Genomic DNA, 288,358 nt, shown 5'->3' with positions numbered 1-288,358 from the left:
CAATTTTTCGCTTTGAAACTCGCTATTGTAGAATTTATGAAGAAAAAAAGCAGTGTAGAAAGAAAATGAGAACATCTGGAACTGATTGCAGACCTCGCATTTTAAGTGGACTTGACTGCAGATCGCCCACAGTTAGAAACTGTAGGGAGAGAAGCAACTTGTTTCTGATTTGTTAGGGATGCAGGAAGAGTAAGAGCTTAGTGTTTAACGTCCCGTCGACAACGAGGTAGTTAGAGATGGAATACAAGCTCGAATCAGGGAAGGATGGAGAAGAAAAGCGGCCGTGCCCTTTCGAAGCAAACATCCCGGCATTTGCCTTATGCGATTTAGAGAAATCAGGGAAAACCTAAATCAGGATTGCCCGATGCGGGTTTGAACCGTCGTCCTCCCGAATGCGAGTCTAGTGTGCTAAGCGATGCGCTATCCTGCTCGGTGATGCGGTTGCACTTATACAGAAACTCGTATTGGAGAAGGAACACATTCTGATAACCACAGTTAAAGAAAACGCGATGTTTTAAGAAATCATTGTGGCCTTGAAAGAATTACAAGAGCAGTTTCGTAAACGTTGGAGGACAGTATTAGTCTTACATATGTTTTCGAGATGTTATTGAGACCTCTTGCCATTTCAGCTGAAAGCGCTCCTGTGCATGTGCAAATGTAACTGAATGATCTGCAAAGTAATTCCCTTTTAAAGACAATACTTTTAACATTAAAACTGTCCAGGACGTTTACAATGCCTTCACCCTGATGAGTTCACAAGTCGCCATAGTGAGGTTGCATAAGTGCTTCAACATTTTGGTCAGTATATATGTGTGAAAGACGTTTTTTCGATTATGAAGCTAAATAAGTCACGATTACACGGCAACCTGACTACGAAAATCTGTGAAATTGTGTGTCTCTGCGCGTACGCCAACAATCAGAAACTGAGAAAAAATTATATATCTTCATCGCGCCAAAAATAAGCTAATAATACTGGATTTTTTTTATCTGTGTTGTTGAGAAATGTAGAACATAAAACCAAGCCGTCCGCAGTGCTACTGAGTTGCCATTTAAATGGAGCACATCTGCATGTGTCGCAGATGGCTCCCAGGACTCGCAGTAGACCTGAGTTAGCGTTCGAGTGCCGATCCGCCGCGTTTTATATCCTGAGCGCTGTTGGGACACAGATCCACAATGTGCCACGTCCAGGATAGGATTTGAAGGTGGCTCTGCCACGCACAATGTAAGGAGCGAGTTGGGATTCAGATCCACAATATACCACACCCGAGTTAGCGATCGAGTGTGGATCTGCCGCGCATTATATATCCAGACCGATGTTCAGAGGCGGATCCACAACACATCACATCTGGGATAGGGCTCGCAGGTGGACCTACCACGCGCTACGGCCGAAGTGTTCTATGTTCGAAGTTGGGTCCACCACTGGCAGGACCTGGCCCTGGGAGTATTAGGAAAACCAGCACGTCACTCCACTCTCCATTTTGCCAAATTTATTGAACATGGCAGATCCAAGATTGCTGCAATAGATGTGGTAATTTTGGTGGGAGGATAGATCATTTGGGCTACATCCACTAACCTACCCCCTCCCCCCCCCCCCCCCCCCACACCTCCCCTCCCACAGAAAATGGTGGGAAGTTCAAATTCCAGCAGGACAATGCAGCACAACACGGCTACCTACACTAACGTAAGAAAATGGCCGGAAATTAGGTCACTCGCACTACCTCCACTAACCTAAGTCAACAGACCATCACCTCTTCCTAGGAATTGGCTGGGAAAGGACTCAGCCTGTGCTGGGCTGCTGGATAGGATGGACGTAAGTCTTTATTTTGCATGCAGTGTTTATTTAAACAATTTTAGGTAGTAGCTCCATCCAGTGTCCTCACCATGAGGTCTGGAGTCCAACTGACCTGGTACGCAGTACCGCCACCAGAGGGCGCTGTCGTCCCATCTGTGACATAATCCAAGATGGCGGTCTGCGGAAAAAATGGCGGGAAAAGGACTCAGCCTTTTCTGGACCGCTGGAGAGAGGAAGGACTGTACTTTATTTATTTTGGAACAATTTATTTAGGGACGGATTTCATGCATTTTATTTGTTACACTTATACGAAACACTCACCCCGGCGTGCTTGGGGTCGCAGTAAATAATCTACAGACCTACAAACTACTCGTAAATCACCGAAATGATAAAGTACACTGATGTACAGACACGCAAACAACTCATAAATTGCCGAAATAATGCATAGCACAGCCTGCACGCCTGCTCACAAAATAATGCAACAGATACGAAAACAACTCGTAAATTGTCAAAAGATAATGCATGTGTAACGCTATGCAAACGCTCACAACGCTTAAACAGCCGAAAATAATGCAGTGCACAAACACTCCTTGAACGTAAAATCACTTCAGAACTGTAGTCAACGATGACGTATTAGCGAACTGACCCCACTACAGAACTCCAAGGCACGTGTGCAGTAGGTGCGCTCACGCCAGTCCCATACGTTAGACCCCTCTGGCCCGCACGTGCATGTTTACTGTTCCTGATGTAATCCCGCTCTGCCTGTGGATATTGACGTCACAGATCGAACTATAGAAATCTGTTCCAATGCTTCCTAAAATACCACAGGGTGCATTGTACCTAGCGATCCTAATGGGACAAGCGAGCTGTGTCTAGCAGTGCATGCGTGCTTACCTGCCCAGTGAGGCTGATGCATCGCTGCAAAATGTTCGTGCAGCGACCAGGACCTGTTTACGAAAATAGCCCAGAACAACACCGATTGCATTTTTCCCGATAGTCCTAATGAGTCATCATGTGTTCCCTTCCTGGAAATCGTGACGTCCTGCTGTCAACATAGTCTCAGAAATGTTAAATGTTCTCATCGCTAAAAGCCTTCATCATGTCTGCACACATACATGAAAACACCATTAATCATAAAAGCATTCTTGTTGTTTAGAAAGAGAGCACTGTCTAAGTACAGACGGGGGTAAATCAGAGCAATTACGCAAACAGAATTCGCAGCACTGTCCTACAGAAGAGAAAAATGGCTGGAATTTTTGGTATCCTACAGCTACTGGTCTGGAGATGTCCTAATGCCACAGTGGCTGACGAGTGACGTCATTCCCGCCAGAGATGGATGGTTCAAATGGCTCTGAGCACTATGGGACTTAACTGCTGAGGTCATCAGTCCCCTAGAACTTAGAACTACTTAAACCTAACCAACCTAAGGACATCACACACATCCATGCCCGAGGCAGGATTCGAACCTGCGACCGTAGCGGTCGCGCGGCTCCAGACTGTAGCGCGTAGAACCGCTCGGCCACTCTGGCCGGCAGAGATGGATGGTCTGCTTCAACCTGTCATTGGACACTTGCTTTCTCAGAATTTTCCGTAGATACCTTGGGTCCATCTTGTTCGAATCAGTTTGTAGACGCTCCTGTGCCAAAGCATGAAGGATATCTGATTCTGCCAGTGTGGAAGCACTGTCCGCCTTTTTTTCTTTCTGCAGACGAGACTGTCCGTAGCAAAATTAGTTTGTACAGATCACCATATTGCAGTGACAATTAAACCCTGCAAAGTGGGCTACAGATCGACAAATATGGAAAGACTCTTACTCAGTTACACTTCTCTGCCACTGAGATAGAAGCTTGAATAGTATAGCGTGGAACCGATCTCCAACTCGGCAATATATCACTGTGTACTGTGTCGACATATTAAAGATATAATTCGTATCCTGTGCCATACAAAATCATCCCTTTTGCATCATACATATAGCTACCAACCGCCAGACACTCGCACACATACCGCAAAGAAAGACAGCATAAGCACTTGCACCATAGGTATATTCCATGCTGCACTAACTGTCCGTCCACTGGTATGTTGTTGGTTACCACACAATGATTGACTGGCATCGCTTGTTTGAGTTGGAGAAAGAGTTGTGGGGCGGGGGCAACACCTTCTAGGGATGACTAGCACCGAAATAGTGATCGCGTACATGACTGCAATATGAGGAATCAGTCGAAGCAGAATGCAGAACCACCAGCTATTCTGTCACTGTGACAGATGAGTTTTAATGTAGAGGTCATGAATCACCTTCGGACAGCAGTTTGGAAACTCTCTACATTGCCACCAAACCCTTCCAGTTTCCTTATGTTGTAACTGTCTTTTATTTAAAATCATCCAGTGTGTGTGGTTTGTTATGGTACCAGCAGTCACAACGTGGGTTATATCGTGTGACATCTAGTTTTCTGTGAGAAGCAATGGATCAGAATACGATAATGTCATTTTACAACCTGACATAGGTCTCGAAGTTGTGATGGAAAAGATAAAATGTATAGCGGTGTACAAAGTGTGTTACAGCAGAAAAAAATAAATGTTTCAAACAACAGCACGGGGTCACAGGGAGGGTCTCATTGACTTATAGTATAGTTTGTGGAACATGGTCATCCGCCTACAGTACAGGCGAAGCAACTTTACACTGGTCCATGCAGTGGATCAATAGCTGTATATTTAATAGGATCGTCACATGTGCACGAAGCCAGCGTACAGATGGTATTTGTTTTCGATACATGGGAGGAGAGAGGTGTGGTAAAAATCTTATCGAGTTCTCTGTCAGATGAATTTACTGGAGCTTTTATAGTTCGTAATTTTTCTCTGTTGGATGGCACAGAAAAATGAAGATAGCATGTTGGGCTGATAGACATGAATGGGCCCTGAGGAATGTGGATCTGCTTCGGACAGCAGTACTGGTATGTAGTTTGGGGGCGCACCACAGTGCAGTAGCAAAATCCTCGTCCTTCCCCCAATTTCCGTACTTTTATACTACCTCGTGTTGCAGAAGCAGGCTTCATTTGGCGCTGACCTTACACATCGTATATTGTTGGCGGAGCTACAACAACATGTTCCCATTTCCACCAAATGGTCAAAAGATGGCCCTGTCGCACTAACTCAGGTCACTCTGTTTCCACACGGGTTGCAGAAGGTGGTGGATATAGCTCTCTCCGATTTCTGCTCAGCTCTGCCTTAAATAGGAACGATCACATGCGCAAAGCTGCAGAAATAGTAGCAGTTGTAGGCAGCATAGGACCTATCTAAAATTTTACTGTAGCTAATAGATTCGAAAAAGGTGACTCATTTCGAGATATGAGAGTGCCAGAAATATGATTCACTAATCACCAATCACTAAAGGACTTCTTCATAGGATCCAATGCAGGTATGTGGTTGTATGTGAAGATTCAATTCTTAATCCTAGACAGCATTTCTACCAGAGAGTGTAACACTACGGATCTGAAAAGCCTGTGTACGTTTCTTATTGCTTCAATCAGCACACGATCTATGGTTTGTGATCCTTCTCAATCCACCTTCGCCTATAACCCACTGGATATGTCACAGAACTTCTGACATTGCATTGAGACAGAATATATTACAAATACTGGAGAAATATGTAGCGATGGCATGAGGGAGCTGCAAATACCGGTTTCATACCACGTTCCTTAGTCGAATCACTTTCAAAATTCCGTGATTTTATAATGAGGTTGCATCGTGAGATACATGTAACCGCGCTGTTGGTCTGATAACACCCCAGCGATCTTCACCTATTTTCAGTGTCGTGGTATTAGTCTGGAAAAACCAAGTCATTTGGAGGTAATGCCATAAATCGATTTATAAAGCAGGTATAGCTTTTAACATGGATATTTGTATGCACCTGTAGAATCAAGACCGCTTGTGATAGTAATATGGTCGTTGCGTTCGGGTTTTTCAACAACTGGTGGTTTGTAAGACGATTACACCTCTCTTTCTAAGGCACAATGGTCGCACTCGCCGGAAAATCTTATGAGTCATGTCCTCCCATCGCTGATTTTCTCTCAGTATTATTTCGTATCGCCAGTAATCAGTTATTTGCAGAGTATTATACTTAGTAGTAGGAGATGCGTGATAGGTTCGCCTTGAGCATCAAGCTTGTAAAGTATGTGTTTGTATTCTGACATGCGCAAAGGAAATGACTAAGTCCCGTCGTAAGGAAGGTATAGATTTGACGTGGAATATTGCGACAGGAAAGGGAAAAATATGTCAAGTCATAAGAATGGTACAGATGTGTCTATTTCCTAAGCCACAGCTGTCTTGAGGGTGTATTTCCAATGCTTTGCTAATTATCGAATGTCGTCTAATTGAGACCACGCTCGTAATATTTAATTCTAAGTACAAGGGTAGAGTGTATGTGTAGCCTGTTTTCCTAGGCCTATTCTGTCTATGCGTGCTTTGCGTGCAGCGCCGGGGACCTGCGGCGGGAATGATTCACGTTTCTGGCCAACAGTAGGAGCTGTCCTAATGGAGAGGCCTGCTGGAACGTAGAAATGTAGCTGACTTAACCATGTCGTGCTTTAAACGGCCGAATAGCGAACAAATACTTAGTATGTGTTGGACAGCTTTCGTGATCACGTGAAATTTGAGAAGATTCCATATGGACGTGTGTTTGAGCTGGACCATTATTCCCTCCCATGTCTCCCATGCAAATTGTCTGGTTGACTACTTCTGCATATGTCGCGCCTTTATTTAGTTGACGGAACGTAGATTATGGTGTGTGGATCTAGCAGGTGAAAGACAGATGGAAGACATGTTTGCTGGGTTCTCTAGACATGGAAAACAACTTAGTTGACTTTTTAAATATTAGGAATGATTAGGAATCTGTCACATCACCGATATTGGTACTCGTGAGTGGAAATATCAGTTTCCTCTTCTTCTCTTTTTTTTTTTTTTTTCGAGTTCATACATAAATGTCTTTGCAGACGGGATAAGTTTCTAGTTACTCAGTGGTTTACAGCATGCACCATCTTGCTAAAGTTTCGAGTTTCTAGAGAAATTATTTCCAATCTATATATTCGGAAGTATGTTGCACAAGCGGTACTACTATGCAAGTGATATTGCTATGTGCTTGATATCGAGAAGTATCGCGTAAATGGTATAATATTCTGGCAAAGCATTTGTAAATACACATGTTCTCGTAATCCCAGAGTCTGTAGATTGGTGTAGAAAGCAAGCAAGCAAGCGGGTCGGGACCAGAAACGGTGACGCCTTTGTGCTCAGGGGAGCTGACCCAGAATTTGTGCAAACAGTTCTGAGAGTGACTTTGGTCTGGGTGCCTGGCAGTCGATAGCTATATGCATAATGCCAAACGAACGATGTTGTATGGCACAGTATACGAATTGTATGTTTACTACGTCAACATGGTATGTGCTGATATATTGTCGGGTTGGATATCGGTATCACTGTCTAATATTGAAGTTTCCGATCTCAGTGGCAGAGAAGTATAACTCAGTAAGAGTCTTTCCGTATTTGTCGATCTGTAGGGCACTTTGCAGGTTTTAATTGGCAGAGCAATATGGTGACCTGTACAAAATTGTTTTGCCGCTGAGTCTCATCTCCAGAATGAAAAAAAGAGGCGGACGGTGCTTCCACACTGGTAGCATCACTAATTTGGAGGGTTCATTCAGTAATATCCTATCAGAATGCTCCATTCATTCACAAGACGTCCTTCATGTGGGGCATAGGAGTGTCTACAAAGTGATTCGAACAAGATGGACGCAAGGTATCTACGGAAAGTTCTGAGAAAGCAAGTGTTCAAAGACACGTTGAAGCAGACCATCCATCTCTGGCAGGGATGCCATCACTCATCTGCCACTGTGGCATGAGGACATCTCCAGACCAGCCATTTTTCTCTTCTGTAGGGCAGTGCTTCGAATCCTGTTTGACTAATTGTTCTGATTTCCCCCCATGTGTGCTTATACAGTGCTCTCTTTCTAAACAACAAGAATGCTTTTATGATTAACGGTGTTTTCGAGAGTCTGCACAGACATCCTGAAGGCTTGTAGCAGTGAAAACATTGACAGCAGGACGTCACGATTTCCAGGAAGGGAAAATGTGATTTCTCATTAGGACCATCGGGAAGAATGCAATAGGTGTTATTCTGGGCTATTTTCGTAAACAGGTCCTGGTCACTGCGTGAACATTTCACGGCGTTACATCAGCCTCGCTTGGGAGGATAGCATGCGTGCATGGATAGACGCAGCTAGCTCGTCCCATTAGGATTGCTAGGTACAATGCACCTTATGCTATTCTAGGAAGAATTGGAACTCATTTCTATAGCGTGACCTGTGACGTCAGCATCCACAGGTAGAGAGGTATCGCGCCAGAATGGTAAAAACGCGTGCACGGGCCAGAGGGGTCTTGTGTATGGGACCGGCGTGAGCCCGCCACCTGTCGTGCATGCGTTGAGTTCTGTAGGTGGGCAGTTAGCTGATACGTCGCGGATGACAATAGTTCTAATGTGATCTTACGTGCACTTCGTATTTGTGCACTGCATTATTTTCGGCTGTTTAAGCGTTGTGAGCGTTTGCAATATTTTTTGACAATTTACGAGTTGTTTTCGTGTCTGTTGCATTATTTTGTGAGCAGGTGTGCAGGCTATGCACTGCACTATTTCAACAGTTTACGAGTTGTTTTCATGTCTGTACATCTGTGTACTGCATTATTTCGGTGATTTACGAGTAGTTTGCAGGTCTGTTGGTTGTGCAATATATCATTTCGACAATTTATATTTAGCGAGCGTGTCTGCAGAGCGTTTTACATGCATTATTTTGACAATTTAATAGTTGTTTTAGTGTCTGCACATCAGTGAACTGCATTATTTCGGTGATTTATGAGTACTTTCCAGGTCTGTAGGCTGTGTAATGCATTATTTCGACAGTTTACAATTAGCAAGCGTGCCTGCAAAGCGTTTTACATGCATTGTTTCGGTGATCTACGAGTCGTTTGCAGGTCTGTAGGGTGTGCTATGCATTATTTCGGCAATTTACGAGTTGTTTGTTTGTCTGTACATCAGTGTATTTTATCAGTTCGGTGATTTACAAGTAGTTTGTAGGTCTGTAGACTATTTACTGCCGGCCGAAGTGGCCGTGCGGTTACAGGCGCTACAGTCTGGAACCGCAAGACCGCTACGGTCGCAGGTTCGAATCCTGCCTCGGGCGTGGATGTTTGTGATGTCCTTAGGTTAGTTAGGTTTAACTAGTTCTAAGTTCTAGGGGACTAATGACCTCAGCAGTTGAGTCCCATAGTGCTCAGAGCCATTTGAACCATTTTGACTATTTACTGAGACCCTAACCACGCCAGGATGAATGTTTTGTATCAGTGTAACAAAAACGTGAAATCCATCCCTAAATAAATTGTTCCAAAATAAAGTACAGTACTCTCTCCAGCATCCCAGAACAGGCTGAGTCTTTTCCCGCCATTTTTTCCACAGACTGCCAGACTGTAACAGAGGGGACGACAGCACCTTCTGGTGGGGTACTGCGTACTAGGTCAGTTGGACTCCAGACCTCATGTTGAAGACACTGGATGGAGCTACTGCCTCAAATTGTTTAAAGAAACACTGGATGCAAAATAAAGACTTATTACGTCCATCCTATCCCGCAGTCCAGCACTACCTTAGTCCTTTCCCAGCCAATTCTTAGGAATTGGTGGCGGTCAGTTGACTGAGTTTAGTGGAGGTAGCACAAGTGACCTATTTTTCCGCCGTTTTCTTAGGTTAACGGAGGTAGCTGTGGAATGTTGCATAGTCCACCTGGAATTTGAACTCCCCACCATTTTCTGGGGGTGGGGAAGGGGAAATTGTAAATCTGTGGTAAGGTCTTATTGGACCAAACTACTGAGGTCATCAGTCCCTAAGGTTACACATTACTTAGGCTAACTTAATCTAGCTTACACCAAGGATGTCAAACTCACCCATGCTCAAGGGAGGACTCGAACCTCCAATGGTGGAGCCGTGTGGACTGTGAGAAGACACCTCAGACAGCTCGGCTACCTCACACAGCTGTGGTGATGGGTGTAGGGGGAGGTGGGGGAGGGGAGGGGATTAGGTTAGTGGAGGTAGCCCAATTGACCAATCTTCCAGCAATAATTTGAACTCACCACCATGACGTCATTGCGGCGTTGCCATATCTATCGCCACCAGCTTGGATCCGCCATCTTGAATAAATTTGGCAACAAAGGAGAGTAGGGTGACGCATAGATTGTTCTACTACCCCTGAGAGCCACCTGTGACACACACACATACACAGACATGCAGAAAGCAGAGCAAATGCGCTAGAAATGTGGAATATGTGGGTGAAGGGGACTGGATGCAATCGAGTAGTGTGTTATATCACACCTCCTGATTAGAAAAATAGTACATTTGTGCTAGGTGTTGGCAACTGTGCTACATTTACAAACAATTTTAGAATTCGGATTGAGAGGTGATGCCATGATCGCATGGATAGAAGTGTCATTAAAACATCGATAGAATTGCGAAAAATTACGGAAAATACATATAAATTGATGGAAAATACATTGAAATGTGAGGAAGTTGAGGAAGCACTTGCTTGTCTTCTGTTTGCGCAGAACAATTCTTGTACATGGGACAAGTATGCGACTGCAAGAGGAATCCAAGAACACCTCAACATGGAAATGAAGGGGAGCAGGCAAACAGTGACTTTTTTTCCGTCAAGGCAGTACATCTACTGTGGTAACAGTGATACACGCGAGTTGTCTACTGTATTTGATGCTTTTCAGGAAAACAGAGAACTATCTGCCTCTAAACTTACAGGCATCTGCGTTAAAGATTAACAGAGAGAGAAGATGGAGTGATCAATTGAGATGGAGCTGTAACGAGGTATAAGTTAATGGCTGACTGATGATGCAGTCTAGAGAGGGAGATGCTGCTGGAGGTCGTTTTTTTCCACTGTTCTGTCAGGATGCAACGAAGCCTAACATAGCTTGCGTTCGACTCATATACAACGTGTCCCGTATGTGACTTAGAGCACTGTCTACTCGCGATCGATAACAGCAAACCTCTGGGTCATCAGAGGACTTCCACTTCATGTGTGATGAGACGTAACCCTCCTGTTTTGACACATTCCTCTAAAAAATGAAGATTTATGCGATATACTCCATTCCCCTGTCGCATCTTGGGTATAAAATCGAGACTTCAGTTTCATAACGTGTTTGTGAGACACTGCAATCCCCGTGCATACATCTGCTTGACATGTTAGAGGTGGCATGATGTAAAATTTCACATGTCGGACGCCACTGGTATGCGTTTACCTGTTTCATTGTAAGAGGCATTCTTTGTTACTAACGATCATTTTATATAGAACTGATTCAAGTATAGTATAATTTCTGAACCGTGATCGGATGTGAACAGTGGATGCTGTGCATCTCTGGACAGCTATATTGCGCATGCATCACACAGTGCCACTGTTTTAAGGAAGTAATTTTTTCAATTTACTGTTTGGTACTATAGTTTATCGTAGAGAAATGTGCAAGAAGGATGTATGTCATACACTGCAAATATGTTTCTTACAGTGGGATATTAACAGCTTTGCATTCTAGATGACTGAGAGGTTGCAAACTGAAGCGATCTAACATTATATCTTGTTTTAAGTGCCAAACTGTGTAGCTGTAGGAGTGTGTGTTTATGTTCTCTCTTACCAATACCCTCATGGTACTGATCCCAAACAATAGAACCATACATTAAAATTGAGAGAGTAGTTGATTTACATAAAATGCTTCAAACAGAATCCACCTGGAGCTCCACCATGCATGTTTCTTGTTCTTCTTAATCATCTGCTATTGCAACACTTTCAATTCTGTTACTATACATGGATAAGGGGTGCTAATCTCCCCCACATGGACGCATCTGAAGAAATCTTGTGCACTTGGATGAGCAAGGACTCGGTAAGCTCCACTCATTCACTAGACTTTCAGGCTCTAATTTTATCCTAAGGCTGTGAGAATGCTCTGTGATCCCAATCTCATAGAGATAGATCGTAAATTATGCACTATGCTCGTGGTGCTAGAAATATGTAGCGCACTGTTTGGTATACTTTGATAATATATGTGTTCAAGAAATTGCAGTGAATGGACGTACTGCACAGCAATCTATCTACATTCTCAATGTTACTGGCAAAGTAGAGAAGGAGCGGTTTAGCTATGATTCTGAAATTGGGAAACATGCTGTTTCAACATTGGTTGGTGTTGAAATTACTGGAAAATTGGTAAAAATTTTCGCACTACCAACTGTGACGCTTATTATTACAGTACATCAAAGGTCTCTCTTCCATCCCATCCGTCCACTGGTATGCTGTTGGTCACCATATAATGATTGACTGACATCGTTTGTTTGAGATGGAGAAAGAGTTTTGGTGGAGGAGCAACACCTTCTGGGTATGGCTGACACGGAAACAATGATAGCATACATGACAGCAACATGAGGAATCAGTGGAAATGGGACACAGACCCATCAGCTCTTTCGTCACTGTGACAGATGAGTTTAATGTAGAGGTCAATCACCTTCGGAAAGCAGTTTGGAAACGCTCCACAATCCTGCCAAACTCTTCCAGTTTCCTGATGTTGTAACTGTCGTTTATTTAACATCTTCCAGTGTGTATGGTGTGCTATGGTAGCTGCTGTAACAACATGACTTATACTTTGTGACATCTTGTTTTCTGTGAGAGGCAATGTATCAGAACATGTTAATGTCACTTTAGAACCTGACACAGACCTCGAAGTCGTGGCAGAAAAAACAAAATTTATGGCAGTGTAAAAAGCGTGTTACAGTAGAAAATAAAACATTGTTTCAATGCTCACCCTCCTACAGCACAGGCGATGCAGCTTTTAACTGGTCCATGCAGTGGGTCAATAGCTGTATATTTAATAGTATCATCATTTGTACTCGATGCCCGAACACAGACGATGTTTGTTTTCGATATATGACAGGTGAGAGATGCAGAAAAATCGTATCGAGTTCTCTATTGCATGATGTTAGTGGAGCTTTCATATTTCGTAATTTTTCTCTGTTGGATGGTACAGAATAACGATGATAGCATGTTGGAGTGATAGAGGAGAATGGGACCTGAGGGACGCAATTCTGTTTCGGACTGCAGTATCTGTATGTAGTTCGGGGATGCACCAAAATTCTGTAGCAATATCCTCATCCTTTCCCCAATTCCCGTATTGTCTTTCATACTGCCTCGTGTTGTAGGAGCAGGCTTCGTTTGGCGCTGACCTTACACATCGTACATTGTTGGCGGACGTACGACATGTTCCCATTTCCACCAAATGGTCAAAACACGGCCCTGTTGCACTAACATAGGTCACTCTGTTTCTACACGGGCTGCAGAAGGTGGTGGATATAGCTCTCTCCAACGTCTGCTCAGTTCCGACTTAAATTCGAACAATCACTTGTGCAAAGTTGTAAGAGACATATGAACTACCTAAAACGACGTTGGAATTTTACTGTAGCAGATAGGTTCGAGAAAGGTGACACATTTCGAGATATGAGAGTGCCAAATATATGATTCACTGGTGACAGTAATCATTAAAGGATTTCTCCACAGTATCCAATGCAGGTATGTGGTTGAATGGAAAGACTTGGTTCCAAATCCAGACAGCATTTCTATCGGATAGCGTAACACTAGAGATTTGAAAAGCCGTTGTACACTTCTTACGACACCAATCAGCACACCATCTACGGTTTGTGATCCTTCTCAATCAACCTTCGCCTATAACCCAGTGGATATATCGCAGTACCTCTGACATGGCATCGAGAAAGAATACATTACAAATACAGGATAAATATCTGATGGAGGCGTGAGGGAGTTGCAAATACCGCTTTCATACCACATTCCTTAGCCGAATCACTTGCTAAATTCGGTAATTTTTTAAAAACCATTTCCATTTCAGTCATAGGTAATACCATACCTCGATTTATAATGCCGGCATATCTTTTACTATGGATACTTGTCTGCACCTGTAGAACCAAGATTGCTTGTGACTGTAATATGGTCGCATTTTTTAATATCTGGCGGTTTGTAAGGCAATTATGTCTCTCTTTCTAAGACACAGTGCTATCACTCGCAAGAAAAACGTATGGGACATGTCCAACCATTGCTGATTTTCTCTCAATATTATTTCGTATCGCCAGCAATCATTTATTGGTGAAGTATTATACTTAGTAGTAGGGTGTGTGAGCATCAAGCTTATAAAGTACATGTGTGTGTTCTGATATGCGCAAAGGAAATTACTATGTCCGGTCGTAAGGAAGATATAGATTTGACATGGAATATTGTAATAGCAAAGGGAAAAATATGTCAAGTCATAAGAATGGTACAGACATTTCCAGCCATCAGCAGCAGGGTGTATTTCCGATACTTCACTGATTGTTGGGTGTTGTCCAATTGAGACCGTGATGTAAAATTTAATTGTAAGTGTAGCGATCAAATATGTTTGTGACTGGTTTCCAAAGGACAACTCTCTCTAGGAGTGCGTGGCGCGCCGGCGGTGGCATGTGGCGGGAATGATTCACGTTTCAGGCTGATGTTAGGAGCTGTCTGAATGGAGAGGCCTGTTTGGATGCAGGAATGTAGCTGACTTAACTGTGTCGTGCTCTAGACGGCTGAATAGCGAACTATCACTTAGTATGTGTTGGATAGCTTTCGTGGTCGCGTGGAAATTTGAGAAGAATCAGTATGGACATGTGTTTGCACTAGACCATGTAAATTGTCCAACTGACTGCTGCTTCACGTTTCCCATCTTTATTTGAGAGAACATCGATTGTGGTGTGCACATCTAGCAGGTCAAAGACAGATGGAAGACATATTTGCTGGTTCTCTAGACACGAGAAACACCTTAGTTGACTTAGTAAATTATAGGGATGATTTGGAATCGTTTACGTCACTGACATTGGTATTCGCGAGTGGAAATATAAGTTTCCTCCATTTTCTCGAATTTTCACGTAAAGGTCTTTGCAGATGGGATAAGTTTGTAGTTAGTAGTTCACAGCATGCTCCACCTCGCTAAAGTTTCGGATTTCTAGAGAAATAATTTCCATTATATATCTCCGTAATTATGTTGCTCAAGCGATACTGCTATGCAAGTGACATTGCAGTGTGCTTAATATCGAGAAGTATCGCGTAAATGGTATAATATTCTGGCAAACCATGTGAAAATACACGTGTTCTTCTAATCCCAGCGTCTGGAGATTGGTGTAGAAAACAACCAAGCAAGCAGGTCGGGACCAGAAACGGTGACGCCGTTGTGCAAACGGGCACCGACACAGCGTTTGTACAACAGTTCCGAGAGTGACTTTGGTCCTCTGAGTGCGCTCTGGTCACGCGTCTGGGGTGGTAGATGATGAGAAATATCTAGTGCAGTGAGGAGAATACCTACGGTGCATGTGCTTATGCTGTCTGTCTTCTCAGTATATGTACGAATGTCTGGCTGTTGATAACTATATGCATGATACAAAAGGGGTGATTTTGTATGGCACAGGATACGAATTGTATTTTTACTACATCGACACGGTATGCAGTGATATATTGTCAGGTTGGAGGTCGGTTCCATGCACTAACATTCAAGCTTCTGTCCTCAGTGGCAGAGCAGTGTAATAGAATAAGAGTCTTTCCATATTTGACGATCTGTAGACGACTTTGCAGGATTTAACTGTCAGTGCAATATGGTGATTTGTACAAAATAGTTTTGCCACTGAAAGTCTCATCTGCAGCAAAAAAAAAAAAAAAAAAAAAAAAGAAAAGTGGACAGTGCTCCCACACAGGTAGCATCAGTAATTTGGAGGGTAAATCCAGTAAGACCCAATCATAATGCTCCATTTGTTCACAAGACGTCCTTCATGCTGGGGCATAGGAGTATCTACAAACTGATTCAAACAAGCTGGAGGCAAGGTATCTATGGAAAGTTCTGGTAAAGCAGGTATTCAAAGACATGTTGAAGCAGACCATCCATCTCTGGGAGGGATGTCATCACTCTTCCGCCAGTGTGGCATTAGAACATCTTCATACCAGTAGCTGTAGGACACCGAAAATTCCAGCCATTTTCTTCTTCTGTAGGACAGTGCTGCAAATTTTGTTTGCATAATTGTTCTGATTTTCCTATTTGTGCTTAGACAGTGCTCTCTTTACAAACAACAAGAATGCTTTTATGATTAACGATGTTTTCACAAGCGTGCATAGACATGATGGAGGATTTTAGTGGTGATAACGTTTACCGATTCTGAGACATATGTTGAAAGCAGGACATCACGATTTCCGGGAGGGGAACACGTGATGTCGTGTTAGAACCATCAGGAAGAATGCATTTGGTGCTAATCTCAGTTATTTTCGTAAACAGATCCTATTAGGACAAGAATTTCCATGCAGACAAACTGAGATGTAATGGAAGCTCCTACAAAAGCGATCGTTAACTATTTCTGCGATACTTTACAATTTCCGAGAGGGCGAATTGGCCCTTATTTACATAGCCATGTGACGTCCGTGTAACATTGAGAACCTTTTAGATGGTGAGTTGCTACCAGAAGATTTTGCAGCATTACGTCAGCCATGCTGGGTGGGTAAACACATGTGCATGGCTAGATGCAGCTCGCATGTCCCATTAGGATCGCTAGGAGCAATGCACCTTGTTCTATTCTGGGAAGCATTGGAACAGATTTCTATAGCATGACCTGTGACATCAGTGTCCACAGGTAGAGAGGTATCGCACCAGCAATGATAAACATGCATGCGTGGCCCAGGGGTGACTAGGCTCTTATTTACATAGACATTTGATGTCAGTATAACACTTGAAGAACTCTAATTGTATACCCGAAAACAGACGCAACTTTCACCTGCAGGCTGCCGTCGGCATCGGCCTGAGAGCAATAGCTCGTCTATCTGGTGGTGGCTCGCAGCGCATTGGAACTGTTCACTGAGGATGATCCACTATGCAAACATCTCACTGGACCACAGGTAGAGACGAAATGCGTCTTTGCGCCAGCGACAGTGCCTAGGTGAACACGTATTTCGCCAGGAATTTCTCAGGTATCAAGAATGAAAGGCCTGCCGCTTGTGGAATTTGAAGTGACACCTCTGTGTGGCTTGGCCGCTGACGGCCATTTCGTCACTACGCAGGGGTCGCCGGTGCACCCTGGCTCCTGGGGGCGTGTGCGGCGGCATTCTGTGCGGTCCAGTAGATAAGGGTGGCAGCAGGCAGTGCGTGCTTCGCGATCGAAAGATTTTTAACTGTGTAATTATATGTGATGTGTGTTTCATGATGGTAATCCTTGCACAATCGGAATAAAAAAAGAAATGCGATCGATGTAATTATTTCTCACAAGACCTGCAACTTTGTAAACAGCACAGGACGAAGAGCAAGAGAAATCCAAACCCCACAAACTGATTTTTTTGTGTAAAAAAGCAATATACCCTTGAATTTCCCTTCATGAGGTGCCACCTCTCCACCACAGAGCAGCCAATTTTCAGGTATACCAGAGGATATTGATTGATCACTTTAATTAAGTAGTCATTCAAATTGATAAGAGTGAGAGAGGTTATTCGAATAAGATCTGAAAGTGTACTAGCAGCAGTGAGGGGGAGGCGGCGGGTTGGAGGTTTTCCGAGAGGGTAGGAGCGTGGTAGGGGGTGGGGGAACAATAGGTTAAGTACCTGTCAATCAAAAAGACGGATCCCTTTTAGCAGAACAATAGGTTAAGGACCTGTCAATCAAAGGAGAACAGTAGGTTAATGACCTGTCAATAAAGGGGAACAATAGGGTTGCCCCTGAGTGCATACCTGCCCCTGATATAGGCAACCCCCACTAACAAAATGCGCCAGCTCTCTGTTTGTCCTTCTACTATGATGGTGTGGCAGTGAGGGAAATGTGCCAGCCAGGTTGAGTGCTATGGCACTCCTGCCGGGGTGTGGCCCGTGAACTGCATTCTTGCCTACCACTCACATGTTGCTTGTGTATTGATGTATTGTTACAACTTTTAACCAAATATGTAAACTTGATAAATGCTCTTGAAGTCCGACTGATGGAGGGTATAGAGCAAAATATAATCTTTGGTTTCGACAAGGATGAAGACAGAACTTGGTTGTGAATTCGTTGAAAGAACTACCCAGGCATTCAACTAGAACGAATTCTGAAATAAGAGAAGTGCCTATATCAGAATATCCAAATTGATGTTCAAACCCTCTCCACGAAAGAGCGAGTCCAATGGCTTTACAGTTCCTCTGATTCGCTCTGTCTAAAGCTTTTCATTGTCTTGATTTTGCAAGTGTACAGGACGGCCAATCGTTCTGGGAAAATTCAGGATTTTTACGCCAAAACTTTTATTTAAGACTCTTTTCTTCCACCAGTTCATTCAAACACTTTCCCAGCGCCAGTTTCCACTGTGCCTCCATGCCCAGAAACCGCTAGTGTCACGCCAAAGGTCCTGTTGGTTATTGAAGTTAACATCATTCAACCCTTTCCGATGTCGTGCTGGATGAATTAGTTACACATGTCTGTTGACGACCAGTGGGGAACATGGAAAATGAGGCCCTCGTATGTTTGCTGGTGGGTCTAAGAAGGCAGGGCACAGTTACGTCGCTCTCGTGTGTTCAAGCCTACTTCCACTGGCCCTGTTCACCATGACTGGTCATCAGTCACACAGACATGAACCATCTCCTATCATGCTTCCTATAACTTACTCAACCATGCAGACTGGCAGCTGTCCTCTCCATCCCCAGGGCTAGTCGTATGGAACCCACAATTGAGAACATATTTACACTTTCTGTATTTCACTCTTTTATTTCAAGGCACCTCCCTTCCAACATCCACCCATCCCACTCATCTCTTGTACAACAATTTCACATTACCTAGCATGTGTGTCGATAATTTATTATGTGGATATTAATTTGACTTCTTGCTGTCTTTATCAAAACTGTATTGCTTTTAAATCGAAAATATTCAGAAACTTCACTCACCATCGAAGTGTCTCATCCATGTGGTTGTTTTATTTTTTATTTTTCAGAGCTGCATTAAATGAAGCAAAGGAGTGAAAAGGCAAAAATGAATAGTTCACCAGAACTTCTGAATACTGTAAGACCACTCTACATTGTCTGTAAGGTACTGGGCCTGACACCTTTCCAGATAGATTACATAAACATGACACTGCAAGTAAATAAATGTGATGTATTATATGTTGTTACTGCTTTAGGTTGGCAGGTAACTGGAGCAGCAGTGACGATACTGCTGTATTATTCACGTCATTTTGGAGCCGAAAGACTCGCTCTAGATTTGCATGCAGCGGCTTCAATAGCTTCTACAGGTTCTACCATGCTGACTATGTTGCTAGAGCTGTTGTTTAACGTTCCCAAGTACCAGAGAATTCTACATCTTGCGATCAAAAGCAGAGACGAGCTATCGAAACTGATGGCTGATACAGATCTGCCACTAAGCACTGCTTGGAAAATCATACCTCTCGTCGCACTTGCTAGTCTGATTTCCACCACAGCAGGTGTAGCTGCATACAAGAACCTTCTGTTCCTTTTACCCCTATTGGCATTTTTTCTAACGAACATGTTAATCACACTGGCTAGTTTATACAAATTTTATTTTCTGGTGCTCATGATCATGAATAGGATACGTTCCATAAATAAATACTTATCTACAAAACCCATGAACCATTCTGCTGGAAACATTTTTATTGAGAGTTCCAAGAAAGCTTGGGCAGATAATGATGAACCCTCCAACACAACTGCTCCATTCAACAATTTACAAGCTAAGACTTATTGTCAACGTATTAGGACTATCAGAAGAGCATATGTGTTTCTGAGCGACATTTCCACTGAGATTCTGTCAACTCATCAATTGTTTATAGCATTTCAGCTACCTGTGATACTCCTCCAATCTACAGTCTTGACTTACCTGGTAGTAACGATGTTGAAGAATAAATGGCATCTAACTTTCGCTCAGATCCAACAACTACTTTCTTCTCTTATCTTTGAAGTGATGAAGCTCTTACTTCTGCTAGTGCCGACACATGTTACAGCTTGCAAGGTGAAAGAAACATGTACAACAGTGACTCAACTGTTACTGGATGTGCCCCTTAACACTACAGTTGAGGCCGAATTGCTAGTGATGCTATTACAAATAGAACGCTGCAGGCCCGTATTTAGTCTCTTTGGAGTTGTTTCACTGGATCTTAGACTACTAACAACGTTCCTATCAGCTCTCACAACGTATACTGTTCTGTTACTTTCGTCACAATAATTTTGGCAACTTAAAAACGTTTTTAAACAAAGAAGCATCTTCTGGAGGCTTTCTTGTCTTCATGTATTTGAAAAATGGTTTTACTATTTCTGTCTGAAAGAGGTAATATTATTAGTAACATGCTACTATCTGTATCGAATTTTTAAATTGCTTAAGTGAGGAATAAAGCAGTTAATACTGAAAACATGTAGAAATAACGAAAAGCCTCCATTAACCCAAATGGAAAAAGGTATGAAAATAAAAGTAGAAAATATGGACAATTTCTTGAAACTAAACACAAATTGTCTTATCTAAAATTTACTAACTGTCGAGTTATCTTTACGTCAATCGAGTAGATTTTTAATCTGAAAGACATATGAATTAATGAGAATAAAAACATGTCTAATTTCACTGATTTATTCAAAATTATATGTAAATCTTTTATTGAACTAAAACATGTATCTGTGTACTTAATAGTTCTTAGTTTCTTTCATAATTCTAAAAAGGTGACATAGATACCTTTCAAAAATCAGTGACTCATTTCTTTCTGTCAATTTTTATGTACTGTAAACTACAGCATGTATGAAATCCAAAGGATTTGTCATCTGTATCAGACTTCCTACAGGGTTGGTATTTAATTCTAGGACAGGAAATAATACTTTTTTTATTATCCTACTTTGCCACTTTGCTACAGAAACGAATATTCCTCCATGGGTAATATCTGATATTTCTTATAATTACATTTTCAAACACAAATAAATAAAATAATCTAATTGTGTTTCATATTAGGGAGAAAACTGTAACTCCCAAAAACTTGTAAAAAGTTAATATTGAATTATTTGACACCAAATAGTTTTAAGAATCATCAAGAATGTTATTATTAAATCAAAATTTGAAAATGTGTGTATTTTCTGTATAAAATTGATATTTTCTGTTCATAAACTTCTCAGGGTATGATGGCATTGCACATTTTATTTTTCTAAAAGTAAGAGGGAGATTACATTCATAGAAACCCAAACCTCAAAATTGTAATGACAGAGTAAACATTTCATGTTCTTCTTTAGATGCTGGATGTTTGTTACGTTACAGCTCTGTAAAATTCTTTCTGGCTCATATGCAATTTATTGGTGTCATATACTTGCTTTGCATTTATAAGACTATTATCTCTGTGTTCAAATACATGTTGTCATTTTTCATCACTGTCCCTAGTGCAATTTATTTAATTCATAATGCCGATTTTATTCTTCAGAAATTTTAATAATAATATAGCTAAGTTCTTACCAGTTTGTCAGTTACTAGAAACGAAAACCAAAAGCAAAGTTTTTGTGAGCTATTAAACTACAAGAAATATTATAGAAATATAGCTTATATGGCTACAAATGTATGCAACCAAAGTTAGTAAATGAATAAGGAAAACCGAAATTAAAATTCTCATGTAAAAAATCATTGTATTCTTGAATGAAAATAGAAGAAAATATTTATGAGTCGTTCACCTTAGTCTTGTATACTGATGAACATGTAGATGCATTAACAAAATTAATCTAAATCAACATGCTACAACTTTTATCTACTCCATTTTCATAAAGCATGCTTGCATGATTAATCCTTAAGCTGTGTCCCTACATCCAGTTCTTACTTTCTTATATAGAGAAAATAATAACATTCACTGCAGATATCAGTTGTTAACATTACTAAAATATACCGAACTACATTATTACATGCAGTGTAGCGACTAACACACCAGCCTAGTAGTAAGCAAGGAGACCCAGGTTCAAGTCCTGGCTGTGGCACAAATTTTAGTTAATTTCTTGAGATTCTGTACGAAAATTTAATTATATTAGGGCTATAGAACATGTAATTGTTATAATTTGAAAGCTACTAGAGGAATTTCATCCACACATGCAGACACACACACACACACACACACACACACACACACACACACACACAGGAAAGCATGCATGTGTCCACCCCTGTGTGTGTGTGTGTGTGTGTGTGTGTGTGTGTGTGTGTGTGTGTGTGTGTAAACAGTTAATATTCTTTCACTTTTTTCTTTGTTTGTTGAAATTGTGGTGACTAACAGATATAGGACAAGGCTAAATTCAGTTTTAAAAGTGTCAATTCAATCATATAATCAGCTTTTATGCCAAAAATAATTATCCCAAAACCTCATCATGATTCAGAACTGTACTGTGTGTTGATGGAACCACTCAAGTTATCGATTATATGTGTTTATATCTCAGATAAATATTTTATGAAATAATTTCAGTAAATCCAACAAGCAGTTCCTGAAAAGTGAAAGGTAAGATTTAAAGGCTGAATAACAAATAAACTGTTTCTGTCCTATGATTTTTGTTTATATGTAATTAGTTTTCTTCTTACTGAGCCATCTTCAGGGAACAACTGACTGCTGTCAACAAGAGACACTAGTCCATAGGTAACCAGACATTATAAGCAAAGATATAATCCACTTGCACAGAGTGTTGTGCATCAGGGTTGTTTTTTAACATTGTAGATTACGCTTTATGCAATCGATCATATTAAATGCAATAAATAATTGAACTAGACAATGTTGGAGTAATAGAAGTTATATGGTTAAAATTTGAAGTCATGACATGGGTTGAGAAACTGTCAAACTGAGCACTTTTAATTAATGTTGTGCATCCAACGTGTTTTTTTGACATTGTAAATTTCATTTTACACAACAGACAACATTAAACACTGCAAATAATAAAACACACAATATTACAATATTACAAGTTGTATGGTTATGATGTTAAAGTTTGTGAAGTTTTGACACTGGCTGAATACAGTCTAACTTAGTACTAGTCACTTACATTGTTCAACAAACATTTTTTAGATTGTAAATAACAATTTACATAATGGACAATGTTAAACACAGTAGATGATTAAAATACACAATATTACAATATTACAGGTTACATTGTTATATTGTTGAAGTTCGTGAGGTAAGTAAGGTAAGAAATATGCAATTCTATTGTGTTTGAATTTTGTCTAGTCGCATGTGTCATAGTGACAGTCTGTTGGTATGTGGCTGCTTGATTTCATCATGTGAAGCTTAAAAGTGGGGATGGTCTCAGATATAACTGATCATTTAGAACCAGCTCTGGGTTGAGCTAAGTGTTTGTTTACCTCAAGTGCTTCTAACAGATTAACAACCATTCAACAGCCAAGATCACATAAAATATTTCTTTGTTTAAGACAACCAGTTTCAATGTCATTGTTAAAATACACTCCTGGAAATGGAAAAAAGAACACATTGACACCGGTGTGTCAGACCCACCATACTTGCTCCGGACACTGCGAGAGGGCTGTACAAGCAATGATCACACGCACGGCACAGCGGACACACCAGGAACCGCGGTGTTGGCCGTCGAATGGCGCTAGCTGCGCAGCATTTGTGCACCGCCGCCGTCAGTGTCAGGCAGTTTGCCGTGGCATACGGAGCTCCATCGCAGTCTTTAACACTGGTAGCATGCCGCGACAGCGTGGACGTGAACCGTATGTGCAGTTGACGGACTTTGAGCGAGGGCATATAGTGGGCATGCGGGAGGCCGGGTGGACGTACCGCCGAATTGCTCAACACGTGGGGCGTGAGGTCTCCACAGTACATCGATGTTGTCGCCAGTGGTCAGCGGAAGGTGCACGTGCCCGTCGACCTGGGAGCGGACCGCAGCGACGCACGGATGCACGCAAAGACCGTAGGATCCTACGCAGTGCCGTAGGGGACCGCACCGCCACTTCCCAGCAAATTAGGGACACTGTTGCTCCTGGGGTATCGGCGAGGACCATTCGCAACCGTCTCCATGAAGCTGGGCTACGGTCCCGCACACCGTTAGGCCGTCTTCCGCTCAAGCCCCAACATCGTGCAGCCCGCCTCCAGTGGTGTCGTGACAGGCGTGAATGGAGGGACGAATGGAGACGTGTCGTCTTCAGCGATGAGAGTCGCTTCTGCCTTGGTGCCAATGATGGTCGTATGCGTGTTTGGCGCCGTGCAGGTGAGCGCCACAATCACGACTGCATACGACCGAGGCACACAGGGCCAACACCCGGCATCATGGTGTGGGGAGCGATCTCCTACACTGGCCGTACACCACTGGTGATCGTCGAGGGGACACTGAATAGTGCACGGTACATCCAAACCGTCATCGAACCCATCGTTCTACCATTCCTAGACCGGCAAGGGAACTTGCTGTTCCAACAGGACAATCCACGTCCGCATGTATCCCGTGCCACCCAACGTGCTCTAGAAGGTGTAAGTCAACTACCCTGCCCAGCAAGATCTCCGGATCTGTCCCCCATTGAGCATGTTTGGGACTGGATGAAGCGTCGTCTCACGCGGTCTGCACGTCCAGCACGAACGCTGGTCCAACTGATGCGCCAGGTGGAAATGGCATGGCAAGCCGTTCCACAGGACTACATCCAGCATCTCTACGATCGTCTCCATGGGAGAATAGCAGCCTGCATTGCTGCGAAAGGTGGATATACACTGTACTAGTGCCGACATTGTGCATGCTCTGTTGCCTGTGTCTATGTGCCTGTGGTTCTGTCAGTGTGATCATGTGATGTATCTGACCCCAGGAATGTGTCAATAAAGTTTCCCCTTCCTGGGACAATGAATTCACGGTGTTCTTATTTCAATTTCCAGGAGTGTATTTAAAAACGTAAATCAATTTTAGCGATGACAAGCCTTTAGTGAGGTGCTGATTTTATCCTCTTGACGTCTTGTGCGTGAGGTTCAGCATAAAATGAACACGTTTTACAACAAAAAAGTTTTTTAAAACCTGAAGATGACAGCAAAGACTGTTGAAACCGGTTGTCTTAGGCAAAGTAATGTTTTATGCGATCTTGGCTGTTGAATGGTTTTTAACAATCCAAACAGATCGCCCATCAGCGCTATCAAAGTGAGAAAAATCAAGCTTCTAACAGGCGTAGTTTAGTTTAGTTGGCTATATGTAGCACATCTGTGTGAACTTGGTATCTATGTCCTTCCTCCAGCGCCGCGCAGGGTAGCCGCGTTGTCTGAGGTGCCTTGCCACAATCCGTGCGGTTCCCGCTGTCGGCGGTTCGAGTCCTCCCGCGAGTATGGGTGTGTTTTGTCCTTAGCTTAAGTTACTTTAAGTTAGATTAAGTAGTAGGTAAGTCCAGGGACTGATGATTGGTTCAAAAATGGTTCAAATGGTTATGAGCACTATGGGACTTAACATCTGAGGTCATCAGTCCCCTAGAACTTAGAACTACTTATACCTAACTAACATAAGGACATCACACACATCCATGCCCGAGGCAGATTCGAACCTGAGACCGTAGCGGTCGCGCTGTTCCAGACTGTAGCGCCTAGAACCGCTCGGCCACTACGGCCGGCAGGGACTGATGACCTCAGCAGTTTGATCCCATAGCGAGTCACCACAAATTTCCAAAATTTCCTTCTTTCAGCGCTTGTTTGGCAAAGGTGGAGTCTGACTCATCTAATATTCAGGAGCATTCGTGTTCAGTCAGCCTAGTTGCTATAGCCCTGCCTGTTTGACCATTATACAGTGTTTTTTTTTTTTTTTTACAATCATTGCAAGTGACTTCATAAACACCAGTGTTCTGTATTGGTGCAGCGTGCCACAAAGGCGCAGCAAATACAGTCCACTTTTACCAATCATGTTCTTTAATTTTTAACCGCCTTTCCTTTGCAACGAGTGTGGGTATTCGTTTGGACTGTGGAAAGAGCGAGGGAGCGTAGAATTTACCACGCGTTTTGCGGCTGCCTACATTTTGGTCCTCCGGGCCGGATACAACTATTCGAACATGTTCCAGTACAAAAGCTATATGCTTTGATTTGCACGTACCGCGAATTACGAGTATCCGGTTATCGTGGCTTTATGTGCGATTCTCCGAGATTAGCATACGCTCCGCGTTTCTCTCAAGCGTCAGCAGTGACAGACGTTCGCACTAGAGCTCTCCAAGGTACAAACGCCGCGAGAGTCGTGTTGTGAAGTGCACCTCAAGCCAGCAGACGTCCCAACGCAGCCAAGCAGTTCCCACAACGCGACACCAGTGCATCAGTGAGCGCCGTCCGTCACAGGCTCCACCAGCAGCTGCAGCCCAGTCAGCGCTCTACAGGTACCGTCGTCCTGCTCTGTGAGCAGCCTGGCTCTCTTTCCTTAATCTACTATCCTCTGTGCTAATCTCCTCAAACATGGATCCTGTCGAGAAACGAAATTTAATTAAGAAAAGTGCAGTAATCAACTCACGAGTTACTAGAATCTCCACATTTGTTAATAGCTTTAATGAAGAATCCAATCTCAGCGACAGCGGGGTGAGGCAGGCAGTGCTAAATACAAGCAAAGATGAATACAACGACATCCAAACTCAGAGATTAACGATGTAGAAGAATCTCTCGAGGCAGACAAAGAGTCATTTGAAGACTTGTGCTTGGATTTAGAATCAAAGATAGCGACACTGCTCCAGTCAAATGCTGTGTAACCACCTAAGTCTGCAAGCTCATGCAGAGCACGTGAAATAAAGCTCCCAGCAATTTCATTACCAAAATTCAATGGTAACATAGCAGAATTCATGCATTTTTTCGATACTTGAAGGCACTAGTTTTTAGCAATGAAGCGTTAACTGATGTCCAGCGCCGCGCGGGATTAGCCGAGCGGTCTGCGCCGCTGCAGTCATGGACTGTGCGGTTGGTCCCGGCGGAGGTTCGAGTCCTCCCTCGGGCATGGGTGTGTGTGTTTGTCCTTAGGATAATTTAGGTTAAGTAGTGTGTAAGCTTAGGGACTGACGACCTTAGCAGTAAAGTCCCATAAGATTTCACACACATTTGAACATTTGATGTCCAGCGATATTATTATTTTTTGCCGTGTGTGTCTGGCGAACCGCGTAAGCTGGATGAAACTTACCAGTTACAGAAAGTAACTTTAATATTGTATGGGGTTGTTTCTTCAAAGGTATAACAACCCAAGTTAATTGTTGATCTGCTTGTAAAAGAACCTCTGAACCTCCCTAACCTTAAAGTTGAATCTGCTGAGGACTTACCGATGTAAATTAATCGGCCAGTGAGAAATCTGAACGAGACTGGGGTAATGCAGGTCGGCACTCCATTGCATGACATATTGCTGTCACACATTTTGTTGGATCACATCAGTGTGGCTCTGAGAAAACAGTGGGAATGTAAAACAGCTGACACCACATTTCCTCATCTCAAAGATCTGGTGGCCTTTCTAGAAACCAGCTGTCAGGCGTTAGAGCTCATTCACCCAGATAAAATGCTGCACCAGTCCCAGCAACCGGCCGCGAAACATACTAAGGCAGAAGGGTACAGTCCTCCACGTACAATTCTCGCGACTGCTCCCTACTGTGAGTTCTGCAACTCAACGCATAAGCTAAGTAGGTTTCCTAAGTTCAAAGAGAGCGACACTGTTAGCAGAATAGACATCGTGAACAGACAAAAACTGTTTCAGCTGTCTGAGCTTGAATCAAAGGCAGAAGGAATGCCATGCTGGCAAATGCCGTATTTGTAACAAGCACCACAACATATTTTGCACAAGGAACAAGCAAGTAATAGTAACAGTAGAAACCAAGAAACGGATGAACAACAACAGCAGACATAGTGCACAATGAAAGGAGACTACCAACATGCAGAAGTATTATTATCTACTGCACTTGTGAACATCGCCGACAAAAATGGGGTGGTGTAACAATACAGGGCACTTCTTGAAAGTGCCTCACAAATGAACTTCATGTCTAGAAGCTTAGCAGATCGGATGGGACTACAGCTCAGTCGGAATCCGATACCAATAAGAGGCATCACCGATGTTCAAACGGTAGAATCGTCGCCATTTCCTCGAGAGTTGTTGTGCAGTTGTCTGTACAGTACTGCCGCATATAACAGGTTCAACTGGCTCTAAGCACTATGGGACTTAACATATGAGGTCATCCGTCCTCTAGACTTAGAACTACTTAAACCTAACTAACCTAAGGACATCACACACCTCCATGCCCAAGGCAGGATTCGAACCTGCGCCCGTAGCAGCAGCGCGGTTCCGGACTGAAGCGCCTAGAACCGCTCGACCACAACGACCGGCTGCATATAACAGGGCCACTCCCAACAGCATCCTTTGAAACCTCCACCTGGCAGCTTTCTAAGCACGTAAGCTTAACAGACCCATCATTTAACAAACCTGGTGAGATTGATCTTCCGCTTGGAGCATAGATCTGGTCAACTAAAAAGACATAACCACCCAGCCTTACAGGAAACCTCATTTGGTTGGATTGTATCAGGAAAGATACCTCCTCATTCAGTTAAGTCCAATCCTCGAAGAGTACTGTCATGCCCTGCACGCAGTACCAACCACAACATTCAGGTCGAAAGGTTCTGGCAGTAAGAAGAAATGAAGTCTGTTTCTGTGTACACAAAAGAAGAACGATTATGTGAGGAGCATTTTGCGAAAACCATTCAGAGAAATGCAAATGGTAGATTTGTTGTGAAACTACCAGTGAAAGATAATCATGCAGGACTGGGAGAGTCCGTAAATAATGTTACATGCTGCTTACAACGCTTAGAGAGAAGGCTACAGCGACAGCCACAATTAAGGCACAGTATGTCAGTTTTATGAGAGAATATGAAGATTTGGATCATACGGAACTGGTGACTACAGATAAGGAGAACTTCACACAGCATCGAAGGCAGTCATTTGTATGGTGCAACAGCAAGATTATTACAAGGAAACTAAAAAACTACAACATGGCCGACCGATCCACAAGAAAAGCAAACTGAACTCACTTCGTCCCTTTCTGGACGAGGAACAGTTGTTAAGGGCGGGCGGCACACTAGAACAATCAAAAGTTTCTTACAGTCAGAAGCACCCCATGATTCTTCCTCCTAAGCATCATGTCACTAAATTAATAGTCATGAGCGAACATCGTTTGTTGCATGCAGCACCTCAGCTGCTGGTACCAAGCCTCAGACAAATAATCCACGAGTGCCTTCCTTACTACCACGTGAAGGCAACCACTGCAACACAGCTCATGGGACAACTTCCTTCAGTGCATGTAGAGCAAAGCAGACTTTTCCTTAATTGTGGGGTTGACTATGGAGGGTCACTACATGTAAGGAATGGAGGACAGAGGAGCAAAACTAGAACAAAGGTCTACATTGCCTTGTTCGTTTGAATGGAAACAAAGACAGTACACATCGAGCTTGTCACTGATTTGTTCTCCTAAGCTTTCATTGCTGCTCTACGAAGACTCTTTGCACGACGAGGCGTTTGCACAAACGTGTACAGTGACGATGGGAAGACGTTTGTGAGTGCAAGGAATAAGCTGAGTGAACTGCATAAACTGTTCAGCTGTCAGTTTCACACACTGGCATCTTATCCCGCCTAATACCCCGCATGTTGATGGTCTGTGAGAAGCAGGCATAAAATCCATCAAGAAACATTCGAAAAGAATTGTGGGAAACCAAATGCTGATGTTTGAAGAATTATACACACTTCTAACACAAACTGAATTATGTTTGAATTCCCGACCCATTATCCAACTTCCTGACAACCCAGATGGACAACCTTACTGCAGGCCATTTCCTTATTGGTGAACCCTTAACAACCATCCCAGTGCCAGGCTTGTTTTCATTGACATCATCCAGATGGCGGCTCGTCCTGCATTGCAAGCAGCACAGCTGGAAACAGTGGTCAAAGGACTACCTATCACAACTGCAACAGAGAACTAAATGGTCATCAACAAAGGACAATCTACAGCCAGGTACATTGGTTCTCCTGAAGGATGACAATTCGCCAGCCCTCGTGTGGCGGTCTGGGGTCATTATTGGTATACACCCTGGTCCTGATGATATGATATGAGTTGTTTCAGTGTGCACAGCAACAGGAACTTATAAACGACCACTATCGAAGATCTGTGTTGTTCCACAGAAAACGTAGACTCTAGTGCACATAACTATTAAACTACTAACAAAAGTGTTTCTTTCGCTTACATTGTACACGATTTCTTCAATCACTTTATTTCCTTGGTTGTTTGGGGTAACTTGTGCTGCATGTGATTTTTTGTATTTGTGTAATTTATATAAATTAGGTGGGCAGAATGTTCAGTATCGGTGCAACGTGCGATAAGGGCGCAGCAGCGACCGGACGCTCGCTGCAGGTAAGAATTTTTTCTGTCCGGCCGTCCACACAATGCACGACCGGAACTGGCGGTGACAAGAGAGACGAGCCGTGACAGCCAAGCAGCGCTGTAACTGTGTCTCGCAGTGTGATGTCCAAACACAGTCTACTTTTACCAGTCATGTACTTTCATTTTTAACAGCCTTTCCTTTGCAATGAGTGTAAGCATTCGTTTGGACTGTGGAAAGAGCGAGGCAGCGCAGAATTTACCGCACGTTTAGTGGCTGCCTACAACCACTGTCACTTAATAAATGTACTTTGTCCTTGCTGTTGACTAGGACATAAGCTATGGTACCTCTTACATAAAATGAATCTTTATACTTGCATGAGTTGAGAGTTTTGGCTAATTTGCGAGATAGCTTTCCTAAATATAAGATAGTACACTGGTTGGTTTCAGATATGACTCTTGCTGCAAAGGGTGCATACGCAAAGGGCAACATTTTTCTTCTTTATTTCTTGTGTAGGATATTGTCAGTTATAAGTTAGGGGTATTTTCATTGTTACAGCCAATATATTTAATGGTATCTAGTTCGATTTGAAAATTCTGTTTTGACATTGGTATGAATGTAAGACGATGCACCATGGAAGGGAAGGCAGCATATTTGTGTCTTACTGGATGTTATGACATGAGGGCATTACCAAGTCTGTTGTGAGTTTTCTGTAAATTTTGAAACTATATATGTGTTGAGATCTAAGAAATTAATGTACTTTTCACCAATGTCCACGGAGAATTGTATGCTTTTGTGTTGTGAGTTTCGATATTCTAGAAATGTGTTCAGTTGTCTTTCGGTACCAGTCCACAGACACAGTACATCATCTACATGTCTGTACCAACATTTGATATTGTCACTTAGAGGTTCGTTATGTAGGAAATGTTCTCCAAAATGGTCCTTGGAGATTTCTGCTGAAAGAGGACTGAGATGAGACCCCACTGCCAAGCAATCTAGCTGCTTCTATAGAGTGCGTCCGACAGGAGAATAATTTATTTCTAAACATGACAGGTTGGCCAGTCTTATGTTTTCTACTTGTACAGGATTGACACATGCTCTGTATAGAAGTTCTGTCAAAATATCGAGCCATTATTTAACTGGTATGTTTTTGTAAATGAGCTGCTACAGTCAAAACATATTAGTTTTGCAATATGTGGATTATGGAAGTCTTTAATTTTGTTAATGAGGTCCACTGAATTTACAGTCCCAAACTAAGATTTAAATATTGTCTCGGTTTTGATACAAAATTTGTTTGGTAATTTTGTTGTTTGGTACAGTGTAGGTTGACACAAGAGTTTGTGAAGATCGGCCTTGCCTGTACAATTTAGGTTACCCACACAGTTTAGGAGCTACTGGGTTCATATTTATCAAATACTTAGCTTCATATTCAGGTACTATGCTTTCGCAGGTCTTGGTTTAGGTTCTACTTTCTTCATTAAAGTTGGAAGGCTAATTTCGTACATACCAAATGACTGTTAACTCAAAAATGGATTTCACTAAAAACTAGAAAGGTTCTCAGTCATATTTGATGTAGGTACTTTTCAAAACTTCAACTATTTGGTGAGTTTGTGAATTTACTGCTTTTGTATATATATACACATATATGGTTCAGTTACATTAATGTGACCACAGCTTACGTTCAACATCAGTGTGCAATAAGCATCCACAGGCAGCAGGTGGTACCACTAGTAGTGGAGTGTAAATAGAGAATGCCAGGGGGGCGAGGCACAGCAAACAGCATAGTCATGGTCATGAAGTGCAAACGGAGTGATTTATCTGATGTCTGAAAGGGCATGGTCATTGGCTCTTTGGCCAAGGACAGAAGCATTTCCGAAATTGCTACATTTGTAAACTGTTCACAAACCCTTGTGATTAAACAATATTGTGCATGGTAAAATGGTGCTATTCAAAACTGGCGCCAAGGAAAGTGCGGTACACCACAAGTCATAGATGACAGAGATGGACACTGGCTGTGCAGATGCGTATGGGCGAATAGACATGCAACTATTGAGCAATTGGCCCCCTAGATGAATCAAGGGGCTACCAACAATGTCTCCTCAGCGATCGTTTAGGGAGCATTGCTGCTTATGTGCCTCTGCAGCAGGCGCCTAGTTCATGCACCTGTGCTGACTGCTGTTTCCTGGCAACAAAGGCTGGAATTCGCAGGCCAGTACCACAACTGGACGTCCACTGATTAGCGACATGTGGCCTTTTCAGATGAATCACGTTTTATGCTTCAACGGGCTGAAACCAACTACTCTGCAACAATCTCTGGAAGGCACTGGAACGGAGGAGGGAGCCTTATGGTCGGGGGAATCTTTTTGTGGCGTTCCCTGTGTGATCTCGTCATTCTGGAAGGTACGATGGATCAATACAAGTAAGCATCTATCCTTGGACACCATGTACCCCCTTGCGTTCAGTTTGTTTTTCCTCATCACAATGGCATTTCCCACCAGGATAGTGCAATGTGTCACACAACTCGCAATGTAGGCTATGTGTGTGGTTTAAAAAGCACCAGGATGAGTTAACCATACACCCCTAATCACCAAACTTCCCAGAATTAAGCCCAATCGAGAATTTATGGCATGACCTTCATTGGGCTATTTGCACCATGGATCCTCAACCGAGAAACCTAGTACAGTTGGCCTTGGCACTGGCATGAATGTGGCTCCAAATCTCTGTTGGTAACTTTCAGATCCACATTGACTCTCTTCCTGCACGTCTTGCAGCCATCTGCTCTACAGAAGGTAGTTATTTGGGCTTTTGAAAGGTGGGCACATTACTGCGACTGGGCAGTGTATAATCCTTGTCACATCAGCAACACACAGAAAATGAAAGATCTCACTGTCATTTATTCTTAAGAAAGCTGTCAGATTGTGAATCAAACTTCATTAATTGTCCTGTTGAGCTTTTATGCAAAATGTTGTCGGTCATTTAGCATTTCCTCCAATTATGTGGCTGTAATGTCTGCAAACTACTTTCGTTTACAAGCGCCTAAAACAATATTTGCATAAGAATGGTGGCATTTTTCAAAAAAGAATTTTGCATAGTTCCATTTAACAATACTGGCTCATGTCAATACCATTACACAGACACACAGATATTGTAATGGGAAGTAGGTATTGTAAAATTTATATCTTGCCAACTTTACTGCATGTCGCAAAATAACTAACATAAATATTATTTGGCAGTCATTACCCTTTTACAAAGATGTCTTTGCAGTGCATCTTCAAAATTATAAAAGTGTCCATTCCATTGTTACCCATAATATGAAGCCTTCTAAAAATAGATGGAATTCCTGCAACACCAACATAAGATTTTTTTAGTATAAGAACAATGATATAATTCATTTATCTATTATATATCTATTTAAAAGGTGGTTGTATTGCCCTAACTTGTCATTAAGTCAGAAGAAAATTATAATGTTGCTGAACATATCAGCACTATGTAGATAGTGTATTTTGAACAGTCATCTGGAGAGGAACACATCAGTTCAAAATCTGTAACAGCACTACTTTTAATAAATTAAGGAAACAGTAGTTACTGATTTTTCTTTACTTTCAATAAAAATCTCTGTACTTCTATATATTGTGGAACTTATATTCAGAAGTTTCCCCCTATTTGATTTACAAATGTATTGTCAGTAGTTATTACAAGATCATATGTTAATGCAGAAACATTTATATCAAGTTTAGGTTATGCACATTGAAATAGTGTTTGTAACATAACTGTTTTGTTCAAGGTACAAATTTCTAACATGTTTGCTTTTTATATTTTCCATTGTTTTATTTACCACATCCCTTTCTGTATTTGCTGTTGAAAATGCTATGATTAATGCCATTTAGTATGCTTTATACCTAAATAGCCAAAGATGTTTCCACAACTGCATCCTGAAAAACTGACTTGATGTAGGGTATTTTTGAGTTACATATTCTCACAATACATGAATGGACAGAACAATGACAGAAAGGACCTTAAACTAGAAAGTATGAGAGAAGAAATTGAAAAAAAAGAGATTAAGATGGCATGGGCATGTTAAGAGGATGTGTGGGCAGAGACTCCCCAAAATTATGGAAAAACTAAAGATGGATGGAAAAAGACCTAGAGGGCGCCCAAGAACACCGTGGAAAATGGGAGTGAGAATATCTGTGAAAGGAGAGGTGTGACCTGGCAGCAAGTGGAGGAAGAAAAGTGGGAGAAGAACCGAGACAAATGGAGAGGACTCTTCAGCACCCATACCCAGCAGTAGCTGGAGTGGGATCTGGGTATAGATAGATAGATATTCTGACATTAAAACTCAATAAATTTAGAAGAACATTACACAAAATTTTGACTAAAATAGAATTTATTGATTTGTTAAAAAAAAAGATACCACTAATCATGGATGAATTTCATGTTTCATTGGTATAATGTCATTTATTAATTACATAACTGGCATATACCTATTTATATAACTCATAATTTGTGAAAAACTGAAGGGAAATGTAAGAGTGAGCAGATTTATTAAATTAATTTCAGGCGATAAGTATGTATATAATATCCATAAATCATTATTAAATACCTTACATTCGAAATATGGTAAGAATACAGCTTAAAAATACAGGGTTATTACAAATGATTGAAGCGATTTCACAGCTCTACAATAACTTTATTATTTGAGATATTTTCACAATGCTTTGCACACACATACAAAAACTCAAAAAGTTTTTTTAGGCATTCACAAATGTTCGATATGTTACCCTTTAGTGATTCGGCAGACATCAAGCCAATAATCAAGTTCCTCCCACACTCGGCGCAGCATGTCCCCATCAATGAGTTCGAAAGCATCGTTGATGCGAGCTCGCAGTTCTGGCACGTTTCTTGGTAGAGGAGGTTTAAACACTGAATCTTTCACATACCCCCATAGAAAGAAATCACATGGGGTTAAGTTGGGAGAGCATGGAGGCCATGACATGAATTGCTGATCATGATCTCCACCACGACCGATCCATCGGTTTAAGAAATGCTGAACATCATGATGGAAGTGCGGTGGAGCACCACCCTGTTGAAAGATGAAGTCGGCGCTGTCGGTCTCCAGTTGTGGCATGAGCCAATTTTCCAGCATGTCCAGATACACGTGTCCTGTAACTTTTTCTCGCAGAAGAAAAAGAGACCGTAAACTTTAAACCGTGAGATTGCACAAAACACGTAACTTTTGGTGAATTGCGAATTTGCTGCACGAATGCGTGAGGATTCTCTACCGCCCAGATTCGCACGTTGTGTCTGTTCACTTCACTATTAAGAAAAAATGTTGCTTCATCACTGAAAACAAGTTTCGCACTGAATGCATCCTCTTCCATGAGCTGTTGCAACCGCGCCGAAAATTCAAAGCGTTTGACTTTGTCATCAGGCGTCAGGGCTTGTAGCAATTGTAAACGATAAGGCTTCTGCTTTAGCCTTTTCCGTAAGATTTTCCAAACCGTCGGCTGTAGTACGTTTAGCTCCCTGCTTGCTTTATTCGTCGACTTCCGCGGGCTACGCGTGAAACTTGCCCGCACGCGTTAAACCGTTTCTTCGCTCACTGCTGGCCGACCCGTTGATTTCCCCTTACAGAAGCATCCAGAAGCTTTAAACTGCGCATACCATCGCCGAATGGAGTTAGCAGTTGGTGGATCTTTGTTGAACTTCGTCTTGAAGTGTCGTTGCACTGTTATGACTGACTGATGGGAGTGCATTTCAAGCACGACATACGCTTTCTCGGCTCCTGTCGCCATTTTGTCTCACTGCGCTCTCGAGCGCTCTGGCGGCAGAAACCTGAAGTGTGGCTTCAGCCGAACAAAACTTTATGAGTTTTTCTACGTATCTGTAGTGTGTCGTGACCATATGTCAATGAATGGAGCTACAGTGAATTTATGAAATCGCTTCAATCATTTGTAATAGCCCTGTACATATAAATGTGAGATAACACATCTCTAAATTGAACAGGAGAAGTTAAAGATAGTCTAAATTATTATAATGTGTATCTTTCATCATACATAGATTCATGCACAATAATTTCAGTTACTAGAACATTTTTAAATATTGTATGTACCCTCTGTGGAAGTAACTTAAGCACTGTACTTTATCACATTCATTGTAATGAAATGTCTCGAATTCTGGTCACACAGTTATGTTAGGTGTCTCATTGCACTAGATGAGAATATATTTTTCTTTTTGAGAGTCATCGTGCTTTCTGCCAAAATTTAAGTTGTACTTTGTCTTTTGTTTGCCTCATATACTATAATATCTGTGACAGCTTACAATCCCACTAGTATGTTTGTAATCAATATAATTTTGTACTGATATACCATCATAGCATTTCATACATGTGGTGTCTATATAGATAATGCATTCATTGTAGCTGTCATAAACCTGCTAAGGATATCAAGGGCTACTACACCTACTGTAATGAAAATATGAAGATCTCTTCCGGCACTGAAATCTGTAAATATGGTAGTGAAACAAAAATTCAGCATAAACACTGGGCAGGCAATTAGATCATTAGAGACACAGCACATGTCACTGGTAATGAGTAGGGAAAGAAATCAGCTGTAACCATTTTCTATGGAGTTACCTAAGTACAAAGTGACCCAAAAGTCCCAAGAGTCTGTTCAAATTTGAAAATTCAATACTTCACGAAATAATATAAGTTGTTATTGTCTTCAGTCCAGAGATTGGTTTGATGCAGCTCTCCTTGCTACTCTATCCTGTGCAAGTGTCTTCATCTCCAAGTAACTGCTGCCACCTACATCCTTCTGAATCTGCTTAGTGTATTCATCTCTTGGTCTCCCTCTGCAATTTTTTCCCTCCACCCTGCCTTCCAATACTAAACTGGTGATCCCTTGATGCCTCAGAACATGTCCTACCAGCCGATCCCTTCAGCTAGTCAAGTTGTGCACAAATTCCTATTCTACCCAGTTCTATTCGGTACCTCTTCATTAGATACTTGATCTACCCATCTTATCTTAAACATCCATCTACAGCACTGCATTTCGAAAGAGTCTATTCTCTTCTTGTCCAAACTATTTATAGTCCATATTTCACTTCCATACATGGCTACACTCCATACAAATACTTTCAGAAATGACTTCCTGACACTTAAATCTATACTCGATATTAACAAATTTCTCTTCTTCAGAAACGCTTTCCTTGCCACTGCCAGTCTATATCTTTTATCCTCTCTACTTCGACCATCATCAGTAATTTTGCTCCCCAAATAGCAAAACTTATCTACTACCATAACTGTCTCATTTCCTATTCTAATTCCCTCAGTGTCACCAGATGTAATTCGACTACATTCCATTATCCTCGTTTTGCTTTTGTTGATGTTCATCTTATACCCTCCTTTCAACACACTGTCCATTCCGTTCAGCTGCTCTACCAGGTCCCTTGCTGTCTCTGACAAACTTCAGCAAACTTCAAAGTATTTATTTCTTCTCCACGGATTTTAATTGTTACTCCAAATATTTATTTTGTTTCCTTTGCTGCTTGCTCAGTATACAGATCGATTCTTTTGTTTCTTTTACTCCTTGCTCAATATACAGACTGAATAACATCGGGGATAGGCTACAACCCTGTCTCACTCCTTTCCCAACTGCTGCTTCCCTTTTATGCCCCTCGATACTTAAAACTGTCATCTGGTTTCTGTAAATATTTAAATAGCCTTTTGCTCCTTGTATTTTACCCCTGCTACCGTCATAATTTCAAAGAGAGTATTCCAGTCAACATTTTCAAAAGCTTTCTCTAAGATTACAAATGCTAGAAACGTGGGTTTGCCTTTCCTTAATCTATTTTCTAAGATAACTCATAGGGTCAGTATTGCCTCACGTGTTCCAACACTTCTATGAAATCCAAACTGATCTTCTCCGAGGTCAGCTTCTATCAGTTTTTCCATTCGACTGTAAATAATTCGTGTTTGTAATTTGCAGTTGTGGCTTATTAAACTGGTAGTTCGGTAATTTCAATGCCTGCTTTCTTTGGGACGAGCTGTGGACGAGCGGTTCTAGGTACTTCAGTTCGGAACCACGCTGCTGTTACGGTCGCAGATTCGAATCCTGCCTCGGGCATGGATGTGTGTGATGTCCTTAGGTTAGTTAGGTTTAAGTAGTTCTAAGTCTAGGGGACTGATGACCTCAGATGTTAACTCCCATAGTCCTTAGAGCCAATTGAACCATTTTTGGGATTGGAATTATTATATTCTTCTTGAAGTCTGAGGGTATTTAGCCTGTCTCATACATATTGCGCACCAGATGGTAGACTTTTGTCAGGGCTGATGTTCCCAAGGCTATCAGTAGTTCTAATGGAATTTTGTCTACTCCTGGGTCTTGTTTTGACTTAGATCTTCCAGTGCCCTGTCAAATTCTTCACGCAGTATCCTAACACCCATTTGATTTTCATCTACGTCCTCTTCCATTTCCATAATATTGCCCTCAAGTACATTTACCTTGTACAGATAGACCTTCTATATACTCATTCCACCTTTCTGCTTTCCCTTCTTTACTTACGACTGGTTTTCCATCTGGTATTCATGCAAGTGGTTATCTTTTCTCCAAAGGTCTCTTTGATTTTCCTGTAGGCAGTATTTATCTTACCCCTAGTGGTATAGCTGGCTGGAGTGGCCCGTGCGGTTCTAGGCGCTACAGTCTGAAACCGCCTCTGGTATGGATGCGTGTGATGTTCTTAGGTTAGTTAGGTTTAAATAGTTCTAAGTTCTAGGGCACTGATGACCTCAGAAGCTAAATCCCATAATGCTCAGAGCCATTTGAACCATTTGAACCTAGTGGTATATGGCTCTACATCCTTACATTTGTCCTCTAGCCATCCTTGCTTAGCCTTTTTGTACTGCCTATCGATCTCATTTTTTAGACGTTTGTATTCCTTTTTGGCTGCTTCATTTACTTCATTTTTATATTTTTTCCTCTCGTAAATTAATTTCAATATCCCTTATGTTACTCATGTATTTCTACTAGCCTTTGTTTTTTTTTTTTACCTACTTGATCCTCTGCTGCCTTCACTGTTTCATCTTCTTCTACTGTATTTCTTTCCACCATCCTTGTCAATCGTTCGCTAATGATCTCTCTGAAACTGTCTGCAACCTCTGGTTCTTTCAGTTTATCCAGGTCCCATCTCCTTAAATTCCCACCTTCCTGCAGTTTCTTCAGTTTTAATCTATAGTTCATAACTAATAGATTGTGGTCAGAGTCCACATCTGCCCCTGGCAATGGCTTACAATTTAAAGCCTGGTTCCTAAATCTCTGTCTTACCATTACATAATCTATCTGAAACCTTCCAATGTCTCCAGGCCTCTTCCACGTATACAACCTTCTTTCATGATTCGTAAACCATGTGTTAGCTATGATTAAGTTATGCTCTGTGCAAAATTCTACCAGGTGGCTTCCTCTTTTATTTCTTACCCCCAATTCCTTTTTCACCTACTACTTTTCCTTCTCTTTCTTTTCCTGCTATCGAATTCCAGTCCCACCTGACTATTCAATTTTCGTCTCTCTTCACTATCTGAATAATTTCTCCTATATCATCACACATTTCTTCAATGTCTTCATCATCTGTGAAGCTATAAATTTGCACTATTGTGGTAGGCGTGGGCTTTGTGTCTATCTTGGCTACTACAATGTGTTCTCTATGCTGCTCATAGTAGCTTACCTGTACTATTTTTTTCATTGTTAAACCTACTCTTGCATTACCCCTATTCGATTTCGTATTTATAACCCTGTGTTCACCTGACCAGAAGTCTAATTCCTCCTGCCACCGAACTTAACTAATTCCCACTATATCTAACTTTAACCTATCCATTTCCATTTTTCAATTTTCTAAACTACCTACCCAATTAAGAGATCTGAGATTCCACGCTCCAATCCATAGAACGCCAGCTTTGTTTCTCCTGATAACGACGTCCTTCTGGGTTGTCCCTGCCCAGAGATTATTTTACATCCAGAATATTTTACCCAAGAGGACGCCATCATAAAAAAGCAATAGTTAGCATAGTAACTGATTTTTAGTAAATATGATGTTATTTATAACAAATGCTCAGCATGTCAACCACCATACATCAACAATACCTACAGCCGAGTGACAATGTTTTGAGCAGCACCATACAGCATAACAGTTGGTATGGTGGGAAACTGCCACAGGGTGTTGTCTTTTAGCATCTCTAATGAGGTCAGATGACCTGTGACTTCAGGTAACCCCACAATTAATAATCATGTAGATTGAAGGTCAAGCTTAACAGACATGGCAGCTCAGTAAGCAGTCCTCACCAATGATGCATGCAAGAGATCTTTCACACTGTAGCAGTGTGGGGTGGGACGCCATCCTGCATAAAAGTTGTACCTTCCTGCAGTTGTTTATCAGCCAGGTTAGGGATGATCTGACTGCCTCTCACTACAGCTCATTTTATACTCGATTCTCATGCAGAATTACTGATGTGTGCCTGTCCAGCGCCATTGGTTAGCCCGTTTTTGTACTCGTTTTTGGCTTCAATAAAGCCCCTTGTATTTTCATGCGTATGTATCAATTTTTACCTTTCTACCTACATTATTCCGTAAATTGATGCATTATCAAATGTTAACGGACATCTAGGTCACCCTGTATTTGCCTTACACAATTTATGTAAACCACAATAGAGTTAAATCTTGATGGACAGCGAATCCCAAGCGCCGTCTGACTGAGGATGAGTCTGTTGTCTTAACCACTATGCCATCTCCCTCATTTAGTACCGTACAAAATGTGGACTATCAAAAATAGGAACATATGTCAGCAACTTCATTTATTCTATGCAAATCATTGTGAAGTGCATGCAGAGGCTACTGCCTTTTTACAATGTTTAACGATTTCTGCTCATTCAGTTTGTATATGGATCGTGAAAGAATGATTCATTAAATGTTTCTATGAACACTTTAGTTTGCCTCATTAGATCTTCTTCAGGATCTGAGAGGGCTATCTACAGGGTTGATATATATATAATACTCACTTATTACTGGTTCTTTAAACTTCATAAGTTAGGTGGTGTATATCTTCAAAAGTCTGCCAGTTCAGGCTTTTCAGCATCTCAGAGATGCTCTCCTCTGAGTCAAACAAACCTGTGACCATTTGCGCTGCTCCTCTTTGTATACGTTCAATACCCTGTATCAGTTCTACTTGGTATGGGTCCCACACACTTTAGCATTATCTAAGATGGATGCACAAATGTTTTGCAAAGAGTCTCTTCATAGGTTAATTGCATCTTCTCAATATCCTACCAATGAATCGAAGTCAACTTCCCATTTTACCTATGACTGAGCCAATGTGATCATTCTGTTTCATATCTCTACAAATTGTTAACCTAGGTATTTTTAAAAGTTGACGGAATTCAGTTGTAATTCATTGATATTGTAGTTACACTGTCCTATATTTTTTGCATTACATGAAGTATAAAATTTTACATTTCTGGACTTTTAAAGCAAGTTGTCAATCTTTACCGAATTTTGAAATCTTGCCAAGATATGAGTGAACTATTCTCAGTTTTTTTTTTAGCAGGCAACTAGTCGTTGGGCCCCTCTACCTTTTAAAAGTAGCCAATCAGTATGAGAATACGTAGACTGGCTATTACTCTACAAGGGAGAGATAAAGAACATGTCCCCCTTACTTTCGGGGGTCAGGGATTTTCTCTGCCTCGTGATGGCTGGGTGTTGTGTGCTGTCCTTAGGTTAGTTAGGTTTAAGTAGTTCTAAGTTCTAGGGGACTGATGACCATAGATGTTAAGTCCCATAGTGCTCAGAGCCATTTCAACCATTTTTTCCCCCTTACTTTCCTCCCAACTGAGTAAAGATACCTATAAACAACATTATTGTTCAAGGTGTTTCAACTCATTTACTAGGAGTGACCGTTTAAAAAAGCATCTAACAAACTGATCTAGTCAGTAAATGATACATGTCAAAATACCTACTCAGGAAAACACGTTTTTAAAGTTTAAGAACACCCACCACCAGGAGTGTGCCCCTTTCTAGTACATGCTAACTTTGAGTGTCTTTTCACTCCAAAGGCGCACTATTAAGGGTGACTGCACTGCCTCCCATACAGCCTTCACAGAGCAGCACCTATTATATGCAGCAGCATGCCAAGTAGTGTGCTCATTTGACTCAAATTTCAATCATTTCGATTCATATCAGGGAAAATCTTGTGCGATCGTTGCTCTTTCAGCTCACACAACTTGCAAGGAATGTTGACTGCATTTATCATAGCAACATTCCAATGACCGAACCACAGGAGAAGAAAGCTGTTGACTCATATTTTTAGGCTGCCATTAGACAGAGAACTTCATGCAGAGATCATTGTCATTTAATAAGGAAGTTCCATGGTGTAGCACATAACACATGCTACTTGAAATACAAAGTGCCATGGCAATACTCATTTTCCTCCACAATTTGTGCGGGTATTATGCTCATTTCAACACTCAGCACTTCGTTGGTTATGGCTTGGACATGGATAAGGTTAGTGACTTGCCTGATAGCACTGAGAAATACGTTTCATTCTCTAAGCGAATGACCAAGAATATTATGCTACAGTTCCTGGACTCGCTTCGATTTATGCATGTGCCACTTCGGCACTTCCTGAGACAAAGTATCAGGAGGAAATGCACATCATTAGAGCTACACATCCTAGTGAAGTAAAGTTTCAGCCCATGAGAAAGAATGAAGTCTACCCATATGAACATCTGGATTCCGTGGAGAGACTCAACAAAACGATATTGTTCAACATAGCCGTATTCACTAGAAACCTAACAGGCAATACCACAACAGATGCGGATTATGGCAAGCAGCGGAAATTTGGCATGAATTCAGCATCTCTGATTTAGGGGAGTAAGCAAAGCTTTCTGTTTTCCCTGGCTAAAGCAATATACTTTTATACAGACATACACTTGCTTCTCGATATAGTCCAGAAATTTTAGAGTGTATGCGTGACAACACACATTCTGTATCCTGCCTTCTATTACACTGTGCCAGGGCTTTTGTGGGACACCATGTTGAAAAAGACGCATGTCAGAATGGAGCTATTAACTGATGTTGACAGGTGGCTCTTTTTCAAATGCAGAATATGAAAAAGACTTTGACTATGTGTCTAGAGGCACACCGACACAAAAACTCAAGAATGGATTGTGAGTTCAGTGCATCTGACGATGTGAATTACATCATACACCCATAATTAGCAACTCATACGGACGTGTCAGGCAACAATCTCTGCTAAATGCTGGGATTCGATGGCTGTCTCATAATAAAATCGCCAGATTACATAAATCCATGGACTTGGCGGCAGATACGTCGAGGCAGGATATGTCATGGTGGCAGACCTGTCATTTCCTGATATTTTGGATGGTGCACACGGCGACTTACCCCTATACCTGCAGCGGCTAGTTCTATGCAGTGGTTCCATCTCTCAGCTGATGGAGACACTGGTGCGTAACACTGCCTGATTTTACCTTAGTGCTGAGGTCTTCCTTCACATTAGATCTCAACCGTCGTGGCTCTACAACCGAATAATGTGTTATATGGACCTCAGTTTTTTCACAGCAGCCCTGTGCAGCTTAATTCATCACCCTAGTTGCCACACTTCTGCCCCAGAGCAATCAAACATGTGATTTGCTGTCACAAAGTGCATATTCCACAATCATAGCCTTACTGATGACAGTTTAAAGTTCACCTGCGCCACCTCAGCGAGCATGAACACCTCATTAGTGGTGTTATATTGTCACCCCCATCAATCAACAGATGCGATGCGGTGAAGGCCTCACTCATTCAACGTATGGCCCGAACACCTGGACAGTAACTACAAGAAGTTATCTGTAACAAATGTTTAGGCACAAAAACACCTTCTCAACTCGGGAGACATCTTCGACAGTTACTTGACGCAGCACTCATGGCAGATCACATTTTGTGGACATTATGTATTGTGAAGTTAGCTCAGTTACATTAGCAATGTTCTTGCATGGGCGCGAATCATTGGAGAGAAGATTTATTTTAGCAGACAGACTTCTTGCAGCATTGCAACATTGACAGTACATGAATTCATAGGACAACAATGAGCAAGTACGCCTTAGCCAGGGCGCAGGGCGTACTCGTGGCAGGAAGCAGCAAAACAGTTCCGAGTGCTCGCGTACAAATCCCAAGATGACGTCACTCCCAACCGCTCGGCAACGACTTTCAACAGGCTAAAACAAACAGAAAGCCGGCCGGTAACGACACTTTGCCTGCAGACAAAATGATGGGACCATGCCCCTGTTGGTTGCGCACGCGTTTTGGCGATAAAGCTCGCAACTGCAGGGCATTCTATGACTACCCAAACGGGGAGAACAATCGTCCCAGAAATTCAAGTTGCCTAATGCCTCGCCATGTAAATCAATCTCGTTGTACACTGTCTCCACATGGTAGACTCTACATCTTGGACTGCAATTCTAGTCAATATTTTCTCGTTGGCAAGGGGTGCGAGGTGAGGTTTATTCTAAGTGATTTACCACCAGCAGAAAAAATATTGTCTGCCTTGAAAGTTCGTGCAGCAAAAGATTCACGCATCGCAGTGTACGGAACTACACCTCGAACCTCGGACTTCAGTTTAGAAGACAAGTTCTCTTGGAAATTTTTCATGCCAACAAACCAGTGCTGGGGACTGATTTTCGAAGGTATTTTCATTTCGCTCTCCATTTGTCTCCTGGAACTTTTTACCTTCACAGCAGTGAACGTTCTGCCATTGGATTTGTTAGCACTCCACCAACCGTCACGCAATCAATGAGTACGGACCTCAGCTTGCAAACTGTCAATTCAGTTGACACATACAACCACTGTCGACAGACACTTCAAGACTGCATGTCCTCGGCGCTAGAATTATAATGAACTACCGAGCAATACTTTGACACATATAAGGAAATGTTTCAACTACGAGAAGATAACCTTAAGATATACGTCAAAATTCACATATCAGCAGACGCGCTCAGTGCTGTGTATACATACCTGGAACAGCTCACATAGGATCTCTTCACAAAGAAGTCAGCAGACATGCGATAGGCTGCAGAAGACACTCACACACCACCAGAGCAGCCTGCCACAGCTTCATCAGTACCTGTACAGGTTAGTCAAGTGTACTGCTCTTCTAGTGCCTGTGCACCTGCAGTTTTCCCTGCCCCACCTAATCCTCATGTGCAGTGCCAACACTGTGCTGCCAGTAATCGTTGAATTAACTAAATAAACAGCACACCAGATCTTCCATTCCGACACAAGATGCGTAGACTGGCTCTTGAAAGACTCCGTATGGCTCTCTTGATTTTGGAGGAGTTATTGCAAGCTGAGATTGTTAGACATTCCACTAGTCATGGCACTCATGCATTTGGTCCGTACCCAAGAATGATCGCTCTTATCGACCATGTGGCAACTATCAGGCGCTTAACTCCCATGCAGTACTGGACAGTTATCACGTCTAAAATATTCAGGACTTTGCATATTAATTGGCAGGTGCCTCAGTTTTCAGGGTGTTGGGGTGTAAGAAAGCATATTTACAGATCCCAATGTACCCTAAGGGTGTTCCAAAGACAGCTGTCATCACCCATTTCAGACTGTAAGAATTTGTTTAGATGCCATACAGACAAACCTGGCAAAGATTTATAGACAGTGTTGTTTTTAAATTCCTCTTCTGCTATATTTAATTGAATGACATTTCAGTTTTCTCTGCGCTCCAAGAGTAACACGAAGATCATCTCCAACTATTTTTCCATTAGCGTTGTCATTAACGATGATAAATGTCACTTGGGACAATCTCAAGTTACCTCCCTTGGACCTTTGGTTTCGGCCTGCACCTCAACATGCGAATTTCATTTGTCACCTGCCATGGTCATAGACCTTTTATGACTTAAGCCGATTCTTTGGCATGATAAACTTTTATCGGAGACACCTGCCTACTGCATCCACCACACAAGTACCTCTTACAGATGCGTTTGCAGGCAAGCACATCTCGGGCAAAAAGACTGTTAACTGGACTCCACATATGCAACATGCGTTTGACAAAATTAAAGACTGCCTTTCACAGGCATAACCCACTGTCCAGTTCATGGCCACCACAGACGCAAGTAATTTGCGATTGGCACTGTCCTCTACTCGCATTCGGGAGGACGACGGTTCGATCCCGCGACCGGCCATCCTGATTTAGGTTTCCCGTGACTTCCCTAAATCGCTCCAGGCAAATGCCGGGATGGTTCCTTTGAAAGGGCACGGCCGACTTCCTTCCCTAATCCGATGAGACCGATGACCTCGCAGTTTGGTCTCTTCCCCCAAACAACACACACACACACACACACACACACACACACACACACACACGCACTGTCCTCTAACAGCCAATAGCTGTCGCGCAACAACCACTACGTTTCTTTCCCAAAAATCTGACAGACTCACAACGTGAGTTGTTTGAACTATGACAGAGAACTGTTGGAGGTCTATGAAGCAATACTCTGCTTTAAAGATGACACTGCGAACAGATCTTTGACAATTTATACAGATCATCGCTCCCTTCTGGATTCTATTCGAAATCCCACAAAATACTGTTGTCCTTGACGTTTCAGCAATTTGGACTTCATCGCACAATACACAACAGACGTCTGACATCTGCATGGCGTGGACAAAAAATGGTTCAAATGGCTCTGAGCACTATGGGACTTAACACCTATGGTCATCAGTCCCCTAGAACTTAGAACTACTTAAACCTAACTAACCTAAGGACATCACACAACACCCAGTCATCACGAGGCAGAGAAAATCCCTGACCCCGCCGGGAATCGTACCCGGGAACCCGGGCGTGGGAAACGAGAACGCTACTGCACGACCACGAGCTGCGGACGGCGTGGATAATGTTGCAGCTGATGTCCTTTCGTGGGTAAACACTCTCACCGTAGATATTTATTTCGATATACTTGCAACAGTAGAACTAGAGAATCCGCAGTTGGGAACTCCTGCATGACAACACAATGGGATTGTGCATCAAAAGCTGTTCTTCAAAACAAGTACTGTGTGATGTCTACCAAAACCACTCTCCTCTACTGGTACCACTCACCATGAAAGGGCCCATTTTCGATAAACTGTATGGACTTTCACATACTGGGATCCGTCCATTAACTAAGCTTGTCACTGACTGCTTCATCTAGCCAAGCAGGAAGAAAGGACTATAAATCTCGGATGCAAACATGCACTGCAGACCAGCTTCCCAAAGTAGAACGGCATGCACAGCACGACTCTGCCTTTACTCTATTCCTAAGGGCCGTTTTCAGCACATCCACTTAGGTCTCGTTGGGCTGCTTCCCCACAGACATATTCTTTCAGCGATCAACAGAGTAACACACTAGGTCAAGGCAACACCAATTCTGGGCATCACTGCCGAAATAACTGCAAGAGCATTTAACAGCTAATAGATTTCTCGTTTCTGTTTTCCTACCACAATAACAATAGACCAAGGCAGGCAATTTGAGTCAGCACTTTTTACAGAGATCTGTCACATATGTCGTGTCCACCAGTTTTGAAGAACATCTTACCATCCACAAAGTAATGGTCTCATAGAATGCTGCCCCCTAAAAACTGCATAGGTTCTTCAAGGTGTGTGTACAGGTTATAAAAAAGACCTCCATGCATCTCTTGTGGAACTCCTTTATGGTGAAACGCTCACTCTTTCAGTGAATTTCATGAAATTGTCGCAGTTGCCCACAGAAAAAGAACTGCTGCAGCTTTTCCGCTAAATCAGGTAGCATATTGCACACATAAAGATACCACCACTGCAGGTGCATGGATCCAGAAAATCTTTGTCCATAAAGCTGTGCCGAACTGTGACCACGTAATACTGTGTGATGATACTGTCTGACTGGTATTACACCTGCCCTACTCAGGACCTCGTAAAGTAATTACACAAACGACAATCCTTTTGATATTTTACTGCATCGCAAACCGATCACTGTCACGCTCAACAGATTTAAACCAGTCTCCAGGAGTTTAAGTTCCTGCTATCACCAACGTCTGCACCACTTGTGCGGTTACGATAGTATGACTCACCTACTGAAGAGATATTCTCAGTAACGTACATTTTAAATGTGAGTCGGAGTGAATATATGGTTGTTACCATGTCCTCTAGTGAAGTGTTCAACACAGTGGTAGTGTTTTAAAATCCCAAATTCAGCGGTATGAAGGTACTCCTTTCATCCCATGAGTTGCGGCAATTTTGTCAATATTTTTCAAAGATAACTACACTGTTCGACGCTTAAACGGCTCCTGTGTTACTGTAAGGCCATACGTGTGCGGAATCACCCAAGAACAATTTAAAAAAATACTGTAGTGTGCACTCACTTTCAGGAATCAACATCGAGAAACTTATCTATGCAAGCTCTGTCATCCAGTGTGATATGAATGACCATCTTGGGTGATGTAAGAATAGAGCAGTCATCGGTAAGGATTCTCCAGCTGGAGTAATGGAGACCGTGACTACCAAATGTTCATGTTTTATTATCAGATATGGACACATCACATGTGTACATAACATAAGTCTAGAGATGAATGAGTGAGGGATTGTCACTAGAGCAGAGCTGCAGCACAGTCCAACGAATTTCCTCATTGGAACACTCGATCACCGCTAGGTCGCCACAGAACCACCCAGCCTCGTAGTGCAGAGCACAAGGGGAGGGGGTGGGAGGGGGGTGGGAGGGGGGGCGGCGTTTGGAGGATGTTGTTGCTCAACTTTGCACAGGTGTGGACGACCACTCATGCTGTGGTTGGCTGCATATGAAGAAGCACAGGTGGAGTGTTTCTCGTTGCAAAAAGAAGATGGCGTGGGCGTGGCCATTAGCAGTCAAAGCAGGTGGTACTGCATGAGAAGAGGTGATAGCCAATAAGATACCTGTATGGTGCGAAAATTGGCAGTTGGTCATAAATAATGAAAACCGTGAGATCATCCACATGGGAGCTAAAGGGAATCCATTAAACTTCGATTACACGATAAATCAATCAGATCTAAATGCCGTAAATTCAACCAAATACTTAGAGATTACAATGAAAAACAACTTAAATTGGAAAGAACATGTAGGAAATGTGAGAAAGGCGAAGAAAATACCTGAGACGTATTCTGGGGAAGCCAAAGCCCATTCCTGACACAAAGTTCCCTGTCCCCTTGCCAATCTTGAATGTTCTGAATAAAAATTTACTCAAGTCTTCTTGAGGAGGTGCAATGGGAGGGACATCTGATTGTAAGCTAGTGCCTATTTCCTTGGAGCTTGTTGATTGTACTGAACAGGACTTCAGCGTATTCCCTAATTTGTATTTACACAGTCAGCAGGCGAAGTAATTGATTTACGACGACTGGCTGCCAATTGTTTCGTTTCAATTTCCTGAAAATCTTCCCACTTTTTTCCCCAGTTTAAGTTTACACCAAGGTCGCAGTAAAGATGCTTCTGTTTGATCGTGATAGAAATCAAAAATCATTTTTGGCATATTCTGGTGTGCCACAGTCCCGTACACAGTCTGTATTTCAAGCATTTCTTAGACGTACTTGTAGCTGGAAAATCGTCTAGGATCTAAGATGTGAAACAGCGATTAATTTTTTTTAAGTTTTTTTTGGTGGAGTCTCCCCTTGAAATGAAGAGTAGCTGTTTTTAAAGGAATGAAAAGTAGAATTATAGCCGTCAGACACATCAACATATCAATGCAGGATGCCAAATATAAGTTTGTTGTATGCGATGGTGTCTTGATATGCTTAGCGTTCTAGTAATATACTTCAAAATTTTGGAAATTTGTGGTCAAGTCTTATGGGACCAAACTGCTGAGGTCATCGGTCCCTAAGCCTACGCACTACTTAATCTAGCTTAAACTAACTTACGCTACGGACAACACACACACCCATGCCCGAGGGAGGACTCGAACCTCCGACGGGGGTTCAAAACTTTGGTTGGCTGATTTGAGGGAGGGGACCAAACAGCAGGATCATCGGTCCCATCGGATTAGGGAAGGAAGCCGGTCATGACCTTTCAAAGGAACCATCCTAGCATTTGCCTGAAGAGATTTAGGGAAATCACGGAAAACTTAAATCGGAATTAAAAGAAGGGAAATCAGAGCCCGCACGGAAATACATAGGTGTTCGTCATTTTCCGCGCTAATAGAAATTATTGTGAAGGTGGTTCTGCCAGGGAATTAAGTATGATTTGTAGGATAGACATGTAGATGCAGATGTTGATGAATCAACAGATATGGGTCCATGTGTTGTGTTTGTAGAAGGCGAAAATGGTAATATGGGAAAGTTGTGTCCAGTAGTCATGGACAGAAGGTTGTTTAAAGAAAGTAATAATTTGACACACGAAATTCTAAATATCTCAGCTACTGGCAGAAACAAACGTATAAAACTGAAACCAAACCTGGGCAATCAGTAAATAAGTTATGGTTGCTTGATGTCTGTTGACAGAAAGGTGTGGAGGTTTACATCCCTAATTTTCTTACGAAGGGGTGGAGCATTACTGGAGATGCTGGTATTGAGTTATCTGATGAAGAAATCCTTGAAGAAATAAAGTCTGGGTTCTTAGTCACTGAAATGAGAAGTTTCCCCAAGTGAGTCATAGAAATTAGAAAGGTGAAGTACCTTGGCACACCTAAATGCCTTAACGTTTCAATCTCAACAACTTCCCCGATTGTGTGATATGGATAGCCACGTTGCACCGTATGTCAGTTTTGCAGTATCAAAATTGCCTTAGATATTTCCATTTTACTACACAGTATTGTAGTAAAGCACGTTGTACAAAATGCACAGGCGCACACAGGACTTCACAGTGCTCCCATAGAATAGCTCTCAAATGTTTGCATTGCAACGGAAATCACGCTGCCACCGACCGCTGCTGCCCAATTAACCAGCAGCACATGGAAACCAAGCACAGTGAAGCCTACAGTACTTCTTATGCGTTTGATGCTCCGTCCCAACATTCATCATTTGCGCAAATTATTGCTAATATTCGTCCCTCTCGAGTACTCTCCCCTAGTGACCGGTCTAAAATATGTGAGAAACCAGAAGTTTTGCAAATGACAGAAAACAGACTCTACACAGAGCCTAAGCAGACAGTTATGTAAAATCCAGCTTTCAGGGCTTAGAAAAGTAAGACGATCACTCGCAGTCCTTACAAGTACAGCGATTTTGGCATGGTATACGACATTCAGGGTCCACAGAGCTCAATGCGAAGAAATTTGTATCCTCCCAATCCTCTAGCCACCTCTCAGCCAAACTGAAAATGTGCTATTAGCTGCTTTTGTTATTTAATACTCCAGGTCCTTCTTTCACTAAAAAGTGAAAATACACAGTAACGACACAGGTTTTTACACAGAATGCCGTTGAAGACTTCTGCAAGTCTGACAATGGGCTTTAAAGTTCTCCAGTGGAATGCACGATCGCTATTTCGAACAGAGAACTTAGCACCAGTCTCATATCTGTGGCTGTATTTGTGAAACTGTCCCAGCGAATGTGCTATGCAACCCTTAGACACGACAGAGAGGATGGAAAAGGAGGTGTCGCCATTTTAGTTAGGGATACGATTCAATTTAAAAAAATTGATATCAATCTTCGGACGACGGACTGTCAAGTAGTGGCCCTTGTAATACACTTCTCTAATGGACCATTTGCCGTTGTCGCTACATACAATCTTCCTTAGTGTAAACTACGGAACATTGCTCTGGATCAGATCCTTGGCCAAATTCAAAAGCCATTTCTTCTTCTTGTGTACCTCCACGCATCATTATGTATGGCGTTGTGAAATAGACGGCGTAGGCGGCAGATATTTGCTTACACTTCTCGACACATTTTAGTACTTGTAACCGAGGCCTCTCCTGCCATGCCACATAACACATACAGACGACCGTCAGCCGTTGGTTGACATTGTGCTCTGCTAACTTTCACAGTGTACTGGAGTGAGCAGTCAAAAAATACTCTCTTGTTTCGGATCATTTCCCTCTGGAAATTGCGATAGATTCCCCCATAAATCCAACTAGCATCTGGCATATTAACGAAGCAGACGAGCTACTGCGCACTGCTAAATTCTAGAAGTGTTAACCTACTCCTTTAGCAATTTGTTGAGTTAGAAAGATGCCTATCAACAGCTTTTTTCAATTATCGAAAAAGCTACAACAGCTTCCATTCCAAGGAAAAAAGGAGTCATCGTTTTGAAGCAACGGCCCCCTGTTTGGTGGACACCAGAATGCTCTGTAACTACATGATAGCGAAAACTCGCGTACAGTACGTTTCGGAAACAGCAGACAGTGTAGGACTTCCTTGCATCTCAGAAAATAGTTGAGAGAGTTTGACGACTCTTAAGACATTAAAAAGAACAACTGGAAAACTTTTTGTGAATCTTTAGCTAACATTGTTAGTCTTATTGATATATGGAAAAAATCGAAGTTCTTTAGACACAAGAACTCGACTAATCTTCAGACATTAACTGATACCTGTCTAGAAGACTCTGTGAGTTTAATAGCGCCAGTTTTTGCAGTCGAGCAGCCATTTTGTCCCCCAGAACACAGGGATCTTGGTCATCCTCTCGTGGTACAAGTTTCGTGCGGAGAAATGATGAGGAGTATTAAGAGAGCAGCAAATTTTACACTTGGCAAGGAGGGCATCCACTATCATATGATACAGAATCTGCCTGATATAGTACTCTGAAAACGGTTACAGATATTTAACCAACTTTGGATGAATGATGCACTACTAGAAGACTAGACAAATCAAGTTGTGATATCTATACTGAAACCACATAAAGATGAAGAGCAGGTCACGTCATGTAGACTTATTTCTCTTTCTTCCTGCATCAGCAAAACCTTAGAGCGCATGGTCAAACATTGCATGGAATGGTGGTTGGAGTCAAGTCAGTATGGGTTTCGAAAAGACAAGGGAACAATGATAATTTAAATATTTTAACCTCTGACATCTATGACGCAGCTATGCAGAAAGAGAAAGTCACATGTGTCTTTCTCGAATTTGTTAGTGCATATTGTAATGTACATCTGTGCTGCTACGAAAGTTGTAAACCGCTGGAACTCCGCCACAGCAGGCAATTAGCACTTTCCTCACTGAAAGACGCATCTGGCTTTGCTCCCGGAATAAATTAATTGGACCATGTCTCCTCACAACAGGTTTTCCACAAGGAGCAATCCTTAGTCCCATACTCTCTGCGCTCTATACTGCCGAGTTGGAGAGACTTATTCCTCCTCCAGTAAAAATTTACCAGCATGCGGACGATATTTCTGTGTGTCGATTAACAGTCTGGATTGGGCAGTGTATGATCTGTCACAGGTGACGATGGATGTACTGGATCAAACTTTCTACACTCATTGGTTGCAGATATCTCCGAAAAAATCGGTACTTGCACCTTTTATGAATCGCATTTTACCAGGATGTTTGCGCAGTGTTGACTTTCTGCTCATAAAGTAATAAACAAATCACAGGCTAGATTTCTTGACGTTCTCTTTGATTCTAGAATGAGTTGGAGACTTCGTAGTCAAACTGTTGTCACTACGTGCTAAATACCATTGGACCTCATCAGCTCAGTAACAAGGGAATGGTGGTGGGGGCTCACCCTAACATTCTACTTGCCTTATATCGTGTGGTGATACACTCCTGTACAGTTTACGACTGCATAATTTACCACAATGCTGCTAGAAAGTACCCCGCACTGCTGGGTAAACTACAGTACAAAAGTCTACACTCCTGAACACAGAGCTATGCTTTTCTCCCCCACTAACACTTTTTTCCTGTAAGCAGCATAACGCCATTTCATCTACGCAGGACGCTGCTGTGTGGTCTATATGTGTTATAATGAATGGCAGACACGAGGCATGTTCAGAAAGTCAGTGTACTGTGACCATAACGGGCTGTGGCTTTTTGGTTTCTTAGGTTCTGCAACACTGAGTGGTAAAGAAGGTTCCCCTCACCAGAGAAAGTATCGCAGAAACACGGTAGTACGTAAATCCACATTGTTGTATCAAGTTGTGTGAAAGATATCGGTAAGAAATCCCGCAGAGTGGGAGCCACGTGCTATGACCCGCTTTCTACTCGCAGAAGGAACAACACTTACAGAAAAACGGTTTACAGCGAAAGTGTTATGAACAGAACGAGTATGCTTACGTGTTGTAGGGAGTTGAGAAGAGTCAGAATAAAAGTTCATGACGAATAAAGGTGGAGGATGACTTTCCACTTTGACTGATGAGTTGGCGCCGCAAAAAATTGAGAAAACTGTTTGTGAAGATCGCTGATTGGCACTGGTGAAATTTCTACGATGTTGAACCACTCTCCAGAGCTCTTGCATACGAGACACTCACGAAAACGCCGGGACACCGGAAACTACGCGCAAAATTGGTCCCGAAACAACTGATAAAGCAGCACAAAAGAAATTGGGTCAATAGCGTCCACGAGTTTCTTGAGAGACTTGAATTGGAAGGTGAGCACTTTCCTAACTCTATTGTGGCTGGAGATGAAACGTGGGTGGCTCTGCTACGCTAACTTCCTCGTACTTCCTATCCACTAATCGCGAAGTGTGAAATTCTTTTTCACATAGGAAAATATAGGCATCCAAGAAAAACGCCGTTTCATCTCTATGAACGGCACATACACAGAAAACATCTGCAAACTAAAATTCGCCGCACTGAAGACCTTCCAGTGTTCCATTATGACTATCTTGACCCTTCTCAGTACGTTCCTGTAGCATATGTAGAATGTCACGGCAACAGAAAAAGATAGGGGCAATTTCACCTACCTCATACCTCGAGGAGTGGGCAATCTACACTCAAATTTATGCCGATGGCTCAAAAATGGATGTGAAACATTATACGGGATGTGCTTTTTTCTATCCACAAACTACTGAAGAAAGAAAGTTCCAACTACCAGGCGATGCTTCTATATTTCTCGTTGAAACATTCGCTATTCTGTAGGCAATAAAATTCATATGCTCTCTATAAACCTCCAAAGCACTAGTATTTACTGACGCGCAAAGCGTCCTAAAATCTATTTGCTACCGGAAAAGGAACAAAGGAACTTGTATATGTACCCTAGACATAGTAGATAACTATTATCAAGCAAAAAAGACTGGTCATGTTGTAGAATTGGTTTGGATCAAATCACGTTCTGGCATCCAATGACAAAGCAAACTAACTAACAAAAGATGCGATTAGTAACGGAAGACCTATGAACATCAAACTCCCATACACAGACTACTTTTTGCAAATCAAACGACAAGCGCTTCTTTCGTGGCAAGTGGTATGCACTGATGGTGAACAAACTAAGGGATGAAAGCTATGCCAGTATACAGCCAAACATGGCAAGACAGTTATGGTTTGTGAAGTTCGAACTCTCATGAAAAATAATATCACTTATTGTGCGGCGTCTTAATCATGGATCTTTATCCGCCCACTTACATCGGATCGGAGCATTGTGGGCACCTCATTGTCAACGTGATGGCGCCACAATTTGTGATGTCAATCACATTCTCTTTCAATGCAAGCGTTATGAGACCGGCGGTGTCAACTTTTGCAGGAGCGCTCGAGACTTGGTCCCTGCCAAGTTTATAACTAAAGACGATATAAAAATCTACAAAGAGTGATGATTGTCGATCTTACTACGGAGACTGATTTACCATCTTTCACACAAACACGTTGTTTACTGTCAGTTGTATCCAGTATGCTCATGGACTGAGTATTATTATTGTATTCTGTACACACATTTATGAATGTCTCCTCTCCGCAGTGTATCAGATCACGGTTGTATGTCTGTTACCCTGCTCTGTCATTTTGTTTAAATTATTGTGGCTAGAAGCCAAAATAAATCAATAAAAGCAACCAATTCTCTGGTAGACACAACAGGCAGGTGCATCCCATAGCGAGCGATAAATGGATAACGCTTTGGTCTGTCGAGAAAATCAAAGATCTTAATAGTTGAGTATTGAGCGCACTGGTAGTGACGGAGCACACTTTGGACAATAATGTGTAAACATTGTGTTAACTGACATCATGTAGTGCTGATAAATACCAACATTTTCCGAAAAATACACGCCTAGACGTTTGTGCCGAGAAGAATGATACGCACATCTCAAAATTACCGTTATATTAGAAAAAAGTCTATTGACTAGTACCACGGAAGAACACCAAAATGCGCAGGAAAGTCACTAATTTTGTACTAGAAATTGAAGTGCACGCTGTAAGTTAGTAAAGATCTTACTCTCATATTGTAAGTTGCATAGATACTGCAATTTGCCGTTTTGTGTATCTTGTATGTTACCTCGTGTTTAGTACAAACGTGACAAAATGTATAAGTCAAAGAAAAAAAATAAAAGATTTAATTTTAGAAAGTATGATGTTACCTTCGCGACGGAAGTTCCATTCCTCCAGTTTCCCCGATTCCTAAATGAATTGTGCTTAAGTCAGTTGCCCCCTATTGTAACATCAGCTGGAAGCCACCACGGTTAACGAATACTTTAAGTGGAATGAAGAGTGAATATCTCCGGCATCGTCATCAGTTATTGGTCAATTCTGACCCATTACATACGTAAATAGTGTACTGAACACAGAACAAAACAAAGTTGAGACAGGGTGGTGAAACAAGCCGAAATTTGTAAATTACAGTCAAAAGCAACAAACAGTGCCATTTAAGTTGTTGAAAGTATCCGTAATTCGCTATACATAAGCACTGTTTTATAACAGTATCCGTAATTCGGTACACAAAAGCAATGTTTTACAATTAAAGAATTCTTTTACTGAGCAACGGCATTGCTCCATCAGAAATAACTAATATTTGAACGAATTTTTATGTCGCTTCTGTTATATAAATCATTAGGTAGACTAATGAATAATGTAACTGCTATGCCTGAAATACTTTACTGACACTATGTTGTTCTAGATTGAGACATTACAGCTGTTTCTTACTTTGTGGCTACCGTAGTCATGTTTATTTTGTCATAAGGCCCCAGTTAAGTTTAAGAGATGCCAGTATAAGTGGAGGCTTGGCAGGCTCATTTTCAGCTGGGCGAAATGTCTACAAGTTTCTTTAAGCTGCAGATAGTCGTGATAGCTTTTCTCCGTATCCTAAAGAGATTTTGCTGGGGCTGAGTTTCCACAGATGGGCATGTATTGAAGTAATGAGTGAAAGTATTCATAATATGACTGAATCACTGTTGACCTGTTGTACGTTGGCTTAGGACACAAAGAGCATAACTAGCCTTTGAGAGCCTTGTTTCAAGGGCTTTCACAAGATAGTCCCATTTTAAATTGTTTTGTGGTTCTATTCCTAGAATGTTTAACATCAGGTACAGAGTGTAAGACATGATATTGTATCACATTTTTGTGTTAGTGGGCAAGAGTAGAAATTAATGAAAAGTTTCTGCTAGGGTCGAGGCCCCAGTTATGGCCACATTAAGGGCAATTCGAGATACGTCACATTTTTAGTATAGGAAGAAAGTATACGAATTACTTCAAAAAAATTGTATCTATTGCTTCAAAGTCTACACATTACAACCATGTAAAAACAAATATTCTAAGTTGTATAACAAAAGCAGAAAAAAATATTGAAAAATAAATGGCGCATTTCCCCAGTTTTGGCCATGTTAACCCTACTTATAGCTAGTTGTGTCCCCACTTATGGCCACTTCATATTATAATAAAACTATGGCTAAAATAATTGTCAATCCATGTGCCAGAAAGTAATTTGTGCTTTATACAAGTATATAAGACAACAAACATACATCAAATAGGTAAAAGGTACAGAAACTGAATGAACAGAAAAAAAATCATTAGGCGAAGTATTGTCCCAGTAATTACTTAAATCAACTTCCAGACAAGTTTATTTCTCATGAGTATCAATGGAACCAGGGAACTTTGTTTTTAATGAACGTCCTTCTTGCATCAAGACTGGATCTAGCAGTTTCCCTATAATACCTTCATCCGTTATAATCGAAACATCATTTTCAATGTATTCGAAACAAGTTTTCTGAACATTAGAACTTTTTAGGCACTGAATTTCATATTCAGAGTCGGAAAGCACTTTCAAAATTACAGATACATACTTAAAAATTGCAGGTCTTGTTCTTCTATTTCCTGTTAAACTAAATTATACCAAAATAAAGTCCCCTACTTTCAATTTCTCACTCGAAGGTAGTTTCACATTTTCTGGTATTTCATCTTCATCTCCTTCTACGTAGTCATCTAAACTGCTTCCACTGTCCGTCCATTCTTCTTCCTCAGAAGAACTTGTTGGCCTATCACTTAACTCTTGTCTGTTTCTTGTTTTCCCCTTTTTTACATGAGATAATGCCAAGTGCTGTTCTTTGGACTTTAACTCCTTCATAGCTTTTCTCTTCCTTTTTTCCTGCTCCTTCTCCTGCTTTTCTTTTTCCTTCAGTTCATGATATTCCACCCACTTGTCACTAGTCACAACAGTGGGTGTATGTTCTTTCTTTCTCTTTGTGCCTCATTGTTTGGGTTCTGGCCAAGTGATGACACTTTCAAAAACTGTTGCTAATGATTTTGGTGGTGTCACTTGGATACGCACTGAAGATGGACTATGGTTGGATGTTGGAGTATCTGAATTATGTGAAATACTATTGGGGGTTGTTGATATATCTTCCTGAATTCTGTAAAATGCTGCTGCGTGTTGAAGATATGTCAGTATTATCAACATTTTGAATGGATGAAGGATTAAGTCTGTCTGTGTTTTGTGAAAGATCCTCTGTTTGATTATCTTCGGAGGGAGGCGCTAAGCTATCTGTCAGAATGTCATCAGTGTTACCACTAGCACAATGCATTTCAACCTCATCAGCTATTTTTCTTCAGAACTTGAAAAGTAATAATGCTTCTTGATTTCCTTCCCACTCATGATTCCTTCTCTTGGTTGCTCTGAACTCATCTAGAAGGACAGGATCAATTTGCTTTTCTATATATGAGAAATGTCTCTGAAGTTCCTCATTTGTCCGAACTGTGGTTGAGGCTGGTATACTATGAACAACTATCTTGCTGTAATCTACATTGTTCACATTAAATGGAAACAGACCAGTTGCCCTGAAACCAGCACAAATATTTGCCACCATTTTAGGTTATGTAATAATTTGTGACAGAACAGAAGGTACATCAGATTTTGAAATTTCAGTGCCATTATTTCAAAACGCCATTTTTGAACAATCTTCTTCCACATTTTTTTCATAGGTCCAAAGACAGCTACATCTAATGGTTGCAAGATGTGTGTAGAATTGGGATGGAGAGTAACTAGAATGATCTTATTTTCCCTACAATATCTGCTCAAATGAAGTGTCAAATGAGAGCAGTGTCCATCTAAAAATATTACTACAGGCCGGGGAATTTCAGCTTCTTTCAAGAACGGATCAAATACATTTGTTATATACTCAAAAAAACTTTCACCTGTCATCCACCCATTTTCTGTTTTTCCAGTGCCCCAGTTTTGAGGAGCTGCTTTCATCAATGATGCTGGAATCCTTGCATATTTGAACAGCGTTAAGGGAGGAGCAAATTTTCCAGCAGCATTCACTGCAAACAATGTAGTAACGTTATCTTTGTCAGAGTTACATGACTCATCATAAACATGATGTCCATGAGAACCTACGATTAATTCCCCTTTAGGAGCCAGAAAAAAAAGAAGTTTCATCCATATTAAAAATTCTATTTGGGGCATTTGACACATCAATATAATTTAAAGTGATGGATACTTCGTGAAACCAGTTTCTTATTTTCTCTTCTGTAACAGAACCTCTAGCCCTATTGACATATTCTGCATGTTTTGTGACAGAACCTTGTGTCTCTTAAGAAATCCATTATACCACTTTTTTCCAGGTTGATTATTAGTAAATGTAGCCTTACAACTTTCCATATCTGCACTCTCAATAAGTTTTTGCACAGATGCACAGAGATTTTCTTTAGTAACTAGAAATCCCATGCTAGAACAGTCCAAAACCCAGTCCACCAATTTTTTTTCAATTTGTTCTCCTAAGACAGAATGTGGACCACAGTGCCCTGTAGATTCTTTTGGAGATACACCAGAAATTTTGTTTCTTAATGTTGTCCTTGGAACTTTGTACAACTTGCTTGTAGTAGCAACCTTCATTCCTTCATCAATAGCCTTTAGAGCATCTTTAACTTTGCTGGGAGGGTACTGAAACTTCTTATTCTTTGGTTGACTCATTTTTCCTATAAATAATGCACAAAGATGGAGTTAAAGAATGTTGCATATTTGAATAATGCCTATTGCATATTTTGTATCTTACAAGCAGAGGTAAATTAGTATGATATGCCAAGACATTACTAACAATGAGGTATATATTGACATAAAAATACCAAAAATATTTTAATAAGCCTATTTAAATAAAATTAGCCTAGCTTAGTGTAGGACAGAACACTAATATTCATGTTTTTGTATCAGTTTTTAGAAGTGGCCAAAACAGGATACATATATATCTCCACTTACGGCCACATGCATGGCCATAACATGGAACCAGGGCTAAATATGGATCTGTTAATGGCCACATACTTTTGATAACATGTTTTTAGGCTGAGCGATATAAAACTTAAAAGAAATTAAAATATAATGTCTTATCTTACCTCTGAACAGATTAAGTTTCTTCTGATGTTTTATTTAAACATGTAAAATACAAAAAAACAGTCATGTGTTGCTTAAAGAAAACTTCTGTAAAACCCAGCTTCTGCAACACTGATCATTTAAAAAAATGGTGTTTCCAAATAGAAACAGACAAAAGAATGATTATGTAGACAAATGAATAGAGCCTTTCACAAAGTTTATAATAATCTGTAGTAGAACTGGCTGGTATTCCAGAGAAGCTTAAAAATTAACCTTTGACATCAAGGTGGCCATAAGTGGGCTAGTGGCCAAAACTAGAGCCTTCATCCTATATGATCTTATTTTGTCAAAAACAGCCAGTAATCAGACACTGAAGCATCTGCTGCTGATTCCATAAATATCTTTCAGCAGCTGTAATTAAAATAGGGGCCTAATGGTTTCATCTGCAAATGCTTCTTTTTTTTTTTTTTTTTTTTTTTTTTTTTTTTTTTTTTTTTTTTTTTTTTTTTTGCTTTAATAAAGTCGTTTACATCAGCAGTATAAAGAAGGAAGAATAAAGACCCCCTCTACATAGCCCTCTGGTGCTCCATACTTAATCAGTGATTTACTGAATAAATGTGATGTAATAATGAAACTTTCTTTGCCATCAAGCTTTGATATCACTTTTCTACTTGTGTTCTACATTGTATCTTATCCACTGATTTGTGATCTCTTTGACACCATTTTGGGCAAACTCGCAATAATAATAATAATAATTATTATTATTATTACTACTACTACTAACTGTATCCGGTCATGCATTGCTGTATCTCAATATGGGTAAATGGAAAAGAAAAAGTTTCTAATATGCACGGGAATTGGATATAGCTTCTAATCTCCCTATCACCTGCCCCCCCCCCCTCCCCCGCTCCTCCAATCTCTGTCCATCCCAGTCTCCTCATCTTCCTATTGAGTCATCAACAGGCACACTAAAAAGTAAAAACTTTGCTAGCTTAGCCTATTGAAGGATTTGCCCAAGACCTAGGAAAGCTTTCATTCTGTTTTTGTGTCCACCCTTCTGCTATTTGGTGAGTGATCTTCTGTACTCTTAAATTATTTACATTCTACCAGCACTTTCCTTACGATATATGTTTTAATGAACTGTTTCATCTCCTTGGACAATGTATTATTTATATTTATTTTTATTTTAAATTTCGACCCCTTGTAGAAAATGCAGTAAAATCATTAGATGACTGTCAGCCGAAGAACCCGACACAGAAGCCAATAGGCAGTTTGTCAAAAAGTGGCCACGAAAGGCTTAACAATTTTGTATTAAGCATTTTGTTTGTGTTTTTCATAAATATAAGTCCAAATTGGCTCTCCTTCTGTGATCATGTGCAAAATTGTTGGTGAGAGATGTAATAATTTTTTTCTTTATGTGCACATACGTACATCATATATTAATCCTTGTTACTTCATCTATTGGGTAGAAGGAGTTATCATTCAGAAATTCTTTTAATTTGCTTTTCAATGTTGGTTTTCTATCTGTCAGACTTTTAATACTACTTGGCAAATGACCAAAGATTTTTGTGGCAGAAAAATTCACCCCTTTCTGTGCCAAAGTGAGATTTATTCCAGAATAGTGAAGATCATCCTTTCTTCTAGTGTTGTAGCTATACACTTTGCTGTTATTTTTAAATTGGGATGGGTTATTAATGACAAATTTCATAAGTGAATATATGTATTGCGAAGGTACTGTAAATATCCTGAGTTCCTTAAATAAATGTCTGCAAGATTATCTTGGGTAGGCTCCACCTATTATTCTGATTACACGCTTTTGTGCAATGAATACTGTCTCTCTTAATGATGAATTGCCCCAAAATATGATGCCATAGGAAAGCACCCAGAAATTTTGAGTATTCTGCGTTAGCAACAGACTTCTGTTCATAGCCTATATTTATAAATGGTGTTATGCCATTTACTGCACAGAATTGTATAAACTGTGTTTTCTCAAAATTTAGTGAGAGTCCATTTGCAGAGAAACACTTAATAATTTTCTGAAAGACCTTATTTGCAATTTCCTCAGCTGATTCTTGCTTTTTGGATGTGGTTATTATACTCGTGTCATCAGCAAAAAGAACTAGCTTTGCATCTTCGTGAATATAGAGTGGCAAGTCATTAATATATATTAAGAACACTAAGGGACCCAAGACTGAACCCTGTGGGACACAATTCTTGATACCTCCCCAGTTAGAAGACTCTGCTGGTTTTTGCAGACTATCTATACTGTTAATTTCAACCTTCTGCATTCTTCCAGTTAAGTATGAATTAAATCATTTGTGCACTGTTCCGCTCATACCACAATATTTAAGCTTATCTAGAAAATTTTCATGATCCACACAATCAAAAGCCTTTGAGAGATCACAAAATATCTCAATGGGTGATATTTGGTTATTCAATCCATTTAATATTTGATCAGTGAAAGCATATATAACATTTTCTGTTGAAGAGCGTTTCTGAAAAGCAAATTGACATTTTGTTAGTACTTCATTTTTACCAATATGTGATACTACTCTTGAATACATTACTTTTTCAAGAATTTTGGATAAAGCTGTCAGAAGTGAGATTGGACAGTAGTTGTTAGCATCAGATCTATCCCCTTTTTTTGTGCAATTGTTTAACAATAGCATATTTCAGTCTATCTGGAAAAATGCCCCATTTCAGTAAACTACTACATATGTGGCTGAGAACCGTACTTATTTGTTGGGAACAAGCTTTCAGTACTCTGTTGGAAATGCAGTCGATTCCATATGAGCTTTTACTTTTAAGTGACTTTATTATTTTCCTAATTTCAGTAGGAGAAGTGGGTTGAATTTCAATTTTACAATTTGCATGGGTACTGCCTCTTCCATATACTGCCTTGCATTTTCTAATGAATAGCTGGATTTTATTTTCTCTGCAACACTTAAAAAATGATTATTAAAAAATTTTCTACTTCTGACTTTTTGTTAACAAACTTTTCATTGTGTTTGCTAGAAATAACAGTATTCCTGTGCTCTCAGTTGTCGTGTTTCCCTCGGACTTTTTAATAACTTTTCTTAATACAGTGCAGTAGTTTTTATAATGTTTCAGGATTTCAGCATCAGCACTACTCCTAGCTATAAGACACATTTCCCTTTTCTGTGTACAAGATATTTTCATCCCTTTAGTAAGCCATGGCTTTTTACATGGTTTCTTACAATTATATTTCACTGTTTTCTTAGGGAAACTGTTTTCAAATATACTCACAAAAGTATCACAAAATACGTTAAATTTTAAACTAGCATCATGTTCCCTGTACACCTCATCCAAGCCTAACTGTTTCAAGCTTTCCCTAAAATTTTGAATTGTTAAATCATTAATTGAATGCACTAATTTGGAGGACTGTTTTGCATTACTATATGGAGCTATATCATATACTGTAAGTAGCTGTGCATCATGATCAGACAGACCATTTTTAACAGGAAAAGTTTTTATTTGAATAAATTTATCTTGGTCTGTGAAAACATGATCTAGCAGAAATTACAATTAAATCAATACCATTAGCTGCTGATGGGCGTTGATATTATATATCAATGCCCGTCAGCAGCTAATGGTATTGATTTAATTGTAATTTCATTCTAGAGAGCTGCATGGTCACCAATGGCATCTGTTCTTTTGGATATGTCCGAAAGAACAGATGCCATCTTCGTATTATCTAAAAGTGTGCTGCTTTCCTGTACCACCCAAGTAGAAAAATCAATAACTGATGTCAAATTGAAAGAACCAAGTAATACAAGATCAAGCTTTCTATCGGACTCTTTCAGAAAACCTACGTTGAAATCCTCACAAACAATAATTTGCTTTCCTCTGTCTGACAGATAGCACAACAAGGAATCCAAGCTTTTCAAAAATAGTTGAAAATTTCCCAATGGGGACCTATACAAGGCTACAGTTATAAAAGCGCCATTATTCAGTTGAAGCTCACATGCACATGCTTCTGTATGTTCCTCTACACAAAATTTTTTAGGTTTCAAATTTTTCACATTATGACAGATTTTAACATATATGGCAACTCCTCGCTCTATAATGTCTCTACTTACATTTGCCGAAACCTTATATCCACCTACATATACAATTTCCATACCTGTGTCTATATGATGCACAACAGATTGATACACAGAATCAGTTGGTGCCATAAGTATATCCAGTTTTTTGATTAATTTATGAGTGAAAGTAACAACTCACTGAATACTGGAAGCATTGTCATTGGCAAGCACACAAGAAAGACAAAATATTTGTCTGTTGACAGAGCTGGAGGAGGCCAATGGAGTTGGTGTATTTGTTGCAGTAGACAAGAAACTCAAATCCACCGAGATAGAAATTGAAGCTGGAGCTGCGTGGGGGAATGTTTGGACAAGACTCAGTATCAGAGGTGGATGTAAAATAGTAATAGAATCCTCCTGTTGCCCACCAGACTCGCCTCCACATGTAACAGAGAACTTCATTTTGCTTCTATGTAAGTTCCTCAATCACAAGAATCAGTTGAGACGTAAATCATCCAGCAATAGCTGAGAGCATTACAGTTTTGTTAGTGATCGGCTTGACAATACATCCTGTGAAACATTATGAAGTGTTTCTCAGTAAACTATCTAGAACAGATAGTTTGGAGCACTACTCATAATGGAAATATATTAGATCTAATGCCAACAAATGGACATAACATCTTTGAGGTAGTCCACATCAAAACTGGTACAAGGGACCATGACACAGTTCTGGCAACATGATTACCAGTGTACAGAGGATAACTAAAACAAATAGAAAGCTATGTATGTTCATTGGGATCAAACAATGTAAAATCCATGGTGGAATAACAACAATATTGTGAAAAGGACAGATTTGTACTTGTCATGTAGAGGAGACATCAAGTCACACACAGGCACAACAAAAAGAGTGCTGTACATTTAAGCTTTCAGCCAAAAGTTCCCCTCCTAAAGTAGAAAACACATGTTCCATAGACAGTGGTCATGTGTGTGTGGGTTGTGGTTGCATGATTGTGTGTGTGTTTTCTACTTTTAAGATGTCCTTTTGGCCAAAAGTTCAAATTTATAGCAGTCTTTTGTTATATGTTCAGTAAACTAGATAAAACAGCAGTAGTGATATATGTAACTGAGAAATTAGAAACTTTCAGTACAGGACAGGAGCTTGTAGAGGAACTATGGCCCGGGTTTAGAAGAATAGTTGGCCATGCACTAGAAATATTTATCCAAAAGAACAGTTCATAATGAGAGGGACGCTACAGTCACTGAAAAAAAAAAAAAAAAAACTTCTAAAGAAACAGGGACAACAGCATAATATATGTGTAAAACAAAGCATGAATAGAGAGATGCTAATTAAATGTGTGTGGCTGTCAAGAGAGCAGTGTGAGGAGCCTTTAATTACTACTGTAGGAAAATATTGTCAAATACTTTTTTACAGAACCCACAGAAATTCTGGTCATATGTAAAGGCTTTTAGTGGTACCAAAGTTAGGTAACCAGTCACTCATGAATAAGACAGGAACTGAGATGGAGGGAATCAAAGCAAAACCTGAAATTGGTGGTTCTGCTTTCAAATGTCCCTTTACAAAGGAAAATCCAGGAAAAGTGTGCCAGTTTAGTCCTTGTACAACTGAAATAATAATAATAATAATTTCATTGTCTTTAAGCCATTACAGCAATAGACAAAGTCATACACATAATACAATTCAGTACATGCTATAAAAGAACAGAACTATTATTAACTTTACAGTTTAATATCACAGGTAATGAAATCCTTTATATTGTAGAAATGGCTTACAACTAACCAGTCATAAAGTGTTTGTATTGTTGCACTGGTAAATTTTGTATAGCTTGTGGAAGTTTGTTAAATAATTTGTGGCCCATAAGTTCATAACTGTTAACTGATTTTGACAGTCTGTGGTAGGACATATAGATACACCTGTTCGTCCTAGTGCTGTAGAGCAATGTATATTTGCTCTGCATTTTACTTTAGGTAAGTTCTTTTTTGTGTAGATTAAAATGAATGAATGAATGAAACAAGTATTAGTATCGGTGGTGTTGAGAAGAAAGCACAGATCACACAAATCTACAGGAAGGGTAGTAGAAGCAAACTATCATCCGGTATCCTGACATCAATTTGATGTAGAATCTCAGAACATATTCTTAGCTCAAACATAATTAGGCATCTTGAACAGATTGGTTTTGTCAACAAGCATGGATTCCAAAACCACTGATCCTCCAAAATGCAACTTACCCTTTTCTCACATGATGCACTGCAAGCTTTGAATCAAGGCAGTCAGGTAGATGCAGTATTTCTGGGTTTCCAAAAAGCATGTTACTGAGAACCACATCTACACTTATTGTTGAAAGTATGATCATGTGGGGTATCAAGCAAAATTTTTGACTGGATTGAGGATCTTTTGGTAAGGAGGACGCAGCATGCCATCTTGGATGGGCAGTCATCTTCAGATGCAGAAGTTACTTCGGACATGTCCCAAGGAAGTGTGTTGGGATCCTCACTGTTCATGTTGTATACTAATGACCTTGCAAACAATTCATCATTATCTCAGACATTCTGCAGATGATGCTGTTAATACTGTTTGAAAGAAACTGCACAAATATTCCCTCAGTTCATTATAAGGTTTCAAAGTGATGAAAAGATTGGCAAATTGCTTTAAATGTTCAAAAATGTAAGATTGTGCACATAAAAAAATTTGTGATTATAATATCAATGTGTCACAGCTGGAATCAGCCAACTCTTACAGATATCTGGGTATAACACTTTCTAGAAAAATGAAATAGAATGATCACATAGGCTCAGTTGTGGTTAAAACAGAGGGTAGAGAACAGTTTATTTGTAGAATACTGGGGAAATGCGATCAGTCCACAAAGGAGATTGCGTAGAAATCACTCGTGACCCATTCTAGAATATTGCTGAAGTGTGTGGAATCTGTACCGGATAGAACTAATGGGAGATGTGGTATATATATATATATATATATATATATATATATATATATATATAGAAGGGCAGCATGAATGGTCAGAGGTTTGTCTGATCTGTGGAATTGTGCCCCAGAGATGCTGAAGAAACTGAACTGACAGACTGTTGAAGACAGATATCATCTGTCCTGAGAAAACCTACTCAACAAAGTTTCAATAACTGACTTTAAATGCTGACTAGGAATATGTTACAACCCCCATATATGGATCTTGAGCACAAGATTAGATTAATTACAATATGCACAGAGACATTTAAAGAATCATTCTTCCTGTGCTCCATGCGGGAATGGAATGAGAAGAAACCATAATAACTGGTACAGTGGGGCGTACCCTCTGCTATGCAGTTCACACTGGTTTGCAGTCTACAGATGTAGTTGTAGACTCAGTGTTTCCTTTGTTTGGTGAGCTGTTGCTTTCACTCCTAAATTGTTTACATATCACCTTATAAGAAGCTGCATATTGCTCTTAGTTCTTATTCTTATGGCCCTTTTCTGCTGTTTGGATATTAACTACTTCTCATGTACCTAGTCCTTCTACTACATTTTACAGTGTGTATGGTCAACCGTGTCAAAAGCTGTGGTGATCTAAAAATATGCCTGTATCATAGTCATACTAGCTGAGAGCTTTAATTGCCACTTTTGTGAACTCTGTTATAACCAGTATTGTACTTCTGCTCCCTTGGAAGTCAAACTGTGCTTTGTTAAGAAAGTTGATGTAACTGCTTAATCTGTCATTCATGATTAGTTCTGTTATTTTTTGGAATAACGTGAGTAGCAAAACTGGCCATTAGTTTTCAGTATTTTCCACATTAATGTTTCTTTACTAGGGCTACAACTCTTGTGTACATTAGAGCCATTGGAAAAATATCTGAACCAAAGCTCATGTATTATGATTGTTAACAGAGTTTGTTTGCTGTCCATTCGTGCCTTCAGAAGAGGGGATTGCCGAAATGTCTGATTACACCTTTGTGCTTTGACCCATAATGTCACCAATATGGCAGAAATGACTGTTCTAAGCGTCTCCAATATGGCACTTATGACATCACTGAAATACATATAAATAAGACAATCATTTCCCTCCAAAAATACAATCAAATTAATGGGACAACTGCAGGAAACTGGGGGTTTTAGGGTAGGGATGAGCGAAATATAATAGTAGAAAAAAAAAAAAAAAATCACCATGAATCCGAAACAAACAAAATGATGGGGGGGAAATACAACATTCCACTACACTGACAAAACCTACATGATCTGACACTTCCCTTGACCTATATAAGTCAACCACAGCTGACGATACCAAAACACCAACACCTACAACTAAAATTACAAAAAAATGGAATCGGTCATTTCCCGAGATGTATAAAGATCAATTACAACTATTGATACCAAGAAAACCAACACCTTCAACTACAACAAATCGAAAAATAAAAGCAAAACCAGAACACCTCAAAAATCCAAAATCCCAAGATCGCTACATAAATTAAAACACATTCAATACACCAGAAATACACAAAACATCTCAACTTGAGAAGAATAGACCCAAAAAAACACTTACCATCAACAAATTCCGGCACTGCAAACTAAGTCAGCCACCCAACTTTCTCCACTCCCCCCCCCCCCCCCCCCCCCCCGCCCCCCGACACACACACACACACACACACACACACACACACACACACACACACACACACACACACACATATATCCAACACCGTGGTTCAAATGAACCCAATATAACACATTACACTCAGCACATACATACACACCAATAGAGGGTACCATCAAACACAAGATGACATCTATAAACACAGCCAACTCTGTGCTGTAATGACATCACACATCACAGCACCCTTATGTCACAGGTCAAAGTAGACAGGTGGAATCAGACACTTTCATTGACTCCAGAAGAATTACTGGAATCTCATCTGTGCTTCCTGACTTTTTTTTTTTTTTAATTTTTTTGTCTTCCTGACTTTTTGCTCTGTTGTGGGGTACACCATCATTCTGCTGGCTGTATAATTTATTGTGTGCACTACAGCTGTTTTAGAGATATTTTGCTGCAGCTTCTCTGCAATACCTGAAAAGTATTCATTCACAAAATTTGCTAGTTCTTGTGAATTTTCCATTAATATATCCCTTGCTTTGATTTGCATGTTTACATGTCTCCATTTTTGTTTTCAAATTGTATGACATGTATTACTTTACTTTGATTTTCTGAAAAAAAACTTGGGATGAAGTGTATACTTAAATTTTTTATGTTCCTAAAGAGCATTAATTTTCACAAATAGAAAGATTGTTTCCACAAACATGTTGTCAGTTGCGAATAACAGATGTTTTGTACATGCACAAAACTATTATTAAATGGGGAAAAACCACCATGAGGGAATTACTGTTGTTTAATTAAATTTTACACACAAAAGGAAATGTGTGGTCATCCCAAAGGTTGGTTTGAACACCACAGTGCCACACTAGACACTTTCCTATTAGAGATGATAATCTCTCAGCTTCCACATACTGGCTTAACCAGCCAGTTACAAGGACACCTGCAGATTGATGTGGACTCCTAACCACAATGTAACTAGACATCTTTTATATTTACAAAAGCGTAATGAACATCAGAGCCATCCCAAACACACACATGCACAAGAATATATGTCTGCTAGCTCCACGGGAGATGAGACTGAAAATATATATGATTAGAGAAAATAAATTATTCAGTAAGTTAGGGGAAATGTAACTTTAATTGTGACAGTGAACTAAAATTCAAGTGTAGGAATAAAGACTGGGCTGAAGGAATAATGGAAATTTGCACAGAGCACAATCCAGCGATTACTAATGCTTGGTTTAAGAATGATGGAAGACGGTTGTATATGTTGAAAAGACTTGGAAACTCTAGTAGATTTCAGAGGAGTTATATAATGGTAAGATGAAAATTTGTAAACTAAATTGTAAGCTGCAGTACATTTCCAACAGCAGATAAATACTCTGGCCATAATTTATTAGTAATGAAATGCAAATTAATCACGAAAAAAATTCAGAAAGCTTGGAAATGAAGACAGTTGGACTAGATAAGCTGAAAGAATCAGTGGGTGTTGATAGTTTCAGAGGGAGCATTATGCAACAACATACATCGTCTAAAGAAAAACAAATAGATTAATATGCAATTTTGAGAAATGCAACTGTCAAGACAGGAGAGAGACAACGAGGTAAAAATGCAATGGCCATTAGGAATCTTTAGTAACATACAAGGTATTAAATTTAACTGGTGAATGAACAGCACACAACTGTGTCACTGGATACAGTGGTAAACAGCAGTATAAAGATAGGTAGGATGACATTTCTGCTTAGAAAGAGCAACAAGAAACAGATTTCAGCTGACCAGTGCAGTCAACATGAAAATTTCATCTTCAGGACTGACAATGTTGAGTACCAATGGGCAATGTTCCAAGAGTATTTTACAATGCACTTTAGACAAGTATGTGCTAATCAGAGTTGTGAGGAAAGGGAAAGGCTCATTGTGGTTCAACAGTTGGGTTAGAAAGCTGCTACAAAAGTAAAGAGAGATTCACTGCAAATTTAAACACAGCCAAAGCCTGATAGATCAACAAAACTGAATGATGCCAAAATTATCGTAAGTAAACCCATGCTTGAAGCATTCAGTCAGTTTGAATGTAAAATTATACTTATTTACCTGATAGAAAATCATAAGAAATTTTGATCTTATATAGACACTGTGACCATAACAGCATCAAAACAGAACATTACACAGTGAAGGCTGAAGTACTGAATATTTTTTTCCAGAAGTGTTTCACTGATGAAGACTGCACTGTAGTTTCTCCTTTAAACCACTGCACAAAACCTCAAAATGAAAGATAATGGCCAGCTGATGTGGCGAGCGGTTCTAGGCACTTCAGTCTGGAACCGCACTGCTGCTAAGGTTGCAGGTTCAAATCCTGCCTCGGACATGGATGTGTGTGATGTCCTTAGGTTAGTTAGGTTTAAGTAGTTCTAAGTCCAGGGGACTGATGACCTCAGATGTTAAGTCCCACTGTGCTTAGAGCAATTTGAACCATTTTTGAAAGATAATGAAATAAGCGATCACAGGATAGAAAAGCAACTGAAATCACTCCACAGCATCATAAAAATAATACAATTTTGTTATAATAGAGGGAAACATTCCACGTAGGAAATATATATCTAAAAACAAAGATGATGTGACTTACCAAATGAAAGTGCTGGCAGGTCGACAGACACACAAACAAACACAAACATACACACAAAATTCAAGCTTTCGCAACAAACTGTTGCCTCATCAGGAAAGAGGGAAGGAGAGGGGAAGACGAAAGGAAGTGGGTTTTAAAGGAGAGGGTAAGGAGTCATTCCAATCCCGGGAGCGGAAAGACTTACCTTAGGGGGAAAAAAGGACAGGTATACATTCGCACACACGCACATATCCATCCACACATACAGACACAAGCAGACATATGTCTGCTTGTGTCTGTATGTGTGGATGGATATGTGCGTGTGTGCGAATGTATACCTGTCCTTTTTTCCCCCTAAGGTAAGTCTTTCCGCTCCCGGGATTGGAATGACTCCTTACCCTCTCCTTTAAAACCCACTTCCTTTCGTCTTCCCCTCTACAATTTTGTTATACATACATACATTCTTCCTGAGGGCATGCAGCTTTATTGTATGGTTAAATGATGATGGCGTCCTCTTGAGTAAAATATTCCGGAGGTAAAATAGTCCCCCCATTCGGATCTCCAGGCGGGGACTACTCAGGAGGATGTTGTTATCAGGAGAAAGAAAACTGGCGTTGTATGGATCGGAGCGTGGAATGTCATATCCCTTAATTGGGCAGGTAGGTTAGAAATTTTAAAAAGGGAAATGGATAGGTTAAAGTTAGATATAGTGGGAATTAGTGAAGTTTGGTGGCAGGAGGAACAAGACTTCTGGTCTGGTGACTATAAACACAAAATCAAATAGGGGTAATCAGGAGTAGGTTTATTAATGAATAGGAAAATAGGAATGCGGGTAAGCTACTACAAACAGCATAGGGGACGCATTATTGTGGCCAAGATAGATACGAAGCCCACACCTACCACAGTAGTACAAGTTTATATCCCAACTAGCTAGGCAGATGATGAAGAGATTGATGAAATGTGTGATGCCTACAGGAAAATTAAAGAGACCTTTGGAGAAAGGAGAACCACTTGCATGAATATCAAGAGCTCTAATGGAAACCCAGTTCTAAGCAAAGAAGGGAAAGCAGAAAGGTGGAAGGAGTAGATAGAGGGTCTATACAGGGCGATGTACTTGAGGACAATATTATGGAAGAGGTTGTAGATGAAGATGAAATGGGAGGTATGATACTGCATGAAGAGTTTGACAGAGCACAGAAAGACCTGAGTCGAAACAAGGCCCACGGAGTAGACAACATTCCATTAGAACTACTGACAGCCTTGGGAGAGCCAGTCCTGACAAAACTCTACCATCTGGTGAGCAAGATGTATGAGACAGGCGAAATACCCTCAGACTTCAAGAAGAATATAATAATTCCAATCCCGAAGAAAGCAGGTGTTGACAGATGTGAAAATTACCGAACTATCAGTTTAATAAGTCATAGCTGCAAAATACTAACGCGAATTCTTTACAGACGAATGGAAAAACTAGTAGAAGCCGACCTCGGGGAAGATCAGTTTGGATTCCATACAAATGTTGGAACACGTGAGGCAATACTGACCCTACGACTTATCTTACAAAATAGATTAAGGAAAGGCAAACCTACGTTTCTAGCATATGCAGACTTAAAGAAAGCTTCTGACAGTGTTGACTGGAATACTCTCAAATTCTGAAGGTGGCATGGGTAAAATACAGGGTGCGTAAGACTATTTACAATTTGCACAGAAACCAGATGGCAGTTATAAGAGTCGAGGGACATGAAAGGGAAGCAGTGGTTGGGAACGGAGTGAGACAGGGTTGTAACCTATCCCCGATGTTATTCAGTCTGTATATTGAGCAGGCAGTAAAGGAAACAAAAGAAAAATTCGGAGTAGGAATTAAAATCCATGGAGAAGAAATAAAAACTTTGAGGTTCGTCGATGACATTGTAATTCTGTCAGAGACAGCAAAAGACCTGGAAGAGCAGCTGAACAGAATGGACAGTGTCTTGAAAGGATGATATAAGATGAACATCAACAAAAGCAAAACGAGGATAATGGAATGTAGTCGAATTAAATCTGGTGATGCTGCGGGAATTAGATTAGGAAATGAGAGGCTTAAAGCAGTAAATGAGTTTAACTATTTCCGGAACAAAATAACTGAGGGTGGTTGAAGTAGAGAGGATATAAAATGTAGACTGACAATGCCAAGGAAAGCGTTTCTGAAGAAGAGAAATTTGTTAACATCGAATGTAGATTTAAGTGTCAGGAAGTCGTTACTGAAAGTATTTGTATAGAGTGTAGCCATGTATGGAAGTGAAACGTGGACGATAAATAATTTGGACAAGAAGAGAATAGAAGCTTTCGAAATGTGGTGCTACAGAATAATGCTCAAGATTAGATGGGTAGATCACGTAACTAATGACGAGGTATTGATTAGAATTGGAGAGAAGAGAAATTTGTGGCACAACTTGACTAGGAGAAGGGATGAGTTGGTTGGGCATATTCTGAGGCATCAAGGGATCACCAATTTAGTATTGGAGGGCAGCATGGAGGGTAAAAATCGTAGAGGGAGACCAAGAGATGAATACACTAAACAGATTCAGAAGGATGTAGGTTGCAGTAGGTACTGGGAAATGAAGAAGCTTGCACAGGATAGAGTAGCATGGAGAGCTGCATGAAACTAGTCTCTGGACTGAAGACCACAACAACAACAACAACATACAATAAAATATTACACTTAATTACCCCTTGCTCAAATTATCATTTCATTTTATGAGTTCTTCTGTTGAATAATAGCGTTTCTCCCACATAATCTGCTGTAGCCTCATTTTTAAAATTTCTGGCTCCATATTAAATATGTTTTTGCCCATTAACTTGTTATATATTGTTATTCCCATATACTGTGGAGTCCATGCATATAATTTCGACTGGTCTGTAGGTAACATAAAATTATTTTTATTTCTTGTGTTATATGTATGGTTAAATTGATTCTCCTCAAATAATTTTTGTCTGCCGTGTAGGGAGATTATAATTTCATACACATATATGGAGGGAACAGTTGTAGTTTCTGAAATAATTTGTGACAAGACTCTGTTTGCTGTGCAGTACACATGTATCGGATAATTTTCTTTTGCAGTTTCAGTATTCGAGATACACTGCTTTAACTTCCCCAGAATATTATCCCATATCAAATGACAGATTCAAAATAACTATGATAAGCAATTGTTTGTCTACTCAAGTCAGTGGAATTTGCTAGTATTTGTGTTGCAAATGCATAACTGCTTAGTTTATTTGATAGGAAGTCAATATATGTATTCTAGCTTAAATTCTTGGGTAGATCAAGAAAGTGATTCAGATGTACTTCATCAAATTGGGTAGAAAATACATCTGGGCACAGCTTAACTAAAAGAGGTGATTGGTTGATAGAAGAGACATCAAGGGTTAGGCAACTTCATAGTGGAGAGAATTGTGGGTGGTTAAATATTGTCGATGAAAACCAAAGCATGGCACCTGTAAGCAATTTCCATTGCATGTAGGGTGCAATGGTTACGTGGAGATGAAGAGGCTTGCACAGATAAACTAGCATGGAGAACTGCAGTAAACAAGTCTTTGGCCTTTAGGTAACAGCAACAATCCACTACAGTGTCAGTAAGGCTGTATTGACTACCAAAAATCTAGAAATCACTAAGATTCTTGTAGAAGATTTACTCTGAAGTATGTAGCACCAGGTGTTGTTATCTCTGGAAATTTCATTCAGAAATGGTGTCAGAAATAATTTCACAGTATCACAGTACAGGAGTATCTACAGGATGATGGGACCCTGCTCCCCCAAAGATGAATAGCCTTACATAATGTTTTAATGTGTCTTTGGTAGATATTATGACAATGTACTTGTCAAACAGAGAGACTGGTATAATATACTGGCTGTTGTGACATTTGCATACAACACAGCAAGGTAAGCCACTACAAGTCTCACATCATTTTTCCTGATTTGCGGACAATTGTGGACACCTTCTTCCCATTTCAACCTCACAATGCTCAGGATGATTGTCACAAAGCTCATGATCAGAACTCAAGAAGCAAGACAACTGGTATGCACATCGACCTTGGATGCCTAACATAGGAACTGTGAACATTATAATGCCATACATGGACCTATAATGTACAACCAAGATGACTTAGTGTGGATTTTTACACATACGAAGTATAGTGGGCCATCAGAAAAATTATTAAAATGCTGTTTTGGCCCATACCAAATCCTATATTACTTCTCAGATGTCACCTATGAAACTGAGGAAGAGTACCCTACATTGAATACATAAATATTCAGAAACATCTTCTGTGTCCTTCATATGAAGTCTTATCGCGGTTCTGAGATGCAGACCAAAAATAGTGGGTGGCAATACAAGAACATGGAGACCTGCTTCATGGCAGCAATGCCTTAATGGAAGTAACTTTATTTGAATGTCACAGTGGCTGAGCGTTGATGAGATAACCTGAATGTGAGGATTCATCATCACTGCCATATATAGGTCCAGTGACTAGATTCCACATCCAGGAATTTGTTTTGAACTCTAAAACAGTGTGGAGGAGTATCAGTACTGAGTGTTGTGCTTCACCCATTGTGATGTTCAGATTATAGCCACTGGCTGGCAGTTATGCAAGTTAAAAGTTCTTTTCGTGCCTCCTGCAATTATTTCTTATTTAACACATGTGATTTCTGGGATGTTCTAGGACTGACTTACATGTAAGTATTGGAATTTAATCTCCTTTGAGGCAGGCAATTCAGCTTCATATGTACTACTGTGTGTAATTAATAAACATACTCCATGCATGAAATGTTAGTACTTGTTGATAACCCTGCTCTCATAACTGGTTCTTTAATTTGGATTCTATGTGCTAATAAATATGATAAATAATCCAATACTCCCATGATATACCTATAGAAGTTCTCCACTGAGTGCTTTGAAAAATGCATTTAATATACGGTTTCAGTGTGTGTCTTTCAGAACATTCCTGCAAAAACATTTGTACCTAAGAATGCTGTGTATCAATATGCTACATGTCGATATGGCTGTTATCTGTATTACCAATCACACTTTCACTGAAATCAAATGATGTGCTGATCTGTGACCAACACAGGAATGCTGCACCTGACTTCTCAAAACTCTCTGTATCCACTTGAACGTTGACTGTGAAAGAAACTTGAATGCAGTGTTTTAAATCTACATCAACATCTATACTCTGCAAACTACATTACAGTGTTTATGCCAGTGGGGACTTTGTGTATCACTATCGCTTCCACGTTTTCCATTCACAAATGTTTTGCAAGAAGAAAGGTTGTTGGTAAGCCTCTGCATGATCTCAAATCTCTCTTATTGCACCTACATTTTCCTTTTGTGAGTTGTGTGTTAGAAGAAAGTGGTAAATTGGTTGTCTCTTGTAGGAATGTATGCTCCCGAAACTTTTAACAGTAGAACACCCTGTGACCCAAAACACCCCTCTTGCAGTGTGTGCCACTAGAGTTGGCTGAGAATCTCCATGATGTTTTCACTCTTACTAAATGAATCTATAACAAAACACACTGCTGTTCTTTGGATCTTCTCTGTTACCTCCATCATTTGTATTTGGTTCAGATCCCAGACTGACAAGCAGTATTTTAGTATTGGTCAAATGAGAGTTTTGTAAGCAATCTCCTTTGCAGTTGGACTAAATTTCCTTGGAATTCTTCCAATGAATCTGTCTGGCATCTGCCTTACCTACAGTTAGTTTTTTGTGGTCATTCCACTTTAAATCACTCCGTACTCATACTCCTAACCATTTTATGGATGTGACCGCTTGCACAGATTGTTCTACAGGTGTGTGATTATATAATAATAGGCCTTTCTGCCTATTTATGTGCAATATGTTACATTAGTTTGTGTTGTGTGTCAACCGCCAATACCTCTGCCAAGCATCGATCCTCTGCAGGTCTCCCTGCATTTTGCTAAATTTTCTGGCATTGAAACTTCTCTGTACAAACAGCATCATCTGCAAGAAGTCCGCCCTGGTAGCTGAGTGGTCAGCGTGACAGTCTGTCAATCCTAAGCGCCCGGGTTCGATTCCCGGCTGGGTCGGAAATTTTCTCCGCTCAGGGACTGGGTGTTCTGTTGTCCTAATCATCATCATTTCATCCCCATCGACGTGCAGGTCGCCGAAGTAGCGTCAAATCGAAAGACCTGCACCAGGTGAACGGTCTACCCGACGGGAGGCCCTAGCCACACGACATTTCCATTTATCTGCAAGAAACCTAATGGGACTTCCAACGATATCCACTATGTCATTTATATATACATATTTTGGAAATTAATGGTGCTAAAACACTTCCTATGGGTATGTTCAAAATTACTTTTACATCTGAAAATTTCTTTTCATTGAGAATGACGTGCTGTGTTCTGTGTGCTAGAAACTCTTTAATTCAGTCACACAGCTGTTCTTATGTACTGAATGCTTATACTTTGTTCACTAGGTGGCAGTGTGGAAGTGTACTGGATGCCTTCCAGAAGTCAAGGAACATATCATATACCTGTGCATCTGGATCTCATTGATGAACAGAGTGGGCTGGATTTCACATGATCACTGTTTTCAGAACTCACCTCTCCTACAGAGGAGGTTTTCTGCCTCCAGAAATGTCATAATACACGAGCATAAAACATGTTCCAAATTCTACAACAGACCAACAGCAAAGATTTGGCCTATACTTCGGTGCATCTTGTTTGACAACCCTTCTTTAAAGTGGGAATGACCTGTGCTTTATCCAGTTATTAGCGATGCTTTGCTCGTCCAGCAACATATGGTACATGGCTGACAGAAGAGGGGCGAGTTTTTTCATCTACTCAGTATAGAATCATATTGGAATTCCATCAGGTCCAGTGGCCTTTCCTTTGTGGAGTGATTTCAGTTGCTTTTCTATCCTGTGGTCGCTTATTTCATTATCTTTCAAAAATGGTTCAAATGGCTCTAAGCGCAATGGGACTTAACATCTGAGGTCATCAGTCCCCTGGACTTAGAACTACTTAAACGTAACTAACCTAAGGACATCACACACATCCATGCTCGAGGCAGGATTCGAACCTGCGGCCGTAGCAGCAGTGTGGTTCGAGACTGAAGTGCCTAGAACCGCTCGCCACATCAGCTGGCCATTATCTTTCATTTTGAGGTTCTGTGCAGTGGTTTAAAGGAGGAACTACAGTGCAGTCTTCCTCAGTGGAACACTTCTGGAAATAAATATTCAGTACTTCAGCCTTCACTGTGTAATGTTCTGTTTTGATGCTGTTATGGTCACAGTGTCTATGTTTAACATAAGACCAAAATTTCTTATGATTTTCTATCAGGTAAATAAGTATAATTTTACTTTCAAATTGACTGAATGCTTCAAGCATGGGTCTACTTACGATAATTTTGGCATCATTCAGTGTTTGTTGATCTATCAGGCTTTGGCTGTGTTTAAATTTGCAGTGAATCTCTCTTTACTTTTGTAGCAGCTTTCTAACCCAACTGTTGAACCACAATGAGCCTTTCCCTTTCCTCACAACTCTGATTAGCACATACTTGTCTAAAGTGCATTATAAAATACTCTTGGAACATTGCCCATTGGTACTCAATATTGTCAGTGCTGAAGATGAAATTTTCATATTGACTGCACTGGTCAGCTGAAATCTGTTTCTTGTTGCTCTTTCTAAGCAGAAATGTCTTCCTACCTATCTTTATACTGCTGTTTACAACTGTATCCAGTGACACTGTAAGGGCCTTGTGGTCACCGAACCCCTGTTCTCTGCTAACTTTGTGGTAAAGTTCTGGCCTCTTGGTGGCCAGGAGATGTTCCGCATGCTGGTTCTCTGACCAGCTGCTGAAGGTAACTTTTGAACAAGAAAAAGATACATAGTTCCCTGTCCCTACAATCCACCTTAATCATTTGAGTCACCCAATCTGTACGTGATAAGTTGAAATCTCCACATAATACTAAAACAGGACCAGGAAATTTATGCAAAATATTCTCAAAGTTTCCTCTCAGGTGTTCCACCACTGCTGCTCCTGAGGCAGCTGATATATAAAAGTATCCTATGACACTGTTTGATCCACCTTTAACACTTACATTCACCAAAATTATTTAGCATTCTGAATGCTAAATAATATTAGATATTATCACATTTTTTCACAGCTATAACAACATCTCCACACTGGTCTTCTGCCTATCTGTGCAACATACATTCCAGTCAGAATTTAGAATTTTATTGCTATTAATGTCTGATCTCACCAATAATTTTGTCCCTGATATTAGGTAGAAATTGTCACCATTTGTAAGTGAGACTAGTTTTGGGACCTTTCAATAGCCGTTCCCGTAGTTAACAAGTACTATATCAACATTTACTTTCTCCAATCTACCATGATGAAAGCTACTCTGCTTAATTAATGGGGTTAGTATCCTTCCCTGTCTGAAATTGTAACATACCTTATTGGACCTGTGGAGGGGGACTCGTTCTATCCTAAAAAGCCACACGTTCATGCTACGTATACTGTGCTACCCTATTACCACTTCCTGCTGGTATGCACACCTTACATATTAACTCATTAATGCCTGAATAAATTTCTACGTGAAAGAAAAAAATATATTTTGTTACCAGTAACGAAGTGTTGTATAGTACATCAGGTCAAATCTAACATATGTCCTACCAGTCAAGTATAATTGGGGATTGGGGATAATAAATATTTGCAGTAACAGGTATTTGCAAAATTGAACACTTACAACACTCCAGGTAGTAAAAGAGATTTTTAAACATTCTGATGAACCTCCCCCCCCCCCCCTCCCCTGCCATGAACCTTGGACCTTGCCATTGGTAGGAGGGAGGCTTGCATGCCTCAGTGATACAGATAGCCATACTGTAGGTGCAGTGACAATGGAGGGGTATCTGTTGAGAGACTGGACAAATGGGTGGTTCCTGAAGAGGGGCAGCAGCCTTTTCAGTAGCTGCAGGGGCAGCAGTCTGAATGTTTGACTGATCTGCTCTTGTAACATAAACCATGATAGCCTTGTTGTGCTGATACTGCGAATGACTGAAAGCAAGGAGAAACTACAGCTGTAATTTTTCCTGAGGGCATGCAGCATTACTGTATGGTTAGATGATGATGGCAACCTCTTGAGTAAAATATTTGTGAGGTAAAATAGTCCCCCAGTCAGATCTCCGGGTGGGAACTACTCAGGAGGATGTCATTATCAGGAGAAACGAAACTGGCATTCTATGGATAGGAGCATGGAATGTTAGATCCCTTAATCGTGCAGGTAGGTTAGAAAATTTGGGGGAGGGGATGGGTTAAAGATAGATGTAGTGGGAATTTGTGAAGTTTAGTGGCATGAGGAACAAGACTTCCGGTCGGGTGAACGCAGGCTTATAAATAAAAAATCAAATATGAGTACTGCAGGAATAGGTTTAATAATGACACAGGAATGCAGATAATCTACTACAAACAGCATAGTGAACACATTATTTTAGCCAAGATAGACATGAAGCCCACGCTTACCACTGTAGTACAAGTTTATACACAAATTATCTCTGCATATGATGAAGAGATTGAAGAAATGTATGATGCAGTTAAATAAGTTATTCAGATAGATAAGGGAGACAAAAATTTAATAGTCATGGGGGACTGGAATTCGATAGTAGGAAAAGGAAGAGAAAGAAAAGTAGTAAGTGAATATGGAAGGGGGGAAGGAATGAAAGAGGAAGTTGCCTAGTAGAATTTTGCACAGAGCGTAACTTAATCAGAGCTAACAGTTGGCTTAAGAATCACAAATGAAGTTTGTATATGTGGAAGAGGCCTGGAGACACTGAAAGGTTTCAGACAGATTATATAATGGTAAGACAGAGATTTAGGAACCAGGTTTTAAATTGTAAGTCATTTCCAGGGGCAGATGTTATTGGTTATGAACTGTAGATTAAAACTGAAGAAACTGCAAAAAGGTAAGAATATAAGGAGATGGGATCTGAATAAACTGAAAGAACCAGAGGTTGTAGAGTTTCAGAGAGAGCGTTTGGGAATGACTGACAAGAACAGGGGAAAGAAATGCAGTAGGAGAAGAATGGGTAGCTTTGAGAGATGAAATACTGAAGGCAGAAGAGGATCAAGTAGTAAAAAGACAAGAGCTAGTAGAAATCCTTGGGTAACAGAAGAGATATTGAATTTAACTGATGAAAGGAGAAAATTTAAAGTGTTGGAAATGAAACAGACCAAAAGGAATACAAATGTCTCAGAAATGAGATTGAAAGTAAGTGCAAAATGGCTAAGCAGGGATGGTTAGAGGACATGGAGGCATATATCATGAGGAGTAAGATAGATACTGCCTACAGGAAAATAAAAGAGGCCTTTGGTGAAATGAGAACCACCTGTATGAATATCAAGAGCTCAGATGGAAAACCAGTCCTAAGCAAAGAAGGGAAAGCAGAAAGGTGGAAGGAGTATATAGAGGATCTGTACTTGAGGGCAATGATACGGAAATGGAAGAGGATGTAGATGATGAGGAATGGGAGATATGGTATTGTGTGAAGAATTTGGCAGAACACTGAAGACCTAAGTCGAAACAAGCCCTCAGAAGTAGACAACATTCTGTTAGAACTACTGACAGCTTTGGGAGAGCCAGCCATGACAAAACTCTTCCATCTGGTGAGCAAGATGTTTGATACAGGCAAAATATCCTCAGACGTCAAGAAGAATATAATAATTCCAATCCCAAAGAAAGCAAATGTTGACAGGTGTGAAAATTACCTATCAGTTTAATAAGTCACAATTGCAAAATACTAACACTAATTCCTTACAGACGAATGGAAAAACTGGTAGATGCCGACCTCAGGGAAGATCAGTTTGGATTCTGTAGAAATTTTGGAACACACAAGGCATTACTGACCCTAAAGCTTAGCTTAGAAGCGTGAGGCAATACTGACCCTACGACTTATCTTAGAAAATAGATTAAGGAAACACAAACCTACATTTCTAGCATTTGTAGACTTAGAGAAACCTTTTGACAATGTTGACTGGAATACTCTCTTTCAGATTCTGAATGTGGCAGGGGTAAAATACAGGGAGCAAGAGGCTATTTACAATTTGTACAGAAATCAGATGACAGTGATGAGAGTCGAGGGGCACGAAAGGGATGCAGTGATTGAGAAGTGAGTGAGATAGGGTTGTAGCCTATCCCTGATGTTATTCAATCTGTATATTGTGCAAGCAGTACAGGAAACAAAAGAGAAATTTGGAGTAGGAATTAAAATCCATGGAGAAGAGACAAAAAGCTTTGAGGTTTGCCGACAACATTGTAATTCTGTCTGAGACAGCCAAGTGCCTGGAAGAGCAGTTGAACGGAATGCACAGTGTCTTGAAATTAGGATACAAGATAAAAATCAACAAAAGCAAAATGCGGATAATGAAATGTAATTGAATTAAATTGATAGAGGCTGAAGGAAAATTAAGAAATGAGACACTTAAAGTAGTAGGTGAGTTTGCTATTTGGGAAACAAAATACGAGGGTTGCTCTGAAAGTAATGCATCATATTTTTTTGCTCAGCCAAAAACAATGCTATGAATGCGAAATGTTACATATTATTATTTGAAGTCTTATGAGTGAGCACACCAAGTTTCTGCCACTTCCAACAGATAGCGTAGCTGGAGGACAGTTTCAAAATGGCGTCTGAAGGTGATGTACGTTACAAACAATGCGCCATAATTGAATTTCACACTGCAGAGAAAGTAAGTCTGGGGAATATTCACAAACACTTGCGCAAAGTCTATGGAGCTTCTGCTGTCAACAGAAGTACAGTCAGTTGCTGGGCATGGAGGGTGTGGCCATTAGAAGGCAGTTCGGCAGAGCTCCACAATTTGCAGCGGTCGGGGAGACCATCCAGGCTGTCACACCTGACATGTTGCAGTGAGCTTATTTTGTCATTCATAATGACAGACACGTTATGACTTGGCAGCTGGTGCTGCATCTGTCAACCATCAAAGGAAGTGTGGATGCAACTATCCGCACTCTTGGCTGTTCAAAAGAGTGTGCAAGATGGGTCCCGCACAGTGTCTAATGGTGGATCACAAATCGCACAGAAAAAACATTTGTCTTGACTTGTTGCATTGTTCTGAAGCTGAGGGGGAGGCCTTGTTGTCCCGGATTGTGGTGATGAAACCTGGGTTCACCATTTTGAGCCCGAAACAAAATGACAGTCGATGGAATGGTGCCATTCCCAATCGCCACAGAAGAAAAAATTCATTGGTAAGGTCATGATCACCATGTTCTGGGACTGTTAAGGTGTGATTCCCATTTATGTGATGTCAAGTGGTGCTACCATTGATTCAGAAGCATACGTCAACACATTAGCAAAACTTAAGCTGCACTTCTGGTGACTTAAGTGCCACAGCAACCCAGGAGATGTTTTGCTGTGACATGATAACGCTTGGCCCCACACAAGTCTGAGGACTGCTGAACACATCACAAAACAGGGTTGGACAGTGTTACCCCATCCACCCTACAGTCCTGATCTAACCCCCTTGGACTTCCACTTGTTCAGGCCATTAAAGTATGCCGTCGATGGAAGACATTTTGAAGATGATGAGAAGGTGATTCACACAGTGAAGCACTGGCTCCATGGCTAGCTAAAGTACTGGTACCAACAGGGCATGCACACCCTTGTTTCGCATTGGAGGAAGGCCACAGAATGGGATGGATATTATGTGGCAAAATAGGGTGTGTAGATAAAACGCCATTCTTTTGTATGTGTAATTCTCATTATCTTCAATAAAGAATCGTTGAAGAAAAAAATGCGGTGCACTACTTTCTGGGCAACCATTGTAACTGATGATGGTCAAATTAGAGAGGATATAAAACGTAGACTGGCTATGGCAAGGAAAACGTTTTTATTGAAGTGAAATTTTATTAATATTGAGTATAGATTCAAGTGTCAGTAAGTCCTTTCTGAAGGTATTTTTATGGAGTGGAAGTAAAACATGGACAATAAACAGTTTAGACAAAAAGAGAATATAAGTTTTCGAAATGTGGTGCTACAGAAGAATGCTGATTATTAGACGGGTAGATGATGTAACTAATGAGCAGATACTGAACAGAATTGGGGAGAAGAGGAATTTGTGGCACAACTTGACTAGAAGAAGGGATTGGTTGGTAGGACATGTTCTGAGGCATCAAGGGATCACCAATTTAGTACTGGAGGGAAGTGTGGAGGGTAAAAATCATAGAGAGAGACCAAGAGATGAATACACTAAGCAGAGAGGCATCAATGGATCACCAATTTAGTACTGGAGGGAAGTGTGGAGGGTAACAATCATAGAGGGAGACCAAGAGATGAATACACTAAGCAGATTCAGAAGGATGTATGTTGCAGTAGTTACTTGGAGATGAAGAGGCTTGCACAGGATAAAGTACATGGAGAGTTGCATCAAACCAGTCTCTGGACTGAAGACAACAACAACAAAAATGTAAGATACATGGTGGCAAACATTTTAAATAATTATCTATAATATAATATAGCTTTATTCATGATATTCTCAGAAACAGTTTTTTCTCTTGTTTAGACACAGATAAAAGTTACATGTACTACACAAATACTGTCTGTCCTTAACAATTTGGTCTTTTACATCTTCCTTGTGTCTGTAATCTACTGCACCAGCTCAAGTAGACTTAATCTGGAGCCTATTTTGTTGGATCTCTTTGCTTCTTGCATAGTACTTCTGTCTCTATACTGGCTAAAGGCCTACACCTCTTTCTTTTGTCCTGCCAATTTCCTACTTGTAGAGTGTCTCTACTATTTCGGATTTGAATTCTAGTTGATCATTTGGTGTATTATGGGAATTTTGACTCACATAGTCCCTTTCTGCAGGCAGTACATGAACTTTGAAATGTTGAAATGTCCATTTGCTTTTCTTGAGACACAAAACCTCAGGAATCCATTGATAATAGAATAAAAGCTATAGAATAGTAGCAGTTTATGAGAATTTCTACATTGCAATAAAAATTAAATGTAATCAGTCAAAACAGTGTTGAGGTCTAATGTTCATTTGAATTATTGGAAACTTGCTCACTGAAATATTCCAGTGCTACAAATCAGTGGAAAGATTTGCTTTCATTTCACTTTACTTGAACTCTTGCATGTCTTTACAAAGGTACACAAATGCCTAATGATGCATATTTTACGCAAACAGTATTTTCATGTTCGCTTCCCCATGCAACTATTTATTACATCAAATGCAGTTTACGTTGGATCGCAGATACTACATGTAATTTTCAGAATTGTACTTACATTTATATCTAGCTGCAGTTCTTCTGAGCGGTCATCGTGCCCGTACAAACTCCCAATTTTTACGTAGTCCAATTTTTACACAATCCAATCTAGCCACTGTCATGAATGATGATTTTGGTGATAAAATGATTAGGATAACACAAACACCCTGTCCCCAGACAGAGAAAATCCTCAACCTGGCTAGGAGTCGAACCTGGGAACCCATGATCCAGTGGCAGCAATGCTAGCCACTAGACCACGAGCTGCGGACCAAAACAATGATGATAACTTATTATGTGCACATGTCCTGAACAAAGGTGCGAACAGCAAGTTGCTCTAGAGGTGTTGGTAGTTTTTAGAGAAATCTGCATCTACAATCACTTCCCTCAAATTAGTTAAGATTTCATTTATTAGTATCATTTTGGTATGATGCAAATTCGCTACACACAGCATTAAGTGGTCAAGAGTGTTCCTACAATTCTACACACAAAGTAGAGGATTAGAAATCTGCAGCCAAGATCATCACAGAATCATCAAAACTTATAGTTTAAGCCTTATACTCAGCACCATATTATAAGACTATGATTAGTTCTGGGAATGATGCACCAGCTTTGCTTCCACATAATGAACAAGGCTATCTGTCTTAATCAAAGCAGCCAGCTGCCTCTAGAAACTAAGAATGGGTTCTGAATCCACAGCAGACATCATTTGTGCTGACAGGGGCCATGATTTGCAGCCAGGTGCACCCATTGCACTCAGCTACTGCTGGCAGAGCTTTGTCAATATTTGGATTGGTGTTTGTGTAAGGTGCTCCATCACCTGCCAAACATTGGAGCTCCCAGTGGCAAACAATCCCATCTTCTGCACATGTTGAGACCTCTCAGGAAGATTCATCCCAGATGCAACAGACAAGGTGATCCATGCTCTTTCAGATGTACTTTCACAGTGGGCAATACCTCAAACCTGTTTGTAAGGCATAGTGGGACAGTTAAGCAGCCAATAGTCACTTCCATCTTCCACCCAGAGATTCCACCATTGCTCACTATTCACTGTAAATTAAGTGTTGACCAGTCAGAACATGCTCTGTAATGTCAGGCATCCCAGTTGACATTATAGGCTCAAGGTGTCAAAGCATTTGTTTCAGAGCCTCTGTGTCACCACAGCCCAGAGCATCAGTCTGTAGCCTATTGACCATGGTCAGCATAGTTTCTGGCCGATTCCGCCTGCATCTTACCGAGTAAGGTGGCTCAGTGGTTAGCACACTGGATTTGCATTCGGGAGGATAATGGTTCAAACCCGCGTCCAGCCATCTTGATTAGGTTTACTGTGATTTCCCTTAATCGCTTCAGATAAATGCTGGAATGGTTCCTGTGAAAGGGCACGGCCAACTTCCTTGCCCATCCTTACCTAATCCGATGGGAACAATGGGAAGAATGACCTCACTTTTTGGTCTCCTCCCTTGAACCAACCAACCAGTTCTGCATCTGTACACATTGGGGGCATCCCTATACATCTTTAATCAATTTTCGTAGATACCACAAGTAATATAGCACTAACCCATGGAGTCACTGGGTACAATCTAATTTCTGCTTATGTGCTACTTCTGGTTTTTACTATAGTCCAAAGTCGGCTCACACAATGCAAATGCACTAAAATTTATGCAAGAATTTAGAGTAAGTTAGTATACACTAGTCAACACAGTAATGTTCACAGATATAATTTACTTCTTCACAGAAGCATGTGGAACAAAATTAAACCCAGTGCAATAAGCAGAGACTGCTGCTTTTAGTCTGTTCCATGGGCTGTGTGGTTGTGGCTGACTTTTAGGCATTTAAGAAGGGTCAAGATTTTAATGATGAGTCATATTTATTTCCTGAACTTCAAAGGGAATTTTACAATTTACAGATGAATCCAGGTATTTTAGGGTAGAAAAATGTATTTTTATTGTGCATATGAAGTCATATTTACACCTTTTTAGTAATGGGTCATATTTCAGTCAGCTTTTTCCACATAATAGGTCATATTTTCTCCACTTTTGTCAAAAGTGCATCTGTTTGTATATGCAGACTGAAGTGAGGAATGAAAATTTGTACCAAGGTTGGTATTAAAACCCAGGTCTTCAGCTCGCTAGGCAGGTGCACTAACCACTACACCATCCAGACATATATTTGTCATATCTTTAAAGACACAGGAATAAAAATGTGAAAATGTAGCCCAAATGACAATGTTTCAGGTGATATTTTCACAAATAAACACAACAATTACTACAGAGCCTTGTTTATCAGGACTGTAGTGGAGAAGCAGTGTAATGCACTAATTGGTTTGCTGACATCGTTGTGCAGGATTGACAAAATGCCCTTGAAACCAACAAAAAAGACTTCTGATATAATAAAAATCACACACATGGTCACAATATTTAGTCTGAATACATACTCAATCTGGTTCAACATGCTGGAAGTAAAGTGCTCCAACAGCATGAAGTTGCAATGTTTTGCTTGTGATTTTTAAGAGAAGTACTCCAGCACTGCTGAGGAAATATTTTGTAAATTATGGGAAGTTCAAGTTAGAGCAGAAAAGTTCTTTAATGTGAAGAGAAGTGCTGAAAATGATACCAAAAGATCTTGGTGTCCACTAAGGAAACCACTAATGTGGTTGGGTGTTATACTGCAGATGCTGCTTTGGGTCTTCCAAAAGTTGATAGACCTGGAGAAATGTTCTGTGTAACATGTGAATCTCTTGAGAGAGTAAAAAACTCGTCAAATGTCATTTTGTTTGACAACTGTATGAAGCTACTGTGGCCAGATGTTGTGAACAGAGACAAACTTTTCCTGCTAGTAACATATGATACTTCATACATGGCTAAAGCATCCAAGGATCTTCAGATTCTTTACTCCAGTTTGGTCTCTGTCACTTGTCTTGTACATGTGTTTCACAGGGTTGCAGAAGAGGTGCGTTCAAATTACCCTGATGTGGACAAATTAATTTTGTGTGGCAAGAAACTTTATGAGAATGCACCACTACAGGTGTAGAAATTCAAGAAACAAGCACTTTCACTGCCACACCTGCCTCAGGTTGTCCTTACATGATGGGGTTCTTAGCTTACTGCTGCAGAAATTTACTGCACCAACTACACCAAAATAAAGACCATCTTTTGTGAGCTTGATAGTGATGAATCAAGTGCTATCAAAACTGTGAAAGAGGTCTTTACAGGTAACTTGTTCAAAGACTCTGTGTACAACAACACCAACTTTTCAATGGTATCAAAAACCATCACACTACTAGAAGCTCCAGTTACTCAACTGTGTGAACCCTAGATATTGTGGAACACGTGCAGTTTGAGTTGGTTCGAGCTCATGGACATGTAGCTGACAAAGTGAACAACAGATTGCAAAATGTTCTTTAGCAGAATCCTGAATGTTCTATAATGTGCAAAATTAGTGACAATCTCTCTGGGAATGCCACAACATTCAAAGACAGTGAACCAAAGTTATCATACAGTGACCTCTCAGTCTTCAGATATACTCCTGTGATGTGGATCGGAGCTTTTCCTGGTACAAAACTATCCTCAGTGATTATCATAGATCTTTGAAAATGGAAAATTTGAAAATGCAGTTTGTGGTCCAGTGCAACCCTGCAAAGAGTGAAGATTGACAGGATGTGTTAACTTATCTAGAATACTTTAAACAAGCGGTGTGAAGCAGTAAAAACATGGTTTTATTGTTTGGATAGGTGTTATTGTTTCCACTGTACTGCATTTCTTTTATCGGTCACTTACAGACATTTTAAAAATAAGTGCTAGTTAGTTTCAGACACTGCAAAAAGTAATTACTACACTCACAAAGTGTTACCCAAATGAATTTTGTATTACATGGCACATAAAAAATCAACAAGGATCTTTTTAAATAAGTGTGAACAAAATCATATTTCATTTTTGAAAGTCGTATTTATGTAAGTTTTAGGTCATAAATGCTTGCATATTTCGGTTTTTAAGACTTAAAATCCAGGCTCTACATATGAGTTACAAGCAGCATGGACATGTTTTATCTAATTGCACCCTTACATGGAGGAATGATACAGAAATTCTTACTGGTATTTTGATAAGATTTTGTACTTAAAATTTGAAAAAGAGGAGCCATTTTTTCTCCAAGTGTTTCCTTTTTATTTTAGGCTACTTGCCCAGGTGTGTGGCTGTGCCCTGATGGAGAGGTTACTGCTAAATTGAAGTTGTTTGGTGATTTTGCTGAAACAATGCATGTTGAACCTGTTTTTCCCATGCTGTTTCATGAAAAATTTACATTTCAAAAGGCAAGTATTACAACAGTGCAAAGACACTTCTGACTTGAAACTGCACCTTCATACTGTCTCATAATATTTTTACACTAGTGATTAATTGTAGTTTGATAGTTTGTTACAATGTTTATAGTTCTAACCTGTATAACACTTACACAAATGGATGTGGAATAGCATTATCTTTTTGTATGAAGAAACTATGGATATTTTTTATTAAAAAGCAGTCCATATCACAATATTTTTTAAATAATTAATCCTATATAACCAATTTCTGTCTGTGAGACCATCTTCAGACTGAAGACTGTGCAATATACAGTTTGATTATGTGATGATGATACAAACTTTTGAGGATGATGGAGAAGGTAAATTTATCAGTTTGAGGTAAGGGATCTTGGTCCAACTAAGTTGAAAGTTGTAAGTAAAAATCATTCTTATCTATCTGGCAGTGTGTCTTATATCCTCTTTGCTTTACATGTTTTGGGAGGAAACCGTATCGACCAAAATAACAAAGAGGAAAAAACAGTAAACATGAGCTCTAATGTTTGTACCTTAATAGCTGTGGGCAGTTTTTCTTCTCTTTTACTGAACAAATGCTTGTATCTCTGTTTGTTGTTGTTATCTTGAGTCTGAAGACTGGTGTGATGCAACTCTCCATGCTAGTCTGCACTGTGCAAGCCTCTTCATCTCCGAATAACTACTGCGACCTACATCCTTCTGAATATGCTTACTGTATTCATTTCTTGGTCTCCCTCTATGATTTTTACCCCTTCACCCCCACACACTTCCCTCCAGTACTAAACTGGTGATCCCTTTATGTCTCAGACTGTGTCCTATCAACTGATCCCTTCTAGTAGTCAGGTTGTGACACAAATTTCTTTTCTCCCCAATACTATTCAGTACCCCCTCACTAGTTACATGATGTACCCACCTAATCTTCAGCATTCTTCTGTAGCACCAGAGATTGAGAGCTTCTATGATTTTCGTGTCTGAACTGTTTATGACCCACCTTTCACTTCCATACAGGACTACACTCCAGACGTATACCTTCAGAAAAGGCTTCCTAACATATAAAATCTATATTCTATGTTAACAAAATTTTCCTTGAGAAACACTTTCATTACCATTGCCAGCCTACATTTTATATCCTCTCTACTTCTGCCATAAGCAATTAGTTTAGTGCCAAACCAGCAAAGCTCACCTACTACTTTTAGTGCCTTGTTTCCTAATTCTATCAACATTGCCGGATTTAATTCTACTACATTCCATTACCTTTGTTTTCCTTTTGTTGATGTTCATCTTATATCCTCCTTTTAAGACATTGTCCATTGCATTCACTTTCTCTTCCAAGTCCTTTGCTGTCTCTGACAGAATCAGGTCGTCCCTGGCAAACATCAGATTTTTTATTTCTTCACTGTGGAAGAACTGTGTCTGAACTGACACTCCCATTCCAAATTTGTTCTTGGTTTCCTTTACTGCTTGCTCAATGTGCAGATTGAATAACATTGTGGGTAGGCCACAAACTTGTTTCACTCGTTTCTCAACCACTGCTCCCCTTTCATGTCCTTTTACTTTTATAGCTGCCATCTGGTTTCTGTAAGAGTTGTAAATAGCCTTTCATTTCCTGTATTTTACCCCTGTTACCTTCAGAATTTAAAAGGGAGTATTCCAGTCCTCACTGTCAAAGGCTCTCTCTAAGTCTACAAATGCTATAATCGTAGATTTGTCTTGCCTTAACCGAGCTTCTAAGAGAAGTCGTAGGGTCAGTATTGCCTCGCATGTTCCTACATTTCTCCAGAATCCAAACTAATCTTCCCTGAGGTCATTTTCTATGAGTTTTTACAACCTTCTTGAAAGAATTTGTGTTAGCATTTTGCAAGCATTCATTTTTAAAATGATAGTTTGCTAATATTCACACCTGTCTGCACCTGTTTCCTTTGGAAACAGAATTATAACGTTCTTTTTGAAGTCTGATGGTATTTCACCTGTCTTCTTTGGAAACAGAATTATAACGTTCTTTTTGAAGTCTGATGGTATTTCACCTGTCTCATACACGTTGCTCACTGGATGGATGAGTCTTATCATGGCTGGCTCTCTCAAGGCTATCAGTAGTTCTGACAGAATACCATCTACTCATGGGGCCTTGTGTTTTGACTTAGGTCTCTCAGTGCTGCATCATGTTATTCTTTGAAGATCATATCTCCTATCTCATCTTCAGTTACATCCTCTTCCAGCACTATAATATTCCCCTCAAGTACATCTCCCATGTATAGATTCTCTGCATACTTCTTCCAGCTTTCTCTTCTTTGCTTAGGAGTGGTTTTCCATCTGAGCTTTTGATGTTGATGCAGGTGCTTCTTTTTTCTCTAAAGGCATGTTTAATTTTCCTGTAGGTGATATCTTATCTTTCACCATGTGATATATGCTTCCAAATACTTACATTTGTCTTCTTACAGCTCCTGCTTAGCCATTTTGCACTTCCTGCCAGTCTAATTTTTAGTGTAATTTTTTAGTTCCTAAGATATGCATTTTAGAGTCTTTGTTTATTAATAAAAATTTTCTCGTTTTTGTACTTACTGCCTCCTCCCAGAATAAGGAAGGAAATCAAAGAGCTCACAGTATAAGAGGTCTACTGTCAGGGGTATCAGAGTGATTTTCCCTGATAAATTTCAACTCAGTCAGTTCTGGACCAGGATCCCTTACCTCAAATTGATACAGTTACCCTTCTCCATCATCCATGAAAGCTTGTAAAACATCACGTATTTGCCCCGTACAACATTTCTAATGGGTCAGGTATTACATAACTTATCCACCTTAAAGTTATAATCTAAAGTGACACATTACTCAGGTGGTGTGAGGAGTCAGTGCACAGAGCTGCTGGTACCTCTCACAATCTGTTGACTAGCTACCAAAGGCTAGGAGCTATAAAAGGGAAGATCTGCCCACAATTAATCATGTGGTTCATAATAAAAATGATCAAATTCCACAAATAGCATGTATATAAACAGAAAAAAGTTCCTATGCTGAGGTGACTGAAGTCACGGGGGACCTCTTAATGTTGTGTTAGACCTCCTTTTGTCTGGCATAGTGCAGCAAGTCAATGTGGCATGGAGTCAAAAGTCGTTGGAAGTCCCTCGCAGAAATATTGAGCTGTGCTGCCTCTATAGCCATTCATAATTGCACAAACTGACCTCTCAGTTATGTCCCATAAACATTCAATGCGATTCATGTCAGGCTATCTGGGTGGCCAAATCATTTGCTCAAACTGTCCAGAATATTTTTCAAACCAATTGTGGCCCAGTGACAAGGTGCATTGCCATCCATAAAAATTCCATTGTTGTTTGGGCTCGTGAAGTCCATGAATGGCTTCAAATTGTCTCCAAGTAGCCGACTGTAAGCATTTCATGTCAAAGATCAATTCAGTTGGACCATAGGACACAGTCCACTCCATGTAAACACAGCCCACACCATTATGGAGCCACCATCAGCTTGCACACTGCCCTGTTGACCACTTGGGTCCATGGCTTCATGGTGTGTGCACCACACTCGAATCCTACCATCAGCTCTTACCAACTGAAATCAGGACTCATCTGACCAGGCTTCTTCAGTTGTCTAGGGTCCAACTGATATGATCATGAGTCCAGGAGAAGTGCTGCAGGGAATGTCATGCTGTTGGCAAAGGCACTTGCGTCAGTCTGCTGCCATAGCCCATTAATGCCAAATTTAATTTCACTGTTCTAAGAGATACTTTTATTTCTGCAGTTGCTTGTCTATTAGCATTGACAACTCTATGCAAATGCCGCTGTTCTTGGTTGTTAAGTGAAGGCCATTGTGTTGTCCGTGGTGAGAGGTAATGCCTGAAAGAAATTTGGTATTCTCGGCATGCTCTTGACACAGTGGATCTTGGATTATTGAATTCCCTAATGATTTCCAAAATGGAATGTCCCATGCATGTATCTCCAACTACCATTCCATGTTTGACGTCTGTTAATTCCTTTTGTTGGGCCATAATCGCATTGGACGTCATTTGAATGAATCACCAGTGTACAAGTTACTACCCTTTTATATCATGTGTACATGATACTACTACCATCTATATACATTATCATCACCTTCCTGTATTGCGCATGAAAACGTAATACAGTGTTGCGTACTATCTACTAGTTTTGAAGTGGATTAGTTTTTCTTACATGACTCATTGTAAATGTTATATGAGGTTGATCTTATACACTGCAAGTAGTTACCAAGAAGTAAAAATATTTTTTTTTTATTAAAATACCAACTATGTATCCAGTACTGCCAGGTTTGTATATAAGTCCATCTGCTCCTCTCCCCTCTCCCGCTCTCCTCCTCCCCCCTATATGCATCCATCTGCTCCTTCCACCTCTTGCTGTTCCTCTTCTCCTCCCCCTCCCCACCTTCCTCTCTGCTGTTATCACCCTCACTCCAATAGGAAGTTGCTAGTTCTGCACAGTGTATCATTCCAGATTGTAACTAATATATGTACTAAATGTGGATGAAATAATTTCAGGGATTTAGGATGAGCTTTACACCCACCGCTTTGCCTGTATACACATGTCCAATATATTTCATGTATATCTAACATATTTCACTTGTATACTTAGTGAATTTTACCCTGCAGTTCCATTTTCAAGTAGCTCAGTGTTTATGATACTGTTGTGAACTACATGTCATGTAGTGGTATATGTGGCTACTGGCTGCAAAATGTGTTGTGAACAGAGTTAGTAGTAAAGAAGTAATAAATTATGCATCTCAGTATTTGACGTCATATCTCATGAAGTGTAAATCATACTGTGATATATTTTTGTAGGTACATTGAGCAACATATGTAGATACTGTCTGTGAAATGTGCTGTGAATGGAGTTAGTAGTAAGAAGTAATAAGTTAAAGCATCACACTTCATGCGGCAGTTTTACTGCATGAACAACGAAAATTTGTTAAGTGATAAACTTTTTCCTTTCATCATTTTGTGGGGTTCTCAGCAAGAAAAAGTTTTGTAAAGGTTTGTTGCAAGTCACTAAGTGCTCTCATTCTCAAATACTGGATCAATAAAGTATGGGTATTCATACACCATGTTCTACACTGCTTTCTCACCACTGTCCTCAACCCTTTGATAGTTAGATGGTTCTTACTCTGAAAGCAATTCTTTCCAGACAGTACATGATATTTGTACCAAGTTTTCTTGAAATCGGTCCAGTGGTTTAGGAAGAGATGTGGAACTCACACATATATACTGTAGATATATATTACATACATACATATATATTTTATAATATATGTGGAGAAAGTACAGTCTTTGTTGTTCAGCATGATCTCAAAAATTATCGAAATATGGATACTCATTTTCTGACAGCAGGAATGTGAATCTTCTCTGCAAATATTAACACTTGGGTCATAGTGAATTAGTGATTCTGCTTGTTCCATCCTGATGGTACATTGTTAATATTTGGAGCCATTATTCCTCATTTGCTACTTCTTTTGTGGTTACCAGATGATAAGAAAAATATCATCTTATGTCTGCAACTGAATTTTTATTTATTTATTTATTTTTTTTGTCAAACATGATTCACCTAACCACATGAGACGTATCAATTGTTTTTATGTCTCCTTGTCTTTTTATGTGCTCATTGGCTCTTATGAAAGTATTAGATGAACACAATATTGAGTTTTCAGTCAATTGCATAACACAATTTTGCATTTCACAAGCACATAACCTTGTTTGCTGTACAATACCCTTGACCTCTGAAGGTCAAGTGCTAGGAAATGCAAAGTTTTAATGTGCAGTTACCATTGTATGCAGGTAAATGAAACAGCAAATAACCTGGTGACATATTTTGATAGTATTTTAAAATTTTTCATTGTATCACAGAGTTAGGCAACCACGAAGCCATCATGATCTACTATTCCATTCCAATGTATCGAAGTGATGTACTTCCTTTAAAAATATAATACTATGTGATCAACATGAGAGTTCCATGTTAGACTGTTGTCAAGTATTATACCTAAAAACTTTTCCTTTTGTTTTTCTATTTTTGTAGTCTTTGGTAGACTGAAACACATATTCTGGGTCTTTTCCTCATTTAATAGTAGACCATTTGCATTAAACCATGATGTTGCATTTTCTTTTGCCAGTTTCATACCAGTTACAAGGTTATCAAATAAATGGTTTACAGATAGAAAAGTTGTATCATCTACATACATATACGTCTTTACATATATATTTCCTGATAAGTCATTTATGTGTACAAGGAAGAGAAGTGGTCCCAATTTAGATCCCTGCCGCACTCCGTGTTGAACATCGAGTGTGTTTGACAGCTGGCTTCCTGAACTCGCCACCTGTTTCCTTTTATTGAGGTATGATTTGATGAGTTTTAAACTTTTATCACAATTTCCATAGTACTCAAGTTTAGAGAGCAAAAGTGAGTGGCCAACACAGTCAAAGGCTTTGCTCAGATCACATAAGGTTACCTGTGTGTGAGCATGGTCCTCGAATGCTGTTAAAATGTCTCTGACTAAGAGATCTATGGCATGTATAGCTGACCTTCCTTTTCTGTAACCAAACTGTGATGCACTTAACATATCATTTAGTTCTAGGTACTCGTACATCTGCTGATATATTATGCCTTCAAAGACTTTTCCTAGTACTGGAATTAGTGCGATTGGTCTGTAGTTTGCAGGATCAGATTTTGATACCCTTCTTAAAGACTGGAGTCACCTTGGATAGTTTGAGAGAATCAGGAAAACCCCTTCAATGAGACACAGGTTTATAGAATATGTTAATGGTGCTGCAATGTAATGTATGATTTCTTTCAATAGATTGTTTCACATATTAAAAATATCTTTATTGTATGAATTTTTCATTTTTTTGACTATTTTAAAACTTCATGTTGATGTACCTCTTTAAAGTGGCCCTATTATGGTTTAGGTTTGCACTCTTAAGATAATCTATACATGTTACATTGGGTTTACTGATCAACTTTTTGATATCTTCAGCACAGCTTACAAAACATTTGTTGAATGTATCTGCTGGTATTGGGACTGTTTTGTCAAAGTTTCTGACTTCACCTTTAACAGTATTAATTACTGACCAGGCTGTTTTGCATTGGTTTTTACTATTTTTTATGAGATTTGTATGTATCTTTGTTTCGCCAATTGTAACTCTTTCTTATACAGTTTCTTAGAGGTTTTTTTTGAGATCCTTAATTTCATTAGAATTATATACTTTGCCAAGGTGCTTCAACAGCAGTAGCTTATTTTTTAGATTCTCCAGTTCTTTGGTGTAGGCCTACCACAATTTACCCTTTCTTGTTTTATGATATTTCTTTTGAACAAGGTGTGCTTTTAAAGTACCTATTAAGTAATTGTGAAATGTTTCATAAACTGTTTGAGCACTGGAATCACAGTTTTGAAATAATTTGTCCCAGTTAGTTATGCTCAGCTGGTGTATTAGCTTTCTGAGATTGTGTTTTGTTAATATTAAGATATCAGATTTTGTTAACTTTTGTGCAGCCTTGCTCTCATCCCCTTTTATAAAATGTCTTAAGGCTACTGTTAACATGGAGTCATCTGAGAAAACAAATTCCTTTACCTTGGTGGAGTACATATCATGAGCACAGTTTTTAATATTTCTAAAATTTAAAAACCCTCTCTCGCACTGGCCTGATTTAGCTTCACTGATCAGGATAGTAAAAACATGCGTATATTAAGGGAATTTTCATTGACAAAGCAGGCTTATCACATTCACACAGTTCAGTACTGTTCTATCCTGATTAAATTGAGCTTAACTTAAATTCCGTAAGGCAGTGAAGCAATTTCGAAGTCTCGGTGCGACGAAAATTGTCAGTCGATTTCCTGGAAACATTTGTAATAATTATTAACTTTCGGTGATCACATGGGGAAGACCGGAGATCTGCTGGTAAGACCGTGTTAGCCTATTTATTTGAAGTAACTGGATATCTTGAGCATACAAAACGGCAGGTTCGTCCAGTGTAAATCAGACGTTCCCCACTGATCCCGTGCAACACAGCGTAGTAAGCAGACACTGTCAATAATAAACAGTTAAATAATACGCGAACACACTTACTTTAGTTTAGTTCATGTATTAAATTCCTTCTCATACAGAATCTCATCAAGATGGCGACTAGCTCAACAATACGTACATATACAACCTCCTTTCACGACTAATCGGCAAGAAGTCCCCATTCTTTTCATAAGAGAAAACATAGGTAGCAGAGAAGCTATTCCATGGAGTAAATGGACGCTCCAAGGAATAATTGGGCTTGAAACTACTTTGCATTGATAATCGGTAAGATAAGAAGAGATATTTCGAGATATGTACTGAGTTATATAATTTATAAAATTTCTGAAAATATCGCGGAGAGACCACTGCAAGAGACATTACAAGTTGACAAAAGCATTATCCAAGCACGCTTTTAGTCTTGTTGGTTCTGAATTTACATGATGGAAGTTGTGCTGCCTTAGCATATTCAGTAACTTATTTAACTGGGTTTGTTACATGTTACATCAAAGCTTGAATACAGTCTCCCCCAAATACAGTTACATATTGTTTCCACTTTGTTATGTAGCAGAGTACACTGTCTAAATTATCTAAAAAAGTTTTATCATCTGAGTCAGGGGAATGGTAGATATATACTGTGATAAGTTTCATTATATCACATATGATCCCGGTAATTTCAAAGTGTTTCTCTACACATGCCCAACTAAAATCTAGTGCGCTACACTCTATTTCACTTGAAACATAGATAACAGTATCACCATTATGGTACTGAGATCTGCAAAAACTGTTTCCATGTTTATAACCTTCTGGTGCATAGTATTGTATTTGTTCTGGTTTAAGCCAGTGTTCAGATAGACATAAGAAAGAATACTTATTCTGTGGCAATGACTCCTCCAGAATTTAAACTTTACTTTCAAGACCCTGAATGTTTAAAAATAAGATGTTGCTGTGACTTATCTGTGAGTTAGCAGGCTGGTTTTTCACATTTTTATTTTCTTCTTGGCTTGAAACCATAAAAAAAATTATCACTGAATGACACATGTATTTTTTCTTTGGTTCCTCCTTAACCCTTTCGTGGTTGGTCGGTCATATATGTCCCACTAACGTTGAGTGCCAGTTCGAGTGTCGAGATATATGTTACCCAGCTCTGCACGGTGCTGCCATCTAGGGACAACTGTACTGAACCTGAGAAAAAATCGGGACTGCACTGCAAAGGCAGGAGTGCTAGTTCTGCAAGGTTCACAGAAGAGCTTCTGTAAAGTTTGGAAGGTAGGAGACGAGATACTGGCAGAAGTAACGCTGTGGGGATGGGGTGTGAGTCGTGCGTGGATAGCTCAGTTGGTAGAGCACTTGCCCGTGAAAGGCAAAGGAACCGAGTTTGAGTATCGGTCCGGCACACAGTTTTAATCTGCCAGGAAGTTTCATATCAGCGCACACTCCGCTGCAGAGTGAAAATCTCATTCTGAGAACAAAAGTTGTTTTCACTGCTTGTGGTGTACCACTTTGCGACACACTATGTTTTTCCAAGTTTCATGGAATGTAAAGTTTTGTAAGTATTGGTCATGTATCATGAAAACTGAAATGTAATGAATATTTTTTACACTGACTCTACACAAATAAAAAGATTACATGCGTGTATAATTTGTAGTTATTTTATTCTCCACAAAATCCTGTTTATGGCTAAAAAAAAATAAAATTACAAAATCTGTCAGTCAGCAGAAAAGGTATCTCGCGTTGGTTCATGGGACATATGTGTCCCACTTCCTGTTGTGAAAAAATGGAGAACTTAAAAAATATTTTGGTGGTGAAAATATAATAATGGGACTGAAAAGAAAACGTTATCACCTTAATATTTTAAAAATCTGTAAAAATTGAATTTTATCCATGAAAGGGTTAAGCATTGCTGTTTTGCCTCTCCAGTTGTTGTTGGTTCTGCTACTACTGCTGCTGTTCTTTTTGCTGTTGCTGCTTCTGATGATAATGATGGTCCTGCTTCTGCGTCACTTATTTCTGGTGTTTGTTGTTCCACAAGTGCTGTGCCTTTCTGTGAATTTTTAACTTTTGGGGTGTTCAGTTGCATTAATAAAATTTCACATTTGTCTTGGAGACGTGTAGCTTCATTGACAGCAGATTTCACATTTGAGTCTCCAGGTAACACACACTTCCTGTCCATGAGAGGTATGGCTTTTCTATCATTACACTGCACATTTGAGATTTTATTTACTAGTTCTAAAATTTTTGTTACTATTATGTTTTTTCCAAGTACATTTAGATGAGAACTGTGTGTTGTGTGAAATCTTTTCCCTAAATTTCTGATGTTCACAAATGTTACATTTTCAAACCGCTTGCATATATTTTGCATATCTTTATTTGCAGTTTCAATTTCTTTATTTACACAGGACCATTCTATCAAATCGTAATGGTGTGGCACTGAAAAAACAATAACATTTGTTCCTCTCAGCTCATACAGTTTTCTTTTTAGCGAGATTAAGAGATCTTTTTTTTCGTTCCCACCGACATCATTTGATCCCTCCAGGAAGACGGAAAAGTCCTTTTTGCCCAAAGAGGAAATTTTTTCTTGACTCTTTGACGTAGCAGCACTGAATTTTGCTCCTGGTTTTATTGTACAATTAAAAATCTGACTCCTCGTATGCCGAAATTCAGTGGCTATATTTCATCCTTGGCTGTTGGCATACAGTTCAATTTTACCGGTACTTGCTGTTCTGAGATTACCTGTTTTCTGCCTACCTTTGCAGTAAGCGAAGCCTTGTTTGGCACTATTTATTATGTCTTTTTTTGTTTACACATGTCGATATTGTCTCAGTAGAATAGCTTAATGGTGGAAGATTTTTTGTGAGCACTTTCGCATATGATCTTTTACTCAACTGCTGCTGAAATATTCCATGTTTTACCTCATTCACAGTCCACATGGTACACTCAAACTGTTAACAACACTGTCACAATCCATAGTTGAAAAAGCTTGAAAGTAATCTTCGTTCACTACATTTATGTTTCTTTCACCATTTTCTGTATCTTGTATTATCTGTTTGTGTCTTTTGTACTTCACTTCCATCCAATTCTCCGACATATTTGTACTTGCATGGTACGATTTTGTCATGTTCCGTTCAGTTTTTTCTTCTTTAAGTTCCTTGATATCCACTTCAAGGAACTGATGATACATTGTTAACTAGACACACATTCGGTGAGCTTTGTAATTTCATCCTTACAACTGTCACAATTTTTCTTTTTCACAGCAAAATTCACACTTTGTCTGGGAGACACACATCGAATTTTTACACTAGCCACAATGCCAGGATGACACACACTCATGCAAATACAACATACACACGCATAACCAACAGTGCAGTTGATAAGGCGACCAGAGAAACGCAGGAAAGAAGAGAAAAATGGATGGACATTGAGTATATTAGTGCATTAGACAATAGTAACAAAGGAAGACAGCACTGGGTTAGGATGGAAGAAAAGCCATCTGGCAAAATCAAACAATGTAAAATCCAGGATGGAACATAACATTCCATTCTGGATTTTCCTTTGTTTAATTTCTACATTTTTAATATTTGGATATTGTAAAACACTTGTTGAACAATAAATGTCTTACATCTTCACTATTTGTTCAAAACGTTCAGAAATGTTGTTCATTCAGATAGTAATGTATCATTCTTGGCCACACCTGGAGGAGGAGGGGTGGGAGTGCATTAATGAGGGCTTCATCTGCTTCGTTATTGTGGAAGCCTGAGCTTGTAATTGAGGGAAGAGGTCTTTATCCAGTGTGGAGATGATGGGTCAGCAATTCTGTAATTATTCTAAATTGCCTGTGGTCAGAGCCTACTATGTTGGCTGAAGAACAAATGATTTACCTGTAATGACTGATATTTTCCGGTATCTATTTGAAATAAACTTTTGAAAAATCCAGGTGGGAAGTAGCGCTTACCAAGGAATGCTGTTAGTAGAACTAGGAATGACCAATGAAAATGCTTGTATTCCGCACCAAAGGTTGATTGTCTGAAAGGCGTGGATGTTAAAAACAACTTTTTGGAACTGTTATGGACCTTTCAAACTCAGAAATTAGTAGGCAGCTCTCAGGGTTGTAGGAAATGAATCATGGGGCACAGATGATGTTTCAAGATTGTTGAGTGTTTTAGTTCAGGATTGTGTGATCCTGAGTGGTCAATAAAATTATTCTGATAAAGTTTGAAAGTGCAGTTCAGTGTGTGAGTGACTAATAAAAGACTATAAATTTCATATGTTTCCAAAGAGGCAATGTGGTGATTCAGTGTGCCATTTTCTTTTGGATCATGAACTGTATCATGTTTTGTTTAAGGATGAAATGATCACCAAAAGTTGCTAGAAACCAGGTGGTGGCAGTATGCTTTTTCCAATCAGACAGTTGCACCTGGATTCGTTGTGAAAATAGTTAGAACACTACCCAATTAATAACTTTTAATGTACGTTTTATCCTCCATACTACCTGTTCATTCACCTCCATATTTTTTTATATTTTTTATTTTTTTTACTGTATTTACCTAAAAGGAAAGCAGTAGTCATGGTGTTTCAACAGGGTTGAATAAAATTCACTCCATTTGTTATCAGATCCTTTCGCCTGGTCCACGAATCCCATTTCTCCTGTGCTAAGTTGTATGTGAAGGCATTAATGTTTGAGCTATCCAGAATTCATTTCTGCAGAAAGACTTTTGTTTTTAGCATAACTGAATTTATGTACTTGATGACAAAAGTTGTGATAATAATAAAAATCTAAGCTATTTAACAAACATTATCTATAACATTTTTGCTGACTACAGCAGAATTAATTATAGTGGCACATATATGTTACTCTAGTGTCTCAGCTTACAATATATGAGCTTAATATTGAGTGAGTTTAAAATTTACTATAGTACTTGAATGTGCATTGATATTAAAGTCACCAAATGCAATAGGGTCATTAGGGCCAGTCTGACCAACTGTATCACTAAGCACATTACATCAGCAATTACTTTATACTTTGCTAACTTGAAATCAGTACTGTGGAACACAACACCCAAAATTTCAACTGATCCTTCTTTGGTGCAGTGTTTAAAAAGAGAAATATTTTTAACTGCTATACATTTATTTAGCAACCTGTTACACCACCACCTTTGTGGTACTGTCTGCAATAATTCTTTGCTATCAAATAACCTTCTATATTATAATATATTATTTCAGTGGACTTAAGACCATGTTCATTTATTACTAACACATGTTGCGAATGTTCCTCTATGAATATTTTCAACAAGTTGAGTATGTTTCTAAGATATTGTACATTTAAATGCATCATATTTAAGGGTGGTATTGCTTCTTGTTGAGTTATCACTTTTCATAAATCACATTTCTGTTGTACAGTAACTTATTGTGTTAACTGGGGCTGTAAGGCTATGTTGTGACAATTGGATACTTATTTCACAGCCTGGCTGTTCTCCAAGGGGACAGGACTCAGGCACATCCTTACTGTATCCCTGCACACTAATATGATGGCCCTTTAGTCTTAAAAAGCCACATGGTTGTAGGCTAGGGCAGCTGGACCCATTTCCTAACTGGCTTCATCGCTAAGTTTACTTATTTGCATAACTAGTTTGGCTTTACTGATCTGTTTGTGTGCAGTCCACAGTGTCTGTATTCATCACACTGAATTTTAGTTATGTCTAGTAAATCTCCATAACTGAACTTGTCACTCAGTTTTGTAGCTCAGGATTATTGTGCAGAATTTCTTTATTTACACACAACCCTGTTTTGCACAGATTCGCCTTCATAAGCGTTCGACACACATAGTGCATGCATCTCATTCTCCTCCATCTCTGTGTCCATCTCTTCCTTTTTCCATCTGTCCATCCACCTCATTGTCCCACCCCATCTACCTCCTCCTCCCCAATCTCTCCACCTCTTCCCCCCCCCCCCCCTTGCTTTGTCCAGTTCCTCTATCCCTCTCTCTGCCCATTACTTCCTTAAACCTCCCTCTGTCCATATGTTCCTCCCCCATCTCTGTCCACATCCTCTGCCCCCCCCCCCCTCAGAGTCCTCCTCCTCCTCCTCCTCCTCCTCCTCCTCCTCCTCCTCCTCACTCTCTCTGTCCATCACCTCCTCTGCATCTCCCTTTCCACCTCCCTCTCCTCCTCCCACACTCTCTGTCCTTCCCTTCATTCCCTCCTCTCTCTGCCCATCCCCTGCTTACCCATCCACCTCTATCCATCCCTTCCTCTATCAATCTCAGCCTTTCCCCGGGCATGTCCATCTGCACATATAGTTGGTGCAAAAGTTATCAATAAAGCAAGCTGGTATTACTCACAAAATATGCCTGTCATGCAGCTAAGGGCTTGGAATACTTTTTTTCCATAATGTGTAGGCTGCCATACAAAGCAGGCCAATAAAGTAGGCTATTACTGCTCCAACACAACATGTCTCTTGTGCAGGGCAGCCAATACAATGGTGACTGCCCCTGAAGTGTACGCTGCCCTTCAAAGAAGGTCAATACTATTTCCACACAACATACCTGTTGCACAGGGCATTCTATATGGGAGGGGCTTAAAATCACACATTTGTATTTCCATTAATGTTATAACTAGAGCATTATAAACCTCCTTTGTAGATCCTCTCAGGGCAAGGAGCTTGTATGTCAAAATAGTCACACATCAGTCCAGGGGCCTGGGAGAATCTCTTTACACATACACACAGCTTTATATGTACATAGATAGATAGTCTGGTCTTTTCTCCATAATTTCACCCACGTCCACATTCAACACACATATTGCTTGCGTCTCCTGCTCCTCCCTGTTCATGTCGACCTCTTCCTCCCCCACCTCCTTCTGTCCACTACTTCCTCCCCATCTCCTGGTCCACTTCATCTTTCCACCTCTATCTGCCCATCTCCTACTGCTCCCTCTCTCTGTGAATCTTTTTAACCCCTCTCTCTCTGTTCATCTCCTCCTTCTATGTCTGTCCATCTACTTCTCCTCCCTTCCTCTGTCTCTCTACATTTCCTGCCCCCCCCCCCCCTTCCCGCTCTGCCCACCTCCTCCTCCTCCTCCTCCTCCTCCTCCTCCTCCTCCTCCTCCTCCTCCTCCTCCTCACCCCCTCTCTCTGCCCATCTCCTCGCCCTCAGGGGTTCAACATTCATTTGCTGGGTACAAACTTAATAATCCTGGGCTTGCTGAGCTGGTGACTGGTAAGCACCACCAATCCTTCATCACCATAAGTTCTGGGCGTGCTTCAGCAACCACTGTAAGACATGGCAGTGGAATGTCTTGTGCCACGGGAAACAGGGCTCTTGGCTTGACTGCCCAATCATGAGGATGGAAAGACCTCTACAAGAACCCCTTGATCTCTGGGTGTGCTATGTGCTGATGAAATATGTGGCTGCTGAGGTCCAACAGTCATTAGTGACCAACCTCTGATGTGCTGCACCTCAGCTGTATAATGCTTACCTAGGCAAGCGGGGCTCTCTCTAGATGGACCTTTATTTCCCTAGCTGCTCATGTGACACAGATGGAACCCTCAAAATTCTCTCCTCTTCCTTCCAGTGGTATGGGTGGGCCGCTGGTAGGTACCAACACCCAGTCAAATGAGGGGGCTCATGTAGCCGGTCCTCCTGACTCAAGAATTAATTCCAAAAGTTTTGTCTCTAGTAATGGAACACATGCTTGTAATCGGGACGAGTTCTTAGTAATGAAAAGGAAAGAAGCTCTTTAAAATTAGTCAAGCTATTGTGTAATGGGACACTGTTGGTGGAAACTTGTAGTTCTCAACAATTGAAGAACCTCCAGAAAGCTCAGTGCCTTAGGGAACACGCCATAAAAACTGAGCTACACAACACCTTTAACTTAAGCTAAGGTGTTGTGTCATGCAGAGATCTGATAGATATTCCCAAAGAGGAAATGAAAGTTGAGTGGGTCCCAGAAGCCATTGTGGACATGCAAAATATAAAGAAAAAAAATGGCAATCTGGTCAAGTCAGACTCATTTATGTGACATTGTAGGCTTTCCATTTGTAATAAGTCTTGAAAGTCTATCTCTTAAAAACTGTGATAACAAGTCCAAATGTAAATAAAATAGATCCTTGGAAACAATATCCAGCTGTCTGCAGGTAAAACGAATGTGTTCTCTTATCAGTGCTTGACTGGCACACTCCTTGATTACATTAGCCATCTTGTTATTAATAAAATGAACAAATCTGGCAAAATTAGGAATAATAACTCCAACATGGCATCTCAGCAAGAAGGTGAGTGTACTCAGCACCTTTCCTTTCTTCCTCCGAAGTTTATCCAACTTCATCACAAGTTTCACCAGGTCCTCCCTCTAGAGGTACTCAATGTGACTTCATAGGCTTTCCCAGCATAATAATTCTTGAAAGTCTTGACCTTAAGACTCATTTATACTTACATTTAACAGCACAAAACTTCCAGAGCGCATCAAAGCAGGATTCCTTTGCTTAAGCATGCAGCCTAATGTCCCCAACTCAATGTACTGTTTTAAATAGCAGCACTTTGGGCGCACTAATCAGTTGCGAGGCAGAAGCCAGTTGTGGCAAACATGATAAGGCTGCTCATGAAGAAGCCATTTGTTCATCTCCTACAAAGCACATGAATTGCTCTGGGAATTACCCTGTGTTCCTAGAAGAAAATAAGATACAAGAGCTTAAAACTGTGACAGAGGGCCAAGTGGAGACACCTCTGTGTGAAGTCAGGATAGCTGTTGGGATCCTGTGGAGCATCTTTGATGCTAGTAAAACATCATTAGAGTTCAGTTATTTATTCACAATGTTTCTATGTCATCATTCTTTCCCACCAGCCTTGACTATTCAGCTGTGTGTTGGATTCTAGCTGACACCCGTTGTGCAGCTCAGTGTTTTCATGCCCAAGAGAAAACCTTGGTGCTGTGACAGACTGCCTGCAAGCAGGTGTGACCATTTTGGACTGGCTGCTGGAGTGTACTGGGTTCCACTCCATATTCTACGATGACCCTTTTGTACCTGGTGTCGATAGTTATGTGGTCGGTTGATCTCCTCCCTACCCTTCATAGTGGTCAGCACCCAAAGGTGCCTGAGTGTTGAACAGGAATGTGGACACCAAGAGGCCATGTTGCTGGCTTCCACACCGAAGTCTGATATTAGCAGCACTCTGTGATGTTATGTTGTTGGGAGACAGTCAGTTTCTCCATCAGTAGATGGCTGGCAGTGAGCAGTGTGAAGTTCATCAGGTGAAGGCCATCATCTTGAGTACATCTTCAGACATTGTAGACTGTGCAGGAGCATCTAGAACATAGATTCACCGTAGTATCATAACCATGGAATGAAGGGCTATTGCTGTGAATGCCATTGACATCAATGATCAAATCATGATGAGAGCTGTAGTATTTAAAAGGAGCTAGTGTGAGGTTATGACACAAGGCTTTGTTCGTAATGACTGAATGTATCCTTATTCTGCTGTATTCACTTAACAGGCCATTAACAGCTGTATTGCTGCCTTGACAGCTGAGTGGTCAGTGCGATGGAATGCCAAGCAAAGGGGCCCGGATTAGATTCTCGGCTGGGTTGGAGATTTTCCCCACTCAAGGACTGGGTGTTGTGTTGTCTTCATCATCATCATCATCATCATCATCATATCATCCCCACTGACACACAAGTTGCTGAAGTGGTATCAACTCAAAAGACTTGCAACAGGCAAGGGAGTCCCTAGCCACACAAAATTTCATTTCAACTGCTGTATTGGTCCCTTGATATGTGCTCTTATGAAAGAGATAGTCTCTCTTGCAACATGTCTCAGAAGCTAATGAATATGCTTGTCTCACTTCCTTTGGTTTTCTGTTGCAATCTTCTTTCTGGTGAATGTGCATCCTTACTCGATTGTGGCATCGACCTAGCCCACTTGCAACATCCCGGCTCACTTCCAGCTTCTGCCTCAGTGTGTGGCATGACTTGAATTTGCTTGTGGAAATGTGACCGAGTTTTAGTAAATTTTTCTAATTTCTACCCCTTACTATTCTGTGCTGTAACAAATGCCTCCTCTTAAAAAAAATCACTTGTTGCTAATTACTCTATACATGCCTTGTATTAAAAAAAAAGTTACTGTGTGAATGTTTTATGGGTTGCTTCTCAATCTAAGTTTTGAATCTTAGTTAACTTAATTAATCTACTTTGTCATTCTGTCCTGGTTGCATGCACTATTCGCACTTTCCACTTACATTGCTTATTTCTATTTCATATCCTTTCCACACATATCTGATGGATGGAGACCTCATCAGAATGAGATAATTTATGCTTTACACCAAAATAAATTGTACAGATGAACAATAGAACCAAGATTTGGTTCGTTACTGATACACTGAAAGTAATTGTTTTCTCTCTACATTTCTCATGATATTGTATCACATGTTGCATTCTTTGACTCATTGAAATGTGTCCTTTTTTGGAAATTAGTAATTTGTCTAGGGATTGTAACAGCAAAGTGGAATCTGAGGTATTGTTAGTAAAAGTTAGGTTTTGTTTAGGTAATAGGTGTGGTGGTTCCTCTGACCAATACAAGACTAGTCAGAACATGTTAATCATTGTGATGGTATCTGGAACTTGAAATTGTCTTCCTGCTATTTCACATTTGTTTCCATTAATTTACATTCTGTTGCCCTGCAGTCCTAATTTCATTATCCTAATTGATTTACCATTTTTAAAGCAAGTGATAAGTACTGTTTCGGATTTAAATATGTAGTAAATCCAGTGATCCCCAGTTTCTTGGAATATTGGCTGTAAAGCTAAATTGTTTTCTCACACTGTACTGCTTCCATTTTCCTTAAGAACAACTACATCTACATCTACATTTATACTCCGCAAGCCACCCAACAGTGTGTGGCGGAGGGCACTTTACGTGCCACTGTCATTACCTCCCTTTTCTGTTCCAGTCGCGTATGGTTCGCGGGAAGAATGACTGCCGGAAACCCTCCGTGCGCACTTGAATCTCTCTAATTTTATGTTCATGATCTCCTCGGGAGGTATAAGTAGGGGGAAGCAATATATTTGATACCTCATCCAGAAACACATCCTCTCGAAACCTGGACAGCAAGCTACACCGCGATGCAGAGCGCCTCTCTTGCAGACTCTGCCTCTTGAGTTTGTTAAACATCTCTGTAACACTATCACGGTTACCAAATAACCCTGTGATGAAACGCACCGTTCTTCTTTGGATCTCCTCTATCTCCTCCGTCAACCCGATCTGGTACGGATCCCACACTGATGAGCAATACTCAAGTATAGGTTGAACGAGTGTTTTGTAAGCCACCTCCTTTGTTGATGGACTACATTTTCTAAGGACTCTCCCAATGAATCTCAACCTGGTACCCACCTACCAACAATTAATTTTATATGATCATTTCACTTCCAATCGTTCCACACACATACTCCCAGATATTTTACAGAATTAACTGCTACCAGTGTTTGTTCCGCTATCATATAATCATACAATAAAGGATCCTTCTTTCTATGTATTCGCAATACATTACATTTGTCTATGATAAGGGTCAGTTGCCACTCGCTGCACCAAGTGCCTATCTGCTGCAGATCTTCCTGCATTTCGTTACAATTTTCTAATGCTGCAACTTCTCTGTATACTACAGCATCATCCACGAAAAGCCGCATGGAACTTCCGACACTATCTACTAGGTCATTTATATATATTGTGAAAAGCAATGGTCCCATAACACTCCCCTGTGGCACGCCAGAGGTTACTTTAATGTCTGTAGACGTCTCTCCATTGAGAACAACATGCTGTGTTCTGTTTGCTAAAAACTCTTCAATCCAGCCACACAGCTGGTCTGATATTCCGTAGGCTCTTACTTTGTTTCTCAGGCAACAGTGCGGAACTGTATCGAATGCCTTCCGGAAGTCAAGGAAAATAGCATCTACCTGGGAGCCTATATCTAATATTTTCTGGGTCTCATGAACAAATAAAGCGAGTTGGGTCTCACACAATCGCTGTTTCCGGAATCCATGTTGATTCCTGCAGAGTAGATTCTGGGTTTCCAGAAACGACATGATACGCGAGCAAAAAACATGTTCTAAAATTCTACAACAGATCGACGTCAGGGATATAGGTCCACAGTTTTGCGCATCTGCTCGACGACCCTTCTTGAAGACTGGGACTACCTGTGCTCTTTTCCAATCATTTGGAACCTTCCGTTCCTCTAGAGACTTGCGGTACACGGCTGTTAGAAGGGGGGCAAGTTCTTTCGCGTACTCTGTGTAGAATTGAATTGGTATCCCGTCACTTGAGTGATTCCAGTTGCTTTTCTATTCCTTGGACACTTATTTCAATGTCAGCCATTTTTTTGTTTGTGCAAGGATTTAGAGAAGGAGCTGCAGTGTGGTCGTCCTCTGTGAAACAGCTTAGGAAAAAGGTGTTTAGTATTTCAGCTTTACGCGTGTCAGTGCAGTTATCATCACTATTTCAGCTTTACGCGTGTCATCCTCTGTTTCAATGCCATCATCATCCCGGAGTATCTGGATATGCTGTTTTGAGCCACTTACTGATTTAACATAATAAGACCAGAAGGATTTTCTGTCAAGTCAGTACATAGAATTTTACTTTCGAATTCACTGAATGGAACGCTTCATGCATAGCCCTCCTTATGCTAACTTTGACATCGCTTAGCTTCTGTTTGTCTGAGAGGTTTTGGCTGTGTTTAAACTTGCAGTGAAGCTCTCTTTGCTTTTGCAGTAGTTTCCTAACTTTGTTATTGAACCATGGTGGGTTTTTCCCATCCCTCACAGTTTTACTCGGCACGTACTTGTCTAAAACACATTATACGATTGCCTTGAACTTTTTCCATAAACACTCAACATTGTCAGTGTCGGAACAGAAATTTTCATTTTGATCTGTTAGGTAGTCTGAAATAAGCCGTCTATTTCTCTTGCTAAATAGATAAACCTTCCTCCCTTTTTTTATACTCCTATTTGCTTCCATATTAAGGGATGCTGCAACGGCCTTATGATCACTGATTCCCTGTTCTGCACTTACAGAGAAAAGTTAGGGTCTGTTTGTTATCAGTAGCTCCAAGATGTTATCTCCACGAGTTGGTTCTCTGTTTAATTGCTTGAGGTAATTTTCGGATAGTGCACTCAGTATAATGTCACTCGATGCTCTGTCCCTACCACCCGTCCTAAACATCTGAGTGTCCCAGTCTATATCTGGTAAATTGAAATCTCCACCTAAGACTATAACATGCTGAGAAAATTTATGTGAAATGTATTCCAGATTTTATCTCAGTTGTTCTGGCACTAATGCTGCTGAGTCGGGAGGTCAGTAAAAGGAGCCAATTATTAACCTATCTCGGTTGTTGAGTATAACCTCCACCCATAATAATTCACAGGAACTATCCACTTCTACTTCAGTACAGGATAAACTACTACTAACAGCGACAAACACGCCATCACCGGTTGCATGCAATCTATCCTTTCTAAACACCGTCTGTGTATTTGTAAAAATTTTGGCAGAATTTATCTCTGGCTTCAGCCAGCTTTCCGTACCTATAATGATTTCAGCTTTGGTGCTTTCTATCAGCACTTGAAGTTCCGGTACTTTACCAATGCAGCTTCGACAGTTTACAATTACAATACCAATTGCTGCTTGGTCCCCACATGTCCTGACTTTGCCCTGCACCCTTTGAGCCTGTTGCCATTTCTGTACTTGCCTGAGGCCATCTAACCTAAAAAACTGCCCAGTCCACACCACACAACTCCTGCTACCCGTGTAGCTGCCTGCTGCATGTAGTGGACTCCTGACCTATCCAGCGGAACCCAAAACCCCACCACCCTATGGCACAAGTCGAGGAATCTGCAGCCCACACGGTCGCAGAACCGTCTCAGCCTCTGATTCAGATCCTCCACTCGGCTCTGTGCCAAAGGTCCGCAGTCAGTCCTGTCGACGATGCTGCAGATGGTGAGCTCTGCTTTCATCCCGCTAGCGAGACTGGCAGTCTTCACCAAATCAGATAGCCACCGGAAGCCAGAGAGGATTTCCTCCGATCCATAACGACACACATCATTGGTGCCGACATGAGCAACCACCTGCAGATGGGTGCATCCTGTGCCCTTCATGGCATCCGGAAGGACCCTTTCCACATCTGGAATGACTCCCCCCGGTATGCACATGGAGTGCACATTGGTTTTCTTCCCCTTTCTTGCTGCCATATCGCTAATGGGCCCCATTACGCGCCTGACGTTGGAGCTCCCAACTACCAGTAAGCCCACCCTCTGCGACTGCCCGGATCTTGCAGACTGAGGGGCAACCTCTGGAACAGGACAAGCAGCCATATCCGGCCGAAGATCAGTATCGGCCGGAGACAGAGCCTGAAACCGGTTCGTCAGACACAGTCCCTATCCATGCTAAAAACGTTGTGCAAAGAACGTCTGAACTAATCTAAGAGAGCACAAACAATTCGACACAAAATTTAAATGGTTATTAAAATACAAGATTGCCCAGTAAATGCAGTAATGCTCCTACTTACGCACTGCTGACAAACTGCTTGGCGGCGGAAGGAGACTACACGATTTTACACTATTCAGGTACTAAAGCGCAATGCTACAACTCTCAAATACTATAATACGCCCGAAATTTATGAATTAAACAATGCAAGTACCCAAAAACACGCAAAGAAATTAAGAATTAAACTATGTAACAAATAAGTGAGCTAGGAGTATACAACTTGCTGCTGGCAGCTGCTTATCCAATGGCGGCAGGGAGCTGTATGAACATTTTACATGACTGATTGTTTGTTTGTATTACCATTGATGGACAAATAACATTTTCTGAAATACAATTTGTTGAATCTGCTGCAGACATAATGACATGAGCATGTCCCCATCTAGAAACTAATAATACTTTGTGAGTTTGAATCCATACCCATTTTCCAATTGCGCTGTTTAAATTTTTAGTATCTTCATTGTCCACTGTTCCCAACAGAGTTTTTAATACTTTCCGTCCTGCATCTAACCAACCTCATTTTTATGTATTAGCATTTGTGGTACTATTTCTGTTAATTATTGAAACTGAACTCTCAATTTCTCATGCAAGAGTTAAAATTTCTGAGAGAGAAGGAATTACCATCAACCCTCTCCCTCCTTTATACAAGTGCATAAACACAGAACATGACAAGCAAAGAAAATTAAGACTACCCTCAGTAATTAGCAAATAGCATGTGTGCATTTATATGAAATTATCGTTATTTTCCAGACCCAAATGCATAGGGTATGTTTCTCTGATGTTCCTTTTTCCTTGGTAATTCTTCTTTTTCCACAACAGCTGAAGGAATCTGTGACAATGCATTAATCTCACCTTTAAACAGTTGTACTTCACTTACATGGAGTATAGAAGCCTAGTTGGCAACTGTAATTTTATGTTGACTGGCAAAGTCATTTCAATAATCGATAAGGTCTGTGATATTTTGTAAAAAACTTTTTTATTTTGCCCTTTGGGGTATACAGATTAGCTTGTAATACCCACTGTCCTGTTCTGTATTGTGGCAGTATACTCATCCATTGCCCTGTAAGTTCTTGCTTCTCTAAAGCTTTTGTGTTGGCATGTTTTACTGTTTGCCAGATTTCTCTCAATTCCTTTGTAAAATTTTTCGCTGGTTTGCCCTGTGGACCAGTTTAGGTTGAATTACATTAAATGGTGATGGCAGTTTTTGCCCATATACTACCTCATAAGGTGAGAGGCTATTTTCAGTATGAACTTTTGAATTATATGTGCTAATGACAAGACTTAAATATATGACCCAATGTGGAAGCTGTGAATTTATGTAATGGCTTAACATTTTAATAAAGTTCAATGAAATCGTTCTGTCTGTCCATTCATTTGAGATGGGAACAGGCTAGTACTTAACAATTTTCAGTAAGTGATATAGCTGTTTCATTAGTTCACATACAAAGTTGTATCCTGGTACATAACAATGGTTTCTGACATGCCGAGTTTCAGGAAACAGTTGTTTACCAGGGTCTGTGCTATGATGCTCTCCTGATCTGGAGTGGCTACCATTACTAGATATCATGAAAAGTGATCTAACACAGTAAGGACATATTTATTACCCACTTTTGTTCTGTTAAAAAGTCCTAAAAACATCCAATCCTAGCATAGAAAATGGTTTTTCAGCTTCTAGTAATCTCTGTAATTAAATTTTTTCATGACTTCTATATGCTCTTTGTGCACACTGGATTCAGTTCCTTACATATCGTTGTACATCACTGATGCGTTTTCCACCGTAATCTTTCAGCCACACATCTATAAGGTGTTCTTTTCCCTCCATGGCCAGATAAGATGTGGTCATGTGCTTGATGTAATACTTCCATTCTCAGTGCTGCAGGTACTATAGTGCGAGGTCTGCACTTTGTAGATGTGCATAGCAAGACTTCTTGCAGTTCAAGCTGAGGTTGCATTTAAAGTAATTGACATTCACTGTCAGCTGATTGTGCCTGTATCCAATCTTCCTGGCATCCAGCTACTACTTGTAAAACTGCTATTTTCCGGCTTAGGCTATCAGAATTCATATGTTTGATTCCTTGCTTATGAATAACTTCATAGTCAAACTCATTCAATTTTAATGCCCATCTCGTTAATCAACTTGATGGATCTTTCAACCTTACAAACAAGTGTAAAGATGCATGGCCTGTAATTACTTTGAATTTCCAACTCTACTAATAGCAACAAAGATGAGAGTGTCTGTACACAACTGCTAACATTTCTTTTTCAGTTGTCAAATAATTAGTTTCAGCCATATTCAATTGTCTGGAGGTGTATACCACTGAATGTACTTTCCCATCAACATTCTGACTTAAAATACAACCCAGAACATTGTTAAGGGCACCACACACATGTATGTAGTCCTGTTAAAAGTCTGGAAATATTAACTAAGGATAATATCTCCTTGAATTTCTGGAATGCTTATTGACACTGTGTTGTCCACTGAAAACTAAAAATTTTCTTGGCAATCTAGTTAATGGCTGTGCAATTCCAGCAAAACTCTACATGAACTTACAATAATAATTACATAACCCAATAATCGACTGTAATTATTTAGTAGTTTGTGGTGTCATAAAGTCACATGTGGTGAAATAATGTTGAGGATCTGTCCGCACTCCATCTTGACTGATAATATGCCCAAGATAACTTACTTATGACTGAGCAAAATGGCATTTCTCCACTAAATGTAAGGTGTGCTGCCTACAATCAACTAAATACTTCACACAAACATTTAACAAGATCTTCTGTTGTTTTCAAACAGATGATTATATTGCCAAGATATAGCATACAGATTCTTGGTTTTAATCCATGAAGTACCCAATCTAAAATGTGCTGTAAGGTAGCTGAGGCATTTTCCAGTCCAAACGACAATTTTCGATATTGGTAATGACCTGAAGGTGGTGTGAAAGCTGTTTTCATTCTATCTTTAGGAAATATTTTCAGTTGGTGATAACCACCTCTAATATTTACATGTTCCTAGGTTGTCTAATACATCCATGATGTTCAGTATCCGATATGCATCCATTGTGGTTTGTGGTTTAAGTAACAGCAGTCACAACAAAATCGACCTGAAGGTGGTGTGAAAGCTGTTTTCATTCTATCTTTAGGAAATATTTTCAGTTGGTGATAACCACCTCTAATATTTACATGTTCCTAGGTTGTCTAATACATCCATGATGTTCAGTATCCGATATGCATCCATTGTGGTTTGTGGTTTAAGTAACAGCAGTCACAACAAAATCAATATTTTTGAGTACTGTCAACTTACTTGCTTGGTACAGTAAAAATTTTTGGCATCCATGGGCTATTGTTATGCATGATAATACCTTCATGTAATTGTCGATATATAAAGTTGTTTACTAGTGGCTGTAGGTGTTTCCCTGTTTGGTATTGTTTCCTATAGACTGGCGAATTATCACCTGTTAGTTTGCAGTGTTGTGTGGTAGGAAGTTGCTTGTAGTGAACCATCTGAACTGAATAAATCTGAATATCCGAACAAAGTTTCTATGGCTTCCCATTCACTGTCTTTCAAGTGATGAACCTTGGCACGTAGTACCGACGTGTTGACAGTTTGTTTGATGCTCTGATCTCTGTGTGATCCATTGATATCATCATTCCTGAGTGTCTCTAAACCTGCTGTAATAAATTCTTTGTGGAGATTTATTTCATCCGTCCAAAGTTATCAAAGCTTGCCACAATCATTGTTGCCCATTAAGATGGGTTACACTGCAATGCATCTTTGTGTAAAGCAATGCCTTTCATTAATACTTCATTGCTTTGCAGTGGCTCAGCCACACATAATATCTGCTGTGGCATATTGGCATCTAAAGATACCCGAACCAACTTCCCTATACCAACAAGTACTTTGTCATGTGTAATTATCTTTAATGTACATATACACAGTTCAGTTGGTGACACATTAGCAATACATGCACCATGCAACATTGAAACATTGACAGCTGTTGGGCTCCTTGAAAACAAATTCTCACGAAGTCTAAAGATTAAGTTTTGCATAATGCCTATGTAGAAAGTCAAGTCCGAGAATTGGGCAACACCCTTTTCCAACAGTTGTGAGTGCTAAGTTGTTTGATAGACTTTTGTTTCATTTACTTTTATTTATCTCAGGGACACTTTATCTTCATTGTAAGCACAGGTGAACAGTATAGTGATGTACAGTCTTCAACGAAGGCCTTCTCTCTTTAATGTAGTGGGGAGAGAAGACAGAATTTTGTAGTCTACAAGATTTTTTTTTACTACCGAGTTTACACAAAATGATTCTAAGCTGTACAACACATAAAGCACTATATTTGAAGCTTTATTCTGGAAATGTGTCTGATTTGAATTAAATTCTCTTCACTGCTGGCCCAGCCCAAAATTTTTAAACCTTCAATCAAAGTTTGTTTAAGTTGAGTCAATTAGTGCACAAGGATGGGATCCCGAGGTACTCATTATTGAGTAAATTAGCAACTAACCCTGACAGTTGAAGAATGTTCTGCTTCATCACATAAATTTCATGCATATCACTATTATAACAAAAAACACTTTTGGATAAAGTCACTTAGTTTTTTAGTTTTTTCTGGTTGCAAAATATCTCAACCATCGTCTATTGATACCCCTACAGTTTCTCAATGCCCATAAATATCTGATAAAATCTGAAATCAGTTTCAGTTAATCTGTCACTTTAAGGTATCTCTTGCACTACTTTAAAGAAAATAACTTTGTCTTCAGATTAATGTATTTTTCTCTCATAAAACATACAACAAATATAACATCAGATTGAATTCAAGGTTGTGTCAGAAGAAAGAACAGCAAAAATAGTAAACAAAACAATGTCTTAATTAGTTTATATACTGAGAAAAAAATTATACACTGGTTACAGTTACATATTCCTTACAGCTATAAGTTTTTAGTGATTTTAATATTCTTTAATATTAATGTTAATTTCATGAATATTGATAATAATTTAATTTACTATATGTAATAATTGTTTATATGTATAAATTTCAATTTCTTTTCAGCCAAGAAGTGGCTGTATTTAGCAAAAGTTCCATATGCTCTTGAAAATCTTCAGCTCCAATCCGTAAAACTGGGATGCACTTTCTTACAAACTCTAGGCCAACAAATTACTCACCTACATGTGTGTAATGTTACATGAGTTAAAGATGCTATCAAAACAGGTGTGAAGTGCCTTTTTGTCCTGAATTGAATTTTTTTAATGGTTGTTGATAAGGTGCAGGAAAGGTAAACATTTGAATGCGTAAGATCAGGATAGTAAGTGTGTGAGGGAACAAACTCATGGATAGTTTTGTTTGTGAAATCAGCTGAGAATGTTGTTGCGTAATTGAAACTTGTGATGAAGTTTTGTCGGTCATTTTTCTTACACTGTGATCAAAATGTGTCAAATAGGCAACACATCCAGCTGCAGGGGACGCACCCTTAGGGAGGAGTTCATAGTGCACAACACCCTTTTTGAGCCACCAGATGCAAAATATAATGTTCACATTGCCTTTGTTCAAGTATATGCCTTTTTTTATGGCACAGAAATTATTTTCTTCCTAAGAAGTTTAAATAAAGGCATCATAATCATCATTAGCAGAAGCACTATTGCATAGAAATTCTCACTGAGGAACTAATGAAGTTCAAGCAAACACGTAATAATAGTCTTCCTTTTGATTTCTGTTTCTTTGAATTAGAGCTTGCAGTGCTCTTACTCCCAACTTTTGAACTTTGCCTGTTGAATGCAAATGTATTGTATTGTATTGTATTGTATTGTATTTATTGGTCCAGTAAATCTTACATGTACAGTACAGCACATCAGATATTGGACAGGTCAAAGTATATCTTATAATTAAAACACTTTAGAAACTAGAAAATTATGTTCACAAAATTTTACAGCACTTCATATACTGGGCAAGTCAATGTGTAAGTTATAATTAAACCACATTAGAAACTTGAAGTTTACAACTGAATACATGTATAAGCCAATATTAACGATTAAAGTATTTGCATGATCCTCACTTAAGCTCTAAGGATTTTTGAGGAACTCTTCTACACTATGAACTGACATGTACACTAGAGAATTACATTCACAGAATTTTACTTCATATACTGGGCAAGTCGCTATACAACTTATACTTGAACCCCATTATAAACTTGAGAATTACATCTGAATGTATTTATAGGCCAATATTAATGGTTACAGTATTTGCATAATCATCACTTAGACTCTCGAGGATTTTGGAGGAACTCTTCCACACTATAAAAGCAATGTGTCAACAGATATTCTTTTAATGCTGCTTTAAAATTTTTTACATCTGTCATTAATTTAATTTCTCTTGGCAATTTGTTGTAGATAATTTTTCCATGGTGTAATGTTCCTTTTTGGCACAAACTGGTTTTTGTATGGAGTACATGAAAGTCAGTTTTCTGTCTTGTATTATGATGATGAACATTTTCATTTTTGGGGAGGATACTAGGATTTGTTATTGTATATTTCTTTATAAACATTGCACTTTCAAATAGGAAAATACATGGAAGGGGAAGAATCCCCATCCTTTTAAATAATGGTCTACATGGTTTGTTCCTTTTTATTCCAGCCATGATTCTCACTATTCTTTTTTGCATCCTGAAGAGTTTTAGGCAGGATGGCGAGTTACCCCAAAAAGTGATCCCATATTTTAGGACAGAATGTATATTAGAATAGTAAACTGTCATTAGACAGTCCTTGTGACAGCAGTTTTCTAGCACTCTCATTAAATAACACATGGTACTTAGCTTCTTTAATATGTTGTCAATGTGAGTTTCCCATCTAAGATTATCCTGTAGCCAGACCCCCAGAAATTTTGTATTAGGCACACTTGCAATATCCGTGTCTGACATCTGAATTTTTATATCCTCTTCAATGTTTCTCTTGATATTATGAAAATTTAATGCTACTGTTTTGCTTTTATTTATTATTAGTTTGTTTTGGTTGAACCAGTTTACAACATTTGTTAATGCTTCAGACAGTCTTGTCTGTAGTATCTCTGCAGTCTTCCCGCTGACTAATATGCTTGTGTCATCTGCAAACTGGATAGTGCTATGGTACTGGTTGGCTGATGTTAGGTCATTTATATATATCAAAAATAGGATAGGGCCCAGTACCGAGCCCTGCGGTACTCCATATTTTACTGCTTTATAATCAGAATAGTGTCTTGTTGATTTATTTTCTTTGTGAAAATGTATTTCTACTACTTGCTTGCGGTCAGTAAGATATGATCTAAGCCAGCTGTTAGGCATACCTCTGATACCAATTCTTTCAAGCTTCTGCAGCAATAGAGTGTGGTCTATGATGTCAAAAGCCTTAGACAGATCAAGGCATATGCCAGTTACTTTTTGTCCACTATCAATTTTTTCGAGTACTTCACCCAGAAATTCATATATTGCTGTTTCTGTTGATCGGCCTTTCCGGAAGCCATGTTGGGTTGTGGATAATATTTTGCACTTTTCTAGAAAATCTAGCAACCTCTTATGAAAAATTTTTTCTAGTATTTTAGAAAATGTAGATAGCAAGGCAATAGGTCTATAATTGGCTATGTCTTCTTTCTTACCCTTTTTGAACAGTGGTTTTAGTTTCACTGTCTTTAAGCAGGAAGGAAAGACTCCATTTGTTAATGAACTGTTGAAAATGTGGGCTAATGGTATTGCAATGAGGTCCCCCACATTTTTAATGACATAATCTGGAATCTCATCCACACCTGTTGAAAATTTTGTTTTTAACTCTCTTATTGATAGTATAATTTCCTTAGGGTTGGTTGGAGTAAGAAATAGAGAGTTGCAGTTTCTATTTTGATTGGATGGTGTTGTAGCAGGATTTTTATTTGAAGATTTTATGTCAGATAGTAATTTTTCACTAATATTTGCAAAGTATGTATTAAAAGCATTGGCTACGTCTTCTGGATTTGTAATTTTTTTGCCATCTTGGATTACCTGGAGATTTACATTTTGGGAGGTCTCGTTTCCTACTTGTTCTCTGACTATCTTCCACATGGCTTTCATTTTGTTCCTGGCCATTTTTATATGGTGATCATTTGTTGTTTTTTTAGATTCTTTTATGACTTTGTGAAGCACTCTCTTATAATTCTTGAAATGCACCAGAAATTCTTCTGTAACATTTTGTGTTTTTGAGATTTCATAAAGTCTCCTCTTTTCAGCACATGATATTTTAATGCCTTTCGTCAGCCACGTAACATTTCTTTTTTTAGTTTTTAATGTTTGGTTTTTAACTGGAAAAGAAATATTGAAATAATGGGAGAATATTTCCATGAACATGTCAAACTTTTTACATGTGTCCTCATAGTTGTCTATATCATTCCATGTTTCTTTTTTCAGTAAGTGCCTTAAGTGTTCTAGGTTGTGCTTGCTAAAATTTCTACCTTTTCTTGTCATTTGTTGTTCAGTATTTCCTGCAGTGTCTACTGGGAATTCAATAAACTGTGCATAATGATCACTGAAACCTGTATTCATATTTCCAGATTTGTATAAATATTTATCTGTATTTATTAGTATCTGATCTATAGCACTGCTTGACGATTTGGTGACTCTGGTGGGGGATTTGATAGTTGTATGTATGTTGTAGGTTTTTAATAAGGCCTCAAGGTTTAATCTGTCTTTTGAGTTCTTATTGAAATCTATATTAAGATCACCACATATGATGGTTGTTTTACTAACTATTTTTATACTGTTAAGTGCCTTCTCAAGATTTTCAATGAAAGTAGTTACGTTTCCATCTGGGCTTCTATATATGCAAATAACAATTATATTTAAATTTGTCAGTTCTGTAGCAGAAATTTCGAAGTTTTGCTCTTCCCCTAGCTGGTTAGTGAACTTTAAATTTTCGTGTTTGACGTCCTCTCTAACATATATGCATGTTCCTCCATGCATGGAGGTTTTCCTACAAAAAAAAGATGAAAGGGTAAAGCCCTCTATCCTTGTGTGATGTAACATATTTTCGGATAACCAGTGCTCACTAACACATATAACAGACACTTCTTTTAGCTCATCTTCTAACAATATTTCTATCTCACTAACTTTATTTGATAAGGATTGTACATTTTGGTGCAGGAGCATAAATTTCGACGATGACTTATTTACTAGGTTGTTTTGGCCTACCTTATGTTCGACAGCTGCACATGACATATCATTTTTAACACTTTTACAATTGAAGTTTTCTTTCCAGAGCGATGTTTTAGAAGATGAAATCAACATTTCTCTGGAACCACTTGCCATAAAAAACGTTGTGGTTCTTTCCTGTTTCGTGTTGGGCGAGTTGACTTGTAGTGTGATGGCGTTTCTGCTGTAATTTTTGGAGTTGTAATTTGAGGAACCGCAACCAGGCTAGATGGGGATCCTCTTCTTGCCGCTTCAACACTTCCTGAAGTCATTGGAGTGATATTCTCTTTATTTGAAATTGGTGATTCCGTTGCTGCTGCTGCTGCAATTGGAGGCTGTACTAAGCCTGGCTGATTTCGGTTTAATTGTTCCATGATTGCATCGCACAGTGCTACTTTCCCTTTCGTGTTTCTGTGCAATCCATGGGTAGTGAAATTCTCTCTTTTTTGACTGTCTGCATTAATATATGTCACATTGCTGAAGAGCTTACATATTTTCTCGAACTTTCGGTTGGTTGCTTCGATTTCTGTATTCACACACGATGTTTTGATGAGATCATGTCTCATAGGGATGCTTATTACGAAAACTTTCATGTCCATAACTTTTGCCAATGTTTCCCTTAAAGATCGCAAAGCGAATTTTGCCTCGTTCTTGTAGACATCGTTTGCGCCAGCTAAAATAATGCAAGAGTTACAACTTCCATGGTTACTGTGTGTTTCAATATGCTGAGTAACTTCTCGCAGTGGAGCGCCTGGCTTCACAAATCCTATAACACTTTCATTTATTAATTTTTCGTTCATGATCTTTGCCAGTCCTTTTCCATGACTATCAGAAAATAAATAAATAATGCCAGCATCTTGTTTTTTACGTTGACTGTTTTCGTTTGTTGTTTTCGGTTCCGAAACTTTCGTTTGTATATCTGCTTCACTTTGTCTGTTCGTTTTTTCTGATAGCACACTGACTCTGTTTTTGCACACGATATTAGAATCAGTCAATAACTTTCTTTGAGAATTTGACAGTTTACTTTTCACTACCGGTATGTTTGGAAGTTCGCGATTTCGCGGAAAGTTTGATCTGTTTTCATGCTTTTCCGCTACCATGCTATAGTTATTTGTTTGCACACGTTTTTGTTTACTTTCAGTTCCTTGCAACAGTTTTTCTTCAGATGGCTGTATTCCATGATTTACTACACTCGATTTTTGCACACTGTTTTTTTGTATTAAAGTTACACTGCTTCTTTGAGATTTATCTTCCTGGATAGAGTTTTCTTCGGTCACTGATTCCCATTTTCATGTCACATGATAGTTAAATTGTTGCAGGTCATCATACACATCATATACCAAGACTTCCTGAATGTGAAAAATCATTCATGCCAGAATGAAATATCTTGAAAAAAAATCATTTTCTGGTATCTTTTGCCCAAAAGCACTTTCCTCACACACAGTACAAAAGTTTCCAGCCACCTCACTGTCTTCATCCTTCTATTATACCCAGAGCAAACAATATGTCACAAATTTTTGATCTTATTCCACTTCTAATTGTATTGTACAATTGCTGAACAATGTTCTTAAGTTTTAGTTATGAAAAAGCTGTTATGTAACTGCAAGATAGATACTGGAACTTCAGATAAAAAATGACAGTTGATAAATAAACTCATAGTCCTGGCCATGTTCACTTTGTTGGACAGTGCCTGACATCAGTTGGAGGGTGTCATGTGGCCGATAGCCAATGGTCGCTGTAGGGAAAGGACATTATCAAGCATAAACTGTTCTGTTCCTGATGTAACCATGAGCTGATTTGTTGAATTGTTCCTGGAAATTTTTAATGTTACTGGTGAGTTAGAAAGTGAAGCAAATTATCTCAGAAGTTCCATCATACTGATAACTTTAACAGTCATCTGAAATCAATTTAAAAAAAAAGAGGATGGAGTGGACCCGAACTCTCGACCTTATGTCTACACTGAACAGTGTCTACTACTAGACCATGAACTGTTACAGCACGCTAACAACCAGAAAAAAAGACAACAATCCCCCAAACACTTCTGCGTCTCACAGTGCTGCCAGATTGTGCATACAGCCCTGTCTCACAATCAGTGTGCATAATGTGAAAGTTCTTCAAAATATCCAGGTGTACATCATCTATGAGCTCTGCAGTGTGGAAAATACCAATCAATTGTGTGCTGCAGATGAAAGCTGCTTGAAGCATTCCCAACAATTAGGACTTTCCTTACACTGCACCAACTAAGGGCACTGAGTGAGCTGGTGCAGTGGTTAGCACACTGGACCCACATTTGGGAGGATGTCAGTTCAAATCTGCCTCATTTTCTTCCCTATCTTGAACAAAGGCAATCTGAGCTTGTGCTCCACCTCTAATGATGTTACTGTCGAGAGGACATTAAACCATAATCTTCCTTCCTTCTTTAGACTGTTAGGATGTATTGTTCCCACAGTATATGTATCCATTGTCCATTTAATATATGTACCACATGTCTGTCTTTTTTCCTCACCCCTATCCATCTGTCCATCTCCCCAACCACCATCTCTCTTGTGTGTCCCTTTCCCCATGTGTGTGTCCATCTCTCCTATGTCTGTCCATCTTATCCTCACCCCTCTCTATCTATCTCCTCCTCCCCAGTCTATCTGCCAATTTCCTCCTGCCCCCTCTTTCTCTCTCCTCATCTCTTCCTGCCCCCCCCCCTCACTCTCCATCTCTTCCTGCCTCCATCAACTCCCCCCCTCCCCCCCCCCCCTCTCTCTCTGCTCAGCTATGTCCATTGCACATGTAGCCCCTGAAAGGCATGCCCTTATGACGTGCACAACATGTCTTATGTCGAAAATATATTTTTGCATGTAAATCCGCTCCTGTGGCAGTAAATTTGGGTGAAATCAATCCAGTGTCTTAGGAGGAGATTCCACACACACACACACACACACACACACACACACACACACACACACACACACACACACACCCTATTTTAAACAATGGAAAATCAAGGACAGAATGTCACTTTATGCTTTCACAAGCAGCACTTTACCATCCTGCATCTCTAACCTGCTGTCTGTCACCCACTCCCTCGGCCTCCTCCTTACCCTCACCACCCAGTTGCTTCTCCCATCATGCACTACTGCTCATAGTCTGGCCTCAGCACGCTGAGTTGCTTTTGTGTGTGTGTGTGTGTGTGTGTGTGTGTGTGTGTGTGTGTGTGTGTGTGTGTGTGTGTTTTGGCTGTTTCCAATGAAGGTCTTGTTGGTCAAAAGCTCACTCTCTGATAGTCTTTTTGTTGTGCCTGTCTGGAACTCAGTATCTCCACTATATGGTGAGTAGCAACTATCCTTGTCATTATATTGTTCCATTCCATCCTATATTTTCCATTGTTTGATTTTGTATGACAGCTTTTCTTCCATCTCATAACCCAGTGCTGTTTTCCTTTGTTACTATTTTCTAATGAATTACTATACTCACTGTCCATCCTACTTTCTCTTCTTTGCTATGTTTCTCTTGTCACCTTACGGACTGCTCTGCAAGCTCCACTTATGAACCACACTATATCAACTGTCTCCGCCACACAAAACAATGACTATAAGACCGCACTGATTGTTGTTGGAGCATTTCAGTCCCACACGGCTCCTGCCAATATTATTAATCTTGTACTTTCAAATTGAACCTGCCAACTGCACCTAACCACTGTACCCTCTCTACCCTCATCCCTGTATGTGCCCAAGCAGCAGTTTACCATCCCCCATCCCTACCTTGCTGTCCATTCGCATTCTGCCCCAGGCTCCTCCTTACCCCCACCACCTGGTTGCTTTTCCCATTATGCACTGCTGCTCACAGTCTGGCCTTAGCAGCCAAAGACTGTGGTCATGTGTAAGTGAGTTGTATTTGTGTGTGTGTGGGGAGGGGGGGGGGGGGGTTGTTGGGTGTTGGTGGGTGGGTGTGTGGGTGTGTGGGTGTGCATGCGTGTGTTGTTTATTTCTGACAAAGGCCTCTTTGGCTGAGAGCTCTTTTTCTTGCAGTTTTTTGTTGTGCCTATCTGCAACTCAACATCATCTTAGCTACATCCTGTTTTGTATTTACAAAGATGACCATTGTGGCAAATCATGTCAAGCTTGGCTGTTTGTAATGACGACAATCATATTAAAATGTTTTGGCAATAAGTTTCTGAAACATCGAAGGGCTTTTTTCCTTTTGTTTTTATCTACATTGTTGCTCCCACCTATAACCATAAGACCTTTGTCTTTTTTTCAGTCAATGTGTTTTTAAGCGAACTGACACTCCTGCAGAGGTCATGTTGGAAGAAAATAGGTCAGTAGCAGAACTGTGAACCCAAAGAGTATGCTTGGGAGTAGTGGGTTGTGTGGAGCATAAAGGAAATTTCTCAGCATAATAGAGGTGTAAAAGGTTAGCAAGGCTAGTTCTGAAAACTGTTAAAGACTGAAAATGGTAGAGGTCCACAATTGATTGGTTCTGCTGAAATTTTATAAACTGACACTTGAGTATTCTGTGTTCTGCAGGATTATGGTAGATTTTCCTAGTGTTTGTTTTTTTATAAGATTTCTTTATGTATAATTCAGATGCTGAATTTGTAAGTAACTAATAATTTTTTACATCACTATCTAAAGTGAAGTCCAGGATGGAATACCAACATAATGGTAAAGATAAATGAGTACTCACCACATAGAAGAGGTGATCAGACACAGACTCTCACAACAAAAAGTATGCTGGAAATGTTCAGTTTTCATTCCATATCCTTCATCAGAAGTAGAAAACGCATACACATTCACACAACGTACACATGTATGGCCACTGTCATTTCTGGGCACCAAGAGCCGACTGCAACTGCATCCAATGTGAGCAGCTATCTAATTGGGGAAAGTAGTGGGGACATGAAAGAGGTGTTGGATGGGGAGGAGGATAGATGTTAGGTTAGGGTTTGAGAAAGATGCTAGCGCTGCATGTGGGAGTGTGCAGTGATGTGATGGGCACAGGACAGAGCTGCTAAGTGGCTAAGTGCAAGTCCTATGTATAGGCATTGGCAGGATAGACAGTGTGTGTAGTGCTGGAGTGGGTGTAAGAGAGGGAATATGCAGGTGGAGGGTAGGGACTAGGGAAGGTTGAGCCAGAGGGTTACGCGAACAAAGGATGTGTTACAGAAAGAATTCCCACCTGCACAACTCAGGAAAAACAGATTTTGTGGAAAGAATCCAAATAGCAAAGGATGTGAAGCTGCTGCCATTAAAGTGAAGCACATCATATTGGGTGACATGCTCAGCAGCAGCTGGGTGATCCAGCTATCTCTTGGCCACAGTTTGGTTGTGGCATTCACATGGAGAGAAAGCTTGTTAGTAGTCTTGCCCATATAGAATGCGGCAAAGGGGTTGCAGCTAAGTTAGTAGACCATGTGGCTGCTTTCACATGTGGCCCTGCCTCTAGTGGGGTAGGAGGTGCATGTGACAGGACTGGAGTAGATGGTACTGGAAGGAAGTATGGGACAGGTCTTGCATCTAGGTCTATTGCAGGGATTCGAGCCATGAGGCAAGGGGTTTAGAGCTGGATGGAATGTAAATGAACAAAAATGTTGTGTATTTTTTTCTTACAACATTTATTTCATTGACTAGCCAGAAAAGTAACAAATATTTTGACAAATAAACAAACAAAAGATAATTCATGATTGTAAATTAGTTTGTAGTTACAGGCATTTATTTATTTATTTTTATTTATTTATTCTCACTGGACAAATACAAGCGTTTGTTTTGGATTGTAAACGTAGTTTACTCTTCCTCCCATAGCTGGGTGTGAACAATTGCAAACAATAAAAGTAAAAAAATTATATTACTTGACTACTGGTACATATAAATACTATTTGTACAAATAGGAATTCCTCTGAAGGGAATTCCTTAATAATATAAAAGAAATTATTGGTAAGAAACTTCTTCAGGACCATTTTGAAGGACCTTCCACTTGAACTTTTAAATTTTTTGGAAGTTTGTTACAAAGTTCGATGCACATATAATAGTGGCTGTTGTTTGCACTTCTTGTGTTATGTCTTTCCAGATGATAATAATAGTTTCTTCTAGTATTGTAAATGTGCACATAACTATTTAGACTATTATACTGCTTGTATTTTAAAAAAGTAGGTGAACAGTTTTACAAACGTACATTGTGGCTGTGTTAGTAGATTGTTAATTTTGAAAATCCTTTTGCAAGATTTATTACAACTAAGTGTACACATGATCCTTACTGCAGCGCACCCCTCAACACTTCAGTTCCTTATGTAAGCTATGGATACACTAAAGCATAGTTGATAGTATGCATTTGCTCATAACCAAGAACTTATGCTATTCTCCTCATTGCATTAATTTATTTTCTTAATTTTTGGCATAAGATGCTCCCAAGAGACATGTTGGTCTAACATTATCCCAAGGAAAGCTGTTTTATCATCCAGTTTTATTTCTGTAGCATCATTAGAAACAAAACTCCATTGGGCTTCACCAGGTTGGTGATGCAGTTGACAGTCCATCAGACATTTACTGATGTTTAAGCTTAAGCGATTGTTTTGGAAGTAATTTTTCAGTCCAAGTAAGACACCTGAACAATTTCGGAAAAGTTTAGTACCTTGTTGTTGTATCCTGCAGGTAGATCGTTAATTTGTAATATGAAAAATGAAGGTCTTCTTACCGACCCTTGGAGCACACCACGCTTCACTACAACTGGACTGGAGCCATACTCCATAATAATGTAGCCAACTTTGTGTATGTGTTGTGTGACCCTATATCTGTCTTGTAGGTGTGACTGTAAGAGACTTTTGGCTGTTTCTCTAAAACCATGAATTTCCAGTTTACTGTTTCAAATGAATGCAATAGATTTAGGAACAAACATGCTACCCTTTCTTTTTCATCCAGCTTAAAAAATATTAAATGCTAAAATTCAAGTAAAAGCAATCTCGATCGCATTTTCAGTTTTTTATTATTAACTTTTATTATAAAAGATCTGAAAACTGGATTGAGACTGTTTTTGTTTGATTTTTAGCATTTTATACTGATAGCTGCTTTGTTCTAATCACAGAATGCTTTCTAAAATTTCAAAAATATTGCTTGTACTGGGTCGCATACAGCAGAGACTGTTGAGTAGCTTTTCCTAAGGGTTTCTCATTACACTTTCTCTTTGATAAGAAAATTTACAAATCTTAATGCAACAAACTTCTCTAATACTTTGCTTAGGACTAGAGAAGCTGATGGGTTAGTAGCTTTCAACTTTTTTGGCACTATCGCTTTTCTGCAATGGCCTGATTGCTGTATATTTTAATTCAGATGTGAATATACCTTTATTCAAAGTTTCATTGAAGAGATGAACCAGAAATGGAGTGGGTCAGTGTTTGTGTCTTTTTAAGATAATGGAGGAAAATTTCATCCCATCCAGTAGAGGCTTCATTTTACATTTTACTTCTTATTTCCTCTTTTTCATTTATATCTATTTCATACATATCTACTGGTTTTTGTGCCTGGCAAGGAGTTCTGGAGTTATCAGTACCATAGCCCATATTTATGCTACAAGAATTAATAAAATGAATATTAACAATATTGCTGACCATAAAAGGGTCTAAAACATTCACATTATCACTCATCAGTTGGTTGTTGTTGACACTAGGCTCTGACTTGCTGCTAAGTCTCTCATTTACACAGTTCCATACTGATTTGCGTATGTTATTTGAGTTTGCTTTTTCTGTTTTACGATTTTCTTTGTTTATAGCTTCAGTGGTCGTTTATAGGCTTTTCAGCGTGTTTGGTAGTTATTTCTGACTGAAGTGTCTAGAAACTCTTTATGTATTTTCCAAGTAATAAAAATTTTCTCCTTCAGTTGTTTGACACCTGAAGGCAATCTTACACAGTTTTGAGCTTATTTCTTTTTGAAAGCCATTAGACTTGTAGTCTTGCTACACTGAAATGGGGAAAGAAAGTGTTGGCTCAGACTACAATGTGGACTCTATCTTTTCTAAAGATTTTTAATTTGTACTTCTTAATTCCCATCATCTCACATGTACTTTGTGAATCATGCATATTCAGTATTTCTGTTGTCTGGACAAGATGACCAGAGAGGTGAAGGTTCACAATATCAACTCTGCAGTTGGTGTAAAAGTGAACTGTAGAAGTGGAGGAGTCTTTAGTTAGTCTAGTTAGCTCAAAACCTCTGTCTGACAAATTATATCTACACAAAATATCATTTACTTTTTAATAATCTTTAGTATACTTTGAGAAGTATATATTAAAAACGCCAACTAAAACAATGCCTGTGTTCTTATACTTGTTACATACAGTGTCAGCCATTATTTCCATGTTTTGTAAGAAGTTGTTGACTGTGCTACTAGCAGATCTGTACAGCCCTCTACCAATCAGGGCTACATTCTTTGCTACTAATTTTATTAGTGAAATTTCAAATGACATTTCCACACTAAGGTCTGTAATAAAGTTGTTTTGTGAAATGTATGAGGATTGGAACTGAAATAGTGGCAACTATTTATTCACAACCGATACAAAATGGTTACATGTTTTGACCTGTTACTGTCCTTCAAAGTAGTCACCAGCATTGTGTAGAACCCATTGCCAGTGATGGGAGTGCGTAGTATACCGTTAGCAGAGCCTGTTCTGTTGATGGTGCGAATGGAGTGGTCTACTACCTGTCGAATCTCTGGAACAGTTCTGAAACAAATGCCATGAAGTGGTTCCTACATCTTCAGAATCAAATCAAAGTCACAAGGACTTAAGTCCAGGGAGTATGGTGGATGGTACAGTACTTCCCAATCCAGTCGACTGAACAGAGCAGCCCCAGCTTGCGCTGTATGCGCCCACACATTGTCATGCAAAATGATGGGTGGGTTGCGCATAAAGTGTTGCTGCTTCTTTTGCAAAGCTGGTCGCAGGTGAAGCTCCAAAAACGAACAGTAATACAACTTAAGTCCTTGTGACTTTGATTTGATTCTGAAGATGAAGGCACCACTTCATGGCATTCGCTTCAGAATTGTTCCAGAGATTCGACAGGCAGCAGACCGCTCCATTCACACCATCAACAGAACAGGTTCTGCTAACAGTATACTATGCCTTCCACATCTGTGGCAAGGGATTCTACACAACACTGGTGACTACTCTGAAGGACAGTAACAGGTGCAAACATGTAACTCTTTTGTATTGGTTGCGAATAAATAATTGCCACTATTTAATTTCCAACCCTTGTAGATGGTCTTTACAGTATATGGCAATACCCCCACATTTATGTTGTGATCAACTAAATTTGACAGTTATACTCTGTTCAGTATTTTCAGTCATAGTAATTAAATTATTGGACAAACCATGTTTTGTAAGAAGTATCACATCTGCATTCTCCTCACCTAGTGCTTGCTCTAATTGTATGCACTTGTTGGTTACATACTGGATGTTTTGATGTAGCACTTTGAGACCTGTTTTCTTTTCTTGTTTCTTCCGGATGTTCCCCCCAAAAATCTGCCTTTTCACAGGTTTTCTGTGACATGTTGGATTAAGATGCTGCAGACATTTTTCTGTTTACTGTGTCACTTCCCATCCTCATCAGATATAACAGTTTCCATTGCCTGTAATTTTACAGACACCCATATATATTTTACTTAAATTTGCAGAGCCTAATCTATTCAAATGCAAACCAACTTTCCCTAATTATTTTCCATTTGAAAATTTTTTCAGATCGATGAATATTGCACCAAGTCTGATGCATTGTTTTCTCACGCAACTGTATATTTTGCAGATGTTGCCTACTTTCTATTTGTAATGCCACTTACTTTTAATTCAGATGATGGCTAAATACTTTTTGTTCAATGAATCAAGTTTCTAATTCCATTGGTAAGCTCTCTGTCACTGCTGTTTTGTAAAGAATCTGTCCCAACATGGATGAATACTGCTTTATTATATTCTCTAGTAGGGCTAAAATGTTTTTAATAGGATTACTGAGTTGATTAGTTCCAGTTCCAGTCAATCATTGATTTTGCAATCTGGAACATTTCCTAACAGACAGTTGCCTGTTATCAGATATTTTTTGGGTAATATGTTTTCATCGCACAGCTTTAGCTGTTCAGTATCATCCTTATTTTTCTGTTTACTATGCTTCATTTATGTGCAGTGTACAAGGTGTGGCTATAGAATAACAGTACTGATGCCTTCACAGAATTACTATGCATGCACCAAAGATGAATTACCAATAACTGTGAAGTGTAAAGCCTTCTCCATTGAATGCAGCATCTCTGGTGTCTGTAGACAAATCACTGTGCCTTCATATGTGTAAGAGCTGTTATTTTGTTTTGCCGGAAAAAGATAAGTGTAATAATATAGCAACAAATTGTTGTGGAGTTTGACATGAAACTTGGAAAAACTGCTACTGAAACCTATCTTTACAAAATGAAATGTGTAATGAAGCATTTCCAAGATGGCTGAGAAGATATTGAAGGTGATTCATGCCAAGACACGCTTCAACGACAAAAACAGATGAAAATATTGAAAAAGTAGGTAATATGATTCAGTCAACTTTTGATTTAGTATTTAATCAATTGCTCAAACCATAGGAATTGAAAGAGAATGTGTAAGACAAATTTTACGTAACCAATTTAACATGAGAAAAGTCTGTGTGAAAGTAGTGCTGAAAATTCTCACGATACAAAAAGAAGCCTGTGAAAACATTTGTACATACAGTTTGAATACCATTACTTACAGTTTGAATAGCATTGAAAATGACCCTAATGTTTTGGAAAGAGTTGATGAATCTTGGTTTTTCAGTTACGATGCAGAAACTAAACACCAATCCATGCATTGGAAGGGCCCAACTTCACTGAGAACAAAATAAGCTCAAATGAGCAAATCAAAATTCAAAGCAATGATGAGTGGTTTTTTCCCTATATTCATGGAATTGTATATCTTCGCTGGATTCTTGGAAGTCAAACTATTAATCAGCATTACTACCTTGAGGTTCTTGCTAAAATCTATTAGAAATTAAGAAAAAAATTACACAAATTGTAGAAAAACAGATCATGAGGATTCTGCATCACAACAATGCACTGGCTCATATCACATTGTCTGATAAGGGTTTTCTAACAAAGTACAGCATCCCAGTGTTAGACATCCCACCTTATCTAGCCCCATGTTACTTTTATTTATTCTCCAAGATCAGATCTGCATTAAAAGGAACAAGATTTCAGTCCATTGAAGCATTGAAAGAAAAAGTGGCATACGTCATCAAGGAGCTCACAGAGGAAGGCTTTCAGCACAGTTGCGATAAGTGGAAAAGTCACACGGAGCAATGTAGGGGAGTGCATTGAGGGTGACAATAACTGAGTATTTGTGTTTTAAATGAAAAGTTCTACAGCAATAGTCCAGTTATTTTATAGCCCCACCTAGTAATTTGAAGATGCTGTAATCATATGGATCATGTCAAACAGTTTCAGGAGAAGCGCATCAACCTATGATATATTTAGTTCCAGCAGAAGAATAACCTGTTTTCATCATGGATGTATGTTGCACCTGTAACATGGCTACATGGCTAAGCAGCTATAAAGCTGTTAACATTAGAGTTAATAGGACTCTATTGTTAATAAGAAACTCATTAAAGCATTGCAATGATGATACACTTTTTTATGCAAACTTTCTTTTTGTATGCAAGCTTTCTTTTTGTATGCAAGCTTTGATGTTGAAATAGTTTTGCAAGCTTTACATATTAGAATAGTGAGAAAATTTGTGTATTTAATCCCTGTATTTTGGATGATGAGATACTTTTTCATGTTCAGATACTCTATTGTGTCCATTAATTGAAAACTGAAACTGGTATGTATTGTGTGTGCCATAATCCAAGCTGTTGTGTGCCACTTTGCTTTTGGAAACAGTTTCCACTGGGATGTGATGGCATTAGGTGTCTATATATTTCACATGTCCATTCTGTTGATCATTCGGATCATGTCCCTTGCTATGTCACATATCACATCAAATTCTAGCCACTCAGAACTCTGTTCCATTCTGTTCTGTGAATTACAGTTTCCACCTGAAGTCAGTGGTTTTAATTGGATGGAGTAAAGCTTGGAGTTGGTTATTATTGTCTGGTTTATCACTATGCATGAGGTCAGTCTGGCACCTTCTCATATTATTTTCATAAGTAAATTTTCCCACATGTTTCTACAGCGGTGGTCTGGTAATTGCAGTTCCCATTTATTAGGAATTGTAATTCCTTTGAGAGCTATATCCATTTTACAAACTTTTCTTTCTTTTAGGACACCTGTTGGTATGTAACTTTTACTAAGACAATTACATTGGGTGAAGTTTAACAAATGTGGAATATTGACATCAACTTGTGCTAGCTCTGATGTAGGGCAATATTTGTGGAACAGTACAGCAGTTGCAAGTGCGGTTCCTGTGCATTAGTCCCAGTGTCCCCTCATTTGAGCTGATGGTGGAGGTCTGCAGAGAAATGCAAAAGATTTCACCCCTCCATATAAACCATTATATCACTTGCTATATAGCCCTCCCTAGTTTTTTGGGCACCAGGAGGACCTGAGCTAAGTACTGAACTTTCCTTATGTGGCTTTTTGCTACCACTCTTGTTTTATGTAGCATTGTGCACTAATTGAGAGATTCCATTCTTTGCAGCTTATCTTTCACAATGACTCTTAACACTTGGTCTTGGTCTTTGGCAGTGAACCAGTACTGCTGTGTTTTACACTTATTATTTGCAACTGCAAACAGCGCAGTCTTTTGGGGTTAACAATGGCTCCTGTAGCTTTTTCATACTGATGAAGAATGCTATGTAAGATGTCAACATCTCTTGAACTTTCAATGAAAATGCCCAATTGATCTGCATAAGCTCTGTATGTGAGCCATTTATTTCATATTGAAAAGAGGATGTAAAGCTATTGCATATTATGTCATAGATAAAGGGCAACCTTGTCTGACTGATCTGTCATTGGGAATTTCCTTATTTAGTGTTTTATGTCATCTTGTTGTCTCTGTAGAGCTGTACCATGGGAAGCAAGCAGAGGATGTTGTTTGGTTGCTGGTATCCTCTTTCTATAACACAAACTGCATGCAAATATTAACTGGGTTCTTCAATCATAAGAATAGAAAGTTTACTTAATGCAAGATATTCATTGTGGTACAAGCTCTTCTGTCATAGTCCATGGTAGCCTCACTGCTGGTGAAGTACAAAGTCCGCTATGTAGACTGTCACGGTTGCTATGTGCTGCCTGTCTCTATGTTAGCAGTGGGGCTAACTGCTACTGTGATTCCCACTGGGCTGCGATTGATGCACTGGAATTCTGATGCACTGGAATTCTGATGCACTGGAATTCTTGGTGTGCTGACTTGCCCTCCAGTCTTCAGCGGCAATCTAAATACTGGTGGCTGACACGGCATTGGTGATTGGTGGCATGTTTCCTGTGAGTCTGTTGTTGGCCTGTATCTGTTGTCTCACAGCCTCTTTGCCACATTGTGTACAGGCACCAGCTTTCGCCAGCACATCCCCCCCCCCCCCCCCCAAAATGCTACACCGTTGTTGTGTAGTGAGGCTGCAAACGACAACGGGGAGGAAAGCAGGACACCGAACGTAGAGGTGGGCCGGGAGCCGTCGCTGTGGAGAATGACCTTACCCCACCCTCTGGCTTGCGAGGCACACGTCCAGGCCTGAGGGTGTGTGCTGGGGCAGTGATGGCGACACCAACGGTGATGGCAATGGTGGGTCCAGGCCCACAGGGTTGATGATTGCAGACGGCGGGGCAAGGGTGCATCGCCCATCTTTTCCTGGGGTGCCCTGGTGGTACCAGCAGGTGCCTGCAAAGGCCACGCAGTCCCATGAAGCCATGAATCTGGGGGGGAAAGCAGCAGAATCAAGAGCAAATGATATGCGCGAGCAAATGATATGCGCGAATTTGGTTCTGATGGTGGCGCTGCAAACCATTGGGACCTACATGTATGAGCCAATGTGTTCCTGGATCACACCTCTTACCCAGCACCTATGGTTGCCATAAACCCTGAAAAGAACAAGATCACATGGTACAAATCAAAACTTGTGGACCAACGGCAACACTATGTACACTTTTATGGTTGCTATGTGCCACCTGTGTCTTAAGTTAGCACCGGGCTTAACTGCTACTGCGATTCCCATTGGGCTGCGACTGATGACACTGGAACTTCTTGATGCGACAGACTGTGACAGACTTGCTCTCCGGTCCACAGTGGTGATCTAAATACTGGTAGCTGAGAGGGTGTTGGTGTCACTTTCCTGTGAGTCTGTTGTTGGCCTCCATCTATCATCTCACAACCTCTTTGCTGCATGGTGTGTTGGTGCCAGCAGATAGTGTACCATTAATAATGACTTGTGATACAGCATTGCCCAAAATATTCTGAATCACATTCATGAACTTGATACAAAAGTCTATTTTAATTATGGCTTTGCCAGATGCTTATGACTAACCCTATCAAAAGCATTTTAAAGTACATTGTTAATATAATTGCTTCCTTTGGTCTGTTAATTTTTATATATGAATATCTTGTGTCAACACATATTCCTCTAAATGGCTAATTTTAAGCTTGCAAATGCCTTTCTTTTGGGAGAAATGTGTTTTTGGGAATTTTACCAAGTAGATGTAGCTGCAATGATCTGAGAATATCAGTGGTTTCGTTCCAGTTTTGACTATTTGAGCTAGGATTGAAGATGATACATATACCCTGTCAAGTCATTATGTCCATTAGTATAAAAATAAGTGAACTCGGTTTGGGAGGAGTTCAAAATTTGCCAAGTATCTTCAAGTTGATAAATTTTGGATGCAGTTTCTGATCATCATCACTAATTGCACAGTTAAAATCATAACTGACAACAAGTTTATTATTATTTCAGTGAAGTAACTGGAAAAGTTCTAGGAGCTTTGTTTTCACTACCAGATGAGGCATAAATGTTCACAAAGATTATATCATGAGTGGAACAAGTGATCCAGTGAACACACAGTAAAAATTCTACATTCTTTATTTCAATAATGCTGTGTATTATAATGGTGGTACCAGTTTTAGCCTCTGGGTCGACACTAGTAATTACTGTGAAGTTGACAGTTTGATTCCTTCACTGCATCTCATTTAATATCTCTAAAGACATTGCTAAAGGCAACCGGCTTAGTAACACTGGATATCTGACTTATGTTAAGAGTGCACCATTTATTTGTTAGGTGGCTATGTGGACACATCATCATCCACATCATTTGCCCATTCCATTTGTTTTACATTACCCATATCACTGGAATCGTATGAATGAATCATGTTGACATCAGCTGGTTGTTCAGGTTTTTTTAGCTTATTCCCCTTCAGACTTTGTTTTCACTTTTGAGGATCTTCATTCTTTCATTTGCATGACAGAATTTGACTTGATTCTTTAGCAGGCTGTTTGAGCACGATATCTTTAATCTGACAGGGGTATCATCTTTAATTTCAGAGGGCACAGAGTTTTTGACTGCATGTTTTTGTGAGGCACTTGTGGTGTATGTCAATTGACGTAGTCATCTGGGACATGTCATTTTTTAAGGCAACACTACCTTCTGCCTGTATTACCACTTCATCAGTCTTAGTTTGCCCAATTTTCCCTTTTTCTTTTCTACTTTCAAACGTGATTTTGTTCATTGGCTGTACCTTCTTTGGCTGAGTTTCTGGAATGTTTGCAGCCACAGATTGGCTTTCTATTGAGGGCCTTGTTGTTTTTAGACTTTCTGCTTCTGGTTTCTGAGTTTCTGTTACCATTTCATGTGCATGTTTAGTTGTCTCTTGCACTACAGCAACTGTCATGGTAACTGGCAGCTTTGGGGTGTAAGCTTCTACTCTGTTCGTGACTTATGCACAACTATTGGGGATGTCACTTGTGTCCATTAAATTATCATTTCTTTCCATGGGGAACTGCACCAGTATCCTTCTAGCACAATTAGTACACAGGTAGTTAGTAGAGTGGCTCATGGAACATGTTTGCGGTTGCCCACTGTACATTATAAACCTTAGTTTCTTGCAAGTAATGCATAAGACAGAATGTATCTTCCTAATTCCATCTGAAAATCTTGTACACCACTGTCAATTTCATATTGGAAAATGCCAGACCATTTATCATTTTCAGTTTTGAAAATGTTACCATACTGTTTAAGGTGGTATGATATTCCTTCATTTGGGCATTCAAAACTTACATTGCAAACTTTTATATTCTGGGTTCCGTAACCTGCTTGCACTACAGCAACATTACTAATAGATCTGTCACAGTGCACAGATTGGCCGGCCGAAGTGGCCGTGCGGTTAAAGGCGCTGCAGTCTGGAACCGCAAGACCGCTACGGTCGCAGGTTCGAATCCTGCCTCGGGCATGGATGTTTGTGATGTCCTTAGGTTAGTTAGGTTTAACTAGTTCTAAGTTCTAGGGGACTAATGACCTCAGCAGTTGAGTCCCATAGTGCTCAGAGCCATTTGAACAGTGCACAGATTTCCAAATATTGCCACCTGCACTCTCAAATGTGTCAATATTTTCAGCATCTTTAAACTTGATGAACATAGAATTCTCAATGATTTGATTTGATTTGATTTGATTTCAACAGGGAGACAGAAACAACGACAGACCCAGCCCATTATTACCTGCACCAAAATGTATTTTGTTGTGCTGTTTCACTCCCAGTGATTCTAGTAAGGCCAACCAGTACCCTTTAATAAGAGTAGGAGACCCTTTACTTGTTATTTATGAGACACAATTTCTCCCAGACTTGATCTCCTGAATACGTGGGTCTTTAGATCTCCAGCGCTTCATATTGGAAGATTAGATATGACACAGTTTCATCACCCTCCCCACACAGCCTACACTTAGAGACTTTTGTCTCTTTTTCCATAATATGTAGATGTTTCTTAAACTTTCAGTGCCTGTCATTAGTCCTACCATGAATTTAGTCTGCCTCCTGTGCAAGCCCAGGATTACAGGACTTCTCTTTGATAAAATTGTTTCAATCAATCTACATCTACATCTACATCATACTCCGCAAGCCACCTAATGGTGGGTGGCAGAGCACACTATCTATACCACTATCTGATCCCTCCAACCCTGTTCCACTTGCAAATAGTGCGTGGGAAGAATGATTGGCAGTAAGCCTCTGTATTGCCTCTAATTTCCTCCTGTTGGTCAATTCGCAAGATGTATGTGGAGGAAAGTAATATGTTGTCCAACTTCTCCTGAAAAGTGATGCCGTGAAATTTCAATAGTAAATCTCTCCGTGATGTGCAACGCCTCTCTTGTAATGTCTGCCAGTGCAGTTTGTTTAGCATCTCCGTAATGCTGTCTCGGCAGCTAAACAATCCCGTGACAAAAAGCTCCGCTCTTTGTTAGATCTTCTCTATCTCCTCTATCAGTCCTACGTGAAAGGGATCCCAGATAGAAGAAAAATATTCAAGAATTGGGTGAACAAGCACCTTATAAGCCATGTCTTTCATGGATGAGTTACATTTCCTCGAGATTCTTCCAATGAATCTGAGTCTGGTGTCTGCTTTTCCCACTATCTGTTTTATATGGTCATTCCACTTAAGGTTGCTCTGGATAGTTATGCCTAGATATTTTATGGCAGAGGCTGTCTCCAGCTGTTTGGCATCAATAGTGTAGCTGTACAGTAGTGGATTTCTTTTCCTTTGTATGTGCAATATGTTGGATTTATTTACATTCAGAGTCAGCTGCCAGAGTCTGCACCATTCATCAATCCTCTGCGGGTTGTTCTGCAAATTCTTACTATCTTCTGGTGTTGCTACTTTGATATAGACAACTGCATCATCTGCAAATAGCCTTAAAGAGCATCTGATGCTTTCTGCTAGATCATTTATATATATTGTTAACAGCAACAGTTCTATCACACTTCCTTTTGGTACTCTGAATATTAACTTTACATCTGTTGATTTAGTTCCATTAAGAGCTACATGTTGAGTTCTATCTGCAAGAAGGTCTTGAATCCAATCACAGGTCTGCTCTGATACTCCGTAAGCTCATATTTTTTTCATTAAATGGCATTGTGGGACTGTGTCAAATGCCTTACTGAAATCAAGGAACACTGCATGAACCTGAGTGCCATTAGCCACTGTGCTGTGGATCTCATGGAGCAGCAGATAATTGATTGTTTTCATGTCTTTAGCTTGCACTGTTTTTGTTTTTGGATCATAGTCCAATATTTTGCATTCTGCCTTCTGATACAGGTTCATATTTTTGATTTAACCCTTTCACTGCTCCAGACATAAATATACTCTAATCATTTCAGTGCTCCAGACCTATATATACTATTTGCTATAAAAAATACTTACAGTGGTTCCCTGCTACAGTCGTATAGTTATGTATAACGCTGACAATCGGGCCAGCAAGTCGGAGTTAATTGTTGCGCAAGTATGCAGTTTAATTGTTGGAATGCTAGGAAATACCTGAACGACTATTGAATGCTGAATTCTCTTTCTGCTGAGTTCATTCGTATCGCTATATTACCTAGTTTGTGTGCAGCCATTTCTGCGTTACCGAATAAAATGACGCGACGATACCGTCTGTTTACAGACGATGAGCTGCTGAGTATTCTAAACCAAAGTGACGGCAAGGAAATCATCATGCCCAATCCAGCTGATTATGGGTGGACAGATAATGGCAACGACAAGCTGGCAGATAAATCTGTCACCACAAATATAAAAAATATTTGTGAACCAACAAATGTTGAACCAGTAAATGCAGATCCAGATTTTGATGTTATGTTGATTCTTTCTCCGATTCCGAAGAAGAGCCTGAGCGTATGCCTGAAAAATCTCCTAAGAAACGCAAAACAGTTGATTTTGGATGGAAAGACTCTGATTTGGACCCTATAGTGTATAATTTCGATAACAGTGGTTCCGTTTGCAAAATCGTCAATTTAGATTATTTATGTGCTGTATACAACTGCTTCCAAGTTTTTTTTTAGCCAAGAAATTGTGAGCTACATAGCTGAGTAATGTAATTTGTATTATGAACACCTTTGCAATGATGCCATTGAAAAATCAAGACTGCGACGTTGGAAAAACACAAACAGTGACGAAGTTTACTGTTTCCTTGTTGTAAATTTTCTGATGGCTCAAGTGAGAAAAAATGAAATAAACAGTTATTGGACCAATGATCAGTTACTGTCTACTCCAATGTTTGTGCAAAGCATGCTGAGAGATAGATATCTTCTGTTACTTAGAATGTTACATTTTGCTGATAACAGTAAGGACCCTGGAGATGGCAACATCTTGAAATTACGTCGAATTGTGGATCACTTAAGAAAAGTATTTCCAGGTGCCGTCTATCCTTTTAAAAATTTGTGCATTGACGAAAGTTTAGCTTTCTTCAAAGGTCGTGTCTTCTTCAGGCAGTACATTCCTTCCAAATGCCACAGATTTGGCGTAAAATTTTTTATGTTATGTGACTGTGAAACTGGTTATATTCTTGACTTTATTATTTGTGTGGGTGCAGCAACAGATGTAAAGAAAGAAACTGACTTTGGTGTAAATGTTGGAATACCTGGAAGCATTGTTCTCACTTTACTTGGACGTTACCTTGGTAAAGGTCACACATGATATGTTGACAATTGGTGCACTAGCCCAACTTTATTTTCTTATTTGTATGACAGAGTGACTAATGCCTGTGGAACTGTGAGAACAAACCGAAAAGGCATGCTTGCTTTATCAAAAAAACTTAGAAGAGGCGAGATTGAGTTAATGTCAACAGATAAACTTCTTGCTCGGAAGTGGGAGAACAAGTGGGAAGTGAGAATGCTTTCAACTCTTCATACAAGCGAAATTACAGCGACTGACAAAATTGACAGAACCATGAATGAACCAAAAACAAAACCAGCTTGCATCGTAAACTACACTGAAAATATGGGGGCCATCAACAGGAGCGACATGATGCTAAGTTCAGTAGAATGTGTACGAAAAACTGTAAAATGGTATAAAAAAAGTATTTTTCATTTGGTGGATCTCTCTCTGCTCAGTGTGCATGCATTATATAAAACTCAAACGGGGCGAAATATTTCAGTATCTGATTTTTAACAGAAACTTATCGAGGAGATCCTAGAGATTCACCACCAACAGCAAACAGAGGGACATTGTGGAAGGAGATCGGCTGATGGTGACAATCCCTTACACCTAACCGAGTGCCACTTTATCTCGTTAATCCCAGGAACTTCAAAGAAGAAGGCTGCCCAGAGAAGGTGTATTGTATGTGCAAAGCATGATAAACGAAGTTACACAAGATACGTTTGTGTAAAATGTAATGTGCCTTTATGTTTGAATTTTTCTTTCAAGAGATACCACACTTTGAAGTATTACTATTTAATATGTTTTGTATTTTTTTCTCCTAATAAAGTACCTTTTTTGAACAAAATAAGACTTTCTGAAGAAAGATTTAATAAAAGGAAACGATTTACACTGACAATACTGGATTTTGCGTCTCATTTTTATCTCAATAATAACGGTAGACTGCTACAGTCATATATACACACACTGGGTGAAAATAACGAACACAAGGCGGGAGCCGCTGAGAGTAAATGCACAGTGAAAGGGTTAACATTCATCTGAGTGATGGTTAGGGCAGATTCTGGTCCAGTAAATTGAGTCATCACATCTGTCCTTGCCAGCCTATCAGCTTGTTCATTGCCACTGATTCCTGAATCACCAGGGACCACAGAAAGTTTACCCTGTTGATTTTCCCTTGTCTCACAAGGACTTTATGGCATTCAGCAACAACATTTGTTCTCATTGCAGGGGCTGATAGATATTTAATTACTGCTTGGCTGTCTGAATAAATGTAGATGCTTCAGTCTTTGTAGTGCATATGCAAATCCTCCTCCATGACACCCTGACAGCAGATATTTGCACCTGGAACATCATGACCAGTTCCCCTAGAAAGATTGCTCTCTCAAGTCTAGGCTGTTCTTCATATTCACCAGCTCCAACATTTTGATCTGTTTTTGATTGGTCAGTAAACCAGGCTATGTCTCCTGCATTGTGTTGTGGTTTGTTCTTCTCCCTGCTCCCTACTTCCAGTGGTTACATTGAAAGGTTTTTGTTGAAGCAGCTAGAAGTTATTGTATAGTTGTCCAGCATTCCCTGGTCAATCCTATATGCACTGCATTCCCTGTATTGGTGTGGGATTCTGGATATACTAAGGGTATTCCGTTACTTCCTGTTTTTAACCTGAACGTCCCTGCCAGTGCCTCCATTGTAAGACAAAGATGTAATGAGGATATGTCCAGCATTGCCTCCATCCTAATAGTAGGTATGTTGCTGAATCTGCCTGTTGTGGCTAAACAGTCCAGTGTCTGCACCTTGCCAAGCTCCTTACCAGCCACCTTCTGTTCCCCTTCATTCCACCATACTTTAGCCCCATAAGTTATCATAGGTCTTGTTACAGCAGTGTATGTCCAGGACATACTCTTGGGATTTAGACCCCAGTTTTTCCCACAGGCTCATCTAGTGCTCATAAGAGATCCTTTCACCTCAAAATGTATATTCCTTATGTGCGGTGTCCATGATAGCTTTGCATCCAGAATTAACCCTAGATACTTCATTACCCTCTCTGCAGGTAGAGTTTCATCGAGAAGCTTAAGATTCCAGTACGTGTACTGGATATGCTTCCTTGTACATGCTACTACAACTGTTTTCTTGGGGCTGACCCATAGATACTGTTTCTTGCACTAGTTATGCACAATGTTCAGTGCGTGTTGTGCCATTATTCTAACAGTAGTAGCAAATTTGCAAGTATTAACACGAATAATTTGTAATGTATCCTTGGTGAAAGTAGCTTCTAGTATTTAGTTCTTCAATGAGTCCAGTCACTACTAGTTTCCATACTAGTGGGTACAAAACCCCTCCTTATGGACACATTCTGGTGATGTTGATCACCATCTTTTCATTTATCATGATGGCTTCTACCTTTCTGTCTTCTGTTCAACGTGTTCTTAATCCACCTACATATTGTGGTCTCAATGACATGCCCTTCTGCAGCTCTAACTATGGATTCGCAAGTCATAATACTAAAAGCCCCTTGATATCCAGGAAGATGCCGAGAGCTATTTCCTAAAAGTGCGGTGCTTTTCCACCAGCTCAACAAGTTGATGAAGTGCTGTTTCATATGATTAGCCTGGTTGATATGCATGTTGTTTTACATGTAGAGGAACCTTAGTTAGCCTCCTTTCCTTATCCTGCCCAAGGACCAGAGCAATTGGTCCCATATCCTTAGCCTTGGTATGAGCAATCCGCCCTGGTGTCAGAATGGAAACAACCCTTACTGTATGCCAAGCATTAGGAATTATTCCTGCTGCTATGTTAACCTTAAACAGCCTAAAAAAGGAGTCTAATCAAACTCTCTCCTGCTTGTTGCAGTCGAGCTGGAAAGACACCATCTGCTGGTGACTTGAACAGTTGAAACATTCCCACCACCTTCTAGATTGTTTTGAAATCAACATATTCTCTGGCAGATTTGATATTTTGACCATTTTCCTTTGCTTCTTGCACAGCTGAACAGTCTTCCTACCTTCTTGCTTTACAATTCCAGGTTATTGTTACAACAAGGTACAATCTGTCTTTGCACTTCTTAGTGATAGGGCAGGTTTTTAAATACAAAGTCATAAAGGCGGATGATACTGCATCTGACATTTCCTCAAAATCTACTGGATTTCTTTTTGAAGTTACTTCAGATAAGCATGAATTCATGTCTTTTCTGTTTTCCTAAGTTTCATGTAGGCCCTGGTCTGTTTCACACCCACATCAACCTCAAACTTAATGTAAATGTGATCAGGTAAAGATGGGTCAAGTGGCACATGCTTTTGTTTGACATAGCTATCCATTAGTATGGATTGAAAAGTTATGTCAGGTACTTTTTCCCTTCTTATCTTCCCTGCCCATATTCAGAATCTCCAGATTGCTTCTTAGTAAATTTAATCTGCTGTTGGTGTTGTTGCTACCCCACACCAGGTTGTGGACACTGGCTTCACAGCCAACCAGCAATTAAAATTACCAAATATGCAGCAACCAGTCGCAAAATCATGTTTTACTTATTCACTTTTGCAAATCGATTTGAACTGATTAACAGCCATCACCGGTGCTTTCAACCGATATGTGCCATGAGTAGTAATACTGTCTTAAGCAGAGGTCAAACATAAACTTTATGTTTGACCTGTGCTTAAGACAGTATTACTACTCATGGCACATACTGGTTGAAAGCGATTTGCAAAAGTGAATAAATAAAACATGATTTTGCGACTGGTTGCTGCATATTTGGTAATTTTATGGTTTACGGTCGCTGCACGACTTGGGAACCACATGGAGCCCACCATTTGCAACCAGCAGTTGTTTATTTTGCTGTTAATAGCTGTCTACCATTCTCCTCACTCCCTATGAGGGAGGAGACTGTTATAAGGAAGGTAAGCTGAGGCCAATATAATTTCTCTCATTCTTCCTTCCTCACACTGTTTCATTTCATCACCACTAAGTCCCTGGAACAAAAGTATTCCTTCAACATGAATGAAATTCCATTTTTGATGTAAATGCGTGTTCTGGAGTTACTTATATTTATAGGATAAATTAACTTACCTCCAGTTCCTCTGAGGCCTGAGATGCCACCTTTGTACAGATGGTGTTCCTGGATCAGGGCCACATCCAATTCCCGTCTCCCCAGAAGATGACTCAGTGCAGCAGTTGTCCCTTTACTGGTTGCAGGTTTATTTGCAACACTTGCAGTTTCCCTCATGCTGGTATCTTTGATTACTCTGGCAGTAACCTGTGAGAACCCTACGTATGATCTCAGATTCTGTTTTCAATACAGTCTCAGGTTCTGTTCTCACATTACCTTCACAGATTTTTCACTGACTTAGACCGCAAGTGTTTGGCTGTCCTGTACAACCTTTCAGTTTATTACCCTCCAATCCTTTGTTAAGACCCCTGGTTCTGCAGCCTTAGTTATAATCTTTGCAGAAGAAACTTAAGACGTTTTGGTACCTAGATTGGTACCTTTGTGGTCTTGAAGAGTTTATCTGCTGCCAAGAACAGCAGCTTTGCCTCTCCCATGAAGATATCTTGGGTGCCATCTCCTTAAGCCACTCCACTGTGCCATCCCCTCACAGACAAAGACAAGAGCACCTTTGTCCAGATTGACCCTCCCAGTCTTCTCAAACAGAGCCATCTGAACAAGCTTCACTTGCTACAAGATCACGTTAAGGAGTGGAAATCTCTGTTGGATAAACTCCATCCTGAAAACTGATACCTCAGTACTGTATCCTGAAAACCGACTCTGCAGCACTGTAGGTCTGTTTCCCTCATTTGCTGCAGCTTTTTCTGCATTTGATTATCTTGAGAATTGAGTATTAGACTCCTTCCTTGTTCTCTTGTTTCCTGACTTAGCAGTGGAAGGGCTCTGTTTACCCTTTCACTCTGAGACATTTTTTTTTTGAGGTCTTAGGTTCAGAACCTTTCCCTCCATTTTTGTTTAGGAAGCCATTCCTTACCCTCCTTTTGTTGTTGATCTTTGAGAAGTTTTTTCCTTTGAGCCCCAGACAAAGATTTACTCTTTACCTGGTCCAACTTATCCATGACAATTTCCACTTCTTGGACTGGTCTGTTGTTTGATCCAGTTGCTGAAACTGCTTCCATTGGTTCCAATCCCGATGTTTGGGGTCTTGTCATGTTCCTCAGTTTTTTGTTTTCTCTTGTTCTGTAGTCTCCATTTTGGTCCCATGACAATTGGAGAAATGTTTGATTGATACAACAGAACCCCATACGCTGCAAGGCTAATTACTCAGGGAGGTCTCCCAGTATCCTCTAGGCTCTATTAATGACACATGTTCCCATGTGCCATGCACCCCTCAGCGTGGAATGGATCACACTTTGGATTGGATATCTGGGGAATTGGGGAAGGAATGTGTAATTGGATATTGGAGAGATGGGGTTTTGTAAGTTACTCTTTCTCTTGTTCTTCTTCTGAAGCCTGTCCGGAATGGAAGATGCTGCTAGTATCTGTGCTACAGCAGGTGTAGCCCTCAGCTTCACATGGACAATGCTTCTACAAGACAGTGTCTCACGAAGAGGATTCTGAATGAATATCCTGTAGAATACCTATTGTGTGATACTCTACAACTCTAAGTTCTTCAAATATCTACTCATGAATTTCAAATGGAGAGGGCCTAACAGTATTCATCATACAAAATTGTTAAGGCTTTCGTGGCCACTTGTTGACAAACTGCCTATTGGCTTCTGTCTCGGGTTCTTCCGCCGACGTTCATCTAATGATTTTTCTGACGTTTCGCCAGCACGAGTGACTGGCATTGTCAAAGCTTCACCCTCCATTGCCGGTGGTGAACTGGAGGCGAGCTCGCGGCTGCAGACTATATGCACCTGGTGCGCCAACATCCGAGGGCTTCTCTGCAGTCATTTCCGGTGCGGTTCTCCTCTTGCTACCTGCGACGGTCGTTCACTGCAGTATGGGAAGCCAGGATCCGTTTACCTTAAGGCTTTCCTCTTTCTTGTTGAAACTGTTTGCGTGTTTTTGTATTTCCACAGCTTCTCTGAACAAGCGCGTGTGATAGTGCTTCTCTACAGCCAGAATTTCCGTGTCGGCGAATTTTATTACATGGTCGGTCTCATTCAGTGCGTGCTCTGCCACGGCCGATTTCTCCACCTGCCCCAACCTGCAATGTCGCTTTGATCCTGGTGTTAATTGATCGTCCAGTCATTCCGACATAAACTTTTCTGCATGTGCATGGTATACGGTATATTCCCGACATTGCAAGTGGGTCTCTTTTCTCCTTCGCTGATCTAAGACACTCTTTGATCTTCCTTGTCGGTTTGAAAATTGTCTTTACGCCGTGTTTGTGCAATATACGGCCGATTCTGTCCGTCACTCTGGGAATGTATGGCAGAAAGGCCGTACCCGACATTTCTTTTTCTGGTTCCTTACTTCGGCGAGTGTTTGGCTCTGTTACACTTCTGATGTAATTTGTGGAGTACCCATTGCTCCTCAGAACAGTTTCCAGGTGTTGCATTTCTCGTTTGAGGTGTTGAGGCTCACATATTCGTCCTGCTCTCGTTACGAGCGTACTGATCATGCCTCTTTTCTGGCTCGGGTGGTGGTTTGACAGTTTGTGCAGGTATCGGTCCGTGTGTGTCGGTTTTTGATACACGCTGTGTCCCAGGTTTTCGCCGTCCCTTGTGACCAAGACATCTAGAAATGGCAGTTTCTGGTCCTTTTCTACTTCCGGCCGTGGCAGAGCACGCACTGAATGAGGCCGACCACGTAATAAAATTCGCCGACACGGAAGTTCTGGCTGTAGAGAAGCACTATCACACACGCTTGTTCAGAGAAGCTGTGGAAATACAAAAACACGCAAACTTTTTCTACAAGAAAGAGGAAAGCCTTAAGGTAAACGGATCCTGGCTTCCCGTACTGCAGCAAACGACCGTCGCAGGTAGCAAGAGGAGAACCGCACCGGAAATGACCGCGGAGAAGCCCCTGGACATTGGCGCGCCAGGTGCATATAGTCTGCGGCCGCGAGCTCGCCTCCAGTTCACCACCGGCAATGGAGGGTGAAGCTTTGACAATGCCAGCCACTTGTGCTGGCGAAACGTCAGAAAAATCATTAGATGAACGTCGGCCGAAGAACCCGAGACAGAAGCCAATAGGCAGTTTGTCAGTATTCATCATACTCACAGTTTTTCTCCAAAAGTTGTATACATGATGAAAATGCAAACAGCTGTCTGCAGGCACCTGCGCTGCCACTGGTAACACTGCCCTGCTCACTGGCCAGACTGCTGCACAAGTAGGTGTTGATACAGCAATCAGCTGACCACACAATTCTGCATTGAACTGTATTCAAATGATGACTTTTGAACATGTTTTTTTTTAAAGCTGTCTTGAGCAGCGAGCTCAGCAGCTCCCACACAATGGAAATATCTTAGACCTTGTAGCTACAAATAGTTCAAACCTTATTGACAGTGCCAGTATTAAAAGATCTATGTGCAAAGCATGCAACAACTACCAGCATCATGCCTTGGCAAAAGATCTAGCAGAGAATTCAAGAAAATTCTGGTCATAGTAAAATGTTGTCCCTTGTTGACCAGTCTGTTTTGTATGACAGTTGAAGATAGCAAAACAAAAGCTGAAGTTTTAAATTTCATGTTCAAGAAATCTTTCATACAGGAGAATCATACAAACATGCCATCATTTGACTATCAGACAGACTCCCATTTGGACCACATAGTAGTAAGCATCCCTGGTGTAGAGAAACAGCTGAAAGGTTTGAAAGCAAATAAATCACCAGGTCCAGATGGAATCCCAATTTGGTTTTACAGAAAGTACCCCACGGCATTGGCTCCTTATCTAGCTTGCATTTATCATGAATCTCTTGCCCAGCACCAAGTTCCAAGTGACTGGAAAAAAGTGCAGATGACTCCAATATATAAGAAGAGTAAAAGAATGGACCCACAAAATTACAGACCAATATCCCTAACTTTGGTTTTCTGCAGAATCCTTGAACTTATTCTCAGTTCGATTATATTAAACTTTCTTGAGACTGAGAGGCTTATGTCCACAAATCAGTATGGTTTCAGAAAGCATCACTTGTGCAAAACTCAGTTTGCCCTTTTCTCACATAATATACTGCGAACTGTGGATGAAGGACAACCGGCAGATCCCATATTTCTAGATTTCCAGAAAGTGTCGGACATGGTGCCTCATTGCAGGCTGTTAATGAAGCTACAAGCATATGGAGTAAATTCACAGATATGTGAGTGGCTCGAAGACTTCTTACATAACAGAATCTAGTACGTTGTCCATGATGGCAAGTGTTCATCAGAGACAAGGGTATCCTCAGGAGTGCCCCAGGGAAGGGGATATGAATGCTGTTGTTCCCTATATACATAAATGATTTGGTGCACAGGGTGGGCAGCAATCTGCAGTTGTTTGCTGATGGTGCTGTGGTATATGGCAAGGTGTCAAAGTTGAGTGATTGGAGGAAGACACAGCATGACTTAGACTAAATTTCTAGTTGGTGTGATGAATGGCAGCTATCTCTAAACATGGAAAAATGTAACTTATTGTGGATGTATAGAAAGAACAAATCTTGGATGTTCAGATACAGTATCAATAGTGTCCTGCTTGACACAGTGAAGTCTTTTAAATATCTGTGCATAACACGAAAAGCTATATGAAATGGAACAAACATGTGAGAACTGTGGTAGGGAAGACAAATGGTCGACTTCGGTTTATTGTGAGAATTTTAGGAAAGTGTTGTTCACATGGAAAGGAGACCACGTATAGGATGCTGGTGCAATCTACTCATGAGTACTGCTCAAGCGTTTGGGATCTGCACCACGTCAGATTAAAGGAACACATCCAGAGTGGGCTGCTAGATTTGTCACTGGTAGGTTCAAACAACACGCGACATTCTTTTTGAGGAACAGTATTGAGAAAATTTAGAGAACCAGCATTTGCAGCTAATTAATGCTGCCAACATACATTGCACATAAGGACTACGAAGATAAGATATGAGGAATTAGAGCTCGTATGGAGGCATATATCAGTAATTTTTCACTTTATTTGCAAGTGGAGCAGGGGAGGGAATGACAAATAGTGGTTCATGGTACCCTCCACCACGCACCATATGATGTCTTGTGGAGTACCTCCTGCTTTGAGAGGTTTGTATAGGATAGTGGGGAGGGTATTTCTCACTTCAGGGCATGAAGAAAGGCAGTTGAAACCCTGGCAGATAATGTGATTCAGTTGCTCTCATTATCGGTGGCACTGAGTCAGGAGTGCTCATTTGTGGCAGGCAGTGGTCATGTGGGTGATGGTAGGTGAATGGAGAGACTAGGTAAGGGAGATTTGTTTCTGTACAAGGTTGGGATAGTGATTTTGGTCTGTAAAGGTTTCAACGAGACCCTTGGTATATTTGGAGAGAAACTGCTCATTACTGCAGATGTGATGACCATGGGTGGCTAAGTTGTATTGAAGAAACTTCTTGGTGTGGATTGGGTGGCAGCTGTTGAAGTGGAGGTACTGTTGGTGGTTAGTATGTCTGATGGGGACAGAAGTACTGATAGAGTCATCTGTTTAGTGGAGATCAGCATTGAGGATGGTGGCTTATTCAACTTAGGAGGACCAGTTGAAGTGATTTGGGGGGGGGGGGGGGGGGGAATTGAGTTTCTGGATACATGTGGATAGGATGGCCTTGCCCTCAGTCCAAACTCTGAAGATGTCATCAATGACTCTCAAACAGCTGAGTGATGGAATTCTGCTTTCAAGGTACTACCTACAAACAACTCTATGGTTCAGTAAAAGGCACCTGCAATGCACCATCATATACTGACCTATTCATGGGCCATCTAGAGGAATTGTTCCTAACCACCCAGAGTCCCAAACCTCTCACCTGGTTCAAGTACAGTTATGACATTTTCATGATCTGGACTGAGCATGAGGCACTGTATCCGTGTTCCTCCAAAACACCTTCTCTCCTATTCTCTTTACCCGGTCCTCTTCAGCTCAACAAGCTACTTTCCTTGATGTCAACCTCCACCCCAAGGATGGCTACATCAGTACATACATACGTATCAAACCTACCAACAATCCCCAGTCACATATCATCTCCTACATACCTACTGTCAAGTCACAAAGAAGCACTCCTCTTGTGACTCAGTACCAACAATGACTGGAGCAACTACATCACATACTCCGCCAGAGCTTCGACTACCTCTCATTAAATCCTGAATCCAGAAATATCCCCCTCACTATCCTACCCAGTACTCCCACAGTGGTATTATGCTGCCCCCCTACCTACACAGTGTCCCTGTCCACCCCTATTAGCTGGCCGCTGTGGCCAAGCAGTTCTGGGTACTTCAGTCTGGAACCATGCTGCTACTATGGTCGCAGGTTCGAATCCTGCTTCAGGCATGGATGTGTGTGATGTCCTTAGATAACAATGGCTATGTGTGTGTGAATTTTTCCTGTGTGAATGTGTATTTTTTCTAGCTCTAATAAAGGACAAAAATCAAAAGCTGAACATTTTTGCCATTCTTTTCATTGTGGCTGTGTGTGGCTCGGTGCCTCCTCTATGTGGTGACTGGCAATCTGTCCTTTCCCTATTATTGCTACACCAGTGTCCCATCCTTGTGAATATAATGTTAGCTTATTCTGTGTTGTCAAGTAAAATCTATTATTACTTTAAATACTGAAATATATTAACATAATAAAAACAATTATTCAGATATTTTTTAAATTAGAAACTCCTTCATAGATCACTTGCTTTATTTGGTGTCATGAGGCATGTGGTGTTTTTGTAATTATAGTAATGCTGTAATATCATTTGATTTTGATGTTACATTGCTGATTGCAAACATATTTTCCCTGTTTTCGTAGCAAAATAGTTTTAATTTTTTTCTGTTCTCAGATATTTCCAGATATTTCTTTCTTAACTGATTTGCAAGAAGCTTTGGAAAAAGAAAAATTGTATGTGGATTTGATTCAGTGGTCAATAACGGGATCAGAATCTGTGTTGGCCACATTTGAGACAACATTGATGGATCTGTTGTATCCTAGCTCATGCAGGAGAAAAACTACTGAAGCTGACTTACTAATGGATCCAACGGATGCCTTTCCTGTAAGAGTTGCACATTTGATTTGAAACAAGAGTGAGGCTTTTTTTATGTTTATTACAAGAGAAAATGAAGTAGTGTGAGAAGTACAAAGGGAAGCAGAAAGACATAGAAGCCACTATTAATACAGATATGGAGATAACATGAAATAAAAAACATATACTTTGGTTAAAATAACTGTATGATTGATAGTTCAGAGAATTGAGTGGTAGGAGTGAGTGATCTGCTAATTGTACTTGTCCCTCAGGCACCACATGCTAGCTGTGTTGTCTATTTTACAGCCACGCGCAGAACCTCAGCACACCTCGCTGGCTGTATGTTGACAATGCTTCCACTGCAATATGTCAGTCACAAAGTTCTTCTATTGCAACTGTAGCAAGTAATATTATTTTATTTTTTCTATTAAAATTTTGATGTGTGCCACTTTTTTATATTGTCCTTACTCAAGTCATAAGAAGAGTTTACCTGTAAACTGATCCTTTGAATGTCAAACAACCTGTGAAAATAGAAATTCAGAATGTTATATACCTAAAGACCATTCCACTTTGAAATGTATAATCACAAGAGGCAAGTTGTTGTCCATATGCTAAAAGACATCTTGAAAAAGTATTTCATCACTGTGCCAGTGTAAATGCAATTGAAGAAATCAGCAAGTGGCATCATCCAGTGCTCAAGTAATCAAATCCATAAACAATGGAGATGCACTGATGAGCTGCAAATGCTATGCAATTTAAAATTCAGCCTATGAAGTAAAATGGCTAGTCTTAAAAGACACTTTGCCAAGGTTTATATTAACTGGTCAATACATTTTCATCCACGATACTGTATTTGTATCCCTAAAACTTTTATTGTTGATGTTTCAAATGTAGAATGCACTGCTTCAGCACATTACTGGAGCTACAGTCTGTTAGAGTGATATCATAAATGCTGCTTGCATAATGTGTATTAAAGATACTTATGAATTAGCCTAAAACTTATGGACATTCTTTGAAATCTGCTAGCTTATTTGATAGTTGAAAGAAGAGCTTCATACTTGTTAACTAATTTCAGTTCAGGAGACTTCCATAATGACAAGTTGTTATGTCATATCATTATTCGGACATATTAACGTGTGAGATGTAAAAAATTTTATTCTGACGATTCTGCCATATGTTGTAGATGCATGTGTATGATCTACTGACATTTTTTCCTTCTTTACAGGGAATCTTGTCACCAAAACTTGAAACTTCTACCAAAACCACAATAGAAGAAATCATATTGACAGAGAGTGAATTACTTGATGTCTCTACACCATCAGCTGTGAATGCCTCGGTAAATCAAATTTACCTTTTTAATGGTTAATGCTAAAAAGACAGTTATTAATTAACATGGAGTATCTGAGAAAAAGAGTTGGGCCTAAATGACAAGGATGTATACGACCTGGGACAACCGGGAGATCTGGGAAAACACAGGGAATATTTTTAATCCAGAAAAAAATGGGAATTTTTTAGAATTCCTGGAATTTTTCATTCTTTTAGTTTTCAGTTAAATTTTTATAATTCTGAGTGGTAAGAACCGATACTCTAACAATGGATATTATTGTATCCTACTACTGCAGAATAATACTGCAGCAATAAAACATGAATGAGAGAAAAAAACGAAAATAAATCTTAAACTGCAAAGGAAATGCTAATTTCAGTTCAGAAGACTTTCATAATGACAAGTGGTTATGTCATATCAGTATTCGGGCATATGCAACAACAAAGCACAGTGCTCATACAAGCATCTACCAACAGCAAAATGTGTCAAAGGCTTTAGGAAGACTACGCAATGCTTGATGACAACAAATTGCCTCTGATGAGTGTGACGTCACAACTGTTTACATTAGATTCATCTTAGCAGTTATGAGCAGACTCATGCGCATGTGCAGCTGAGTCGTGTATGAGTACTAATTTCCCCCGTTTCCGGCTACAGAAATGTGGCTGTTGACTATACAAGCAGTCGCAGCAAGCAGTTAGATGCCACCAGGAAAAATTTTACTGGCACACCCAAGCTACCAGATTCAAGCATGTGCAGCAGGCCCAGCTCTAGGAAGTGGGGGGGAGGCAAACTGCGGTATCTGACTCGAGTGGCAATTGGGGGAGGGGGGGGGGGGGGGTGAGCGCCAAATTCATAATTCATAGTCTTGAGGCAAAAAACCTTGTTTAACAAAGCACCTAGCATCCAATGCACGTTAGTCTATCAATTATTCATATGATTTTGAAATGCATCCCTGTTGATTTTTGAACACATTCTAAGTTGATTTCTGATTGAACCATAAATTGATTTTTGAATGTCTGCATAGTGTATGTGATGTCTCTGTCAGGGGAATCCTTGTTGCATGTAGAAATAAACTTTCCTACAGACGAAAGGGGATGGGGCTATAAGAGCTGAGCGGAGTAAAGCTGAAGAGATGAATGCCAATAGCTGTCTGATTATGTGGTTGATTGGGTTTACGAATGATCAGTGTTGTTATAATTACTAGTGAAATTTATAGATCCAGACGACAAAATTAGAAATAAAGGAATAACAGATAAGAAAGATTATGTATATCTTTTCAGTGTATCCAAGAAAATGAAATTTTGACAGAAAATTTTTGCCCAGATCGCTACACTAGTAAGGGTCAGTTGTACAGTCCCTGGCTAGCAGCAGTTCTATTCTGGAAGCAACGTGGAAAACGCGTTGTACAGTCATATAACAACGCCTAACGGGAGAATAATCGCGGGATAACTAAACTGGTGATTCTGGCAGGGTTAGTGAAGTTAACCGGCGAATAAGTTTTGACAATGGCAGGAATAGTTAGAGAATTAGTGATGACAAGATTGTTTGTTAGAATGAGGCTGCAGGAGAAATGGGGAGATCACACAAATTACGGAAGAATATGACGATTCCAAATTTATATGAAAATTTCGCATTACTACTTTTCGATCTCATGCTTGAGAAACTGGAGCATATGAATGAAATGTGAAACTATTTCCTAACTTAAAGCTTTTTACTTGTAGTAGGCCTAATAGGCATTTCACATTGGTACTTCGTGGATTATATTCTGTTGTGTTATAAAAATTACCATTTGTGCCAAAACAGTCGCGTTCATTTGGCGTGTGTTACAATTGCTGCAATATTAGAAAGGTCTGTTTTGTTTTATCTAGCAGACAATGCCCAAATAGACGTAATCAGACCGCAGAACATTTGTATTAACATCTTTTTCATTGTTAGACAACGACATTTCAATTTTTCATGTAACAAAACGTTTGACGAACTTTGATGAGGTAATGATTCTTTCGCATAAAGAAAAACAAGCCATGTAAAACTGTAGCAAGATTAGAGAGAAAAAAATGCTATGAGCTAAGAATTGAAGAACTGTGTATTATCTTGCTTGTCTCTTGTCTTTACTGGCTTTATGTATCCTATATTTAATTTTATGTCACACAAAACAGCAAGTTATTAGCTAATAGGCAATAAAGGGTGCAAGTTTCCTTAAGAGTTCTTGTTCACCCATTTACAAATAATCTCATCCCGTATTAATTGTGGGGTTTATTTTTATTTTTAGAAAAAAGAGGGGCAGGATGCCAAACCAGCCAACTGGGAGCAGTAGATGGAAGAACGTTGTGTGAAGAGGCATGGCATCGCACTTTGGCACACTTAAGACCAAATAACATGTTTTACATTTCCTCGAGCACATATGTTTTATGTTTCAGACCCTTGAGAAAGATGTGTGCTGCAAAATGAACATGTTTTTGAAAATATGATTTTTTTAAATTTTTGACATCCTATCTCAAACGCTCGAGGGAAAGAGGCCGGTGGTGATGGGGCGGTGTTGGGGGGGGGGGGGGGGGGGGGCACTATCTAGTATCGCCCCGGTTTGGAAATATCGAATATCGTAGATGCGGGACTGATGCCCAGAGCAATGTGAGTTATGGTGCGGAAGTGCGTAATCTCCATGTGACCCGTGTTTACCTTTAGTGATTTTGCTGTTTCCTCTTCCTTTACTGCTCTCACGTTATGTGTAAAAAAAAATTAAAATACATTCACATAATTACAGAAGACTAAAATATATAATTAGTTTCAAATTTTATTTCCATCTTTCTGACAGACAAGCTAATAATTGTCTTGCAGAACAATGAAGTTATTTTTGTCAGTTTGCTAAAGAAAATTGGCTTTTATTAATCTTTTCCGCTGAGGTAATCAATTTATTTGAAACGAAGTGTTTAATTCCACACTATTGGTTAGTTTCAACTGTTTGCTGCATTTCAAGTGCACATTTCCATAATCTGGCACATATGGCGTTATGCCGCAATAAAGAACCAAACATGAGATAGTACAGTACTGGTACTCAAAGAAAATTTAGACCCCAAAAACCACACTGAAAAATTTAGTGTCAGGTCGAGGCCTACTTATTGGGAATCTGGGCATACACGTGCACATTTTAGTATGGTTTACGAAATTCCGATGCTCTTTGAGTATCCTCTGATGTCTTGTTTCTTTTATGACATAATGTAAGACCTTTTAATGTTTTACACGTACGAAGATACGGGCTTCCTGCATCATGGTAGCTACGCAAGCGTGGTGGCACCTGTCGTCTGGGCCGGGCGGTGTGGCCCAGCAGTTCTAGGCGCTCCAGTCTGGAACCGTGCGGCCGCTACGGTCGCAGGTTCGAATCCTGCCTTGGGCATGGATGTGTGTGATGTCCTTAGGTTAGTTAGTTTTAAGTAGTTCTAAGTTCTAGGGAACTGATGACCTCAGATGTTTAGTCCCATACTGCTCAGAGCCATTTTTGAACCTGTCGTCTGGCGCTCTCTGGCAACTGCTGAAATGTCGTGGGGAAATATTGCGAATGGTGGTTTGAAAAGCTTTACTTTAAAAGTAAATTTCTTTTTATGCAAGCTGAACTATGTGCTAGAAATCAAATGGTTCAAATGGCTCTGAGCACTATGGGACTTAACTTCCGAGGTCATCAGTCCCTTAGAACTTAGAACTACTTAAACCTATCTAACCTAGGTACATCACACATACCAATGCCCGAGGCAGGATTCGAACCTGCGAACGTAGCGGTCGCACGGTTCCAGACTGTAGCGCATAGAACTGCTCGGCCAGCCCGGGCGGCTCAAGTGGAATCGGCAGCGATTTAGCATAAATAGGTGGTGTGGTATAATCGACACACGCTTTATTGGACCATTTATTTTCCCCAGACGTCTAACTGGCGAGACGTACTTAAAATTCCTTCAAGAAGAAATGTCCTGCTTACTCGAAGATGTTCCACTTGCTACACGATTGTAAATGTATTTTCAACGTGACGGTGCGCCTCCACATTTCACCAACACCGTTACTACACATTTAAATGAGCGTTTTCCCCATAAATGGATTGGTCATGGTGCTACACATCTATGGCTACCCAGATCGCCCGATTTTTGTGTATGGAGATGAACGAAAGACATAGTTTACGAGGACAAAGTCAATACACGTGAGGCATTACTTGCTCGCAGTATGAACATTACTTGCTGGCAGTATGATTGCAATAGATGAAATTAAGAACAAACCTGTGAAACTGAAACGAGCAACAAAATCTAAATGCATTGAACTCGGCGTAGACATTTTTGAACATTTATTGTGAAATTGTTTGTACACTGTACAAGTTCCTTAACGCTGAGCTTTGTTTTTTTTTCTGGTTTAACATGAATTCACGTGTGTTATGGTATTAATAGAAGCAGATTATCTGACATATTCATACAACTCCAATTTACATTATTACCATCATTTTTCCAAAATTAAATTCTCTACAACTTCTGTTGAGAACTTTTTGCAATTGTCTGGAATTTAAATAAGAAATTGTGCCAAGTAGTTAATAAATGAAATATTTTACGAAATTACGTCTTTGCTTCTCTGGACGTTTTGGAAGACTACTGCAGATACAAGTCTGGGACATGTTTTATAGATTCACCATGTTGTGGCTTGGCAAGACAGCCAAGCCACTATGAGGAAGCCGAAAGGCACGCGTTTAAGCTCACGCAGGCTGGCGTGAGGTCTGGAACAGGTAAAGTAATTATACTAGCAAGAAAAGTACGTAGCTGCTGGAATACTTAACTTTAATCCATAACTGGTGAACACCGCTCGTGACGGTACATGTTTTACAGCATCAATAGCAACTGGTAATGGCGCCTTGCTAGGTCGTAGCAAATGACTTAGCTGAAGGCTATGCTAACTATCGTCTCGGCAAATGAGAGCGTAATTTGTCAGTGAACCATCGCTAGCAAAGTTGGCTGCACAATTGGGCGAGTGCCAGGAAGTGTCTCTAGACCTGTCGTGTGGCGGCGCTCGGTCTTAAATCACTGATAGTGGCGACACGCGGGTCCGACGTATACTAACGGACCACGGCCGATTTAGAGGCTACCACCTAGCAAGTGTGGTGTCTGGCAGTGACACCACACACCAGATCAGTAACAACAAAATAAATTGAAATCGTGCCTTACTTTAATCTCATTCAGTTTTGCGATGGCTTCATAATAGCTGAGTTGCTAAATTTCAGGCAAAATCTTTTATTAGCCGTAACTCCGTAACTAAACATTTACGGACCTATGTTTATATGAACTTGTTTTCTTTAGTTTTACTTGTACAATAACATATTAAAATATTTGAATATTCTTGTGAATCACCCTGTATGTGAAAGCTTAGCTTCTCTTGCAGCTTGTTAACATTAGAGACCAATATTATCTGTGGAAGCTTTGATTCTCTTGTAGCAACACTATGTATATTAATTTAAACCATCAACTTTTCCTGTTTGTGTGTTCGCGCTACTTAGCACTGATGTTGCTATTGGCTGAAGTGTTGCCAACATGTGATTATTTTTCTGTCAAACCAACACCCAAAAATCCATCAAAATGAAATGTTCTTGCAAAATTAAAGAAAAAATAAAACTTATTTTAAAACATTACGCACATTACTTTGCTCACGCATCGAGCAAACACTTAAAAATCCGTCAAAATCAGATATCTCCGTATTTTATTGCAAATAAAAGCACGAAATTAAAATTTATTTAAACTATATACTCATACGTTTACGAGATGGACAAGCATTTGAAAATCCCATGAACTCGGCCAAAATGTAAGATATATATTATTGTATAACTACATCACATTTTAATTAAACAGTAACAAGCAAATTTAATTTAAATACGTTCCATTAAATTTCTGGCGTGCAGTCGCAAGCATTCAGCTTCTGCTTCATATATTTTGGCTGTATAACGTCCAGTCGTCTTCGTAATGAGCCAAGACAGATGGCTGCACACCATAAAGCCAAAATATTAGAAGCAAAAGCCGGAATTATGTGCAGCATGCCCAGAATTTAATGGAGCAGTCATTGTACCATGGAAACGTGAAAATGCACAAATTTAATTACTGACCTATGTTGATTAAAATAACAACAGTTCATCCACATTGTCCTCTGCCTCTTCTTCAGTTGATGTGCTGGATTGTCAGTCTCCTTGGTATGTATTGTGCCAATTTTCTTCAAAGCATACTTGGTTAAGACGTAATTATGACAGCACTTGTTCACACACCCATGACCGGCCCAGTGAGAATTGCGTTTACCATACTGGTTTTAACTCTATATCTGGAGGTTTTCACATTGTTGAGCATGCTAACTGCTCTTTCGATCTCAGCATTTGATGAAGGTAGCACCAAAAGCATCACTGCATAATCTGAGAGCTCTGTAGACGGATTTTGGGAAGTAGTGTCTTTATATGATGAGATCTATTGCCAAATTTCTACTGTATTGTTGTCATTTTTCCATTGAACAGCAGTTAATTTTGACCACTGATTATCAATTTTTGTTATTTCTCTGTCAGGTAATTGAAATTTCTGGGCTAGCAGGACTATACTTTCTTTCACCACCCTCAAACACTATTCTGGAGCAATTAGGCACACTTTTTGCAAAACCTTGACATTATTTGGCAGTCGCATCTGGAGTTCCTCTGCTAAGGAAAGCAGACAATTTTCGCATCTACTGTGGAAACGTTTTTTGATTTCTGCATTAATTTTATGTTGTTGCATCATATTTACCAATGAAACTTCTACTTCATGGCCAAGATAAATATTAGGGGATTTGTATTTTCTAACATCTACTGTTAGCAAATCCGCCTTGTAAGACCTATAACGAGAAGCTTTAAACAGTCTGCTCTACTTGATTGGAATGATTTATTGACCTTGTGACATTCTCCTAGAATTGGTTTAAGAAACAGAAGATAAAGCTTATTGATGTCATCAGAGTACACACTGAGTTCAGCTGTGTAGCACTTTGGCTGATGTCTGTATATTTCAAAATGTGTCTGTAGGTCAAGCCACTGACTAAAAATGTGATTAACAGCAACTTCGATCAATAGCCACCTTGCATCTGATTGGTGGATTAATTTAAGGGGTTCAGCTCCATCATTAGTGCTTTAATAAATTCCCTATACATTACTTGTCGAGAAGAAGATTTAGAAAAACGAGAATAAGTTTCACAAATTAAGAACTCAAGATTCCTTGGTAGCATTTGGACAGCAGAGAACACTGCTAATTGAACTGAATGGCAAACACAGGGGATCAATACAAGATTAGGGACCCCACATTTCAGTTTCTGGTAATACCCACCATTACTGAGGCATTATCCATACCAACTCCTCTCATTTGTTTAATGTCTAGACCATAATCTGAAAGTAACGACCTTACTGCAGTAACAATACATCCAGCATTCCCCTGTTCTAGTTCAACAATTCCTAAAAAAAGGTGGAAATATCTCTGCTTTATTATTTTGAAAAATATACAATGCACACAGTCAATAATTTTGTGACAGAAATCTGTGTAGCTTCATCTATAAAAAGACTGAAATATCCATTGCCAGCGTCATTCTGTAGCTCTGATTTAAAGCAAAGGAAGAGAACTTTCCTGATCAAACCACTGCTCTTTGTACGATGTAGCTGTAAAAGAGATGCATGGTCAACACTTTGAAAAAAAATCTTGGTTAGATATGAAAGATTAACGACAAACAATGTCAGAGCAACTTCATCAGCTACACATTCGTACATATGTTTGACAGACTGAAATTGCTGTGTTGAATGTCATGAAGATGAAAAAGGTTCAGCTGCTTTTAAATGTTTCTTACTTTTTCCATGCAGAAGTTAATCTAACAAGTACACATTCAGGTTGCATTGACACCATTTACACCACACACTACTAGGTTCTCCAGGCACCTCTAACAACCAATCCTTTGTTTATCACTTAATCACTCTGTTCTAAAATGTCGTACGTACCACTTGACATTATTTTCAGACATGTTCAGTGAGACGTAAAAACAACAAAAAGAGCACCAGACCCTAGTTGTTACATAATAACTCACTACAACACTGTAGTCTGTAACCTGGTACGCAGCTCCCAAGTTGTGATCGGTACCAGCCAGAAGGAGCCAGGAGAATTTGTGTCCTAGTGATTTGCAGATGTTTGTTGCCAACAGCACAACAAACCATTAGCCGATGTTGACTGAATTGTTGCCTTCTTTGTTGCAGAACTGAGCCATCTGTCTTTTGTTGCGCTATATTCATTGTGATTTTTACATAAATGAGTGGTGTTGCGCTTGCTGGCTCGTCAGGGGGGCTACCTTCTACTCCATTTCAGCAAAGAAAGCCGTTTATCAGGTGCTCATGGAAGTTCAAAACACAGGTTTCTGTTGCTTGAACTAGGTGCTTACAATACATGGAGGTGGAGTTTGTTTCCCCTCCTTCTCCTCCTCCTCATCCTCCCCTAATAACCTGTCACTCCACGCAGCCCCCTCAGGGGGCTCAGCATTTAGTTGCTGGGTACGGGCTTGGTGACCCTGGGGTCCCTGAGCTGTGGACTGGGAAGCACCACCAGTCCTCAATACCGTAAGCTCTGAGCGTGCTTCAACGACCGTAAGGTGCGACAGTGGAACGTTGTACGGAACAGAGCCCGAGGATCTTGGCTTAACTGCGTGGATCATGAGAATGGTATAAACCTCTATATAAAAAAAAAAAAAAACCCTCAATCTCAAGGTGTGGTGCGAGCCAAGGAGACGCGTGGCTGTTAAGGTAGAACAGTTGCTAGTGGGCGACCTCTGGGGAACCTGCTGCCCACCCGGTTGTATTAGGCTTACCCAGACAAGTGGGGTTCTGTTTGGGTGGACAGTCTTTCCCCTTGCTGCTCGTGGGACCACCATGAAACGAAATACGAATAGTGTGCAAGCACGAGTCTCTAAGAAAGGAAAGTTCAATGCTTTACAGTATGACCCCCAATCGTTCCCTTCCCTGTCCACACCAGGGGAGGAACGGTGGTCTAAATTACCTGGTGAGACTTATTCTCCTCGATTTCTGGTTTGCAGCCGAACAGATGGGGACTCATTTCTGACCACAGAGCCTCAGTTTTTTGTGGAAAATTTAGAGGACAAGTTTGGAGAAGTTGAGGGCCTGTCTAAAATGAGGTCTGGAGCAGTCCTCATACAGACAGCATCCCCAGCACAGTCACGGGCATTGCTTGCTTGTGACAAGCTCGGTGATGTTGCAGTCTCGATTACGCCTCATAAGAGCCTCAATATGGTTCAGGGACTTATTTTTCATCGTGACCTGTTGTTGCAGTCTGACAATGAGCTTCGTGCAAATCTGTAACGCCACAGTGTCCACTTTGTACGACGTGTCTTCAGGGCCCCTAAAGATAGTAGGGTTGCCACCGGCGCCTTCACCTTGGCGATGCCCAACCCTACCTGTTGGGATTGTGGACGTGTCTCCCACCCCAACGTCCTGTGTTCGCCGCCCCGTGTTTGTGTCAACTGTGTACAGAAACATTCACCTTGCTTGTCAGACTGCACAGTTTATCAAAAAGATTATGGAGTATAAGACCTAGGACAGGCTCACTTACTCAGAGGCTAAACACAAGTATGACCGACTTCACCCAGTGCGCATTTCATCAAAGTTTTCTGCAGCAGCTTCGATGTCGCCGTCCCTGGCGACGAGCCCCCAAGCTCAGCCGCTTTTTGTGGGCCCTCAAGCCCGGCAGTCTATTCCTGCCCACCAGGTAGTTGGGGGAACACCTTCTTCCATTGCGTCCTTGTTATCAACATCGGGAGTAACAAACCCTCCTTCTTTGGGGACTTCAGTCCCCACCTCTGCGCCGGAGAAGTGCCCGCCTCCTCCGGCTCCCCTCGCGCGGAAGGGCCCTCCCTTTCACAGTTACTGCCCCTCCAGATGTCAGCCAGTGGCTGAAAAAGCAACCACCTGAGGGCCGTCGGGCTTCCAGGTCTTCCTCGGTCCATGAGACTGGGTCAGAAAAGCCCACCCAGCCTGATAAACCAAAGGACAAACGGGACCCTACCAAAAAGAAGAAAAAGCAAAAGGAGGACATAGAGACAGAAAAGGAGTTCACCACTGCACCTGAAGATGATGTGGAGCATCTAGCGTCCCTTCAGGAGCTAGATGTTGTTCGACCCGCAGCTCCTTTGGAAGTTGATCAGGCTACTTCGCAATCGGTGGCGACGAGTGCTTCTAAGGCGTAACCTACCCCCCCCCCCCCCCCCCCCCCCCAGGTTCTTTCATGTCTTCACAGTCGGATACCATTATTCTTCAATGGAATTGCCGTGGTTTTTTTCCACCGCCTTTCTGAGTTCAAACAGCTTTTGTGCCGCTTCGCTGCCACTTCTCTGGCCCTACAGGAAACCTGGTTTCCTGTTCGGCGGGCCCCCTCCCTCTATGGCTACCAGGGTTACTATAAGAATCGCGTAGAATATGACAGGGTGTCTGGTGGTGTCTGTGTTTATGTTCTTGCCACTGTTCCTAGTGCCCCAGTGCCACTTCACACGGCTCTCGAGGCTGTGGCTGTTAGAATCCGGGCAGGAATGGAGCTTACCATCTGTTCCCTCTACCTTCCCCTGATGAGGTTGTCCCTCTTGCTGACCTAGCTGCCTTGTTTGCCCAGCTCCCCCTGCCATTCCTCCTTTTGGGGGACTTTAATGCCCACCACCCGTTATGGGGTGGGGCCCAGATCTCGTGGCAGGGTAGGAACGTTGAGGCTCTCTTGGCACAGCAGAACATTTGCCTCCTTAACATTGGTGCTCCCACATATTTTAGCTTTACTCGTGGCACATACTCGGCCATCTTAGTAGCCCAGTTCTTCTTCCATACCTCAGTTGGAGGGTCCACGACGACCTCTGTGGTAGCGACCACTTTCCTATCCTGGTTTCTCTTCTTCCATCCCAACCCCGTGGCCAGCTGCCACGATGGTCTCTTCGTGGAGCTGATTGGGCAGCCTACACCTCAGCTACTATGGCCATTGCTCCGCTTCCTGGTGACATTGATTTGGCAGTGGACGAGGTCACTATGGCCATTGTTTCTGCTGCCGAGGCAACTGTTCCCTGCTCTTCAAGTACCCTAAGGAGTAAGTCAGTCCCTTGGTGGACACCAGAGATTGCAGAAGCTATCCGTGACCGCCTGCGAGCTCTGTAATGACACTGGCGTCATCCTCCCCTAGAGAATCTGGTTGCCTTTAGTTGGCCACGGGCCTGGGCTCGGCGGTTAATCCGGTGGAGCAAACAGGACTGCCGGGAACCATAGGTTCTCGCACCTCCCCATCTCAGGTGTGGTTGCGAGTTCAGTGCATTTTTGGCTTTCACTCTCATGTGTCTGTCCCTTGCCTTTCTCTTCGGGGTGCAGTTTGTACTGACCCAATCGCCATCGCCGAACATCTGGCAGAGTATTTCGCTCGTATTTCTGCGACAGGCTACGGTGCAGAATTCCACGCCATTAAAGAGCAGGCTGAGCGTACGCAGTTGTCGTTTCGCATGCACCATTGGTAACGATACAATGCCCCGTTTAGTGAATGGGAGTTCCAAAGTGCCCTTACAGCTTGCCCTGATACCTCTCCAGGTCCAGACCGAATCCACAACCAGTTTCTTCGCCATTTCTCGGTGCACTGTCAGGGTCAATTACTCACCCTGTTTAACCGCATCTGGACGGAGGGTGTTTTCCCAACTCGTTGGCAGGATAGCGTTACCATCCCAGTGCTGAAACCTAGTGCAGATCCGCTGGTGGTTGATAGCTATCACCCTATCAGCCTTACCAACATTATGTGCAAACTCCTGGAACGGATGGTGAGTCGGCGGCTCATGTGGATCCTCGAAGCTCAGGGCCTCCTAGCCCAGCAACAGGGGGGCTTCTGTCAGGGCTGCTCAGCGATCGACAATTTAGTCTCACTAGAGTTGGCTATTCGTACAGCTTTTACTCGGCGTGAACATCTAGTTGCTGTTTTCTTTGATCTTTGGAAGGCGTACGATACCACCTGGCACCATCATATCCTTGCTACGCTGCTCAAATGGGGCTTACGGGTTCCACTTCCAATTTTTCTACAGAATTTCCTCTCCAATCGCTCCTTTCAGGTTCGAGTTAACACATATTTTACCTCTGCTCATATTAAGGAGAATGGTCCCACAGGGCTCGGTTCTCAGTGTTCCCCTCTTATTGGTGGCGATTAATGGTCTTGCGGCTGCGGTGGGCTCATCGGTCTATTCCTCTCTATATGCCGATGACTTTTGTCTTTATTACAGTTCCCCAAGCATCAGTGTCACTGAACGGCAGCTGCAGGGAGCTATCTGTAAGGCACATTTTTGGGCGTCCAACCATGGTTTTCAGTTCTCAGCCTCCAAGACCCGAGTGATGCATTTCTGTCGTCATCGCACAGTCCACCTCCATCCAGAGCTCTACCTTGCCAATGAACTCCTTCGTATTGAGGAGACACATTGCTTCCTTGGCATGCTGTTTGTTGCTCAGCTCACTTGGACACCTCATCTTCGCGAGCTTAAACAATGGTGTTGGCAGCACCTCAACATCCTTTGCTGCCTCAGCCATACCATTTGGGGGCTGCATGAACAACCCTCCTACAGCTCTATAAGGCCTTAGTCCAGTCCCGTCTCGACTACGGGAGCGTGGTGTATGACTCAGCAGCACCTTCAGTATTGCAGATCCTCAACCCGATTCTCCATTGTGGCATCAGACTGGCGACAGGTGCCTTCTGCACTAGTCCAGTGACTAGCCTTCTTGTAGAAGCTGGAATCCCTCCCCTACGATTCCGCCAACAACAGCTGCTTGTGTCATACATCACCTGCGTCCATGCCTCGCCCGACTACCCAAACCGAAGACCCCTTTTTCCATCTTCTGCACTCCCCTCCCCACGACAGCGGCCTAGGTCGGGTCTCCCGATCGCAGTCCGTGTTCGTTCCCTTTTCTCGTCACTTGAGTCCTTTCCCCTTCCTCCACCCTTCTGGCCCTCTTCTTCTACCCCTTCTTGGTCCTTCTCTCACTAGCGGCTTTGTTTGGATTTGTCCTGCAACTCCAAGTCCTCCGTTCCACCTGCCAGTCTTCGTCAACAGTTCCTGGCTCTTCTTGCCTCGTTTTGTGATGCAGATGTAGTCTACACTGATGGTTTTGTGGTCGATGGATGCACTGGGTTTGCTTTCATCCATGACGACTACGTTGAGCAGCATTCCCTCCCTTGTGGGAGCAGTGTTTTCACTGCGAAGCTGGTTGCTCTTTATTGTGCATTCGCTCAGCTTTCCTCCTGCCCTGGGAAGTCATTTGTCATATGCAGTGACTCCCTGAGTGGACAGCAAGCACTCAACCAATGTTTATCTCGGGACCCTTTGGTGCGCGGTATTCAAGATGCTGTTTTTGCTCTCGCCGAGTGTGGTCATTCAGTGACGTTTGTGTGGACCCCAGGTCACATCGGCATTCCAGGAAATGAACGTGTCAATCGATTGGCCAAGCAGGCCACCACTTTGTCACCCCTGGAGCTTGGTCTCGTGGAAAGAGACCTCCAGTCAGCCCTACATCGCAAGGTCCGCGATGTCTGGAGCTCTGAATGGTCTGTCTTGAACACGCCAAATAAGCTCCGCATGGTCAAGTCGTCCACGGCCTATGGAACTCATCCTTGAGGGGCACGTGTAGGGACTCAGTTGTTCTCTGCCATCTCCGAATTGGACAGACGCGGTTGATCCACAGCTATCTCCTTCGTCGTGAGAACCCGCCCAAGTGTCACTGTGATGCAGGGCTGACAGTGGTCCATCTTCTGATGGACTGCCCCCTTTTAGCCCCTTTGTGGCAGTCCTTTAATTTACCAGCTGCACTTCCTTTAATTGTAGGTGACGATGCCTCTATAGCTGACTCAGTTTTATGTTTTATCTGTGCAGCTGGGTTTTATCACTCGCTCTAGTGTGGGTGCTCTCGCATGATTTCTCAGGTTACACCCACTCCAGCGACTTTTAATTGTGACGTGGATACCAAAATAGTGTCTTTTATGGTAACAAGTTGTGTTGGTACCTCTATCAACTCTTTCCAGCTGGAGGTTCTTCATTTGTAGTTGAGAGGTTGACCTTTTACCTGATCCATCAACAACTGTAGTCTGTTTTACTCTAGTCAACTATTTGCTCTCATCCTTTTAAGTGTCCCTTTTTTTTGTGTTACTGCGGTGTCCATTTTAGCTCTGTGCCCCTTGGTGTTCCCTCCCTCTGGGTGCAGATGTTACACTTTTACTGTATAGGCCTTTTACAAGTATGTCTGTTTGGAACTGGGGACTGATGACCTCGATGTTTAGCCCCCATCAAACCCCAAAACCAACCAACCAACCAACTCCACGCAGCACAGCTTATCCACGTCCACTATCCCCTCTGCCCACAAACCCCACTCAACAAATGCCATGTTACAATTCGCAGAAGTACCGTACACTAATGTCTCTCTATCCAGAATTTGCAGCATTAACTCATGGAGCAAGGAGGGAAGCATATTTTTTGTTAGTGCGCTGCTGGTGCTAGAGGCACGTATCATGTATTTAAGTCAGTTCGAATCCTGGTGGTAGATGATACTTTCGCTGCCAGTATTTGGCCGACCAGGGGAGGAGAGATGGTAGTTTAAACTTCCCGATCGCCAGTTTTTGCGCCAAATTCCTGGATTAAATTCCAAACCTCTCCACAATCTCTCATGAAGATAGGACATGTGACACTGTTGATGGTGATTCGTCCGTCGGGTGAGTATGTTAAGCTCAGTGGCCCCCTTGATGGTTTTCAAGAAAAAATTAAGCTATGTGCCAGCACCGAGTTGCAACCTCTCCGTCCTCATCCATAAAAACACAAACAAAACACCACACAGTACCAGCACTAATCACAGTCATCCCCTATGTACAAAAACACCCTCAACACTTCGTAACAGGTCGGAGGAGGGCAATGGCAAACCACCTCCACCTGGACCATTCCCAGGATGGCGTTTCAGGATTCCTGCTTCTGCTCCTCATGCTCAGTTCGTGAGTATGGGACTCTTCTTACTACTGTATCTTTGCTTACAACAGAAATTAGAGCGATTTGCCTCTGCATTATGTTTGCTTTGCTGAATGTGCCAGTCATAAGAGATGTCTGATACTGTTAGCTTAAAAGTAGGTTTGTACATTGCTCAACAGGAATGATATCTAAGGAGTTAATTTCAGTTCAGTTTTTGGTTATATATTTAATTTGAATGAACAAATCAGAAATACAGCCTGCCCGTTTTTGCAACACTCTGAGTGAAACTTAGAGTTTAGTGTAATACATCCATGGCACTGTCTTGCAGGTGCACAAAGATTTGCTTTCATTATTGTTTTATAAAAGAATTTATTTGTTTTTAATTAAATGAAACCAAAAAAAAAATTGGTCCAAAGAAGGCCCAGTTTTAATAACACCCGTCAAAAAAAGGGTCAAACATCAAAACTACATTTTACCCGTCACGCAATGTGAAATTCCGTCAAATCTGACAGGAAATCCATCAACTTGGGAATGCTGATTGGGTGACTGCATCATGTGTCCTATGCTCTGAGTATCCGCTGTCATTGGCTGATGAGATCACGTGACATGAGCAATTGAGCTATGGCTGGCTTAGAAAAGTGCATCGCAATCTCGATTTCAATGCTTCACAAAGTAACATGCAGTGTTTGGTGGAATTCAAATTAATACTTTTGTAATACGAAAATGTGCAGTGTACACGTTTCTGCACATCAAAGATCTTTCCCAAATGTGTTTTTTCCCTGAGTTTCATTTTCTAAAGTGCCGGGAAGTTCTATGCCCATGTATAAAATCTTAACCATTCAAAGGATTGATCAGTTTCACAGTTCCAAGGGAATATATACTGTCACTTAACACAAAAAAAAAATGTTTTTTCACCTGGAAGGAAGTGTATTTTTAATTGAGCAATCAGGGAATTTTTTTCTCTCGTATGCATATAAACCCTGATGACACAGCATCTTGTGTTTTAGCATAGTCACAGTCTAGACAGTGGACAGATGAAGAAGCTAGACACTCCAAAATGAGATTTTCACTCTGTAGCGGAATGTGCACTGATATGAAACTTCCTGGCAGATTAACACTGTGTGCCCGACCGAGACTCGAACTCAGGACCTTTGCCTTTCGCGGGCAAGTGCTCTACAACTGAGCTACCGAAGCACGACTCACGCCCGGCCTCACAGCTTCACTTCTGCCAGTATCTCGTCTCCTACCTTCCAAACTTTACAGAAGCTCTCCTGCGAACCTTGCAGAACTAGCACTCCTGAAAGAAAGGATATTGCGGAGACATGGCTTAGCCACAGCCTGGGGGATGTTTCCAGAATGAGATTTTCACTCTGCAGCGGAATGTGCGCTGATAAGAAACTTCCTGGCAGATTAAAACTGTGTGCCGGACCGAGACTCAAACTATGGACCTTTGCCTTTCGTGGGCAAGTTCTAACCAAGCACGACTCACGCCCTGTCCACACAGCTCTACTTCCGCCAGTACCTCGTCTCCTACCTTCCAGTTTTAATCTGCTAGGAAGTTTCATATCAGCGCATACTCCGCTGCAGATTGAAAATCTCTTTCTGGAAACATACCTGAGGCTATGGCTAAGCCATGTCTCCACAATATCCTTTCTTTCAGGAGTGCTAGTCCTGCAAGGTTTGCAGGAGAGCTTCTGTAAAAGTTTTGAAAGGTAGGAGACGAGGTTCTGGTGGAAGGAGCTGTGGGGACGGGGCACGAGTTGTGCCTGGGTAGCTCAGAGGGTAGAGCACTTGCCCGTGAAAGGCAAAGGTCCCAAGTTTGAGTCTCAGTCCAGCACACAGTTTTAATCTGCCAGGAAGTTTCATATAAGCTAGACACTGTCTTACACGTATTGTTTTCCATTGATACTACCATGAAAGAAAGAATGTTAATATATATCAAAAGAAAGATGTTGCTTCCATGTGCTACTTTTGAAGACTTATTTAAGAAATAGTTGTTGATAGTAAAAACATGTACAGGTATCTGAAAAGACACTATTTTTCCAGTTACCTAAAATATTGAGGTATACTTTATCTTAAGGTTATTGGGAAATTTACTGTCCACTTGCTTCTGGTTGTAAGAGATGCCATGATCGCACTGTGTTGAGCTCTTCCTCATATAGAATTTTGTCTTTACCTAGCAACACAGCAAAATATTGCAGAATGTTTTAGTTGCACTCATTTATTCGCTAAATAACACATTTAATATTTCATAACAGAGTGACATACAGGATGCCCAAGACGTCCCTAAACATTTCTGGGAGAGAGGACTTTAATTCTAAGGAAATGTTTACAGTGTGAAAAAATTTGAATGTAATGTGGAAGAAGGCACCATAGCTCAACAAAATCCCTGCTATCCAACATCTCTCCTTGGTGTACCCAAAAACGTGCTCCAACATTGCTAAAATGCGTTCATGGAAATCCCTAATCCTCTCCATGTACACCTCACTTGCTATGTGACCCTGTGCAAAGAAGTCCAGGGCATTAGACAAGTAGCGTGCTGCCCAGATCTGTGGTGAGCTTCGCCCAATCTAGCGTCCACGGAACAATTTGTTGAGATAATTATACGCAATGTGCAGAAAGTGTGGTGGGGTGCTGTCCTCCTGAAACACTACAGAACCAGAATGTTGTTCGAAAACAGTTTGGGCTGTGGGATTCCTCAAACCTGTTCAGATATTATGTTGATGCCATAAAGCTGCTGTTGAGTGAGGCTCAGTTACACATTTACCTTTGAAGTGTCATGGCCCAATTCCATGCTGTGTAGAGTTGTTCAAAAAAACTAATATTTTGCTATTGTGGTGGTTGGAAAGATTCAGATATGGAAGGTGCCAACAAATATTCATCGTTTATTTGCCTCAATTAATTTGTGACACATGGCCAAGTGTGCCGCATAGTCCTCAGGTTCAAGATGATGGAACACCTGGATGAAGTAAGCCTTTTTCTTCAGAACAAAATAAAAGGTATGCCACACAGTTGATTTTATGATAATACATTCCCAGCTGAGGTGATGTGTCAGTGCTTTTGGACTCTGCTCGATAGCTATTCCAATGGGCTCGACAGTTTCTTGCACCACCAATGGCCATCCAGAACACTTCCCGTCAATAACATTTCCATTTCACTGAAATACATTGACCAAACCTCTAATGGTTGTTCGCATTAGGGCTTCTCTACAGTAACGGAACGTTTGACAAACTTCAGCAAAATGCTGTCGACGAACATCCAACTTACAACACTGATTCATTGCTCTCTGGTCAGCATCTTTCAGATTACCTGCAATACAGAGACAAAAGTTAGCATTCTTCCAGAAATATTTAGGGGCTTCTTGGGCACCCTGTATATTTCAATATGTCTGCCAAAACACACAACAAGTAAACATGATTTTACTCATGTGACATTTGAAGCAAAGTATTTTGACTGCTAGCTTCTTCTCAAGCTGCTTTCCTTGTCCACATTTTCCATAAAATTGGTCTGATTATGAACTGGTAAAATAGGATATTTTGATATAGTGTGTTTGTGTAGTTATTTGATCATTGCAGCAAGTTATATAAGATCTACTGACAATTTTTCAGTGATTTATATTTAGTCAGTAAAAATGTGTAAATTAAAGATTTATTACCCGCATCCTACAAATTGTCATGGCACAAAAACAAATAATTTGCCTTTCTTTGCAAAAACTGTTCCTGGCATGATTTCTTGGGTGAAAATAAGTTAAAATCAGTCTTTTTGCAGATGCAAATGAACTGTCTGGTATATAGGGAAATTTAATTTAGTTATTCATATAATGCAGTTGACTTGTTACATGATTTTGCATAGGGATGTGGTTTTCCACAAAACCTTTTCTCTTAAGTAACTGGAAAATGCAATTTTTATGGCCATACTTCAGTTAAAATCATAACAAAAATTTGAAGTGAGATAACTGAGTGTGATTCATATATACAAAATTTTGTTAAATGTTTGGCATGAAATTTATCATCAAATTTAGAGGAACAATATCCAGCAGTGTGCTTCTGGAGTAAGACAATGAGAAAATTATGTACAGTTGGTGCCCACCATCTGAGAGAGCTCATTGTTTGCTGTATGTATAACTTATCAATAAGTCACATGCTGCCACGAATTGCACTACCTGTAACCATCATCACAATGCAGTCTGATTATGAATCTAGTCCTTTTTCCCATAATATGTTTTATTTCATATATTTGTTTCCTTTTTATTGTTTTTAGGAATTTTTTGCAAAGTGCAGTCAGATTGTGAAGAAGTGTTCTCAGTTTTACAACTTGTACACATTTTCTTCATCTCCCCAATTCCTTAAACCAACATAGATTGAAAGACTTCAGGTCAGTGTCATATTCCCCAAATACTTCATTAGTGCTGCTGTAGAATAATAATAGCCAGAGTACTTTTGTATTGTTTATTGTGCCATATTTACAGTATTTTTTATATATAAATTAGTAATGAAGCAGTTCCCAGCTCACCATGTGTACCAATCTGCACTCCTCTTTAAAGAGGCAGTTTCACCTTCAATTACTCAGAATACTTACCTTTTCCATTATTGCTACTTGTCATTTTTAAGTCGGAAGGTGTTCAGTTTTTTTTTTTTTTTTTTTTTTTTTTTTTTTTTTTTTTTTTTTTTTTTTTTTTCGCGGCATAAGACTAATTTCTCTTGCTTATGGAATCTTCTGCTTGCCATGGCCATATCATAATGAATAAAACTTGCTTCATTCACTCTGCACTACTCCCTCAGGATATTACAAGAATAAGTAGCATGCAAATAGTAGCTGATAGTCTATATGTATATAAATTATTTAGGAATAAAAGAGATGACTCACAAAAAGGCAGAATCACTGCATCATCGATAGGTACACAAACAAAAGGTACAGAGCTTGGCTAGCTTTTGAAATGCACTGCCTTTTTCAAGCTTGTTGGAAAAACATGCACAAAAAAGTCACACACACACACACACACACACACACACACACACACACACACACAGCCTTTACAAATGTCTGCTTGTGTCTGTGTATGTGCGGATGGATGTGTGTGTGTGTGTGTGTGTGTGTGTGTGTGTGTGTGTGTGTGTGTGTGTGTGTGCGCGCGAGTGTATACCTGTCCTTTTTTCCCCCAAGGTAAGTCTTTCCGCTCCCGGGATTGGAATGACTCCTTACCCTCTCCCTTAAAACCCACATCCTTTCGTCTTTCCCTCTCCTTCCCTCTTTCCTGATGAAGCAACCGTTTGTTGCGAAAGCTTGAATTTTGTGTGTATGTTTGTGTTTGTTTGTGTGTCTATCGACCTGCCAGCACTTTTGTTTGGTAAGTCTCATCATCTTTGTTTTTAGATATATTTTTCCCACGTGGAATGGTTCCCTCTATTATATTCATATCATTAATTTGAACCCAACAATTACGTTTGTTATTGTCACTGTTGCATTTCGAAATCTTTTCTGTTGTCTTATTTTCTCTTTCTGTTTTTGCCAGTAGTTTCACTTTGTATTCACCTTCTCCCTTTTACCGTAATCTACTATACAATTTTATCCCGCCGATATATACTCAATAATACGTAATAATACGTAACCCACTTCCAAACCAAAAAAAAAAAAAAAAAATTCCCACTTTCAACACTACCGCTGCCATAAAATCCACCGTTTCTAGTTCACAAACAGTTCCTTTCACCTATTAAACAACCATTTCGCCTAGTTCTAATAACTTTTGCTTTATTTCCATTCCCGTTTTTCTGACATCACTGATCATTTTTAGCCGCTTCCCACAGGTTTTAACGTCATTATTTCTTCATCAGACAATTGTTAGCCTCATTTTCATAATCTGCCACCACAAAACCACTCCTTTTAATACATTTACATGTAGTTTTTTCGAAATTTTCCCGAATTTCTCCACCCTTTAATGTGTTTTGACGGCAACACAACCACCTAAACTTTATCCAGATCGTTGTCTACCTACACAAGTTCACCACAGGATCAACATAGCCCAGCTCTAACCAACACTTTTTTGCCTTTTTTCACACCAGATCTCCAGTTGCTTTCTAGTTCACCAAAAAAGGCCTTTACAAATGTCTGCTTGTGTCTGTGTATGTGCGGATGGATGTATGTGTGTGTGTGTGTGTGTGTGTGTGTGTGTGTGTGTGTGCAAGTGTATACCTGTCCTTTTTTCCCCCTAAGGTAAGTCTTTCCGCTCCCGGGATTGGAATGACTCCTTACCCTCTCCCTTAAAACCCAGAGAACAGCCTTGTGTACCAGGATGGCCCCCTCATACGCCAAACTATTTATGGGTCGGGGTTAGAGGAAGTCTTCTTGGTTACCCAGGCCTGCCAACCCAAAGTTTAGTACAGATTTATTGATGACATCTTCATGATCTGGACTCACAGTGAAGAAGAACTCCAGAATTTCCTCTCCAACCTCAACTCCTTTGGTTCCATCAGATTCAACTGGTCCTACTCCAAATCCCATGCCACCTTCATCGACGTTGACCTCCATCTGTCCAATAGCCAGCTTCACACATCCGTCCACATCAAACCCACCAACAAGCAACAGTACCTCCATTATGACAGCTGCCACCCACTCCATATCAAACGGTCCCTTCCCTGCAGCTTAGGTCTTCATGGCAAACGAATCTGCTCCAGTCCTGAATCCCTGAACCATTACACCAATAACCTGAAAACAGCTTTTGCACCCCGCAACTACCCTCCCGACCTGGTACAGAAGCAAATAACCAGAGCCACTTCCTCATCCCCTCAAACCCAGAACCCCCCACAGAAGAACCCCAAAAGTGCCCCACTTGTGACAGGATACTTTTCGGGACTGGATCAGACTCTGAATGTGGCTCTCCAGCAGGAATACGACTGCCTCAAATCCTGCCCTGAAATGAGATCCATCCTTCATGAAATCCTCCCCACTCCACCAAGAGTGTCTTTCCGCAGCCACCTAACCTTCGTAATCTCTTGGTTCATCCCTATGAAATCCCCAAACCACCTTCCCTACCCTCTGGCTCCTAGCCTTGTAACCACCCAAGGTGTAAAACCTGTCCCATGCATCCTCCCACCACCACCTACCCTCCGGCCCTTACCCTTGTAACCGCCCCCAGTCTAAAACCTGTCCCATGCATCCTCCCACCACCACTTACTCCAGTCCTGTAATCCGGAAGGTGTACACGATCAAAGGCAGAGCCACGTGTGAAAGCACCCACATAATTTACCAGCTGACATGCCTACACTGTGAAGCCTTCTATATGGGAATGACCAGCAACAAACGGTCCATTCGCATGAACGGACACAGGCAGACAGTGTTTGTTGGTAATGACGATCACCCTGTGGCTAAACATGCCTTGGTGCACGGCCAGCACATCTTGGCACAGTGTTACACCGTCTGGGTTATCTGGATACTTCCCAATGACACCAGCTTATCGGAACTCCGGAGATGGGAACTTGCCCTTCAATATATTCTCTCTTCCCGTTGCCCACCAGGCCTCAACCTCCACTCATTTCAAGTTGCCACCCCTTGTACATCACTTGTCATTCAACAAAATCTTTGCCTCTGTACTTCCGCCTTGACTGACATCTCTGCCCAACCTCTTTGCCTTTACATATCTCTGCCTGTGTCTGTATATGTGCGGATGGATATATGTGTGTGTGTGTGTGTGTGTGTGTGTGTGTGTGTGTGTGTGTGTGTGTGTGTGTGTGTGTGTGCGCGAGTGTATACCTGTCCTTTCTTCCCCCTAATGTAAGTCTTTCTGCTCCCGGGATTGGAATGACTCCTTACCCCCTCCCTTAAAACCCACATCCTTTTGTCTTTCCCTCTTTCCTGATGAAGCAACCTTGGGTTGCAAAAGCTTGAAATTTGTGTGTGTGTTTGTGTTTTTTTTTTTTTTATTGTGGCTATCTACCAGCGCTTTCTCATTTGCTAAGTCACAGAATCTTTATACACCCCTGGAAATGGAAAAAAGAACACATTGACACCGGTGTGTCAGACCCACCATACTTGCTCCAGACACTGCGAGAGGGCTGTACAAGCAATGATCACACGCACGGCACAGCGGACACACCAGGAACCGCGGTGTTGGCCGTCGAATGGCGCTAGCTGCGCAGCATTTGTGCACCACCGCCGTCAGTGTCAGCCAGTTTGCCATGGCATACGGAGCTCCATCGCAGTCTTTAACACTGGTAGCATGCCGCGACAGCGTGGACGTGAACCGTATGTGCAGTTGACGGACTTTGAGCGAGGGCGTATAGTGGGCATGCGGGAGGCCGGGTGGACGTACCGCCGAATTGCTCAACACGTGGGGCATGAGGTCTCCACAGTACATCGATGTTGTCGCCAGTGGTCGGCGGAAGGTGCACGTGCCCGTCGACCTGGGACCGGACCGCAGCGACGCACGGATGCACGCCAAGACCGTAGGATCCTACGCAGTGCCATAGGGGACCGCACTGCCACTTCCCAGCAAATTAGGGACACTGTTGCTCCTGGGGTATCGGCGAGGACCATTCGCAACCGTCTCCATGAAGCTGGGCTACGGTCCCACACACCGTTAGGCCGTCTTCCGCTCACGCCCCAACATCGTGCAGCCCGCCTCCAGTGGTGTCGCGACAGGCGTGAATGGAGGGATGAATGGAGACGTGTCGTCTTCAGCGATGAGAGTCGCTTCTACCTTGGTGCCAATGATGGTCGTATGCGTGTTTGGCGCCGTGCAGGTGAGCGCCACAATCAGGACTGCATACGACCGAGGCACACAGGGCCAACACCCGGCATCATGGTGTGGGGAGCGATCTCCTACACTGGCCGTACACCACTGGTGATCGTCGAGGGGACACTGAATAGTGCACGGTACATCCAAACCGTCATCGAACCCATCGTTCTACCATTCCTAGACCGGCAAGGGAACTTGCTGTTCCAACAGAACAATGCACGTCCGCATGTATCCCGTGCCACCCAACGTGCTCTAGAAGGTGTAAGTCAACTACCCTGGCCAGCAAGATCTCCGGATCTGTCCCCCATTTAGCATGTTTGGGACTGGATGAAGCGTCGTCTCACGCGGTCTGCACGTCCAGCACGAACACTGGTCCAACTGAGGCGCCAGGTGGAAATGGCATGGCAAGCCGTTCCACAGGACTACATCCAGCATCTCTACGATCGTCTCCATGGGAGAATAGCAGCCTGCATTGCTGCGAAAGGTGGATATACACTGTACTAGTGCCGACATTGTGCATGCTCTGTTGCCTGTGTCTATGTGCCTGTGGTTCTGTCAGTGTGATCATGTGATGTATCTGACCCCAGGAATGTGTCAATAAAGTTTCCCCTTCCTGGGACAATGAATTCACGGTGTTCTTATTTCAATTTCCAGGAGTGTATATATACTTTTGGGGGGTGGGCGGCAGCGAGTTACTTTAGGTTTAGGGCAGGAAAGTTATGGGAGTGATGAATGTACTGTAAGGATAGCTCCCATCTGCCCAGCTCACGAAAGCTAGTGGTGTTGGTGAGAACCCATGTGGTCTAGATTATTATAATGTCACCGATAAGCCTAAACCAGACCAGAGGTTTGGGGTTTTTGGAAGGTAGGAATGTGAAGCAGCCATTTCAGCCTTGCATGTTGTGCTCTGCTAAATTTTGTGCTACTAGGTGGTACATCTTGTTGTTGGCAGTAGTTTGTCAGTGGCCATTCATTTTAGTTGACAGCTGGTTGGTTGTCATACCAATTTTAAATTATGTGCAGTAGTTGCAGCAGGGCTGTTATGTAATATGGCTACTTTCACAGGTGGCCCAGTCTCTGATGGGGTAGGATAAGACTGTGAAGGGGCTGGAGTAGGTGGTGCTTAGTTGGTGGATTGGGCAGGTCTTGCATATGGATCTTTCATAGGGGTACAAGCCCTCTGGCAGGGAACTGGGGGTGGACTAGGATGTTGTGGAGGTTGGATGGGTAGTGGAACACCATTTTGGGAGGTGTTAAAAGTATCTTGGGTAGGATGTCCTTAATTTTGGGGTATGATGATAGATAATCAAAGCCCTGATGAAGTACATGGTTCAGTTGTTCTTGTCCAGGGTGGTATTGAGTGACAAGGGGGACCCTTCTTTGTGGCTGGTTCTTGGGATGACTGTGAGGATCAGGTGTGTGTGAGAATGTGACATGGGAAATCTGTTTGTGAATTAGGTGTGGCAGGAACTACCTGTCTGCAATTGACTTTGTGAGGCCTTCAGCATAATGGGTGAGAAAGTTCTCATCACTGCAGATGCATCTAGCACCATTGGCCAGGCTATGTGGGAGGGATTTTTTGGTGCGGAAGGGGTGGCAGCTGTCAAAGAGCAAGTACTGTGTGTGATTTGTAGGTTTGATGTGGACCATGATGGGGATGGAGCCATCTTAGAGCAGGAGATCAACATATAGGAAGGTGGCATGAAGGGTGGAGGGGGATCATGTGAAGTGGATGGGAGGGAAGGTGTTGAGGTTTTGGAGGAATGAGGATAAGGTGTTCTGGCCTTTAGTCTAGATTATAATGATGTCACCAATAAACGTAACCAGACCAGAGGTTTGTGGTTTTGGGAAGGTAGGAATGTTTTGTCTAGGTGGCCCATGGGGAGATGGCATAGGAGGATGCCATGCAGATGCTCATGGCTGTGCCACAAATTTGTTTGAATACGTTCCCTTCAAAAGGGAAGTAGTTATGGGTTAGGATGTAGTTGGTTAGATGTACAAGAAATGAAGTGGTGGGTTTGCAATCTGCAGGGCATTGGGAGAGGCATTGTTCCACATCTACATCTACATCTACATGGATATTCTGCAAATCACATTGAAGTGCTTGGCAGAGGGTTCATCAAACCACCTTCACAATTCTCTATTATTCCAGTCTCATATAGCGAGCAGAAAGAACGAACACCTATATCATGGCAAGACCATGGGCATGATGGGTGTTGGTGTATAGGGAGGTTGCTTCAACAGCGATGAGTAGGGAACTGAGAGTTAAGGGTGTGGGGATGGTGGAGAGCCAGTGCAGGAAGTGGATGATACCTTTAATGAGGGAAGCTAGGTTTTGGACAATTGTTTGGAGATGTAGATCCTCAATGGCCAAGGTTCTGTCAGTGGGGGTACTGCAACCAGCCACAATGGGGTGTCCAGGACTGTTAGGTTTGTGTTTTTTTGGGGAGCATGTTGAAAGTGGGTGTGCAGGCTTTTGTTGCAGTGAGTAGGGAGATGTATTCAGGCGTGAGGTTCTGGGATACTCCTAAGGATTTCAGCGGGGATTGGATGTTATGTTTGACTTCTGGGACGGGTTCACTTTGGCAGAGCTTGTAGGTGTAGCTGTCGAGCAGACGGCGGAAGCTCTCTGTTAGGTAGTCACTCTGGTTCATCACAACAATGGTGGAACATTTGTCTGATGGGAGGGTGGTCAAGTCAGGACCATTTTAGGTGTGTAGGATGGGGGTTGCATAGTGGTGTCCAAAGTCAGGAGTTGGATGTCAGCAGGCTGGATGACTAAATGTGGAGGTGGTGTTTCAAACGTTCTTCTAGATGTTGTAATGTCAGGATTTCAATTTGTGTAATGAGGTGTAGGTAGTGGGGACTGCATAGTAACAGTATTTTGTGGAGGAAATGGAGATGGTTCAGGGTGCTTGTGCATGGAGACGTGTTTTTGTAGAATCAGGTTTGTGAGGGAAAAGCACTGGAAGAATTTGAAAAGATGAAGGTCATTTCTCCTGCTCCCTACAGTGGAAACACTTCTTTGGCACCAACCAATCCAACGAAATCCAATACCATTCCAACATCGAATCCTGCCTGTCCCAGTTCACACTACCATCCAACTGTGACCCTCCCACACTCCCGCCCAACCATCCCCTTGTCACTTTCCAAGAATTCCTAACTTCTAACCTGTCCTCCCCATCCTTCCCCAGATCTCTCCACTAAAAACAGCAAATCGTTCAACAGAAGAAAGGGCTGCCCTACACAACCAAAAATGGGTCCTGACCTGATCATCCTCCAGGCAGACAAAGGTTCCACCACTGTTGTGATGAGTTGGAGTGACTACCTGGCACAGGGCCTCCGCCAGATGTTCGACATTGCCATCTACAAGTTCTACCAAAGTTACCCCATCCCAGAAGTCCAACATAACATCCAATCCCTGCTGAAATCCTTAAGCTGTTCCCAGAACCTCTCCCCTGAATCCATCTCCCTGCGCACTACAACAGCCCGCACACCCACCCTCTAAATGCTCCACAAAATGTACAAACCTAAAAGTTCTGGATTCCCCACTGTGGTTGGTTGCAGTTCCCCAACCGAAGGAATCTCTGCCCTTGTTGATCAACATCTCCAATCAATTGTCCAAAACCTAGGCTCCCACATAAAAAATACCAACCACTTCCTCCACCAAGTCTCCACAATCCCCACACCCTTACCTTCTGGATCCCTACTCATTACTGTTGATGCAACCTCCCTATATGCCAACATTCCTCATTCCCATGGCCTTGCCCTGATTGAACACTGCCTCTCCCAGTGCCCTGCAGATTGCAAACCCACCTCTTCATCCTTGTACATCTAACCAACTACATCCTAACCCGTAACTACATCACATTTGAAGGGAACGTATACAAACAAATTCATAGCACAACCAAGGGCACCTGAATGGCACTCTCCTATGCTAACCTCTTTATGGGCCGCTTAGAGGAAACATTTCTAGCTTCCTAAAACACCAAACCCCTGGTCTGGTTTAGGTTTATTGATATTATCTTTATAATGTGGATCCAAAACCAAAACACCTTATCCTCATTCCTCCACAACCTCAACACCTTCTCTCCCAACCACTTCACCTGATCCTCCTCGACCCATCATGCCACCATCCTAGATGTCAATCTTCTTCTCTCAAATGTCTCCAGCCACACCTTGGTTTTCATCAAACCCTCCAGTCACCAACAGTACCTGCTCTTTGACACCTGCCACCCCTTCCACACCAAAAAATCCATCCCACACATCCTGGCCACCCATGCTAGATGCATTTTCAGTGATGAGAGCTCTCTTGTCCAGTATGGAGAAGACCTCACAAAGGCCATTGCAGGCAGACAGTACTCTCCAGACCTAATTGAAAAACAGATTTCCCATGTCATACCCTCACATAAACCTGATCCTCACATCTCACATCCATCCCAAGAACCAATCACAAAAAGTGCCCCCCCCCCCCCCCCCCCGTCACCCAATATCACCCTAGACTGAACAACTGAACCATTTCCTTATTTCCTTCATCAGGGCTTTGATTATCTCTGACCCCCAATCCCCTGACACAAAGATCATACTCCTGTGGAAGGCCCAGATGCAAGACCTGCCCAATCCACTATCCAGCACCACCTACTCCAGTCCCGTCACAGTCTTATCCCACCCCATCAAAGACTGGGCCACTTGCGTAATCAGCTATGTTAAGTACCAGCACTGCTGCAACCATTACACAGCATTTAAGACGGGTATGATGACCAATCAGCTGTCAACTGTAATGAATGGCTTCTGCTAAACTGTTGCCAGAAATGAGTTAGACCACGCAATGGCACAAAATGCAAGATTTCAATGACTGCTTCACAACCCATGCCTTCTGGATGCTCCCCAACACCACCAGCTTTTCAGAGCTGGGCAGATTGGTGATATCTCTACAGCACATCCTTCACTCCCATAACCTTCCTGGCCTAAACCTAAGGTACTTCTTTGTCCCCCCACTCCAATAGAGCATGTGTGTGTGTGTGTGTGTGTGTGTGTGTGTGTGTGTGTGTGTGTGTGTGGTGCTAGTATATGAAATCGCTTGCCCAGCCGTTTGCCACCTGCTCCCTCTACCTGCAGCTCTACCTAGTCCACAGACGGCTCCCTACTCTCCCACGAGCTGTTAGATGCTTCCTTCAATCCCCTCCTTGCCTTCTGTCTCTTTCCATCACTACCCCCCGCCCCCCCCCCCACACACACACATCCCACCTCACCCCCCTCCAGTACACTCATCATGGACTAGGTAAGAGTTGGCAGTCGGCTGAGCACAACGTAGTGAGACAGGTGTGTGTGTGTGTGTGTGTGTGTGTGTGTGTGTGTGTGTGTGTGTTTTGAGGATGTTTTTCCCATGAGCTTGAAAAAGGCAGTGCATTCAAAAAGGTAGCCTACTTCTCTACCTTTTATAGGTATACTTATCGGCGATGCAGCACTTCTGCCTTTCTGTGAGTCATCTCCTTTATTCCTAAATAAGTTGTATTCTCAATTCTAGACCAGAACTTTCTGTAGATTACAATATGTTTATATAAATACCAATATCAGCATTAGTTCTTTTCAGTCTTGTACTTAGGGTTGTTTATTTGTTACATTAGAGTATTTATAAAAATTCTTTTTTTTTAACAGAAATATGAACTGGAAAGGTATGTTGTGCCCAGTATCCGAGATGCAATAAAGAGACAACGGAAGGTATGCCATACCAGACTTATTCATGAGAAAAAAGGAGCAAACTGCAGTTACACGCTATCACAATCTCAGCATGAGAAAAGTAGAAGACATAGCCCTTTTTCAATCAGAAATCTTGACACCACTGTAAATACATATGACAGCTTTTTGAACACCCCTTCGAAACGTGGGAGGTTTGTACTTTTAACAAGTATTTTATGTACATCATTATTTTAGTACATTTGCTGAGTCAAATGTAACAGTGTGTGTTTTTTATTCCTCCACCCCCCCCCCCCCCCCCCCCCCAGCGTTATGTAAGCTTCTTTTTACATTGATTTTGAAATGTTCTTCTAGTTGAGAATTTGGTGTGGATGTTGAATCTCTTCCACCTGTGACACAGCTTTAAATTCTTTTCTATAATCATCTCCTCCACCTCTGTGAAGAATTAATTTTTGACTAACTTTCATAACTACAAAAATTGCTTCATCACCTAATTTAAAGAAGATAAACAATTTTTGTAAATTAGATTGTCTGATTACATCTTTAACCATCTGAATTTTGAACAGAAGAAAATATGGTGAAAAATAGAACGTTGGTTGTTGTTTTAATTCTAGTTATTGGTCTTAAAAATTAAAAAATTCGTTATCCAATAAAAATAATTTCTTGGTTACGTGAATCTGTATGTTTTAATGACTTTGTTTGCAGCAAACGATCATGTTATAGTCAATATCATTATAAATGAATAGAATAATTTCAAGGAAGCTATTTATTTTCAAGGCTTGCATTATGGGTTAATTGGAATAACAGGGACATGGATTAAGTCTCGTGTAACAGATAGGAAGCAGAGGGTAACAATTACTGATGGTAATGGAGTTACAGCTTCTTCTAAGTGGGCACAGTCACCACTGGAGTGCCACAAGACTCAGTGCTTTAGTCAAGATTGCATAAGAAGATCCCTGACAACTCGCAGCACTGTTGTCAGCTTTTGTCTATGAAGTGTTAACGGCTGTAGGTGAAAAGAGTAGCAGTCTACAGAGCTGTGACAATACTGGGGCATTGCCATAGAGACATTTACAAAATCGTGTTAATTTATTGGTTGAGACAGGCTCCTGACTTAACCATAGGTTCTTTGCTGTTTCTTCTATTTATAAATGACCTCATACTCTATACAGTGAGCAAGTTCACCCTCTTTCTTCTGATACTTCTCTCCTAGTGGATAGGGTACCAGGGAAAAACCTGGAAACATTTGCTACCTGTGTGTTTAATGATATCCTCAACTTTTTTAGCTGTAATTCACTCTCTCCAACACGTATAACTTCATGTGACATAGAAAGAACAAGAGGACTTAAACATAAGATGTAGTGGATAAGAAACACAGCAAGTTGCCTCTACTGGGGTATTGATAGCAAATTAAGTTGATCCTACCATATCCTGGATCTGGTAAAAACACTTCACTCTGAAGCTTTTACCTTACACACAATTCATCCTCTATACATATAAATGTCATCCAAACTACTTGATTTGGATATTTTTCCATGGACTATTGTTCTTGGCAAAGAAAAAGTCACCCAGAAGATGCAAGTCAAGATCTGACATTACTTGCATGCTACAAAAAACTATAGTATTTTAAGGAAAGTGATTAAAATGTCAGACGTGTGCATGTCCTGACAGAAATAAATACAGCAGATAATAAGATGGAAACTGTGTGGAATATGGTCTGATGGTAGACTAGACAGCCAGTTAGTGTACAAGATTCCATAGCAACATCCTCCACTGAAATTAATGCAGTTATTTGAAAAAAATCAAAGGGTCATGTAGAATTGATGGAACTTCAAACAGAATTCTGAAAAGTTGTTCCAACTTACTAAGTAATGTCTTTAGTGGTATATGCAATACATCACTGGCACAGGGAATTTTTCCAGCTAGGTTAAAATATGCATTGTTAAACCACATCATGAGAATGATCACAAGACAGACTTCATCAATTATTAGACAGACTTCAACAATTATTGTGAAATTTCCTTACTGACATCATTTTCCAAAATGTTAGGAAGAGTAATGTATGCAAGAGTAGTCACATACTTAAGTGGAAACAATTTACTTAGCATATCACAGTTTGGATTCCAGAGCAGTTGCAGGACTGAGAATGCTAGTTATACATTCACTCATCTAATAGTACAAGCATTAAATAATAATACATTTCCAGTTGGTATTTTTTGTGATGTTTCTAAGATGTTTGATTCTATAGATCATGTTACTCTCTCAGAAAAACCCCAAGCTTTAAGGAATTTATGGCTGTATGCACAGCTGGTTTGTATCAGAATGCAAAAGGTTGTGCTGATAATTAAGCCAATGTCAAAAAGATAGAAAATTTTAGTGACTGAGGAAAAGCACAAAGGGAGTCTCACAGGATTCAGTTTTTGGACCACTCCTATTCCTTATATATATATGTGAATGACCATCCACTTAACATTCAACAAGCACAACTGCAACATTTTGCAGATGATACTAGTGTTGTAAAAAAATCCCATTAGAGAGAAAGAAACAGAAAAGTTGGTAAATGATATTTTTGAAAGAATTATTAAGTCATTCCATGAAAGTGGACACTTCCTAAATTTTGAAAAAGAAGTACTACATTCAGTTCTGTACAGAAAATGTAGTTCTGCCAACAGCTGATGTAACTCATGGGCAGAACTCAGCAAATAGGGCAAATGTTCCAAATTTTTTAGTGTACATATTGATGAAAACTTGGACTGGAAGAAGTCAAACAGTGGAAAATGCAGGATGGAATGTACCAATATTGTGAAAAGGAAGTTGCTACTCACCATATATCAGAGATGCTGAGTTGCAGATAGGCACAACAAAAAGACTGTCACAAATAAGCTTTCAGCCAGCAAGGCCTTTGTCAAAAATAGATCACACACACACACACACACACACACACACACACACACACACACACGTGCACGTTCGCAAACAAAACATACACACACACATGACTACTGGCAACTGAAGCCACTTTGCAAGCAGCAGCAACAGTGCATGGTGGGAGTTGAGGCTGGGTGGGGGTAAGGAGGAGGCTGGGGTGGGGAGGTCCTGAGGGACAGTAGGGTACGGGTGGGGTACAGTGAACTGGTCTGGGAAGCACATAGGGACGAGGTGGAGAGAGGATGGACAGCTATGTACAGCCAGGAGGTTAGACAGAGGAGAGGCTGGGGGGAGGGGTAGTGGAAAATGAGGAGTAAAAAGATTGGGTGCGATGGTGGAGAGGGCTGTGTAGTGCAGGAATGGGAACAGGGAAGGGACTAGATGGGTGAGGACAATGACTAACAGTGGTTGAGGCCCACAGGGTTAGGGGAAAATAGAATATATTGCAGGGAAAGTTAACACCTATGCAATTCAGAAAAGCTGCTGTTGGTGGGAATGATCCATAAGGCACAGGCTGTGAAGCAGTCATTGAAATGAGGGTGTCATGTTGGGCAGTAGGCTCAGCAACATGGTGGTCCATTTGTTTCATGGCCACAGTTTGTCGGTGGCAATTCATGTGGACAGACAGCTTGTTGGTTGTCATTCCCACATAGAATGCAGCACAGTGAATGCAGCTTAGCTTGTAGATCACATGACTGGTTTCTCATACGCTTTTGATGGGATAGGTGAAGTTTGTGATTGGACTGGAGTAGGTGGTAGTGGGAGGATGTATGGGACAGATCTTGCATATATATTTATTACAGGGACATGAAGACATAAGCCATGAGGTAAGAGATTGGGAGCAAGGGTTTTGTAGGAATTAATGAGCATATCATGTAGGTTCAGTGGATGACGGAACACCACTGTGGGAGGGGTGCGAAGGATAGTGGGCAGGAATATCTCATTTCGGGGCACGATGAGAGGTAATCAAAATCCTGTCAGAGAATGTAATTCAGTTGCTCCAGTTCTGGGTAGTACTGAGTTACTAGAGGAATGGTCCTCTGTGGTCAGACGGTGAGACTTTGAGAGGTGGTGGGAAACTGGAAAGCTAAGGCATGGGAGATTTGTTTTTGCACAAGGCTGGGAGGATAATTACAGTCTGTGAAGGCTTCAGTGATACCCTCAGTATATTTTGAGAGGGACCACTCATCACTGGAGATGCGATGACCACTGGTAGCTGGGTTGTATGGAAGGGACTTCTTGTTATGGGAAGGGTGGCAGCTGTCAAAGTGGAAGTATTGCTGGTGGTTAGTATGTTTGATACGGACGGAGATACTGATGCATCCATCTTTGAGGTGGAGGTCAACATCTAGGAAAGTGGCTTGTTGGGTTGAGTAGGACGAGGGGAAGCAAATGGGGGAGAAGCTGTTGAGGTTCTAGAGGAATGCAGATAGGGTCACAATGTCATCAATGAATCTGAACCAGGTGAGGGGTTTAGATTTTGGGTGTTTAGGAAGGATTCCTCTAGATGGCCTATGAATAGTAGATTGGCATAGATTGGTGTCATGTGGGCACCCACAGCGGTAACCCAGATTTTTTTTGTAGGTAATGCATTCAAAGGAGAAGTAATTGAGGGTGAGGCTATAGTTGGTCATGGCCACTAGGAAGGAGGTTGTTGGTTTGGAATCTGTTGGGCATTGGGAAAGGTAGTGTTCAGTAGCAGTAAGGCCATGGGCATTAGGGATGTTAGTGTTAAAAGAAGTGGCATCAATTGTGACAAGCAGGACACTTTGTGGTAAAGGGACAGGAACTGTGGAGAGTTGGTAGAGGAAATAGTTGATATCTTTTATCTAGGAGGGTAGGTTTCGGGTAAGAGGTTGAAGGTGTTGGTCTATGAGAACTGAGATTCTCTCAGTGGGGGCACAGTAGCCTGTGACAATGGGGCATCCTGGGTGGTTGGGTTTATGGACTTCAGGAAGTATGTAGAAGGTAGGAGTGCTGGGAGCAGTAGTGGTGAACAGAGATATGGACTCTGGGGAGAGGTTCTGGGATGGGTCTGAGGAATTGAGGAGTGACTGCAGATCCTGCTGAAACCTGGAATGGGGTCATTGTGGCAATGTTTGTAGGTGGATTTATCTGACAACTGACATTGTCCTTCTGCCATGTAATTCTTGCGGTTCGAAACAACAGTAATTGAGCCGTTGTCCACAGGTAGGATTGTATGGTTGGGATAAGTTTTTAGATGGTGGAATGCTGTTATTTCTACAGATGTAAGGTTAGTTTGCAAGTTGAGGGATTTGAGGAATGATACTAAGATAAAGTTTGAGCTTAAGAAATTTGGGGAAGGTAACAGGGGATGATTTGGAGGGCAGTGGGGGTGAATCACAGTTGGATGGCGGAGTGAACTGAGTCAGGCAGGGTTCAACATTGGTGTTTGGTTGAGTCTGATTGCTAGCATTGGTGGCAAAAAAGTGCATCCTCTGTAGGGACCAGGAGAAGAAGAGAAGGTCTATAAGAAATCCTACATGATTGAATTTGGGAGTGAGGCAAAAGGTGATGCCTTTGAAAAGGACTGATATTTTGTGGGGCTAAGGCTTCTGGAGGAAAGTTTCATGACTGTGTTTCGGGTCTGTTTAGGTTCTGTATTCTGTGTGGTGGTGGGAGGGAGGTTTGGAGAGTGGGATAAATGTAGTAGGTCTGTGAGATAGAGTTTGTCAGCTATGAGGGGATGTGGGGGAGGTTGTTCTAGAGGTGCTGGCGAGTGGTACTCCAAGGTGGGAGTAGGAAGTGAGCAGGGTGGAGAGTTTTTTGAGGTGGCATTGTGCATGTTGCTCTAGTTCCTGGTAGCCAAGAATTTCGATGTTTGTCATGGGTTTCAGGAATTTGGGATTGCATAGCAGGAGAATTTTGCAGATGGAAAGAAGGTAACTTTTCTGTATTGACAAGGATGGAAGGACCAAGGATCCATAGTGGTGGAAAAAATCTGAAAAATTACATAAATAATGTAGAATTATGTCCGAAAAGAATTCACAAAAATACACCCAAATACGTGGGAAAAACCACGATAAGGATGAAACATGTGCAAAAAGGGGGGAAGTAGATGAAATCTCAGGTAGTTGACAATAACAAGAGGTGAAAACTCACTAAAATTATCGTGAAGTCACAATGGGATCAAAGAAAAGATATAAATAATAAAAATTGTATATAGATGGTGTAATTGCTGAAATGCCCAAGATTGGAGGCGAACTCTTGATTGACAGACTAAAAGCTATCATTGCAAATATATGGGAAAGTGGAATCATACCAGCAGATTGTAAAACTGCTTTGATTCGCCCTCTACACAAAAAGGGTGACAAGACCGATCCCAACAACTATCGAGGCATTTCACTCCTACCACTCACTTACAAAGCACTCTGACATGCTCTTCTCACCAGATTAGAACAACAGACAGAACATATGATTGGTGAATATCAGGCAGGCTTCCACCCACATCGATCCTGCACAGAACAGATCTGCAACATTGTCAGTCGAACCACACAGTAGTCAGCTTTGTAGATTTCAAGAAAGCATACGACTCGATTCATCGCACCAGTCTGTTCAATACACTTCGTGAATATGGCATAGATAACAAAACTACTTCATTAATTGAGCAGATTTTAACAGACACAACCTCAAAAGTAAAATTCATGGAAGAAGTTTCTGAACCTTTTCATATTAGGACAGGAGTGAGACAGGGTGATGGGTTGTCCCCACTCCTCTTTAACCTGGTACTGGACAAGATTAGCAAGACGTGGGAAAAGAAATACCTGGAATAAATATGGGAACAAAGGACAAACAAATCAATATAAAATGCCTTGCTTTTGCTGATGACCTAGCAATAATTATGTGGACTCCCGAGGAAGCCAAACATGCCATCAAGAAACTTCATGAGGCTGCCATCAAAACCAGACTCCAAATTTCTTATGAGAAAACACAATCCATGGACTCCAGAAGTTCAAATCTGAAACCACTTGCAACAAAATATGGTGACATCAAACAACTACTTCAAGTACTTGGGTGAAATGATCAGCAACACTGGCAATGAAAACGTAGCTCACAAAACACGAGCAGAAAAATTATTTAAAGCTTATACAATCACCTGGAAAACATATAGTAAGAAATCGCTATCCAACCGAGCCAAACTTCACCACTATCATACAGTATCTCTTACAGAAGTGCTCTACGCAACTGAAACATCATAATTAACCATCAACATCAAGGACATTGTGAAAATGGAGAGGCAAATACTCAGGAAAATATCTGAACCGAAAATTCAAGATGGTATCTGGATGCGCAAAAGCTCTGAAGAACTGTACTCTAGGACTGAATGTTTCCTGTCAGTTGCATGGAAAAGACAATTGAAATTCTATGGACATTTAGCAAGAATGGATGCCTCTAGAATGACCAAGAAAATCTTCCTTATCATCAAAGGAATTCGCCAAACTAGGGCACACTGGCTAACAGAAACCCAAAATGACATCACGGAACTCAGTATTGACCCACTAGAAACCACATGGACTGCATACAGACAGAAAATCAACTCTCATAAGTTCACAACCAAAAACCAAACGGAAAAGAATCTGAAATGGACACAAGAAAGAAGACAGGCCCATAGTGAAAGCTTGAGGAAGTTTTGGGAAGAAAAGAACAAGAAAGCTGAGAAGATCAGTGCTAATTAATGGTAAGCTGTATGGCACCGTAAAGTTGCATAAAATAAAATACAAAAATATGGGAGAGTGTCGCAGGGAGAGCGATCAAGTTGAAGGTATAGGGTTAATGATATCAGTGGGTGTAATGTGGGACATAAGATGCTGCAACAGCAGTCAGCTTGGTCTTGTAGCTGTCTGTTGTGTGTGGTCGAGATGGTTGATAAAGTGTGGCTCTCAAGCAGAGCATGCAGTGTAGTTTGTAAATGACAAGAGAAACACAGGAAAGAAGGACAGACATTGAGTATTGTAATGCATAAGAAGCAGTAACAAAGGAAAACAGCACTGGGTTTGGAGCGGAGATAAGCTGTGAGGCAAAAATCAAACAATGAAAAATCCAGGATGGAATGTAACAACATTATGAAAAGGAAAGTTACTACTTGCCACACATGGAAACATAACTCACACACACTTGACTGCAGTCTCTGGCAACTGAAGTCACTCTGTGAGCAGCAACACTAGTGCACGATGGGAACGGCGACTGGGTGGCGGCAAGGAGGAGGCTGGGGAAGGGGGAGGGGGGGGGGGAGGAGGGGGAGTGATAGTAGGGTAGGGGTAGGGGTGGGAGACAGAGCAGGGACGAGGTGGAGAGAGGGTGACAGCTAAGTGCAGTCGGGAGGTTAGACGGAGAAGCCTTAGCCCCACAGAAATATCAGTCCTTTCCAAACGTGTCACATTTTGCACCACTCCCAAATTCAGTCATGTGGGACTTGTTAAACTGTTTAAAGACTTTCTCTCCTCCTCCCAGTCCCTACAGAGGAAACGCTGTTTTGCCAACAACCCTGCAATCAGACCCGGCTAAAGACCAATCAATGTTGAACTCTGCTTGACTCGGTTCGCTCCTCCATCCAAGCATGATCCACCTACACTGCCCCCAAATCACCACCTGTTAAATTTCCAGAATTTCTTGACTCAAACCTTGCCTCAAACCTTGCCTCAGCATCATTTCCGAAATCCCTCAACATACAAACTAACCTTACATCCGCAGAAAGAACCACAGTCCACCATCTAAATACTGATCCCAACCTTACAATCCTACCTGCAGACAAAGACTCAGCCACTGTTGTTTTGTGCCACAAGAATGACCTGGCAGAAGGACTTTGTCAGCTGCCAGATAAATTCACCTACAGACCTTAGGCCCATCCCAGAACCTCTCCCAAGAGTCCATCTCTCTGTTCACCACTACTACTCCCGGCACTCCTACTCTAAAGTCCATAAACTCACCCACCCAGGATGCCCCATTGTGGTGGGCTACTGTGCCCCCACTGAGAGAATCTCAGCTCTCATAGACCAACACCTTCAACCGATTACCTGGAACCTACCCTCCTAGATAAAAGATACCAATCATTTACTCCACCGACTCTCCACAGTTCCTGTCCCTTTACCACAAAGTGTCCTGCTTGTCACTATTGATGCCACTTCTTTTAACACTAACATCCCTAATGCCCATGGCCTTACTGCTACTGAACACTACCTTTCCCAATGCCCAACAGATTCCAAACCAACAACCTCCTTCCTAGTGGCCATGACCAACTATAGCCTCACCCTCAATTACTTCTCCCTTGAATGCATTACCTACAAAAAAATCTGGGTTACCGCTGTGGGTGCCCACATGACACCAATCTATGCCAACCTATTCATAGGCCATCTAGAGGAATCCTTCCTAAACACCCAAACTCTAAACCCCTCATCTGGTTCAGATTCATTGATGACATCGTCATGATCTGGATTGAGGGTGAGGACACCCTATCTGCATTCCTCTAGAACCTCAACAGCTTCTCCCCCATTTGCTTCACCTCGTCCTGCTCAACCCAACAAGCCACTTTCCTAGATGTTGACCTCCACCTCAAAGATGGCTGCATCAGTATCTCCGTCCATATCAAACATACTGACCACCAGCAATACTTCCACTTTGACAGCTGCCACCCTTCCCATAACAAGAAGTCCCTTCCATACAGCCTAACTACCAGTGGTCATCGCATCTCCAGTGATGAGTGGTCCCTCTCAAAATATACTGAGGGTCTCACCGAAGCCGTCACAGACTGTAATTATCCTCCCAGCCTTGTGCAAAAACAAATCTCCCGTGCCTTAGCTTTCCAGTTTCCCACCACCTCCCAAAGTCTCACCATCTGGCCACAGAGGAGCATTACTCTAGTAACCCAATACAACTCAGGACTGGAGCAACTGAATTACATTCTCTGCCAGGGTTTTGATTACCTCTCATTGTGCCCTGAAATGAGAAATTTCCTGCCACCTATCCTTCCCACCCTTACCACAATGGTATTCCGCTGTCCACCGAACCTACACAGTATACTCGTCCATTCCTTCACAATCCCTGCTCCCAACCTCTTACTTCATGGCTCATATCCCTGTAATAGACCTAGATGCAAGAACTGGCCCATACATCATCCCACTACTGCCTACTCCAGTCCAATCACAAACATCACTTATCCTATCAAAGGCAGGGCTACTTGTGAAACCAAGTCATGTGATCTACAAGCTAAGCTGCAACCACTGTGCTGCATTCTACACTATGTGATCAAAAGTATCTGGACACCTGGCTGAAAATTACTTATAAGTTCGTGGTGCCCTCCATCGGTAATGCTGGAATTCAATATGGTGTTGGCCCACCCTTAGCCTTGATGACAGCTTCCACACTTGCAGGCATAAATTCAATCAAGTGCTGGAAGGTTTCTTGGGGAATGGCAGTCCATTCTTCACGGAATGCTGCACTGAGGAGAGGTATCGATGTCAGTTGGTGAGGCCTGGCATGAAGTCAGCATTCCAAAACATCCCAAAGATTTTCTGTAGGATTCAGGTCAGGACTCTGTGCAGGCCAGTCCATTACAGGGATGTTATTGTCGTGTAAGCACTCTGTCACAGGCCGTGTATTATGAACAGGTGCTTGATCATGTTGAAAGATGCAGTCGCCATCCTCAATTTGATATTCAACAGTGGGAAGCAAGAAGGTGCTTAAAACATCAGTGTAGGCCTGTGCTATTATAGTGCCATGCAAAACGACAATAGGTGCAAGCCCCCTCCATGAAAAACATAACCACACCGTAACACCACTGCCTCCGAATTTTACTGTTGCCACTACACACGCTGGTAGATGATGTTCACTGGGTATTCACCATACCCACACCCTGCCATTGGATCGTCACACTGTGTACCATGCTTCGTCACTCCACAAAACTTTTTTCCACTGTTCAATCATCCAATGCTGATGCTCCTTGTATCAAGCGAGGTGTCATTTCGCATTTACCGGCATGATGTGTGGCTTACGAGCAGCTGCTTGACCATGAAATCCAAGTTTTCTCACCTCCCTCCTAACTGTCATAGTACTTGCAGTGAATTCTGATGCAGTTTGGCATTCCTGTGTGATGGTCTGGATAGATGTCTGCCCTTTACACGTTATGACCCTCTTCAACTATCGGTGGTATGTGTCAGTCAACAGATTAGGTCGACCTGTACGCTTTTGTGCTGTACGTGTCCCTTCACATTTCCACTTCACTATCACTAGTGGACCTAGGGATGTTTAGGAATGGGGAAATCTCTCGTACAGACTATGACACAAGTGTCACCCAATCACCTTGACCATGTTCGAAGTCTGTGAGTTCTGCGGAGTGCCCTATTCTGCTCTCTCATGATGTCTAATGACTACAGAGGTCACTAATATGGAGCACCTGGCAGTAGGTGGCAGCACAATGCATCTGATATGAAAAATGTATGTTTTTAGGGTGTCTGGATACTTTTGACCACACAGTGTACGTGGGAATGATAAGCAATACGCTGTTTGTCTACATGAATGGCCACTGACAAATGACAAACTGTAGCCAAGAAACAAGTGGACCACCCTGTTGCTGGGCATGCTTCCCAACACGACATCCTTCATTTCAGTGACTGTGTCACAGCCTGTGTCATATGGATCCTTCTCACCAACACCAGATTTTTCTGAATTGTGCAGGTGGGAACTTTCCCTGCAATGTATCCTACATTCTCGTAACCCTCCTGGCCTAAACCTTCATTAGTCATTGTTGTCACCCATCCAGCCCATTCCCTGTTCCCATTCCAGCACTACACAGTCCTCTTCTCCATTGCACCCAGTGTTTTTACTCCTCTTTTTCCACTCCCCCCCCCCCTCCCCAACCTCCCCCCTGCCCTCCATCTAACCTTCTGACTGCACATAGCTGTCCATCCTCTGTCCACCTTGTCCTTGTGCAGTTCCCAGTACCAGTTGACTGTCCCCCATCCCTACCCTACTATCTCTCCCCTCCCCCCCCCCAACCTCCTCCCCACCCCAACCTCCTCCTTACCCCCACCCACTCAACTCCCATCATGCACTGGTCCCACTGCTTGCAGTGTTGCTTCAGTGCCCAGAGGCTGTAGCCATGTATGTGTGAGTTTATATGTGCGAGAGAGAGAGAGAGAGAGAGAGAGAGAGAGAGAGAGAGAGAGAGAGAGAGAGAGAGAGGAGTGTGTGTGCGTGTGTGCGTGTGCGCGTGTGGCGTGTGGGGTGTGGGTGCGCGCGTGCGCGTCGTCTATTTTTGACGAAAGCCTTCCTGGCTGAAAGCTTATTTGTAACAGTCTTTTCGTTGTGCCTATCTGCAACTCTGCATCTCCATTATACGGTGAGTAGCAACTTTCCTTTTCATAATGTTGAGCCGGAAAAAGCATATTACTGATTTTCTCAAACATTTATTTCCAGCTACTTTTGCTCTTCATATAATTGGTAATCTGGGAAACAAATATATAAACTTCCTCACATATTTGCATATTTCCACTCAGTAATACCATACAGAATAATTTTTTGGGGTACCTCATCACTTAGAGAGAAAGTATTAATTGGACCAAAGCAAACAGTAAGAATAATATGTGGTGTTCATCTAATTGCATTGCCATGGTGCATACATTTGCTAATGAAATTCACAATAAAAATTCCATCACAATTTGACAAGAACAGTGGCATCATGAGAAGACATTATGAAAGGTGGGACATGGCTCTTATTTAGGGTGTGTGATCACTTTGTACAGCAATGTATGCTCTGCAATGTGCTCCCATGCTGGCCATGAGATTGGTAATAAGTTTCTGTGGTAGGGATTCCATTCCTTCACCAGTGTGGCTGGCAACTGCTTTATGGTCATTGGTGCCTGTAGACATGTAGCAAAACTTCTCCCCACCAAACCCTTATGTGCTCAATCGGAATTTAGTCAGAGGAACTGACAGGCCAGTCAATCCACTGAATACCCTCTCATTCCAAGAGCTCCTCCACCTGCACTGTTTGATGTGGTCACACATCATCATTCACAAAAATGAAGTCAGAGCACCATAACACCTGGCCCATCAAAATGATCATTTTCGACGTTGTTCCTAGATGCATTATGTGTTCCCACCTCTTGCCATATGACAGCATTCCCAGAATCACTACTCGGACTGAATCTGCTCTCATCTGAGAACAACATGTGACTGTACTCCTCTTTGGTCCATTCTCTGTGCTCTTGGAACCATCGTAAATGGTCCTGCCAATGTGTGGGTGTCAACAAAACACATCTTACTGGTCATTGGGCAAAGAGACCTCCCCCATGCAGATGCTGTGCTACTGCGGAGCATAACATTGCATGCCTTGCAGTCCTGTTAAATGTGTTTGCAATTGCACCCACTGTTTGATGTGGGTCCCTTCTTGGCTGTTGCACAGTGTAATAGTGATCTTGTGCTATAGTTGACCACGTCCTTTCCTTTGGGCAGTAATGCCTGTGGTTTGGAACACTTTCCACTTTGAGCAATACCAAACTCATATGCTACACTCGTCACACGTTGCCCTTCTTACAGTTTCCTGATCCCATTCCTTCAACTGCCTTGTGTTGCAGAACCAGCCCCTTTTGGCACTATAGTCACAGAGACCTCCTGCCGTGTGACACTCAGCTTTCTGCCCCTCACTGGGATACCTCTGGGAACGTGCTCCCATATTTTCATTCATTTCCACCAAGTAGTTACTATTTTATGGTACTTTATCAGTCTCGTCCTTAAGTTTTGCAGAACAGTGTATAATTCCTCTTAGCAGACTGTAATTACTGAGATTCAACAGTTCTGAACTAATGTCATTAAAAAAAATCACTAATAGTCACTCCTCTGATTTTTGTTGCTTTGAATTAAGCAAGCAGTACTCTACACCTGACCACTGATCCTTACTTATTGATTATAAATGCCACATGAAGGCTACATGGTTGCAGGTCATTACATATGTAAATTATCAAGACTTCCTGAATGCGGTAAATAATTCATGCCAGAATGATCTTTCTTGAAACAAGAGAAGCCTTTTCTGGCAAGATTATCGCCCCACGCTTGACACACGTCTCAAGCTGCCTGCCTTCACCTCTCCGTTAAACCCAAAGCCAACACTGTGCCACGTATGTTAGACCTTCTCCACTGCAACCCTGTCTTATAATGCATAACTGTGTTCATAGGCTCAAAGAATGGAATATCCAACATGTAACTACAAGACAAATACTAGAACTTCAAGCAAGGAGATGAAAATTGATAAATACACTCATAGTAATCTGAGCATGTTGTGTAACTACACAGTGTTACTCAGTTTATTAGAGTTATTTCATAAAAGAAAATGAAATTACAACAAGAAAAATTTTTTGCTTACCAATATGTGAACAGAAATATGCCCAATATGCACTATGCCACATTCACGTGGTTAGATGGTGGTTGGTGTCAAGTGGCCTGCAGCAGGTAGTGGGTGGCCGGTTTCCAGTGGTCTCTGAAGTGCAAGGTAAATGATTCTGATCTTGATGACATCTGTCACCAGAGGTTAGAAAGTGACACTTTTTTTTTATACTAGAAAACCAAAAGACGGTTCAAAAAAATTGAGGAATGACTGGACTCAAACTTATGAGTTTGCATCTACAATGCATGACATTTACTACTATACCATCAGGAGATACAGTACTCTGAACACTTTCGCATCCTACTGTGTTGCCAGATCATGCATGTGGCCAGACATAAAATTCTGAGGCGCAGCCAATTTTTGTGCAGTCAAGTGTACATAATGACAAATAAGGGGTCTTGAATATACATTGTTGAGCTCAAACGTCTAAGTTAAACTATTATTGCTCTTTCCATAAATGCTAATTTCAAAAAATAAAGAAATAGACATATTAATACATTTTTGGGTCATTCCATGTCAACTCACCTAGGCCTCCTTGCTCGAATTTTGATGAAATTTTATTCGAACATTCACCCATGTGTCCAAAGAACATTGGTAAAGTTTAAAGTCCACCAAGACAATACTGGTCGGTATGCAGTCACTTGTTTGACTCCATGCACCAATTTCAACAGAGTGAGCATGAGTTTCTGGTTACTTTGAGCTGTTATATCTCGTGCAATAGTTTGTGGAAAGAAATGAAATTTGGCCAGCTTGTAAAACTTTATCCATTCTCTTGAAAACAAAAATGAAATAATTTTATGAGCTATGTTCACCCATAAAATTTTAGACAAAATAGCCCAAAAAAATGGATGTCCAAAGAATTTCAAAGTTTGGCCTGTTATATCTTTGGGACTAAAGTTATGGTAAATGTGAAACTCGGCATGTGGTAACCATACAACACTTGGTTCTCAAATATAAAGTTTGATTTATGTACCACATTCCAATTCTGTAAAAAATGAAGTGTAAAGTTGAAGACTTTATAAAAACATAAAAAATGTGGTCTTTTCTACATGATTTTGCAAAAAACTGTGTTCTCTAAAACTTTCCAGACTGGTCTCGTTAGAAAGCTGATGGCTGTGACTGCCAAAAAAAAGTGTATTTGATTATCCAATGTGGGGTAAAAATGCTAGATAATTTGAATAACATTTGGGCATGAAAATTGCACAAGAAAAATATAAACTGCAGATCGTTATAGCTCATAGAGTAAACCAATGCTGAACATGAAATTTAACAGGCAATAGCACAAGAATGTGGAATACAAAATTTCACGCATCAATTATTTTCCAATAATCCACCAATTCATCAAAAATGACAATGTTTATGAAAAGGTGATAATAGGGTATATTCACCACTTGTTTCACAAATACCATGTTCTTTGAAAGTCTCAAAATCAGTCGCATTCGAAACAATGTGTTTTAAGACTCCCAGAACAGTGCACTTAGTTTCCAAGATGGGCAACAATGCTACATAAACTGAAGCTTTCTTGCCACATTGGTTATCATGTTTTGGCTCTCCATTGCATGTCACAACAGACAGAATACAATAATTTGAATCCGACCAGTTTGGCCAACTCATGAAGTTTTCTGGCACAACTCACCAGGCAATGATGATATGCCACCTGGCCAATAAGGGGATGATCAAGAGATGACACCGCTCAATTAAGGCAGCACTACTCTGCCACGACACTGAGTGGACCTAGGCTCTTCCCATGGTACTAATCGACCTCAGAAATGCTTTCAATCCAGATATAGGGGCTTCTTTGTTGGAATTGTTGTACAATGACATGTTGAGGATTCCAGGGCAATTTGTGGAAGCCAAAGCCCTATCACAACCAAGGGATGATCAGGCAGAATTCCTACGTCAGTTGCAAGAGCATGTGGTACAAATCTATCCACACCAGCCTCACAGACATGGTACAGCTACCATTTTCGTGTGTCAAGACTTCAAATCCTGTTCACACTCCATGTTACATATGGAAGGCGTCAAACTGCCATTGCGGCCACTGTACTCAGGACCCTACCTTGTAGTCACAAGGGGAGACAAGACGATTGACATTTCAGTTAAACTGAAAGACAAGCACTGTTTCTATACATAGGGTTAAACCAGCTTATGTCTTCCAAGAAGCAAAAACTCCTAAGCTTCCAAGACAATGGCCTTGCTCAGCAAACTGTCTCATTGCTGACCCCTCAGCCACCAGCTCAGATTACAGTATCAGTGGACATGCCAAAATGTACTTTGCAGATTACAGTATCAGTGGACATGCCAAAACACACCTCCATTATCTGGTCACGGCATTCACTTTCCAACTCGTTATTTGGAATAATACTCCGCTTGCACCAAGATGGCTGATGTGGCGACATGATGCAGTTATAGTGTTGTGTCCCATGTGCCAGCTGCATGTGTTTACAAATGCTGTGCTGTGAAACATTTTGTGCCAGACAGCAGAAGCACTGTGTTTTATATACGTGTGTTTTAGTTTTGTTTTTCTTGATTGTGCTTTTTATATTTTTTATGATTAGGCAGTGCATACTTACGAGATAACTGTGATGTTTTTGTTCCCTGTGTGGTATGTGATGTTGAATTGCAAGCTCTGAATGATTGAACAAGCTGTTGTATTTTTGCTGTCTCCTGTAGCTGCAATGAATAAAGTTGCATTAATTGTTTGAGGGAGTTTTTGTATAGTCTAGTCTGGTTCAATCATATCAGGTACACACAGGTGCTGACAGTCGAATGACAGTCTGTACAGCTAGTAGCGACACATACAATTTCATTGAAATTTATAATGGTCATGCAGTAAAATGTCTCAAAATTAGGCATTCTGACATGAAATAACCCTTTTAGTACTCACTGTCTTATGGCATAATTTGTAACTCCTTGGTTACATATTCACATCTACAAAGTAGAAGAAAATTCCAATCATTATTTGTCATTGAAGAAGCCATGGGTTCGTGTTATTGCCCAGTATGTAGCCAGTAAAATATTGGACGTTTTATTCAACAACATAAAATGTCTTACTCTTAGCAAGACAGATTTTCAATTTGAACTGAAATTTCTTCCAAATAACTCAATTGTTATGAACTCTGCTGGTGTCACTGAATCTCTTGTGTCCGCCCACATTCAAATTTTCCTGTTCATTTCTTGCGGTTTGCTCAATACTGTTTCATTCTTTCCAATTGTAATTTTCTCAATTCATCTGAAATATCTTAGCCCTTCTATGTGTCATTTCTTCTGAAAATTTGTGGTAAGAAGAGTATTGATCTTATATTTGTCTTCTGAATCTGTTATCTGGAGTCCAGTTGCTTTAAGATCTTGCTAAATTTCTTGGATCCTTTGTCTTCTTGTCTTCTTTCTAAAATTTGTCATCACAGTGTGTTGTAAAAACATATTTCCTTTCAGTTTAGGATGAAAAATAATAAGATTCTTTTCTTCTTCATTGTGCTTTTGATTAGATCACTCTCTCAATAGGCAGTTTTGTTGGGGAGGATTCTCGTAACTACTTTGACGTGGTAATTATTATTAATGCAAGTTCTGCTGATTCTTTCAGTTTTGAGTAGCTGATTAGCTCTTCATTCATTTTTGATTTGGACCAGGGTTTTGAAAGCGTAAGTGACTTCCAAGAGAGTTATTGTTTTATAGAGTTGTGTCTTAGTGGCCATTCTTTCTTCTTATATGTTGACTGGGTTAGAAAAAAAAGCTTTTTCTCATTTTGTTAGTTCTATTTATCCATGTTTGTTTTTCACTTAAGTTATGATTGATGATTTCTCCAAGATATTTGGACTGTAGAACCATGTTCATTTTTGGATTATTTATGAAGACTGCTTTTACACGGGTTTCATGGGCATGTTTCTAGTTTTGTTGGTGAATATTTTTAATCTAATTTTAAGGCAATTTTTGGAGACTGACAATGTGGGAATGAACAACTTCCATGTCATGAGCTAAGAAAGTTAAATCATCAAGAAATTCCAGGCAGTTCTTATTGTGGGTTTTGCCTCAATTTTGATATTAGGTGGATTTTATTTTTGCCAGATCTACATGATACAATCAAGGGCTACATCAAAAAGCAGTGATGATAATCCACCATCTTGTCTCAGACAGGTTTCTATTATGAAAGCTGTGAAGTTTCTCTGCTGAAATTTACCTTGAAATTAGTGTCAAAGTTAGTTCAGTGAGTTTTATTAATTTGGACTGCAGATCACATGATATGAGGGATTTTTAAAAGTGTGAATGCATGGATACTATGATATACTTTTTGAAATCTATGAACGATATAAAAAGCTATTTATTTCTTTACTGTTAGTCTTACCTCCATTTTTAAATAATGAATGGATCATTCTTGTAATACAGTGTTCTGTAATTTTCTCTGTGATCTACATTTTCACTAGATGTTCATAGAGATTTATTATTGCATGTTTATGTAATAAACAAACTAGGAATTCAAAATTAGTACTCTCTAATAAGAAGACAAAAACTTTTGTTTTAAATTTATGTATGTTTCACTGGCAACGCAAAGAATGTCAAAGACTTATATGTTTATTTTTATTACTTGTAAGTCGACCTATTTAGCAAATGATAAGTGGCCAGTATATGACCATACACACAACCAAATTGTGTACGAGTGCCGTTTATACATATACATCTACATCTACACTCTGCAAACCATCGTGAGGTGCATGGCAGAAGGTATGTCACATTGTACCAGTTGTTAGGGTTTCTTTCTGTTCCCTTCACATATGGAGTGCAGGAAGTATGATTGTTTCAGTGCCTCTGTGCATGCAGTAATTATTCTAATATTATCCTCATGATCCCTGTGTGAGCGATACATAGGGGGGTGGTTGTGTATTCATAGAGTAGTCATTTAAAACCACTTCTTGAAACTTTGTTAATAGACTTTTTCAGGATAGTGTATGTTTATCTTCAAGAGTCTTCCATTTCATTTCCTTCAGTACTTCTGTGACACACTCCCATGGATTAAACAGATGTGACCATTTTTGGGATTAAACAGACGTGACCATTTGTGCTGCCCTTCTCTGTATACATTCAGTATCCCCAGTTAGTCCTATCCAGTACAGGTCTCACACACTTGAGTCACATTCTAGAATTGGTCACACAAGTGATTTGTAAGCAATCTCCTTTGCAGGCTGATTTCATTTCCCCAGAATTCTACCAATAAACTGATGTCTACCGCCTGCTTTACCCATGACTGAACCTATGTGATCATTCGATTTCATATTCCTACAAAGTGTTACGCTTAGATATTTGTATGGGTTGGCCGATTCCAACAGTGACTCACTGATATTGTAGTCATAGGATACTACATTATTTTGTTTTGTGAAGTGCAAAATTTTACATTTCTGAACATTTACAGCAAATTGCCATTCTCTGCCCCACCATGAAATCTTATCAAGATCTAACTGAACATTTATGCAACTTCTCAGGTATTACTCCATTATAGGTAACTGCATCCTCTTCAAAAAGCCTGATTTTACTATTAATATTGTCTGCAAGGTCATTAATATAAAATATGAACATCAAGTATCCCAACACACTTCCATGGGGCACACCTGAAGTTACTTCTACATCTGACGACGACTCTCCATCCAAGATAACATGTTGTGTCCTCCCTACCAAAAAGTACCCTATCTAGTTACAAATTTCACTTGTTACCCAAATGATCATGCTTTTGACAATAAGTTAGATGTGGTACTTAGTCAAATGCTTTTCGGAAATCAAAAAATACAGCATCTGCCTGGTTGCCGTGATCTAAAGCTTTGAGTATGTCATGTGAGAAAAGTGGAGGTGGATTTCACATGATCAATGTTTTTGAAACACATGATGGCTGGCATTGAGGAGGTCATTCTGTTCAACATACCTCATTATGTTTGAGCTCAGAATATGGTCTAACATCCTACAACTAATTGATATCAGGGATACTGGACAGTAGTTTTGTGGATCGCTTGTACTATCCTCCTTGTAGACGGGTGTTACCTGTGCCTTTTTCCAAGAACTGGGTATGGTTTTTTTGTTCAAGGTATCTACAATAGATTATAGTTAGAAGAGGGGTAACTCAGCCACAAATTCAGTATAGAACCTGACAGGGATCCCATCGGGACCTGGAACTTTGTTCAGTTTTAACAATTTCAGCTGTTTGTCAATACCACTGGCACTAATACTTATTTCATTCATCTTTTCAGTGGTATGAGGATTAGACTGGGGCAATTGTCCTCCATCTTCCACTGTAAATGAACATTTGAAAATGGAGTTTTGCATTTCAGCTCTTGCTTTGCTACCTTCAATTTCAGTTCCTGTCTCGTTAATTATGGACTGGACACTACCTTGGTGCTAGTAACAGCCTTTAGATACAACCAGAATTTCTTTGGGTTCTGTGAAAGATCACTTCACAGTATTCTGCTATGGTAATCATTGAAGGCATCACATGTTGCTCCCGACAGCCAAACACATTTCATTCAGCATCTCTCTATCTATAGCCCTACACTTTGTTTTATAGCTGTTATGCAGTAATCTCTGTTTCTTTTACTTTGGTACAAATAAATACTTTTCTCAGAATATTCCTTTATAATTCACACTTTTCAACACATTCAAACCATTGCAGGAAACCTTTTTGTCCATTCTGATGTTGTTACCTCAATAACACAGTTTTGGAAGCATTTAACAGCCTCTTGAAATAATGAAAAGCACTATCCACATTTTTTGCTCAACAAGAGGGAACAAAAAGAAGTCAGGCAATACGTCAGAAGAATGCAGGCAGTCTGTCAAATAATTGATAATTTCATGTGCTGTGTGATAGCTGACACTCCCATGATAAAAAATTATGACATTTTGGAATAAACTACCATTCAGCATTAGCTGTTCTTTGGTTCTCTAAAGTAGTGGTCACAACATGCACAGAAATTGGCATGAACCTTTTTTTAACTTCAGTCAAATTGTGCAGAATCTGTGTGGAACAGATCTTTTTCCATGGCTAGATGTTCGCACAAAATTGAAATTACTGCAGTCTTTAGTGTGCCTAAAGGTATGTTTGTCTCACAGTAAGTCACAGATTGATCATCTACAATTATAATGTGTAGAGAGCATCAATGATTCTTGGAACAACAGTTGACTTTGGTTGACCCTACAAAATTTGTCGCCGACAGTTGCATGACCATGATGAAAGTCTACATACTAATTGTATGCGGTCTTTTCTGAAGGTGGTTGATTGCCAAACCTTAAACAGAGTGATTTGAGGCATTGTTGTTGAGTTAGGCCTTTAAGAAAGACATAAAAAACCAACCAACGAAAACCTTCTCATGAAAGCTCCATTTTTCACAACATTGTTGCTTTAAATACTGACTGCATGCACTTAATTTTTTAAACAATAACAAATGAGAAATTCTTAAACAACAGTAAAGCTGTCTTGTGCTCATTTGTGAAACAACTTAAAAGGTGACCTTCATAGTTACTGTGATGCTGAATAAATTTTGCAGTCCATGAATCCAAATGCTAGAAAATTTTTAGAAGTTAATAATGAAGTATATTTTTAATGCCCCCTTTCTGTCTGCTGGCAATTTGAATATAGAACCATATTCCAAATCCCAGAAAGGAATCATAGCCTAAATAGATAACTTTTTCTTTTTGTTGTTGCATAAATCCCAATTGATTAGTCACTTTTTTATATTAGTGCCACAAATATCATTCAGGAGTAGTACTGGAAATTAAATGTGAGGCTCTGCTATATGGTGGAAGAGCTCTCTATAAGATATGTGGTTGTACGCTTTATAGTGTAATTTTCACTGTTCACTTTAGCTATATTGACATTTTATTTACTTCACTTTTATTATCCCATTTATTTAAGCATACCCATTTTACATTCTTTGTCCCACCTTCCTCTCCTCACATACATATAGGCTGCTTTGCCTTCTTTTTAGGTTTCCTCATCTTTCGTTCTCTGGACATCCATCTTTTCTTTCTTTTTCCAGTTCTACTCCTTTTCCATTCTTATTATTAGTTTTAAACACTTGTGTAAATCTTCTGTGGTTTCTGTAGATGACACCTTGCAACTACTGTAAACAGGGTCCTTATATAATATTGTGATCAAATATTTAAACCCTAATTCAACTTTTCTCACTAATTTGCATTTAAGTAGTCCAAATTTTCAAAATTAGATTGTATGTAATGATTTCAGTTAAACACTAGTTGGAGAAGTTCAGATAACAGCATCAGTTTTAATCTTTTGTTCAATTATGTGCAGGAAAAAAGACTTTTTGAAGGAAACACCATTAGGGCAGTGGACTTCTGTTTCATCCTGGTCTGATGAATCACCAATAAGACACAGCAGTGCAATTAACAAGAGCAGAAAGAATAGGAAAACTGGAACAGGTAACTCTTAATTACATACGATGCGCTGTTTTAATGCAGTGGTATTGCATAAATTGCACAAAGACATCCCTAGTGTAAGATTTAGGAATGTTGTTTATTGCCAGAACACATATTTCACTTACTACATACAGTCCAAAAGCTTGAAAGTATGTTAAAATATGTGGCACTCTGATTTCTCTTTCTTTTAATGCACTTGGAAATCCTCAGTGATTAAAAAAAATGACTACCTTTTATGTAACCAGGTTCATCATCCAGTGGTGGTAAATCCCCATTGCGGAGGAATACTACATTCACAAATCAGAAGAGTGCAAGAATTGAAATAGGTAAGTTCAGCTACCATGGATGAAAAGTTATAATGGATTTGCAGGTAGCCAGATACTGCATAAATACCTTTAGTTTAAAATTTAGGAATTTGTCCTTACCCAAAGATAAGTTCAAAATTCTTGTGAGACTATGATAAAATTTTTATACACTATGTGAGAGTCTCTTAAATATTTAGCAGTTCTGTTTTTCTCTTGTGTCTGTGTTTAATTGATATACCAATACAGCAAATTGATTCATTCATCATGTTTCATGAATCCAATAAGGAGTGAGAACCTTCAGGAATGTGAAACAAGTGAACACATACATTAACAGAAGATAAGAACTATTGTAAACTTATCATCTGCACTGTATTGACATTCAATTATCACTGTGTAGTTTAGTACGATTTGATTTGATGTCAGCTGAATGTAACCTAGAATTTTAACAGCAGGCCAGTTATTTTGAAAGAAGCTCCTACTCTGTCAATTATATTACAGAGCTGAAATTTACACATATTAGTAGCTCCATACTTACATGGGTACAGTGATATTTTTGAAAGTAAATAGTTTTTCAATGTACAATTATGTGTCAGGCAGCTCTTCAATGAGATCTGCTACTTGCCATGCTGCTGATAGGAATTTTCAGTCATTGAATCAAGATAAACAAACAATTTGTAGAAATAGTGGCCAGTGAGTGAGTGCAATGGCATAGTGATTTGTGTTTCGTCCTGTAAAAGGCAGATCCATTCACTTTCACATTCTGATCTGCATGCCTTCCCTGTTGAAAATGAATACTGTTCCTCTATTGGAAAAGCTGTAGCAGAACCAGTAGCATTGGGTGCAACAAATGTTTTCAGTATCACATTAACTGACTCACTGACTGAATGGTAGCTTGTGAGTGAAAAGTTCTGTATATTGGTACTTGTTTAATACAAAAACCCTGACAATCCCATACTACTCTTAAGCTCTAGTTTCAATACTCACAAGCAATCATAGTCAATCATAATAACCAGCTTACTGTAACTAGCCAAACCCATTACCAAAAGGATTAACAAATGGATTGTCTGTGACAGAATACTCGCTCAAATGTTACACAATTTTACCACTACAAAGGTTCAGTTTGTGATCGCATCTTGTATAACATGCCATGTGGATTTTGGTTATTCAAAAGTCATAGTTGATATATTAAAATTGGAATTACATGTATTTATCGTTTTCACACATTCATGTCCACTGTGCAGGACTTCATGGCCAAATTTTAACCATTATTCCATAAAATTTTCAGATCTATTCGGAGCTTCCTACGTCCTTGTCCAAACATGATCATGGCTGAGATCTGAACTGAACTTAGTCTTCAAAAAGCAATTATCTTAGCCCACAAAATATGTGTGAATGTGCTGTCCTCTGATTGGCTGATATACGTCATAACCAATCTAGTATTGGTATTAAACCACACAGTCCTGTGTCTTTTACTTTTGACCAATCACAGCTTAATAATTTTTATGAACAATTTATCAAAACAACAAATTTACAAACTCCACAAATACCAAAATAGCTCCCTCTTAAAATAAAAAAATTTCTCAGTCGCATGAACTAGCTAGTTGCCCTTCACAATTTCCCCTGCGTCTGATTCCCTCTCTCAATATACAGTTCTCACACTAATGTATACTCAGTTAATAGACATAACAATATTCATTTATTTAGTACTTCACATTCACACCATCCTTCACACTAATGATTAAAAAAATTAGCAATATTTAATGGGAGTTGTAGTAATCAATCAATACAGTTTCATTTCCCAAATATATAGTTTAATATACTTGATAATTTCATAGTCTGTAAGATGCTGACACCTCTCGGCCACAGCCAAAACTACTTGCAGCTAACTACTGGCTCTATCATGCGAGACATGAATCATGTATGAAGCTCTCTGCCTGCTACTGTCTCTTACTTAACATAGGCAGGATGCAATATGCTAAACTTCACAAGATTACTTTAATTTTATTTTGAATTGTTAAGTATTATTCTAATATTGCACCACTTCAGTGACACGTAGATGAACGCAAAAGAGTGGAGATGAAATTATTGATATGGTTCATAGTTCAACCTACAGCAGCTGCAAGCATAGAGGTCATGGAGTGCATTTCACATCTAATGGAAATAAATACCTGACACAGAGATGGATGCACCTTTCGTAGTTTGTTTTTGAAGACATAGTTACAGTAACTCTTCATTGCTGGTACTACCTTGTTTTTGGACCTGTACTTTGATTTCGGAGCTCTGTTGGAATGTGTGTTGTTGTGTAAGAATATTCTGCCCTTCATTTGTCTGTACTGATTCAGGATTCTCCCTACGGGTTCGGGGGTTAGAATAGGCCCGAGGTATTCCTGCCTGTCGTAAGAGGCGACTAAAAGGAGTCTCATACGTTTCAGCCTATATGTGATGGTCCCCTCTTGGGTTTGACCTCCATATTTCCAAATTCTTCTGAAGAGCGAGCCAATTGGGGAAGGGCACCTTACATGGTGCATTGTGTCCATCATGCATTGAGACCTTTAGCCAGCTTTCTCGTCATCACATTGCTGTCCCACTAGTTCTCCATCTCCTGGGCGAGGATACATTCCTGGGTGCGATTTCCACTATGCACTGTGCAGTGCTGCTTTTTGCAGAGATGACAACCATGGACTTCCTTACACCTAATATCCAGCACGGTAGCCAGTCTGTTGTGGTGGGGCCACCATGTACCCTGTTGGTTGTAGCCCCCTGACAACACAGGGATCACTCTGCTGATGCCTGCGCCATTAACTCCCCACGTATGCCAAGGAGTAGATGCCTATCTCCCTGGGGCATCAGGACTCTCGGCAATGGCCATCCTGCCAGGTGGCCCTTGCTGAGGCTGGGTGGTGCCCGTGGGGAGGGCCCTTGGTCGGAGTGGGTGGCATCAAGACGGATGACCCGCAATGAAGCGTGGTACATCATCTCTCGCTGGTGGCCAGCTGCCAGCAGTCTCTAAGCATTCTCGGGCTCAATACAAAACACTCAGAAATATGATCCCAAAACGTTCCCTTCCGTGGCCACGCCGTGGGAGGAGCTTAAGGCTCAGGATGGCAGTGCCACTTGTTCACCCCGGTTCCTGGTTTGTACGAGAGCTGATGGGGAGTCTTCATGTCAACAAAGCCTCAGTTCTTTGTAGAACATTTAGAGGACAAGTTTGGGGAGGTGGAGGGCTTCTCCAAAATGCGCTCTGGGTCAGTATTGATAAAAACAGAATCCTCTGCCCAGTCACGAAGGTCACTTGCTTGTGACAAGTTGGGGGATGTTTCCATTACCATCACACCCCATAAGAGTTTAAATATGGCCCAGTGTATTATTTTCCATAGGGACCTTCTTCTGCAGTCTGATGACGAATTGCGCGCCAATTTAGTGCGTCGAGGTGTTCATTTCATCTGGCGTGTTCAACGGGGTCCGAAGGATAATCAGATTGCTACCAGTGCCTTCATCTTGGCCTTCGAGGGTGATACATTACCAGAGAAGGTCAAGGTGATGGTCTACTGCTGTGATGTCAAGCCCTATATCCCTCCCCTGATGTGGTGCTTTAAGTGCTGGAAGTTTGGCCATATGTCTTCCCACTGTACTTCCAGCCTCACACGTCGAGATTGCGGACGGCCCATCACATCCCAATACTCCTTGTGCCCCGCCTCCCGTCTTTGTCAGCTGCAGAGAGCATCATTCACCTTGCTCACCAAACTGCAGGATCTTACAGAAAGAGCAGAAAATCTTGGAATACAAGACCCTAAACCAACTGACCTATACTGATGCTAAGAGGAAATATGAACGACTCCACCATGTGCACATGACTTCCTCATATGCCGCTGCTACAACAACCCTGTTCACCCGATCTGTTCAGTGAATTCCAGTTGGATCGCCGAGCCGTATAACTCCACATGCCCCCTTGCCCATGGGGGGCACTACCCACCCCGTTGCTCCTGCGCCACCTATCTCGGGAGCAACACCCCCACACCCATTGGGGACATCCGTCCCTGCTTCTAAGCCGAAGAAGCATCCAACTTCTTCGACTCCTCTCACTCGCAAGGGGTCCCTTGGGTTCCTCCCTTCCCAGGTTTCCACAAGTGGGAAAGATGACGCCCGATAGTGGCATAAGTGCCCACAAGCAGATGGTCATAGGGCTTCATAATCCTCCTCCGTCCCGGAGACTGAATCGGTGAAGCCCTCCCAGCCAGTGAAATCAAAGGAGCAGCAAGAGATGTCCAAGAAGAAGACTTCTAAGACCAAGGAACTTGCGGTGGCACCCACCCCACCGCAACCTTCGAGCGCTGTGTCTGAGGATGAGGTGGAGATTCTGGCGTCCACTGAGGACCTAGACCTTGCTGGTCCCTCAGACACAATGGATAGCAATTGCACACAGGTACTCAGTCGGTGGCAGCAGGTGACCCAGTGGCATTATCTGCCTCCCCAGTCCCTTCACGCTTTTCTCGGCCATGGACAATGTCATCCTCCAGTGGAACTACAACGGTTTTTTCCACTATCTTGCTGAGCTCTGTTAACTTCTCAGCCTTCACCCTTTCTTCTGCATTGCTCTTCAAGAAACTTGGTTTCTGGCGATGCGAACCCCTGCCTTCCGTGGCTATCGAGGTTATTATAGGAATCAGGCAGCTTATGAGAGGATATCTGGTGGCGTCTGCATCTACGTCCTTCACTCCCTTTACAGTGAGTCTGTCCCTCTAGAAACACCTTTAGAGGCTGTTGCTGTTCGGATGTGGACGCCTCAGGCTGTTACAGTCTGCAGTCTCTATCTTCCACCGGATGGGGATGTCCCGCAGCATGTCCTGGTTGCACTGATAGCCCAATTGCCACCACCTTTTCTGTTACTGGGTGACTTCAATGCCCATAACCCTCTGTGGGGTGGATCAGTGGCAACAGGCTGAGGCGGCATCCTTGAGCAAGTATTGGCACAGCTCGATCTTTCTCTTTTAAATAATGGTGCCTTCACACATTTCAGTGTGGTGCATGGCACATACTCAGCCATCAACCTTTCGATTTGCAGCCCTGTCCTATTACCATCTGTCCAGTGGCACGTGCATGACAATTTGTGTGGTAGCGACCACTTCCCAATCTTTCTGTCACTGCCGCAGCGTCACTCTTCTGGGCGCCCCTCCAGATGGGCTATGAATAAGGCTGACTGGGATTTGTTCACCTCCATTGCCACTATTGAGCCTCTTTCCAATGATGCCATTGATGCGGTGGTTCACTCGGTCACCGCTGGCATCGTTACTGCCGCAGACTCTGCCATTCCCTGTTCTTCTGGGTCACCTCAGCGGAGGACTGTGCCGTGGTGGTCACCCAAGATCGCTGAGGCGATTAGAGATCGCAGGCGGATACTCCAGCGTCACAAGCGGCATCCCTCATTGGAACACCTCATTGCCTTTAAACGGCTCCGTGTGTGAGCCCGCCGCCTCATTCGCCATCGCAAGAAGGAGTTCTGGGAAAGATTTGTCTCCACCATCGCAGGTTTGGGACAAGATTAGACACGTCTATGGCTGTCGGACCCCCGTCAGTGTACGTGCGCTTTCACTGAATGGAGCAGTCTGTACTGACTCCAGCACAATTGCAAACCAATAAGCAGAGCTTTTTGCTCAGAGTTCTGCTTCTGCGAATTACCCACTGGCCTTCCACTCCCTGAAAGAGCGGTTGGAACGTCTGAGCCTTTCGTTTCACATGTGCCACCCTGAATCATACAATGTTCTGTTCAGTGAGTGGGAATTCCAAAGTGCCCTAGCTGCTTGCCCTGATACGGCTCCTGGGCCAGATCACATTCACTGTCAGATGCTCAAACATCTCTCGGTGGACTGCCAGTGACGCCCCCTAGACCTTTACAACCGTATCTGGGTTGAGGGTGAGTTCCTGTCACAATGGCGTGAAAGCATCATAATCCCCGTTTTGAAACCTCGCAAGAACCCACTGGAGGTGGACAGCTACCACCCCATTAGCCTCACCAATGTTCTTTGGAAGTTGCTCGAACGTGTGGTGAGCTGGCGGTTGAGTCTCGGGGCCTTCTGACTCCATCTCAGGGTGGGTTCCGTAAGGGCCGCTCTGCCACCGATAATCTGGTGTGCCTGGAGTCTGCCATCTTGTATGGTTTTTGCCCGCCGTCAGCACCTGGTCGCCATCTTTTTTGACATGCAGAAAGCATACGATACGACATGGCGACATCACATCCTTGCCACGCTGCGTGAGTGGGGCCTCTGTGGCTCACTCCCGATTTTTATACGGAACTTTCTCTCCCTCTGTACTTTCCGTATTGAAGTAGGAGGTTCCTTTAGCTCCTCCCATATCCAAGAGAATGGGGTCCCATAAGGATCTGAATTGAGTGTTCCACTGTTTTTAGTGGCTATAAATGGCCTAGCAGCAGCTGTAGGGCCGTCAGTGTTGCCCTCCTTATACGCTGATGATTTCTGCCTTTATTTCAATTCCTCAACCATTGGTGTTGCTGAATGCTGACTACAGGGAGCCATTCAGAAAGCGCAGTCATGGGCTCTCGACCATGGGTTTCACTTCTCTGCTGACAAGACCTGCGTTTTGCACTTCTTTTGGTGACAGACAGTCCACCCTGATCCTGCCTTTTTTCTTGATGGCCATCTCCTATGGGTAGTCGAAACATACTGCTTTTTAGGACTGGTTTTTGACGCCCGACTAACATGGCTCACCCACATTCATCAGCTTAAGCGAAAGTGCTGGCGGCATCTTAACGCCCTATGCTGCCTGAGCAACACCACTTGGGGGGGCAGATCGCTCTACATTGCTGTGGCTCTACAAAGCCCTAGTTCAGTCGTGACTCGACTATGGGAGTGTAGTGTATGGTTCATCAGTGCTCTCAGCATTGAATCTGCTTGGTCCTGTGTACCACTGTGGGGTCCATCTAGCATCTGGCACTTTTCGAATGAGTCCAGTGGCCAGTCTACTAGTGGAGGCTGGAGTCCCTCCATTGCACATCAGGAGCCGCCAACTGCTCACTCACTTTGCGGCGCACGTCCATAGCTCTCCTCAGCATCCGAATTACTGTCTTTTGTTCCTGAGCACTGTGGTTCATCTCCCGGAATGCAGCCTCAGTCAGGGATGGCAATCGCTGTATGTGTCCATTCCCTACTGTTGGAACTTGAGTCCTCTCCTTTCCAGCGTCTTGTGCAGGTCCATACACACATGCCCCCGTGGTGTATGCCTCGGCCAAAACTACAGCTGGACTTATCACATTTTCGTAAGGACTCTGTTGCTCCTGAGGCACTCTGCAGTCACTTCTTGTCACTCCTTGACGAATCCCATGGTTCTGAAGTCATCTCTACTAATGGCTCACTGGTTGATGGTCACATAGGCTTTGCCTTTGCTCACTTGGCCCATATCGAACAGTGCTCCATGCCGGATGGCTGCAGTGTCTTCACTGCCGAGCTGGTGGCCATCTCTCGTGCCCTTGCGCATATCCGTTCCTGCCCTGGTGAGTCCTACATGGTACACAGTGATTAGTTGAGCAGTTTACAGGCCATTGATCAGTGCTACCCACGCCATCCTCAGGTAGCTTCTACCCAGGAGTCGGTTTATGCCCTCGAACGATATGGTCGATCAGTAGTCTTTGTCTAGACCCCGGGGCGTGTCGGAATCCCGGGAAATGAGCTCGTAGAAAGACTGGCCAGACAGGCCACTCATAAGCCACTTCTGGAGATTGGAATACACAAACATGACCTCCGATCTGTGTTACACCGCAAAGTTCTCGGGATTTGGGATGCTGAATGGCGCAGCTCGGTTATGCTCAATAAACTCCGTGCCATCAAGGAGAGCACAAATGAGTGGAAGTCTTCTCTGCGGGCTTCTCGCAGGGACTATGTGGTCCTCTGCCACCTTCGCATCAACCACACTTGGCTGACGCATGGCTATCTTCTCTGGTGTGAGGCCCCACCATGTTGTCGCTGTGGTTCACGTTTGATAGTGGTCCACCTTTTGGTGGACTGTCCAAATCTAGCTGCTCTGAGACGAAATTTTAATCTCCCTGCCTACCTTCCTTTGATTTTAGGAGACGATGCCACCACAGCTAACTTGGTTTTATATTTTCTACAACATGCTGGTTTTTATTCTTCAGTTTAAGTTTTAGTTCCTGTCCTTTGTCTCCCTGTACTTTCTACCCTATTACTTTCAGGTTAGAGATTTTAATGTATTGCAGAGTGGCTGGCTCATCCTTTTTTATCCTCGTGATCAGCCAGCCCAGGACATCTGCTCTACTGTTTTAAGCTCTTCTGCCCGTTTCTTGTATGTCTGTGCTTTTCTTGTCGTCTGTTGTCTCTAGTGTGTTCAGCTTTGTGTTTTTTTGTTTTTTTGTCCATCTCGAACTCGTGTGGTGTGTCCTGTATGTTTTCCCTTTTATCCCATGGACTTAGTTCGATGGAACAAGAGACAAACTACATGGTCATGACCATGTAGTTTGTCCCTTTAAACATCTAACCAACCAACCAACCAACCGATTCAGGATCACTTTACTTGTAGTCATGATGTTCACTCTCTGCTGTGTTTTGTACTATTATCTTGACACCAGTTTTGGTTTCCAAGCATTGTTTGGTTAGGAGCAGTGATAAGCCTTAGTTTAGAGTCATTCTAAGACACTTAAGTGGTAGTGAGAAACTCAAACCCTTAAATAATGCTGAGAAACTCCCTTACATGTTAACCGTGCACCTTGAACTTGAAATCTACTCTCTTGTGGCAATAGCATTCATGTTGCAACATCAACTACAACAGCAACAACAACAGTCGATTGATAAATAATTGGGCATACTGTAGAAACAGCAGAATACTCTGCTGAAGTTCATGGCAGAGCAGGACAATATTCAAGCCAACAGCATTGACACCACTGTATCATGCCAGTTTTATCTGCACATTAGATTCTGGCAGTTCGAAGAAAACTTGAAATACATATCTCCAAACAATTTCTGCAGTTTTACAAGGCCAGTAACACTTTTGATTCTATAGTTCAATCTGCTTTGATGTTGCCTTCTATTAGTCATATTTATGAGTTAGTTCATAAATTATGACCTCTCATAGAACAAAGTTTGTTGTCTGCTCCTGGCATCCCACTGCACATCATCAGGCCACTGGCATCAACTGACAGCAAAAATCCACTTACACTGATCATAACTGGTCATCAGCAATGTAGAAACGAAGTTTCAAGTGGATAATAGAGCTTCTGTATCTCCAATTAATGCCAAAACATACTGGCATATCAGTTGCCACCGTTGGTGAACTGAACATCTCTTGTAGTAACATACAGTAATCAGCTTATTGCTTTAAAAGTTCAAGTAATAGTCAACATTAGCTTCAGACATGTATATAGACCAACAATATTTTTCAAAATATTTTTTCTTCAGTAGCAACTAACATGTTTGGTGTGGATATCTTTACCAGCTTTTGTTTTCAAATACAAGATTCAGTTAATATAAACTCGAGTAGTATTCTATTGATATATTTTGGCTATTTAAGGAATACTCTGATTTATTTGTATCTTGTCTGGGTTATGCGCAAAACTTTGAGGTGCACATATCATAACCTAATGCTGCTACATGTTTTTTGCTGGCCTGTGCATCTACTTTTTGAATAAAGGAAGTACTTAAAGTGAAAGTTAATAATATTAATTTTAATTGTGGCCAGTTGAGCTTGATGTCCTGCAATGATATTAACTCACTCACTTGAAAATGTCATATTATGTCGAAACCTGGGTCATAATTAAATAAACAACAATACACTCAAATGACAGTGTGTTCATTTAAAAATTATTTTGAATTGTCTTGATCTTAATATAAGGTAAGTGAAGCTAGGTGATAACCAGATTTGACTGTCTTGCAACCATTCTCTGATCTATGGTAACAACCAAAAATATTGTCTTACAGGTAATGTGAAGATTTCATAACAATATTTAAAAACCTGTATTTTTCGTAGAATGAAACAATGGAAAATCCAGGATGTAATGTAACAGTATTATGAAAAGGAAAGCTGTCACTCACCATATAGTGAAGATGCTGAATAGTAGATCGGCACTACAAAAAGAGTGTCACAAATAAAGCTTTCAGCCTGTAAGGCCTTCATCAAAAGTAGACAAGAGAGAGAGAGAGAGAGAGAGAGAGAGAGTGTGTGTGTGTGTGTGTGTGTGTGTGTGTGTGTGTGTCACCTACTTTTGACGAAGACCTTAGACCTTATGGGCCAAAAGCTTTATTTGTGATATTCTTTTTGTTGCGTCTATCTGTGACTCTGTATTTCCACTATATGGTGAGTGGTAATTTTTCTTTTCATGATATTATTTTTTATAGAAGCTTTAAAACACTGAAAATAGTAAAGAATCTACCATGCTTAAAATAAATATGGTACCTGTGGTAAGTACAATGTTGTTCACAACAACATTGTTACGAATCCTCACTTGTCACTATTAATAGCATGACAGCTGGCATATGAAACCAGTAGGAGACATGATAATTTACAGGTTTCAGGTGTTGGAACATCAATCATACTGAAATGAAACACAGTCAAGGAAGTGTGATTTGTGGAAATTATGATCTGTCATGCTCTTGGCCTTGTTGACATGTGCTAATGAAATTTATGGCTGTCACCTGTTTCTACGTTTTGCTGATTTCGACCTACAAGGCAGGGCCAAATAATCATGTTCCAGTAGTAGCTTATGGACTTCACCTCTCCTTGCATTTTTTGGGTGCTGAAAGAGAGTTTGAATTTTATTCTGTACTACTGAAATAACTCAGAAGAATTCCATGTTAAACTATTGTATCAGTTTTCTTAATACAATGACTCATTACCACAAATCAAAATTTTCACCATCTTCAAAATATGTTATTATGACTGACTGATTTTGAAATCATCTTAGTTCAGACAGGATTCAACTGACAGTCATTAGGTTTTTGTAAGTCTTGCTGTTTACATTGTTTTATGACAACTCTTTTCTCTGTGGCTGCAAAAAATCTCCAAGTTGCGACATCAAGGAACAAGCTGCTCCACAGCAGGTGGAGATGGTGACTCACTGTCCTGCCTTGTAGATGTGATGTGCTATGCTCATGTCTTTCACCACAAATGCACTGATCACGTACTGTTCTTCCCACAGTGTGACATCCACAACAACTAATCAAATAAACTTTCTTCAAATCTGGCATGCATTTTTCATCATTGTGAAGGATTTGGAGGTGTGATGCATCCTTTTGTCAAAATTGACATGTCACAAGTCAATATCTACCCAATAGGCGACACCAATGGTGGCAATTAGAAAGCCTAATGACACAATACTGATTTGTGACAATTTTAAATCTAAAGTGGATACTGCATCCAGAAGAGCTATTGTCAAAGTTATCAGGAGTCATTTCTTTTCTAAGATAAATTTAGCTGACTCCTGCAATTACTCTTAGATGTAGAATCAAAGTTTTCTGCGACAGTGAATGTACTTTTTTGGACTATATTGATAAAACAGATTATTTTTAAAAAGCATGTACAAGGGCATGCCTCAAGCTTCAAATTATCTATACAACGTTATAGTCACTGGCATTAGTAACAGATAAGGAGTTAGTGGGCTCACATGTAAATTTTTAATAGGCATAAAGTTAGGAGCTCAGAATGTAAATTGAGTACTGTCTTTTTCCAAATGAGCATTCAATACCACAACCATGTGCTAAGCAAAAATGATGTCAGGCTCATGTCAGCCATGTCAAACAGATTAACAATCTCCGTGCACTCAAGATTTGAAGGAGCTTCAACATGATAAATTGTTAAGTAAAATTAATACAGAATGTTATGAAGACATCATACTCAAGAAATGTACCAATATATGATCATTGGGATAAGTATGACATGAGGTATTGATCTCAGGTGTCAGGCTGCCAAATTAACCGGCTTATATAAATTTTGTAACAACCTTATTTCAATTATCTGGTCATTTAGAATTCAATTTATTATACTGATTCATATTCTGTCATTAATTTCATTCAGGCTTTAGCAAGCATACACAATCTCTGCACTGGTTTGCTTGTTACTAGTCAATACTTGAACATAAAACATAAACAGTTCTCATTTTGTAATTCCAGGATAGTTTTTGTAAGCACTGAAATTAGCATTCCATTTGTATTTGTGTAATAAACTCACAGAGATGTTAAGACCATTTTCCAACTAATAATCACCTTGATATGAGCAACTTTATAAAAAACATTTTTAGTGAACATATTTTATAAATTTCAATACTAAAGGCTAAAAGCCGTGCAAAACTTTGTTGCAGTGTGAGAGGAATGAATTAATGGTCTACAGTGACAGACATTACCTGACTTCCACCAATTTCCTGCACAAAAGATAAAGTACGTTGAACAAAACATTGTGCCTGATCCAGTTTCTTGCTTTCTGGAAAGGATCCTACTACATGTGGAGTATTAATCAACATATCAGCTCCTACATTCATTCAAAACAGCCTTCCTGTACCTTTCGGTATTATATCCTGTGATTTGGGTCCAAGAAACCGTTTATACAGATAATTGACTAACCCAACATCTTGGGTGTTCCTTGTGACTGTGCAGTTCTTTCAGTAAAACCAGGACAGAATGGTATCGCATCCAGCTTTACTATGCAGTGTTTTAGATTGATTTTGGCATGAAGTTTAACCAGGAAGTCTAGCCCAAAACAATGCTTTAGCCGCCTATACTAGAGAGAACTTCCACATACATCCAGAAATCTCTTTTCCCCACTCAGGAAGTCAACAGTACCAAACCACAAAAGTGAACACTATTACCATACACCACTTAGTCTACATCATAGTGGATTCAAATTTATGGCACAAAATATAATTCAGCTCACCAAGGATATCTGTAATCCTGTATCCAACAAAATCTTGCCGAACATTCCTTTTACATAGCTGGTTAGACAACTATCTACCACTAATTTCTCACATGGGTGTCCCTCGGTCAAACTTATTGAGAGCATTGTGCAGTGGTCACACAACCCCTTGTCCAACTTAACATGGGGTGTGAGTGTTACCTTGATTCCACATACCATGCCCTTGCAGATGTCTTTGAATGGCTTGTCCAACCTGTTTGCACCTTTGACAATGTGACTTAATAAAACAGTTGAATGTTGCCTGGTGAGCCATATCTATAACATATGATGTCTATTAAAAACTGCTCGCTTGTCCTTCAGCCCAGTCACTGATTCAATTCCAAACAAAGCTGCCACAGTTGTTTCTGGTTCATCCAATGTTTTTGGGAATACCATGTGCACTTTTCATGACACCTCAGTCACCACATCTAGTAAAAATCCATAAAGTACCAAGTCCTTATTGGCACGATCATCATTCTGTCAAGTGATATGTATTAATATTGACTTTACTGGTACAATCTACAAAACTTTCCTACCAATTCTCCTTGTTTTTTGGACTTCACCGCTAAACAGTTCACAGTAATATCTAGAACTACTCTTTCTCCTGTAATGAACTACTAACCCTTCATGAAAGATCACAAAGGGCTGAGCATCCCAGAACTTCAAATTGTGCATTACATATTTTCTAGTGTTGCCTACTAATTTTAAATTAGCCATACTTATAACACAATAACACCTCACTTCTCCAGTTCCCTAGCTTCATTACTGTACAAAAATTATCAAAAAAGACAAAAACATGTTCCCCTTCTTACCCAAAAATGGGGCCACTATTGAGGCAGTATTAGCATTGAGGATGGTTGGAGACATGCTAGAAGTCAACCACAACCTTCTTTTGTCTCTTAAATGACCTATTTCCTTATGCAAAGCCTTGTTATTCGATACCTCATCCAGACAAATGTAATGTATTGCGAATACATAGAAAGAAGGATCTTTTATTGTATGATTATATGATAGTGGAACAAACACTGGTAGCAGTTACTTCTGTAAAATATCTGGGAGTATGCGTGCGGAATGATTTGAAGTGGAATGATCATATAAAATTAATTGTTGGTAAGGCGGGTACCAGGTTGAGATTCATTGGGAGAGTCCTTAGAAAATGTAGTCCATCAACAAAGGAGGTGGCTTACAAAACACTCGTTCGACCTATACTTGAGTATTGCTCATCAGTGTGGGATCCGTACCAGATTGGGTTGACGGAGGAGATAGAGAAGATCCAAAGAAGAGCAGCGCATTTCGTCACAGGGTTATTTGGTAACCGTGATAGTGTTATGGAGATGTTTAACAAACTCAAGTGGCAGACTCTGCAAGAGAGGCGCTCTGCATCGCGGTGTAGCTTGCTCGCCAGGTTTCGAGAGGGTGCGTTTCTGGATGAGGTATCAAATATATTGCTTCCCCGTACTTATACCTCCCAAGGAGATCACGAATGTAAAATTAGAGAGATTAGAGTGCGCACGGAGGCTTTCAGACAGTCGTTCTTCCCGCGAACCATACGCGACTGGAACAGGAAAGGGAGGTAATGACAGTGGCATGTAAAGTGCCCTCCACCACACACCGTTGGGTGGCTTGCGGAGTATAAATGTAGATGTAGATGTTATCAGCTTTAACTCTAGCTACCATCAAGCAAATACTGAATTGCCTCTTGGGTTTTCAGTTTCTCAACAACAGATATTCCACTTACCTTTACCACCAGAAGTGTACAATAGACCCAAATGGAAAAGAAAATTCAAACAAAGACCACAACCTGGCAGACTAAAACACTTACTTGAAATCTTGTGCTGATTGCCACAGCTGCTGCATCCTCTTCGTTTCAACTCTCCGTTGGTCCACCATTGCAGCCTGCATCGATTGTTCTGACGCTAATGATTGTTAATAAAGAATTTGGCAACAGGTTGGTGGCCTACATCATGTGCACCTCCATCTACCCCCAGCAGAGGGCCAGTCAGTCACACCTTCTTGAAGTAATACTCCAGTACAGTGTACAGATAACACCTGATGATGATGGCAGAAGCAGTCAAATGGTGATTTTACATACAAATCAGACATGACAAGAAATCAATGAAACATCTATCCAAGTTAGAATAATTAATGAATAGATAACAAAAAGTTTGAAGGCACACGTACAGAAAACTGACTGAAGGTGTGTATAAAAAATCTGACAGATGTCACTTCCAAATTTAATGTCTGTATATACACGTTTCCATCAACTGCGGGACTGGTGACCAAGCAGTTTGGTCCCTTCTGCCCCCCCCCCCCTCCCCCTCCCCTCCCCTTCCTTAAACCACCCAAGTAACCATCAACTGCTTTCCCAAGGAAAAAATAAAGTATGACACGAATAAGACACCGAAAGCCCCTGTATTACAAAAGAAATATTATCCAAGGTAAAGAAAGTTGTTTGAAATGGTTAGGACAAATAGAGAAGTAGGAATGATTGCATATTACAAGAAGTACTATGCTATCTTAACTAAAGTGATTGAAAATCAAAAAGCTTGTACATAATGTCTGAAATTAACAATTCAGATGATAAAACTGAATATGTAAGGGCAGTAGATAAAAAAGAAACCAGGAAATCTATTAAGGAATATGATGATGATTTTGTTATTAAGTAAAACAACCAATGTAGTCATTACTTACTTCCTTAAGGTAGCTTAGAAGATCGGTATGGACAGTTCTAATGATAAAGCAATAGAATACATGCAAGAAGCAAAGTCACATATACACAGGCAAATCACAATGACTCCATATTTTGACCAAGTCATTAAGACCATGATTAACTTCCTCAAAATTAAAACCTCCTGCAGTGTTAATATTTCAAAATTTCCAAGCAGACTAACTTGTACTATTCATGGACCCCTTTGCAAGAACCACAGTAAGAGAGATGTTAATAATTACCAACCAGTCTCACTCCTTCTTCCTTCCTTCCTTGCTTCTTGAAGCTACCGAAAAGATCATGTGCAACAGTGCCATAACAAACCTCTCTCAAAATAAGATACTTAGTCTCAGTTCGGATTTCAAAAGGGCCACTCCACAGAACATTCTGTTATTCAATTCATGAATCATGTTGTTTGAGATTTAAGTGACACACAATTGGTGTTATTGGTGACTTTTCAAAAGCCTTAGTCTGTTTCGTCCACAGTATTTCTTTTTAGAAGCGCTAATATTTTCGTGTCAGAAATATTACTAGTGACTGATTTTCATCTTATCCACCTAAAAGAATGCATAGTGCTGCATTAATAAAATCTTGGAGTGTACACAATGAAACAGCATCTTCATAATGGTAGGCTGAGGAGTCAGTTATCTATCACCTTTTTTGAACATTGTCACCTCTTCTCACCTTTTTCAACCTTTTTTTGCCCCTTTATGAAGAAAAGGGGTTATTTACATTTGTTTTAAAGTTTCTGTTTATTCAGTATACTTTTTGGAATGCTCCAGTGATGAAAGATAAAATCTGACCTGAACGGATTCTAATATTTGAGATAGATTGTTCCTTTTTTATATTTTGGAGTGTTTTTTTATGTTTTGCACTACTGCTGTTAGTGTCAAATATTCCTTTACTACACCTGCTTCTAGTTTTGTTTCAGATTGTAACTTTTTTTGTAGTAACAAAACTGCTGCTGTGATACACTGTGCAAATTTGAAAATTAACTTTCCAAGATGAGAAAATAATTTGTAGTGACTGGCTTAAAAGACAGATAATTTGAAAAGTAAAGTCTCTGCGTGGGGGGAAAAGTTAGTGAAAACAAAATATTTTTATTTTGCGGTTGTACATTCTTGTTTTGTTAATCTTGAGATAAGATTCTCAAGCAATTTTTACCACTTAGTGTCAAGAAAATGTAAGTGAACTTTGAAATTGAATGTGAACTGCATGGGTTTCATTTACTAATTTCAGATCAGACATAACCTTCAAGTTTGGGACGTGTTCCAATGATTAGTTCCAGCACTATTGGATTGACTTGGACAGTGAAATCACTGATTTCAGTTACTCTGTTGATCCATCAAATTATATTTGTGTAACATTTTTAAGATGATGTTCTCTGATGGTGTTCCTGAAAATTTTTTGCCTTTGTCTAAGAAAATATGAGACACCTAATGACTCATGGACTGGCACCATATTTCCAGGAACATATGTTAGAAGAAGCATGTTCATCATATTACACACTGAGTTTTGTGAAACTGCCAGTGCTAAACATAAAAAAGAATTACAAAAAACTATTACATTTTGGTCAGGGAGTAGGTACTGCATAACAATGCATCACCTAAGAACTTACTTTTTCAGCAAAGAAAATGGTGAAATGTTACATCAGAAATTATGTGAAGCACTTTCTGAAATCAAGTTGTCCATAAAGAAATGCCCTATGCTGCTGTCAAGTGGACCTAATGTCAATAAAAAAGTGTGTAGGTTGTACATAGTGATGTCCAGGAGAAGTTTAGCACTCCAAATCACAATTTTTTTAGGATCTCCAGGAAACAAGATTTCGGAACAGTGGGATGGTGTTCAGTATTACTTTCATAAGCATATACCTCTAAAAAGGAATTCTGCTGGTGTTCAGTCCAAATCCTACAAAGAAATTGCAGATGCTCTTTCTTTTTCTTTTTTTCTTTTTTTTTTTTTAAGTAAAAAATGGAAGTAGAACTTCATTTTGTAATTTCATCTGCAGAAGTATTCAGTAAAAGTTCACACAACATTTTCAAAAACCAAATGCCTTTGTTTCACAAGCTGTGTACAGAAACAGGAAACATACTTCAAACCTTTTTGACTTGTGTTTTGAAGGTTTCTGCTTTGAGAACAGTTGAGAGTATTTCTGAAGTTCTTCATAATGAACTTTTTACATTGGATGATCTGCATCCTCTTGAGCAATTAACTATTAGCAGCAAGTGACCAAAGAGATTAGTAAACTGGAAGAATGTGGCAAGTTACAGTTTCTAAAGAATGCCAAAGACATTACAGTGCAACTTGTAAACGTGATGGGAAAGACGTTTTCATCAAGTACCTTACAAGTGTTAGGTTTTTAAATCCCAAAGAAATAATAAAGAGTGAAAGGTGCAGTGACATGTTAAAGACTGCAAAAATGATGTCATTCAATGCCTTTCAAGATTACTTATTAGACTAATGGAAGATTCTATAGTTTGAAAAAGATGACCTAGCGGTAGATAACAAAGGTATTGATCATTACCGGTAACAGGACATCTCAGAAAGAGAGTCAACATCCATAGAGTTAAAGTACAAGAAAATCGGGTATGATTACTTTTTATTAAGATTCTTAAGAAACACTAATCCAAAAACATTTTGTTGCTATTTTTCCAGTACTGAGGTGTTGAATGTCATTAATTGTAAAAATGTATTGTAGATTTTCTTTGTGAATTATGATTACCAATATCAAATTACCAATACCACATGACCAATGTAACTGTCTATATTAATAAATTTGTTTGAAGAGAAAAGTTGCCATACCACGTCCAGGACCATAATAGAGAAATTTATTATGGTTTTAACCAGTCATGTTCATAGGGATTATCAAAAATGAAAACAGTTCATTTGTGCCAAAAAATCTATTTATTGATCACTTTCTCACCTTTTTATCACCTCAAGTGCCAACATGGCTCATCGCCCTGGAATGAGGAATAATTACTAAAGGCATATCACAGGCAACAGTATTGCATTCATTCTCATTCTTGTTATACACACTGCCTAACGGAAAAAAAAACAGGGAAGCATCCAGAAGGGGAGGAGGAAACAAAATGAAATTCCACAGGTTAAGAGGGTATGTGATATCATTTCTGTGACAGTATCAGTTAAATGTATAAATAACCTGGCACAATGAGCCCATATACCAGTATGACTTTGCATCCCCTCTGGCCTGAGTACATACACTGATTCTGTTGAGACTGGTGTCATAAAGCCACTGTATCCTCTGCAGAGGAAATTGGGCCCACAACTCTGGTAACTGGTCCTTGCTGTACTGGCATTAGGGTGGAGTTGACATATAAGCTATCTCATACGTTCTATCAGGGAGAGATCTGTGGATCTTGCTGGCCTTGGCAGTACTGCAGTATCACGTAGACAGTTCATAGAGGGATGTTTTATGTGTAAAAGCACTGTCCTGCTGAAAAACTGCACCATGAGACAGAGTGGCATGATATGTAAGATATGAGGATGCGGGGTGTCCGTGATGTACTCTTGTACTGTCAGAGTTTCCTCAGTCACTGCCAGCCATGACCTGAAGCCATGCCCAATGGCTCCCCACACCATGATGCCAAAGTAACACATCTGAGCCTCTCCAAAACACTGAAGGAATAAGATCTCACCACAGGTCATAGCGACACTCACTGACAATGGTCATCCAGGGTAGTGCAGAACTGCGGTTCATCACTGAATGCACTTCAGTGCCATTCTGCATCAGTCTATGTGTCCATATCATGGAGCCACTCCAAGCACAGTTGTTTGTGTTGTGGTGTTAACAGCAGCCTACACATGGGACAGTAATTCCTTGTCTGTTGGGTGTTAGTCTCTGACCAATGGTGCTCGATAGCACAGAATTTTGCAAGGAGTTCATTACTTGTTGTCAGATGGCAGGTGCAGGTGTGACGGGTACGATATGCTTGGTGCACAATACAGAGAACCTCCCTTCTGATGGTAACAGGTAGTGGACTGAAATCGTGATGATGAGCATGTCTCACCTCATGTTCCCATACAGTCCAACGTGAGGCAGCTGCTACATACAAATGCTCCACAAATTGGGATGCTGTGCGATTCGTCCAGCTGACCAAATGGAGGCCAAAAGGAAGCTCTGTTCAAACTCTGTCAGGTGCTGATAACACTGTCTCACAGGTGCAAGCATCATCTCCATTTACAGTGATCACTCAACATCTGACACCGTTCACACCGCTGATATACCCTACTAGGCCTGTATTCTGGTGACTACTCTTACTCGCTGATGGTGTGGTTTTGTACGAAGTTACATTGATATCTGACCATGTCTTTTTGGTGCTGCATTTGTTTTGTCAGACAACATATCAGTAATTTTTTGTCATATGTCCAAGAAGCAGAAATTATTGTTTTCACAAACAGTGCAAATATTATAATGAAGAAACTTCAATACTTGGATATGTAAGTAATATTGTCTTAAAAGTTAATAATTGGTACTTTGTTAATGGATTGTCACTGAATTTAAATAAAACACAATACATGCTATCCAGTACTGCACAATGCCTGAGCACACCATTAGAAATACTGCATGAATTGGAACTCACATGTTACAGATCGTAAATGTCTAAACTCTGAAATGTTTACATTACAGATAATATCAGATTTTGGATACAAAATATCAAAAATTTGACTAACTTTTCAGTTTTCTTTCAATAATGTCTTATGGAATCACATTCCGTGATATCTCATAATTGAGGAAAACGTGTTTGTTGCACATAAATGTGTAACAAGGATAGTATGCGGTGTCTGCTCTAGAACTTCTTGTAGACAGCTCTTTAAAGAGTCTGATATACTGACAGCAGACTCATAGTACATTTACTCCCTTATGGATTTTGCTGTCAAAATAGACTATTGGAAACTGATAGTAAGGTTCATAAGTGTAGTACTAGGCAAAATAAGTTACATTGTCCATCCCTCAGCCTCCATGTGACACAAAGAGGAGCAAGGTACCCAGCAATAAAAATGTTTGACTACCAACTCAGTGATTTAAGGTATTTAATAGATGATAAAATCAATCCTATCTGCTTGACAACTCCTCCTACTCCATAACATAACCAAATAACCCCCCCCCCCCTCTCTCTTTCTGTGTGTGCGTGTGTGTGTGTGTGTGTGTGTGTGTGTGTGTGTGTGTTTTGTTTTAATGGAGATACCTGCAAATTACTATCAGACACCAAGATAATATTAAAGAACACACATTTTGTAGAAGTGCTGTACCAACATCCAAAGATGTGTGACATTACTGCTATGATTGATTAAAGTGACGTTTTGACTAATAGTTTGAAGCAGTTTTACAAGCACTTCCAATAGTATATTTTCTTCAATAAAAATAACATGGAAGTTATTCTGTTTGCCTCAATATATTTTTATGATGCAAGTTGTCATGAGTTTTTCAAGCAACTTTGCCTTTCTTCCAGGATCTATAGTATCATGGTGTCATGTTCCTCTTGCCTGTGTTTCCCTTGATTTTTATGAAAGTTTTTCTTCTATCTGTCCCTTTAAATCCAAAATCCAGAGATTTGTGTGTATTTCTTAATAAATGGGTCTGTTAACTATGCCATATACACTTGTGTTTCAGCACATCATAAGTATTGTCTGGACTAGCAAACTGAAGTCTCTGCCGGGGTAGCAGCACTGTTGTGTTGACACACAAGCAATGGCATACACTCTAGAGTGCTGTTACATATAAATTGCAGAGAATAAATTACATATGTGGGAAATAATATTTTCGCACATAGTAACTTTATTGGCATTTATTCACAGTATATAATATTTGCAGGTTCAGAGTGTATCTAAATAAACTACTAACCATGTGGAATCAACATATTAAGTACTGTTTGGATCTAATGTTTGTAGCAATGTTTTGTTCTTCATATGTAATAATTCATTTTATCTGGTACCTTTTAAAATGTAAGTCACCATATAGGATCATTCTCTGACAATTTCTGACCTCACGTCAAAGTCCAGTTCTGTGTGATAGAATCAACAAAGTTTTCTCACAATTACTGTATTATTTTGCTATAGACATTTTGCCAACTAGCCTATTTATACATATTGTCAATGGAATACTTTTTGTAAGCTGTTTCCTGCTTCTTGTTTTTTTGGGCAGATAAAAATAATCACACTTCCCTCGGCACCCAACAATGGAAAACCCAGGATGGAATAATAGCAATATTATAAAAAGGACAGATTGCTACTCGCCGTATAGAGGAGATGTTGAGTTGCAGGTAGGCATAACGAAAAAGACTGCTAAACACGTTAGTTTTTGCCAAAAAGGCCTTCTTCTAAAGTAGACAACACACACACATTCATACAAGTGCAGCTCACACACACATGACCACTGTCTCTTGCCACCGAGGCTACTGGATCTGGTCACAGTGGCCAGAGACAGTGGCCGTGTGTGTGTGTGTGTGTGTGTGTGTGTGTTTTGTCTTCTTTAGAAGAAGGCCTTTTGAGGCTGAAAGATCATGTGTTTAGCCGTCTTTTTGTTGTGTCCATCTGCAAATCAGCATCTCCTCTATGTTGTGAGTAGCAATCTATCCTTTTCGTAATATAATCGTTATTCCCTCAGCATCCATAATTTTCACACTACTATTCAGTTGTAACATTCTGTTGGCATATTCTGGCACCTTCTTTTTAGCACTGTCATTTTTTTCTGCTTTTCATTATCAGTATATTGGTGAGAGTAATAGCAAGCTGTCACATGTGTCCATGAAGGCAATTTGTGTGGTTACTCTACTTTGAACTGGAGCATGACTGGGCCTAACTATGTGACGAAGTTAGTTCTTTCTTCTCCTTGGTTTCAACATTTTGTATACTCTAGGTCATAATTAATTTTCCTGCTGGGTAGTTAACTATTATTTCTCTGTTGTATGTTAACTTACAAGCACTGTTTCAAAATACATACGTAGAACATATTATGCAAGTAAATAGAAAATAATTTAATTTTTGTAACAGATCCTGAAAGGTCAGTTAATGTTCCTGAACCACATGACACTAGTTCCTGCTTGATGTGCAGCCAGTACAATTCAGTTTTTGAAGATGATAATGGTAACGGTAAGACTTGCTCATTGCTGTTCATAGAGTATATAAGATAATTTCAATTTTAATTGCCTGTGCATTATTGACTTTGTGCACATTCGCTACTTTCTTAAATATTTCTTTTAAATCAGAATAGTGTACTGTGTACCAGTTTAGTGCTTACCTTCATAGTGTTGGATGTCATTGAATTTAGTATATGTTAAAATGAAGGACTAAGTAAGGAACACACATTTTTTTGTTTTCTCCAAAAAAATTTCTGATCCGAGATATAGTCCTCCAAAGATGACACTCCGCATACCATTTTGAAGATGCTGATTTTGGAAGAAATTTTAAAATGCACACTCCGCATACCATTTTGAAGATCCTGATTTTGGAAGAAATTTTAAAATGCACACTCCGCATACCATTTTGAAGATGCTGATTTTGGAAGAAATTTTAAAACGCTATATCTCTGGAACAGTTCTAGACATTGTGTTGGGCTTTTTTTTATTTGAAAGTTAATTGCTTTATTATTATAGAGAAAACCTCTATTTGTACTTATCTGTCTGAACTTTTTTTATAATTTATGGAATTTTTTTCTTTTTAACAGTGTCAATCCATAAAATTTTGATTTTTTTCCTGTTGATTAGTACCATACATTCCCTGAAAATGAGAGCTTCCACTTTTAGGTTGAACAGGTTTTATAAACAACTGAAATTTTTGTCATAAATAAAACCTGTTTTATTGGGTCACATTATCACATAACAGGCTTATAAAAATCAAAACCTAGCCTTATTTAACATAATTTTAGTTTTGAAAGATGAGTGAGAGACTCATTTTTCAAGCATTTTAAATGGTTCTAAAAGTATGTGAAAGTCCGAAGACCTGAAGGTTTCAATTTATACAACTTCTGTGTACTGAAATTAGCCAGTCAATGAACTAAAAATGTGTTCCACTGTTTCAGTATCTTCCTTTGATGTAGAGTCATGCCTTCCTGTTGAACCAATAGGAACTGGAACACTTACAATCTTCAGAACATTGTGAACAGGAAGTGAGCAGTGATGGCATTGTTGCTGTCCTTCAGCTGGAAACCTATATCCAACAGCTGGTTCATGTGGTCGCATAAAGTTCACTACAATTTCGTTTAACTCATAACTGGTGTCTATAATCTCTGCAATCCACCAGTCACAGTCATACACACATGCCACAAACATCTCCCTTCTCAGGTTGTGAATCTGAGTATTATCCTGCTGTTTCTGAGATGTTGGCAGAATGAACGAAATTTCATCTCTCTTGCTCTTTAAAGTGCATGCAATATGAGTTCACCCGTGCAATATGAGTTCACCCATCACTTTGAGTCCGAAAATGTGTCTTTTGAATTCGTTTTACAGGAGTAGTTTGTTTGGACCATTCTTCTTTTTTCTGATCACAGAATTCTTCAATTTCCTCTGGACAAAAGAATGAGGTCTGTGGATGTGTGAGATTTCACAACTCTCGTAAAATCCTCAGCATTCTGAATTGCAGCTGTATTTAGCCTGGACAGATTATGTTTTGTAGCATGGTACTTCAGCAGGTCTCCTACACTATCACAAGGCCCCTTCCCATGATCCAGTCTGTTGGCACATAGACTTACTCAATTGAAACAGCTGGTAACAATTTTTATAATGACTAGGAGCACCATCAGATATGATGATGATCTCTGCTCCTGTTTGTAGTTGAAGAATTTTGCATATTGCTAGCAAAGCATGTGCTGAGTCATGTCCTGTGTCATCACTTATAACTGCAACACTTGTGGTCTTCTTTTGAAAATATGTCACTCCTGTAAAAATTGAAACCTGGTCATTACTCCCTTGTACTGCTTGTGTGAGAATTACAGACCAGTCTTCAGCAAAATCGCAGTGATGCACAAAACATAGTTGTTCAGCTTGTACACACCCTTTCACTTCTGCAATGTGTAGTTCCAATTTCTTCAGATGCTGGTGTGTTACTGCTTTCACCGACCATTTACCAAGTTCATCAATGAAACTGTCAAAGGCAACAGTTTTCTTAATTAGTTTATTTTCCTCCCATGTTGCATATGTAATTTCTGTAGAGCTATCTGCTATGTCTTCCAGGCCAAGTGTCTGTAAAGTCAGTCCTCCCTTTTCGGGACAGTCACCACATTCTTGAAACAAACAAGTCTCTCACTTTACATCACAGACTACTAATAACTTCACATGCCCAACCAATATGCTTCAGTAACTTCTTCAAAGTTACCACAGAAAGTTTAAAATTCGCGCAGTACACACATAAACAGACATCTCTAGGTGAATTGGAACTACCCACTTAGGTCATAGTGCATACAATTTTGATCTTCCAATATGTGAAGCTGTATAGTTGCTCTTATAAATTGCAAAAGTTTCTTTAATACTGTGAGTCATGTACCTCTTCACTTACACAGCTTTTTGACCTTCAACTGTTACAGTTTCTTTAATAGTGTGAGTCATGTACCTCTTCACTTTCACAGCTTTTTGACCTTCAACTGTGACAGTTATAGCATCTTTTTTTGTTGACACTCTGGCGAGAACAGTCCCATTTAGCTTCCAGATAAAATGACTGCACTATTTGAACTTGAGCTGTTCCTACGGATGACCATAATAGGGATCTGGTCTTCCAAAGACTCCTTTTACAGACCTCACATTCTTGATTTGTTTACCACATAATTTGATACTGGTGGAGTGTGGTTCAAAATAATTTTCTCTGACAATGTCTCTGGAATAATATTTAAAACTTACACCTTTTCTCTGTAGAATGGACGTCATCAAACAGCTGAATTGATATTTGTGAAAAATTCGTGACAGGAGGTGCAAGAGTACTTTGGTTCATTTTCTTCTGAAGATGGAATTTGTAGCTTGAAGAGTGTGGTCAGTTTTGGTGCAGTGTATTCATCCATAGCTGTAGTAATTTCTCTGCACTTTCTTGATGCATAGAGCTTATGACTCAACTTCACTGACCACGATTTCTTAATGGGATAACACCTACCTCTGTAGTTGACTGATTCAGGATATTTAATTCTTCCTCTATTGATGCAAAATCTGCATTATCTGCATCATGGGGGGGGGGGGGGGACCTTCACTTTGTTCAGATACGATCATTGTTGTTATTCTGTCAAAACTTTTAGATCATACAAAGGCGTCTCTGGAAACATCTTCACTTTGAAACAGAGTCTTCAAATGAGAACACTTACTGCCAACCCGAACAAAGTCTGTTTTTTTGTTTGTCTTATATATCACTCTTTTATAGATATGCAAGTAGTCAGCACACTTCTCTCTCCTGTGGCCCCAGTCAGAAGACTTTCCAAACAGTCATTTTAAGGGGAGCCGTACCGCCCTATCTCGACAATATCAAATTGGCTATATAAATGCCCCGTTTTCTCAGTAACTGTTGAGTATATAAATATGGTGTTTTTATCACATGTCCTCCCATGTTTTGTGACTGTATTGCTCAACAATCACTTTAAAGTAACAACTGGAAAAAAAGTTACGATTTTTTCCCTAAACATATAATTTTTGGGTGCAAATTTTCACAATTTTAATTTCTTGAATTTTAACTATGACAGTAAATACTAAAGTAGAGCTTCATCATTGTACTATCTATGTTATGTGGTAAATAATTCATTGATGTAGATTCAGAAGTTTCTGAGAAAAATGTCATGTTAAGAAAATTGTGTTTAAGGAAAAATTTTAATATGCAGCCAACTAATACATAAAAAATATGTTAGAATCCTCCTGGATGGTAGTCCTCATCTCCTCCTTCATCTTCCTCACCCAGTGCTGCCCTCCTCTTGGATCTGGTTTCTTTTGACATATTGTTTGTTGCAACCTCTGCCTTCATGATTCACAGTTGGTCCAAGTCCATCACACTTTTAGTGGCGTTGTAACCTTTATGAATGCCAAGATATTCCAAAACCCGTAGTCTTCCAGAATAGCCATCATTAAAAGTAAGAACAACATCCAAAACACCAAGTTCAAAGACAGACCTTCCAACAAACACCTTTTTTTGTATCCTTGACCATACAACATTGTTAAATAATTCATTCGCATTTTGTTTTTTGCCTTTGAGGCATTTCTTCAACAGCTCTGGTTGGGCAAGATCCTGAAACACAGGTTTCATGGCAAGCATAACAGCATTTAGTATAGTAATTTCGTGTGAGAAAGTGTCTACTTTACCCTCCTCTTTTGCCTTCAAGTATTTACACCATTCAGTGGGACACAGGTTGTGTATTGGTTCAGCATCTGTAGACAGCTTGTGAAAATAAATTGCCCGAACAGCTCTCTTCATACCATCTAAATTATCTCTGTTACTTCTAATAGCCATACCATAATATTGCGTAATCTGATCAATTTGTTTATCAGTCAGTCGATGTCTTATACTTAGACCATCAGATAACTTGCTACTTCCCAACTGCTGTTTGAGTCTACTTAGTCTCGTGCCCATCCTCTTTTGCACATGATTAATGCACTCTAGTTTTGTAATTGACAAATCACCATAGGGTTTACCCTCCACCACTGCCTTATATGATCATGAGGCTCCATCACCAAGAAAACTCATGTAGTGAACAGCACGGTCATGCTGGGAACGTTGGAACATTTTCACAGTAGAAGCAACCTCCATCCTTCCACTAGTTCCTTCATAGTTTCTCTGACAATTCATTTCATGCTTAGTTTGCTTTTCAGTACTTTTGCCTGCTTGCCTACAACCCTGACAGTACATGGTCAACACATCAACATCCAACACTTTCCCGTTGTCGATGCTGATAATAGATGCACATGAATTCTTTGACTGGAAACCTCTTTTTTGCCAGGATCTGTCGAATGATATTGCTATGTCAGAACTACCATTTTCTGCTACCACCTGCTCTGCTGCTGTAGTCATTGACTCCATAGCACATGCCTTGACACTACTTCTTACTATGGAGTTGTATTTGATAGATTTTTTAGGTAGACTAGGGAGGTTCAGCAAGCCACAAAGAACCTTACCAGCGTAATGGCCTTTTCCTATGCATCTAAGTCCATAGAAGTATCTTAGATTACTGTCAAAAAGTCCATTCTTTACTTTTACTTCTGAAGTCTTGAAAGTCTTTTCGCTTTTACAGTTCAAACACATTATTTGTAAAGTGCACACCAGACCATTGCGTTGAGATAGCTTTTCAGAAATTGCAATTTCCCCTCCACATATTCGACAACACACTGTTTCACACAAAGCTGAAATAAGTATATGGAGATTAATAATGATATTGCAGTTTGTTTCACTGTCTGAAGCTGCGTTGTATTTTTTACCCAGCAGTTTTTTCTTGGAAGCACTCGGAGGAGTAAAAGGACTGTCACTATTTACAACCAAATTTTCACACCCTTTGGCACTAACTACTCTTTTTACTGCTGCTATATTTGATCTGTAGTATCTCTTTGCTTTGTTTTGTATTTTTTTAAACACTCCTTTTGGTTTAGTCATGACAAAAACTATCACGGGAAACACAGAAACTAAAATGCGGCTAGTGGATAACTGTTGTTGTCAAACACAAACAAATGTACAGTTCAAAGAGTTTACTGCGAAGCACTGCCAGTGTAGGCAATTTATGAAATGGACAGTTCTCTACAAAGCAAAAGAAACCACAGCCTTCTAGGCTATATCGTTCCAAAGAAAAATGCCACTATGCTAAATGATGGAAAACAAAATTCTTGGAAATGTCATTGCAAGATTATTTTCAAATATTTATTTAAAATAGTAAATAATCGAATATTTCAATAAAACCAACACCAAATTAAGCATAAACATCCATATTTTCATAATTTGCATAAAAGTAAAAATGTCAAATGTTGTCATTTTGGGCGGTACGACTTCCCTTATCAACGTAGATTGTACAATAGTGTACATGTATAAAACTTAACCAGGTGACCCATGAAAAACTTTTACACTTTTATGGTTTGAATAATTACAGTATCTGAATTAAATGTAATCACTGGGATAAGGGTAGTTGTGGGAATGAAGAGAGAACATCATTAAAAATGAACTGAACAATGTGAAAAACTGAACAATGTGAAATAAAATTATGAATTTACGATACATCCTTATGTACAGGATTTCAGAAATTCCCATTTCAAATAATGGAAAATCCAGGATGGAATGTAACAATATTATGAAAAGGGAAGATTAGATGGGTAGATCACATAACTAATGAGAAAGTATTGAATAGGATTGGGGAGAAGAGAAGTTTGTGGCACAACTTGACCAGAAGAAGGAATCGGTTGGTAGGACATGTTCTGAGGCATCAAGGGATCATCAATTTAGTATTGGAGGGCAGCGTGGAGGGTAAAAATCGTAGAGGGAGACCAAGAGATGAATACACTAAGCAGATTCAGAAGGATGTAGGTTGCAGTAGGTACTGGGAGATGAAGAAGCTTGCACAGGATAGAGTAGCATGGAGAGCTGCATCAAACCAGTCTCAGGACTGAAGACCACAACAACAACAACAACAACAACAGTTGCTACACAATATAGTGGAGATGCTGAGTCGCAGATACGCATACCAAAAAGACTTTCAGAAAGTTAGCTTTCTGCCAACAAGACCTTTGTTGAAAATAGACAACACACACACACACACACACACACACACACACACACACACACACACATGCACGCACGACATCACTCACTGGCTTCTGAGGGCAGACAGTATATTTCACATAGTCACGTCTAGATTTGTGTAATGCATTCGTTCGCTGACACATTATTTTTGTGTACAAGGGAGCTTGCTTGCATAAGTAACTACATAATGTTAGTCCACACCATGCAGCTATTTCCTTCATTAATGGGTTAAATTTGGTAATCATCATATCAGAATGTTGAAGAAATGTCTTTGTATTATATAGGTGTTCGCTTCTTAGTACCTTCACTTCATGTTTGATCTTCACTCTGCTGCTCTCTGTTTTATTATGTATACAGTTTTGCCAAATCAAAGTACTCTCATTAAAACCTCTGCACTTAGGCATATGTAAAGTTCAATACTGACGCGATATCTAAGACTATATGTTCCAGGCATGTGCGACTTTTCATCTTGTTGCTATAAGATGCACCGATATCACTTGTCTTGCCCATCCTGCACAGTGGTCATGTAACAGACAGTACATGATTTGATGATGTCCAAACACATGACTTTTGCCTTGGCAATAATAAAGTCTCTATCCAGCACAGCAAGACAGTGAGGTCTTAGTGCCAATAATAAAATCTAATGAGTCAGTTGTCATCAGAATGCCCAAAAAGTATTGATCTAGGGCATGTGTTGAAGGTTGAATGGTTCCTCCAATGTCTTGTCTCAGTGTTTTGTGGATGCTAGTTAATCAAACTTTTATTGTGCGTTCTTTGATTGACTGTTTAATGTAAACTATGTCATACATATTCTTGATGTAGTTGTGATTCCCTGTATATTCCCTATGATTGTAATCATTGTCCATTTATTGCCTATTTCTGTATTCTGTTACATCCTTTCATATTTGAGGTTCTGTTGATAACTTTTGCATCCCATTTCTTTTTCTAATGGTTGAAATACAGGACCATTAGATCAAACCTCAGCATTGAGAAGCTGGATTTGTAATTAGGGTTTGCTCCCCTATCAATGTTGACTTCACTTCACTGAAAGAGACCTTCCTTCCCTTAGCAGCCATCCAATCTGGAATAGGTGCTGCACCGCTTTGGACTTCACTTCACTTCCCTGACCTAATACCAGTTGGCAAGCTAACGCAGACTTCCCAGCTGACTGGCTGATTTATATTGTGCCCCTCCACCAACAAGGTTGCAACCCCTGACAACTGTGAGGCTGTAGGTGTCAAAAATGTTTGATTTCACAGGTATTTGAACCCGCGGAAATGTATCACCAACTGAAGGAAGTACATGGTGATACAGTAATGACTGAAAGAAATGTAAGGGACTGGTGTGAAATGTTCAGCAATGAATGAATAAATGTGCTTGGCGTAACTGGACTCAAGGATCCTTCACTTATCACAGCTGACTTTAACCCTCAAGGGGGTATGCCTATGTATAAAGTGTACATTGCTGTTCTGCAGTTGCAGACCTTTACATATTCCTTCATTATTGCTTCAGTTAACACAGTGATTAGTTGTGTTGTCATATGCCAAACTGACCAGCAATAATATAAAATAAACAGGGAACTAGAAGAGCAAAAATTTACAATCCATGCAAGAAAATGACCCAGATCATGAGCTATCAGCACAGTACCACAACGCAGCAGTTGCCTATAAGATAATTCGTTAAAGAATAAGGGGTTTGCCGGGATCTGATGCAACTGCACTGTTTATTGCTTCGTGTCAGTCATTACCATTGGGAAACACTTGCACACAGCACCAGATTGATGTAATGAAAGTTTATTTTATTATTGTTTAATTAAACAGGGTTTTAGTTCACATAATGGAAGTTTATTTTGTTGTTTAATTAAACTGATATTTTGTTCCTACATCTTTACCTTTTTAACATAAAAACATCTATTCTTTACTCATGTACGAGGGCCGTTCAGAAAGTAACCTCCGGTTGATTTAAAAAAATACACCAAGTTAAATAAAAATATTTTAATATATACATCTTACAACTACATCTTTGCACTATTTTTCTACATAGTCTCCATAGCGATTGAGGCACTTATTGTATCTCTTCACAAGCTTTGAAATTCCTTCTGCATAAAAATCACCCTCTTGTGCCTGGAGCCAGCCTGTGACCGCATCTTTGAGCTCTTCGTCGTCATCAAACCGCTGTGACCCGAGCCATTTCTTCAAATGCATGAAGAGGTGATAATCACTTGGCGCCAGGTCTGGGCTGTAAGGTGGATGGTTGATAACGTCCCACTTGAAGGACTCAAGAAGGGCCGTTGTTCTGCGAGCAGAGTGAGGACGGGCGTTATCGTGCAAAAAAACGATACCGGAAGTCAGCATACCACGGCGTTTGTTCTGTATAGCCCGTCGTAACTTTTTTATTGTTTCACAGTACACGTCTTGATTAATGGTCGTACCACGTTCCATGAATTCAACCAACAACACCCCTTTGGCATCCCAAAACACCGTTGCCATCAGTTTTCTGGCAGAAAAATCTTGTGAGGCTTTTCTTGGTTTGGTAGGCGAATTTGAATGTGCCCACATCTTTGATTGTTCTTTTGTCTCAGGGTTCACGTACTTAATCCAGGTTTCGTCACCGGTCACGATTCTGTTTAACAATGGTTCTCCTTCGTCCTCATAACGTGACAGAAAGTCTAATGCAGAGGCCATTCTTTGAGTTTTGTGGTGGTCGGTAAGAATTTTGGGCACCCATCATGCACAGAACTTACGGTAACCCAATCTTGTTGTCACTATCTCGTACAAGAGAGTCTTAGAAATCTGTGGAAAACCAGTAGACAACTCCGACATTGAGAAACGTCGATTTTCACGAACTTTTGCATCAACTGTCTGAACGAGTTCGTCAGTCACCAATGATGGTCTACCACTCCTCTCTTCATCATGAACGTTTTCTCGTCCACTTTTAAATAAACGTACCCATTCACGGACAGCTCCTTCACTCATAACTCTTGGTCCGTACACGGCACAAAGCTCATGATGAATAGCTGCTGCAGAATATCCTTTGGCTGTAAAAAACCTTATGACAGCACGCACTTCACATTTGGCGGGGTTTTCTATTGCAGCACACATTTCAAACTGCCACAAAAACTAAACTAGCGCAGGTACGACGTTCACTCGACCACGGCTTGATGCCGACTGACCTGTTGAGTGCGTGAACGCACAGATGGCGTCGCTACTCCCCCCACAACCCGCACTGTGACCAGTCGGAGGTTACTTTCTGAACCGCCCTCGTATAAAGTATGCCATAACCTGCTACTGCTATGAAAAAAGGCATGCCAGCTCAAGGGTTAGGAATCGGCCCTAAAAAATTTGTTCATTTCTTTCCTGAATACTACTTGTGCTTTGCTTAGTGAAATTGTTGTTGCTTGGGAAACATCTTTTATATACTCTCTAAGAGGGGAAAAAACTGCACCATGAAGGAATTATTCAATAGGATCAAAAATTGATGGATATGATGTATGAGTGCAAATAAACAAATGATTATAATATCAGAAAAATTGGATGATTTATTTGAGGAAAAATCTTCTCAAACTGAGCAAGCCAAAAACATGTTGGTCCACCTCAGGCCCTTATCCAAACACTTATTCAGCTTGGCATTGTTTGATAGAGTTGTTGGATGTTCTCCTGAGGGATATCACCGCAAATTCTGTCCAATTGGTGCATTAGATAATCAAAATCCTGAAATGGGTGGAGGGCCCTGCCCTTAATGCTCCAAACATTCTCAATTTTGGAGTGAACCATATTGGCCAAGGCAGAGTTCGGCAAGCATGAAGATAAGCAGTAGAAACTCTCTCCATGTGTAGGGAGGCATTATCTTGCTGAAATGTAAGCCCAGGATGGCTTGCAATGAAGGGCAACAAAAAGGGCAACATAGAATATTGTCAACACACTGCTATGCTGTAAGGGTGCCATAGATGACAACCAAAGGGGTCCTGTTGTTATGAAAAGAAATGGCACCCCAGACCTTCACTCCTGGTTATCGGGTCATATTGTGGGCGACAGTCAGATCCCACCACTGTCCAGGGCATCTCCAGATATGTCATCACTGGTCATTGGAGCTCAGTTGGAAATGGGACTCATCACGGAAGAAAATTCTACTACAGGCAATTAGATTCCAGGCTGAAGATGTGTCTATAGACACCCTAGTGAGCGGTGGGCTACCAACGTGACTGTTGTCTGCCATACAACCTGACAACCAGGACTGATAGTCTGGCATGCCATTTCACTTCATAGCAAGACCCCTTTGGTTATCATCCACAGCCCCCTTATAGCACTGTGCCATGTCAATGATATTCTACACCTCACTTTGTTGCCTTTCATAGCAAGCCATCCTGGGTTTACACTTCAGCAAGGTAGTGCCCACCTTCATGTGGCAAGAGTTGCTACTACTTGTCTTTGTGCTTGCCAAATCCTACATTACCTAGCAAAGTTGCCAGATCTCTCCCCAGTTGAGAATATTTGGAGCATTTTGGGCACAGCCCTACAACCATCTTGTGATTCTGATGATCTAATGCACTAACTGGACATAATTTGCAAGATATCCCTCAGAAGGATATCCAACAATTTTATCAATAATGCCAGTCTGAATAACTGATTGCATAACGGTGAGAAGGGCACGAACTCATTATTGACTTGCTCAATTTCTGAAGCTCTTTCTTTTGAATAAATCCAATCTTTTTGAAATTATTGTCATCTGTTTGTATGTACACGTACAGCATATCTATCAATTTCTGTCTCATCCAGATAATTCCTTTGTGGTGTGTCTTTTTTTTTTCTCTTTTTTTCCTGCCCCTTCCTTAGAGTGTATTATAAATGCAAAAGCTTGTGAGTGTTTGTGTGTTAGTACGTTTGTTAGCCATTCTCACTGAAAAAGTTTGATTGATTTGGATGAAATTTGGAATGGAGATAGCTTATACCCTGAATTAACACCTATGCTAATTCCTGTATACCTACCTATCAAAGGGGTGGAGTGCCTGCAATACACGAATACCCACATTTCATTTGTCTAGTATTTGAGAATGAGAGGAATTTTTCTCGTACAGACAACCCCACATAATGATGAAAGGAAAAAGGTTGATTGCTTACTACAATTTTGCTGTTCATAGAGTAAAACTGCCACATGAAGTTTTAATTTATTACTTCCTTACTACTATACATTTTGCAGACAGTGTTCACATATACCATTAAATGTACCTGGAAAGTTATTTCATTGTTTGGCCCATAGTTCAGGAGATATGATATCATAAACACTGAGATGAGTGAAAAACTGCCATATCATGTATGACATCGAAATTTATTATTTCCTTGCTTCTAACTCTAACTCCAACACATTTCACATACAGTATCCACATATGTCACTGAATGTAACTATAAAAATATGTCATTGCATGATACATAGTTCAGGAGATATGATGTCAAATACTTAGATGCATGAAAAACTGCTGCATCATGCATGATGTTTTAATTTATTACTTCTTTACTACTAACGTAATTTGCAAAACATTTCTATACTGTAGCCCCATACACCACTAAATGTGACAGCAAATTTGTATCATTGTATGACACACAGTTCAGAAGATACGATGTCATGAACATTGAGCTGTGTGAAATGAAAGTGCAGGGTGAAACATGCAAGAGATGCAGGTGAAATATGTGTACAAATACGTATGATGCATACTTGACATGTGCATGTGTAGGCATAGCCACAGGCAAAGAGCTCATCCTAAACTCCTGGAAGAATTTCAGCCAAATTTGGAAGACAGGTTAGTTTCGGTTTGGAAAGAAATACTGTGGGTGTGAAAACCACCAGCCTCCTACTGAGGTGGGAATGATAATGTAGAGAGAGAAGGGATGAGAGGAGATGGGCAGACAGAGATAGGTAAGTTTGAGATGGGCAGAGAGAGGGGGAATAGGAGATGGGCAGAGAGAGAGGAAGAGGAGATAGAAAGAGAAAGCAGAGTGGAGGAAATGGTCAGTGAGAAGGGAAAGGAGGAGATAGTGGAGAGGGGGAGGAGGATATGGATAGAGGGAGGTGGGAGGAGGTGTTGGGCAGAGAGAGGGCGAAGGAGGAGATGGCTAATAGAAGATTGGAATAAATACATACTTGGGCATTTTTGTAATAAATAAAGGTTTTAACTGCATATAACACTGTGGGATGCAGCTAGTTTTGACAATAATACCAAGATGAAAGAACACTGTGTACAACTTGCATAATGGACTAGCAATAGTGAATTAAGACACAAAAACTGTAAAGTTCATGGACTGATATGACAAATGCTTAAATAATGGAGGTGATTATGTAGAATGAAGAAAGTAAATTTACAATTTTCTAGTGAAAGAGCCTTTCTAATAGAATATGTTTCTTGAAATTATTACTTCATTGGTTATCTTTGCAAATACCATTAGTATTAATCTTCTGTAGGTACCACATACTGATAAAGACACATGAAGTGCAGTAATTGCATACCATAAATCACAATCATGGGAGATAATTGAAGCATTTTCGTAATCACTTATAGTTTAACAGTAATGGAAATTTGGAGTGGAACAATGCATAAAATAAGGGAAAGGCAACCACTCATCTGTAGTGGACTTATTTGTAGTGCATAGATGGATGTAACAGAAAAGTTACACAGACACATGTAACAGAAAATATTATTCACACTAACTTTCAAGCTCTGTTCTTTTTCTAGCAAAATTACACACATTCACACACACAACCACACAGAAAACCAAATGCACACTCTTGCAGCTGCAGCAAATCTGATTATTGATTATCAGTTATTGAGAGCAGTTATCTGTGCTGATAGAGTTGGGGAGGGATAGCAAAAGATACATAAGGGAAGGAGTAGGTAGCTGTACAGTGCGAGGCAGGTCTTTTGACATATGACTCAGTAGTTGCACAATAAGACAAAAGGAGTTCTGAGGGTAGAGATGGAGAAAAGAATAGAGGGAAGGTAAGGAAGGAAGATGGTGGTGAAGAGGTAGACACTGAGAGGAGTAGAGAAATAGAGAGAGGTGGAAAAGGAGGAATAGAGAGGGAGGGGACAAGATTTAATATCCACAAAAGGGAGAGGGGAGGAAGAGTGGTGGAAGAAGACAGTACACAATGTGGACTATGAAGGAATAGTGTGGATTTAAGAGAAAAGGGAAAAGATGAGATGAGGCAGTGGGTTAGCAGAGGTTTAGGCAAGGGGGATTGCGTGAATGCAGCATTTGCTGGAGAGACGATCCCCAGAAGAAATTTTGTTTGAAGGGAGAATCCAAATAGCCCCTATAGTGCAAAAGCTGTTTAAGTAATTTGCATTGTGATGCACAGCAAGTCCGGCAACTGGGTGGTCAAGTTCATGGTTTCCATCAGTTTGGTGGTGTCCATTCAAGCGAGTAGATAGTTGGTCACTTGTTGTGCCAACATAGAATGCTGTACAGTAATTGCAACATAGCTGATGTATAATATGGCTGCTTTTCCACAGAGTCCTGCCTTTTGTTGGGTAGGCAGACCTGTCTTTTATTGGGTAGAAGATGCCTGTGACTAGACGGCAGTAGGAGAGATGCATGGGACAAGCCTAGCTCATGGGCCAACCATAAGGAAATGACCCACTGGGTACAGGATAGAGATCAGTGTTGGAATAAGGATGGACAAGGATATTCTATAGGTTGGGTGAGTGGCAGAGCACAACCTTAAATGATGTGATTAGTCTCTGAAATGTTTCAGGTAGGCTTAGGCTGTGTGATGGTTTGTTATATTTCACCTCATGCACAGAATACCTAAATAAATTGCCACTTGAACACTCCTTTTATATACTGTGAATATCACTTACTGAATATTCGGTCACCATTAAGTATTATTAATCAGGGTCCAACTAGTCTGTGCTCTGAATCCATGTGCTTCTTCCTCCAACTTGCCTCTGACTTTGCCTGCGTACGGGCTGCAGATAAAGCTGCTGAAAATTAACTTCATCTCATGAATTACAACTCAATACATGATAAATAAGGACAGCTACTAACTTGTGTATTGCCTTTCTGTACTACATACATAACAGATCTGATATTCAACTTGATAACTAACAATTACAATACATTTATTATCTTTGACATTCTGCATTCTTAGATTTCATGGAGCTCTTTGCTCTGCGCACCCACTCCATGGAACTCTTATCTCCAGTTCAGCAGGCAGGGTCGTCTGATTACTATCCACTTCCATAAAGTCACTGGATCATTGACTCTGGTATCAGCACCTGTGATTTAAAACAGCTCCCAACTGTGGGGTGCTCATCACTTTTCGACTACTCTGTCGCAAACATCTTTTCTCTGATACGTTATTTAAGGACATGATACCTCTCATTCAGGGAATGGGATGCATCACTACAGCTTTTAGGTATGGTACCCATCAATTAAGGGGATGACGAAAGATACTCAAAGCCCTAGTGAAGGATATTGCTGAGTTTTTCAAGACCTGAGCAATACTGTATGAAAATGTTGAGGTGTGCTGGCTGGTTGCTTGCTAACAACTTTACTGGTGTCAGAGGAGGAGGTGGCATGAGAGATCAGTTTGTGGAATAGCTGAATAGGATACTACCCATTAGTAAAGGCTCTGGTGAGGTTATTGGTATATTTTGAGACTTCTGATATCCAAGTGCAGCTTCCATGGGTGGTGAGGCTGTAAGAGAGAACTATTTGACATGGAATGGGTGACAGCAATAAACAAACCAAGCGACGTGGCACAGTTGTTAGCACACTGTATTCACATTCAAGACAACAATGGCTAAAATTCCCATTGGCTATCCAGATTTAGGTTTTCCATGATTTCTGTAAATGACTCTAGGCAAATGCCAGGATGGTTTCTTTGTAAAGAACACAGTCAATTTCTTTCCCCATCCCACCATGATCCAAGCTTATCCTCTATCTCTAATGACCTTGCTGTCAACAGGACATTAAACTCTAAGTCTTCCTGTGAGTACCATGGATTTATTGCAGATTTAGACTTTGAAAGTGAAATAATTGTGGGAGTGAATGTGGTTGGTTGGGAGGATTAGGAAAGAGGTGGTGGTTGGTATCAGGAGGGCCTTGGGAGAGGTAGTGTTTCATGGCCACAAGACCTTTGGTATGGGGAATGTTGGTGTATAATTACATTGCATTCCCACTGATCAACAAGGAGTCTAGTGATAACAAGACAGGAACTTGGGAAAGGCAGTGGTGGATGTGAATGGTGTCTTGAATGTAGGATGGGAGCTTATGGACAGTAGTTTGAAGGTGTTGATCAACAAAGGCAGAGGCTTGTTCTGTGGAAGCATTGTACCAACCACAGTGGGAACAATCTGTGGGGCTAGATTTGTTGAGATTGGGAAGTAGGTAAAAGGCAGGAGAGTGGGAGGTTGCTGGTGTGAGGAGGGAGATAGGTTAAGGTATTAAGATTTGGAATGGATCTAAGACCATGAGGAGCTGCTGGAGGTCATGTTGGACATCTGAGGTCTAACATTTGTATGCAGAGGTGTCAGAACATTGACAGAGACCCTCAGCAACATAGTCACTATGACCCTGACCAGTGTGGTGAAGCCATTGTCTGAAGAAAGGATAATAAGGTCTGGATTGGCTTTCAAATTAAGGATAGTTGAAAACCAGTACCTCTTGTATGCTCTACACTGTAAACTCCTTTCATCTTGTTTTGCAAGTGCTGTGTGATCTGTCAAAGACATGCCTCACAATATCTCGCTACCCCATGTGTCCTTTCCTACACACTCCCAAACTCCATCAGCCTAGGCAACTGCTCTCAATAATCAGTCTCATTGTGACTGCAGGAGTATGCATTTGTGTGTTTATTTGGTTCAGGAATATGCATTTGTGTGTTTATTTGATTGTGTGTATAAATATGTGTTTTGTTAAAAAAAGAGCAAGAGCTTGAAAGATAGTGTTTTCTGTTACATGTGTCTAAGCCTCACACATCAGTCTGCCGTAGGTGAGTGGTTGCTGTTCCATTATTTTATGAAATATCATTTAGATATTTTATGTACAAATATGGAACATTCAAGATAAAAGTTTTAATTATGGATGATGAGCAAGTAACAGGAAGTGCATATCCACAATATGGGGATGAGGTTTCTAAAAAGTGTCAAAGAATGTAAAAGAATAAACAAAATCAGAAATGTTATCAGTAGTGAGTTAAACACACACAGTGTAAAAGAGAAGCTGGAAGAAAATATGTAAGCTAAGTAGAGGGAATTTCTGCTAAGAATGGAACCTGATTTAGATTTCCTGTGCAGCCAACATACTCTAATGAGGTACAACATTATGACCAATGCTGTTGTGAGACTGAATGCTGCTTGGCTCTGCAGGTATGTTATGTAAGAAGGAAAGTATGTAAATGAAGCAGAGATGAATGGGGAATCATTCTGGTAACAATACAGGCCACAAATTGAGAAATCCTCTGACATAAACGACTTTGACAAAAGGGCAGACTATTATAGCCTGAAACCTGAGAACAAGAACCTCAGAAATGGTGAAGCTGATTGTGTGCTATTGTCATCACTATCTATGGAAAGTGATTGGAGGATGCTGAAATCACAAGTGGGCAACCTGGTGTTGGACATCAATACCTCATCACAGAATATGGAGCTTGGAAGCTTGCCTGTTCCATAAAGCAGGATAGGCAGTGCTTGAACTAAAGACAACAGCAACTTGCATTGAAGTGGATATGGGATCATTGACAGTGGACCATGGGTCAAAGCTGGTGGGATTTGTATTTCTTGCTACATCAGGTTGATGGTTATGCCTGGATAAGTGGTCATACAGGTAAGTTGCTGCTTGAAACATCCAGTACATCACAGATACAGATCAGTAGATGCACTGTTATGCTATGGGGGACATTCACATGGACTTACATTGGGTCTGTAGTGATAATTGTGAAGGCATCATAAAAACTGTGGACTACATTAACATTATTCCAGACCACCTGTATGCCTTCATGCCTGATGTCTTTCCCGACAGTGATGACATCTTCCAGCAGGATAACTGTCCATTCATAAGACCAGAATCATGCAACAGTGGTTCATTTGAGGTGAGTAATTTACAGAAACCTCATAACCTGTCTGTAGATATCTGATTCCACATGCCTCCAGAAACCTACAAAAGACCCCATACTCTGACTGTCCCCACCCTCTTGTTGCCCAAAGTTGATTTATTAATGTTTGGAGTTAGTCAGTAATTTGGGTGGCTGGTCACATTTGCACAGCACTTGCCACGCTGAGATAGTGACACACTGCAGAAAGTGACAGGGACATCTGAATTTAAATAACCAGTTTTGCATTTCCTTTATGTGGTCTACCTTTCTGTAATCATCTAGAGGATGATTGGGTTGATGTTTCAGTAATAATGTAAATGGGGTGGACTTTCTGCAGAATTACACATATATTTTCAGTCATTTCACTTCACAATACAAATCAATAAAACATACCTAACTTGTTCTCCATCGCCGCACTTCTAACTTGTACAATCAGTTGCTATCAAAAGAACAAAGATTTACCTCTAATGACATGTAGCAAAGAAATTACTATGACATACCAATCTATTTATGCAAAACAATCTTTGCAACATACATTTCATAAATAAATTACACTTAATTGTCTACCTTTTTTGAGAAGTCCATAATCATCACTGTAATTACATTAAGTATTTATAAATGTTAACATTTAAACATTTTTACATAGCTATGCAGTAGTGGATTTTTGGTTTTTATGTCTTTGGTGCGGTATTGTTCACTTCGTATGACTCAAGATTGATTAATACATTTATCTCATCATAACCAGTTTTATTACAGTACCATGCATAATCACTGCTGTATTGCATTCCAAAGGTGGACCAACACACTATTAAACAAGTGGTCATAATGTTGTGACTCATCAGTGAGTATGTTGTAAACAGTCATCATTAAAATGTTGTTTTCAAAAATGAAACACTAGGTGAAGGCTCTCAATCAAAGAGCCCATACTATGCTACCTCTCACACTGTTTGATGATGAATGCAACTTTGTCTGTACTCAGTCATAATTTTTACAATGGTTTAACTTATTTCCAGTTTCATAATATATGTTTTTATATATTTTTTACAGAGAAGAAAGACATCTAACAAAGAAATATGTGCTGTAAGACAAAGAATCAGCAGAGTTTCTTTCAGTTCCAACTGATTGATAACATCAGCGACTACTGAGCCATGGGCAGCTGTCAGTCATAAGATACACGGTTTTCCTTGTGCATTATCTTTTTGGAATTGTATTCATTAAAAGCTCTCTCAAGTAACAACTCTTTTATGTCAGTAAACAGCTTTAAAAAATGAATATAACCACTTTTTGCATTTTATCTGTTTCATTTTATTCCACCAAAGAACACTATATTGCACATGAAGTAACTGTTTTAGAATATTTTATACTAACTTGCATATTAGCAGCCTAAAATAAGTTGTTGTTGTTGTTGTTGTTTTAGTCACCGACAGACCTTTTCTTACAAGGGTACTGAACATGTCATGATATTACAATTTAAGAGCATGAAAAAAAGTCATGTATGTTTATGTACTTACAAGTACAGATCTAGTTCGAGAAGAATGGGACAGGTAGTTCGATGTGACATTATAGTAGAAATCATTTTTGTATTTGCCTGAAGTAATTTAAGGAAACCATGGAAAACATAAATCATGATACCTGAATAGAGACTGGAGGCTGCATCCTCCAGAATACTTTTATGAAGATATGAACAGTAGTGTGTCTTTTTTTGTATTGCACCCTATATTTTTTTACTTGATAATCTACTTCCTCTCCTCAAGACCAGTTGAAATAAGTATCCCAGTGTACCATTCTGGTAAACAAGACAATATTAAAAATGTAGCAGAAAACTGTCTTCACCTCCCCAGTACAAGAACAAAGTGTAGGTATCTGGAATAAAGTAACTGGCCCCGTGCTGGAACTCACAGTAAAGAAATGGAAACACAAGAAAAACGCACACCGGTCATTCAAGCAACCATCTTTAGCTGAAGGCATGTGTACGAGTACAATGTACATCAATGGAGAGTGCGTATAAATGCTGCTTATCTGTGGAGAATGTGAGTTAACATGATAGTAATTGCAATAATGTGTTCTTGTTTACAGTACTTCAGCACTTTTAAATTATATGATGTGTATCTTCCCTTCATATCTCTGTAACAAACCAAGTCACAAAAATGGAAATCTTGCTAGTTAATGTCCCCCTGTTACCTAAACATTTACTTGATACTGTAAGGCAGGACTTCCAAACGTTTTTAGCCAGCAGACCCCTTTTTAGGCAAAAATTCGTGGCGGGACCTTCACAGTCAAGAACACAGTAACTGCTGAAATTCTGTGTGAAGCCCATGGGAACTGAAAACTTCTTAATGCAAGTACCATTCTTCCACTAACCCAATGATGAATCAAGAGTCTTTGGTTTAAAGATGAATGGAAACAACTTGAAACTATGCCATTTTGGAATAAAATACGCAAAAGGTTGCACATCAATTACCATGAGCCAGGACACACCACCCCCAGAGTGTTGTACAAACAGTCAAGCAGGGGGGCTGCACCAACCAACACTAAACTACATGCAGGTCCCCCCTTGGAAACCACAGCCATTGCTTGGGAACCCTTGACATAAACATACATGTATTTTTCAAATTAACAAAACATAATATTGATGAGCTTGTTTTTTACATTTTTTGATTAATAATTTTGCTTGTTCTTTTATAAGTTTTGGTCAAAGGTGGCCACAGACCCCTTAGAAAGAGCCGGCAGGCCAAAGGGATGTGTAGACCACACAGAAGCCCTGCTTTAAAGATCACTGCTATCTCTGGTGCATTGATATAATGATATTGTAATCCTTAGTTTTGATGGATTCTGGAATTTTCAAAGCTGAATGTGCTTTTTCTCTGGCAGTGGCACTGTTTTGTTTTTAACATCAACAATGCCCAAGGTCATGTGCAGAGTTAGTGTGTGGGCAGTCATCATTTGAGTTACGTACAGAGAGATCACGTGCAGCCACATAACGAATGAATTTTCTGAAGAATTTGTGAAAAGGTATGTTTATAAGTTGAATGTATTATGTCAGATTGTAGGAAAAAAGTGTTTTAGTGATTTGGTTTATTTGCAAAAGGCTTGCTACGAAAACAGTAGTTGAAACAGCATAGTGTTTGTTAGTTAGTAACCTCCATGATGCAACATATTGCTATTAATATATAATTGAAAAGTGATCTGTGAACAGTGATAAACTGTTAAATTAAAATGGAAATGCAGTACAGCAATTGTGATTTCATCATGAATGAGAAATAAGCTTAATTGTTAATGCAAGAATGAATGCCCTTCAGTATTGTCAGAGAGAGAGAGTTATGTGCTAAAAGCATGAGAAACTGAAGTGATATTGATTTGTACTGATATTATTTCAAAGTGACATGCTTTACCTTTTTAATTGAGAATAAGTTGTAAGTACAGGACGCTCGCATTCATGCTGTTGTGCTAGGCATGAGGTTGGGTTTATTTAGTAACAATGAGTGTTCTCTTGATAAGGCTCTTAACACTTGAGCTGATAGTCACAAAAATGTAATTAAAATAACAAACAACAAGCTTTACATTTTTTGCCATGACAGGAACATTATATTACAATATGGTTTTTTATTTTGCTTCAGGACAAAAACTTGCTTGGGGCAGTCAAGATAAATGGGATAACCCATATAGTTTACAGGTCGGTGATAACAACAGTGTAAACATACTATTTAAAGAAACATTGAAAATTTAAGATTTATGTAAACCATATACACTTCAAAATTAAACTGCACTAATAATTGTTTTTTTTTATGGTCCACATACATTATTTAAAAGTTCTCATTTTCTTTTTTCTAAATAACTGCTTATAATTTCTGAAAATTGTCATTATAAATGCTCCAATTATCTTAGAAAGTAATCCTTTCAACAATTTTCACTCTTCCCAAAAATGTATAATTTTTCTAGAATACCAAGTTAGTTAACAAAGTATTTCAGTTAGAAAATCTGAGTTTCCTGAAAATTCTTGGTAGACTTTTCCAAATCTCGTGTCTAAAAGTGAAAATCCAAATTTACACTTATAAAAGTAGTGCTCAGTTATTGTTCTATTTTGAAGTTATTCAATCAGATGTTAATTAAAGTAACTTCACTGCCTAATGTATGTATGTTATCTGTACTTTTCCTGCCTGATATGCTACTACTGAAAATTTAGTATATGTCATCATTTTGCAAAAACAATCTTACAGTAGTCTTTAAATAGGCACTGTGCACAAAGCCACAATCAGTCAGTCTTCTTTCAATTCCTTCATGTATTGTTCACAGCCTGCTGTAAGCAATTAAAACATAATTTCATGTACTGAATCTGCAGCCAACATTCATTATGTGAGTTAGTCCTGGTTGTGCTTTCATAAAGTAAACATAATGCAGTCAGTCATCACAGAGATTTTGTCATGTTCAGTCACTAGTGATAAGTTTCAATGGGAAGAGGAGGAGCAGATTAGTGTTTTAACGTCCTGTTGACAACAAGGTTGAGACTGAGCACAAGCTCAGATTAGGAAAGGATGGGGAAGGAAAGCAACCGTGCCCTTTTGAAGGAACCATCCTAGCATTTGCCTTAAACAATTTAGTGGAAAAAAAGGGGGGGGGGGTATTATGATCATCATTGATACAAGGAGCAAAAATAAAATAGCATAAAATGAAAATCTGCTTTGGAAGCGCTGTGTAATGTTATTCGAAGTTCTCTCAAAACATCTGGTAGCAATAAACAGTTATTTTAAGAAGACAATGGCGTCTGAGGAACCCTATTAACAGGTCAGGAAAATTAAAGTCTTGTTTAAAACTATTCAAGGACGTACAATAGTGACTTAGGAAAACACGTACGTGTATGTTTTACAAACACAATTGTGATCTTTTCTCCAGAATGAGTCATGTAATACATCTCATGAAATTATACTGAAGTATATGGAATGAATGGAGCTTCTGAAATATATAATTTTGATAATGTTAGCACAAATGGTTCAAATGGCTCTGAGCACTATGGGACTTAACATCAGTCCCCTAGAACATAGAACTACTTAAACCTAACTAACCTAAGGACATCACACACACCCATGCCTGAGGCAGGATTTGAACCTGCAACCGTAACGGTCGTGTGGTTCCAGACTGAACCACCTAGAGCCACTCGGCCACACCAGCGAGGTAATGTTAGCACAAACATAACAAATGTTACGAACAGTTGTTGGTCTTAAAATGAGTAATGAGATTTACTCAGCAGATTTACGTTAAATAATTTGTTATTGTTGGCAGGTTTCACAGATAGTTAACTGGAGCAAAAACATTCATATTGACATATACTCCAAAATGATTCTGAGACTGACTTATCATATACATTGACTTGTTTCATATAGTGTTTGTCATGCTAGAAGGTAGCCCCGTTTTGAACTGTTTTATGCATCTACCTCCAGCAACCATTGTGATTTAATCTTATTTAAAAACTCAAGTGATAAGTAACACCTGTAATGTAAAAGGTTAGTCTAGTACTCAAACCTTATGTTCTGTGAAGTACCTAATATATGAAACTTTCTGCCAGATTAAAACTTTGTGCCAAACCGAGATTCGAACTGGGGACCTATCCCTTTTGCAGGCAAGTGCTCCATGAGGCAAGGTTGTGAGTTGTGCTTGGTAAACTCAGTTGTAGAGCATTTGCCCATGAATGGCAAAAGTCCCGAGTCGAGTCTCGGTCCGGCACACAGTTTTAACCTGCCAGAAAGTTTCAGAGCAGCACACACTCTGCTACAGAGGGAAAATTCATTCTGCTTAATCCCTCATTGTGATCATGGAAATGTTTCATAGCTGCAGTGTACACTTTTTAAACTCATTGTTTAATGTTGCATGAGTTCATAATTAACTAAAATAGTATTCTTTTATTTTTACAGTACAGCTACTTCCATGTAAAATTACTGCATCATAGATACTTGTAATCCATCCTGTAATTCTATATAAAAAATAATCTATTTTTGAGAATATAATTAATTAGATGGATAAAAAATCTACTCGCCAAGCGGCGGCAGGAGAGCACACTTATAAAAGGTATTACAGTTTGCAAGCTTTTGGAGCCAGTGGATCCTTCTTCTGGCAGAAGGGTTGTAGGGGAATCATATGTCAGAAGAGACTTACTGGATGGGATGAGAAGTCAGGTAAGTCTACCCTGACCTGGGGTTCTGATGGGCTTTTCTGAACTCTACCCATTTTCCTAAACCACACCAGTCCTTTTTCCTCCTCCTTCCCCTTCAACCCTTCTGCCACAAGAAGAAGCACTTGGCACCAAAAGCTTGCAAACTGAAATACCTTTTATATGTATGTTCTCTTACCACCAACTGGTGAGTAGCTTTTTTTATTTATTCAATTACTTACATTGTAATTTTAGTTGTATTCAGTTGTATATTGCACAATCAACTGAACTAAAGTGTACAGCTTCTATATGAGACCTTGTACAAATGTTTGGCACAAAAATAGTTAACTAATTATGAAGTTTTGTGGAACTAATTGTTAAAAACTATACTGTGTGTTATTTTTATATAGAAATCCAACATTTCTCAAAATTGGATTTATGTCAAAAATTTCCTTTCATGTTGCAAAACATAACATTATAGTCAAACATTTGTAAACTTTCAACTTTTACTTATAAGATTTTTAATGTCAATGTTTCAGTAAATAGTTGTAAAACTCCATTGTCACATCTTTATTTATACTGGGGCAGCTGTGCCTGCCAAGTTAGCTCTTGATCACACTGTTTCTGTTAGTTCAAGTTGTAAGTCATGTTTGTACTCATCAGTGAAGCAGTCAAGTATTGTAATGACTTTAAAAGTAAAAACAAATAATGTATGACATTCTGTATTTAATTGGCACAACTGAAAAAAAAAAAGATCAAAAACCAATACTTTTTGGGTTATTAATTATATGAAAAGATCTAGAACTAGAGTATTCAACATGCCAAAAATTAAGAACTTTATTTAAAATTAATTTTCTATGTCACCATTCAATGAAATCGTCTCTCAGTGATATTCATCACCGTTCAATCAAATTACCTGAAAATTTCAAATTATTGACCATTACATTTTAATATGGAATTTCGACCACTATGGGATTAGAGGAAGGAAGGCTCTTACTATCATTAAATCATACCTGCAAAATAGAGAACAAGCAGTTAAAAAACAATCCAAACCAAATAAATATCTATCAGAGTTCCAACAAATCTGTCATAGTGTACTACAGGATAGCACATTAGGACTTCTGTTGTTCCTAATATATATACATGATTTGACTCTAACCACTAAAAAATCAAATGATTCTTTTTGCAGATAATATGGCCAGCATAACCATGGACACAAATTTGCAGGATACTGTATCATAAACCAAAATTATGCGTGAATATATCACTCATTAGTTTGAAACCAATAGGTTAATGCTCTATAATGAGAAAACGAATGTAGTACTGTTCAGGAACAACAACATAAGAAGAAAAGAGTAACTGTTAACAATGATCAGCACTGGATATGAATATACTTTATAACATAAAATTTTTAGAGCTCACCATATATGACTGTTTACTATAGAAAGACCACATTGCTAACATAACTAGCAAACAAAGTTCCACCATATTTGTTCTCCAAAATATTAACCATTAGTAGCAGATGATTTCATGGAAATGGTGTATTTGTCATGTTTTAATGCTATCATGAGCTGTGGAATATAAATATGGAGTCAGTTCAGTGATGCAGTTAAAATCTTTAAACTGCAGACAGTAAAAATCAGAAAATTGCTAATGTGAGAAGATCAGTTAGCTGTAAGCTGCTATACAAACAACTTAAAATACTAATTTGCAGTCTGGCTGCAAAGATGGTTTTTAATTTCTTTAATGCACAATTGGTTTTGGGACTGGCAGTCCCATCTTCAGATGCATCTGTGATCAGTTCCCCTATCCTGGTGTGGAACATACAAGTTTTGATTTTACATTGCAGTAGATGTTGGCAATGCAGCCAGGTGATGATTTGCAATTTGTTATATATGTAAAGCAGAGTGTATGTGTGTATGTCCAGGATCTCCTCCCAATCCACTACATTGATTTCAATGAAATTTGGCATGGAGACAGCTGGGGCTTATAACATCCCAGCTCCAATACAAGCAAAAATGTGTCTTTTTCAGCTCCTGGTATACAGGCTGTCCTGAATGATATGCACATTGTTTGGCAACATTATTGGCCTGCCAAATCAGCGTGCATTGCAGGGCAGCCTACATGTCAGATACAAGAATCACTTTACCTGACATGTAGGCTGCCCTGCATGAGAGCTGTGTTGTGTTGGAAAAGTATCAGCCTATTTACCAACCTGATTTGCATGCCGACCAGTATGTCAAAGACAAATAAATGATTTTCAAGTCCCTGGAAGACAGGCATGTTGTGGTAATAGTATCGGCCTGTTGTATTGAACTAAATTTCAAGGGCTACATGTGCCGATGAGTGTGACTGGGGATAGATTGAGGTGGACAGAGGAGGAAATGGAGAGAGAGAGAGGGGGGGGGGGGAGGAGGGGGAGGAAACGCATGAGGCAGGTGGAAAAGAAAGATGGGGAGGCAGATATGGAAAGAGAGAGGGGGAGGAGGATGTATCAGAGGAAGGGGGAAGGAAGATGTAGTCAGAGAGAGGTGATGCAGGAAATTGACAAAGAGAGGGAGACGAGGAGATACACAGATAGAGGAGGGAGGATGTGGGTGGACAGTCACAGGGAGGAAGAGGTGGACCCAGTAGTGTGAGGAGGAGATGTGTTCAATATATGTATCAAACTCATATGCAGATGAAGCTGCAGGGAAAAGGCTAGTTGTAAACAAACTAGCATCTGGCTGCAAGGATATTTTTAATTTCTTTCATGCATAATCCTTGCTTGAAAACAGGAACTGTTCACAGGTCGAAGTGTTACTCAGTCCTATCAAGGAACTGAGCCAGAGCGAATTGGTCCCTCATGCGACATGTGTATGTGATTGGATAAAAATTTATGATCACCATTACTTTTGAATATTATGCTGCTGTTTCTTGATCTAACCACACAGCAAAACTGTGTCTTTTCTTCATACATGGCCTCCGTCTCCTCTGCAACTTCTTTAGTGCTGGAAACAGGAAAGTGTTCACAAATCTAAACCTTTACGAAATGATCAAAACCTATCACTGGGAACTCTCATATTTTGATCCTCATTTACAGTCAGGAAACACTTCATAAAAATTTGTGCCAATATCTGCCCTCCATATGACATGAACTGCAATTCCCAAGAGTCTTAATGACAGTTCACCTTCCTCTCTTGTTCCGTTAATGTAATATTGATTATCACGGTATTCATTTCTCTATGGTATGTGGTGCATCTCCAAGCTGGGCTGAGTCTGCATGATCTAAACTACAAAACCTTCAGGTAACGTGACATGTGATAAAGCAGCTATCATCATCACACTTCACAGAATTGCCGCGTCCATCCACACCCGATTAAATGTACAAATGAGATAAAACTCCCCAACAATATACAAGTCTGAACTCGCTATTCAGACTGAAAAAAAATTCCATGGTGGTGAGCACCATTTGTATATACTATAAATATTGTGCAACTTACTACTGTACCAAAGTGATTTGTTACATCACATATATCTCACCCTACCAGCGCTTTCTCGTTTGGTAAGTCACAGCATCTTTGTTTTTTTAATACGTAATGTATAATGTAAAAATTAGTAACAACTATACTTTTATGAATATGTAAACTGTATTTTGATGAAGGCAACTGCATGGTAAACATGCTCAATGGCTAATAAATAAGCATATAAATCGTTGTTTCAAACTTTGATAGCAAACTGTTCTCACATTGCCTTTGTAGTAACCATTTTTCCATATAATTCCCTTGTGAAAACTTTGACCAGTTTCTGACCATGAATCACTTTATCCAAAATTTTCTAATCATGTCTACAAAGTAATCACATCCTTCACATGAATTAAAGTTCATGCAGTAAGTCACATTTATCAATGGTTCTGAACATAAATTTTCTTTACTTTGTCTTTATTTTTTAGTGGATGTGAACAGGTCACCAAGAGGACTGGTAAATACAGTTGCTTCACCATACTCTTTGGGCATTCAGTAATTATGAATTTCTGTTACCCATTTGATGTTTCACCTTCATCAGGTCAAGAAACTGAACTTCTAAAGTTGTTTTGCTGTACCTCTTACTTGGCTTCTACTTCACTCACGTAAGGTAGGTAAGTAGTTACATTTACTGCTCAAGCTAAGTTAAAGTTGATCTCTCCTAAAAGTTCCTTATCAAACCAACCATAAAGCTTAACCCGCTGCAGAAAGGTATGAAACTCCCTAATACTAAACTCTTAAACAACCAGGTTTCTACTAATAAATAGAAAAGTCTATCAAACTTGACAAACCATAATTCTTCCCCTAATATGCCTAGAGTAAGCACTATAGGAGATGCATTACAGTAAATATAGATAGAGAATACTTATATTCTTGCCCTCAAACCAGAGGAATTGAGTTTTTAGGATAAGTAAAAACCTTTTGTTAACTTAAATACTGTAAGCCTTTACTTTTTAATATCTGTATTATGAACAGCACACGAATTTCAGACACGTACACTCTTATCATTCATTGATTGAATCTGTATATGACTTATATACTACTACAGCTCAGGTAAGTTCCTCTACTTTGTGACTTTAGCAATACAGCTGAAACTGGAAAACTCAAAGAAGGCAGTATTGGTGTGTGAAATCTGGTATTGATTTACAAAGTGGGCGGAACTATGATCCGTGTATATTCAGAAAAACAAAGATGAAATAATTCAGTCTTCTAGCAGTTCTGACTCAACTAAAGATTTGTCGATGTAGAATACTAGGCAGAACTGGATAAAGCCATGCTGGAACGGCTTCAACAGAAAAGAACAGATGGCACACAAGCATCTGGCGCAGTATGTGCTAAACAGACCCAATTTTTCTTCAGAGCCTTGGTGATTAAAGGATATTTTAATTCATCTTTCAGATGATGAACAAGATTTCAACAGCATCGTAGTATCTGGGAGATTGCCGTCCTAGGAGAAAAGTTAAGTGGGGATAATAAAGCTGCTTCTTAATTATGTAATGATTTCTGGGAGATCAATTGCATGAGAAAATTGAGAGCTGGAGGAAATCCAAGGAGATGAATGACACTGACAAAGATGACAACATTTCTATAATTCCAGAAACAGTCATTAGTTATGCATCAGCATTTCAATGGACTGAACATCAAGAGGATACTCTCCTTTCAAGTTGGTGAGGCATAAAATTTATAGTGTGACATGTAAAAGATAAGCTACCTCGTGAGACAGAAATCACTCAAGACTATTTTGTTTCAAAGTTTGTAATGCAATGTGAAATTAGATTGTATTTTATTCTTTGTAAATATCACATTTTCACACATACTATGACAATGAAAGTAGCATTTGTTATAAGCAATAGTTAAGTCATTTTAATTATGACACTGTAATTAATTTTTGTTTTTGAACAACCCTTATACATTACTGTGTACTTCAACTTCCATCTAATTCCCACATCCATTCAAAAAACTGTCCAAGTAAAGTTAAATAACGATGAAATTGAAAATGTAAATGCAACAAAATTTTTGGGTCTATGGGTCGAACAAAATTTAAAATGGGACACACATATAAACAACTTATCAAAGAAACTCTCATCATTGTGCTATGGACTAAGAATACTAAAATCTACTACAAGTAAATCCACACTAATGCAAGCATACCATGCGCAGTTCCACTCATTGCTCCGCTATGGAATCATCTTTTGGGGAAATTCAACTCACAGCACAAATATATTTAAACTACAAAAAAGAGCACTGAGGATAATCTGTGGCCTCAAAAAGCTGGAATCCTGTAAATGTCAATTTATAAAACTTAATGTTCTAAGCACCCCATCCCTATTCATTCAAGAAACAATCCTATTCACCAGGGAATACCTCTCAAGAACAGGCAAATTAATCCGAAACAATGATATACACGCTCATTATACCAGAGGGCAATCTAATATCCATCAAATTTTTTCAAGGACATCATCATACCAAAAATATATAACTCATCTGGGTGTCGTATTACACAATAAAATTCCAGAACAAATAAAAACTGCTCCAGATCCAATATTTAAAAATAAACTAAAGGCATTTCTGACAAAGCACTGTTTCTATTCAGTACAAGAATTCCTGGAAATGAAAAATTATAAAGTTCCTTTGTAAAATACTGTGATTAGAGTAAAACATTCTGTAGGCAAAATAATAACCTAATTTCTACTATACACAACTGTGCTTCAGTTTCACTTCCCAAAATTTTTCAACTTGCTTTTGAATGTACAAGTACACATTCTATTAGTATTAAAACTTAATTGTCTGTGAAATCTCAATGTTAATTTCAAGTTTAATGTAGTTTTTAAATGACATTGTCCTTCTGTTGTGTTTCCAGTTGACATTTTCACTATTCTGTAATCTCAGTGATTATTTGTGTAAATTTAAAGTAGCACTACATTGCCTAAATGTTTCTTAGTTCCCCATGTAAATTGTTTGTATTCTCTGTATGTGAAGTTACTATATTCATCAACGTACAATTTTGTGTACATTTTTTTAAATGGCAGTCCATTGCCTATTTTTTTTTCTCCAAACTACATATTTGTTAAGAAAAATGACTTGTCCTATATCATGTTTACTTTGTACAATATGTGATCCACAGGATAAATAAATAAACAACAAATAACAAATTGTGGATTATCCATGGAATTCAATTATCCATGAGAATAAACAAACACACACAAAAACACGCACACACACACATGCAAAATATAAATAAAACCTCTCAAAAGAAGGAAAGCACTGTCATTAAGTTTTTAATACCCAAAGTAAAATCAGTAAATCTGTATATTTTAGCCCAGTAAATTCAGTGTGTGTTTGTATTCATGACTATAAGATTGGGGCACTTAATGCTGTCACTGACATAATCTCATGAAAGACTTCTGTCACCATTTGATCATCATGGCATTAAGGTAAAGATGTGAACTACTAAGCTGAACAGACTCATAAAACTTTAAATTATGATACCTTTTTTCCCATTATCCGATTTTATGAAATGAAGCTTGTATGTTGCCCAAACCTATGCTCAATTTGACCTGCAAAAAACATGTATACAGTATCCTCTGGTCCACCCACCCCACACACTATACAGTTTATATATAAGAGTACGGAATCCTGCTTAATCATTATATATCACTATCATATCTTCTTTTCTCATGTAGTTTAAGGTAACTTACTTCCGTCATATTTAGAACCTGTACTTGATTGGTGAGGTTCCTCAGCTACTGTTCCTTAAGTATACTCCCCTGTATTTGAATTAATGTGATTATAGCTTATTTTTATTCACTGCAAATGTGTTTTTCTAATGTGTCTTTCAGTATACCTAAATAACTGTCCTCTTGATTTTATATGGATGTTCGCATGTCAACTATCTAATATGCATGTAAGTGTACTTTCCCTTTCCTTTCCCTACATGTAGTTGGTGCTGATGCACAAAAAGAAAAATTGATGTACTTTTTCCGTAGATATGTATCATTCACCAATTTCTATAGGTGTGTTATGCAGTGTTTTTGGTTAGTTATCACATGGCATTATATATGCTTTAGGATCCCGTGCCCGCAACATACGCATGCATTGTTAATTACACACTCATCCATAACTTATTTATGAAGTATACAAAATCATACTGGGTCAGTATTACTTAATTATAATCCTCCTCTGTTTATAATACCTATGAGAGAGATGGTAACAATGCTACTTATCATGTCATAAATAGAAATGATAGTTTAAACTAATTTTCTTTGATAAATCATTTAATATTAACACAAAATTTGTACCCCATAACATATATAGCATAAACGTGAAGGCGGGTGCACGCTATATCGTTAACCCCTACAAATCATTGCTACTTATTAGCACCTATTTGTATGCATAGTTTGCAGAAAATTCCTGCGGAAGAATGAGAAAGATGGTAATGACAGTATTGTTACTGAAACATCCTCTTGCGTTTTAATCTTTGAACATTGTAGTAAGCAAATGTGATATTTCTCACACAGTTTGGTAACATAGCATACCTAGGTACAGTAATTAAGTTAATTATGTTAGTTATATTGTTTATAGTTTTACATAACTAATTCAAGGTAGTCCAAAGAGCTTGGTTACTTCACATTTGCTAATTTTTGAAATATACAGTTACTTTGTTTGATTACTTTAGAGGAGCATGTTATGCACTCCTCATTGTTTTTTGCCTTTTATGACCTACTTATTTTGTGTTAGATACAGAGAGGATAGCCATGTTTGAATCCTATAAAAAACTATTTACTGGTATTAAGGTTTGCCATGTTCCAATAAGCAACATCTCTGAGAGCATAACGGTAGTTAAAAGCATAGTTGGAAGCACATTGAGAGCATAGTTGAAATAGCAATTTATGGAAGACAGAATAGGTGACTGAGAAACTGCTATGCAGAAATGAAAATAGTAAGTAGTATAGTAGCTAACTGGGAGCCCTACAGTCATAACCCTGAATATGACTCTAAGTATATTTTTATCATGTCTATATTAGATAATCCCATGTCTTTTCCATTTGATTGGCCTACCAGAAACATTGCTTTCAGATGTGGTATACTTGCTGTATTACATGAGTCTTCCTACCAGTGAAGGGACTGGTAATCTTTTTCTTTATGTTTCAGCTCAAGTGGTAAGCTTTAACTAGCCTCATATCACCTATGTGAAAATCAGGTTTGATTGTGCTACAATTGTTCCTGCAGTCACCACTGAGCTTCCCTTTTTAACATTCTTTGTACACAATTCTGTATGTTGTCAGTGTTTACCCCTGTCTCATCTGGCCAATAAAAAAAAGTAATTATGGTTCCCAATGAACCTCCAGTTCATCACCTCTGCAGGAGAAAGCCCTGTTGACAAATTGTGAAATGGGTTTAAAATAACCATAAATTCTGTGGTCACCTGAATCCAGCTAGTACGTTTAGTAGAAAAATACGTTTCACACAGTTTTCTGATTTCCTCATTATTCCCTGCTGAGATGGGGATGATACTTGGAAACAGTGATACACTTGACACCTTCACATGTCAGGAACTCTTTAAAGCTGTTGCTTACAATGTGTACCACTGTCTGTTAGTGAATGGGTGGGTTTTCCCGTATCCTGAAAGTACTGCACTATATTAAACAATTAATCATAGTAGTTGTGGTTGTCAATTTATAGGATATAATTTTATGTACTTTGATCGACATTCTATTGTCACAAATATAGATGACACCACTACCCTTCTTTTAGATATAGTCCCAAATGTACCGGCTGCTGTAAATCCTGTACAGCCTTTGACACTACTGGATACATTTTATGAGTTACTTAACTATTGTTTTCCTTAACTCTTGGACATAGTGTATGAGTCCTTAAAATTCTGCTTACTTCTCTACTCAATTTCTTAAAATGTAGAATTTTATCATATACTAAATAGACCTTCTTATCTCAAAATTACCATAGCTTGTACGTAAAAACCAAATCAGATCATCTACTGCTATCCGAGGAATGTGTAACTTCCAATGTTATCTTCACATAAAAACCACTTCCTCCTCTGACAACATTCAATGGTCCCATGATCTAACGTATTACCGAAATACCCATCAGACTCCAGCCCTCCTCTGATTTCTCCAGCTAGAAGACGTTCTTTGTTATTGATATAACTAATAGCCGTAAAGTTAACTGTAAATGTTATTCCATGGTCTTCCATCTTAAGTGTCATATTAATACCTAGGGCAGTTGAGAAAGTGCATCCGCTACTTTGTTAAGTGACCCTTGATGTAATTTATTTGTAACCTGAAGTAATGTAAGAATAAGATCCATCTCATTAATTGACTATAAAGTAACCTATTTTCTGTTAAAAGTGGTATGACTTGGTGGTCTATGTGTATTATTATTTACAGTCCCCATACCAGAGTTTGAAATTTCTGTAAACTCCAAATAATCGCCAACAATTTGTTTTCTGTAACTGTGTAATTCAATTCATGTTTATTAAGGCATCTACTAGCAAGGCTATCATATTAGGTTCTCCTTTTTCAGGATCCCATATCCCTTGAAAGAATTCACAGCCTGGGCCACATTTCAGTTAAAAAGCTTGATTAATTTTTGGAAAACTTAACATCTTGGTTCCCAGAAGAGCTCACTTAATATTATTAAATGCTTACTCGGCACCATTATTCCATATCCACTTCAGTCATTGTTTTAATGGACATAGGCGTAAAGACTCATTCATGGATTGTCTTTTAGAAAACTCCTGTAGAAGCTGGCTAACTCTAAAAATTAACACAATTGTTTTATATTTAATGGTTCCAGATCAAGTTCTATCCTCTTAACATCTACTATATGACAGAAAACCTCAATGCATCCCTTCCAGAATGGAAGTTTTAACTAAGAACATAAATTTTCTTCCCATGTTTTGCAAATCACATATGAACATAATTAACTCTTGTACTAATTCAATTCCCGAGGATTTGTCTGTTAACAATATGAAAACAGCTACAGATATATTCAAATGAAAAGGTAGTACTCAAAACTGATCAAATTTTCTTTCCTACAGGATCACTGTATAACATGTAGAGTCTTCATGTAAGTGCACCTATAAATCAATGGAGCTCAAACTATAACAATAATTCCTATATGCTTATACTTTTCTCGAGTATTGGATGACCAGTACTTCTTAAATTTGTCTTCAAAATCATATCAAGAATTCCATTGCAAATGAGCTATTCCCCCTTCAGCAACATCCCCTTCTAAGTAACGTAGGGCAAAATCGATCCCCTTGCAGTCATCTCTCCATTTTGGTAACAACTTCAAAAATACTTTTAAAAAGTACATAGGAACTTCAAAAATACTCCTAAAAAGTACATACAAGGCACACAATTTTCAGGTCTAAATTTTGTGAACTGCTTAGGTAAATGTGTTCCCCCTCTAAACATAGTTCATCTATTAACTCAAGTGAAATCCCATAGTTGTCATTTTCTCCCTTTTTACTAATGTCTTCCTTAGTTTTGGCTAATTCATTTCAGACCTTTTGGAACTCCTCTCTGTTCCATCTACATCCCTGGAAGAATGCAACATATCAATAGAGGATTCACCTTTTCGCTGAACTTTTTGTTCAGTTAACTCACTAACCTGTTCCGCTTCACGAGTGTAGAGCCTGAAACTGCTGTTATGGTCGAATTTTGCTGTTATGTCAGAACACTGCTGTTACATTAGAACCTTTATCCTTTCTAAGGGTTTAATCAGACTATCATGTCTGACATCTGTTTATTGAATTCCAGAGATTTCTGTTCAGTGAACTCTTTAACCAGTTTCAGATCGTTATTTACGTCCATGAACTGCTCATTTCATACTAAATCACGCTGTTTAATTATGTCAGAATACAAATCATCTACTAAATCATATATTGTGGCTTGTAATGTACAAATCTTATTGTTAGTTTCTAGCTTTTCTTGATGAGACTTGATAATAAGTTTTCAATGATAGCATTAGTTATCCATATTTCAGCACTTAATTTACACTTTTAAATTAGTATTTGTACTCTCTATCGTTGTATTTCACTCTGCTATCATTTGTTTTTTGTTAATAACAACATTTTTCATAATACATTGAGTGTCTATTTTTGCATTTAATTCAAACTTTAGCTCCTGTCCCATAGACTTAAATTGCTCAAACTGTTCACTAAAGGACTTGAATGTTTGTTCTAGGCATTGCACCATACTCCTAGTCAGTACAGGCATACTGCTCCATAATAACAAGCTTATGTTTAATCTTAGTCAGTTAATAACAGTCAAGTTGTGTTGACAATTTATATTGTACACAACCCAAAAGGAAAAACTTTGATAAACAAATCCACTTCTGATTTCCCAAAATACACACCATCATGATGATCAACAGACCAAATCAGATTTAACACAGTTCATCAAACAATGCTTGCACCACTGCGTTGCGAAACTGATAGGAAACTGGAATGCAGACCTAGGCAAACTGCTCTACTGCAGGTGGGTGCACCGCTGGATTGGGCATTACTGAAGGTTGATGAGCTGGAGATGTGATTGCTTTCAGTTAATGGACATCTTTGTAGATCTAATAACCAACTGCATTTCTTTGAAGCCATATTCGATAGACGATTTTCTGACTCGTGGACTTACTACCACTTATTTGACACAGCTTTTGTCAGCTGATTTAATAACTGTTGAAACTCAAAGCTTCTTGACTCTCTTTATGTGTTGTGCTGGTAAGGGTTTTTGCACCGCTGTGACACTGACTGTTAATTCCACTGCTTGGGATATCAGCAATATGTTTCACTGAAAATTTTCTTCAAAAGTATTACTTTCATCTTAATTCATGTTTACTTTATTCTTTTTATGCCAAATCCATTGCTTTGTCAGCACAATAGTGTTCCAGGACCTGTCACTTTGGCTGCCAGAATGACTCCACCAGCTGTCAGATTCATCCACCTACAAATCCTGCCACAGTGACTTCTTTCCAGAAATTCAATAGGATCTCCAGTCTCTCCTCAAATTTTTAGACCCATCCCAGAACCTCTACCCAGACCCGTCTCTCACCTCACCCCTACCACCCCCTACTCTCCTACCTTCTACATGCTTCCTGAAGTCCATAAACCCAACCGCACAAGACACCCCATTGGTAAATGAGCTGTAAATGTGCCCCTACTGAGAGAATCTTTGCTCTCACAGACCAACACCTTCAGCCTAATACTCGCAACATATCCTCCTATTTAAAAGTTACCAATCATTTCCTCCATGGACTCTCCACATTTCCTGTTCTTTTACCACATGGTTCTCTGTTCATCATTAATGATGCCACTGCCCTTTACACTCACATACTTAATGCCTGTGGCCTTACTGCTATTGAACACTACCTTTTCCAATGCCTGACAGATTCCAAACCAACAACCTCCTTCCTAATTGCCATGGCTAACTATATCCTCACCCACAATTACTTCTTCTCTGAAGGCATTACCTACAAACAAATCCTGGGCACGGTTATGGGCACCCACATGGCACCATCCTATGTCAACCTATACATGGGCCATTTAGAGGAATCCTTCCAAAATACCCAGAATCCCAAACACCTCACCTGGTTCAGATTCATTGATGACATCTTCATGATCTGGATTGAGGGTGAGGACACCCTATCCACACTCCTCCAGAACCTCAACACCTTCTCCCCCATTCGCTTCACCTGGTCCTACATATCCCATAAACATCTGTCCATATCAAACCTACTAGCCACCAGCAATACCTCCACTTCAACAGCTGCCACCCATTCCATACCAAGAAGTCCCTTCCATACAGCATAGCCACCCATGGCTTTCACATCTGTGGTGATGAGTGATTCTCAAAATACACCAAGAGTCTCACTGAGGCCTTCACAGACTTTAATTATCCTCCCAATCTTGTACAAAAACAGGCCTTCCAAGCCTTATGTCTCCAGTCACCCACCACTTTCCAAAGTCCCACCATCTGGTCACAGAGGAGTATTCTTCTCATGACTCAGTACCACCCAAGACTGGAGAAACTAAATCACATTCTCTGATAGGGTTTCATCTACCTCTCATCATGCTCTGAGAGGAGGAGTGTCCTACACACTATTCTTCCCACCCATCCCACATTGCTACCCCACTGCCCACCAAACCTATATAATATCCTCCACCATCACTACACAACTCCTATTCCCAATCTCTTGCTTCATGGCTCATCTATCTGTAATAGACATAGATGGAAGACCTGTTCCATACATCCCCACACCACCACCTACTCCAGTCCAGTCACAAGCATCACCTGTCCCATTAAAGACAGGGCTACCTGTGAAACCAGTCATGTGATCTGCAAGCTAATATGGAACCATTGCTGCATTCTATGTGGGCATAACAACTAACAAGCTGTCTGTCCCCATGAATGGCCACCGACAAACTGTGGCCAAGAAACAACTGGACGACCCCATTGCTGAGCACACCACCTGACACAACATTATTCATTTCAATGACTGCTTCACAGCCTGTGCCATCTGGATCCTTCCCACCATCACCAGCTTTTCTGAACTGCGCAAGTGGGAACTCTCCCTCCAATATATCCTATGTTCCCATAACCCTTCTGGCATCAACCTTCATTAGCCTTTGTCCTTACCTCTAAGTCTTTTTACCTCTCTTCTTTTCTGCTAACCCTCCCTTGCTCCTGTTTTTTCTCCTGCTGTCACTTTGTGAGTAGACTCTTTATTATCCAGAGATAACTTCTGCTACCCTTTTGTAGACAAGTGTGACCTGGGCTTTCTTCCAGCTACAGGGCATGGTGTTTTGTTTGAAGAATCTTTGGTATAGTATAATAGTTAATGGAGGGGCTAACTAAGCCACTAATTGGGTGTAGAATCTTATAGGGATTCCATTGGGTCCTGGGGCTTTGTTTAGTTTTAATGATAACAGCTGTTTCTGAATCCCACTGTCACTAACATCTGTTTCATTCATCTTGTCAGTGGTACAAGAATTAAATTGGGACAATAGTCCTGGCTTTTCTTTGTAAAGGAAGATTTGAAACTATTCTCAATTTCAGTAGGTGCGTTGTCCATGAGTGGCTCGACACTAACTTTACATATGACCAGAGTTTCTTTGGCTTTTGTGAAAAAGTTTTTGTTTATATTCTGTTATGGTAGTCACTGAAAGCTTCACATATTGCTCTCTTTACTGCTAAACATGTTCCATTCAGTATATCTCTATCCATAGCTGCATAATTTGTTTTATACCTACTATACAGTAGTCTCTTTTACACCTATTATACAGCTGTCTTGATAGACAGTCACTTTACAGTGAAACTCTCCCTTCATTAACTATACTGTGGGTACGTATCTATACACTGCATGGACAACTATACATTTAAACATGAACCATAGTTCTTCTACATGCTCCTGTTGTGAACTAAAAGTATCAAGTTCCTCAATGACCTTACCACCTCTTTGTCTAGTCTGCTGAACATATAAATCTTCCTACTTGTTTTTTGTTGTTAGGAATGTAGTTCTGAATTATTTTCACTATAGTGACACATGGTTTCTTTTTTTCTATTTGATTACCTATTTGCTTGACTTGGAACATGTGTGTTTTAAATATTGTTGCTGTCATGAAACAATACTTTTGAATTTGAAATTGACTGTTGTTTCCTGCATCTGTATGTGCCTGATCATTTATGAATACATCAGTCTGAAATATCACCTAATGTCTTTATGTACAGTTTGTTACTAAAAGTGCTATGTTTTCACTGATATGAATATGGCATATTTTTACAGCTTCTGCAATGACAAAGCTGCAGATGTTGAATAATAGTGTTGCCACTCTTCAAAATTGCCTTTCTTCTAGAGTTTTTAACACAGTGTGTGAAAACAGTAGATTGCACACTGTTTGTTTCATGCGAACAAGAAATTCAGGCAAATGTGCAAAATATGATTAACAGTTCACAAAATTAACAATTAATAACATTATCGCCGGCGGCTGGTGGCCGAGCGGTTCTGGCGCTGCAGTCTGGAACCGCGCGACCGCTACGGTCGCAGGTTCGAATCCTGCCTCGGGCATGGATGTGTGTGTTGTCCTTAGGTTAGTTAGGTTTAAGTAGTTCTAAGTTCTAGGGGACTTATGACCTCGGCAGTTGAGTCCCATAGTGCTCAGAGCCATTTTTGATAACTTATCTTCACAAAGATATAAAAATTCTTAGCAATAAACAAAAAGGAGTATATTAGTCAAGCATAAAAGGATAAATAAACTACAAGTTTATGTCAAATCAGTTATTGGGGATCTGACTAAATCCAAGAAAACTTCATCTTTTGGATAACTCTTTACTATTCTTTATGGAAACTTTTTGACATTGCATAATACCTTGTGAACTGCAGTTAATTTTAAGCATTACTGTGTGCCTACTATGTAGCACTGGTAAATCAATTGTCGACAGAATGTTTTATTTATGAATTATGGTGTAAGCCTTATAATTTGTTTGCATTGCCATTATTACTACAATCATGCAAGTTATTATCAGAGCAAGTGCACTCCACTTTTCTTGTATACGTTTACATATGATTTAGATAGTAAACCCTACGACCATTTACATATAGTTATTACTGTAATAATCAGATACATCATACATCCTAGCAGTGCACTAGCTTTAAGGATCCTCAGACCTCAAAAGTAAATAAATAAAACATAAAAGTAAACATAAATCAGCTAGCCCTGCTACTAATAGCTGATGACTTTCTGCACGTCACTGTTTCAGGATTACATGTATGAAAAATATTACATGCAGAGAGCTTGTGCTAAATCCACCCACAGCATGTGTAACACTTTCACATTGGAGGCAATGCTTTGTGAATTTAATGTTTCACTAGTTCAAATGCCAGTCATGGTTCTATTAGTACACTGAGGAGCCAAAGAAACTGCTACACCTGCCTAATATCATGCAGGGCCTCCGTGAGCATGCAGAAGTGCTGCAACACGACGTGGCATGGACTCAACTAATGTCTGAAGTAGTACTGGGCAGAATTGACACCATGAATCCTGCAGGGCTGTCCATAAAACCATAAGAGCACGACGAGGTGGAGATCTCTTCTGAACAGCACATTGCAAGGCATCCCAGATATGCTCCATAATGTTCATGTCTAGGGAGTTTGATGGCCAGCAGAAGTGTTTAAGCTCAGAAGAGTGTTGCTGGAGCCACTCTATAGCAGTTCTGGATGTGTGGAGTGTCACATTGTCCTGCTGGAATTGCCCAAGTCTGTCGGAATGCACGCTGGACATGAATGGATGTGGGTGATCAGACAGGATTCTTATGTACGTGTCAACTGTCAGAGTCATATCTAGATGTATCAGAGGTCCCATCACTTCAACTGCACATGCCCCACACCAATACAGAGCATCCACCAGCTTGAACAGTCCTCTGTTGACATGCAGGGTCCATGGACTCATGAGGTTGTCTCCATATCTGTACACCTCCATCTGCTCGATACAGTTTGAAACGAAACTTGTCTGAGCAGGCAACATATTTCCAGCCATCAACAGTCCAATGTTAGTGTTGACAGGCCAAGCCAAGGCGTAAAGCTTTGTGTTGTGTAGTCATCAAGAGCACATGAGTGGGCCTTTGGCTCCAAAAGCCAATATCGATGATGTTTTATTGAATAGTTCGCATGCTGACATTTGTTGATGGCCCAGCATTGAAATCTGCAGCAATTTACAGAAGTGTTGCACTTTTGTCACATTGAACGATTCTCTTCTGTCATCATTGGTCTTATTCTTGCAGGATCTTTTTTCGGCCGCAGCAGTGTTGGAGATTTTATGTTTTACCAGATTCCTGATATTCCAGTACACTTGTGAAATTGTCATACGGGAAAATCCCCACTTCATCACTACCTCGTACATGATGTGTGCCATCACTCTTATGTTGACTGTAACACCACATTCAAACACACTTAAATCTTGATAATCTGACATTGTAGCAGCAGTAACCGATCTAACAACTGTGCCAGATACTTGGTGTCTTATATAGGCATTGCTGAGTGCAGTGCTGTATTCTGCCTGTTTACATATCTCTGTATTTGAATATGCATGCATATACCAGTTTCTTTGCTGCTTCAGTGTATTATTACTTACTATGTTGGAGCTCATAGTCCTCCAGCTCAACAGGACTGCATTGAAGATGGCCTATGCCACAAGTCGCAGGGGCTACATCAGTGAAACTCATCACTGCAGTTCCGAGCACATGGCTTGTCACAGACAGCAGAGTTATCACTATAAGAGGGTGCAGTAAGTGCAGACCTACTTACTTCCACAGGTTCATGCGTTCAAAAATAGGTGTCATGTTATAGGATATAATAACATGAATGGATGCGGGTGATCAGACAGGATCCTTATGTGAGTGTCACCTGTCAGAGCCATATCTAGATGTATCAGAGGTCCCATCACCCCAACTGCACACAACAGCATTCAGGATGGCACATGGCTTCGACAAGTCAGTTCTCCATGAATTGTTTCTATGGGTAGTTAACTGACTGCTGCCACGGTTGCTCAATCAGAATCTCTCCTCAGGCCATTCCACAGCCCAGCCTGCCTCCTGGGACTCTTCTCCTCTGCTGCAGCATGGAACAGCCAGCTGCTATCTTTGAGGTCGACACTTGGCTCTAAGACATGGACTCCTGGACTGGGTATTTTTGCCTGATTCAGAATATTTATGTAACTAGACATTCAGTTCCTCATGAACCAATATACTTACTAGAAATCATGATTCTGTTTTCCTCTGCTAACACTTCACCAAACTTCATCTCTTTCCACTTCAAGAAGAGAGATTTAATTGTTTTGTAATGCATCTACACCAGCAGTGCTACTTTCTAAGGGTTAAATGTACAACCTGTGGAGAAAAATTGACCAAACTTGAAATGATGATGAATGTCAATTGTATCTGATTGGCCCCCAGAGATTCTAATTCGGGGGCTCCTTGGTCTCCCCTCCAATGCACATTGTTTAAAAGCAGCTGAAGGGCTATAGTAAAGACATCATTGAAGTAAAGGGCCAGTTCAGTGCTTGGATACAGTACCAAGCAGCCTCCCTGATGACCTGCACCCTCAGAATCGACTCAACAGAGCCATGAACATTTTGGTGTTAGACCTGTTCAATGCCCTTGGTTTGTGTGTCAATGATTCAATGACTAGCATTCAACCATTCATTCTAAGGTCCTGCCTGCAGGGTCTTTGCTCAAAATATGCCTCTGTTTTTTGACATCCATCAGTTGGTGTCACCAGCTTTGAAGCACTATTTGTTGCCTGCAGTGTCATCCAGCTTCTTTAAAGGGTGAAACTTTCCCTTTGCTGTATGCAGCAAGCTTCATCTCAAGCTGTGACACTAAATGGAAGAAAGAATTCTGACTACCATTACAAATGGTCAGTGGGCAACCTTAGTTGTTAAAAAACTAAATGGAGTGTTAAGAATTTGTAAAGATTTTAAGCCAGTCGTCTATGCCCAGTGCATTATTAACATGTACCCTATTCCTAAAGTGAAGGATGTTATCATGGGCCTTGCTGGAGGCAAAGTCTTCACAAAAATTGGTCTATAGGATGCTTACTTGCAGCTTCCACTTGATGAAGTCTCCAGAAACATCTTGGTCATCAACAAGCCATTTGGTCTTTTTTGGCATAGTTGTCTTCCCTTTGGCATCACCATATTCCTGTGCTATTTGGAATGCCCAACACATGACCTTCCAGGGATAATGAACTATCTTGACAATATCATTCTCACTGGTAGAAATGAGCAGGATCTAGAACAAATTTTGACTCCTTGTTTGGCATGCTTCAAGATGCTAATCTGAAATGCAATAAGGAAAAATGTTGTTCCTTTGTATCAAACGTGGGATATCTGGGTCGTGTTTTCAGCACATCAAGGATGTGTCCCCTCTGCGTCATATCAAGACCATACAGAAACTAGAAACCCCCAGAGATACCAAAAACTTTATTCCATGTTAGGTCAACTGAATTATTACAGAAAATTCATTCCTCATGCCAAACTGCTACACCAGCTCTAGTACAAGAATGCGAAGTAGCGATGGTACTCAATTTGTGACAAGACTTTCTGGGTCCTAAAACAGGCTCCTCTCCAGGCAGTATGCCTCATAAATATGATTGTTCAGGCCCTTTGATAGTAGCAGATGATACACCTGATTACAGCCTGGTGGCAGTTCTTTCCCATACTGTTGATGAACTGGAATCCCCAAATGCATTTGTGTGCAAGGCATTGACACAGTTGCAGGGAAATTACAGTCAAACAAAAAAAGAAGCCTTAACTATTATGTTTACACTAAAGAAAATTCATCATTATGTGTATGGATGATGATTTTTCCTATTAATGGATTATAAGCCTCTATTACCTCTGTTCAATTCTCATGCTAATATTTGGATCAGGACAGCCTGTCACTTGCAAAGATGGGCACTGTTCCTCTTAGGGTACCACTATGACATCCTATATCAGTCCGCAGTGCTTCAAGCCAATGCAGAAGTCCTATGTCTCCCAGCGGCACAGGACCTCGAGTTTGACACAGTCCCTGAGGTCTGCTTTCATACTCACTCTGAAGTTGAGGCAATGCTGACCAGCTTGCCCATTCATGCCACAGTCATTGCCTGCTGGTCATTGGGGGACCTGGTCCTCCACGAAGTCATGTAGGCCTATTGGTGTCGCCAACATGAGCTGTCCAATCTCAATGGTGTCCTCTTTCTCCATGGAGATAATGGGCACATCCGAGTGGTCCTTCCACAAGCACTCCAACACTATGTCTTGTTATTACTTCAGAAAGGCCATTGGGTCATGGTCTCATTAAATGATCAGTTCACCAACAATTTTTCTAGAGGGTATCAACAAAGATATAGAACTCATGGTTGCAGAGTGCACAACACACCAAAGCAAGCAAGCAGTTTTCATCAACAGAATTTCATGGTTTTTGTGTGGAGAGTGACTTAGCTTTGATACACACAGCTCTGTTCCACCCTGCTTCCAACTCGCTGGTGGAAAGTTCATTTGTACTTTCAAAACTCAACTGGCGAAGTTGCACAAACATCATGATCTCGATGGGGTGCTCACTTTATTTCTAACCTCCTACTGCTCCTCTCCACAGAACAGATCTACCCCAGATGAAAACTTCTATAGTAGCCATATTGCTCACAATTTTGTACCATCCCTCCCACTCGGTGTTCACTACACCCTTCAGGTTACAGTCTGGGCACTAGTATTTTCCAGCAGTTGGCAACAGTGGGTACTGTCTCTTGTCACGTTCTAGGTAGAGCAAGGGTCAAAGTCCAGCTGCCAGAGGGCTCTCACTGCAGAAATAATATCAACTAGGTGCACACTCATAAACATCAGCTGCCTAGACAAAAGAGTTCCCACTTTTTTTTTTCCACAGTTGCCGCCCCCCCCCCCCCCCCCCCCCTGCCCTCCTCCCCCAATGACCAGCAGCAACAATCATGACTGCTGGCTGCCTCAGCCACAGGACCCAGTGCCACTTGCCTTCCAGTGGGCCAGGTGCTCACTCCCATGGATGTCAATGGCCTCTCCACTTTCCAGGACAGTGGCACCACAACCTTCTGAGATATTCAAGCCCATATGGAGGATTAGCAGCAATCATTGTTCAGTGAACTCTTTACGATTGTAACAGGAAAGGGAACAGTAATAGTAGTACACAAACTACCCTCTACCACACACTATAAGACAGGCTATAGATGTGGATGCAGGCACCAAGACATGTCACTACCTCTTTTCTACAAGGGAGGAGGGATGCTATGTTGTGACTCATAGCCCTACATCAATGGTGGCCTCTGACACAAGGCACACAGAGTACATCAGTGTACTGCAATTCTGAGTGCACGCCTAGCTGGTAAGCAGCAATGGTATCACTACATGAGAGCACAGTTATCTGTGACGTACTCTCTTTTACAGGCTCACATGGTTGAAAATAGATCTCACTGTATATTAGTGCCTCAACAGTATACAGCCCACCACATGACTAAGGCAACCCAGACCTCCATAGACGAGCTCTGTTAGGAACCACACCAACAGCTGCATGGTTTGTTGATAAGAAGGTCTCATGGAGTCATTCTGTTACCTTTTGTCTGATCCCAGTTTGTCTCCTGGGACTCTTCTATTCTGCTGTGACAATGGACAGCCAGCTCCTGTCTTCAAGCTACATCGAAACTTGGCTCCACAACTTGGACTGGGTAGTTTGCCCCGATGCAGAGTGGCTGTGTAACTAGACATTTAGGTCCATCTGAAGCAATATACCGAAAAGAGACTTAATTGTGAACTACTATTTGTGTTGTGTAATTCTGCTCCAAAGAAGGAGAACTGAAGCTTATGTTCATTTTAAGAAACATTGTCTACCTCACCTTTATTTTCTTTGTACCACAATCAGCTTGGGCTGCTTCATTATTGATGCATCTCTGTTTCCATATTAGTTAGTTTCATGTTCCATGGGTAATTTGCATGATAAATTGTAATGATGTGGAACAAGTCATTTTACGTACACATTGAAAATTAATTTTTGAAGTATGGCTACTTGCTGAGCATTTCTAAAGATTTATTTTGTTTAATATACACAGGTCTGGGTTAGCTGTTCCTGTTCACCACCTTTTACCCATTACAATAATGGAAATTCTTCTACAAAACAGGAGTAGTAGTCAGGGAGAAACTTTTTTAGTTTGTTTTCAAATTTTTGCTATCTATCAGACATTCTGTACTACAGGGTACGTTATCAAAAACTGTAGCTACAGCATTGTGAACCCCTTTTTGTGCTAAATACAAGCTTAATGCGGAGTAATGAATGCAATTTTTCTTTTTGGTATTGTAATTGTGTGTGTCACTGTTCCTTTTGAATTGCAGTCGATTGTATACAACAAACTTCATGAGGAAATAAATACATTGTGAAGCAGTAGTCAGAATGCCAAACTCCTTAAGCAGATGTCGACAAGAAGACTGCAGTTGTGCACTACACATTTCTCTTCCAACATATTTTTGAGAAATGACGAATTTCTTTCTTAAACATGAGTTACACCGTAATCTTATTCCATATGACATTTTTCAATGAAAATATGCAAAATATGTCAACTTACTGATTCGTCTCCCCCAAAGTTTGCAATGATTCTAAATGCAGCTGTGGCTGAACTAAGTTGTTTTAGGAGATCCAAAATATGCTTTTTCAGTTTAAATTCTTATTAATATGGACACCTAAGAATTTTGAAGTTTCCAGTCTATTTATTATTTCCTCAACATGTGCTACACTTATCAGTGGTGTAATACCCCTAGATGTGCAGAATTGAATATGTTGTGTTTTTTTAATATTCGTGGGAAACCAGTCAATAATATTTTTAAGAACATTGTTTACTGTTTCTTTTGTTTCTGTATGTATGCTTGGCTTGATTACAATACTAGTGTCATCTGCGAAAAGAACTAATTCTGTTTGTTGTATATTAGACAGAAGGTCATTTATATGTATGAGGAACAATAATTGACCTAAGACTGAGCCTTGGGAAACCCCAAAGATGATTTCTCCCCTATCCAAATAATGTCCCTGGACTGCTTTGGTTGAGTTGCTAAGCACAACTTTACAACTTTCTGTATTCTTTCGGTTAGATGTCCCGTTTTCCATTTGTTGGCTACACTGTAAGTCGCATAAAACTTTATGAATATTGTGATTCACACAGTCAAACATCTTAGGTCACAGAAAATATAATCTGTCTCTATTTTTCATTTCTAAAATTTGATTAGTGAACATGTAAATGGCTTTCTCAGTGGAACAACTCTTCTGAAATCTGGTTTACATGTATGGCAAATATTACATGCAGAGAGCTTGTACTAAATCCACCCACAGCATATGTAACTCCTTCACACTGGAGGCAGTGCTTTGTGAATTTAATGTTTCACTAGTTCAAATGCCAGTCATGGTTCTATTAGTACACCGAAGAGCCAAAGAAACTGGTACACCTGCCTAATATTGTATAGGGCCTCGACAAGTAGATTACTACTCACCATATGGATGAGATGTCAAGTCACACAGAGGCACAACAAAATGACTGCTAAACATGCAAGCTTTCAGCCAAAAGGCCTTCTTCTAAAGTAGACAAAATACACACTACACAAGTCACACATACCTGGCCACTCTCTGACAACTGAGGCCAGACTGCGAGCAAGTGTGCATGTTGGGAGAAGCAATCTGGTCGGTGGGGGCAGGGAGGATGAGGACTAGCAGGGTAGGCGTGGTGGACAGTAAAGTGCTGCTTTACAGGGACGTGGTGGAGACAGGGCAGGGCAACTAGGTGCCATTAGGAGGCAAGGCACAGGAGAGGGGAATGGAAAAGGAGAGAAGTAGAGAGTGGGGGGGGGGGGGGGGGGGGGAAGACTGTGGGTGTGCTGGTGGAATATGACTGCTGGAGTGGGAGCAAGGGGGGGGGGAGGGGGGGACTATATGGTTGAGGCCAGGGAGTGTTACGGGAACATAGAATATATTGCAAGGAGAGTTCCTATCTGTACAGTTCAGAAAAGCTGGTGTTTGGGGAGTATTGAGGTGACAGACTGTGAAGCAGTCATTGAAGTGAAGAAACAATACATCATTTTTCTTCAATTCAATGACTGCTTCACAGTGTACACCGTCTGGATCCGTCCTACCAACACCAGTTTTTCTGAATTGGGCAGGTAGAAACTCTCCCTGCAATATATCCTACATTCCCATCACCAGTTGGCCTCAGCCTTAATTAGTCCCTGTTCTTCACCCACCTATCCCCTTCTCTGCTCCCACTCAAGCTCTACACATCTTCCACCAATGCACAAACAGTCTTTTTTCCCTTCCTCTACTTCTCTCCTTTTCTGCTCCCCTCCCCCCTTCCCCAATCACACTGCCCCCCCCCCCCTCCCACCCATCTAATCTCTAGAATACACCCAGCTGCCCTACCCTGTCCCCACCATGTCCCCGTATGCTCCCACAAGCAGCACTTTATTGTCCCTCATCGCTGTTGTGTTATCCCTTCCCTCTCTGCCACAGCCTCATCCTTACCACCATCACCCAGATTGCTTCTCCCGACATGTGCAGCTGCTCTCAGTTGATGAACAGACAGTAGTCAGGGTGTGTGTGACTCATTTTTGTATGAATGTGTGTGTGTTGTCTACTTTAGAGGAAGTCCTTTAGGCCAAAAGTTCACGTTTAGCAGTATTTTTATTGTGCCTGTCTGCAACTCAGAATATCCTCTATATGGTGAGTATCAATCTGTCCTTTCCATAATACTGTCATTATTCCATCCTCGATTTCCCATTGTGTGATACAAGAACTGTTCTCAAGTGTGATATGGTGAACTACTTAATTCGTAAAATACTCAGTATCATGACCACTCTGCTGAAAAATAATTTGAATATCTCAAAATGAACCTTGAACTACACTTGCTACATCCAGTAGCAGACATTTATGTGCAGTGACTGCAGTTGACAAACAGATTACTTAAAAGATGACAAATCTGATGTAGAACTATAAATTTGAAACTTATGAATGTCACACGCCATATATTCCACAAACTGTCATACTCTACTGCTATCATTGTTGAAATACGGATCCAGTTTAACAATCTTATAGCCATAATAATGTGTAACAATCATAATTATAGAAATTTTCACAATTCTCACATGCCAGTTAGTTAACCAGTAGTTGTGGGCTTCTGCAGGTGTGAATTAAAAATGAAACTGGATTAACCAGTTGATAGCAGCATACGATCAATATAAGCTCAGCAAAAGTTGCATGTTCAGTGCATTCTTCCACACAATATATCTTGGTCCGCAAACAATAATGGGTATTTTCTGCTGCACGTGGAAAATTAAGCCAATTTGGACAATCAGTCAATAGAAGTACCACAAAAGTTGCATAATCTGGATATTCCCACCAAGTTAGCAGGGCTGTATTAAACAAATATCCACCATCATCACCTGCCACTTGAGCTACCAACTTAGTGTGAGATCTGCAGATCACACAACTATTTCACCGTTAAGTTATTTATACCTCTTTAACTGACTCATTAATGTGGATTCATATTTTCCTACACATCTATAAAAGCCATGTGGTGTCTGTCAACAGACAATATTTGTTTGGTTATGATCCTACGAACTTAGTGCAGTAAATTGCATAACTTCTGTTATACTTCACTTGCATGTACCTCTTAAAGGACTTTTTAGCTAAGTACCTACAGAAAAGGACCATATGAATAATAATCATATGCATTTATTTGACTAAACTCTAAACAAATTTGACCAACTGAAAACAAATTTGACCCATTGTAAACATACATTGTTCAAAGAGTTTGCATTCTAGGTGAATCATCTCATCTAAGTGCAGCTAATAATTCTTTATTGACATTATGAGAAACATTAGTAATTACTACACTAACCGCTTTACTGATGATCATGGAACAAGAGCCAGGCTTAACTTACACAAATTGATTTGGAATTGTCACATAATTTCAAGTTAGTTTACTTTGTCTACACTTCGCACATGTATCTGCCTCTTTTTTTACACATTTGTATATTTGTAAGACCTGAACTACTGTTGCTGAAATGGATCAAAAGAGAAGTGAACAGATAGTTTTCATAGGTAAGTACCATAAACAAAACAGAATCAAGCATTTTAAGTGTGGTGCTACAGAAAAAATTTTAAAATCAGGTGAACTGACAAGATATGGAATGACGAGGTTCTCTGCAGATTTGATGAAGAAAGGAACATATGCCAAACCCTGACAAGAAGAAGGGTCAGGATGATAGGACATGTCTTATGGCATCAGACAATAACCTCCATGGTACCAGAGGGGGCTGCTGAGGGAACAACTATAGGGTGCAAGTGATGCTCTCAGATGAAGACATTTAGATAGTAGAGAAATTCATGGTTGGCCACATCAAACCAGTCAGAAGACTGATGATGACTCAAAATAGATACCAGTTGCATTCATACGTATTTCAAGCAGTGTGTTTCCAGTTTAAATTTTTACATGGCAGTCTGAGCAATTTCATCCATGTTGTGCTGATTTCCAAACCAATGCCTTTACTGTATTTTAAAATAGACACTACTAGTACCTACATCATTGAAACTGATTATGTGCAATTTATTGTGAATTGTGATTTATTCATCTCATAACATATAAAAGCTAACCATTTGATTAGAGAACAGGAGACACGTCAAAATATGGTTTATACAGTTTCATTAGTATAAAACTGTGGCTAATAAGATTATTTAAATATTAAAGTAACTTTTGTAAAAACTTATCTTCACATATTTACACAATAAAACAATTGATAAAATACATCCTGCTCAAATATTCAGTTTATCATTCATGAATTCTTCAAATGATTATTAACATCAACGAAGTGGAGTATCGTGCAGCTTCCTTTTCAGTGGATCTGGATTCATACTCAGAATGTTCTTGGCTTTTAGTTCGTTGTAAATTTCATTCCCATATACTGGGGAGTCTGAGCATATAATTTTAAATGTGAGCAGGCAGTATAAAATTTTCTTTGTTGCTTATATTGTAAGTGTGATCAAAGCAGAACATATTTGCGTCCCAGCTAAAATTCCAGCGACACGGGCAACAGAAGCCAAAATCGGGGACAGTCCCGTTTTCTTTACAACACGAATTCCAGCTGGCAGGTGCGCTTCTACTGTTCAGGCGACAATGAAATTAAATTATTCTGCATTGTCGTTCTTCCATAGCACAGTTATGTCGAGTAATCCAAGACGGTCAGTTCATCGCTCCGTGTTTATAAAGTAAAAAGCTTTGTGCTCATGTGCGGTGTAATACGACTGGAACTGAATGCAGTCTTTCTTTCTGTCTTTCCGTTACAATTTTTTTCTTTTGTTTTGACTGTTGGTTGAAAATTTAGTAAGTGCTGTAACATGAATAACAGTGAAAAAAGCAATCGTGCAAACTTAAGTGGGGCGGCATTTCGGAAATTATCGAAGAAAATGCGAGAAAGAGAAGCTTGACTTCAAGTAGTAGGGATGATGTTTCTGACGCTGCAGCTGTTGTAAAAGAAGTAAATACAGTTGAAACAAAAGCTAAAAATGAAGAAAAACAAATTGTTCCTGATTTCGAGTTTCACGAAAAACGAAGTCTCGAGTCAGACATTACAAAAAGAAATAACCTCGTTAGTGATGATCCTGCAGAATGGTGCGTCAATGAATTAACAAGCAACATCCTCTTACGACATGGCATTAATCAAAATTTTAACGGTGATTTTTGTAATTCAGGAAGATAAATACCGGTATGTGATAAAGCCAGATATTTGAACAAAAATGTATTTTACCGCAAACTTTTAAGTGGTGAATCAACTTTGCGTGATTTCTAGTATATTCCTGTAGCACCGGTGCTGTTTACTGTGCACCATGTAAATTGTTCGGAGGTAAAGCCGCGATTGCTACGTATTGCAGATTGGAAAAATATTTCTAATATTTTATCTCATCATGAGAATTCACTTGAACACAAAAATTCTGAGTTATCACTCTTAGCATGAAAAAGCCACTTGGAGTAATAGATAACCATTTCTAGTCATATTGAGACAGAATAAATGTAGTGTCAAGTGTGTTGAAAAGGGTGTTTGCGGTAGTGAAGAAGCTAATAAGTCATGGACTTCCCCTACGTGAACACCTTGAAAGATTCTATTCATTACATAATAGTCATTTTATGATGTTTCTTGAACTTATAGCCGAGTTTGAACCTTTTCTCGCAGAGCACATTGAACGATATGGAAATCCAGGGCAGGGATATACGAGTTCTCTTTCTTCAACGATCGGTGAAGGAATAATAGAGCTACTTTCTGAACGAATAAAAAGAATTATCATAAGTGAAATAAAACAGGCCAAATATTTCTCTAGATTTTGCTGCGGACATTTCACATAATTATCAATTATCCTTCATATTAAAATATGTGAACGAGAATGGCGAAACTATTGATCGTTTCCTTCTGTTTTTACCAAAAGCGTGACGCAAGTCCGAAAACTTAGCTGAGGCTGTACTAAAAGTCCTGTCTACAAATTCAATTGGTATTACTGACTGTAGAGGCCAGTCATGCGACAATGCAAGCTGTATGTCAGGCACGCATTAAAGAATGAAATCCGAAAGCGCATTATGTGCCTTTTGCAGCACATTCTTTGAATATAGTCGGCACTAGTGCTGCAAACTGTTGTAGGGAAGCATGTTCATTTTTCAATGTAGTGCAAACCCTTTTTAATTTTTTCTCTGCTTCTACACAGCGCTAGGACAAACTTCTCTCTTTCATGAACCAGGAAACAAAACAGTAAAAAGTTTATCAAAAACACGTTGGTCAGTAAGAGAGGAAGCGTAAGTCTATATGAAAACTGGGAAGACATTATCAATGCTCTCACACATATTGCCAATAACCGCTTGGGCGAAATGAGGCTTCAGCTTTATTGAATCAACTCAGCAGACTAGAGACAGTATTCGTGACAGTTTGGAAGGACATACTCCAGAGATTTAATACCGGTAGTGTAAATCTGCAATTGCAAAGTGTAAATATTGATACTAAAATAATGTATGAATTGTACAGGGTGTGGCAGCGTTCATAGTTGGATATTAAAATCACACCATCAGGCAGTAACTGTAACTTTTTTATTACCTCTTATGTCAATTAATAGTTAAAGGTATGCCATTTACTAATGTGTAAGTCATTGCCCATTGTGTGGATTACATTTTGAATATGACTCCTGTCAAATGATGCCCCCTCTGCACAACACATTCATCTAGGCGACGTTGGAAGCTTTCCATAACTCGGCATAACGTATTCCCTGGGACATTGCCGACGGCAGTTCTGATGCGATCGTTCAACTCAGGAATGGCGGCACAACGTGTTCAGAATACTTCTTGCTCCAGGTAGCTCCAAAGGAAAAATTCTGCACATGAAACGTCAGGTGAGCAAGGCGACCAAGAAGTGTCACCAAAACGGGAAATTGCTCTACAGGGAAATGTTTGTCGCAAGAAATCCATGCAAATTCTGGCTGTATGTGAGGTCGCTCCGTCTTGTTGCAACCATAATTGTTCCACATCCAAAATGACCATTCCTAATTGGGGAAGAACGAAGTCTTGCAACATCTTTAGGTAGCGTTCACTGGTCACAGTTACAGCCACACCGATGTCATCCTCAAAGAAGTCAGGGGCAATAATCCCAAAGGAAGCAACTCCACAGCACACTGTGACACGAGAACTGTGCAAGGGCTTGATGTGCAGTTCATGTGGGTTTACATCACTCCAATAGCGCATATTCTGTTTATTCACTGAACCGCATAACTCGAAATGAACTTCATCTGACATTAGGATGGTGTGCAAGATTTGTGGATTTTGGTAAAGAAGATCACACATGGTTAAGCAGAATGTTTCGCGTGAGACCGAATCGTGAGGCCTAATTTCCTGAACAATCTGCAGCTAATATGGGTGAAAATAGAGAGAGATCTTCGTGCAATATTTTCCCGAATGAGCGATCGAACATATGCACAGTTTGCGCATGACGATTAGCAGATCTTTCTGGGCTACGCAATAGTGCAGCACGAACATTTCCCATGGCTTCTGGTGTCCGCACAGTTCTTTCACTTCTTTCCAGTGTGCCATTGCAAACAAAACCTGTTGTTCGAAATGCACATACGCACTTCGCAATTGTCCGTCCATCTGGAACTTTTCCATGACGTCCCAAGTTGAAATGTTGGCGAAATAGACGGTGGGTAGAAATAACGGAGTCGTTTTTCTTGAAATAACTTTCAACAGCAAAGGTACAATGCTGTGCACTCAACCGCTCCCTATTATTGTCACACTCGAAATGGCAGCTCATCAGTACACGAATGTGGCACGAGCTGGCGCACACTCCTGCAGTATGTCATTGTACTACGCAAGTCAATTTACGCTGTGAACGCTGCCGCACCCTGTATGAATCACTTGTAGGATTTATTGCATCTATTCGTGGCATGTTCGGTTATTATGAAAATAAATCCATGGAGACTCCGACTCATATAGACTATGAATGCACCTATAAAAGATCACGAAAACGCAAACTTCAAGATGACGAAGAAGATGACTCTGAAGAAGGTTTTCTGACAGGAAGGGAAAAATTTAGAGTTAAAACATTTCTCCAAGTACTCGACAACTTGTACGCCGAATTAGTGAAGGAGGAAGGAAAGCTATAGAACATGGTAGGACTCCTTCACAGCTTTCCATAACCTTAAGAACAGTCTACCTGACGATATTGCTGAAAGTGCAGCAGAACTCCAAGCGTCATATGACACAGATTTAGAGCCTCCTTTTCCTATTGAATGTGTAGATTTCGCGAAACTTTTGAAATCTTCTGAGATTAGTGATATACAAGTTGAAATGAGTAATTTTTTACGGAAAGAGAGGTTACAGTCAGTGTTTCCGAATGTTGACATTGCTCTTAGAATATTTCTAGGTACGGTATGGCACTGACAAATTCTTCAGCAGAACGCTCGTTTTCGGCTCTTAAAAGACTGAAATCGTACCAACGTTCTACGTTGTCTGGGGAGTGACTGACTGGTGAGTTTGTTTATATATTCATATTAGTTTAAAAATTTAATAGTATAATGTGATTTTTATTTTAACTTAGAGCACATTCATTGAATTTACAAACTACGTATTACCTGTTTATTTTACAATTTCCGATGGCAGAGCGCGGAAGTAAACCTCTTTTACGTGCAGACGTGACCGAAGGGGCCAGACAATACTAAACAATACCAGAATGACCCATGCTGCTCGGCGCTGATAGTTAAATCATACTGATACTGCAGTATGTTACAACTGATGCGTATTCTTGACGTCTGCTGAAATGTATAGTTATCGCGGAAATATACGTTATCGGAGAGTAAACTCAGATGAAAACGTGATGATAACGTAGTTCAGTTCTGTCGATAAATACGTAAAAGCTTTGCTAATACCATTAGAAAGAGCTACGGTGAGAGCAGTATCTGCAGTACAAAACTGTTCAGCCCTTACATGGATTAAAGGTATTGTGTACACATATTATGCAGCATCTAGCAACACAGACCCTAATGCTTTATACGTTAACTATTAGATAATAAAACAGATTTGGTTTTTCCACACTAGTCTGTAAAATTAATTGTAGCATATCCAGTTCTGCGTTTGTTCGTCTGTATTTTGTTATAGTTCGTGCACTGAAGTCTCTATTTTATTTTCATTTCTCACGCTTTCCTGTAGATTCACATATTAATACCGTACGTGTTTTTTTTATCTGCTACACATTCAAGTTAATAGATCGTAAAACAGCAGTTTAATTTTAATTTTGAACGCATTTCTGTAAAAGTACGCATTAATTTCTAATGTATGACATGTCCGCTTCAATTTGTAGATCGTAACACAACTTTTTTATTTTCATTTTCAACGGTTTCGTGTAAAAGAACATATTAAAATTGAATATATAACAAAAAAAAAAAAAAAACGTTGCTTCCTACACGCTCTGCTGAATTTTTAGGCCATAAACGAAAACTTATTTTCCGTTCGTTTCTGTTGTCTTTCACTAGAAGAATGTGTTAACACAATGCAGTTTTACGTATGTTTTATCCATTGCTGTACACCACATACACTTCAGGAACCATATTACATTTTGATTGAGCGCGACTAGACTGCTGACGCGTCCTTCAGAACAACGAATGGCAGGTTACGGAATCAGCTCACAGCGCTTCCACTCAAGATGGAAATTGTGAAGTAATTGGGTAATAGTTATTATTTAAAACTGTTTTCTGGTGGAGGGGGGGGGGGCTATAATATGGTGTGCCTAAGGGCGCAAAATTTTTAAATCCTCCACTGGCACTATTAGAGTCAGTTGATCTACTTGAGATATATCAGGAGTAGAATCCAGTGAGACTGAATCTATTTGAATCTCTTAATTTCGCAAATAATATGATCCAGTATGACTGATGCAATTAGATGGATAAACCCCTCGCACATTGTTTTTGACAAATATGACATAAATCCCTTTCCTTTATTTGCACACATACATATGTGTTGGGCCAGAAACACATCAAATTTGACTACTAATTCTAATAACCCTCAATAATTTCCATTGTGGGGTGAACCAAAAATTTCATCACTACTTCGAAACGCCGTACCTCGCTCACCAAAAGACTTATAACTGCAACAAATCGTTCTAAGAGTGTTCGACAATACTTTCGCTCACTCTCAATTTTGCTTACACGTTGAGAATCAACACTTGCATCCTTGTTTTTTACAATAACAGAGAAATTATCTCTTTTCTTTGCAAAACTCCTTTCTTCATGTCTCTTCTGCAAAGTATTTGCATTCTTCCAGTCATCTAATTCGTCGTTCGTAAACAGTGGTGAGTCATCAGAAGTATTGGGCTAAGTGTGGTACTGGCACACTCTGCATTGTTGCCAGATGTATCCAAGATGCTGGCGATGACGTCATCTAAGATGGTGGTCATGATGTCACCCCAGCTGGCGGGAAGATGGGTCAATTGGTCTACCTCCACTAACCAAACCCCCCTCCCCTCCCCAAGAAAAAGGCGGGAAGTTCAAATTTCATCAGGATAATGCAATACACCACAGTTACTTCTACTAAACAATGAAAATGGTGGGAAGATAAGTCACTTGGGCTACCTCTACCAACCTATGAAAATGACAGGAAAGAAAGGCACTTGGACTACCTCCACTAACCTAACTCACATGACCGCCATCTCCTCCTAGGGATTGGCGGGAAGTCTTAATTTTGGTTGTAAAGAAAGGTCACTTGGACTATCTCTACCCCGCATCTCGTGGTCGTGCGGTAACGTTCTCGCTTCCCACGCCCGGGTTCCCGGGTTCGATTCGCGGCGGGGTCAGGGATTTTCTCTGCCTCGTGATGGCTGGGTGTTGTGTGCTGTCCTTAGGTTAGTTAGGTTTAAGTAGTTCTAAGTTCTAGGGGACTGATGACCATAGATGTTAAGTCCCATAGTGCTCAGAGCCATTTGAACCATTTTTGACTATCTCTACTAACCTAAGAAAACGGCAGGAAAGAAAGGGTCATTGGACTACCTCTACTAACTTAAGTTGCCCGACTGCCACCTCTTCCTAGGCATTGGTGGGAAAAGGACTCAGCCTGCGCTTGACATAAGTCTTTATTATTTTGCATGCACCAGCCTTTATTTAAGCAATTTGATGCAGTACAGCTATCCAGTGTATTCACCAGGGCATCTGGAGTGCAACTGACCTAGTACACAGTACTGCCACCAGAGGGCGCTGTTGTCCATTCCGTGACATAATCCAAGATGGTGGTCTAGGGTGGGGAGGGCGGAAATGGCGGGAACAGTGTGGTCACCATATGGTCCAGAGTCCAACTGAACTACACTCCTGGAAATGGAAAAAAGAACACATTGACACCGGTGTGTCAGACCCACCATACTTGCTCCGGACACTGCGAGAGGGCTGTACAAGCAATGATCACACGCACGGCACAGCGGACACACAAGGAACCGCAGTGTTGGCCGTCGAATGGCGCTAGCTGCGCAGCATTTGTGCACCGCCGCCGTCACTGTCAGCCAGTTTGCCGTGGCATACGGAGCTCCATCGCAGTCTTTAACACTGGTAGCATGCCGCGACAGCGTGGACGTGAACCGTATGTGCAGTTGACGGACTTTGAGCGAGGGCGTATAGTGGGCATGCGGGAGGCCGGGTGGACATACCGCCGAATTGCTCAACACGTGGTGCGTGAGGTCTCCACAGTACATCGATGTTGTCGCCAGTGGTCGGCGGAAGGTGCACGTGCCCGTCGACCTGGGATCGGATCGCAGCGACGCACGGATGCACGCCAAGACCGTAGGATCCTACGCAGTGCCGTAGGGGACCGCACCGCCACTTCCCAGCAAATTAGGGACACTGTTGCTACTGGGGTATCGGCGAGGACCATTCGCAACCGTCTCCATGAAGCTGGGCTACGGTCCCGCACACCGTTAGGCCGTCTTCCGCTCACGCCCCAACATCGTGCAGCCCGCCTCCAGTGGTGTCGTGACAGGCGTGAATGGAGGGACGAATGGAGACGTGTCGTCTTCAGCGATGAGAGTCGCTTCTGCCTTGGTGCCAATGATGGTCGTATGCGTATTTGGCGCCGTGCAGGTGAGCGCCACAATCAGGACTGCATACGACTGAGGCACACAGGGCCAACACCCGGCATCATGGTGTGGGGAGCGATCTCCTACACTGGCCGTACACCACTGGTGATAGTCGAGGGGACACTGAATAGTGCACGGTACATCCAAACCGTCATCGAACCCATCGTTCTACCATTCCTAGACCGGCAAGGGAACTTGCTGTTCCAACAGGACAATGCACGTCCGCATGTATCCCGTGCCACCCAACGTGCTCT

The 288,358-nt window shown here is 40.3% G+C and overlaps 1 protein-coding gene across 6 annotated transcripts; it reads left to right on the top strand.

Annotated features, from left to right (window-relative positions):
- Positions 1–56,260: 56,260 nt before the first annotated feature.
- LOC124622748 (spermatogenesis-associated protein 6) lies at positions 56,261–248,559 on the top strand. 6 transcript variants are annotated; one of them, XM_047148563.1, is made up of 10 exons: positions 56,261–56,510; positions 90,571–90,708; positions 152,900–153,109; positions 154,305–154,415; positions 183,805–184,037; positions 206,454–206,581; positions 206,824–206,904; positions 229,502–229,594; positions 247,204–247,273; positions 248,324–248,559. In XM_047148563.1, the coding sequence occupies exons 1-9, from the start codon at positions 56,463–56,465 to the stop codon at positions 247,239–247,241; spliced, it is 1,080 nt and encodes a 359-aa protein (XP_047004519.1). In that variant the 5' UTR covers positions 56,261–56,462; the 3' UTR covers positions 247,242–247,273; positions 248,324–248,559. The 6 variants fall into 6 exon arrangements, with proteins under 6 accessions (XP_047004519.1, XP_047004504.1, XP_047004511.1 ...); XM_047148548.1 differs by having other exon boundaries at positions 247,164–247,273; XM_047148555.1 differs by having other exon boundaries at positions 229,502–229,600.
- Positions 248,560–288,358: the final 39,799 nt, after the last annotated feature.

Source organism: Schistocerca americana, chromosome 1, assembly GCF_021461395.2.
Source record: "Schistocerca americana isolate TAMUIC-IGC-003095 chromosome 1, iqSchAmer2.1, whole genome shotgun sequence".
NCBI classification, from domain to species: Eukaryota; Metazoa; Arthropoda; class Insecta; order Orthoptera; family Acrididae; genus Schistocerca; species Schistocerca americana.
This window is presented reverse-complemented; position numbering and strand designations above follow the sequence as displayed.

Bases quoted from the DNA above. Each gene is read 5' to 3' on its own strand.
- LOC124622748 (XM_047148540.1), top strand. From the start codon at position 56,463: ATGCGCAGGAAAGTCACTAATTTTGTACTAGAAATTGAAGTGCACGCT. The intron at 184,038-206,453 runs GTTTGTACTTTT...AATTATGTGCAG, and splicing joins ACCCCTTCGAAACGTGGGAG to GAAAAAAGACTTTTTGAAGG. The intron at 206,905-229,501 runs GTAAGTTCAGCT...TTTTTGTAACAG, and splicing joins GAGTGCAAGAATTGAAATAG to ATCCTGAAAGGTCAGTTAAT.